Source organism: Anguilla anguilla, chromosome 8, assembly GCF_013347855.1.
Source record: "Anguilla anguilla isolate fAngAng1 chromosome 8, fAngAng1.pri, whole genome shotgun sequence".
In the NCBI taxonomy this organism is placed as follows: Eukaryota; Metazoa; Chordata; class Actinopteri; order Anguilliformes; family Anguillidae; genus Anguilla; species Anguilla anguilla.
Window position 1 is genome coordinate 42,667,394 of NC_049208.1, and position 288,358 is coordinate 42,955,751.

Below are 288,358 nucleotides of genomic sequence, written 5' to 3' on the forward strand. Positions count from 1 at the left end.
AGATATTAACTGCAACCATAATTCAGATAAATTAGTCAGCAACTAAATAGGTCAATTAAAATTGATTAAAATTCAGTTGCAATTATATCACTATATAAACGCTTTGTCATTCATAAAGATAACTGAATTCCAAACTAATTCAGGGTTTTCCCTACCATAGAAAGGCTTAGGTGCAACGCCTAAGTGATTTTGTGGAGCGCCTTAAGCCGAATGAACGTAAAAGGGCATTTAGGCAACATATCAGAACAAATGTAAAAATAACGGTGATGCTGACAAAAAAAATAATAAAAAATGGAGAGGTGGCTTTATGGTTTTAAACACTCCGCGCTATGATGGCATAATAAATAGAAGTGGGTGATTGATGAGCGTTTTTATGTTTTTATGCATGGTAGGTTAAATGCATTTACAGAATATAGCCTTTTTTTCCCCAAAGATGGTATTTCTGTATATAGTTCTGCTGCCGTGTTAAGACATTACTACGGTTGCGGGTCAGGCACTCTTCACGGTAAAAAGAAATTTTAGGATAGCGCTTCCGAATTGCTTGTGTCGAAAGTGCTGCGACGGAAACAGCGATAGATTTACCCACTAGCCACATCTGTCAAAAATGTAAACAAGTAATTCAGTTTTCACGGTCGTGGAATATTTTATGACGTTAGCCAGCGAAGCTAGTTGACGTTACATAAAGACACCTCGATTGAACTAACGTTAGTATCTAAAGTGGCTTGGTAGCTAAACAAAAGTTAGGCTGTGTTCACACGTAACGTCTTTTTCTGATGAAAACCGCTGGTCAAAGCGTTTTTTCATATATTAAAAAAAACTCTGTTCCAAAATATAGCTGAGAGCGCCTAAGCCCTCTGAAAACCTAGGGAAAACCCTGTAATTAACATTTAATGGTTTTTAATGATGTGAAAATGTTATTTGCAGACCTGCCAACCTTAGGAAAAAATTTTTTTTTACACAGTCAGTGTAATGCTTAGTTCACATGTTTTCACACCACTTCGCTTTGCACGCTCACACGCACACACAAGCCTTTCTTCATAATTCTAGTTTTGACTGTTGAAGTGATCAGGCAAAATTGTATAATTTGACCAGATTCTAAAATATCACTTGCACTGGGCTATAGTATGATATACTTGCAAGTCAAAAGTTTGAGTACACCTGCTTAAAACAATTTTTTAATGATTAATATTTCATTATATGATATTTGTGCTTATACAAACTGATAACCATATGTGAATTGCATTCAATTATTTAATAAAAATGGAAATAATTTATTTTGTATATTGTAACAAAATGTTTGAATTTTCAAGTATTTACAGAAACTTATTTTGCGATGTAAAACACTGTCAATTATGAATAAAACAGAGTTTCTGTTCATGATTTCCATTTTTTACTAATTAAATAACTGAATCAGCTTATATAGGCACACATCATATAGGCCTAATGAAAAAAAAAAGTATTCAATTGAAAAATTATCTAGGAATGTAGGCTTTTGTAACTAGAGCTTTAGCTAAATTATTACCTGAACCTCCTTGGTGGCTAATGTCAAAATCATAATTGCACAATGTGCAAAATGCATGGTGCGGAAGTTTTGAGGGGCAAAGGCACTGCCTTAATAATTACAAATGTAATTATTGCCAGAGCATACATATAATATGTAAAATAATAATAAAATTAAAATAATAATGATAAATGTAACAATATATAACAATAACAGCATTGACAGTAACAGAAGTAAACCAATAAATATGTACAATGCTCTCTCTCTCCTTGTTAATATCCTCGTCATCTGACGTCATGATTATTTTCTAACTGCAAGACTGTTCGGGTGACTGGCGGCAATAATAGGAATTATTTGCTAAGTTAGCAGTCTATAGTCAAACACCTTTGCAATGGTCACTTTGCTCCAACAGAGCGTGCGCGATTCAAAGTTTGAACAGGGAGTCTCCGTTTGAGTTACTGCTGCTAAATTACTCCATTAGTTATTCACATGTCTCATAACGAGGCTAAATTGTATGCAAGCTACTACTACGGCTAACTATATACACAAATTGATCTCATTAGGATATACCCCTTGAAATGCATCATCTTGTAAAGTTTGAACATGTTTTAACGTTTTATATGTTAACATTACGGTCACATTTTTGTGCTTGATTATTACTCCTTACTTCCCATTTTACCTCAGCAATGCAGCACTACGCCTCGGTGGATAATAAAGTACCACTGCGTATCAGTGGATGTTGAGTGGGTTGGGGAGGGGGATACAGAACCGCAAGCACAAATTCGTAGCATCTGGTTCAGTCCGAGGGATGTAGTTTAAATACCGAATAAATGTACGGTATTGTTTTGTATTAACTGATGGTTTTCTGTAATTAAATTACACAAATTTCTTTTTTTTTTTTTTTGCATAGTTTCAGCTGGCATTTCGTACCTGCGTATTTTGACCAAGAATTGCGTGATTGGTACACAAAATGCGTGCAAGTTGGCAGGTCTGTATTTGTATGCATGTGAAAGGATTCAGGATGAGAAGTAATTAGTACTAGACAATAGGAAAACTTCATTGGCTCATGCTGCCCACAAACCACCATGACAATTTCCTGTACTTGTAAATGGACCTTATTTTATTATATTATATAAAAAATGACAAGAAAGGAAAACAGTAGCATGTTATCAAATTATAGAAACAATGGGTTGTCAAGTGTGAAAACAGATACACAAAGTTGGAAAAAGCCTTTGAACAGAACAACTTCTTACAGGGAATTTAATATTTTTTTGTTTTAGAACAACTTTCTATGAATATTCCTTTGTAAGCCCTTTAAGGCCTTTATAGTCCACTGTACATTTGTAATGAAGTTTAAAAACACTGTTATAATGACATCATGAGGGCAATCAATGCTATGTTGGGTGTGTTCAACACTGCAAGCAGAGGGCTTTTTGACAATCTATGTAAAACAAGGATGAAAAAATTTAAACTGTTTTATAAACATCACATTCATTTGACATTCATCTGAGATTGTTAGGTTTCCCGTTGCACATTCAACATAGAAGACTCTGAGCCACATATTCTGAGTGTTAGTATGAGTTTAACAGACCTCTGAAACCATGGATAAAAAAGAGCATAAATGATTGGATTAATGGAAGAATTCAAATATAACAGAGGTACTGTAATAAAAATTGCAAGATCGACAGATTTGTTCTTAAAATAGATTTCAACGAATGCACTTACATAGTAGGGTACTGAACACAGAAGGAAGACTGCCACTAGAATTCCAAGGGATTTTGCTGCTTTCCTTTCAGAGGCCATAGAACCATGATCATTTTTTGGGCACTTTCTGACACTTCTAATTTTAATTGCATGCTTTTTAGCGATAGCAAAAATTTTCAAGTTTATAATTACAATCATTGAGCATGGTAAAACAAATGCAATTATGAAGTCAACAATAGCCCATACTTTATTGACTGTACCAACACACACACCACATGTGATGTTTTCTTTCATGTCAGTAAAATCTCCATTGAAATAAAGAAGCACCATATTGTAGATTAATGAATACAACCACAGTATGAAAATCATCCTCAAAGTTACATTCACTGTAATTTTCATGGAATAGTGAAAAGGGTAGGAGAGGGAAAGATATCGGTCCAATCCAATTAAAGCTACGTTATAAACTGATATACAAGTAAAGCAATATGTTGCTATCTTAAAAGTTGTGCAATACAATATATCAAAGCACCTCCATGGATCTATCCACGTAATAAAATACAGGGGCATCACAATTACCCCAACAAGAAAGTCCACCATGGCCAAAGACAGCACAAGGAAATTAGTTGGTGTCTGAAGCTGCTTGAAGTGACAGATGGAGATGATCACAAGCAAGTTTCCACACACGGTCAGTGAGACAACTATCGCTACAGGTATATAGAGCAACACATCCACTGCTGTTGGTGAAGTTTCCAAACAAGAAAAGTTTGAATAGACACAGGGTGTCTCTTGATGCTCTTCTGTGAGATTCATGAAGGAAGAGGTTACGGTTTCATTGAGCAATGAGACATTCTGTCCTTATACTTAATGTAGGCTATCTCAAAAAAGAATATCCTTTTGTGAATGTGCATAAACAGTGTTGCATAATGTAGCTTGCTGGTCTTGCAGGGTCCTTTTGGATCATTAAGCGCAGTAGAGTCACATTTATATAAAAGGGTTACCATTGGTTTTTTTTTTCTTTTGGTGATTGTCTATGAATCCCCATCAGATTAAATTAAATTAATTGTACAGGGGGTTGCGTTAGGAGACCAAGATCAAAACAGGGAAATGTAAGTGATGTAATCAAATAATAAAATAAGAGAATGGGTCAAGACAAAGAGCTTTCAACTGAACACTTATTGATTCCATAATTACAATGTTGTAATAATGGTACAGTGGATTGCATCCAGTCACTTGAATTATCTTGGAGTTCATGGAAAATTAAGAAGAATTAACAAAAATTACATTCGTTTAACAGAAGCTCTTATCCAGAGCAACTTAAAATGGAGGAAAACAAAAGTTCATTCACTTAATTTAAACTCATGAAAGTGCTAGACCTGGTTTACATCATTCTCAGACTAGCGGATATAAATGTACCATCACTGAAGCAGTCAGGCAAATTAACTAATTAACTATGCTTACAAAAAGCCTAAATACACATGCTGAGCACATACAGATTACATCGAAAATAAGCCCTAAGACTAGGAAAGCCCTATGGCTAGGAAAATTATGAAAAGCTGAACTACTACAAAGGATTCTTCAGGTAGGGGATGAGAGGAGAACCAAGATGCAATCTGAATAGGTGGGTCTTCAGTTTATCATTTTGCATCTGAAGGTACACAACAATTCATGTAAAGCTGCACAACATTTCTGCTGTCCTGACCACCATGGAAAGTTCATTCTAACATTGGAGGCCAGTGCAGACAGGCCTTGTGACTGGCAGCAGCAGTGACTATGGAAGGAGCGGATAAGCAGTATAATGGAGCTGTTCTGCTAACTACTCATTGGCTAGTGTAATTCAGTGGTTGCAGTGTGTTCGCATGGTGTTGTGTGTACAACAATACACATGTATGAATGTGCGTTGGATCACTTATTCATGAGAATAGATTGAATACTGTAATAAACATTCTAATTCGTTTGTGGGGTAGACCAGGCCGGTCCATTGTCAGACAATGAGCACAGAACACACAGCAAACAACTTTATAGAAAAAAAGAAGCCAACTTTATTTTTAGGGGCAATTCGTAAAACAGCTTAATCTTTAGGCATGGGAGAATTTGGGACAGTGGTGTAGTTGGACTAGGGCTGCCAGTAAACTCCAGTACAAAGTGAGAGGCATGCTCCTCAGAGCCAAACATCAAAAGAGGCGCATGCTCAACAGAGCCACGACATGCAAAACAAAGAGGCTCGCCTACTCACTGGTGCCCGTGGCACAGTGATACCCACACTCACACGGTGATTCAAACCCAGGCTAAGGCTATGTCGCCCGTTTAACAGGCTAACTCAGGACCAGGTGATAAGCTCGCTCTTACTATTGTCCTACTAATTATGGCTAGTCCCCAAACATTGCCCCTTATCGGTCCCACCCTCCAACCGCTGCAGTTAAAACACACTGGACAAATAACAAACAATAGGGCTAGTCCTAGGACAGAGACAAATATTAGGTATGTAGGCACATAACTTTCCGGGTTCCCAATGAATCAAACGCTTGGGGTTACCTTCCACAAGCTTCTCACAATACTTTGCCAGACTTTTTGCCCATTCCTCCTGACAGAACTAGTGTAACTCAGTCAGGTTTGTAGGCCTCCTTGCTCGGACATGCTTTTTCAGTTCAGTCCACAAATCTTCTGTGGAATTCAGGTCAGGGCTTTGTGATGGCCACTCCAATACTTTCACTTTGTTGTATTTAGGCCATTTTGTTACAACTATGGAAGAATGCTTAGGACCATTGTCCTGCTGGAAGACCCAGTTGCAACCACGTTTTAACTTTCTAGCTGATGTCTTGAGGTGTTGCTTCAGTATTTCTAGATAATCCATCTTCCTTATGATGCCATCTATTTTCTGAAGTGCACCAGTCCCTTTTCCAGCAAAACATCCCCACAACATGATGCTGCTCATGCTTCCTTGTTGGGATGGTGTCCTTTGGATTAAAAGCCTCACCCTTTTACCTCCATACATAGCACTGATCATTATGGCCAAACCCATACTAACCCATAAAAATGTACTTTGAATGATACTTGCTCAATCGAACAGTAAATCTGAAAAAACATCAGATTATAGTCAGCGGCACCGAAATTTTCTTTCACACCCTCAATAAACAGCACAAGTCCCAGTAGAAGGTTGAATTAAACCTTTTAAAGTTATATATTTTCTGAAACGTTATCGATTCCGCTTGGCCACAGTGAGTGAAACTAGGTAATCTGAGCGTATAGTTTCTATGTAAATTACGTCAGAAGGATTCAGCCTTGTTGTTTACTACCTAAACTTCACAGCACACTTGTAGCAGGACGGTGTGTCCAGTCAGATATCTTTACGGGGCGTGGAAAGGGGAGTGGTTACATTCTCAACCGGCTGAAAATAGGACGATGAATTTAGAACGCATATTTCTCCAAAAATAAAGAACGGACATATTTAATACTTTACTCATCGTGTTTCTTCAATGCCTCTTGTGCAAACAGCACATAAAACCGAGAAAGTGTGAAAACCACCATGTTACTCTTTTTAAAGACAACAAAGTGAAAGTATTGGAGTGGCCATCACAAAGCCCTGACCTGAATCCCATAGAAGATTTGTGGACTAAAAAAGCATGTCTGTGCAAGGAGGCCCACAAACCTGACTTACACCAGTTCTGTCAGGAGGAATTGAGCTTGTAAGTCAAATTGCCTCCAGGGGGCGTCTGGTTCGTGACGTCACAGCCCAATGTAAAAATCCTATTGACTTTTTAAAAATCATTGATTGTAAAATATCTATAGCGATTAAAAATAAAGGATTTCTCATGTTTTTTTGGGACCGTAATTCTCTACCGTAGCATGTGCTTGGTTATATTTATTTCAATCTCTGGGGGCAAAAAAAAAACCAATTTATGTCGATTTACGATCTGTTGGTGGTCCTGAACTACACTAAATCAAAGTCGCACGAATACACGTCACAACCACGTGTGCTTGTAAGTCTACCCGCCAAGTGCGGTGCCTAGGCTGCCCCTAACTGCTGGTCTGGGATCAGACTTCCCTTCCCAGGTCCAAACTTTAACCATTAGTAGGGGAAGGAAATAACTGACGGTGGACCAGCAGCTAGGGCCAACTTCACCCAACACCGGTGGCTAGCTAGCTATACCTACGACAAACGAGGTGTCACTGGTTAGCTTAAGGCATTTTTTCAATGGTCAGGACAATAATGGTAAGAAGGGAGAAAATCATTCCAAATCCAACCATGTAGAGTTGGTCATATACAGCCTGGGTATATTAGCGGGTCTGTCAGCACCAGCATGAAAGATATGGTTTATAAAGTTCTGGTTAGCTAACGTTAATGTTAGGAAGGGCTGGATCAGCAGGTAGCTAGCTAGCTGTCAAAGTCAGGTTTATTTATCATTACAAACCGTATTCGCTGTACAGTACACGATGTAACAAAACTTTGTTTTGCAAGGCTTCGGTGTAACCATAGACCGTATAGGGGTGTAACATAGACTTTCAGTCTGCTCACAGCACTGAAGGAATACACACATTGTGAAAATTAGAATGGTTGCAGGTGCAGCAGTTGCGGTAGGCAAGAGATAGACAATTTCTAATAAACAGTTTTAGTAGAACATAGTAAGTAGTAAACATATTGTCGGTAATTTATCGAAAACCATGCTGGCTAGCTATATTGTTGTTGTGTTGTGATAAAAATATATATGGCTCCATTTTAAATCACGTCTTAAGTTAGTTAGGTTAGGTTGTACTCTTTTATACGGTCTATGGTTGTACTTTATAGATCCCTGAAAGGAAATCCTGTTGTCATCACGACCGTACAATTATGATGTGAAATAAACAATATAACTTAATAGTAATAAATCTGTTATTTCCAGTCATTTTAAATTGAAATACGATATCAAAGTGACACTAGAAGTAGAAGGGCGCAAGCGTGTTCCAGCTGAGCCGTGACGATATAAGCGTGCGTCGTGAGCACAGTACCGGTATGTGTAGTTCCTAAGCGTACTAAACGTACACAACGTTGTACCTTGTACTTGTCATGGGTCAATCGTACTGCTGCTATGGGCAAAAATTCCAGCAAAGTATTGTGAGCTGGTTCTGCAAGGCTACTACCTCAAGCATTTGATTCAAATTAAGCAATAAAACGCAATGCCACAAAATACTTAGAAAGTGTATGTAAACTTCTGACCCACTGAAAATCTGATATAGTACATAAAAGCTGAAATAAATCAGTCTCTTAACGATTATTTTGAAATGACCTCTTATGGAAAAAGAAGATACCCTAATTGACTTAACAAGAAATACATGGTAACATGAAATGTGTGGAGTTGTGAAAAATTGAGTTTCAATATCTTTAGCCTCAGTGTATATAAGCTTTTGGCCTCAACTGTATGACTCCTCCCCGCATACCAGCAGAGTTGACTAACTTGGGGTGTTTCCATTAAGTCAACGTCCTGTATAATCCGTGCCAAGAGGACCAGGTTTGTTGCTGATAAGTGACCAGTGATTGCTGCCGCTGCTGATAATTGCTGATTGATTCCCAAGTATGGTGGCTCTGAAGTGCAAAACACAAACCTACAAAATAAGACACAAGAACAGCTCTCAAGTGCAAATCACATAAAAATGAATGCCTCTGAAGTGCAAGTGCCTCTATAGTGCAAGAAATACAAAACAAAAAAACGCAACTCACCGCCTGAAATTTGCCACCGATGTGGGAAATGATTACTTACTTGATTTTACTCTGTAGAACATCATAGGCATGCATGAGTACTGAATGAAGACTCCTTGCCTTGGTGTAAGTGGTACACTCAGTGGATTTACATGATGCTTGAAAAAGTCGATTTATTGTACTAGTCCGGCTAAAACTGGACTTTTAAAAATCATGTAAACATTGTAGTCCGTATGAAATCATACTAATTCGAATTTTTCAAAGTTGGACTAACATACCTAGATAATGCGGATGGGAGTCGATTTACTACGGCATGTATACGCTTCAATAGGCCAAAAATTGGCCTAGGCGCATGTTCCGTAATTTACATAGCAACTACTGTGGCCAACCGGAATCGATAACGTTTCAGAAAATATATAACTTTAAAAGATTTAATTCAATCTTCTACTGGGAATTATGCTTTTTATTGAGGGTGTGACAGAAAATTTCGGTGCCGCTGACTATAATCGAATGTTTTTCACATTTACCGTTCGATTGAGCAAGTAGCCTGCCATTCAAAGTACATTTCTATGGGTTAGTGCTGTCCGATTGTGCTAGCTACTTCACATTAACCTTGTACGGCGATCAATAAAGGCTAACAGCACAGTACCACTTAATTATTGTCACTTCTATGACTACTGTAATGAACTAAAAAAAAGGCGAGAAACGACCTTTTCTGTGAGAAATGCATTGTCGAGCTCACGCGCATACACTGTTGGCGACATAAAGCTCCGTTGTGCCCTCCCTAGTATCATGGCAAAAGAAACACATTTCTGAATGGACGAGGAGATGAACTTCATGCTATCGCAACTACAGGAGTTATATATCCTAAAATACATGGATGAAAGAAAAACGTGGAATGGCGAACTATTCAAAAAAGTTGCGACAACTGGAGGAAGCAGGATTTATAAGAAGCCTTCGTCAGACACACCTCTGGTCAATAAATTGATTCTTTCTGAGTCTTGTATATTGGGACAACGACAATAATCCAATTAAATCTCATCTTTGGCCAAACGAGCTATTAATATAGGTAGATTTCAACTGTGCCTGTAAACGCACTGAGTGTGAACTCAATCACAATGGGTGATTTGGAATTGGGGAGAACAAAATGTGGTTGCTTTTTAATTCTAAAACTGGACAAGGATGATTTTCCCATTTTCCAACATAAAGATAACACAAAGTGAAAAAAAATTGAGTGAGAGCACCTATTATCGACTGGGTTTACGCAATAGAAAGCAAACTGTTAACATATTTGCAACTCATATATATATCATATTTGCAAAACATATAGGCAAATATTGGTAACACATTATACCTAGATATGTAGAAATGTCCTTATTATCCTCTGGGGGCTATTTTTTCAGTACCTTTGCTTTTTTTTGTGCCGGTAAATACGTTGGAAGTCGCCCAGCGCTAGCAATAGCCACTAAGTAGTGCCCACACATACTGATTAATGGAACTGGTATTTACTTGATATAATATTATCAAAGTTTTCTGCCTTGTGTATTTGTGATTAATATGAGTAAGGGTGGTCCCTATCAGGATTTCTAGCAATCTGTACATATTCACAGTTGTAACCAAAGTAATTGGAAGCAAAATAATCATTAGAAAAGCACTTGGAAACTGAAGTGATGTTCGTGCAGTGACACTTCATTGTTATGGTGTTCCAAGCGTGTTCCATGTCTAGACAGTTTATCATGTGTATTTTATAAGATTTGTATTTTATATGACCATATATGAAATAAATACGCTAGTATTTGAGGTGGTCAATAGCCTCTTTATTACCATTTCTAAGATATGCTTCCAATGCATGAATGTTATATGACAATATGTTCATGCAAAAGGTAGCCTGTTAGCTGTGGGAATATTAGCAGATCAGTTTGGAAGGCAATTAGTGATTCACACCTTTCCTCCCCATGACAACTAAATGAATGTTTTCCAACACATCTTCACTTGATAGCATCAACAGGATAGGTTTGATTAATCTGCTGAGGCAGTCCAACAGACAAACAGATGAATGCATTGTTTTCTCAATCTACTTCTTGCATAAATTGAGTAATCATGAGACTCTGTTAGCACCTCTGTGTGAGTTTGTTCATCTTTAATGATGCTCCAACTATCCGTTGTACCCTGCTTGTGCACACAATCATGGTAAATGATGCAATCAATAGTTCCTTTGGTTGGTGGGGGGCATATAATTCCCTGTAGGTAAGGATTGATGATGTCCCACTCATATACAGACAACCTTACAAAGACTGCACAAAAGCTGGACAAACATAGGATTTAGGACACATCTGAGAAAGAAATGAGTAATTGTTTGATTATTGTAAAATGGGGGAAAGGTGAAAGGTTAAAAGGCACCTGATTTGGTTACTCATTTATTCGGTCAGTGATAAATTTACTATTTTTGTGGAGTCATTCCCATTATAAACAAATTTTTTAGTCATTAAAAATAGCTCAGGATTTATAAATAATTCATACAGGATCTCATTTTTATAATTAGCACAACCTACTCCATTAGGCCCAATCTGAGCCTTGCATGCTGGCTGAGATTTGGCCTTATGGCATCTCTGGGTTAGATGTGGCACCTGGGCCATATCTCAATGGTGGATGTGGGCCAGATCTGGGCTGCAAAAAGGTGACTTTCAGAGCAGATGGATGCATGCGTAAAATATTTATAATCTGCACTTTTTACTTTCCTATTAATTTGGAATATTAAACTGTTAGTTACTGAAAACTGCATTACCGTTTCAGTTTACAAGGCAATTACATTTATCCACTTTTCATGCTCTGCGGGCAACAGGTTCATCTCTGTCAACTGAACCCATATGAAAGCATACACAATAAAGCCCTATCAGTATCAAGCTCTGATGCAAAACATTTCCACTGGCAAAAAATCTAAATACTACCAAATTTATACAAATGGGCATGTCTTAGTTAGAGTATTCCAAAAGTATATCAAAAATCATTTTGGAAAATAAAGAATGAGGGGAAATCAAAGATAGTTCAAAATGCCGAATATGTATATAATTGAAAATAAATGATCAATTCTTATTTATTTAGCAACATACAGTACTCCATACCTCATGCAGAGCCTTTACTGCAATACTGGATTTGTCATCAAAATGAATTAAATAAAAATCAACACACATTTAATCTATAATTATTATTATCTTAATAAGCATTAAATGTTTTTTCCTGCTAGCCCATAACAAAACTGGTTTATTGATGTACAAACTGAATGTAATCTATAAAGAAGTGGCATATTCCCATATACTTAATACTTTGTTCAAACAAAACAAAGGCTACCCAATATTGAATTATATATAAAAAATTAATTGTTTCATTTAATGTCAAAGGGAGTTCCCAAGGAACAACAAGGCTACTTTGCAGCTGTATGCATAATTGTCAAAAGGGGTCTGTTACCATGGCAACATATGTACACAACTGTCATAACATTAGCAAATTGTTACAAGCCATTTGCTATACTACGGAAGCACATTGCATTCACAAAAGAAAAAAAAAATAGACACCTTATCTCGTAATTACGAGATCAGGATCTCATAATTATGAGAAAAGATCTTGTAATTACGAGATCAGGATCTCGCAATTATGAGATCAGGATCTCATAATTATGAGAAAAGTTAAAGGACCATACCAGTGTTACTACATGTTATTGTCCATTGTCAACATCGGCCAAATAGTTTACATAAACCTCAACCTTTTTCCCAAAATTGCTTTATTTTTGGGATATCGTATTTGTTTACCTTTTGTCCAGACAGACGTCATTCACTGCCATTCATGTTGAAACGGTGTGGAAAAACACTCTACGAGACTTGAAAGTTGCTAGGTATAGATAATTCACCCTTTTGAAAATCACTACGCCGTTTATTTTATCTAAAATTACTGTATTACTCTAATACAAGCCATTCAAATTTGCGCATAATATGAGCGTCTCATTTAGGCATACGACAGCCTCAATAACAAGCACCCTCTGTTTCTAGTTTCTGCGCAAGAAACACATGTTTCCTTGGCTGCATCCCATTGGCCAAAACGTCTCTGGCCGGCTCTGATTGGATTTTGTAACCAGGAAGCGGTAAAGACACAAGTCTGAGGTGTAACTTTCAGCCAATAGTTGACCTTGATGCTTGTGCTTGTTATTGAGGCTGGCGTACGCCTAAATGAGACGCTCTTGAACTTCATATTATGCGCAAATTTGAATGGCTTGTATTAGAGTAATACAGAAATTTTAGATAAAATAGACGGCGTAGTGATTTTCAAAAGGATTAAATACATATACCTAGAAACTTTCAAGTCGAGATCCTGATTTCATAATTACGTGATCCTGATCTCGTAATTACGAGATCTTTTCTCATAATCACGAGATCCTGATCTCGTAATTACAAGATAAGGTGTCTATTTTTTTTTTTTTTTTGTGAATGAGATGCGCTTCCGTACTATACACCTGTAAGCTACTGTAAAAACTAATCAGGAAGCCATAATTAGAAAACAAAACAACAATTTATAGAATGCATTAATTGCGGAAACAAATCTTTCAGTGAGGTCTTAAAGAATCTTATTATTTTTTGACCAACTGAGCTGTGTATCACAAAGCAGGATTCATGAGTTAGCTGGATAACTACAGAGACTAAAACCTGGAACCCAAATCTGGAACATGAACTGAACTGAAATAAAAAGAGCTGTTTCAGGTTTTACTCAGCACAGTTATCCAGCTATAATCCTGCTTCATGAAATACCCCCTGATGTCATTAAAACTGTAAACATTCCTTATTCCTAGTATCATGCTAGCAAACCTTTTAATGAAAGAGAACTTTTTAAAAGTATAAATTTTATATACCAAAATATGATATGCTGAGGTCCAATCTGTTAAATGCTCTGTTCTCACAAAGTTCACTTGAAAGCGTCCCTCATGAGGATGTGACAAAGGACCAAACGAACCTGGGTAGACAATGATAGGGAGGAGCAAGGGATGAGCAAAGGAGGCCTTTTTGTATAGCTATTTTTGTGGATAAAATCGCATTCATTATTTTATTTTCTGTTAAAAACATTTAATTCATATCCAGGGAGATAGCCAACTACTTGCATGTTACATGACATGTGTAGCCATTTATTAATATGATCGCATTTCAGGCTGGAAAATGAAGTTAATTGACGCTGAAGACTTGTATGTAGGCCTACTCTTTTTACACCCAGAAAATGTATCAGGCATCGATAAAGGAATTGATAAAGATCGGATCAATAAGCAGAATCGGTAATGGAATCGGTATCAATAAAATATTATTCCCATCCTTAATTCTGACATAAACAACTTCACACATGTCCACACAATAAATGGGGATTTGCGTCTTCTTCTTCTTCTTCTTCCTGCCGCCTATCCCACAAACAAAATGTCTCCCCATTGGACATTTTACCAACACCAGCCAATCCTTCACCTACACGAGCCAATCAAAATCTCACATACACACACCTTTTTAACCTAAAATACTTCCACTCTCAACAGCTACTCTGTTTGTGGCTGAGTGGTCATTGTCATAGTCTATGGATTATATTCTCCCAGGTTCAAGCCCTGTCTGAAGCAGGTTTCTCTAACCTGCTTTTTTCCTCACTAATAATTGTCTGTTAGCCTTCTTCTCAATTATTGGTTTTGCACCACATTTGCCCGGCGTTCACCAAACATATACACTCCATTATCACGTACCATCTACACGTTCAGTTAACCGGCTACAATATTGCAAACCCATATGGATTCAATGGGAGCTGCTGACCACTGTGCCACACCAGCTGACCACTGTGCCATTTCTACTAACTATATTTCTTCACTTGGCTACTGTAGAAAACATTCTTATCAGCAAACGCCACGTTTCTACATTCATGTTACCTCGCCCTGTTCTTTATCTACCCACATACAAACTAATGGCTTTCTGTTTTGCAAATTCAATTTAAGCCATGTAAGATGCCTTCGGAACAGTTCTATGCCCTTCACTTCACAAAACACCTTTTTTGCCTTGTACTCACGTTTGCGATGGTCTTGATAGTTGATTTCGGAAGTTCCACGAAGCAGGCATCAAAATAAAGAAACGTATCAAAGGCAAATAAAGATGTTCCTAAAATCAAAAATAGCCTAAATCAAAAGTAAAATACAATCAAATAATTTAGGCTAGTATTTCTTTCAATATATTAAATTCAAAGGAGTGTGTAGGTAGAGCAATGCAAACATTGTATAGCGATAGAAAACTGTATGTCGGCAGCGTCTTCTCAGTTCAAATGCACACCTGCTCTAATTATTGGCATCACAGCCCAACATCGTTATTCAGGTAGCCACATATTTACAATAACTCATAAGAGATTTGGCTCCAACACAAACAGTTACTACGTATGTACTGTCTGCAACTCCCCATTTAATCATTACATTTTAAATTATGACTCAATCATAATTATAACTACTAGTACTGAACATGAGAAAAGCACATTAGTGCAATAGATTTCCTACATATTATCATACGTTACTTCACCCACCACTTTAACGAGTGATTCCTTATACTGTCTGTTATACAGTATAAACCGTTCGATAAAGAAACTCATCTCGCTCATGGTCACTTTATTTACTTTGCACTATAGTCTGTGATCATGTCAAACTTCACCTACATGCCCATTCTGCTACAAACTAGGGATGAGCGAGTACACCATTATCTGTATCTGTATTTGTTCAACCAACAAAATTATCTGTATCCGTATCCGTACTCGGAATGGGCGGGGCTTAAACCGGAAGTGGATAGGGGCATAACCGGAAGTTGGTATTTTAACGTCTTAGCAAAGCCCCTAGTGGTCGGCACGCCGGCGTGCCGAGATTACTGAACTCAGACACTCAGTGTTACTGCAACCAAAGTATGAGTTAAAAACAGAAACACTTTCTTTTAGTTTCATTAGTAGATGATACATGACAACTATGTGAGCTCTGGTCGTTCATTTAACACGCACCCCTTCCCTGCAGGCTCATCTGCAACTACACCCCCACCCATGACATAATGGACAATATTGTCTATCTGAGCATTCATAAAAAATATTCTTTCACCACTCAAAAATCGTATTCCGTCATAGCAACAAGATAAACCCAACAATAGCCCTAAGATATACCAATACAGCAGTGAAAACGCTGCTCACTGAATAACGAAATAAACGAGACAACGTTTTTAAAAATGATACCATGTCATTCTGCAGTCAATATCTGAGACTAAATATTGAATAAATACACAACCATACCATTGGTTTTACACGTAGAGTTGTCCCTTTTGAGACTGAGTGGTCATATATTGTCTTGGACAATCCGTTAGGACGGAGTGTGGCACAGTGGGAACTGCGCTTGTAACCGAAAGGTCGCAGGTTCGATTCCCGAGTAAGGACACTGCCGTTGTACCCTTGAGCAAGGTACTTAACCTGCATTGCTTCAGTATATATCCAGCTGTATAAATGGATACAATGTAAAGTGCTATGTAAAAAAGTTGTGTAAGTCGCTCTGGATAAGAGCGTCTGCTAAATGCCTGTAATGTAATGTAATGTAATGTAATGTTTGTGAAATATACGCGCATTTGTGATGCTTGGGTGCCTCCCAAAATAGCTGTGCGTAATACCACACGTCGTTTACGGCATTGTCGCCCTTTTTAGTACAGACTGGCTTGATTGAAAATTCATCTGTTCAGTAGGTGAGAGTATAAGCTTTCTAACGATGTATAACATGTCTAATTTTGCTTTTGGAATAGCATTTTATAGGTCAGCGTAACCGAAAATTTTCTTATCATCGCATTCACTCTGGTAGCAGTAAAAAATGCTGTTATCGTTACTCTGGTTTTATTTCATTTTTTTAATGAACTGACGTGTGAAGACAGTAGTAGACAGAGCGTGCCAGGTTACAGTTGGCTAACCACGATGTACTGTATGTGTTGTGATTTCAGGTGAGCAACGACGTCTAAATTTTCACAAAAGTGATATTGCATTAGTACAGTGGATGTATAAGAATACAAGGATGTCAATGATGCTAGTAGAGTGTGTGTATGAGATTGCTAAATGTTAGGAAATACAAGTACATGCTTATATCATGGAGTCACTAGCTAATGCTGGCCCCACACTAGAGGATAATTGGGCCGATTTTGTGCCCGATTCGCTCTTTCCTACAACCGCGGGGGCGTTCCCGATTTAAGGCTGGTCTGAACCGATTATCTGTCAAAATGATCCTGTAGTGTGAGGGGTTTACAGACATAATCTTAATGTTACCGACTGGATCGGAGTCTCCCCCATGCTAAATGGTACATGCTGATCAGACTGTACACACAAAGATAGCCATAATCCACAACCTTTTCTTAAAGGGTCACTTTGCATTTCTCACTTCTTCATAACAAACACTTTGCAAAAAGAAATTATATCTCATAAAAAAACACATTAAAAACTCATTAATTCAAACTGGCAAAATATAGGCCTGCCATTAAAAGTACTGATATCAAAATGATGCCAAGTTACTGTACTACAAACAATATAGGCTATCTTGCCTCACCAAAATTAAATTAGCTGTATTCCAAAGCAATGATACCCAATGTTTCCGCAATTGTCACTTGGCCCTGTGTGTATAAGCATACAGTACATGGACAATGTGTGGATGGCTTTGTAAGAGTCAAGATTGATTGCATAGGTGTTAATACGTCCAATTAGTATTGGTATGTATGTATTTAGCTGCCCAGCCTTTCTATTGCGTGAATGATTGTATGTTTCTTGGTATAAATGTTTGCTCGTAAATGTGAATGTAACATGCTGCGACAGAAATGTCCCCATGGGGATAAAGAAGTAGTCTATGTATGTAATATACTGTATATTTTACATGCCGTATTTATTGTAAGTAGCAAATATACAAGAACTTGTACATTTATGCTGGCCCCACACTAGAGGATAATTGGGCCGATTTTGGGTCCGATTCGCCCTTCCCGACAATCGCAGGGGCGTTCCCGATTTGAGGCTGGTCTGAACCGATTATCTGCCCAAATGATCCTGTAGTATGAGGGGTTTACAGACATAATTGTCATGGTTCTGTGTTTCCGTCTCTGTCTTTCCTTGTTGGGCCGCCAGATGGCGGCACTTCTGTTTTGTGTCCTGCTCGTTCCCGTTAATTGTATTATTGCTTTCAATTATTTTATTATTGTCTCGTTGTTTAATCATCATCCCCACCTGCCTCTCGTTTTTCCTTCCCTCTGGTTTGATTATTTTGAGTTCACCTGTGTCTTGTTACCCCCTGTCTATTTAAGTTATTTGTCCCCTTGACTCGGGTGCTGGTTCCTTGTGTTTGTTTCCAACTTGTGTTAGTTCCTTACCGTATGTATTACCCGTGTACTCTGCCTGCCTGTGTTCTGCCCTGCCCGTGTTTTGAGTTCCTCTTGTTTTCCGTTTTATCTTAGATATTTTGGAGTTCGTATTTTTGCCCATCGTGGCTCTTTGTTTGTTCTGTTTTTGTTAGTAAAGTCTTTTGTATCTACATTTGAGTTTCGTGTTTTTTCCCCACTCTGTGCCTGGGTCCTAAACCCCGTGCCCTGACAGTCTTAATGTTACCGACTGGATCGGAGTCTCCCCGATCTCGAATCGTAAATATCAAACATGTTTGATATTTATGACTTGAAATCCTGTAGTGTGAAAAGAACAGCGATGGAATATTGAGCAGAAAATGAGAGCGAGCTGACCGGGAAGCGTCACCAACCAAATTTTTTTCGGCTTGCCAAAACCTGCGGACAAAATTGTTTTATTCTTGATGCGGTTAGGCAACCGCACGTAGCAACAAAAGTATCAATATTATTGTATTATGTATATATGTAATTATTGTAACGTTGCCGGCAGTGTGGTCTCCATGGAGACGGGGAATCAGCTTGCGGAAGTAAAACAAAATAAATCACGCGCACCTTGAATTTATGACCAATCACACACGATGTTCGCATTGGTGTCATCTGCGGTGATTTCAGCTAGTTAGAAAATCTTGGAGGTGAAAGAAGTGCCGAAAAAAAGTTTTTTTCTTGTATTTTTTTTTGCGGTGCAAAACATAGCACACGAGCAACCAGCTGACGACGACGGTCCACCTCCATGTTTGTTTTGCACTGAAGTCACGTTTGATCACACGAGTTTCTGTGAGATCCCAAGTCCTTGGAATCGCCACTCTGAAAATGTTTAGTATATACAGCAAGTGTGTGGTCCTGCGTCTTGACTGAATCATCTGGTGTGTGCGTTCTTACGATTAAAATGTTTTAAAAAACATTTAAATCTGTCGTTATGTCTGTGGTCTCCCACATTTTTAAAATCGGTTAATATTTTAAAATCATCTCGTGTGTACCAGGCTTTAGTAAAGTGAATTTGACAAGCAAGTATAAACATATGTTTTCTGGAGGAATATAGTTCCTGTCGGTATGCACCAGCAGTTTTGTACATTAATTTAAATGCGTTGCATGAGGCAATTACAGGTATTTGACACTTTGATGTAACACAAAGTTTGAATGACATTGGAAAATGGTAAGATTAAAAAACACAGGGCCAAGTGACTTGAAACAATTGAGTAAACATTGGGTAGCATTGCTTTGAAATAAAGCTTATGTATTTTCGGTGCGGCAAGATAGCCTATATTGTTTGTGGTACGTTTAGATATCAATACTTTTAATGGCAGGTGTAGATTTTGCCAGTTCGAATGAATGAATTATAGACAGTGCTTTGTATGTGTGAGTAACTTGGCATTTTTGTATGTTGAAAATGTGTTTTTTATGAGATTAGAGATACTGTGGCAGGACCTGCAGTTCATTCTTTAACAAGACTAGGTTAAAACCTAGTATATTGCTGGACCGAACCGGCTGATGTCACAGACGTGTGTGGTGTAACTTTATCACTCAGTCAGTCAGTCAGTCACAGACATTCGGGTATCTTATGACTAGTTCGATACTGTCACTTTAAGAGACCGTGCTTCTACAGGTCAGGCATGCTGGGAGGCACTTTTCTGCATTACATTCTATGCGAGCTGGCAGATCACCAGTCGCTACCCTGATTGCAAGCAAGTGCCTGAACAATTTATTTCTTATATTAGGTAAGCATGTGTAAGCCTATCAGTACCATGTGTAACATATTTTGTGTTGAATTTCTTAAGTACCCTGCAAAGTAAAAGTTTAAATATTGTTGCTCATAAAGATAATTGCAACGTTGATGTGACTAGCCTACGGTTATTAGCCTTCACCACACTGTGTAGCTAGCATTAAGCACAAAATGTGAATGTAATTTTTCGCTATACTGTGGTTTTAATAGCCTATATTCTAGAGGTTGAGGTATTTCGGAAATGTTTACAAATGTTCACATTAGGGTTGTGAGTAGAAAATATTGTAGGTGGTGATTTTCTTTATTAATTTTAATCAAATTATGTATTTTGCAATCGCAGTTAAACTCGCACGTTTCTGCATTACATTCTATGCGAGCTGGCAGATCACCAGTTGCTACCCTGATTGCAAGCAAGTGCCTGAACAATTTATTTCTTATATTAGCGAACTGGTGTTTTGGACGTGGGCCACAACCTATTCATTAAGGTTGCGTCTTCCCGCTACTCTGCTTTGGGATCGGATGTGGGCAAGCAGATTCACCCTTCGTCTATCATCCATCATTGACTGCGTAACACCTCCTGTTGGTGAACTCGATGAACTGTGAGCCAGAAACACTTCATGGATTCATTGAAGTAAGACTGTTCCAGTTAAGGGCCGCAACGAGAGATCTCCTTTCATTTATTATTTTGTTTATTTGGGTGTTGTGCACAACAGGGGTATTGCAGCGCTGCAACATATTGGTGTATAATTCATATTTGTACTTTGCATATATATATATATGTTTGTATTTGCGAACGATCATATGAATATTGGTACATACTGTTGTTCATTAGCTACCTCTACCTACAATATAATTTCATGCAACTCTACTTTGTGCCTCGTCCAGATTATTCATAGCTACACAGTCAACTCATACAATACCTGACCTTGAGGTAAAATTCTATCCTTATCAAAGAAGGGTTACAGTATAATATTTTTTGCCGTAGCTACTTTTTCTAATATTCTGTCAAATATCTAATCTAATATTTCTAATATTGTTTTCTTTCTATTTCTCTGCTTTCGTTCGATTTTACGTAGCCTACCGTTTGGTCAATCGCACTCGGTCAAGTTCATCTCTGCTACAGGTTTGATACGGTTTAAATAACGGTATTTTCAACTTTTCAGCTTTTCCATTGGCTGCTTGAGGTGTCATTCATCTTTGGTTACTTACGGATATCGTCTGCAGGAAGTAACATCCCAATCAGAGTTGTAAACAAAGCAATAGGAGGAGGCTAAAAGCAAAACGAATGAATGTAGCTTATCCACATCAATTGTAAACTTTCATTGTCCTTCCCACAGCTATAGATCGGGCTGTGATTGGGCTTTGAGTGTCTACTTTCATTTTCTAGTAGCCGCATTTCTGCACGATCTTCCGTTCCAACGGTAATAATAGAATAGTAACGGGTTTGTTTTGCCCGCGCTGGCGTGCTCATCGACTCCAGAGGGTTAAAATGACCTTATCCCATACTGTACCATCCTCCGACTAATTGTTCTCTCGCACACTCTGAACAACTGCGCAATGTCTCCAGCCGTGTGCCCCAAAAGGAGGTGAGCTTCAATTATATCAGAAGGTAAAAGGTACAATGGACGTACAATCGTCGCTTCCTCTGTCTCTGAGAAGATGTGAAGTTGGCAGGCGACTTCTTGAAGACTTGTCTAGCACTGCTACGTCAACTTCTACATCCATATCAGCGTTGAGCTGAACTAAATCCTCCATTAATCTTCCCAGACGAAACTGAAGGTAGCCATTGGGTGCATTGTTCTCAAAATTGTTCGCTAATGATCTTAAATCATTTGCAATGGCTTGTACAAAACTTTCCATCAATATCACAGGTCTACATGAAACTAAGTGTCGACAACTTCAGTTTAGCTAAGCGGCTAGTAGCGAGCTAAAGGCAAAGCGCCCGTGTACCAGTCAAGTCAAGGCAGTAGTAGTAGATCCGATCACACCGCTATAACCAATCCGGCTTTAGACTGAGGTAGGACCGCCTACCTTATTAACATATGGGCACAGAAATACAGAAATAAATAAATGTAGAAATGCAGAAATAAATAAATGTAGAAATGCAGAAATAAATAAATGTAGAAATGCATAAATAAATAAATGTAAAAATACAGAAATAGCCTTTTTCATTACCAAAATATATTTATTTTTTCATTTATTTATGTATTTAATTATTTATTTCTGAATTTATTTATTTATTTATACTAATGTCATTTTTTGTTCTCCATAATCCAGAGCGACGTACAACAAAGTGTATAACCATAACCAAGGACAAGTGTGTTGAAAACCCTAGAGGGAAGTACAGTTCCAAGTGCAGGGAGCGGCCGCGTAGTTTAACTTGGACCCTGTAGGTTAATCTGTTGGACATAAACAAAAGCAGCAATAAAGCAGTCTATGCAAATAATACAGGCAATAATGAAACAAGCAGGCACGAGTGCAATAACTAAAAGAAACTAAAATAAACAGCTTACCTAGGTACATACCTAAGCTTACATAGCCAATTAGAGACTACAGGGAGCAGTGGCGGACTCGGGCTGTTTGAAGGGCAGGGGCCAAAAAATAAAAAGGGCACCTACTACACGACATGGGGCCCCACCATCGTGCAAAAAGCTATGATGCATCATGTATGATGAAATAGTCTTCATCCTTTATTAAGATTAACATTATATTATTAGACGATCCAGATTAAATGTATAACTACACCTCTATGATAAAACCACACAGGGAACTATAAACCTTTACAATGTTTATTTCACAAACACCTCCGAAGTAAAACACAGAGGGAACAATTAACATTTGTTTCACAAACACACACCCCCTTTGGGACACTGTCATGTAGGGGCGGCATAGAGGGCACTTCATAACGGTACCCTTTTCCATTGGAAGGGCACCCATAGGTAATGTGTAGTTTAGACCATTGTAAGGGCACCTTATAGGGCACTGCATCACATTTTCTCCACTAGAAGGGTACTCATTAAGACACGTTATCAAATTTTCTTGGTCTAGAGGGCACATCATCATAATTTATTGCATGAAGGGGCACCCTAGAGGGCACTCAATCATTTTTTTCCAATGTGAAGGGCAGCCAATAGGGCACTTCCTCTCATTTTCGCCACTTTAGAGGGCACTTTAGTGACGCTTTTTCAACCATGGGGGCACCAGTCGTGCCCCGAATCCGCCAGTGACAGGGAGGTAGGGAGGGGTGGGGAGATGTGCAACCTGAAGAGGTGAGTCTTCAGTCGTCACTTGAAGGTGATCAGGGTCTCAGCTGTTCTGACCTCCACGGGAAGGTCATTCCACCATCGTGGAGCCAGAACAGACAGGAGATGTGACCGGGAAGTGCAAGTGCGAAGAGGGGGTCCTGAGGTAGCAGAACGGAGGGGTCTGGCTGGAATGTAGGGTTTGAAGATCTTATGGAGGTATGCTGGGGCTGGACCCCTTGACTGCCTGGTATGCTAGGACCAATGTTTTGAATTTGATGAGAGCCATAACAGGCAGCCAGTGGAGGGTAGTGAGCAGGGGGGTGACGTCGGAGTGTCTGGGGAGGTTGAAGACCATACGAGCTGCAGTATTCTAGATGAGTTGCAGGGGTCTGATGGCAGATGCCGGAAGGCCAGCCAGAAGAGAGTTGCAGTAGTCCAGGCGGGACAGTACCATTGATTGGACCAGGAGCTGGGTTCAGTAGGTGGTGGGAAAGGGATGGATTCTCCGGATGTTGTACAGGAAGAACCTGCATGCCCGGCTTACCACTCTGATTTTCTTGGAGAGGGACAGCCTGTTGTCCATCACCACTCCGAGATTCTTAGCACAAGGTGATGACATCACTACGGTGTCCCCTGGGGAAATGGAGAAATCAAGGAGGGGAGAGGTTAGAGCAGGAATGAAGATTAGCTCCGTCTTACCTGGGTTGAGCTTTAGGTGGTGATTGTCCATCCTGCTCTGGATGTCCCTCAGGCAAGCGGAGATGCAAGTAGAGACCTGTGTGTCCGATGGGGAGAAGGAGAGAAAGAGTTGGGTGTCGTCAGCATAGCAGTGATAAGACAAACCGTGGGCAGAGATTACAGGGCTAAGGGATCTAGTGTACAGGGAGATGAGAAGGGGACTGTGGACTGAGCCCTGGGGAACTCCCATGGCAAGGGGACGAGGTGGCGATACTCTACCAGCCCAGGCAACCTGGAAGGAGCGACTGGAGAGATAGGACTCAATCCAGTCAAGGTCTGTGCCGCAGATCCCTGTTGCTGCCAGGGAGGACAGGAGGATGGAGTGCTCAACAGTGTCAAAGGCAGCCGAGAGATCTAACAGAATCAGGACAGAGGAGAGGGAGGCTGCTCGTGCGGCATGAAGTGACTCACTGACAGAGAGGAGTGCAGTCTCTATTGAGTGGCCAGGCCTGAAGCCGAACTGGTGGGGGTCGAGCAGGTTATTCTGTGAGAAGAAAGCAGAGAGTTGGTTAGATGCAGCTCGTTCAAGCGTTTTGGATAAAAAAGGAAGAAGAGATACTGGGCGGTAGTTCTGGATGACGGAGGGGTCTAGAGTGGGCTTCTTCAGCAGCGGGGTGATGTGGGCCCTCTTCAAGGATGAGGGGAAACATCCAGAAGACAGGGAGGAGTTCACGTGGGAGGTGACAAATGGGAGGATATTTGGTGTGATTGCCTGGAGATGAGGGGATTGGGCCACGAGCACAGGTGGTAGGGCGGTGGGAGAGCAGGAGCTGGGAAACTTACAGAAGCTTATCAGCGTCTGTAAGGGGAGAGAATGGTGCCACGACAAGCGTTCCGTACGAATCTCAAGGAGACAGCCACAAGTAAAAGTTTTAAGTATTCTGTTGAGAGGTGTGGTGATTTCCTAGTGTGAACGTTTCCAGGAAGGAATATACATTGCAATTACATCGGGGACACCCAAATGATCTGCTGCCAGTGACACCCCTTTGATCCTTAGCTATTGTATATCCTTACAAACAATGATTGAATGTTATATGTGGCCATTAACAATGGGAAGCTGTTACAGAGTGTATGGGTATGTGTGTGGGAATGTGTATTGAGAATGAAGTTAAGACACTGAAAGCAACTTAAAGCTAACATTAATTGTTCAAACCTATCAATAGGTAACAAGGAAAGGTGTTATTAACATTAACATTATGTAGCTAACGATAGCTGTTGTCAGCATCTCTCCTGCCGAGTTACTATTACTATTGCTATAAATGAGCCAGGGGTCTCTTATGTTATCCAGTTGTTGACATCAGGGACTTCACTATACAGTCCAGGGTTATACTAATGATATTACATATAATAAGGAAAATATTAGCTACCGCATAATGTTATTGATCTCAGCCTAAATGAGAAAAGACTCATCTGCTGTCAGTGGAAGAGAGCGGCACTGTCATAGGCAGAACTGTCCATAGATTGGTGGGTGACTAGCTAGCAATTTCACTGAATGTAATACTTAAATTAGGTAAATTATAAATATATGTGACATGAAAAATTGATTTGCTAAACTTTGACCTGTGTATGCAAAGTTTAACTGTTTTATTCTAGTTTTGATATATTGATAGGCTACAGATAGGACTCCTTGGTGGATGGCAAAAATAGCTATGCACTGTAAGGGAAAAATTAGAAATTACTGTTTACATATATTTACTTGCTTTTATATAACCGAAAGAAATAATTTAAACTGTTTTACTGTATAACTGAGAAGTATTGGGAGCGCATAGCCTCTCCCGCGTGTGTTCCTGTTTTTCACAGAAACTTTCTCGGCACTTTTCCATTGTTATATGTTACTGTGACATGTTTAGCCTTGAGACAGAGTGAGAACTCAGCGTTTCGGGTAAACAAGTCAATTTCTCAGAAATCCGATGTTTTTAACCAATCAGAGAGGAGCTGCAAAACTGCACTACGTGCAAGCTGAGACAGACAAGTTTGACAAATTCCAGAACAAAAAAGAGTTCCAAATATTAAGTGCAACCATAATTCAGATAAATTAGTCAACAACTAAATGGGTAAATTAAAACAAATTCATATTCAGTTAAAATTATATAATAATATAAATGCTTTGTCATACGTAAAGAAAACTGAATTCCAAACTAATATTTTTTAATGATGTGAAAATGTGAAAAGTTGCATGTCAGATGATGATGTTTTGAGGTTTTTCTTCACAACTTTCACAATGTTTCTGTCATCAACTGCTGTTGTTCTCCTTGGTCGACCTGTTCGATATCTGTTGCTCAGTACGCCAGTGGTTTCTTTCTTTTTCAGGACATTCCAAGTTGTCGTACAAGCTATCCCCAATGCTTGTGCAATGGCTCTGATTGATTTCCCCTCTTTTCTAAGCTTGCTTTTCTCCCAAAGACAGCTCTCTGGTCTTCATGTTAGTTTATCTTTTATAACACAAATGCAGTTTTCACAGGCAAAACCCAAGGCTAAAACCAAGAGCTGACATTCAGAACTATTTATTGTTTAACCAATCAATCTAACAGGACACATCTGAGAAACAAGAAACACCTGTCAGTCACATGTTCCAATACTTTTGCTCACCTAAAAATTGGGTTGTCTGATACAAAAGGTGATAAGTTCTAACAAATCTAGATAAAAATACCAGGAAATAAAAGCTGAAATTTGGGTCTGTCATCTCATGTACATCTTTTGACCTCAAACTCAATTGTCTTCAGTGTATAGCAAAAACAAAGGAATTGACCTTGCTGTTCCAATACTTTTGGAGGGGACTGTATATACTGAAGCAATTCAGGTTAAGTATCTTGCTCAAGGGTACAAGGGCAGTGTCCTACCCAGGAATCGGACCTATGACCTTTTGGTCACAAGCCCAGTTCCTTACCCACTGTGCTACACTGCCACCCACATTACATCAATTTAACAGAAGCTCTTATCCAGAGCAACTTAAAATGGAGGAAAACACAAGTTATTTCAGTTCATTTACATATATAAAAGTGCCAGCCCTGGTTTACATCATTTCCAGAGTAGCAAGTATGAATGTACCATCACTGAAGCACTCAGGCAAATTAACTATGCTAACAAAAATACGAAAGTGCTGAGCACATACAGAAGATGCCCTAAGAAGAGAAACCTATGGCAATTAAAATTATGAGAAACTGAACTACTACAAAGGATTCTTCATGGGGATGAGAGGAGAACCAAGATTCAATCTGAAGAGGTGGGTCTTCAGTTTATCATTTTGCATCTAAAGGTACACAACTATTCATCTAAAGGTACATGAAGAAATAGCCAGCGTAGTGGAGCTGTTCTGCTGTTCTGTTACCTGTTGGCTAGTGTAATTCAGTGGTTGCGGTGTATTCGCATGGTGTTGTGCACAACAATACACTTGTATGCATGTACGTTGTATCACTTATTTATGAGAATAGATCGAATGCATTTAACTACAGCGATCGAAGCTAGTCATAGTGCTACCGATTCCGTCATTCTCACTCAAATATATATGAGTCCTCCCCCTGCATACCAACAGAGTTGACTGACTTGGTGTATTTCCGACTCTCCGTGGTACCCTGCTTGTGCACACAATCATGGTAAATGATGCAATCACAAGTTCCTTTGTGGCTGGGGGGCAAATAATTTCCTGTCGATAAGGATTGATGATGTCCCACTCGTATGCAGACAACCTTACAGAGGCCGCACAAAGGCTGGAAAAACATCAGTTTTTTCTCAGATTTAGGTCACATCGGTGTAAGAAATTAGTAATTGTTTGATTATTATAAAATGGGGGAGAGGTGAAAGATTAAAAGGCACCTGTTTTGGTTACTCATTTATTCAGTCAGTGATGAATTAACTATTTCTGAGGAGTCATTCCCATTATAAACTAATTTTTTAATCATTAAAAATAACTCAATTTTCACGTTGTGTCAAGACTCAGCTTGCAGTTGCGATACATTTCTACAGGATCTCATTTTTATAATTAGCACAACCTACACCATGCCGTCAAAGCAAAAAAAAAAAAAAAGTTAATAGTAAATAATTCATAGGAGTAAGTATTCCCTAAATTCATTCATGAGTAAAAAGAAATATCTTTACAAGTTACACAATTGTTGAAAGCTAATGTGTGTCTCTGTAAGGTCCATAGTGAATTCCAAGCAAAGATTCAGCTGTGAAGATGTAAGAATGGCTCCTCTCTGCACATGCAAAAATGAAACCACAGATTTGATTGCAATACCCTATTTAGGTGAGAGCCATTAGGCCTAAACTGAACCTTGTCTGTTGGCTGAGATTTGGCCTTATGGCATCTCTGGATTAGATGTGGCATCTGGGCCATATCTCAATGGTGGATGTGGGCCAGATCTGGGCTGCGAAAAGGTGACTTTCAGAGCAGCTGGATGCATGTGTAAAATATTTATAATCTGCACTTTTTACTTTTCTATTAATTTTGACTATTAAATTTGTTAGTTACTGAAAATTGCATTACCTTTTCAGTTTACAAGGCAATTACATTGATGCACTTTTCATACTCTGCGGGCAACAGGTTCATCTCTATCAACCAAACCCATATGAAAGCATACACAATAAAGCTCTATCGATATAAAGCTCTGATGCAAAACAAGAGCGCTAAACTTAAAGTAACGCCTTTCCACTGGCAAAAAATCTAAATACAACCAAATTTATACAAATGGGCATGTCTTAGTTAGAGTATTCCAAAAGTATATCAATATTTTTGTCAGCATTTTTGAAAATAAAGTTTTTGACTGAGGGGAAATCAAAGATAGGGGCAAAAAGCCATATGTGTATATAAATAAAAATAATGACCAATTCTTATTTATTTGGCAACATACTACATACCCCATGCAGAGCCTTTGCTGCAATATTGGATTTGTCATTAAAAATGAATTAAATAAAAATAAACACACATTTACTCTATAATTATTATTACCTAATTATTCAGCATAAATGTTTTTTTTCTGCTAGCTTATTAATTTACTTTCTGCATATAATCTATAAATAACTGACATATCCTCATATACAAAATACTTAGTTCAAACAAAACAAAGAATGAGGCTACCAAATATTGAATTATATAAAAAAAGATTAATTGTTTCATTTAATGTCTAAGGGAGTTCCCAAGGAACAGCAAGGCTACTTTGCAGCTGTATGCCTAAGTGTCAGAAGTGGTCAGTTACCATGGCAACATATGTACACAACTGTCTTAACTTTAGCAAATATGTTACAAGCCATTTGCTATATCTGTCAGCTACTGTAAAAACTAATCAGGAAGCCATAATTATAAAACAAAACAAAAATATATATAAAGCATTAATTGCGGAAACAAGTCTTTCCATGAGGTCTTAAAGAATCGTATTGCTATTTTTTGACCAACTGGGCCATGTATCAGAAAGCAGGATTACTGAGTTAGCTGGATAACTACAGTGAGTAAAACCTGGAACCCAAATCTGGAACATATAGACTGAAATAAAAAAAAGCTGTTTCCGGTTTTATTCAGCACAGTTATCCAGCTAACACTATGATCCTGCCTCATGAAATACTCCCCAGATGTCAGTAAAACTGTAAACATTCCTTATTCCTAGTATCATGCTAGCAAACTTTTTAATGAAAGATAACTTTTTGAAAGTATTCATTTTATACACCAAAATACAACATGCTGAGGTCCAATCCGTTAAATGCTCTCTTCTATTATTATTATTAATTACATTTATATAGCACTTTTCCAAATGCTCAAAGTGCTTTACAGTGAAGGGGAACTCACCTCACCCACCACCAATGTGTAGCACCCACCTGGGTGATGCACGTCAGCCATTTTGCACCAGAACACTCACCACACATTAGCAAAGGTGGAGAGGGAGAGAACATTTATTTAGCCAATTAAATCTGGGGATGATTTTTAGTGGCAAATTTTGCAAGTGCCAGATCTGGGATTTGGCCAGGACACCGGAGAACCCCCTACTCTTAGCGATAAGTGTCATGGGATCTTTAATGACCACAGAGAGTGAGGACCTCGGTTTAACGTCTCATCCAAAAGACGGCAAAGTTCACTTGAAAACTTCCCTCATGAGGATGTGACGCAGAACCAAATAAACGCGGGTAGACAATGATGGGGAGGAGCAAGGTATGAGCAAAGGAGGGAACAGAATTATTTGGGGTTTAGGTCTGTTGGGTTAATTAGAGGTTCAAGTGCATCAGGCTAATCCTGTATTGTTTTCCTATGGTTTTACTTTTTAATTTTTTCTCCTTAGTTATACTCAATTTCCTGTGAGACAAGTCACCCTTGAGCAAGGTACTTAACCGGAAACAGCTTCAGTGTATATCCAGCTGTATAAATGGATACAATGTAAAATGCTATGTAAAAGTTGTGTAAGTCACTCTGGATAAGAGCGTCTGCTAAATGCCTGTAATGTAATGTAATGTAAAGTGGGTATCTGCACGTAGTCATGCATGTAGGTCTGGCATTTCATCTCTGGTTCTTTTAGAATATTGTTGTCAGTTATACATTTTGATATAGGTTGATCCAATAGTTTGCTCTGTATATCAGCAAATTAATTGATAATTGATATATTTGATGATAATTACTAGATGAAATCAAATAAATATATTTTATATGGTAGATAAGTGAGGTGTTTTAACTGTGGATGCATTTGTATTCGGTATTTAGAGTGCTGGACGTCAAACGATGGTGTTTACAGCTAAAACTGCTGGGTTAGGAAAATTAAATATATTTCACATAATCCTCACCTTGATGACATTAATGGAGGTCCCAACCGCGATGGACATGGACCAGTCACTAAGGAGAGAAATGAAGGAGGTGCTAGTCAGTGCTGCTAATCCCAAACCTAAAGCGGTGGTTTGTATGGAGTGTGTTGCTTTTGATGGAGAACGGGAGTCCTTCCTTCAGACATATCCAGGCCTTGAGGAACTACTGGAATCTTTAAATGGTCTCAACAAGAAACTGTATATGATACTACATACCCGTGCCCATCACCGAACAATATAATGGCTGTCATAACCCAATGTTTCAAGTTTTTTGCGGCCGACACTCTAACGCAATACCTCTACAATCACCCCCGTAGTCATGTACCCCAATGCATGTTGGTACAAAAGTGGAGAGACTGGGACAGCCCCCCTGCCTGTATGGCCTCCTGCTATGGAAATAGTGCAGCAGCTTTTCCAGAACATCATAAACGCCATGATGAATGCCAGGGAACTAGCAAAGGCCAGGTACTGGTTGGACTACATGGGGGAAAAAACCCAGCCAAGAGAGATCTGCAGCTTCACCCTTGCAGAAGACATGATTCCACCCCACGATCTATCAATACAAGAAGAATGGATAGGCCAGAAGACTATATTTGTGAAGAAGTTAAGATCTTCAGAAAGTAAAGGAAGCGAATAGTTACATTTCTCAGTATCTGTAGATGTGGTTTTCCACCACCTGCCTAGGCTCATTTTTATTGGTCTGCAAGTGCCACAGAAAATTCCAGTTTGTGTTCAGATTAGGAAATTCACAACAAGGTTCAAAACTTTACTAAAAAGTAAACAAAAGAGTTACAAATTTTAACTGCAACCATAATTAAGATAAATTAGTCAACAACTACATAGGTAAATTAAAATGAATTAAAATGCAGTTTAAATTATATCATTATATAAATGCTTTGTCACACATAAAGAGAACTTAATTCCAAACTATTTAATATTTAATGTTTTTAAATAATGTGAAAATGTTAAACGTTGTTGGAATGCATGTGAAATGATTCAGGATGAGAAGTAATTAGTACTACTGTGATAGAAAACAAGCCTGCTTATTGTGTTTAACTATACGAAATGTATTTTTACGTGTTTATAACAAAACTATGTATGTAAATAATTGTGCAAAATGGAAAGGTACTGGGAAGAAACGACCTTTGAGGAGGAAGACGTGGATGAGCTGAGAGAGTCAGATAGATAAAGTTCTGGGCATCCCGCCAAGTTTCAACTGCAACAATTTTTGGTGCAAAGAGGAAGACAAGAAGCTTGCCACAGGTGTCTGAGAAGCTCACAAATATGTGAACATGATGTGAAGGATACTTCATAAATGGAGTAAAATTCATAGTTAAAAGTACACTTGTTATGGCATATAATCAGGTGGTATATGTATGACCATTGCTTGCAAAATGTCATACTCTAAACAATAGCCTGTGTGATTCTATTGAAAACTGCATGTATTGTGTATGTCAAATGAAGACAAGCTGTACAAAGCAGGATTGTACGCAAAGGCAGAAAAAGAAGTTAGATTAAGAAGGGACACCCTCCCCCACCGTGAGGCGCCCAGAAACTAGGTGTTTCGTCAGGGTTTCTGGAGTGAAACAAAAAGGTTTTCAGGAAAGCAGAAAGTTGGTATGGGCGGGGGAGTAAGAAAGTGTCATGCCATGAGAATCACCTCATAGAAAGATAGCTTACAGAAAGATATAAGAGGCAAAACTTGTAAACAGAAGTTTGAGACACTCTTCTCGAACTCTGTGATGAGTGCTGAGAACAGTTTATCCTATTTGGCCAAATAAAAGTAATATTGCTGAATTACTCTGCGACCTGACTGAGTTACTTGCCTCCATTGAAGGTAAAATCCACGACCCTACACAGTAGGAAAAGTTAATTGGTTCATGCTGCCCACAAACCATCATGAAAATGTCTTGTACCTCTAAAAGGACCTTATTTTATTATATTATATAAAAAATGACAAGAAAGGAAAACAGTAGCATTTTATCAAACTGTAGGAACAATGGGTTGTCAAGTGTGAAAACATACATAAAGTTTGAAAAAGACAAGGAACTTTAAAAAAGAACGACATCTTACAGGGAATTTAACATTTATTTACGTTTTAGAACAACTTCCTAGGAATGTTCCTATGTAAGCTCTTTAAGGTCTTCATAGTCCACTGTACATTTGTAGTGAAGTTTAAAAACACTGTTATAATGACATCATGAGGGCAATCAATGCTATGTTGCGTGTGTTCGACACTGCAAGCAGAGGGCTTTTTGATAATCTGTGTAAAACAAGGATGAAAAAATTTTAACTGGTTTATAAACATCACATTCATTTCCCATTCATCGGAGAATTCTAGGTTTCCCGTTGCACATTCAGCATAGAAGACTCTGAGCCACATATTCTGAGTGTTAGTATGAGTTTAACAGACCTCTGAAACCATGGATAGAAAAGAGCATAAATGATTGGATTGATGGAAGAATTCAAATATAATAGAGGTGCTGTAATTAAAATAGCAAGATGGACAGATTTGTTCTTAAAATAGATTTCAACGAATGCACATACATAGTACGGTACTGAACACAGAAGGAAGACTGCCACTAGAATTCCAAGGGATTTTGCTGCTTTCCTTTCAGAGGCCATAGAACCATGATCATTTTTTGGGCACTTTCTGACACTCCTAATTTTATTTGCATGCTTTTTAGCGATAGCAAAAATTTTCAAGTTTATAATTACAATCATTGAGCATGGTAAAACAAATGCAATTATGAAGTCAACAGTAGCCCATACTTTATTAACTGTACCAACACACTCACCACATGTGATGTTTGCTTTCATGTCTGGAATATCTCCATTGAAATAAAGAAGTACCATATTGTAGATTAATGAATACAGCCACAGTATGGCTATCATCCTCAAAGTTACATTCACTGTAATTTTCATGGAATAGTGAAAAGGGTTGGAGAGGGCAAGATATCGGTCCAGTCCAATTAAAGCTACATTATAAACTGATATACAAGTAAAGCCATATGCTGCTATCTTAAAAGTTGTGCAATACAAAATATCAAAGCACCTCCATGGATCTATCCACATAGTAAAATAGAGGGGCATCACAATTACCCCAACAAGAAAGTCCGCCATGGCCAAAGAGAGCACAAGGAAATTAGTTGATGTCTGAAGCTGCTTGAAGTGACAGATGGAGATGATCACAAGCAAGTTTCCACACACGGTCAGTGAGACAACTACCGCTACAGTCATATACAGTAACATTTCTGTTGCTGTTGGTGAAGTTTGAAAACAAGAAAAGTTTGAATAGACACAGGGTGTCTCTTGATGCTCTTCTGTGAGATTCATGAAGGAAGAGCTTACAGTTTCATTGAACAATGAGACATTGTGCCATCTTACTCAATGTAGGCTATCTAAAAAAAAATCCTTTTGTGAATGTGCAAAACGGTGTTGCATAATGTAGCTTGCTGGTCTTGAAGAGTCCTTTTGGATCATTAAGCGCAGTAGAGTCACATTTATATAAAGGGGTTACCATTGTATTTTTTTTCTTTTGGTGGTTGTTTATGAATCCCCATCAAATTAAATTTAATTAATTGCACAGGGGGTTGCGCTAGGAGACCGAGATCAAAACTGGGAAAGGTCAGTGATGTAATCGAATAATAAAATAAGAGAATGGGTCAAGCTGAAAGAGCTTTCAACTTAACATTTGTTGATTCCAAAATTACAATGGTAACAGAGTGGATTGACTTGCAGTGACTTGAATCATCTTGGAGTTCATGGAAAATTAAGAAAAACTTAACAAAAATTACATTCGTTTAACAGAAGCTCTTATCCAGAGCAACTTAAAATGGAGGAAAATACAAGTTAATTCAGTTAATTTACACACATGTGTAGCAGCCAATAATGTAATAACTGCCAATAACGTAATAACTGCCAATAACGTAATAAATTTCCCCGTTCTTAATGTAATAAAAGCCGATAATGTAATAACTGACCAATAATGTAATAAAATCTCTGAACCAATAACGTAATACCTTTTTGCACATAATGTAATAAGTTATTAGATTATTGACTGGTTATTACATTATTAGCTGGGTTAAAATAAATCATAAAAAGTGTAATAATAGGAGCCGATAATATAATAATATGCTTGTATGACTATGTATAAGTTTTATTTATTATCAAGTGTCAAACTTCCATAACACTTAGGCCTACCCTTACTGTTGCTTCTTTCAAATAACTGCTCAAAAACCAGGCCAATCCTGACCCCTGAATCTTAGTCCTAACTCTGAGAAAACACACACACACACACCTACTCTCTCTCTCTCTCTAAGAATTAATTGTTTGTGTAACTTGATGGTTAGACTTATCTCCAGCCCTGCCTTATCCTTTGCCATTTGAGTACCAAATTAAGTGGGAGCACACATGTTTGCAAACACACACAATTACTCTTATATTGTATAATATGAAATCTATACCGCTTTGAAGATGCTGTGTTCTGTAATAACTGACCAATAATGTAATAAAATCTCTGAACCAATAACGTAATAACTTTTTGCACATAATGTAATAAGTTATTAGATTATTGACTGGTTATTACATTATTAGCTGGGTTAAAATAAATCATAAAAAGTGTAATAATAGGAGCCGATAATGTAATAATATGCTTGTATGACTATGTATAAGTTTTATTTATTATCAAGTGTCAAACTTCCATAACACTTAGGCCTACCCTTACTGTTGCTTCTTTCAAATAACTGCTCAAAAACCAGGCCAATCCTGACCCATGAATCTTAGTCCTAACTCTGAGAAAACACACACACACACACCTACTCTCTCTCTCTCTCTAAGAATTAATTGTTTGTGTAACTTGATGGTTAGACTTATCTCCAGCCCTGCCTTATCCTTTGCCATTTGAGTACCAAATTAAGTGGGAGCACACATGTTTGCAAACACACACAATTACTCTTATATTGTATAATATGAAATCTATACCGCTTTGAAGATGCTGTGTTCTCAAATAAAAAAGACCACCACTTCTTTCCATGAAAAATATAATCTTTAATCAAGTGTATTTAAATAACTTCTTCAACCAAACTGGCACTATTATCCCTTGTGCTCAACTTTCAACCTCTTAATGCTAAATTCTAAACTGTAAAATATAGTATATAACATGACCTACAAAGATAACTTTGGTAACACATCTTTCAGTTTTATCATAATAATAAAGGATGGTTTACCATCCCTTTTTTAAAGAACTAAACATTCTCTTGACACACATTACATTTGACAAAATGGAGGTAAAGTTAAATCTCAAATCTCAAATGAAAAGTAACTTCCACTCATTTACAAATATAAAAAAAAGAACTTGAGAGAATCAAAATGAAATTATCTGCTGGCAGAAAAAAAAAAACAAAAACAAAACACCAACAAAAAAATGATCATTAATTCTTCCAGTAGATGTCCTTAACTTTGTACTGTCCGAAGGCTATGTGACTGAGCAGAATCCAGGCTTTCATCCATCGTTTGTCCTTACTAAATAACTCTTTTATACGTGTGCTGAGACCACTGCTGCGTCCAGCAGCCTTGTATAGCTTCATAACACTAATGGAACAGTCATTCTCCTTGTCCAGTTCCAAACTCTCTGCAAGTGCCTCTCTTATGTACAGGTTGGGATGATATGGTCTAGATAGTTCACCGAATAAGAGTGAGACTCTATTGAATGTCCCCAGCATTGACATATCTAGATTGAGAGAGAACTCAATAATTTTTGACAAGATTTCTGATGGTAGGTACTGAGCTCCAGGCTCATTGCCAGGATCCACTACCATGTCAACCAAAGGGTTAGCCATAGACTGAACTTCAGGGTTAGCCAGAGGCCCAGGTTCAGGGTGAATCAGAGGGCCAGGTTCAGGGTCAGGAGGAAGATAAGGTTCAAGGTCAACCCGAAGTCCAGGTTCAGGGTCAGCCAGAATGCCAGGTGCAGGGTCAGCCAGAGGGCTAGGTTGAGGGTCAACTCCAGTAGGTATCTTAACTGGTTTTCTGAAAGACAGTCTTTGTCTCTCTGCCTCCTGAATGGCCTGAATGTAAGAAAAAATTGGTCCATCTAAACTTACATAATGTTCCCCGTGTCCCTCAGCAATATGGCCAAGAACCAAAAGAGGCAAGCTTTCACAATAAAAACCAGATGGTGAGATAACAGAGGTTGCATCCAAACCAAGAGTTGACACAACAAGAAACTGAACATTGAATATCTGGGAAGCTCTTTGAAGAGTTATGTGGTCACCATATGTACCATGTTGTGCCATCCTCTGTAAATAATCCCCCCATGTCCCTTCCACATACTCAGAAAGTGGCGTCCCATCCACTCCATGCGGGTGAAATGTTAGATCAGCCACAATTTCTTCTCGCAATGTTGATACAGAACGGAATATTCCAAGGGTGGCCAATTGGTCAGCAATAGCAGCAAATTGGCAACTGCCATCTGGAATCGGGTCAAAACGAATGTTCAGGTTTGATGATTCAAAAGACTCCAGTCTTTCCTCATGTGTGTAAGGAATTAGCAGGTGGGTTTTCTGAACTGTTTTGGGCTGAGACTTTGGGCGCTGCTTTTCCTCCAGTCTTGTGACACTGGTCACATCAGACACTGAAAACCACTTTTGTGTTGGAGTGGGGCTATTGGGCATACGGAACTGAACCTTATATTTGTACAACTTTAGGTTTCTTTTCACAACTAAACCTGGTAATACAAAGTGCCTTTGTGAAACTCTACGATTACCGCTCTTCACCCTGACCAACACATTGTCATTTACCCTATACATAGAGGGTGGATGACTTCCAGACAAAGTCATTCGTCTTGTGCAGCGTTGTGTTGCCTTGCGTGCCCTTCTCCTAATCTTCATTCGGTTATCCTCAAACAAAAGCCTATGCTTTTGGGTGGGCAGTGTTTTGTGGGTTGGGAGACAGTGTTCTTCATGAACTTGAGCTGGGGAACAGGTTAACCGATTGGACAGTCTATGACTTTTTCTTCCATAGTACACCTGAAAAGGAGACATCCAACTCAAAACCTCCTTTGGGTCTTCATTCATTATCCTGACATAAATTGGCAAATGCTTGACCCAGCTGACTCCTCCTTGTTGATAGTTGACTAGGTCATACATAATCTTTTTCCTCAGTACACGGTGGCTCCACTTTACCCTGGCTCTGGGGATGATATGGCGAGCTCTGAATTATTTTCACCTGAAGGGACTCCATGAGTTTTCGTACTGCACCTTTGAATTCCTTTCCTTGATCATGCTGTAAAATCTTCGGTGGACCATGCTCAGTGTAATGTCCTCAAGATGTTTGGCAATCTCAATGCTGTTTTTACTCTTCAATGGTCTTAGCCATATGTATCTACTAAATACATCTAATATGGTCAGGATGTACCTGTATGTGGCTCGGTCATGCTTAACTCTCCATTTCCCCATGTCAAGAAGGTCAATCTGGTGGCGATCTTGAACTGCTTTGGCTTTAATGGATTTTGGAATGGGTTTGTTTCCAAATGTCGCCTTATGCAGATGGTAGCATCTTGACCTGTCCAATGTGTCTTGCACACTAGCTCGACTGATGCCAGAGTATTCTTCTCTAAGGTGTATGTTCACCTTTCTTGCACCGGAGCCTTTTGTTTCATCAAGAACCCTGTTCACAAGTGCAGGGATAGTTGACGTCTTGGCTACCAATTTTCCAGCAAATGTAATTGCCTGGCCATCCTCACTGAGGGCGTAAAGTTGCCTATTCCGCCACAGTTGAACAAGAGCAGCACGCTGGCTCCTTGTTCTCTGTGCTACGGGGACATTAAATTCCCCCTTGAGTGCCTTGAGTATCACATCATAAGTCTCATCTGACATTGCTCTCTGTCCATGTCCTGTGCATACCCAAATGATACAGGGCAGGAGAAAGATTGTTTGCAGTAGTCTCATTGTTCCAGATCTGTCACATACATTAAATGGTGTTAAATAGTAAGCTTTATCTTTTTTATCATTACTGTGGTTCGGTAGTGTCAAACCCTGGTCCTGAAAAACTACAGAAGGTGCAGGCCCTTAGTCTAATCACACGTGAGTACTATGGGTTTTAAGAGACATTCAAGTTTGTATGGAAGTGTGACACTTTATAGCCAATAAATAAAACTTAAAGCGATATAAGTATATTATTACATCATCGGCTCCTGTTATTACATTTTTAATGATTTTTAAAAAACCCAGCTAATGTAATAACCAGCCAATAATGTAATAACTTATTACATTATATGCAAAAAGTTATTACGTTATTGGTTCAAAAAATGTATTACATTATTGGTCAGTTATTACATTATCGGCTTTTATTACATTAAGAACGGAAAAATTTATTACGTTATTGGCAGTTATTACGTTATTGGCAGTTATTACATTATTGGCTGCTACAACATGAAAGTGCTATACCTGGTTTACATCATTCCCAGACTAGCAGATATGAATGTACCATCACTGAAGCACTCAGGCAAATTAACTAATTAACTATGCTTACAAAAAGCCTAAATACACATGCTGAGCACATACAGATTACAGATTTACGAAAATAAGCCCTAAGAAGAGAAACCTATGGCTAGGAAAATTATGAAAAGCTGAACTACTACAAAGGATTCTTCAGGTAGGGGATGAGAGGAGAACCAAGATGCAATCTAAATAGGTGGGTCTACAGTTTATCATTTTGCATCTGAAGGTACACAACAATCCATGTAAAGGTCCAATTCTCCTGTCCTGACAACTATGGAAAGTTCATTCTAACACCAGAGGCCTTGTGACTGGCAGCAGTGACTATGGAGGGAGCGGATAGGCAGTATAATGGAGCTGTTCTGCTGTTCTGTTAACTACTCATTGGCTAGTGTAATTCGGTGGTTGCGTCGTGTTCGCAGGGTGTTGTGTACAACAATACACATGTATGAATGTGCGTTGGATCACTTATTCATGAGAATAGATTGAATGCATTTAACTAGAGCGATCAAAGCTAGTCATAGTGCTACCAATCCCGTCATTCTCACTCAAATATATATGACTCCTCCCCGCATACCAGCAGAGTTGACTAACTTGGGGTATTCTGTATAATCCGTACCAAGAGAACCAGGTTTGTTGCTGATAATGTGAAGGTGACTGATAATTGTGGCTCTGAAGTGCAAAACACAAACGTACAAAAATAAGACACAAAAACAGCTCTCAAGTGCAAATCACACAAAAATGAATGCCTCTGAAGTGCAAGCGCCTCTATAGTGCAAGACATACAAAAAAAAAAAAACTCTCCACCTGAAATTTGGCACCGATGTGTTAAATGGTTACTTACTTGATTGTACTCTGTAGAACACCATTGGCATGCATGAGTACTGAATGAAGGGCTCCTTGCCTTGGTGTAAGTGGTACAGTGTCAACTCAATCACAATTGGTGATTTAGAATTGAGGAGAATAAAATGGAGTTGCTTTATAAATTCTAGAACTGCACAAGGATGATTTTCCCATTTTGCAACACAAAGATAACACAAAGTGAAAAAAATAAAGTGAGAGCACCTATTACCAACTGGGTTTGCACAATAGAAAGCAAAATGTAAACATATTTGCAACTCTATATAAAAATAGGCAAAATATCGGTAACACATTATACCTAGATATGTAGAAATGTCCTTATTATCCTCTGGGGGCTATTTTTTTTAGTACATTTGCTTTTTTTTGTGCCGGTAAATGTTGTAAGTCACCCAGCGCTAGCAATAGCCGCTAAGTAGTGCCCACACATAGTGATTGATGGAACTGGTCCTTACTTGAGATCATATTATCCAAGTTTACTGCCTTGTGTATTTGTGATTAATATGAGTAAGGGTGGTCCCTATCAGGATTTCTAGCAATCTGTACATATTCACAGTTGTTCCCGAAGTCATTGTTAACAAACTAGTCATTAGGAAAGCGGTTGGAAACTGAAGCGATGCTCGCGCAGTGACACTTTATCATTGTGATTAAGGAGTGTTCATGTTCCAAGCGTGTTTCAAGTCTCGACAGTTTATCATGTGCATTTTGTAAGATTTGCATTTCATATGACTATATATGAAATAAATACGCTAGCATTTGAGGTGGTCGATAGCCTCTTTATTACCATTTCTAAGATATGCTTCCAATGCATGAATGTTATATGACAATATATTTAAGTACAAGGTAGCCTGTTAGCTATGGGAATATTAGCAGATCAGTTTAGAAGGCAATTAGTGATTCCCACCTTTCCTCCCCATGGAAAATAAATGAATGTTTTTCAAGACTTCACTTGATAGCATCAACAGGAATGGTTTGATTAATCTGCTGATACAGTCCAGATGACAGACAAACAGATGAAGGTGTTGTTTTCTCAATTTACTTCTTGCATAAATGGAGTAATCATGAGACTTTGTTAGCACCGCTGTGTGAGTTTTTTCATCTTTAATGATGCTCCAACTCTCCGTGGTACCCTGCTTGTCCACACAATTATGGTAAATGATGAAATCACAAGTTCCTTTGGGGGGTGGGGGGAATATCATTTGCTGTAGGTAAGGATTGATGATGTCCCACTCGTATACAGACAACCTCACAGAGACTGCACAAAGGCTGGACAAACATCAGTTTTTTTCTCCTCAGATTTAGGACACATCTGATAAAGAAATGATATGTTTGATTATTGTAAAATGGGGGAGAGGTGAAAGGTTAAAAGGCAACTGTTTCGGTTACTCATTCATTCAGTCTGTGATGAATTTACTATTTTTGTGGAGTCATTCCCATTATAAACTCATTTTTTAATCATTAAAAATAACTCAATTTCACTCAATAATCAAATTGTGTCAAGACTCACAGCTTGCAGTTGTGATGCATTTCTACAGGATCTCATTTTTATAATTAGCACAACCTACTCTATGCTGTCAAAGCAAAAAAAAGTTAATAGTAAATCATTGATAGCAGTAGGTATTCCCTAAATTAATTCAGGAGCAAAAAAATATCTTGAAAAGTTACAAAATTGTTGAAGGCTAATGTGTGTCTCTGAGGACAGGGCTGGGGCTTTCTGTCGTTTTTTTAAGAATGACAAGATTTTCCTCTGCATCTTGACCTGGAGATATCAAATGGAATTCAATGTTTTGCTAACTATAACCTGTGATAGTGGTGGTAAAAACTGCCATAAGATTCACACAGCTCTCCTTTACCAATATTAAATAGGATGCCATGCTATCACAAGTCGTGACTAGCTAGCGAGCCAGAAGGCTAAACAACTGGATTGAGTGATGTCTACTAACTATAGCTGGTACTAGCCAACTACTTGCAAAGCAAACTATGTCTATATTTCTCAAATGCAATTAAGTGTGTATAACTAATTGCATGTAATTTTCACACATTTGAAAAAAGGGATTGATGCTCTACTAACCACTTCAGCAACACACCGTTAAGCTGTAGCCTACATCACCTCCAGCATTGATGCTGTTGCGTTGTTGCGAACCGATTTCATCCTGCAACTTTTTGAACAAACCAATACCATAGGGAATGAGGGTGTGTGACTTTTTGAGGTATGATCTATGACATAATTAGAAGAATATGTTTGCCTCATAATATAAAATGATCATAACTACATATTATAAAAAATAATAGTAATAAAATAAAATAAAAATATAAAAAATACAGTTATCAAAAATCTGGTGGGGCATGTGCCCCCCCAGTTTGAATGGGCATGACGAATCTGCCAAGATAGACAATATTGTCCATTATGTTATTGGTGGGGGGTGTAGTTGTAGATGAGACTGCAGGGAGGGGGTGCATGTTAAATGAACGAAGAGCGACAATGGTATGGAAAAATGGCAAAACTCCGTATTCGGCATAGTTGTCATGTTTTAGTTTCATTAGTAGACAATACAACGCGTTTCTGTTTTTAACTCATACTTTGGTTGCAGTAGCACTGAAAGTCTGAGTTCAGTAATATCAGCAGGCAGGCCTGACGACCACTAGGGGCTTTAAGCTGAAAGGACATATTTGTGATCTTACACCTTAGGGTTAATGAAAGAGTGTTTGCTAAAGTAAATGGGATTTATTTTTTTTCACCATGGTATCGAATTAGGTATCGACAATAGTGGAATTTCACTGGTATTAGTATGGACTACCAAAACTGTTGTGTTGTGACATCCCTAACAACATTAAAGATTTGGAGTGGCCTTGGACCCACAGTTCTGCCACTGGAACTGAATCACTTGTCTTCAGTGATGATGAGACTGCTGACAGCAGCAGCAGGATGAATTGAACAGAATGTGTAAAGAAATATCTTATCTGCTCTAATTCAATTCATTTAACAGCTTCATTTTCCTGATTTAGTAGCCAATGGTGTCTACAGTTACTGTATTGGATCAATGCTTTCTGTAACTTTACTTACTGTGATTGACCAGTTGACTCTCTATTCACATAACTAAATGCTTCCAGGTAATAACATCAAATAAGTTGTCATGTCACATTTATTCCTGTTTGTGCTCCCACATCCTTAGAGGTCAGAGTTGTGTAGGCTATGTTTCCCCTGTCATGTTAAGTAGACTAGGCTAATTTTAATGGTGCTCCGTAGTCAAGGTTGCCAGGTGTATTTTTCATTCTCTTAGACAGCCACAAGTTAAAGTTTAAGTATTCTGTTGAGAGTTGTGGTGTCTGCCTAGTGTGAACGTTCCCAGGAAGGAATATACATTGCACCAGACTTCCTGGGGACATCCAAAAGTCTGCTGCCGGTGACACCCCTTTGATCCTTGGCTATTGTATATCCTTACAAACAATGATTGAACTTTATATGTGGCCATTTGTCTCTAACAATGGGAAGCTGTTACAGAGTGTGTGGGCATGTGTATTGAGAATGAAGTTAAGACACAGAAAGCAACTTAAAGCTAACCTTAATTGTTCAAACCTATCAATATGTAACAAGGAAAGGTTTTATTAACATTAACGTTATGTAACCAATGATAGCTGTTGTCAGCATCTCTCCTGCTGAGTTACTATTACTATTGCTATTAATGAGCCAGGGGTCTCTTATGTCTTCCAGTTGTTGACATCAGGGACTTCAGGATCTTCAGGGGTCTATTGATATACTAATGATGTTACGAAAAATAAGGAAAATATTAGCTACCGCATAATGTTATCGATCTCAGCCTAAATGAGAGAAGCCTCATCTGCTGTCAGTGGAAGAGCAGAACTGTCCATGCATTGCTGGGTAACTAGCTAGCAATTTCACTGAATGTAATATTTATATTTATTATCTACCTAATTTATGTGACATGAAAAATTGATTTGCTAAACTTTGCCCTGTGTATACACTGTTTAACTGTTTTTTTAGTTTTGATATATAGATAGGCTACAGATAGGACTCCTTGGTGGATGGCAAAAATAGCTATGCACACCGGCGCTTTGATTGAGCTAGCCAAGCATGCAGGATGGCTTGGAACAAGCTTCCAGAAATAGAAAGTGAAGAGAAAAATTGAAAAAAAAGAAAGCACAAACAAGCTGGCAATTTGGCCTATGTGTGATGAAAAGTAAATTATCAATATCTTGAATTAAAATCAAATTTTCACTCTGACCATTGCATTGTTACTTTTATGATCTGCTTTTCACCCAGATTTTTACATTATGGTACTTTTGCAACCGATTTTCACCCATTGTTTAGTATTCAAATATAAACACCAATAATTTCCCTTTTTAAAAAAAATAAAAATAAAAACCAGAACCACAATAAGCCTTTTTATGTCCAATTTTGTCAAAACTTTACTTTCCATAAAGAATGTACAGGAATAGAGTTCCAAACTGGTTCCATTTCTCAGTATCTGTAGATGTGGTTTTCCACCATCTGCTTAGGCTCCTTTTTATTGGCCTGCAGGTGCCGCAGAAAATTCTAGTTTGTGTTCAGATTTGGAAATTCACAACAAGGTGCAAAACGTTACTTTCCGTAAAAAGTACAAAAAGAGTTCCAGATATTAACTGCAACCATAATTCAGATAAATTAGTCAGCAACTAAATAGGTCAATTAAAATGGATTAAAATTCAGTTGCAATTATATCACTATATAAACGCTTTGTCATTCATAAAGATAACTGAATTCCAAACTAATTCAGGGTTTTCCCTACCATAGAAAGGCTTAGGCGCAGCGCCTAAGTGATTTTGTGGAGCGCCTTAAGCCGAATGAACGTAAAAAGGCATTTAGGCAACATATCAGAACAAATGTAAAAATAACGGTGATGCTGACAAAAAAAATAATAAAAAATGGAGAGGTGGCTTTATGGTTTTAAACACTCCGTGCTATGATGGCATAATAAATAGAAGTGGGTGATTGATGAGCGTTTTTATGTTTTTATGCATGGTAGGTTAAATGAATTTACAGAATATAGCCTTTTTTTCCCCCAAAGATGGTATTTCTCTATATAGTTGTGCTGCCGTGTTAAGACATTACTACGGTTGCGGGTCAGGCACTCTTCACGGTAAAAAGAAATTTTAGGATAGCGCTTCCGAATTGCTTGTGTCAAAAGTGCTGCGACGGAAACAGCGATAGATTTACCCACTAGCCACATCTGTCAAAAATGTAAACAAGTAATCCAGTTTTCACAGTCGTGGAATATTTTATGACGTTAGCCAGCGAAGCTAGTTGACGTTACATAAAGACACCTCGATTGAACTAACGTTAGTATCTAAAGTGGCTTGGTAGCTAAACAAAAGTTAGGCTGTGTTCACACGTAACGTCTTTTTCTGATGAAAACCGCTGGTCAAAGCGTTTTTTCATATATTAAAAAAAACGCTGTTCCAAAATATAGCTGAGAGCGCCTAAGCCCTCTGAAAACCTAGGGAAAACCCTGTAATTAACATTTAATGGTTTTTAATGATGTGAAAATGTTATTTGCAGACCTGCCAACCTTAGGAAAATTTTTTTTTTACACAGTCAGTGTAATGCTTAGTTCACATGTTTTCGCACCACTTCGCTTTGCACGCGCACACGCACACACAAGCCTTTCTTCATAATTCTAGTTTTGACTGTTGAAGTGATCAGGCAAAATTGTATAATTTGACCAGATTCTAAAATATCACTTGCACTGGGCTATAGTATGATATACATGCAAGTCAAAAGTTTGAGTACACCTGCTTAAAACAATTTTTTAATTATTAATATTTCATTATATGATATTTGTGCTTATACAAACTGATAACCATAAGTGAATTGCATTCAATTATTTAATAAAAATGGAAATAATTTATTTTGTATATTGTAACAAAATGTTTGAATTTTCAAGTATTTACAGAAACTTATTTTGCGATGTAAAACACTGTCAATTATGAATAAAACAGAGTTTCTGTTCATGATTTCCATTTTTTACTAATTAAATAACTGAATCAGCTTATATAGGCACACATCATATAGGCCTAATGAAAAAAAAAGTATTCAATTGAAAAATGATCTAGGAATGTAGGCTTTTGTAACTAGAGCTTTAGCTAAATTATTACCTGAACCTCCTTGGTGGCTAATGTCAAAATCATAATTGCACAATGTGCAAAATGCATGGTGCGGAAGTTTTGAGGGGCAAAGGCACTGCCTTAATAATTACAAATGTAATTATTGCCAGAGCATACATATAATATGTAAAATAATAATAAAATTAAAATAATAATGATAAATGTAACAATATATAACAATAACAGCATTGACAGTAACAGAAGTAAACCAATAAATACGTACAATGCTCTCTCTCTCCTTGTTAGTATCCTCGTCATCTGACGTCATGATTATTTTCTAACTGCAAGACTGTTCGGGTGACTGGCGGCAATAATAGGAATTATTTGCTAAGTTAGCAGTCTAGTCAAACACCTTTGCAATGGTCACTTTGCTCCAACAGAGCGTGCGCGATTCAAAGTTTGAACAGGGAGTCTCCGTTTGAGTTACTGCTGCTAAATTACTCCATTAGTTATTCACACGTCTCGTAACGAGGCTAAATTGTATGCAAGCTACTACTACGGCTAACTATATACACAAATTGATCTCATTAGGATATACCCCTTGAAATGCATCATCTCGTAAAGTTACACTCAAAAAAATGAAAACTTATGTTTGTATATTTAAAGCAAATATATCAAGTTGAAATAACTTGAATTCGTGAATTGCCATGTTTCACTTGAAATGTTATAGTCAAAAGAACATAAACAAGCCAATAGTTCAACTAACTAAAACCAATCACACAAAATGAACAATAATGAACTGTGTTTATCCAAGTCTCACGCAGATGTCCCTACCATCGCGAGATTGCAGCTGCAGCTACGGCGCGAAAAACCCTGGATCGATGGAAAGAAGCGGTAAGAGCTCGTTTCAGTAATGTGCAGCTTACAGTTGATGCAGCTGAGACTCGGTTATCAATCCTTAGTGCATGCCTATAACGCTCAGGTTTGTTGTTGTTTTTCAGGTAGTTTGAAAAGGATGTTGGCATGAGGAAAATTTTCACTCACTGAAATGTTCAAACTGTTAGGCATTAGCAGGCTACCTAGCTAGTTATTTGCATGTGACGCCGAGGCTAGGTGAAAGAGAAGCACTTGTCGCCTTCTTTCTCCTGTATTACAGGTTTATGAAGTGTTAAGTGTTTTTAATAGGTTAATTCCAAGTGAGATCGATTTGGTAAGGGTAAAAGTACTTTTATGTAGTTTTGTGACCGAGTACAGAAAATACGGTTTTCCTGTGCCTTGATGAGCGAGATGGCAGCGCTGCGGTAAGCTGTTGTTGAACGAAAAGGTTCGTTTTTGCCTCCAGAACATTTCATTTTGGTTTTGAAAAACTCGTCTTGGTAAAAGTCGTATTCTTACTGAATGTAATATTGTTAGTAAAGGTTGATGTGTATGTTATTGAGTATTGTATGCACTGTGAAAAGTTCAACGATTTTATAAGCCTTCAGCTCATGCAATCCTATGCTAGTAATGGTAGCAATGTGCTAGTTTTTATAATTTTTATAGTTTTCTATAATTTAAGGGAACATGTGAGGACCTGAGAAAATCTGCATTGAAAATCAATGTTTCTTGACCGACACAGACACTGCGCATGTGTGCAGATATGTGAAACCCTTCAAAATTACTATCACGCTGAGCTGAAGTTACAGAAAAACTCAAACAAAATGCCAGTATAATGAAAATAACTGAAGCACAATCTCGAGACGTAGGCCTATACGGTCGTATATCATTCTACTTGTATTCTGTTAATTCGGAAGGTTTGCAACGTAAAACATTACAGGAACAAGAGAGAGCTGCTTGACACCGTCTCACTGCGCTTGTGTGCAGATGCGAAGCTCCTAAAATAACTCTCCGGAGCTGAAGTTACAGCAAAACCCAAACTACCAGTATGAAAGAAAATGTTCGTTTACGTTTTTGGCTCTAGAACATTTCATTTTGGTTTTGAAAAACTCGTCTTGGTAAATGTCCGTATTCTTTTTTCGTTTTGCCGTGGCGCCCCTTGCCGCCACACCATACATTAAAAAAAATAAAAAATAAATAAATATATATATATATACATATATATATATTGAATTCTTAAATTAAAAATGTTAAACTTTCTAAATACTTCTGCCTAAATGCGCTTTCAAAACCATTTGTGATGCCTGGGCACCTTCCAAAATAGCTGTGCGTAATACCACACGTATTGTTGACGACATTGTCGACCTCTGTAGTACAGTCTGTCTTAATTGACAATTCATTTATTCAGTAGGTGAGAGTATAAGCTTTCTAACGATGTATAACATGTCTAATTTTGCTTTTGGAATAGCATTTTATAGGTCAGTGTAACCTAACATTTTCTTATCGCATACACTGGGTAGCAGAAAAAGACGCTGCACCTAACGAAACGTTGTCAACGATTTTTCGTAATTTCTAAAATACTATTATTATTGAGGACTTCTGAGCATAGCTAAGCCATATGTTTGCTGATAGACCTATCTGACATCGTTTTCTGGAGCAAAACAGAAGCGGATAGAACTGTCATTGATTTACTGCTGTCTCTATCTACTGAACACAGCTAAAAAGTCATCATTGCTGTGTAAGTATTACTGCTCAAAATATTTCGGTTATATACGTTATTTTTTAAATTGAGTGTCTTTAAATAGGTTAGTGGTATTATATAATGTGAATATTTTACACTGTAATGTTAGCGTTAGTTAGTAGTATAGTAGTTTTTGTGATGCATGCAACAGTGATGACGAGAGTGTTGGAACATTGCCACAACGTGAACGGGAATATGTGAGGACCTGAGAAAATCTGCATTGAAAATCAATGTTTCTTTTATTTAGTTAAGTAAACGGGAATACTAATTCAATCAAGGGACAGAATGGGGATTAATTAATGCAGTAGAGTACATGAACTGAACAAAGTGTTAGTTTAATGGAAAATGTGTTTAGCTGTGTTGGCGTAAACTAGCCTATTCGAATTTCACATTTTAATACAACGTCAGACAACCATTAATTATCACATGTACAGGACAAGTATGGCATTTGTAATTAACATTCATCCACAGTTTTTTGCTGTACGAAGGTGTAGGCTAATATGACTTTTTCCTGCAGAAACGGACTGCGTGCTGCCCACTGTCTCGAGGCTGTGCTGTCTGCGTGCCTGCATCTACGAACATCTCCAAGACCCTATGGTACAAGTTCCATTTATCAGGATATGCCTGTGCTGGAACAAAGTGAAATCAACCGGAAACTCCTAATCTGACGCTACAGCGACTCGTTTGGAAAAGCAGTGCAGTCTATTTTGAAAAGATGACATTCAAACAATTGCATCCCACACAGGGGAAAATCAGCCGAGTTGCACCATGTCATTAAAACATTAAAATGGAGCTAATGGGTTGGAACTCGGAGCTAGCAAACGTTAACAGTTCGCCGTTTAGAGCCAAGCAGAAGTACAATAGATAGACTAGTAGGATTGAGGTAAGATACACCTAGCTAGCTAACGACATAAAACTGAATCTATCATCACGTAAGCTATGTTTTAATAGCTTGTGGCTACCAGCTAGTGTAGCTGCTACGCACAACAAACCATCTTGACTAGCTAACGAATGGCGTTTAACTAGACTACCAAGCGAGAGATATCTGTTTCACCTGAACTGAAATTCGGTTTCTTGGTGACAATATTTGTGGTTAAGCGCTCTGGTGGTGAAGCCGGTCGTAGAAGTTGGTCCACACTGGCAACCACTGAAGAGTCCTGATCAGTCCCGACACAAACAGACCATGTGATACCAACGTCGTAATACTATTGGCTTACGAGCCTCAGACCTCTTAGACAGAGATAAACAAAAACATTCATTTCGGACCTGACAAAAACTTTTATAATGATAAATTCATAATGAATTATTTTTTTGGAGCAAAAGCAATACTTTTATTCCACACCTTTCTAAGAGCTCTGTGGATGTTTTTTTTTTTATGATTCGTCTACACCTTTAAGTCCACGCAAAGACATTGTTTCATTTTTCAGATATATAGCAGTTTGTTGTGAGCAAATGTGGAAGTGTAAGAGCTGTGGTGTCCTTGTATCTGGTAGGCCAGAGTTGTTGAAACATTTTAGACTGCATCATAGAAACTATGGACGTAGTGAGCGTTACCCATGTGCTTACCTAAGCTGTCCGTGCACTTTTAAGTCATGGAATGCCTTGCATGTTCATTTAAATAGAGTTCATGCTAACCAAAGTACTCAGGAGTTACTGGCATTGTCAACCTTTAGTTGTCAGTTGTGCTCATGTAACAACTTGTCAACAGAAAAAGATTTTTTTGGAATAGGAATAGGAAACACAACCCTCACACATTGACAGATTTCAAGAGAGGTGTTGTTACAACCACTGAAGTATCTCAACAGTCTTGTAGTAATTTTGATGAAGGTACGAGCAGTCAAGTTGATGCCGCCATGGAAACCGATAGTGGTGATGCAGATGCAAATAACAACCTGCACAAAGTAGTAGTGCAAAACTTTGCAGCATCGTTGCTGAAGTTGGAGCATATTACAAATTTTCCTGGTAAATCAGTTGATGAGTTCTTAGGGAAGCTGCATTACATGTTAAGCTCAGCTACACTGCCTCTGTCTATTAATATTCTTGCAGATGTGTTGTGTAAACACGGTCTCAGCCCAGATAAGTCAGTATTACCAAAACTAACCTCAGCTCTCTTCACATCTAATCCCATAATGAAAGCCATTGGGAAGGGTGGTTCCCAAAGCACAACATATCTACGTCAGCAGTACTACAAGGAAAGCTTTAACATCGATGAGCCTGTGGAGTGTATTCTTAATGCCAGGGAAAATAGAACTTTTCAGTATGTCCCTGTGTTGAAGCTTTTGCAGAATCTTCTTGATAGAAGAGATGTTGTGGATAAGATCGTTGACAACCACAGAGTCCAGCAGAGTAGTAGGCTGATGAGTCACTTGAATACTTACAGATCTTTTGAGGATGGAGCAAGCTTCCTGAAAAATAATTTCCTATCAGGCAGTGAATTGAGAATTTTGCTAACTTTTTATGTAGATGACTTTGTGGTTTGTAATCCTCTTGGTACATCTCGTACAAAGCATAAACTTGCAGTGTACTGGACTTTGGCCAACCTTCCCCCAGGGTCACACTCATCTTTATCCTCTATATATTTGGCAGTCTTGTGTAAGACTGAGGATGTAAAGAGGTATGGGTACGACACTGTCTTGGATCCTCTTGTTCAAGATTTAAAAACTCTTGAGCAAAATGGAGTTTTTGTGCCATTGCTTGGCACATTTCTCAAAGGTATAATTCAGGCTGTGGTAGCAGATAACCTTGCTGCTCATAGTATGGGAGGTTTCATAGAGAGCTTTTCTGGCGAATACATTTGCCAATTTTGTACAGCAACAAAATCAGACATTCAAACAAAGGAGGTTAGGTCAGGTGGTTTTAATGTCAGGACAACAGAACAACATGAGTCTCATGTTAAAACTGCAATAGAGAGAGGTGAAAGCTGTTGTCGGGTGAAGAGACTGTATTTTCACCAAAAACTTTGCTCATTTCAGTGTTTGCACTGGCTATCCCCCAGACATAGTCCATGATCTGTTTGAGGGCATTGTGCCAGTTGAGCTTGCCCGTTGTTTGGAACTGCTGATATCTAAGAAATATTTCTCTCTTGAATGTCTCAATAATGCAATTCTAAATTTCCCTTACAAGTGGGGAGACCGGACAAATAGGCCACACGTAATCCCTCGGACGTTTTCAACCAAGAAAACAATTGGTGGGAATGCCCATGAAAATTGGGCTCTCTTAAGATCACTCCCACTTACAATTGGGCACATGGTTCCTGAGGGAGAAATGGCATAGCAGGTGGTGCTGGTCTTGAAGGACATTGCTGAGCTTATGGTTGCTCAGACACACACTGAAGAGTCTATTGCCTATCTTGAGACAAAAATTTCAGAGCATAGACAGATCTATCAAGAACTCTTTCCAGGAGTGAGACTTCTGCCCAAACATCATTTTTTGGAGCATTACCCTGAAAAGATTAGAGTGTTTGGTCCTCTTGTAGGTGTCTGGACAATGCGTTTTGAGGCTAAGCATAGCTTTTTTAAGCAAGTTGTGAGACACTCCAAATGCTTTAAAAATGTGCCTCTAACATTAGCAAAGAAGCATCAGCTTATGATTTCATATCATTTGCAATCTACCCTTGCAAACTCTTGCTTGACTACAACAAATGTCTCGACTGTCCCTGTTGTAGTTATGAATGATCAAATCGCTCAAATGGTATCTGAGAAATTCCCTGGTGTAACTGAAGTTCACCTCACCAAATGTGTGTCAAGCAATGGTGTAGAATACAGAGAGGGATGATAGTTACCCACTGTGAATGATAGTTACCCACTGATCTACAGGTGGACTGCCTGACTTCGAACAAATTGTTCAGATTTGTGTAGTACAGGAGAAACTGTCTTTCATAGTGAAAAGATTATGTGGGTGGTACTGGGAGCATTTCCGTTCTTTTGAGCTAAGGACATGCCCGACTAGGGAAACATTTTAATTGAACACAGTGATTTGGCAGATGAATACCCTTTGGCAGACTACTTTGTTGGATCACAACGAATGGTGACATTGAAAAGATACATTCACATATAATGTCATAAATCATTTAATCTGAATATTGCAAAACACCCCCTTAAAGATGAGTGATTATTCTATTTGACCTTCCAGATTAGCACCGATTTAGAGTTCTCCTTTACCATTGTTGTGAATAATTTCAGATTGCACCTTGCTGTATTACACTATTTCCTTTATTTTCACAGACACACCCATTATAAAATGGCTGCTCCAATGAAGCTCAGGGTGATTCTGGGACCAAACAACTCCCAAAAATTGGTCCTTCCCAATGGGATGCCTCCGTCTGTTGGTGAACTTTCAGACGAAGTAAAGAAACAGTGTGGAGTAGATGGGGACTTCAGGCTTCAATATATGGATGGTGATTTCGGGAATGAATTCATCAACTTGCTCATGACATCAGATGTGGAGGACAAGGGAACCCTCAAAGTAATTCTTACTTCTACCACCAGCTCTGATAGTCCTGTTGCACTTGGAGAGCCTGATGACATCGTAACCCTATCCCTGTTACCTCCTTCCCAAGCAAGCACCACATTCCATTTTTTGAACAGCTCCCCATCGGTGTCTGAGTGTGACACAAATATACTGTCTTCTCCTGAATCCACCTCATCATCACACTCCACATCCTCAAGGTCCGCTGGATGGCCTAGTGGCATCTTCCCAGTGCCACGTTTTTCTTATGATGCAGAGCTGGAGTTGGAAAAGGCAAATGCTGCTTTCCAGAAGGATGGTACATTGCTTAATCCTAGGCATAAACTTAAATGTGCCATCCTTGATGGCTTAAAAGAGGAGATCATAAAGTTTAAAATATACCCTAATGCCTCTGACTTTGCTGTAAAAGCCCATCCTTGTTTAAGAGAGCCAGGGTCAGCCAGTGGTTATGATGGATGGAAGGTGAGCCTACAGTGGACGCTTGGAAACTTCAGGGAGCTTGAAAATCCAAGGATATGTCTGCTCAAATCTTTCTGCCCTGATATCAGAATCTTGTGTTTGTAAAAAGCATTTGGAATTTCATGAAATGAAACCAATTGTTGACTTGATTGACATTGTGTCCCTGATGTTTGTTTCATGTTGTCTTTTCCTGCTCTTTCCTAGAATGAGACCATTAACATCAAACGTGAATGCGTCCTCCGTGGTCTTTGTGCTTACTTGAACGAGGCTCCAGAACACCTTGTGAAAGAATACAAGGTGTGTTTACCAAATTTATTTAAAATTATTCTCTAATTTAATGCATCCATTTCCTTTTGTGTTACCATAATAATATAACCATTTTCACATTGCATTGGTTGTCATGTTCTTCATAAAATATAACATGCAATCATGCAATGGTCTTTGTAGAAATTGAGTTTCCTGTGTCAAGGGAGGAACTGTGCTAGTCTCAAATAGTCATATGGTAGAAAATAAGGAAAATGTATTATTTTGTGATATTTACTATATATTCAAGTCCACCTAATTGGCAAGTGTTGCTAAAAACTGCATTTGATTGGTCACATATTTTAAACAAAATAATTATGTTTTGCTTCAGGCTACTGGTGAAGAAGACTTTCCAGGGGAGATGGCGTAAATGGCCATGGCCATTTTTGTCATTACACACGAGGGTGCAGAGCCCAGAGATAACCCAGAGAACACTGGAATCTTCATGGAGGGGGTGGAGGTCCTTAGTGAGTTGAGCAGCGTGCCTTTAGCAGTAACCATGTTGCTGGGTCTCACATATACACTTAACCTGAGCTACCCATCAGAGCACAGATACACCTTTGAAGCTCTTCAAAAGGTTGTTATGCAAACAGATGACAAAAAACTATCAACAAAAGTGCAGACACTAAAAAACAACACATTAGTGATAGGCATACTGAAACACCATGTAATTTCTCTGTTTTATTTTCTGTCATTCAGGCATCATTCTCAGTTTAGCTCAAATATGAAGGGGGGGTGATTTTTTTTTTTTTTTTGCACTTTTTAAACTTGTAAAGTTTGGAATGTTGATGTGTGAGAGGGGCACTTTACAAATATGTGCATTTATTCTGTGAAATGTTAAAGGACGTGCAATGCACTTTGTTTAATGTGAAGCAGATTGATATTTAGTTTTGCTTTAAAATGTTTCAAATTCCATGTTTACAGATAATATTTTCCACTTAAATGACAAAGAATCTGTCATTGGGTTTATACTTGCCTGTTTATTGAGTGAACCACTTATGCCTTATGACACTGTGCACTTGTGCTACTTGTGTGCGATGCACCTCATTCTGCTGTGTGGACAGAAGCACTTTTTAAATGTGTCCATTTATTCTGTGATTTTTGAAAATACAAGTTTTCTGCAGCAAACACTGGTCGTCATGTGCTTTCCTAACTTAGACCAAGTAGGTTGTAAATGGTTTCAGTTAAGTCTTCAGTTTTAGCAGTTTTGAGTTAATGCTAGATTAGATTCATTTGTTTAATCCACATAATCAAATTGGATCACTGAAAGCTGTAGTAACCAAAGTAACATCACTACATTAAGTTACATTAACATTTCTTCAATAAGTCAAATAAACCCTTGTAAAAGAATTTGGAACAACATGGATGAAATCAGTTTGACCTACTCAAATAAATCAAGTTAATCTAACTTGATCACATTAGATTGTAGTTACCACAGTGAATTACATTCATTTAATCTGTCTTAATATTGTTAGATCAACAAAATTACTTAAATTTGAAAGAACATGATTTATTTTCGTGGAAATACTTTCCACAATTAAATTACGTAGATGTAACAATTTTTTTTTCTTCAGTGTACCGAACATGTTTTAACGTTTTATATGTTAACATTACGGTCACGTTTTGTGCTTGATTATTACTCCCTACTTCCCATTTTACCTCAGCAATGCAGCGCTATGCCTCGGTGGATAATAAAGTACCACTGCGTATCAGTGGATGTTGAGTGGGTCGGGGAGGGGGATACAGAACCCCAAGCACAAATTCGTAGCATCTGGTTCAGTCCGAGGCATGTAGTTTAAATACCGAATAAATGTACGGTATTGTTTTGTATTAACTGATGGTTTTCCGTAATTAAATTACACAATTTTTTTTTTTTTTTTTTGCATAGTTTCAGCTGGCATTTCGTACCTGCGTATTTTGACCAAGAATTGCGTGATTGGTACACAAAATGCGTGCAAGTTGGCAGGTCTGTATTTGTATGCATGTGAAAGGATTCAGGATGAGAAGTAATTAGTACTAGACAATAGGAAAACTTCATTGGCTCATGCTGCCCACAAACCACCATGACAATTTCCTGTACTTGTAAATGGACCTTATTTTATTATATTATATAAAAAATGACAAGAAAGGAAAACAGTAGCATGTTATCAAATTATAGAAACAATGGGTTGTCAAGTGTGAAAACAGATACACAAAGTTGGAAAAAGCCTTTGAACAGAACAACTTCTTACAGGGAATTTAATATTTTTTTGTTTTAGAACAACTTTCTATGAATATTCCTTTGTAAGCCCTTTAAGGCCTTTATAGTCCACTGTACATTTGTAATGAAGTTTAAAAACACTGTTATAATGACATCATGAGGGCAATCAATGCTATGTTGGGTGTGTTCGACACTGCAAGCAGAGGGCTTTTTGACAATCTATGTAAAACAAGGATGAAAAAATTTAAACTGTTTTATAAACATCACATTCATTTGACATTCATCTGAGATTGTTAGGTTTCCCGTTGCACATTCAGCATAGAAGACTCCGAACCACATATTCTAAGTGTTAGTATGAGTTTAACAGACCTCTGAAACCATGGATAAAAAAGAGCATAAATGATTGGATTAATGGAAGAATTCAAATATAATAGAGGTACTGTAGTTGAAATTGCAAGATCGACAGATTTGTTCTTAAAATAGATTTCAAAGAATGCACTTACATAGTAGGGTACTGAACACAGAAGGAAGACTGCCACTAGAATTCCAAGGGATTTTGCTGCTTTCCTTTCAGAGGCCATAGAACCATGATCATTTTTTGGGCACTTTCTGACACTTCTAATTTTAATTGCATGCTTTTTAGCGATAGCAAAAATTTTCAAGTTTATAATTACAATCATTGAGCATGGTAAAACAAATGCAATTATGAAGTCAACAATAGCCCATACTTTATTGACTGTACCAACACACACACCACATGTGATGTTTTCTTTCATGTCAGTAAAATCTCCATTGAAATAAAGAAGCACCATATTGTAGATTAATGAATACAACCACAGTATGAAAATCATCCTCAAAGTTACATTCACTGTAATTTTCATGGAATAGTGAAAAGGGTTGGAGAGGGCAAGATATCGGTCCAATCCAATTAAAGCTACGTTATAAACTGATATACAAGTAAAGCAATATGTTGCTATCTTAAAAGTTGTGCAATACAATATATCAAAGCACCTCCATGGATCTATCCACATAATAAAATAGAGGGGCATCACAATTACCCCAACAAGAAAGTCCACCATGGCCAAAGACAGCACAAGGAAATTAGTTGGTGTCTGAAGCTGCTTGAAGTGACAGATGGAGATGATCACAAGCAAGTTTCCACACACGGTCAGTGAGACAACTATCGCTACAGGTATATAGAGCAACACATCCACTGCTGTTGGTGAAGTTTCCAAACAAGAAAAGTTTGAATAGACACAGGGTGTCTCTTGATGCTCTTCTGTGAGATTCATGAAGGAAGAGGTTACAGTGTCATTGAACAATGAGACATTCTGTCCTTATACTTAATGTAGGCTATCTAAAAAAAGAATATCCTTTTGTGAATGTGCATAAACAGTGTTGCATAATGTAGCTTGCTGGTCTTGCAGGGTCCTTTTGGATCATTAAGCGCAGTAGAGTCACATTTATATGAAGGGGTTACCATTGGTTTTTTTTCTTCTTTTTTTTCTTTTGGTGGTTGTCTATGAATCCCCATCAGATTAAATTAAATTAATTGTACAGGGGGTTGCGTTAGGAGACCAAGATCAAAACTGGGAAATGTAAGTGATGTAATCAAATAATAAAATAAGAGAATGGGTCAAGACAAAGAGCTTTCAACTGAACACTTGTTGATTCCATAATTACAATGGTAACAGAGTGGATTGCATCCAGTCACTTGAATTATCTTGGAGTTCATGGAAAATTAAGAACTTAACAAAAATTACATTCGTTTAACAGAGCAACTTAAAATGGAGGAAAACACAAGTTCATTCACTTAATTTAAACTCATGAAAGTGCTAGACCTGGTTTACATCATTCCCAGAGTAGCGGATATGAATTTACCATCACTGAAGCAGTCAGGCAAATTAACTAATTAACTATGCTTACAAAAAGCCTAAATACACATGCTGAGCACATACAGATTACATCGAAAATAAGCCCTAAGACTAGGAAAGCCCTATGGCTAGGAAAATTATGAAAAGCTGAACTACTACAAAGGATTCTTCAGGTAGGGGATGAGAGGAGAACCAAGATGCAATCTGAAGAGGTGGGTCTTCAGTTTATCATTTTGCATCTGAAGGTACACAACAATTCATGTAAAGCTGCACAACATTTCTCCTGTCCTGACCACCATGGAAAGTTTATTCTAACATTGGAGGCCAGTGCAGACAGGCCTTGTGACTGGCAGCAGCAGTGAGTATGGAAGGAGCGGATAGGCAGTATAATGGAGCTGTTCTGCTAACTACTCATTGGCTAGTGTAATTCAGTGGTTGCAGTGTGTTCGCATGGTGTTGAGTGTACAACAATATACATGTATGAATGTGCGTTGGCTCACTTATTCACGAGAATAGATTGAATACTGTAATAAACATTCTAATTTGTTTGTGGGGTAGACCAGGCCGGTCTATTGTCAGACAATGAGCACAGAACACACAGCAAACGACTTTATAGAAAAAAAGGAGCCAACTTTATTTTTAGGGGCAATTCGTAAAACAGCTTAATCTTTAGGCACGGGAGAATTTGGGACAGTGGTGCAGTCGGACTAGGGCTGCCAGTAAACTCCAGTACAAAGTGAGAGGCATGCTCCTCAGAGCCAAACATCAAAAGAGGCGCGTGCTCAACAGAGCCACGACATGCAAAACAAAGAGGCTCGCCTACTCACTGGTGCCCGTGGCACAGTGATACCCACACTCACACGGTGATTCAAACCCAGGCTTAGGCTATTTCGCCCGTTTAACAGGCTAACTCAGGACCAGGTGATAAGCACGCTCTTACTATTGTCCTACTGATTATGGCTAATCCCCAAACATTGCCCCTTATCGGTCCCGCCCTCCAACCGCTGTAGTTAAAACACACTGGACAAATAACAAACAATAGGGCTAGTCCTAGGACAGAGACAAATATTAGGTATGTAGGCACATAACTTTCCGGGTTCCCAATGAATCAAACGCTTGGGGTTACCTTCCACAAGCTTCTCACAATATTTTGCCAGACTTTTTGCCCATTCCTCCTGACAGAACTAGTGTAACTCAGTCAGGTTTGTAGGCCTCCTTGCTCGGACATGCTTTTTCAGTTCAGTCCACAAATCTTCTGTGGAATTCAGGTCCGGGCTTTGTGATGGCCACTCCAATACTTTTACTTTGTTGTATTTAGGCCATTTTGTTACAACTATGGAGGAATGCTTAGGACCATTGTCCTGCTGGAAGACCCAGTTGCAACCACATTTTAACTTTCTAGCTGATGTCTTGAGGTGTTGCTTCAGTATTTCTAGATAATCCATCTTCCTTATGATGCCATCTATTTTCTGAAGTGCACCAGTCCCTTTTCCAGCAAAACATCCCCACAACATGATGCTGCTCATGCTTCCTTGTTGGGATGGTGTCCTTTGGATTAAAAGCCTCACCCTTTTACCTCCATACATAGCACTGATCATTATGGCCAAACAGATCAATTTTTGTTTCATCTGACCAGAGAACACTCCTCTAAAAGGACAGGTCTTTGGCCTGGTGATCACCTGCAATCTTCATTTTGGCTTTTTTTAAATTTTGTTTTTACAATTTTACGAACTGTTTGGCCATAATGATCAGCGCTATGTAGGAAAAAGGGCGAGGCTTTTAATCCGAAGAACACCATCCCAACTATGAAGCATGAGCGTGGCAGCATCATGTTGTGGGGGTGTTTTGCTGGAAAAGGGACTGGTGCACTTCAGAAAATAGATGGCATCATGAGGAAGGATGATTATCTAGAAATACTGAAGCAACACCTCAAGACATCAGCTCGAATGTTAAAACTTGGTCGCAACTGGGTCTTCCAGCAGGAAAATGATCCTAAGCATACCTTTTGTTACAAAGTTGTAACAAAATGGCTTAAAGGAGTAACATGGTGGTTGAATGTGACACTTGCCAGTTGTCTTTAGGCAACAACAAAACAAATGTGCATAATTTTTTTATTATTCAGTCATTTAAATGTATTTTAAAACGTATTTTTCTAAGCCTAAATTTCCCACTATAAAAGTTCACCCGAACTGTCTGGGCGTGGTAATGAGAACTGTCAGTTGATTGATTGACAGACAGTGCCCTGTTACCATAGCTACCTCCATGATACGCGCTCATCTTGGGAGACTGAATTTTCACAAGCTAGCTAACTTAGACAGCTAAGGACGTTCACTTATATCCAATAATAATTTTTGCTAGCTAGCTAGCCAGCTAGCTAGCTAGCCAGCCAAGTTAAGATAAAACCACAACTATAACGTCCTTATGAAAGCAAACCAGCTAACGTTATCGATAACATTACATTATGAAAGCAAACTACATAGCTAGCTAACGTTAGCTAGCTATAAATGAATATAACCAACCAGAGATAGTCTAATAGTCCTTAAAAGGCACTCTGATGAGTGAACCTAACGTGAGTCAAATATTTGCACTGTCTTGCCTGTAAGCCAGCGGCACCAAATATGGGTCACAAGTTATCCATTTAGAATGAGCTATCACAGCAATCTGACTGACTGTAGGAATGGCAAAACGTAGTTTTAGAATGTCGCCAGCAGTGTATGCGTGTGAGCTCGACAATGCATTTCTCACAGAAAAGGTAGTTTTTCGCCCTTTTTTTAAGTTCATTACAGTGGTGATAGAAGTGACAATAATTAAGTGGTGCTGCGCTGTTAGCCTTTACTGATCGTCGTACAAGGTTATTGTGAAGTAGCCAGCACAATCGGACAGTACTAACCCATAAAAATACTAACCCATGATACTTGCTCAATCGAACAGTAAATCTGAAAAAACATCCGATTATAGTCAGCGGCACCGAAATTTTCTTTCACACCCTCAATAAACAGCCCAAGTCCCAGTAGAAGGTTGAATTAAACCTTTTAAAGTTATATATTTTCTGAAACATTATCGATTCCGCTTGGCCACAGTGAGTGAAACTAGGTGATCTGAGCGTATAGTTTCTATGTAAATTACGTAAGAAGGATTCAGCCTTGTTGTTGTTTACTCATCGAGTTTCTTCAATGCCTCTTGTGCAAATAGCACATAAAACCGAGAAAGTGTGAAAACCACCATGTTACTCTTTTTAAAGACAACAAAGTGAAAGTATTGGAGTGGCCATCACAAAGCCCTGACCTGAATCCCATAGAAAATTTGTGGACTAAAAAAGCATGTCTGTGCAAGGAGGCCCACAAACCTGACTGAGTTACACCAGTTCTGTCAGGAGGAATTGAGCTTGTAAGTCAAATTGCCTCCAGGGGGGCGTCTGGTTCGTGACGTCACAGCCCAATGTAAAAATCCTATTGACTTTTTAAAAATCATTGATTGTAAAATATCTATAGCGATTAAAAATAAAGGATTTCTCATGTTTTTTTGGGACTGTAATTCTCTGGCGTAGCATGTGCTTGATTATATTTATTTCAATCTCTGGGGGCAAAAAAAAAACGGATTTATGTCGATTTACGATCTGTTGGTGGTCCTGAACTACACTAAATCAAAGTTGCACAAATACACGTCACAACCACGTGTGCTTGTAAGTCTACCCACCAAGTGCGGTGCCTAGGCTGCCCCTAACTGCTGGTCTGGGATCAGATTTCCCTTCCCAGGTCCTAACTTTAACCATTAGTAGGGAAAGGAAATAACTGACGGTGGACCAGCAGCTAGGGCCAACTTCACCCAACACCGGTGGCTAGCTAGCTATACCTACGACAAACACGGTGTCACTGGTTAGCTTAAGGCATTTTTTCAATGGTCAGGACAATAATGGTAAGAAGAAAGAAAATCATTCCAAATCCAACCATGTAGAGTTGGTCATATACAGCCTGGGTAGATTAGCGGGTCTGTCAGCGCCAGCATGAAAGATATGGTTTATAAAGTTTTGGTTAGCTAACGTTAACGTTAGGAAGGGCTGGATCAGCAGGTAGCTATCTAGCTGTCAAAGTCAGGTTTATTTGTCATTACAAACCGTATACGCTGTACAGTACACGATGTAACAAAACTTTGTTTCGCAAGGCTTCTGTGTAACCATAGACCGTATAGGGGTGTAACATAGACTTTCAGTCTGCTCACAGCACTGAAGGAATACACACATTGTGAAAATTAGAATGACTGCAGTTGCAGGTGCAGCAGTTGCGGTAGGCAAGAGATAGACAATTTCTAATAAACAGTTTTATTAAAACATAGTAAGTAGTAAACATATTGTCGGTAATTTATCGAAAACCATGCTGGCTAGCTATATTGTTGTTGTGTTGTGATAAAAATATATATGACTCCATTTTAAATCACGTCTTAAGTTAGTTAGGTTAGGTTGTACTCTTTTATACGGTCTATGGTTGTACTCTATAGATCCCTGAAAGGAAATCCTGTTGTCATCACGACCGTACAATTATGATGTGAAATAAACAATATAACTTAATAGTAATAAATTTGTTATTTCCAGTCATTTAAAATTGAAATACGATATCAAAGTGACACTAGAAGTAAAAGGGCGCAAGCGTGTTCCAGCTGAGCCGGGACGATATAATCGTGCGTCGTGAGCACAGTACCGGTATGTGTAGTTCCTAAGCGTACTAAACGTACACAACGTTGTACCTTGTACTTGTCATGGGTCAATCGTGCTGCTGATATTATATTTCATGAGTCATATGTCATGAGTACCGCATACCAATAGCTAACTGGTTCCCGACTTGTAACTAAAAATATTGCTTATTGAAAATTGCCCCATTCATTTTCCCATTGACAAATTTGCAGGAAAACGAGGGGAGTGGCTTGGTGACGTTTTCACTTACAAGCTCTATGGGCAAAAATTCCAGCAAAGTATTGTGAGCAGGTTGTGCAAGGCTACTACCTCAAGCATTTGATTCAAATTAAGCAATAAAACGCAATGCCACAAAATACTTACAAAGTGTATGTAAACTTCTGACCCACTGAAAATCTGATATAGTACATAAAAGCTGAAATAAATCAGTCTCTTAACGATTATTTTGAAATGACCTTGTGGTGGGGTGGGCGTGGTTTGAGCGTCGGCTGCAGAGAGAGAGAGAGAGTGTGAGAGGAGCGGCTCTCGGATCCTTCGTCACAACTGTCAGCTGGAGGTAATCAGCGCCGATAATTGTTAATTGTTTAATTGCGCTGATTGCCTCTGATTGCTTTCAACAGTGAGCCTGGGGTTTTTAAAAGGAAGACCGGAAGCTGGAGCGGGAGGCTGATGACAAGACGGCTGCGGAACCGTCGTGGTTGTATGAAATTGTCTGTAAAAGACGCATCTGTAAATAAAAGAGCACGGAAGTGCTGATTACGGAAACAACTGTCTCCCGTGAGTGTGTGTTTAAACCGGAGGGGTGGCACTCGCTTGCCACAGACCTCTTATGGAAAAAGAAGATACCCTAATTGACTTAACAAGAAATACATGGTAACATGAAATGTGTGGAGTTGTGAAAAATTGAGTTTCAATATCTTTAGCCTCAGTGTATATAAGCTTTTGGCCTCAACTGTATGACTCCTCCCCGCATACCAGCAGAGTTGACTAACTTGGGGTGTTTCCATTAAGTCAACGTCCTGTATAATCCGTGCCAAGAGGACCAGGTTTGTTGCTGATAAGTGACTAGTGATTGCTGCCGCTGCTGATAATTGCCGATTGATTCCCAAGTATGGTGGCTCTGAAGTGCAAAACACAAACCTACAAAATAAGACACAAGAACAGCTCTCAAGTACAAATCACATAAAAATGAATGCCTCTGAAGTGCAAGTGCCTCTATAGTGCAAGAAATACAAAACAAAAAAACGCAACTCACCGCCTGAAATTTGCCACCGATGTTGGAAATGATTACTTACTTGATTTTACTCTGTAGAACATCATAGGCATGCATGAGTACTGAATGAAGACTCCTTGCCTTGGTGTAAGTGGTACACTCAGTGGATTTACATGATGCTTGAAAAAGTCGATTTATTGTACTAGTCCGGCTAAAACTGGACTTTTAAAAATCATGTAAACATTGTAGTCCGTATGAAATCGTACTAATTCAAATTTTTCAAAGTTGGACTAACATACCTAGATAATGCGGATGGGAGTCGATTTACTACGGCATGTATACGCTTCAATAGGCCAAAAATTGGCCTAGGTGCATGTTCCGTAATTTACATAGCAACTACTGTGGCCAACCGGAATCGATAACGTTTCAGAAAATATATAACTTATATGTATAACTAAGATTTAATTCAATCTTCTACTGGGAATTTTGCTTTTTATTGAGGGTGTGACAGAAAATTTCGGTGCCGCTGACTATAATCGAATGTTTTTCACATTTACCGTTTGATTGAGCAAGTAGCCTGCCATTCAAAGTACATTTTTATGGGTTAGTGCTGTCCGATTGTGCTAGCTACTTCACATTAACCGTGTACGGCGATCAATAAAGGCTAACAGCACAATACCACTTAATTATTGTCACTTCTATGACTACTGTATGAACTAAAAAAAAAGGCGAGAAACGACCTTTTCTGTGAGAAATGCATTGTCGAGCTCATGCGCATACACTGTTGGCGACATAAAGCTCCGTTGTGCCCTCCCTAGTATCATGGCGAAAGAAACACATTTCTGAACAGACGAGGAGATGAACTTCATGCTATCGCAACTAAAGGAGTTAAATATCCTAAAATACATGGATGAAAGAAAAACGTGGAATGGCGAACTATTCAAAAAAGTTGCGACAAAACTGGAGGAAGCAGGATTTATAAGAAGCCTTCGTCAGACACACCTCTGGTCAATAAATTGATTCTTTCTGAGTCATGTATATTGGGACAATGACAATAATCCAATTAAATCTCATCTTTGGCCAAATCGAGCTATTAATATAGATCGATTTCAACTGTGCATGTAAACGCACCGAGTGTGAACTCAATCACAATTGGTGATTTGGAATTGGGGAGAAAAAAATGTGGTTGCTTTTTAATTCTAAAACTGGACAAGGATTATTTTCCCATTTTCCAACATAAAGATAACACAAAGTGAAAAAAAAATTGAGTGAGAGCACCTATTATCGACTGGGTTTACGCAATAGTGTTAAAACTGTTAACATATTTGCAACTCATATATATATCATATTTGCAAAACATATAGGCAAATATTGGTAACACATTATACCTAGATATGTAGAAATGTCCTTATTATCCTCTGGGGGCTATTTTTTCAGTACCTTTGCTTTTTTTTGTGCTGGTAAATACGTTGGAAGTCGCCCAGCGCTAGCAATAGCCACTAAGTAGTGCCCACACATACTGATTAATGGAACTGGTATTTACTTGATATAATATTATCAAAGTTTTCTGCCTTGTGTATTTGTGATTAATATGAGTAAGGGTGGTCCCTATCAGGATTTCTAGCAATCTGTACATATTCACAGTGGTAACAAAAGTAATTGGAAGCAAAATAATCATTAGAAAAGCACTTGGAAACTGAAGTGATGTCCGTGCAGTGACACTTCATTGTTATGGTGTTCCAAGCGTGTTCCATGTCTAGACAGTTTATCATGTGTATTTTATAAGATTTGTATTTTATATGACCATATATGAAATAAATCTGCTAGTATTTGAGGTGGTCAGTAGCCTCTTTATTACCATTTGTAAGATATGCTTCCAATGCATGAATGTTATATGACAATATGTTCATGCAAAAGGTAGCCTGTTAGCTGTGGGAATATTAGCAGATCAGTTTGGAAGGCAATTAGTGATTCACACCTTTCCTCCCCATGACAACTAAATGAATGTTTTCCAACACATCTTCACTTGATAGCATCAACAGGATAGGTTTGATTAATCTGCTGAGGCAGTCCAACAGACAAACAGATGAATGCATTGTTTTCTTAATCAACTTCTTGCATAAATAATCATGAGACTCTGTTAGCACCTCTGTGTTCGTTTGTTCATCTTTAATGATGCTCCAACTATCCGTTGTACCCTGCTTGTGCACACAATCATGGTAAATGATGAAATCACAAGTTCCTTTGTGGCTGGGGGGCAAATAATTTCCTGTAGATAAGGACTGATGATGTCCCACTCGTATGCAGACAACCTTACAGAGACTGCACAAAGGCTGGAAAAACATCAGTTTTTTTTCTCAGATTTAGGTCACATCGGTGTAAGAAATTAGTAATTGTTTGATTATTGTAAAATGGGGGAAAGGTGAAAGATTAAAAGGCACCTGTTTTGGTTATTCATTTATTCAGTCAGTGATGAATTAACTATTTTTGAGGAGTCATTCCCATTATAAACTTTTTTTTTTTAAATAACTCAATTTTCACATTGTGTCAAGACTCACAGCTTGCAGTTGCGATACATTTCTACAGGATCTAATTTTTATAATTAGCACAACCTACACCATGCCGTCAAAGCAAAAAAAAAAAAAGTTAATAGTAAATCATTGATAAGTATTCCCTAAATGAATTCATGAGTAAAATACCTTTACAAGTTACACAATTGTTGAAGGCTAATGTGTGTCTCTGTAAGGTCCATAGTGAATTCCAAGAAATGATTCAGCTGTGAAGATGTAAGAATGGCTCCTCTCTGCACATGCAAAAATGAAACCACAGATTTGATTGCTATACCCTATTTAGGTGAGAGCCATTAGGCCTAAACTGAACCCTGTCTGTTGGCTGAGATTTGAACGAGCAGTTCTTAAACAATTAACCTCTTTTCTCCATCAGAACAACCTGCTAGACCCTCACCAGTCTGGCTTCCGATCCGGGCACTCAACAGAGACTGCACTCCTAGCTGTGACGGAGGCACTTGCCACTGCAAGAGCCTCACGCCTCTCCTCTGTCCTGATCCTTCTTGACCTGTCTGCAGCTTTTGACACGGTCAACCATAAAATACTCCTCTCCACTTTGGCTGGGATGGGAATCGCCGGGACTGCCCTGTCTTGGTTTGCTTCCTATCTTGCAGATAGGACCTACCAGGTCACCTGGAAGGGGTCTGCCTCTGCTTCTCATCCACTTGTTACGGGAGTGCCGCAGGGATCTGTACTGGGTCCTCTGCTGTTCTCCTTATACACCAGATCTCTTGGTTCAGTCATTAATTCACATGGCTTTTCCTATCATTGTTATGCAGATGACACACAACTCTTCTTTTCTTTCCCCCCCTCGGCCACACAGGTCAATAGATCTCTTCCTGCCTGGCTGACATCTCCACCTGGATGGCCAGCCACCATCTGAAGCTCAACCTCAACAAAACTGAGCTGCTCTTCTTCCCGTGCAAGACCTCCTTGCTTCGTGAACTCTCAATCACGGTTGATGGCACCACAGTGACTGCCTCTCACTCTGCCAAGAGCTTGGGGGTGGTCCTGGATGACTAACTGGACCTCAAGGAGCACATCAAGGCAACATCACGGTCCTGCAGATTCCTCCTGTACAACATCAGGAGGATTCGACCATACCTGACGACGCACTCCACCCAGCTGCTCGTCCAGGCTACGGTGACCTCTCGCCTTGATTACTGCAACTCTCTCCTTGCAAACCTGCCAGCTTTTGCCATACAGCCACTACAGATGATTCAGAATGCCGCTGCCCGACTCATCTACAACCTCCCCAAATTCTCCCACGTCACTGCTCTGCTGCGATCACTTCACTGGCTACCGGTCGCTGCCAGGATCCGGTTCAAAGCCCTGACCCTTGCCTACACTGCCGCCAACAGGACAGCCCCCATCTACTTGCAGGACATGACTCAATTCTATGTGCCTGCTCGACCACTCCGCTCTGCGGCAGCAGGGCGCCTTGTAACCCCTCCCACCCGCCCAAAGGGATCACAGAGCTTCTCCACCCTAGCTCCCCAGTGGTGGAACGAACTCCCCGTCCCTCTCCGAACCTCCCCCTCACTATCCATCTTCCTCCGTGGCCTGAAGACTCATCTCTTCAGACTATACCTAGACTAACCACCACCACGCTGTATATAAAAAAAAACCCTTTTTCCTGTCACTTGTTACATGTTGCCCCATCCCTGCACTTCTTGGTAATTTGTATTTGTCCTAATACTGTAGCTTATTCTTCTGCCTAGTTGGCTTTGCAGATGTTAGACCAGAATAGTGTTCATTGTTCTCGGGTAGAAATAGCTGTACAAAATAAGTAATTGTACCTTACTGAACCTGTGTTCAGCAGTTGTCTACGATCATGAAAATGCACTTTTTTTGTACGTCGCTTTGGATAAAAGCGTCTGCCAAATGAATGTAATGTAATGTAATGTAATTTGGCCTTATGGCATCTCTGGATGAGATGTGGCATCTGGGGCATATCTCAATGGTGGATGTGGGCCAGATCTGGGCTGCGAAAAGGTGACTTTCAGAGCAGCTGGATGCATGTGTAAAATATTTATAATCTGCACTTTTTACTTTTCTATTAATTTGGGCTATTAAATTTGTTAGTTACTGAAAACTGCATTACCTTTTCAGTTTACAAGGCAATTACATTGATACACTTTTCATACTCTGCGGGCAACAGGTTCATCTCTATCAGCCAAACCCATATGAAAGCATACACAATAAAGCTCTATCGATATAAAGCTCTGATGCAAAAAAAGTCACTAAACTTAAAGTAACGCCTTTCCGCTGGCAAAAAATCTAAATACAACCAAATTTGTACAAATGGGCATGCCTTAGTTGGAGTATTCCAAAAGTATATCAATATTTTTGTCAGCATTTTTGAAAATAAAGTTTTTGAATGAGGGAAAATTAAAGATAGGGGCAAAAAGCCAAATGTGTATATAAATAAAAATAATGACCAATTCTTATTTATTTGGCAACATACTACATACCCCATGCAGAGGCTTTGCTGCAATATTGGATTTGTCATAAAAATGAATTAAATAAAAATGAACACACATTTACTCTATAATTATTATTACCTAATTATTCAGCATGAAATGTTTTTTTTTCTGCTAGCTCATATCAAAACTTGCTTATGGGGTGGTTTGTATGGAGTGTGTTGCTTTTGATGGAGAACGGGAGTCCTTCCTTCAGACATATCCAGGCCTTGAGGAACTACTGGAATCCTTAAATGGTCTCAACAAGGAACCGTATATGATACCCATGCCCATCACCACAATAATAATGGCTGTCATAACCCAATGTTTCAAGTTTTTTGTGGCCGACACTCGCAATACCTCTACAATCACCCCCGTGGTCGTGTACCCCAATGCATGCAGGTGAAAAAGTGGAGAGACTGGGACAGCCCCCCTGCCTGTATAGCCTCCTGCTATGGAAATAGTGCAGCAGCTTTTCCAGAACATCATAAACGCCATGATGAAAGCCAGAGAACTAGCAAAGGCCAGGTACTGATTGGACTACATGGGGGACAAACCCAGCCATGAGAGATCTGCAGCTTCACCCTTGCAGAAGACATGATTGCACCCCACGATATATCAATACAAGAAGAATGGCTAGGCCAGAAGACTATATTTGTGAAGAAGTTAAGATCTTCAGAAAGTAAAGGAAGCGAATGCTTACATTTCTCAGTATCTGTAGATGTGGTTTTCCACCACCTTCACAACAAGGTTCAAAACTTTACTAAAAAGTAAACAGAAGAGTTCCAAATTTTAACTGCAACCATAATTCAGATAAATTAGTCAACAACTTCATAGGTAAATTAAAATGAATTAAAATGCAGCTTAAATTATATCATTATATAAATGCTTTGTCATACATAAAGAGAACTTAATTCCAAACTATTTAATATTTATTGTTTTTAAATAATGTGAAAATGTTAAACGTTGTTGGAATGCATGTGAAATGATTCAGGATAAGAAGTAATTAGTACTACTGCGATAGAAAACAAGCCTGCTTATTGTGTTTAACTATATGAAATGTATTTTTATGTGTTTATAACAAAACTATGTATGTAACTAATTGTGTAAAATGGAAAGGTACTGGGAAGAAACGACCTTCGAGGAGGAAGACATGTGGATGAGCTGAGTGAGTCAGATTGATAAAGTTCTGGGAAGTTTCAACTGCAACAATTTTTGGTGCAAAGAGGAAGACAAGAAGCTTGCCACAGGTGTCTGAGAAGCTCACATATATGTGAACATGATATGAAGGATACTTCATAAATGGAGTAAAATTCATAGTTAAAAGTACACTTGCTATGGCATATAATCAGGTGGTATATGTATGACCATTGTTTGCAAAATATCATACCCTAAACAATAGCCTGTGTGATTCTATTGAAAACTGCATGTATTGTGTATAATGTCAAATGAAGACAAGCTGTACAAAGCAGGATTGTACGCAAAGGCAGAAAAAGAAGTTAGATTAAAAAGGGACACCCTCCCCCACCGTGAGGCACCAGGAAACTAGGTATTTCGTCAGGGTTTCTGGAGTGAAAAAAAAAGGTTTTCAGGGAAGCAGAAAGTTGGTATGGGCGGGGGAGTAAGAAAGTGTCATGCCATGCGAATCACCTCATAGAAAGATAGCTTACAGAAATATATAAGAGGCAGAACTTGTAAACAGAAGTTTGAGACACTCTTCTAGATCTGTGATGAGTGCTTGAACAGTTTCTTCTATTTGGCCAAATAAAAGTTGTATTGCTGAATTACTCTGCGACCTGACTGAGTTATTGCCTCCATTGAAGGTAAAATTCACAACACTACACAAAAATTCATTGGTTCATGCTGCCCAAAAACCACCATGAAAATGTCTTGTACTTCTAAATGGACCTTATTTTATTATATTATATGAAAAATGACAAGAAAGGAAAACAGTAGCATTTTATCAAATCATAGGAACAATGGGTCATCAAGTGTGAAAACAGATACACAAAGTTTTAAAAAGGAACTTTAGGAAAGAACAACATCTTACAGGGAATTTTCTAGGAATATAGTCCACTGTACATTTGCAATGAATCTTAAAAACACTGTTATAATGACATCATGAGAGCAATCAATGCTATGTTGGGTGTGTTCGACGCTGCATGCAGAGGGCTTTTTGATAATCGGTGTAAAACAAGGATGAAAAAATTTTAACTGGTTTATAAACATCACATTCATTTGACATTCATCGGAGATTGCTAGGTTTCCTGTTGCACATTCAGCATAGAAGACTCTGAGCCACATATTCTAAGTGTTAGTATGAGTTTAACAGACCTCCGATACCATGGATAGAAAAGAGCATAAATTATTGGATTGATGGAAGAATTCAAATATAATACAGGTGATGTAATTAAAATTGCAAGATCGACAGATTTGTTCCTAAAATAGATTTCAACAAAGGCACTTACATAGTAGGGTACTGAACACAGAAGGAAGACTGCCACGAGAATTCCAAGGGATTTTGCTGCTTTCCTTTCAGAGGCCATAGAACCATGATCATTTTTTGGGCACTTTCTGACACTCCTAATTTTATTTGCATGCTTTTTAGCGATAGCAAAAATTTTCAAGTTTATAATTACAATCATTGAGCATGGTAAAACAAATGCAATTATGAAGTCAACAATAGCCCATACTTTGTTAACTGTACCAACACACTCACCACATGTGATGTTTTCTTTCATGTCAGTAAAATCTCCATTGAAATAAATAAGCACCATATTGTAGATTAATGAATACAACCACAGTATGGCAATCATCCTCAAAGTTACATTCACTGTAATTTTCATGGAATAGTGAAAAGGGTTGGAGAGGGCAAGATATCGGTCCAATCCAATTAAAGCTACATTATAAACTGATACACAAGTAAAGTAATATTCTGCTAACTTAAAAGTTGTGCAATACAATATATCAAAGCACCTCCATTGATCTATCCACGTAAGAAAATAGACGGGCATCACAATTACCCCAACAAGAAAGTCCACCATGGCCAGAGAGAGCACAAGGAAATTAGTTGGTGTCTGAAGCTGCTTGAAGTGACAGATGGAGATGATCACAAGCAAGTTTCCACAAACGGTCTGTGAGACAACTAAAGCTACAGTCATATACAGCAACACATCCGCTGCTGTTGGTGAAGTTTGCAAACAAGAAAAGTTTGAATGGACACAGGGTGTCTCTTGATGCTCTTCTGTGAGATTCATAAAGGAAGAGGTTACAGTTTCATTGAATTCTGTGGATGTGCATAAACGGTGTTGCATAATGTAGCTTGCTGGCCTTGCAAAGTCCTTTTGGATCATTAAGCGCAATAGAGTCACATGTATATAAGGGGGTTGCCATTGTCTTTTTTTCTTTTGGTGGTTGTTTATGAATCCCCATCAGATTAAATTAAATTAATTGTACAGGGGGTTGCGTTAGGAGACTGAGATCAAGAGAATCGGTCAAGACAAAAGAGATTAAACACTTGTTGATTCCAGAATTACAATGGTAACAGAGTGGATTGCGTGCAGTGACTTGAATTATCTTGGAATTCGTGGAAAATTAAGAAAATTACAAAAATTACATTAGTTTAACAGAAGCTCTTATCCAGAGCAATTTAAAATGGAGGAATACACTAAGTTCATTCCGTTAATTTACACACATGAAAGTGCTAGATCTGGTTTACATCATTCCCAGACTAGTGGATATGAATGTACCATCACTGAAGCAGTCAGGCAAATTAACTATGCTAACAAAAAACCTATATACACATGCTGAGCACATACATATTACATCCAAAATAAGCCCTAAGAAAAGAAACCTATGGCTAGTAAAATTTTGAACTGAGCTGAACTGCTACAAAGGATTCTTCAGGTAGGGGATGTGAGGAGAACCAAGATGCAATCTGAGGAGGTGGGACTTCAGTTTATCATTTTGCATCTGAAGGTACACAACAATTCATCTAAATGCACACAGTAATTCTCCTGTCCTGACCACTATGGAAAGTTCATTCTAACATTGGAGGCCAGTGCAGACAGCCCTTCCGACTGGCAGCAGTGACTATGGAGGGAGCGGATAGGCAGTATAGGGGCGACATAGCTCAGGAGGTAAGAGCGGTTGTCTGGCAGTCGGAGGGTTGCCGGTTCAAACCCCGCCCTGGGTGTGTCAAAGTGTCCTTGAGCAAGACACCTAACCCCTAACTGCTCTGGCAAATGAGAGGCATCAATTGTAAAGCGTTTTGGATAAAAGCACTATATAAATGCAGTCCATTTACCATTTACCATAATGGAGCTGTTCTGTTAACTACTCATTGGCTAGTGTAATTCGGTGGTTTCATCGTAAAACAATACACATGTATGAATGTGCATTGGATCACTTATTCATGAGAACAGATTGAATGCATTTAACTAGAGCGATCAAAGCTAGTCATAGCACTACCAAACCTGTCATTCTCATTCAAATAAATATGACTCCTCTCTGCATACCAACAGAGTTGACTAACTTGGGGTATTTCCATTGAGTCAAAGTTCTGTATAATCTGTGCCAGGAGAACCAGATTTATTGCTGATAATGTGAAGGTGACTGATAATTGCCGATTGATTCCGAAGTATTGTGGCTCTGAAGTGCAAAACACAAACGTACAAAAATAAGACACAAAAACAGCTCTCAAGTGCAAATAACTTAAAAATGAATGCCTCTGAAGTGCAAGTGCCTCTATAGTGCAAGAAATACAAAAACTAAAAAAGGCAACTCTCCACTTGAAATTTGCCACCGATGTGGGAAATGATTACTTACGTGATTGTACTCTCTAGAACACCATAGTCATGCATGAGTACTGAATTAAGGGCTCCTTGCCTTGGTGTAAGTGGTACAGTGTCAACTCAATCACAATTGGTGATTTGGAATTGAGGAGAAAAAAAGGGAGTTGCTTTATAAATTCTAAAACTGTACAAGGATGATTTTCCTGTTTTGCAACACAAAGATAACACAAAGTGAAAAAATCACCTATTACCGACTGGGTTTGCACAATAGAAAGCAAAATGTAAACATATTTGCAACTCTATATAAAAATAGGCAAAATATCAGTAACACATTATACCTAGATATTTAGAAATGTCCTTATTATCCTCTGGGGGCTATTTTTTTCAGTACATTAGCTTTTTTTTGTGCCGGTAAATGTTGTAAGTCACCAAGCGCTAGCAATAGCCGCTAAGTAGTGCCCACACATATTGATTGATGGAATTGGTCCTTACTTGAGATCATATTATCCAAGTTTTCTGCCTTGTGTATTTGTGATTAATATGAGTAAGGGTGGTCCCTATCAGGATTTCTAGAAATCTATTCACAGTAGTAACTGAAGTCATTGTTAGCAAAATAGTCATTAGGAAAGCGGTTGGAAACTGAAGCGATGCTCGCGCAGTGACACTTATCATTGTGATTAAGGAGTGTTCATGTTCCAAGCGTGTTCCAAGTCTAGACAGTTTATCATGTGTATTTTTTTTTTATATGACTATATATGAAATAAATACGCTAGCATTTCAGGTGGCCGATAGCCTCTTTACTACATTTCTAAGATATGCTTCCAATGAATGTTATATGACAATATATTTAAGCACAAGGTAGCCTGTTAGCTATGGGAATATTAGCAGATCAGTTTGGAAGGCAATTAGTGATTCACACCTTTCCTCCCCATGGCAGATAAATGAATGTTTATCAACACATCATCACTTGATAGCATCAACAGGATAAGTTTGATTAATCTGCTGAGACAGTCCAACAGACAAACAGATGAATGCGTTGTTTTCTCAATCTACTTCTTGCATAAATGAAGTAATCACTCTGTTAGCACCTCTGTGAGTTTTATCATCTTTAATGATGCTCCAACTCTCCGCGGCACCCTGCTTGTGCACACAATCTTGGTAAATGATGCAATCACAAGTGGGGGGTGGGTGGCATATCCTTTTCTGTAGGTAAGGACTGATGATGTCCCACTCGTATACAGACAACCTTGCAGAGACTGCACAAAGGCTGGACAAACGTCAGTTTTTTTCTCAGATTTAGGACACATCTGAGTAAGAAATGAGTAATTGTTTGATAATTGTAAAATGGGGGAAAGGTGAAAGGTTAAAAGGCACCTGCTTAGATTACTCATTTATTCAGTCAGTGATAAAATTACTATTTTATCACTGACTGAGTCATTCCCATTATAAACTAATTTATAAGATTTGGCCTTATAGCATATCTGGATTAGACGTGGCATCTGGGCCATATCTCAATGGTGGATGTGGACCAGATCTGGGCTGCAAAAAGGTGACTTTCAGAGCAACTGGATGCAAGCGTAAAATATTTATAATCTGCACTTTTTACTTTTCTATTAATTTGGACTATTAAACTTGTTAATTACTGAAAACTGCATTCTCTTTTCAGTTTACAAGGCAATTACATTGATGCACTTTTCATGCTCTGCGGGTAACAGGTACATCTCTATCAACCAAATCCATATGATGCACAATAAAGCCCTATCGATATCAAGATCTGATGCAAAACAAGAGCGCTAAACTGAAAGTAACGCCTTAATGTCAAAGGGAGTTCCCAAGGAACAGCAAGGCTACTTTGCAGCTGTATGCCTAAGTGTCAAAAGTGGTCAGTTACCATGCAACATATGTACACAACTGTCTTAACTTTAGCAAACTGTTACAAGTAATTTGCTATACACCAGTCAGCTACTGTAAAAACTAATCAGGAAGCCATAATTAGAAAACAAAACACCAATATATAGAATGTATTAATTGCAGAAACAAATCTTTCAGTGAGGTCTTGAAGAATCATACTGCAATTTTTTTTGCCAATTGGGCCATGTATCACAAAGCAGGATTACTGAGTTAGCTGGATAACTACAGAGAGTAAAACCTGGAATCCAAATCTGGAACATATAGACTGAAATAAAAAAAAGCTGTTTCCGGTTTTACTCAGCACAGTTATTCAGCTAACACTATGATCCTGCGTCATGAAATACCCCCCTATGTCAGTAAAACTGTAAACATTCTTTATTCCTAGTATCATGCTAGCAGACTTTTTAATAAAAGAGAACTTTTTGAAAGTATTAATTTTATACACCAAAATAGAACATGCTGAGCTCCAATCCGTTAAATGTTTGTTCTCACAAAGTTCACTTGAAAACTTCCCTCATGAGGATGTGACACAGAACCAAAGAACATGGGTAGACAATGATGGGGAGGAGCAAGGGATGAGCAAAGGAGGGAGCAGAATTATTTGGGGTTCAGACCTGTTGGGTTAATTAGAAGTTTAAGTGCATCAGCCTAATCTTATATTGTTTTCTTATGGTTTTACTTTTTAATTTTTTCTCCTTAGATCTAAATTTCCTGTGAGACAAGTCACATAGACATGTTAGTTGGAAGTGGGTATCTGCGTGTAGTCATGCATGTAGGTCTGACATTTCACTTCTGGTTCTTTTGGAATGTTCTGCTGTCTTTTTGATTTTTTAATTATAGACTACTTTGGGACAAATGACCTGTGGTTTTTAGTATCTTTAATTCATTTCATTCATGTCTGCCCATATCTGTAACCTTTGTTCATTGTTGAGCCTCATTTTTAGACTAGATGTGAATATTTGTAACTTAATAAATATCTTAATTGTCGCCTGGTTGTGAGTTGTACATTTTGATATAGGTTGATCCAATAGTTTGCTCTGTTTATCAGCAAATTCGGCAATTTAATTTATAATTGGTATCTTTGATGATAATTACCAGATTAAATCAAAAAAACATATTTTACATGCTTGATAACTGAGGTGTTTTAACTGCTGATGCACTTGTATTCGGTACTCAGAGTGCTGGATGTCAAATGATGGTGTTTACAGTTAAAACTGCTGGGTTCGGAAAATTAAATATATTTCACATAATCCTCACCTTGATGACATTAATGGAGGTCCCAACCGAGATGGACATGGACCAGTCACTAAGGAGAGAAATGAAGGAGGTGCTAGTCACTGCTGCTAATCCCAGACCTAAAGGGGTGGTTTGTATGGAGTGTGTTGCTTTTGAAGGAGAACAGGGGTCTTTCTTTCAGACATATCCAGGCCTTGAGAAACTACTGGAATCCTTAAATGGTCTCAATAAGGAACCGTATATAATACTACATACCCGTGCCCATCACCAACCAATATAATGGCTGTCATAACCCAATGTTTTGAGTTTTTGCGGCCGACACCCTAATGTAACATCTCTACAATCACCCCCGTAGTCATGTACCCCAATGCATGTAGGTACAAAAGTGGAGAGACTGGGACAGCTGCCCTCCCTGTATAGCCTCCTGCTACGGAAATAGTGCAGCAGCTTTATCAGAACATCATAAACGCTATGATGAAAGCCAGGGAACTAGCAAAGGCCAGGTACTGATTGGACTACATGGGGGACAAACCCAGCCAAGATAGATCTGCAGCTTCACCCCTGCAGAAGACATGACTCCACTCCACATTATATCAATACATGAAGAATGGCTAGGCTAGAAGACAATATTTGTGAAGACATTAAGACCTTCAGAAAGTAAAGGAAGTGACTGGTTCCATTTCTCAGTATCTGTAGATGTGGTTTTCCACCACCTGCCTAGGCTCCTTTTTATTGGTCTGCAAATGCCGCAGAAAATTCCAGTTTGTGTTCAGATTAGGGAATTCACAACAAGGTGCAAAACTTTACTAAAAAGTAAACAAAAGGGTTCCAAATTTTAACTGCAACCATAATTCTGATAAATTAGTCAACAAGTACATAGGTAAATTAAAATGAATTATAAATGCAGTTATTCATATATCATTATATAAATGCTTTGTCATACATAAACAATTTAATATTTAATGTTTTTTAATAATGTGAAAATGTTAAAAGTTGTTGGAATGCATGTGAAATGATTCAGGATGAGAAGTACTTAGTACTACTGGGATAGAAAACAAGCCTGCTTATTTTCATGTGTTTATATCAAAACTATGCATGTAACTAATTGTGCAAAATGGAAAGGTACTGGGAAGGTACGACCTTCGAGGAGGAAGACGTGGATGAGCTGAGGGGGTCAGATAGATAAAGTTCTGGGCTTCCTGCCAAGTTTCAACTGCAACGATTTTTGGTGCAAAGGAGAAGACAAGAAGCTTGCCACAGGTGTCTGAGAAGGTCACAAATATGTACACGTGATTTGAAGGATACTTCGTAAATGGAGTAAAATTCATAGTTAAAAGTACACTTGCTATAGCATGTAATCAGGTGGTATATGTGTGACCATTGCTTACAAAATATCATATCCTAAACAATTGCCTGTGTGATTCTATTGAAACTGCATGTATTGTGTATAATGTCAAATGAAGACAAGCTGTACAAAGCAGGATTGTATGCGAAGGCAGAAAAAGAAATTAGATTAAAGCCGGACACCCACCGCACGCATATCGACCGCGAGCGTACTACGCGCGTAACTGAAGCGTAGTTGAAGTACTGTTATTACAATGGCAGCGGGCGACGTTGTCTCCACCAGATGCGAACGCGTCGCGAACCGGCTGCGAAGCTTGCACGACACAAGCGAACTGAGGTGTAGTTTTTCGCTTCTGTTCTATTTCTTCGACTTGTCGCGCGTCACGATGGCCTGTTTATACACAGAAATATGCTCTGATTTATATTTCATCCTTATATTACTGGGGGCGTGTCCCTAGTTCCCTCTTGCAGTAGTGGAGAACAAGATAAAACCAGATAAACACCAGATATTTTATAAGCAGCTAAAAAATACAAGCCTTTTCATTTTTGTATTGTCCTTGCAGAAAAAAAAAAAGAAAAAAAAAACTGGAACCTGGGGAAAAGGCAAACTTAGTTTTGCTATTTTATTTTGCGGAGGGGGTGGGGTAAATTTGAAAACACACCACAGAAAGACATAGCCTATTGAATGATGTAGAAGTGAATGCACCGAGCAGCGGTTTGTTAGCTCGAGTGTTGGAAGGTAGTTTTTAACCAACCGTTGCTCAGCCTATTTGACTTCTCCAATGTCTTCCTTTGCCGTGCTTTCAAAAAGGGCTTGTTAATAAAAATCTGATAATCCATAGAGCTTTAGAAAATCAAATTATTTAGTGGTCTTGCCGATGAAAATGCTTACAACTTCATTTATAAAATAGGTGCAAGCCTTTATTGCACTTGTACTTCAAAGCTTATGGTGTTCAAGGCGTTGTGGTGTTCATATCCCTTCAAGATTAAACTGTTACGCTATCTTTTTGATGATTAGATGATTTTACTAAATCTGATCCTATACATGTATTGACTTGAATGACAAGACGACACGGGAATTCCCAATGGTTGATTACGGATTATTTATTATTATTATGATCATCACATATTCTTCATGAAATTGGCACGCTTATTAACCAAGCAAATAAATTAATACAGTTTGAGATTGGTTATTATGCAGGCTACGTTGCGATTTAAGCTTATGGTAATTCTTGAAAGCGTTTACTTTCTCACGTAGTTACATGAGTTAATGAAATATTACCAAATTAACAAACTGAAAAAGGTCTCTTGCCAAGTATTCACTTAACCCATAATCAACAGTCCTGAACAAACGTGAAATACACGATGTAAGCCCACTGCAGACTGCGAGAGCTGCTAGGAATATATAGATTTTACCAAGCCTTTGCGCGACACAAACGGAACCAGTGTAGATACGCTATGCGTCGCACCGTGCTGCTTATGCGACGCTTACGCGGCGCGTGCGGTGGGTGCCCGGCGTAAAAAGGGATACCCTCCTCCACCGTGAGGGAAAGTTAATTGGTTCATGCTGCCCACAAACCACCATGAAAATGTCTTGTACTTCTAAATGGACCTCATTTTATTATATTATATAAAAAATGACAAGAAAGGAAAACAGTAGCATTTTATCAAATTATAGGAACAATGGGTTGTCAAGTGTGAAAACAGATACACAAAGTTTGAACAAGACAAGGAACTTTATAAAAGAACAACATCTTACAGGGAATTAAAGATTTTTTTATGATTTAGAACAGCTATCTAGGATTATAGTCCACTGTACATTTGTAATGAATCTTAAAAACACTGTTATAATGACATCATGAGGGCAATCAATGCTATGTTGGGTGTGTTCAGCACTGCAAGCAGAGGGCATTTTGATAATCTGTGCAAAACAAGGACGAAAAATTTTTAACTGATTTATAAACATCACATTCATTTGACATTCATCGGAGATTGCTAGGTTTCCCGTTGCACATTCAGCATAGAAGACTCTGAGCCACATATTCTAAGTGTTAGTATGAGTTTAACAGACCTCTGAAACCATGGATAAAAAAGAGCATAAATGATTGGATTGATGGAAGAATTCAAATATAACAGAGGTGCTGTAATTGAAATTGCAAGATCGACAGATTTGTTCCTAAAATAGATTTCAACGAAGGCACTTACATAGTAGGGTACTGAACACAGAAGGAAGACTGCCACTAGAATTCCAAGGGATTTTGCTGCTTTCCTTTCAGAGGCCATAGAACCATGATCATTTTTTGGGCACTTTCTGACACTCCGAATTTTATTTGCATGCTTTTTAGCGATAGCAAAAATTTTCAAGTTTATAATTACAATCATTGAGCATGGTGAAACAAATGCAATTATGAAGTCAACAATAGCCCATACTTTATTAACTGTACCAACACACTCACCACATGTGATGTTTTCTTTCATGTCAGTAAAATCTCCATTGAAATAAAGAAGCACCATATTGTAGATAAATGAATACAACCACAGTATGGCAATCATCCTCAAAGTTACATTCACTGTCATTTTCATGGAATAGTGAAAAGGGTTGGAGAGAGCAAGATATCGGTCCAATCCAATTAAAGCTACATTATAAACTGATATACAAATAAAGCAATATGCTGCTATTTTTAACACTGTGCAATACAATGTATCAAAGCACCTCCATTGATCTATCCACATAATAAAATAGAGCGGCATCACAATTACCCCAACAAGAAAGTCCACCATGGCCAAAGAGAGCACGAGGAAATTAGTTGGTGTCTGAAGCTGCTTGAAGTGGCAGATGGAGATGATCACAAGCAAGTTTCCACAAACGGTCAGTGAGACAACTAAAGCTACAGGCATATACAGCAACACATCTGCTGCTGTTGGTGAAGTATGCAAACAAGAAAAGTTTGAAGGGACACAGGGTGTCTCTTGATGCTCTTCTGTGAGATTCATGAAGGAAGAGGTTACAGTTTCATTGAACAATGAAACATTCTGTCCTTATACTTGTAGGCTATCTAAAAAAAGAATATCCTTCTGTGAATGTGCATAAAAGGTGTTGCATAATGTAGCTTGCTGGGCTTGCAGAGTCCTTTTGGTTCATTAAGTGCAGTAGAGTCACATTTATATAAAGGGGTTGCCATTGTTTTTTTTTTCTTTTGGTGGTTGTCTATGAATCCCCATCAGATTAAATTAAATTAATTGTACAGGGGGTTGCGTTAGGAGACCGAGATCAAAACTGGGGAAGGTCAGTGATGTAATCAAATAATAAAATAAAAGAATGGGTCAAGACGAAAGAGCTTTCAACTAAACACTTGTTGATTCCAAAATTACAATGGTAACAGAGTGGATTGTGCACAGTGACGTGAATTATCTTGGAGTTCATGGAAAATTAAGAAAAACTTAACAAAAATTACATCAGTTTAACAGAAGCTCTTATCCAGAACAAAGTGCTAGATCTGGTTTACATCATTCCCAGACTAGCGGATATGAATGTACCATCACTGAAGCACTCAGGCCAATTAACTATGCTAACAAAAAACCTAAATACACATGCTGAGCACATACAGATTACACCTAAAATAAGCTCTAAGAAGAGAAACCTATGGCTAGTATAATTAGAAACCGAACTGCTACAAAGGATTCTTCAGGTAGGGGATGTGAGGAGAACCTAGATGCAATGTGAAGAGGTGGATCTTCAGTTTATCATATTTATTTGCATCTGAATGTACACAACAATTAGTCGAAAGGTACACAACAATTCTCCTGTCCTGACCACTATGGAAAGTTCATTCTAACATTGGAGGCCAGTACAGACAGGCCTTGTGACTGGCAGCAGTGACTATGGAGGGAGCAAGTCAGTTAGGGCATCTACTGTGTTCACATCAGAGGTAATTTTAAAACAAGCAATTAGAGACAGATTTATTTCTGCTGTATCAGAATTCCAGTAGTTCAAACGTTTATATAAACTTTGTTAGTATTTGGTGCCATTGCCTTTTAATTGGTTAACTTGAATCAAACACTTGGGGTAGCCTTCCACAAGCTTCTCACAATACTTTGCCAGAATCTTTGCCCATTCCTCCTGACAGAATTGGTGTAACTCAGTCAGTTTTGTGGGCCTCTTTGCTTAGACATGCTTTTTCTGTCATGGCTACCAGGCGGCTACCCGGTTGACCCGGATCAAGCAGGGAGGCCAAAGTGTGGCCGAGTTTTCGATTCATTTTCGGGCATTGGCAGGGGAGACGAGGTGGGCAGAGGAACCGCTCATGACCCTGTTTATAAACGCTCTGTCCGACCCTGTAAGGGACGCCTTAGCCAGTCTAGAACCACCGGTTAGTTTGGGGTCACTGATTTCTACAGCGATCCGCATAGACAACCGGATTAGGGAACGGGAGAGAGAGAAGGCGGACAGAAAAGACCGGGCGACCTTTTTTGCTCCATCACTTCCGGGCAGGGCTGCCGATTCGGGGCTCAATCAGGTTTCTCATAAGGGGGAGGAGCCGATGCAGATAGACAGCTCGGCTCTTGGGCGGACCAGGAGAGATAAGTCATGGGGAGGGCGGTGTTTCTTCTGCAAACAGCCGGGCATCTGGTTAAGAATTGCCCGAAGTTGACCGCAAAAGACCAGTCTCACTAGTGCAGCGGAAGCCACCAGTGAGACATAATAAAGTTACAGACTTTCGCACCTTTTTATCTGTGGAACTGGCATGGAGAGGGGTTGTAGTCCAGGCGGAAGCCTTTTTAGATTCTGGGACGGTTGATAGTTTTATCGATCGCAGGTGGGCTCAGAACCTGAATCTGCCAGTCTGTTCCATGTCCCATCCCCAATCCCTCATAGCACTTGATGGCCGCCCGTTGGTTTCGATGCATATTCCATTCCGGGGGCACATGGAGCGCATTCGATTCTTTTTAGTGGAATCCCCCGCGTACCCACTGGTGTTAGGACATTCGTGGTTGGTGGAACACCAGCGCCATATTAATTGGGGTAACAAGAAGAATACTATCGCACAGTGGGGGTCTCATGTGATGACCACTGTCAGCAGGTGCGCTCTCCTTCCTCCTCTCCTCTCAATGAAACCGATACGGGGTCTGAGTTGGACAAGAAGGAGACTGGGTCGGGTCTCAGTCCGGGGTTATTTCCGGCGGTCTCTGAGGAGCCAGAGGAGAGTCTAGCTTGGGACTTGGTTTGTGATTGGAATCTTCCGGCAGATGAGTGGGATGGTAGTTTGAATTCAGACCTAGAGGAGGAATTTTTATCCCAGTCTTCCGGTGGTGGGGATGAGGCGCAAATGTTAGGAGCGGTTTCCGTTCCTCTTCCTCCCAATGTGCCGGAGGATTACAGACAATTAGCGAACGTGTTCAGCGAGCAAAGGGCCACCACACTGCCACCGCACCGACCATATGACTGTGCTATAGACCTCTATCCGGGTACTGTGCCTCCTAGGGGTTCGCTTTATTCATTGTCTATTCCTGAGGGCGAGGCTATGAAGAAATACATTCAAGAAGCATTGGCTAGTGGGTTCATTAGACCCTCGACCTCGCCGGCAGGGGCCGGATTCTTTTTTGTGGGAAAACAAGACGGTAGCCTGAGACCGTGTATTGATTACAGAGGTCTCAATACTATCACAATAAAGAATCGGTACCCGTTGCCCCCAAGAATTGGCCAACCCCTGATTCGGTAAAGCAAGTCCAACGATTTTTAGGATTTGCTCATTTTTATCGGCGGTTTATCCGTAATTTTAGTTCAGTAGCTGCGCCCATCATGGCGCTTACTAAGAAGATGGAGGTGGGACAGTTCTGCTGGATCCGCCGAGCGGAGGCGGCATTTGTGGAGCTTAAAAGGAGGTTTTGCTCCGAGCCCATTTTAATCACTCCCAATCCTTCGTTGCCTTTTATTGTGGAGGTTGATGCCTCTGAACTAGGGGTTGGGGCCATTCTATCTCAGCGGTCTCCCCATGATCAGAGGGTGCATCCCTGCACTTATTTCTCTCATTCTCTGTCTCCCGCAGAGAGAAATTATGACGTTGGGGATCGCAAACTACTGGCTGTAGTTGGCATTGGAGGAGTGGCGTCACTGGCTCGAGGGAGCGGAGCATCCGTTCACTGTGTGGACGGATCATAAGAACCTTGAGTACGTACGAGACGCAAAGAGACGCAACTCACGGCAAGCACGGTGGGCGCTATTCTTTGCGCAATTTAATTTTCTTCTGACTTATCGGCCGGGGTCGAAGAATACTAAACCTGACGCACTCTCTCGTATTTTCGACAAATCTAACAAGGACCGTCCACCGGAACCTATCATTCCGGTTAATCAGATTCTCGCTCCGGTTTGTTGGAAGATCGAGGCGGCTGTTCGTGAGGCGCTACGTCGGGAGCCTGACCCTGGAGGGGGCCCTCCTGACTGTCTCTTTGTCCTGACTGAGGTACGGGCTCAGGTGCTGAAATGGGGGCACTATTCACGGCTCACGGGTCACCCCGGGGTCCACAGGACCAAAGAGTTTTTAGCCAGGCGATTCTGGTGGCCAGGTATGGACAAGGATGTGCGAGAATTTGTATTGTCTTGCTCGGTCTGTGCCCGTAATAAAAATCCTCATCTTGCACCATCTGGGCTGTTACGTCCACTACCCGTTCCTAGATGGCCGTGGAGTCACATAGCTCTGGATTTTATTACGGGACTGCCACCATCCGAGGGTCACACAGTAATTTTAGTTGTGGTAGACCGTTTTTCCAAGGCTGCCCATTTTATTGCCTTACCAAAACTACCATCAGCACCGGAGACCGCATGGCTTATAATTAATCATGTTTTTAGGATACATGGTCTGCCGCTGGACATCGTGTCTGACCGGGGGCCGCAGTTTGTGGCGCAGTTTTGGAGGGCATTCGGTGCTCTCCTGGGTGCGTCGGTGAGCCTTTCGTCTGGGTTTCACCCAGACACTAACGGGCAAACCGAACGCACAAATCAGACACTTGAGAACACTCTTCGGTGTTTGGCGGAAGCGAATCCGACAACATGGAGCCGGTTCCTGGGGTGGGCTGAATACGCACACAACACCCTGCGTAACGCTTCCACAGGGTTTTCTCCTTTTGAGGCTCAGATGGGGTACCAACCGCCGCTATTTCCTGAGTTGGAGGATAATATGGGCGTGCCGGCTGCGGGAGCTTTTATCCGGCCACCTGGAAGAGGGTTCGGGCATCGTTGTTACACGCCAGCGCCAATCAAAAGAGGCTGGCTGATAGGCGTCGTCGTCCGGCACCGTCTTATCACGTGGGTCAGCGGGTGTGGTTATCCACCCGGGACCTGCCGCTGCGGGTGGAGTCCTGGAAGCTCGCTCCTCGCTATGTAGGCCCATTTAAGATCGTCCGCAAAATCAACCCGGTCACGGTGTGGTTGTAGCTCCCACGGTCGATGAGAGTGCATCTGACCTTTCATGTCTCCCGTCTCAAGCCTGTTCTTATTAGTGCTTTGGCTCCGGTGGAAGATCCTCCACCACCCCCGCAGTTCCTGGAGGGGGGCCCGGTTTATACGGTGCGGCGCATTTTGGCAGAGAGACGGGTAGGCAGGGGGAAACAGTACCTTATTGACTGGGAGGGCTATGGCCCGGAGGAGCAGTCTTGGATCCCTACTAGGGACATTATGGACCCAGAACTGATAAGGGACTTCCACAGACGCGGGGCTGAGGGGTCGTCTGGAGCCGCCCCTTAGAGGGGGGGTCCTGTCATGGTTCTGGAGTGCAGTGGCCTTGTGCTGCCACTAGAAGGCACCCGGCGTTTCAGAAATTTCTTAATTTGTTCCAGGTGTCTGATTCCCAATTATTTTCACCTGGGGAGGTGCCTTTATAAGCACTGACAGAACAGCTATCAGCGCTTCTGTGTAAAACCCCTTTACCACAAACACAAAGCCGGTACAGTATAGGTATAGGTGCTCGGTGGACGGTGTACAGAATTGTGTTTGTGGTTGGTTCTGTGTCCCCTTTTAAGGCGATTCAGTCTCTTAGCGCAGTGAGCGCATTCTGACGCCTTAAGAGTATTTGTACTTTTATTTTGAGCTTGTGTGAGCCGTTGGGTATCGGGACGTTGTCCCTGGTAATGTATTTTGTTTGTGTTTTTCTGAGCTGCGTCTCAGGTTTTTCTTTTCGCTGAGTAATTTTAGCTACTCAGTTGTCTATTTTCTTTTAAGACCAGTTTTGGGTTTGGTACCAGAGCTTCGCCTCTGTACCACTGGTCCCCTTCTTTTTCGCCCTGGTTTTCACAGGTCGTTTTTGGTTTCGCGAGCCAGTTTTACGGCTGGACAAGGTGGTCCTTCGGAGTGGCTTTTTACTCCGTGTTTTTTTGTTGTTTATGATCCTTTGTGTGCGGGAGTTGCTCTCCCAAGGATCTTATTTTTTTGTGTTTTACTTTCGGGTGTTCCCTTTCCTTTGTGGTTAACGCTTCCTGTAGCGTTAGCTTTTCGTTCCCCTATATTAGTCGCTTCTGGTTCTCCAACACCCTCACACCATTATATTTTCAGTTAGTTCCACAAACTTTCTATGGAATTCATGTCAGGGCTTTGTGATGGCCACTCCAATACTTTCAGTTTGTGTGTGTGTGTGTGTGTTTCTATGGTATGCTAGCTCACACTTTCACTGGCATCTTCAATCGAAATCCCCATTTTTGTTCACCGCAAAGTACCTTTTCAGACCGTTTGCTTATGTTTGCGGCGAACCCAAAGCTAACGGAAAAAAGTTTGAAATAGTTTGCAAAAGTTCGCCTTGTTCGCTGAATTTGAACGCACCTCTGTATTCGGCGACCCCATAACGATTGTAATCCTCCACTGAAATGTCATTGAGATGTCATTGGTTGTGAAACAGCAGAGATACTGAGGTTCAAAAATTGCTGTTTTACATTGGAGAGCTGACCAATGCAAAGATACTAAACATATAATTTGTCTCTTTATGAGGAAAAATAATCTGTCTCATGACATTATCCATCCACCTGACTGTTACCATTGTACTCCTGGAATCAACATGTGCACGTTGAAAGCCTCTCTGAATTAACATTATTACATCCTTGACCATTCTTTTTGTGCTCTCTGGCTTCAACCCTGCAAAAAATTATTCAGTTATTCTGATGGGATTCATTAACAGCTCCTAGAAGAAAAAAGCAAATCACATATGTCACACCTTCCCTACAGGTACTAAAATATTCCAAGGACACTGCAAGAATAGCAAGGTGTATTTTTCAAACTTTTTAATGCAATTTAGATTTTTTATGCTTATATTAAGTATAATGATGGGACATTTGATTGTTCAGTTAAACTGTAACCATTTTCTTCCAGAATGAATCTCACAGAAGTATATCAAGTGTGCTGTCCATTCCAACTTTTCCTGTTTGCTAACTTCACTAACTGCAGCGGATGTGTTGCCGTATGTGTCTGCAGCAGTAGTTGTCTCACTGACAGTGTGTGGAAACTTGTGATCATCTTTTTCTGTCACTTCAAGCAGCTTCAGATGCCAATTAATTTCCTCTTGCTGTCCCTGAACTTTCTTGTTGGAATAAATGCCTCTCTATGTTGATAGATCCACAGAAGTGCTTTAGAACAGTATACAGCACACCATTTCATGTATTAGCATAGTACAAGCATTTTACCTTACTTTTGTCTGAATTTATACAATAATGTGGTTAATCGTAATGGGACGATGTTTTGCTACCTACAACCATTTTCAGTACTCCATGAAATCAACTTTGAATATAACTTTCAGGATAATATCCATAGTATGTTTATGTTGATTAATGTACAATATGATGGTTCTTTACTTCAATGTAAATATTCCTGACACGAAGGAAAATATTGTGAACCCGTGTAATCAGCGCGTTATTCGATTCAGGTTTTCAATTGCTAATTAGGTACACTCGGAGTGACGCTAGCGTCGCTCCCTCCTAGTTTATGAGTCAACTCCCCATTCCAGTCTGCTCTCTCCCCCTCAGAAGGCGCTTCCAGCGACGTGGCCCCCCTCGACAACGGAACCTCTCTAACCTCTGCTACCCCCTGCTGACCCCCTGCGAGAACTTCACGGTCACAGGGGGGCTATGGAACTGCCAGTCTGCTACGCGCAAGGCGGACTTCATTTCCGCCTATGCCTCCCTCCTATCCCTGCAGTTCCTTGCCCTCACAGAGACCTGGATCACACTTGACAACTCTGCCACTCCGGCTGCCCTCTTGTCCTCCTACTCCTTCTCCCACACCCCCCAGCGATCTGGCCGTGGTGGTGGTACTAGTCTACTGATCTCCCCCACCTGGAAATTCTCTGTTCTCCCCCTCCCTGACCTGTCTATATCACCTACCCTACTAACCTCTATATTGTTGTTATTTATCGTCCCCCGGGGCCCTGGGAAGCTTCCTGGATGAGCTAGACACCCTGCTCAGCTCCTTCCCTGAGGACGGCACCCCGCTGATCCTCCTGGGAGATTTTTACATCCACCTAGAGGCCTCCCAGTCTGCTGCCTTCCTACCACTACTCCACTCCTTTGACCTCTCCCTACAACACTCTCCCCCAACCCACAAGGCAGGCAACCTCCTAGACCTGATCTTCCTGAGGACCTGCTCCAGCTCCAATCTCACGGTTACCCCCCTGCATACGTCTGACCATCACTTCATCTCCTTCTCCCTCCCCCTCTCTCCCCATCCTCCCTCTCCTCCTCACACCCCCACTGTTACTGTCCGCTATAACCTCTGCTCCCTCTCACCCTCTTCTCTTGCTCCCAGAGTGACTGCTTCCCTCCCCCCTCTTCAATCATTTTCCAAGCTCTCCACTAACTCTGCATCCTCCACCCTAACTTCATCTCTCTCCTCAGCACTTGACTCCCTATGTCCTCTTGTCCCTAGGCCTCCAGGGCCAGCCTCCGCGCTGCTGAGAGGAAGTGGGCAAAATCCAGGGACCCATCTGACCTCTCAGCCTATCAGTCTCTCCTGACAGAGTTTTCTTCTGCTGTCACTGCCGCTAAGGCAAAATTCTATCAAACTAAAATTCATAACTCCATTTCTAACCCTCATCAACTGTTCTCTATTTTCTCCTCTCTCCTCAGCGTGCCACCTCCTCCACCCCAGTCTTCTTTCACTGCAGATGACTTTGCAGCATTCTTTGACGAAAAGATTGCAGACATCCGCAGCTCCTTTGCCCTCTCTGTGCCCTTCACCCCCTCCGTGCCCTCCGTGCCCTCTGCCCCCTCCGCCCCCTGTTTCTCCACATTTTCTCTCCTCTCAGACTCTGAAGTTTCCCAGCTCCTGCTCACCCACTGCCCTACCACCTGCGCCCTCGAACCTATCCCCTCATCTCTCCTCCAGGTAATCACACCAGACATCCTCCCATTTGTCACCTCCCTCGTGAACTCCTCCCTATCTTCTGGATGTTTCCCCTCATCCTTCAAGTGGGCCCACATCACCCCGCTGCTGAAGAAACCCACACTAGATCCCAGTCATTCAGAACTACCGCCCGGTATCTCTCCTCCCTTTTCTATCCAAAACACTTGAACGTGCTGCATCCAAACAACTCTCTACTTTCTTCTCTCAGAACAACCTGCTTGACCCCCACCAGTCTGGCTTCAGGCCTGGTCACTCGACCGAGACTGCACTCCTCTCGGTCAGTGAGTCACTCCATGCCGCACAAGCAGCTTCCCTCTCCTCTGTCCTGATTCTTCTAGACCTCTCCACTGCATTCGACACTGTGGAGCACTCCATCCTCCTGTCCTCCCTGGCACCAACAGGGATCTGCGGCACAGTCCTTGACTGGATTGAGTCTTACCTCTCTGACCGTTCCTTCCAGGTTGCCTGGGCGGGTAAGGTATCACCACCCCGTCCCCTCGCCACCGGAGTTCCCCAGGGCTCAGTCCTCAGTCCCCTTCTCTTCTCCTTATACACCAGATCCCTTGGCCCTGTAATCTCTGCCTATGGCTTGTCCTATCACTCCTATGCCAACGACATGCAACTCTTTCTCTCCTTCTCCCCATCGGACACACAGGTCCCTGCCCGCATCTCCGCTTGCCTGAGGGACATCCAGAGCTGGATGGACAATCACCACCTGAAGCTCAACCCGGGAAAGACGGAGCTAATCTTTATTCCTGCTCTATCCTCTCCCCTCCTCGATTTTTCCATTTCCCTAGGGGACACCTTAGTGACATCATCACCCTGTGCCAAGAATCTCGGAGTGGTGATGGACAACAGGTTGTCCCTCTCCAAGAACATCGCAGCAGTAAGACGGGCATGCAGATTTTTCCTGTATAACATCCGGAGAATCCGCCCCTTTCTCTCCACCTACTCAACCCAGCTCCTGGTCCAAGCAATGGTTCTATCCCGCCTGGACTACTGCAACTCCCTTCTGGCTGGACTACCGGCATCTGCTATCAGACCCCTGCAACTCATTCAGAATGCTGCAGCTCGTGTGGTCTTCAACCTCCCCAGACACTCCCACGTCACTCCCCTGCTCACTACCCTTCACCGGCTGCCTGTTATAGCTTGCATCAAATTTAAAACATTGGTCCTAGCATACCAGGCAGTCAAGGGATCAGCCCCAGCTTACCTCCACAAGATATTCAAACCCTACATGCCAGCCAGATCCCTCTGTTCTGCTACATCAGGATGCCTGGCACCTCCCCCTCTTCGCACCTGCGCTTCCAGAACACGTCTCCTGTTGTTGCTGTTCTCGTTTGTGTTAATGTTAATCAGTTTGACCTTCAGGGTCCAAGTTGAACTATGCGGTTGTTCCCTGCACTTGGACCGGTACTTCTCTCTAGGGTTTTCGTCATACTTGTTCCTGGTTATGGTTATGCACTTTGTTGTACGTCGCTCTGCCAAATGCCTGTAATGTAATGTAAATATGAAATGTATTGAGTGTGCTGTTCAGTTTAATGAAATTTGGGCCACTGTTGACTGTCTAATTATATTTATTGTGCTATGCTTAATGATAATCATGTACCTGAAATTTGTTTTTATTGCTAAATATCATGTAAATAAATTGGGCCCACAAAATGCACAAAAACAAATAATGCTTCTGTGACATTCCCCCCCCCCCCCCCCCCACAGAATCAAAGACCACCCCCCCCACCCCACCGCCCCTCCCCCGCTCGTTGTTTAGGACCACCAAAATCCTAGGGCCGGCCCTGTTTTGAAGTCTATGTTTTAATGTCTGTCTTCTTGTCTTGTCATTTTTTGTTTTTTATTTATATTCTTGAGAATACATATATTCATGTAGGCTGCTCTGGATCAGATCTTGCTTGAAAAATGAGGTACAAACATCAGATGGTTATATGGCCACAAATTTATGCCAATTGTGACAATACATCAGGGGATGAAAGGCAGCCATATTGCGAACAAGTATGCGCAGGTTTGGAGTGCTACAGTGCAATATGGTCTGTATGGGGCGCTTTTTGCAAAAAAAAAAAAATTGTTTAGGCTCTATTTGTCAGGGTTCTGTTGTCTTCTGTGTCTTCCCCCTGTGTTGTTTCTCTGTTGGGCCGCCAGATGGCGGTACCTTGGTTTTGTGTTCTGTTAATTGTTTTATTGGTTCTCATTATTCAATTATTAGTTGTGTTTTGTCTCGTGTTCCCCTCCCTCTCTGTGGCTTGATTGTTCATCGTGCCCTCCTGTGTCTCGTCTGTGTCTTTCTATTTAAGTCTCCCTCTCCCCGACTCAGGCGCTGGAATCCTTTGCTTTGGTTTGCTACCTGCCTGTTTGTTTCGGTGACCTGTTTGTTCCTGTTCCTGCCTGTTTCCCGTTTACCTGTTGTTTGCCTGCCTGTGCCCTACCTGCCCTGTTTTCCCTCGTTTTTGGATTTTGCATTTTTGTTTTCTTGTGAATTTTTGAGGTTTTTGTTGTTTGTAATTTTCGCCCTGCGAAGCTCTTTGTTCCGTGTTTTAATTTATTAAAGTCTTGTTTTCCCCATTTTTGGACTTTCGGTTTTTTACTCTGCGTTTGGGTCCATTCCCGCACCCACTCTTGACAGAAGATTCCAGCCAGATCTGGACCCAGCAGAGTTTTTTTTTTTTTTTTTTTTTCTTCCCCCTTTTTCCTCCTCGGGGGTTTTTGTTTTGTGCTGGCCATGCCACCAGTGTTGAGCAAGCCGGTGGTGGCTGGGGAGGCCTCCGGCCCGGGTCCTGCCGTTGGGCAGGCTCCCCTGTCCAGTAGCCAGTGGGCGGAAAGGCTGTTCGAGACATGCCAGGGGTCGCGCCCTTTCCTGGACTACGTGGGTGAGTTCCGTGCCGTGGCCGCTAAGGCCAACCTGCCCCAGTCAATCGTGTGCCAGCTTTTCAAAGACAACATGAGGGACCCCCTCCACGGCGGGCTCATGTATTCTGGTGTGGACAAGTGCGGGGACTTCGAAGTCCTGTTCGCTACGGCCCTGCACTGGGACGAGTACCTCCGGGGGGTTGCAGAGATGCCCCCTCTGGTAGAGAGGAACTCGTCGCCTAGCGAACCGGAGCCCGCCGTCCCGCCGGAGCCGCCCGCCCTGCCAGTTGTCCCTCCGCAGGAGTTGTCTGCTCAGCCCCGCGTCCCGGAGAAGCCTCACGCTTCTCCCCGCGCCCAGGAGAGTTCTCCTTCCCAGCTGGGTTCCCTACGGCTGGGGTCCACGTTCCTGTCTCCGGCCCAGCCGGGTTCCCTGCAGCTGGGGTCCGTGTCCCTGTCTCCTGCCCAGCCCAGACAGCCAAGCCCTGCTCGGCCCGCCGTCCCTCTGCAGGAGCCGCCTGCTCTGCCTGTTCCGCAGGGGCCACCTGCTCTGCCTGTCGTCTCGCAGGGGCCTTCGTCGCCTGCTCTGCCCGCCGACCCTCCCCGGGAGCAGTTTCCTGCTTCGCCCCGCGCCCTGGAGAAGCCTCACGCTTCGTCCTGCGCCCAGGAGATTTCTCCTGCCCAGCTGGGTTCCCTACGGCTGGGGTCTGTGTCCCTGTCTCCGGCCCAGCCGGGTTCCCTGCAGCTGGGGTCTGCCCGGTGCTCCTGCCCTGCCCGGAGCTCCGGCGCCCCCTGTAGCTCCGGCGCCCCCTAGTGTTCCCTCGTGCTCCAGTGTTCCCTCGTGCTCCAGTGTTCGTCTCTCCCCCGGTGTCGTCGCTCCCCCCAGTGGTCGCCCCTCCCCCGGTGTCGTCGCTCCCCCCAGTGGTCGTCTCTTCCCCGGAGTCCGTCCTCCCCCCAGTGGTCGTCCCTCCCCCGGTCTCGTCGCTCCCCCCAGTGGTCGTCCCTCCCCCGGTGTCGGTCCTTCCCCCAGTGATCGTCTCTTCCCCAGAGTCCGTCCTCCCCCCAGTGGTCGTCCCTCCCCCGGTCTCGTCGCTCCCCCCAGTGGTCGTCTCTCCCCCGGTCTCGTCGGCCAACGTGTTTGCCCGCCTGTCTGCCTGTCTGTCAGTGTGCCAGTCCGCGTGTGTTTTGTCTTGTTTGCCTGTGTGTCAGTCCCTATGTCAGTTGTTGGGCTCCCCCCTCGCCTTCCCTGTCTGCCTGTCCCTTTGTGTGTCCATCGGTGTCGCCGTGTGCCTCCCCGCCTGCTTGTCCCTGTGTCTGTCTTTGTAGGTCTCCCTATTGTGCCAGTATCTGGCAGTCTTGTTGTTTCCCCCTCAGTCTTGTCCAACCCAGTCCAGTGTTGTCGTGCCCCGTCTCGTTGCGGTCCTGTGTCTACCTCGCCCCAGTCCAGTCCTGTATGTCTGCCTTCCCCCTGGTTTCCTGAGTCCCCCTGGTTTCCTGAGTCCCCCTGGTTTCCTGAGTCCCCCTGGTTTCCTGAGTCCCCCTGGTTTCCTGAGTCCCCCTGGTTTCCTGAGTCCCCCTGTCGCCCGATGTGAGGGCCCTGAGTTTCCCCCGAGTCGCCCGATGTGCGGGCCCTGAGTTTCCCCCGAGTCGCCCGATGTGCGGGCCCTGAGTTTCCCCCGAGTCGCCCGATGTGCGGGCCCTGAGTTTCCCCCGAGTCGCCCGATGTGCGGGCCCTGAGTTTCCCCCGAGTCGCCCGATGTGCGGGCCCTGAGTTTCCCCCGTGTCGCCCGATGTGCGGGCCCTGAGTTTCCCCCGTGTCGCCCGATGTGCGGGCCCTGAGTTTCCCCCGTGTCGCCCGGGTCCTGCCCAGCCCTGTGTCTCCTGTTCCTGAGTTTTGTCCCGAGTTTCCTGTGTTCTGTTTCCCTGTCCCCGCCCTCCAGTTGACTCCCTCCCAGGGTCGGCCTCCTGGGACGTCAGGAGCCGTCCCTTGGGGGGGGGGGGGGGGGGGTACTGTCAGGGTTCTGTTGTCTTCTGTGTCTTCCCCCTGTGTTTCTCTGTTGGGCCGCCAGATGGCGGTACCTTGGTTTTGTGTTCTGTTAATTGTTTTATTGGTTCTCATTATTCAATTATTAGTTGTGTTTTGTCTCGTGTTCCCCTCCCTCTCTGTGGCTTGATTGTTCATCGTGCCCTCCTGTGTCTCGTCTGTGTCTTTCTATTTAAGTCTCCCTCTCCCCGACTCAGGCGCTGGAATCTTTTGCTTTGGTTTGCTACCTGCCTGTTTGTTTCGGTGACCTGTTTGTTCCTGTTCCTGCCTGTTTCCCGTTTACCTGTTTGCCTGCCTGTGCCCTACCTGCCCTGTGTTCCCTCGTTTTTGGATTTTGCATTTTTGTTTTCTTGTGAATTTTTGAGGTTTTTGTTGTTTGTAATTTTCGCCCGGCGAAGCTCTTTGTTCCGTGTTTTAATTTATTAAAGTCTTGTTTTCCCCATTTTTGGACTTTCGGTTTTTTACTCTGCGTTTGGGTCCATTCCCGCACCCACTCTTGACACTATTAGGCCAAATTGCACTAAATTTCACAGAAACCCTCAGGCAGCTTAGCTCCTGAGAGAAAAGTACTCTGATTCTTAAAAATAATCAAACATGAATATGCAGAAATTGTGAAAAAGATATTTAACCAGCCACTGTTCACATTTTGGAAATATACAAATTGAAAAGGGACCCATGTAGATCGGTCTGTGCCTTCTGCATGCATCTCCCAGCGTACTAAACAACGCCGACCATTGATTGATGGGGCTCTTTGAAACTTTGTGTGGGGGCATTGCTCTAAAGCCACAGTGGCTCCTCCCTAACTCTGTCCATGCTTACCGGCTCGCTGTGACCATTTTGATCCTCGCAACTCAGCTGTGAACATCTACCTAGAGACCGTCCGCTTCTGTTTTGTCGCAGGAAATCGGCTAAGTAACTAACGCGTGTGCTTTTTTCTACTTTAGCTTTCTTAAAAACCTCTCAAGACTTTGCATACTTGCCTGGGCTTGTTTTCTTTAAACTAACGTCCAAAGCAATGCTTTAAAGCTTACATATTCTCACATATTGCCTGTTTTACTGGTAAAGGATTTTTTAAAAAGTTTCAAGTTGCACAAGCACTTATCCCCACAAGGAGTGTAGTTACACCAAGCATTCTGAACATTTAAATTATTTTTTATTATTTTTATTTATTTTTTAAAACTTTTTTGTCCACCATCTAGCAACCACAACCCCCCTTTCCCCATCCCCTGATCCCTCACCAACCAAACCATATCAGAGGTCAAAAGGTCAAACTGATCAATCAAATCTTGACAATATGTACATCATAGAAAACCGGATGATATGGTCAAAACGTTAAGGGGGCAGGGCATCAATCAATCATTTTGACAATAGGTGCATCATATATTCTTCTCATGTGAAATGATTCAGGATGAGAAGTAATTAGTACTACTGCGATAGAAAACAAGCCTGCTTATTGTGTTTAACTATATGAAATGTATTTTTGTGTTTATAACAAAACTATGTATGTAACTAATTGTGCAAAATGGAAAGGTACTGGGAAGAAACGACCTTCGAGGAGGAAGACATGTGGATGAGCTGAGTGAGTCAGATAGATAAAGTTCTGGGCATCCCGCCAAGTTTCAACTGCAACAATTTTTGGTGCAAAGAGGAAGACAAGAAGCTTGCCACGGGTGTCTGGGAAGCTCACAAATATGTGAACATGATTTGAAGGATACTTCATAAATGGAGTAAAATTCATAGTTAAAAGTACACTTGCTATGGCATATAATCAGGTGGTATATGTATGACCATTGTTTGCAAAATATCATACCCTAAACAATAGCCTGTGTGATTCCATTGAAAACTGCATGTATTGTGTATAATGTCAAATGAAGACAAGCTGTACAAAGCAGGATTGTACGCAAAGGCAGAAAAAGAAGTTAGATTAAGAAGGGACACCCTCCCCCACCGTGAGGCACCAGGAAACTAGGTGTTTCGTCAGGGTTTTTGGAGTGAAACAAAAAGGTTTCAGGAAAGCAGAAAGTTGGTACGGGCGGGGGAGTAAGAAAGTGTCATGCCATGCAAATCACCTCATAGAAAGATAGCTTACAGAAATATATAAGAGGCAGAACTTGTAAACAGAAGTTTGAGACACTCTTCTAGATCTGTGATGAGTGCTTGAACAGTTTCTTCTATTTGGCCAAATAAAAGTTGTATTGCTGAATTACTCTGGGACCTGACTGAGTTACTTGCCTCCAAGGTAAAATTCACAACACTACACAATACGAAAACTTCATTGGTACATGCTGCCCACAAACCACCATGAAAATGTCTTGTACTTCTAAACGGACCTTATTTTATTATATTATATAAAAAATGACAAGAAAGGAAAACAGTAGCATTTTATCAAATTATAGGAACAATGGGTCATCAAGTGTGAAAACAGATACACAAAGTTTGAAAAAGGAACTTTAGGAAAGAACAACATCTTACAGGGAATTTTCTAGGAATATAGTCCACTGTACATTTGTAATGAATCTTAAAAACAAAAAAACATTTGTAATGACACTGCAAGCAGAGGGCTTTTTGATAATCTGTGTAAAACAAAGATGAAATTTTTTTTACTGGTTTATAAACATCACATTCACTTGACATGCATCGGAGATTGCTAGGTTTCCCGTTGCACATTCAGCATAGAAGACTCTGAGCCACATATTCTAAGTGTTAGTATGAGTTTAACAGACCTCCGAAACCATGGATAGAAAAGAGCATAAATGATTGGATTGATGGAAGAATTCAAATATAATACAGGTGCTGTAATTGAAATTGCAAGATCAACAGATTTGTTCCTAAAATAGATTTCAATGAAGGCACTTACATAGTAGGGTACTGAACACAGAAGGAAGACTGCCACGAGAATTCCAAGGGATTTTGCTGCTTTCCTTTCAGAGGCCATAGAACCATGATCATTTTTTGGGCACTTTCTGACACTTCTAATTTTATTTGCATGCTTTTTAGCGATAGCAAAAATTTTCAAGTTTATAATTACAATCATTGAGCATGGTGAAACAAATGCAATTATGAAGTCAACAATAGCCCATACTTTGTTAACTGTACCAACACACTGACCACATGTGATGTTTTCTTTCATGTCAGTAAAATCTCCATTGAAATAAAGAAGCACCATATTGTAGATTAATGAATACAACCACAGTATGGCAATCATCCTCAAAGTTACATTCACTGTCATTTTCATGGAATAGTAAAAAGGGTTGGAGAGGGCAAGATATCGGTCCAATCCAATTAAAGCTACATTATAAACTGATATACAAGTAAAGCAATATGCTGCTAACTTAAAAGTTATGCAATACAATATATCAAAGCACCTCCATTGATCTATCCACGTAAGAAAATAGACGGGCATCACAATTACCCCAACAAGAAAGTCCACCATGGCCAGAGAGAGCACGAGGAAATTAGTTGGTGTCTGAAGCTGCTTGAAGTGACAGATGGAGATGATCACAAGCAAGTTTCCACAAACGGTCTGTGAGACAACTAAAGCTACAGTCATATACAGCAACACATCCGCTGCTGTTGGTGAAGTTTGCAAACAAGAAAAGTTTGAATGGACACAGGGTGTCTCTTGATGCTCTTCTGTGAGATTCATAAAGGAAGAGGTTACAGTTTCATTGAACAATTAGACATTCTGTCCTTATACTTAAGGTAGGCTATCTAAACAAAGGAATATCCTTCTGTGGATGTGCATAAACGGTGTTGCATAATGTAGCTTGCTGGTCTTGCAGGGTCCTTTTGGATCATTAAGTGCAGTAGAGTCACATTTATATAAAGGGGTTGCCATTGTGTTTTTTTCTTTTGGTGGTTGTCTATGAATCCCCATCAGATTAAATTAAATTAATTGTACAGGGGGTTGCGATAGGAGACTGAGATCAAAACTGGGAAAGGTCAGTGACGTAATCAAATAATAAAATAAGAGAATGGGTCAAGACGAAAGAGATTAAACACTTGTTGATTCCAGAATTACAATGGTAACAGAGTGGATTACGTGCAGTGACTTGAATTATCTTGGAGTTCATGGAAAATTAAGAAAATTACAAAAATTACATTAGTTTAACAGAAGCTCTTATCCAGAGCAACTTAAAATGGAGGAATACACAAGTTCATTCCGTTAATTTACACACATGAAAGTGCTAGATCTGGTATACATCATTCCCAGACTAGCGGATATGAATGTACCATCACTGAAGCACTCAGGCAAATTAACTATGCTAACAAAAAACCTATATACACATGCTGAGCACACACATATTACATCCAAAATAAGCAAAATAAGAAGAGAAACCTATGGCTAGTAAAATTTTGAACTGAGCTGAACTGCTACAAAGGATTCTTCATGTTGGGGATGTGAGGAGAACCAAGAAGCAATCTGAGGAGGTGGGACTTCATTTTATCATTTTGCATCTGAAGGTACACAACAATTCATCTAAAGGTATACAGTAATTCTCCTGTCCTGACCACTATGGAAAGTTCATTCTAACATTGGAGGCCAGTGCAGACAGGCCTTGCGACTGGCAGCAGTGACTATGGAGGGAGTGGATGGGCAGTATAATGGAGCTGTTCTACTGTTCTGTTAACTACTCATTGGCTAGTGTAATTCGGTGGTTGCATCGTGTTCGCAGGGTGTTGTGTACAACAATACACATGTATGAATGTGCGTTGGATCACTTATTCATGAGAACAGATTGAATGCATTTAACTAGATGGATCAAAGCTAGTCATAGCACTACCAAACCTGTCATTCTCACTCAAATAAATATGACTCCTCCCTGCATACCAACAGAGTTGACTAACTTGGAGTATTTCCATTGAGTCAAAGTTCTGTATAATCTGTGCCAAGAGAACCAGATTTGTTGCTGATAATGTGAAGGTGACTGATAATTGCCGATTGATTCCCAAGTATTGTGGCGCTGAAGTGCAAAACACAAACGTACAAAAATAAGACACAAAAACAGCTCTCAAGTGCAAATCACTTAAAAATTAATGCCCCTGAAGTGCAAGTGCCTCTATAGTGCAAGAAATACAAAAACTAAAAAAGGCAACTCTCCACCTGAAATTTGCCACCGATGTGGGAAATGATTACTTACGTGATTGTACTCTGTAGAAAACCATAGGCATGCATGAGTACTGAATTAAGGGCTCCTTGCCTTGGTGTACGTGGTACAGTGTCAACTCAATCACAATTGGTGATTTGGATTTGAGGATAAAAAAAGGGAGTTGCTTTATAAATTCTAAAACTGCACAAGGATGATTTTCCCGTTTTGCAACACAAAGATAACACAAAGTGAGAAAATCACCTATTACCGACTGGGTTTGCACAATAGAAAGCAAAATGTAAACTTTATGTTATTATCCTCTGGGGGCTTTTTTTTGTCCCGGTAAATATGTTGTAAATCGCCCAGTGCTAGCAATAGCCACTAAGTAGTGCCCACACATAGTGATTGATGGAACTGGTCCTTACTTGAGATCATATTATCCAAATTTTTTGCCTTGTGTATTTGTGATTAATATGAGTAAGGGTGGTCCCTATAAGGATTTCTAGAAATCTGTACATATTCACAGTAGTAACTGAAGTCATTGTTAGCAAAATAGTCATTAGGAAAGCGGTTGGAAACTGAAGCGATGCTCGCGCAGTGACACTTTATCATTGTGATTAAGGAGTGTTCATGTTCCAAGCGTATTCCAAGTCTAGACAGTTTATCATGTGTATTTTGTAACATTTGCATTTTATATGACTATATATGAAATAAATACGCTAGCATTTGAGGTGGTCGATAGCCTCTTTATTACCATTTCTAAGATATGCTTCCAATGCATGAATGTTATATGACAATATATTTAAGCACAAGGTAGCCTGTTAGCAATGGGAACATTAGCAGATCAGTTCGGAAGTCAGTTAGTGATTTCCACCTTTCCTCCCCATGGCAAATAAATGAATGTTTTCAACACATCTTCACTTGATAGCATCAACCGGATAGGTTTGATTAATCTGTTGATACAGTCCAGATGACAGACAAACAGATGCATGCGTTGTTTTCTTACTCTACTTCTTGCATAAATGGAGTAATCATGAGACTTATTTAGCACCTCTGTGTGAGTTTTTTCATCTTTAATGATGCTCCAACTCTCCGTGGCACCCTGCTTGTGCACACAATCATGGTAAATGATGCAATCACAAGTTCCTTTGGGGGGTCGGGGGCATATCATTTGCTGTAGGTAAGGATTGATGATGTCCCACTCATATACAGACAACCTCACAGAGACTGCACAAAGGCTGCCAACTTACAACCTACCTCTTGCACTATCAACCTCCTGGCTGAGGACAGGGCTGGGGCTTTCTGTCATTTTTTTAAAGAATGACACGATTTTCCTCTGCATCTTGACCCGGAGACATCAAATGGAATTCAGTGTTTTGCTAACTATAACCTGTGATAGTGGTGGTAAAAGCTGCCATAAGATTCACACAGCTCTCCTTTACCAATATTAAATAGGATGGCATGCTATCACAAGTCACGACTAGCTAGCGAGCCAGAAGGCTAAACAACCGGATTGAGGGATGTCTACTAACTATAGCTGGTACTAGCCAACTATCTTGCAAAGCAAACTATGTCTATATTTCTCAAATGCAATTAAGTGTGTATAACTAATTGCATGTAATTTTCACACATTTGAAAAAGGGATTGATGCTCTACTAACCACTTCAGCACCACACCGTTAAGCTGTAGCCTACATCTCCTCCAGCATTGATGCGCAACAGAGTGCCGTGTGAGTGCGTACCTGCTGTTGCGAACCGATTTCATCCTGAAACTTTTGGAACAAACCAATACCATAGGGAAAGGGGTTGTGTGACTTTTTGAGGTATGATCTATGACATAATTAGAAGAATATGTTTGCCTCATAATATAAAATGATCATAACTACATATTATAAAAAATAATAGTAATAAAATAAAAATATAAAAAATACAGATATTAAAAATCTGGTGGGGCATGTGCCCCCCCCAGTTTGAATGGGCATGATGCATCTGCCAAGATAGACAATATTGTCCATTATGTCAAGAGTGGGGGGTGTAGTTGTAGATGAGACTGCAGGGAGGGGGTTCATGTTAAATGAACAACCAAAGCGACAATGGTGGCGCTGAAAAACTCCGTATTCGGCATAGTTGTCAAGCATCGTCTACTAATGAAACTAAAACAACGCGTTTCTGTTTTTAACACTCTGGGGTCTAAGGGTAAAATGAGGCACACTGGTGATTGTGCGATGCTCTGACATTTGTGTAAATTTCATCAACTTTATATACAGTGATTCCAAAGTGTTTCATAGCTTTGTTTTCAGCACAAACTCAGCTACAACAATATGGCAGCAGTAAGTAGGTCATAATAATGTGTGGATTGTAAACTGCTCTAAAAACACACAAACTGTAAACAGTAGTTTTGAACATGCACAGGAATGTTGTAATAAAACACACTAAACAATTGTGAATAAGACTTTTGGTCACTGAAATGTGTTCTTCAAGGTCTTGGGTATCAAAAGATGACAAAATATTTTAGCAAATCCAATGAGAAATATAAAATAAATTGCTAAAAGTTAGTGTTGTGACTACTATTTTTCAACACCAGGTGAGAATGGGAGGGCAAATTGCCTTTCTGTAATGAATATGCATTGGGTAGGAATACCTGCCAGCTAAGTAGGCTATTCACACCTGGCCGCATGCCTCCCCACCACTAAGACAAAGACTCAGCGAGCCATTTAGAAGACAGAAACAAAGACAACTTTTGATTTTAGAACATTTATTGAAGTAAACTGCATGGAAGATGAGATGAGACTGGTGTACTCTTGCAACGTCTGCCTGGCCTCTTAGCTAATGGTGAACTAGGCCGTGTTTCCTGATCAACATCTCTGCAAATATAATAAAAACAAAATTGTTAGGAAATGTGAAATCAAATCAAACTTTATTTATATAGCACATTTCCTTCAACAGGTGAAAATTAAATGTGCTTTACAAAAAAGGGACAAACCACTAACTAATGAAAACAAAATTTATGAAATGTGACATCATATACAAACAAAGAACCAAACAAACACAACCAGGCGCAGAGAGGTAGCCTATAATTTTGAGAAGCAATGGTTAGAATCATTCGTAGTGTGGGAATTTACAAGCGCGCATATTAGTGAATATTCCTACAAACACACAGAGAATGCATTTGCATTTACAAATAATGCAAGCTATCAACGAAAAAACATTAGCTTAACTAAATAAACACTGATATTCCAACTAAACTACATGCAACTCATCAATAACAATGCCTCAATCTGAACTAGACTAGGTCTGTTTAGCTAAGTGGTTATTTTATTGCTATTTCCCGAACTTACTTAGAGTATGCTAATATCGATTGTGCAAGGACATCAGTTTTAGAATCCTAGCCACGCCACTACACGCCAGACATGAGCTATTTATTACGAATATGATCGAAAAACATACAGTCTACCTGATACTTCTAACACAACCAGACGCAGAGAGCCTAGCCTATAATTTTGAGATGCAATAGTTCGAATCGTTCGTAGTGTGAGAATTTACAAACGCGCACATTGCTGGATATTCCTACAAACACACAGATACGTTGCAATACAGTAGACATATTTACCAATATGATCATAAGAAATATACTTACGTATGAAGTTGATCCTCAGCTGGATCAGTTCGCTGTTCGAAATGACACCGCTCTTCATCAGTGTCGGCTTCCGGACGGACCATTTTCCAAAATTAAACGAAATGTTCACCTCAAAAGAAGTGAATTAGGCGACACTCTGTGACATTCTATCCCGCTTTTGACTTGGCATTTCTCACATGGATCTCGCATCGCCCCTCCTTTAGTCTCCTTCTATGGAGAGTAATTATAATGTTGTTAACATGTGAATGCGATTTGGGCGGACTTCCTGCTGAACGAAATTCACATAGTAATAAGTAAAGTTTAGCGAAGCATACATGATCTAATTAATCAAATTTGGAACATTTAAAACAATTTATATTATTTGCCAATGGGCGCATTGGAAAGTCGCGATTCTAAGGTTTCTGTCAATGTTTTTGTTGCGTCTGTATGATAACAGCACGTGAAGTTAATCATCCAAATAGAAACGAAAGTTAATTTCATCTTGTCGAGCTCCGCCGGCGGAGCACGCGACCCCAGAGGGTTAACTGATACTTTGGTTGCAGTAGGACTGAAAGTCTGAGTTCAGTAATATTGGCAGGCAGGCATGCCAACCACTAGGGGCATTGCGCTAAGAGGACATATTTGTGATCTTACAGCTTAGGGTTAATGAAAAGCTGCGTTTCCACCAAAAGTACCCAGAACTTTTAGTCCCAGGAACTACTTTTCAAGGAACTAAAAGGTTCCTTCAGTCTATTGTTGTCTGTGTTTCCACCGCGGTCTAAAGACCTGCGAAGATTAGGCAAGTTAGTCCACTGACGTATGAAAAAGTGATGTCGTCGTTGGTCTATCTGTCGTATGATTTCTTCTGTAACCCCATACTACCACCAAAGTAGCCTACATTATTTCCTAATAACCGGGACACCGTTAACTGTTTTTTTTAGTTTTGATATATAGATAGGCTACAGATAGGACTCCTTGGTGGATGACAAAAATAGCTATGCACACCGGCACTTTGATTAGTGATTGAGCTAGCCAAGCATGCAGGATGGCTTGCAACAAGCTTCCAGAAATAGAAAGTGAAGAGAAAAATGGTAAGAAAGCATAAACAAGCTGGTGATTTGGCCTATGTGATGAATATCTGGAATTAGTATCAAATTTTCACTCTGATCATTGCATTGTTACTTTTATGATCTGCTTTTCACCCAGATTTTTTCATTAGGGTATTTTTGCAACCGATTTTCACCCATTGTTTACTATTCAACAATAAACACAAATAATTTCCCTTAAAAAAAAAATAAATAAATAAAAACCAGAACAATAAGCCGTTTTATGTCCAATTTTGTCAAAACTTTACTTTCCATAAAGAATGTACAGGAATAGATTTCCAAACTGGTTCAATTTCTCAGTATCTGTAGATGTGGTTTTCCACCATCTGCCTTGGCTCCTTTTTATTGGTCTGCAAGTGCTGCAGAACATTCTAGTTTGTGTTCAGATTTGGAAATTCACAACAAGATGCAAAACGTTACTTTCCGTAAAAAGTACAAAAAAGAGTTCCAGATATTAACTGCAACCATAATTCAGATAAATTAGTCAGCAACTAAATAGGTCAATTAAAATGGATTAAAATTCAGTTACAATTATATCATTATATAAATGCTTTGTCATACATAAAGATAACTGAATTCCAAACTGTGGCAAACACGCCTGCCACAGGCCACCGAAGTGGCTTTCCTTGGGGCCCTCCAGCACAGAGACACAGGGAGATGATGTTCAAGCAGTCCAGATTTATTTACGAGGGTTTGGCAAGCTCTTACAGCCAAAGTGAGCAGATGTAACACAGCCATGACCGAAGCTCCCTTGTGTGGGTGGGGATGGCAGATTTAACCTGTGCGCAGTGATTACCTCACTACGCACAGGTGCAGCCACTCCTGTTCCTGGGTCCAATTAGCCTGGCCAATTATCTAATTCTTAACCAATTATCCAATTGGCCAGGTCTAATTAGCTTGACCCAGGGCAGGTGTGGCTGCTTAAACCAGCCATCCCCACACCACACAAACTAATTAATATTTAATGTTTTTAATGATGTGAAAATGTTAAAAGTTATTTGTATGCATGTGAAAGGATTCAGGATGAGAAGTAATTAGTACTACACAATAGGAAAACTTCATTGGCTCATGCTGCCCACAAACCACCATGACAATTTCTTGTACTTGTAAATGGACCTTATTTTATTATATTATATAAAAAATGACAAGAAAGGAAAACAGTAGCATGTTATCAAATTATAGAAACAATGGGCTGTCAAGTGTGAAAACAGATACACAAAGTTGGAAAAAGACAAGGAACCTTCAAACAGAACAACTTCTTACAGGAAATTTAATATTTTTTTATGTTATAGAACAACTTTCTATGAATATTCCTATGTAAGCCCTTTGTAAGGCCTTTATAGTCCAGTGTACATTTGTAATGAAGTTTAAAAACACTGTTATAATGACATCATGAGGGCAATCAATGCTATATTGGGTGTGTTCGACACTGCAAGCAGAGGGCTTTTTGATAATCTGTGTAAAGCAAGGATGAAAAAATTTAAACTGGTTTATAAACATCACATTCATTTGACATTCATCGGAGATCGTTAGGTTTCCCGTTGCACATTCAACATAGAAGACTCTGAGTCACATATTCTAAGTGTTAGTATGAGTTTAACAGACCTCTGAAACCATGGATAGAAAAGAGCATAAATGATTGGATTAATGGAAGAATTCAAATATAACAGAGGTACTGTAGTTGAAATTGCAAGATTGACAGATTTGTTCTTAAAATAGATTTCAACGAATGCACTTACATAGTAGGGTACTGAACACAGAAGGAAGACTGCCACTAGAATTCCAAGGGATTTTGCTGCTTTCCTTTCAGAGGCCATAGAACCATGATCATTTTTCGAGCACGTTCTGACACTTCTAATTTTATTTGCATGCTTTTTAGCGATAGCAAAAATTTTCAAGTTTATAATTACAATCATTGAGCATGGTAAAACAAATGCAATTATGAAGTCAACAATAGCCCATACTTTATTAACTGTACCAACACACTCACATGTGATGTTTTCTTTCATGTCAGTAAAATCTCCATTGGAATAAAGAAGCACCATATTGTAGATAAATGAATACAACCACAGTATGGCAATCATCCTCAAAGTTACATTCACTGTCATTTTCATGGAATAGTGAAAAGGGTTGGAGAGAGCAAGATATCGGTCCAATCCAATTAAAGCTACATTATAAACTGATATACAAGTAAAGCAATATGCTGCTATTTTATATGTTGTGCAATACAATATATCAAAGCACCTCCATTGATCTATCCACTTAATAAAATAGAGGGGCATCACAATTACCCCAACAAGAAAGTCCACCACGGCCAAAGAGAGCACGAGGAAATTAGTTGGTGTCTGAAGCTGCTTGAAGTGACAGATGGAGATGATCACAAGCAAGTTTCCACAAACGGTCAGTGAGACAGCTAAAGCTACAGGCATATACAGCAACATACCCGCTGCTGTTGGTGAAGTTTCCAAACAGGAAAAGTTTGAATAGACAGAGGGTGTCTCTTGATGCTCTTCTGTGAGATTCATGAAGGAAGAGGTTACAGTTTCATTGAACAATGAAACATTCTGTCCTTATCCTTAATGTAAGCTATCAAAAAAAAGAATATCCTTTTGTGAATGTGCATAAATAGTGTTGCATAATGTAGCTTGCTGGTCTTGCAGGGTCCTTTTGGATCATTATGCGCAGTAGAGTCACATTTATATAAAGGGTTTACCATTGTTTTTTTCTTTTTTTCCATTTAATCCCCATCAGATTAAATTAAATTAATTGTACAGGGGGTTGCGTTAGGAGACCGAGATCAAAACTGGGAAATATCAGTGATGTAATCAAATCATAAAATAAGAGAATGGGTCAAGACAAAGAGCTTTCAACTGAACACTTGTTGATTCCATAATTACAATGGTAACAGAGTGGATTGCATCCAGTGACTTTAATTATCTTGGAGTTCATGGAAAATTAAGAAAAACCTTTTTTTTTTCAAAAATTACAGTAGTTGAACAGAAGCTCTTATCCAGAGCAACTTAAAATAGAGGAAAACACAAGTTCATTCACTTAATTTACACTCATGACAGTGCTATACCTGGTTTACATCATTCCCAGACTAGCGGGTATGAATGTACCATCACTGAAGCACTCTGGCAAATTAACTAATTAACAATGCTAACAAAAAGCCTAAATACACATGTTGGGCACATACAGATTACATCCAAAATAGATGAGAAACCTAAGGCTAGTAAAATTATGAGAAGCTGAACTGCTACAAAGGATTGCTCAGGTAGGCGATGAGAGGATGATAATTATCTTACGCAGAGTCTCTGGCAGAGTTAACGTGCAAGGCTGCACCAATTAAGGCGAGCCTGCTCAGGCAGCCACACTACAATACATTTAACTAGAGCGATCAAAGCTAGTCATAATGCTACCAATCCTGTCATTCTCACTCAAATATATACAGTTGAGGCCAAAAGTTCACATACACCTAGGCTAAAGATGTTCAAACTCATTTTTCACAACTCTGCACATTTCATTTTGGCAAGTCAGTTATGGCATCTACTTTGTTCACATCAGAGGTAATTTTAAAACAATCAATTAGAGATATATTTATTTCAGCTTTAATTTGGTGTATCAGAAAGTGAAAGTATTGGAATGGCCATCACAAAGCCCTGACCTGAATCTCATAGAAAATATGTGGACTAAAAGAAGCATGTCTGTGCAAGGAGGCCCACAAACCTGACTGAGTTACACCAGTTCTGTCAGGAGGAATGGGCAAACATTCCAGCAAAGTATTGTGGGCAGGTTGTGTAAGGCTACTACCTCAAGCATTTGATTCAAATTAACCAATTAAAATGCAATGCCACCAAATACTTACAAAGTGTATGTAAACTTTTGACCCACTGAAAATCTGATATAGTACATAAAAGGTGAAATAAAGCAGCCTCTTATCTATTATTTTTGAAATGACCTCTTATGGAAAAAGTAGATACCCTAATTGACTTAACACAAAAATGTATGGTAACATGAAATGTGTGGAGTTGTGAAAAATTGAGTTTTAATGTCTTTAGCCTGGGTGCAGAGCCATAGAAAGAGAGAGTCGCGTCAATGGAGGGGTCAAAACGCTAGACGGTCACTTGATCCATGTATGCTTCAGATAGTTCCGAACAATCCTGGCGGGCGATCGTTTTCAATACGAAAGATAACAGCAATAGAGAGAACTGAGATTTATGGTAATTAGTAAACAATATATGCATTAATTTACAATATATATGACATATATTGTATGTGTGTAGTTACATGAATATGGGTTTTTTTTTTTTAAATGAAGGTAAAAATTACCTCAAATTAGAGGATTAGTGTGACCAGCTAGCTGTCTTGTTGACATATCCCTTAGCTAACCAACGTGTTGCTTGCTACTGTATTGTATTGGCAATTTTAGACTCTTTTAACGGTGCTCAAGCACACCTAAATTTCATCTCAGCACCCCTAATAATAATAATAATAATAATTATTATTATTATTTGTTATTATTATTTTCTGAAATCATTTATAGCCCTTTCTAACGTTAGATTTTGCGAACTTGTCTTAATTAAATTAATTAAATTGATAATCAGCACCGTCACACTCCCTACTTCAAACTGAGCTTGCGAGATGTAGCTAGGTAGTGAATTTAGGATTTCATGGCACAGAAAAACACAAGTAAGTTGAAACTTTAGCAAATTAAATTGCTGAATGTTCTGACAGAGAACGTTGGGTCAAATCAATATTACTGTGCAGTTGATTTGATGTGTTTGGCGATGTATCAACATAATTTTAGCAAGCTCACAAGCTAGCTAACTAACGGTGTAAACTTATGGTGTAAACTTACTCATGTAACTTACCAGTAATTCATTAAAAGTATTGTTGTAAATTCAAATATCATATATAGAAAAATAATAATGTATTAATTGTTATCCAATGAAATGAGTGATTTAGCAGGGGGGTTAAACACTTTTGCAAGGCACTGTAGGCCTATGCATGTCACATTCTCATTAGGGGCTGACCCTCCCCAAAGGTCTGATCCTAGAATTGCCTCTGCTGTATTGCACTGCTTTTTTAAATATTATGTTCTTAAACTTCTATGGTAGTCACGAGTAATCACATCTTAATGTAATCTTTATAACTTTCAGATACGGCAAAAGCAGGCAGCAAGCACTATATATATATATATATATATATATATAAGGGATGAGCCAGTACACCATTGTCTGTATCTGTTCAACCAAAAAAATTACCTGTATTCATATCCGTACTCAGAACGGGCAGGGCTTAAACCGGAAGTGGAAGGGGAATAACTGGAAGTTGGTGTTTTAACCTCTTAGCGCAAAGCCCCTAGTGGTCGGCACGCCCGCGTGCCGAGATTACCGAACTCAGACATTCAGTGCTACTGCAACCAAAGTATGAGTTAAAACAGAAAGGCTTTGTTTTAGTTTCATTAGTAGACGATACATGACAACTATGCCGAATACGGAGTTTCGCCACGCCACCATTATCGCTCTGGTTGTTCATTTAACACGCACCCCCTCCCTGCAGTCTCATCTGCAACTACACCCACCACCCATGACATAATGGACAATACTGTCTATCTGGGCATTCATAAAAATATTCTTTTACCACTCAAAAATCATATTCCGTCATAGCAACAAGATAAACCCGACAATAGCCCTAAGTTGTGCCAATACAGCAGTGAATAACAAAATAAATGAGACAAAGTTTTTAAAAATGATACCATGTCATTCTACAGTCAATATCTGGGACTAAATATTGAAAAAATACACAACCTTACCATTGGTTTTACGTGTAGAGATGTCGCTTTTGAGACTGAGTGGTCATATATTGTCTTGGACAATCCGTTTGTGAAATATACTCACATTTGTGATACTTGGGTACCTTCCAAAATAGCCGTGTGTAATACCACGTGTCGTTTATGGCGTTTTCGCCCCTTTTAGTACAGACTGGCTTGACTGATAATTCATTTATTTAATAGGTGAGAGTATAAGCTTTCTAACGATGTATAACATGACTAATTTTGCTTTTGGAATAGCATTTTATAGGTCAGCGTAACCGAAAACTTTCTTATCATCGCATTCACTTACGATTCACTCCGTGGTAGCAGTAAAAGACGCTGTTATCGTTACTCTGGTTCTATCATTTTTTTAAATGAACTGACGGTGTGAAGACAGTAGTAGACAGAGCACGCCAGGTTACAGTTGGCTAACCACGATGTACCATATGTCTTGTGATTTCAGGTGAGCGACGACCTCTAAATGTGCACAAAAGTGATATTGCATTAGTACAGTGGATGTATAAGAATGCTAGGATGTCAATGATGCTAATAGAGTGTGTGTGTGAGATCGCTAAATGTACATACAAGCACATGCTTATATCATGTAGTCGCTAGCTAACTGGCTAGTTAGCCCTACTGTAGCAGCTATTTAACTGGCTAGTTAGCCCCACTGTAGCAAGCTAGAAGCTAGAAATGTCCGTTCGTCAGTAATATGTGCTTACGTGTGAATGTCCAGTAAATGTGTGTTTAGCTATGGTGAGAATAATGTGTTGAGCCGAATTGCAAACTTTATTTTATTGAGAATGACAATAGATAATAGATACCTGTTGACAGAGTGGCTGTGACGATGGCAACATTGTGTTGTGTGGCGCATCAGCAGTGAACTTCGTACAGGCTCTGTGTAGAGGAGGAACTCTGTGTGTGGCTGGCCTATCACGGAACGATGTGGACTCCGGACACAGCTACCCAATGAGGATTTTCCTTCATCACGAGTACGAATATTGACAGATTTTACTCGGATGGTACTCGTGCTCGTAAAAAGTACATTATCTGTACCGGATACTCGTTTCATCCGAGTATTCGGCTCAACCCTAGTACTCAGGCATCACAAATGCGCATATATTTCCCAAACGGATTGTCCAAGACAATATATGACCACTCAGTCTCAAAATGGACATTTCTATGTGTAAAACCAACGGGAAGGTTGTATATTTATTCAATATTAGTCCCAGATATTGACTGTAGAATGACATCCCAGATAGCACACATACGTCTCGCCGATGTCGGCCTGAGATCGTAACGTCGCATTCTATTCATAACACCTGACAAGCATCGGCCCATAGGCGGATTTCTTCTAATCTCTATGCTCTATTTCAAACGTCTCAGACTGGTCGGCAACTGACTATTATACTTAATTTGCTGCCACCGCAACCAGCACTCGAGAGGCACCCACTCTCAGTTGCTCCCTTGCGACCACAACCAGAGCTCGAGAAGGAGAGACGCTCACTCTTCAAACTGTCACTTTCATTTCGTATTCAAAAGGAGTTGTCGTAATGTTACTGGTTTTCAGGTAAACTGGCACTTGAAGTCAACTGACATAAAATAGCTATTTTGTTAATTCTGTCACATCTTATAAAGTAGCTAATAAGGCACGACGGGGTGTGCCATTAATATACGTTAGCACAGGTGAAGAGCCCAGATGCCGGCTCATTACTTAGCCAAATTTAGCTAGCTAGCTAGCATAAGGGGATCCATTACCAACCGATTTGAGGCGACGTCACAAAATTTTACTAAAAATGTAATTATAATTAAACTATCCCACGTAATGCTATAACAATGTAGTCTGTTTAATAGCTTAAAATGTCCTTGAAACTATTCCGGTTTTTAAATCTAACACCATTTTGTCAGTTTAAAACTGTGTTGCTAATTTTGACGATAGCGCTGCAATCCTCCTCTTGATGTTTATATATTTCTGTTTCTCTGTTCCTTGTTCTCTCTTTTCTGTGCTGGAGTTCTTTTAAGAGCTTGATGGCTTCAACATATCCAGCCTGATATTAAACTTGTCATTAACTTGAATCGTGTCTCTTCATTATACCCACACACAAAATCAGGTAGCTATAGCCCATTTTTAGTGGTCAAGCATATTGTTTTTCATTGTCTCCTCCTAATATTCCCATCAGATTTGATGTTTATTACATGTTCATTCAGATCGGTCATGGATAGTGAAATATTTGCTGTCTGAAATATCCGACCTAAATAAATAAAACGTTGTAGTTAACAGCGGCTAGTCTGTAGAGCGGCTGGGCGGTGCAGCTTTGATTCATTGTCCAAACATCGTCTGGAGGGCATTTTCGACCAAATGCCGACCTCGCGGCGACGTCTCGCCAATTAGCAAACGCTCTCCATACTACATCTTGCCGATATAACTTCTATACATCGGGCCGACATCGGCAAGACGTATGTGTGCTATCTGGGATGGTATCATTTAAAAAAAACTTTTTTTTGTTTATTTTGTTATTCAGTGAGCAGTGTTTTTACTGCTGTATTAGCATATCTTAGGGCTATTGTCGGGTTTATCTAGTTGCTATGACGGAATACGATTATTTAGTGGTGAAATAATATTTTTATGAATGCCAATGAATGTTATGTCATAGGTGGGGGGTGTAGTTGTAGATGAGACTGCAGGGAGGGGTGTTAAATGAACGAATAGAACGACAATGGTGGCACTGCGAAACTCCATATTCGGCATAGTTGTCATGTATCATCTAATAATAAAAACTAAAACAGTGCGTTTCTGTTTTTAACTCATACTTTGGTTGCTGTAGCACTGAATGTCTGAGTTCAGTAATCTTGGCACGCCGGCATGCCGACCACTAGGGGCTTTGCGCTAAGAGGTTAAAACACATATCAAACTGCACTGCAGTGGTTACATACATTAAAAATCATTGAGGAAAAAAAAAACAACACAAAGCCGAAAGAGGCTTATTTCTATTGTGGTCCTCCAACACTCAACACTCAACTGTGAGGGAGGGGGGTGTGTTGGAGGACCACACACAACTGTACAGGGACTGGAAAAGCTTATCCCCGAGGAGGTAAGCCACTGAGGCTAGAGGAAACAAGGAAGAGAAAAAATAAAACAGACTGACAGGAGTGATAACTCAAACTCCCTGTGAAGCCTTAAAAAACAACCAAACAGAAAACAACCCTGTAAAAACAAGGGCGAGAAACAGAGAAATAAAAACACTGAGCACCGCTCAGGAATGAAAAATAGTTGGGATAGAAACCAGGGAAACCCAACGTAACTGAGTCGCAGCTCAGACCCAAAACAAAGACGCAGCTTAGGAAAATGAAAAGGTAAAGCCCTAATGGTCTGCCGGCACGAAGCCCAGAAACACAGACCGAAATACAAACCTTCTAAGGGGGAACGCTTCTTGAGAAGCGAGAACAGGAGGTTTATTAAACAGGCTCTGAAATACCTTACCGGCTCAATAAAAGCGTAAGTTGACACTGAAGCAAGGACTGAAAGTCAGACAGCGTCTTAAATAGCCTTGCATGACGCAGGTGGCAGAAATCATGGTATAGGGAGGAATAATTGGAAACAGGTGCATCCAATGAGGTAATAATCAGGCCGGGAGGCCAAAAACGGAACTGCACCCCAAACCCATGACAGGACCCGCCCTATAAGGAGCGGCCCCAGACGAGCCTTCCAACCCATACCTGCGGAAATCCTGGATGAGTTCCGGGTCTAAAATATTCCTAGTGGGAACCCACGAGCGCTCCTCAGGACTATAGCCTTCCCAATCAATAAGGAATTACCTACCCCTGCCTACCCGTCTCTCAGCCAAAATGCGGCTCACAGTATAAGCCAGACCTCCGTCAATGAGTCGAGGAGGAGGCAGAGGTTCATCAGCCGGTGCCAGTGTGCTAATAAATACTGGCTTAAGACGGGAGACATGGAAAGTGGAGTGGATCCTTATGGATCGCGGGAGCTACAGCCGCACAGTGACTGGGTTAATCTTTCCAATGATCTTAAAAGGACCCACGTAGCGGCGAGCGGGCTTACGGGACTCAACCCGCAACGGAAGGTGCCGAGTGGACAGCCACACCCGCTGACCCACTCGATAGCACGGTGCTGGGTGACGACGTCTATCGGCCAGTCTCTTTTGGTTGGTGGTGGCGCGTATTAAAGAAGCACTGACCTTTTTCCACGTTGCTCGACAACCCTGGACAAAGTGCCCCACAGATTGATATTTTCCTCTAAATCAGGAAAAAGTGGGGGCTGGTAGCCTGAAATGGGGAGAGTCCTGTAGACGCATTACGCAAGGTTTTATGTGCGTATTCCGCCCAAGTGAGGTCCCGACTCCACGAGGTAGGGTTGGACTTGGCTAAACAGCGGAGAGTGTTCTCAAAAGTCTGTTTTGTGTGTTTGGTCTGTCCATTGGTCCCCGGGTGAAAACCCGATGAGAGACTGACAGATGCCCCTAGAAGTGAGCAGAATGCATGCCAGAAACGAGCAACGAATTGAGGGCCGCGGTCCGACACCACATCCAGCGGTAAGCCGTGCAGCTGGAAGACATGAATGAGCACCAGTCGAGCAGTTTCCAGTGCAGATGCCAGTTTGGGCGGAGGAATAAAATGGGCGGCCTTAGAAAAACGGTCCACCACCACCAGGATAACGGTGTGACCATTAGAAGCCGGTCGCCCAGTAATAAAATCAAGGGCTATGTGGCTCCAGGGACGACTCGGGACAGGTAGAGGCCATAAAAGCTCCGCGGATGAGAGCTGAGTGCCCTTATTGCAGGCACCGACCAAACAGGTCGACACAAACTCCCGAACATCCTTTTCCATCCCTGGCCACCAAAACCGGCTGGCCAGAAAGTCCCTTGTCCTGTGAACACCAGGGTGGAATGACCCCATTTGAGAATTTGGGGCCGTACCCCGGTGGAGACAAAAAGACAGTTAGGAGGACCCCCCCCCAGGATCCGGCTCAAGACGTTGATTGTGGAGGACCAGCCAGGGATAGCTAAGGATCAGTAGGAACTCAGGCGAGTGGATAAGGTGGAATTGGATGGTCTCCTGATGTTGCTTTATTCGAAGATTGACGGGGGCAGAGAGCTGTCGGACCTTCCCTGGACCCAGGGGTCTTCTGTCTAGGGCAGTGACGGTCAAGGTTGCAGGTGGTCAAGGTTGGCAAGGGGAAGCTTGAGCTGTCTTGCTAGCCTAAGATCCATGAAGTTACCTGCAGCACTGGAGTCCACGAAGGCTCTGAGAGAATGTTGTTGAGTATCCCAGGGGATGGAGGCTGCAGGAGGACCCCGGTGACCCCGGTGACTGCTTGTCACAGTACTCCCCTGCCTGGACGAGTCCAGGTTTTTCCCGACAACTCAGGGCAGGAGGACCAGAAGTGGCCTGGATCTCCATAGTAGAGACAGCACCTCTGCCTCATTCTGCAATCATGTTCTGCTTGTGAGAGTCGGGTCGAGGGGGGGTTGGCAGAGGGCTCAGTGAGACTTGGGAAGGCCCTGGGAGCATCAGGGTGCCAGAAGGTAGGTATCTAGACTCTTTCTGGGGTTCCCACTTCCTTTCCCGAAGGCGATTATCCACTCGGATGGAGACGTCAATGAGGGCTTCCAAGCCATGAACTGGATCTCTGGATGCCAGCTCATCCTGCACCTCCCCAGAGAGGCCCTGGTGGAACGTTGCGATGAGGGCCTCTGGATTCCAGCCACTCTCTATAGCAAGGGTGTGAACTCAACAACGAAGTCTGCTGCACTGTGGGCACCTTGGTGATGCTGGAGGAGTTGGTAGGCAGCTTCTTGACTACTGACAGGATTGTCAAACACCCTTCTCATCTCCATGGTGAAGAGGGAGGCGTCCGCACAGCCTGGAAACTGCTGCTCCTAAAGAGCTGTGGCCCAGGCGAGCGCTTTACCGGTGAGGAGATGATATAGATGATATAAGCCACCTTACTGCGGTCAGTGAGAAGCTTGAAGGCTAGGGAGCATTGGGTCAGAAACCCCCGGCATCTCCCTGGATTGCCATTATACCACTCTGGAGGTGACAGGCGGAGAGCACTGCCCTGGGATGACAAGGCAGGGACTGGAACCAGAGGGGCAGGTGGGTGACTCGGGAGCAGAAGGGGATTCTAGGGTAGGAGGTTGCAGTTCTTGCTGGCTCAGCCTGAACGCATCGGTGTTCAGGCTGCTGAGCTGGTGAGCGACTGCAGGTTGGAAAGGATCTGCTGGAGTATCTGTTCATGTCTACCCACCGTGGCTCCTTGGCTCACCAGCGCTGTTCGCAGCTGTGCAAACTCTGCTGGGTCCATGGTGGCTGAGTCTTGCTGTTACAGGGTGGTTCCTCAACCAGGGCTTGAACCCAGGTCTCCTGGTTGGGAGCCCTGTGCATTAACCACCAATCCAATGCATGTCCTTGTGTAATTTCACTCGAGAATTACACAGGGACATGCAAACTCAAGCCTAAGCAACCAACACAACAGAAAGGAAAACTAATATAGGGAGGGACACAGGTGCAAAGAATAACTAATCAACCCAGGTGAAAGCAATAAGACAAAATAACACAAAATACAATGATTATGTCACCCTCTGGTGACCAGTAGAGGAAGCGGCAGCCACCCTCCTTACAGAGGTAATTAGTACTACACAATAAAAAAATGACCACTATGAAAATTTCTTGTACTTCTCAATGGACCTTATTTTATTATATAAAAAAATACAAGAAAGGAAAACAGTGGCATTTAATCAAATTATAGAAACAATGGATTGTCAAATGTAAAAACAGATACACTCCGAAATGGCACCATTGTGAATATTTTTTAAATCAGTAAAACATACAACCAGTCTATTTGATCTGGTTCTGTAATATACTCCAACACCAGGGAGTATACATTAAAAGCAGTTTTACTAAGTTTGAAAAAGACAAGGAACTTTAGAAAAGAACAACTTCTTACAGTGTTTCCCGTTCAAGCACATTCAAGACGGAAGACTTCTTGCCACATATTCTGAGTGTTAGTATGAGTTTAACAGACCTCTGAAACCATGGATAGAAAAGAGCATAAATGATTGGATTGATGGAAGAATTCAAATATACTGGTGCTGTAACTGAAATGCACAGACAGATTTTTTCCTGAAATACATATCAACAAAGGCACTTACATAGTAGGGTACTAAACACAGAAGGAAATTCTGCCACTAGAATTCCAAGGGATTTTGCTGCTTTCCTTTCAGAAGCCATATTTTTTTATCAGTACTTTTGCTCTTTTTTCTCTTTTTTTTGTGCCGGTAAATATGTTGGAAGTCGCCCAGCGCTAGCAATAGCCGCTAAGTAGTGAACACACATAGTGATTAATGAAACTGGTCTTTACTTGAGATCATATTATCAAATTTTCTACCTTGTGTACTTGTGAGTAATATGAGTAAGGGTGGTCCCTATCAGGATTTATAGAAATCTGTACACATTCACAGTTGTAACCAAAGTCATTGGAAGCAGAATAGTCATGAGGAAAGTGGGTGGAAACGGAAGCGATGTTCGCGCAGTGATACTTCATTGTTGTGATGTTCCAAGCGTTTTTCAAGTCTAGACAGTTTATCGTGTGTATTTTTATAAGACTGGCATTTTTATATGAATATGTACAAAATAAATACGCTAGCATTTGAGGTGGTCAATAGCCTCTTTATTACATTTCTAAGATATGCTTCCAATGAATGTTATATGACAATATGTTCATGCAACATGTAGCCTGTTAGGTGTGGGAATATTCACAGATCAGTTTGGAAGGCAATTAGTGATTCACACCTTTCCTCCCCATGGCAGATAAATGAATGTTTATCAACACATCATCACTTGATAGCATCAACAGGATAGGTTTGATTAATCTGCTGAGACAGTCCAACAGACAAACAGATGAATGCGTTGTTTTCTCAATCTACTTCTTGCATAAATGGAGTAATCATGAGACTTCTTTAGCACCTCTGTGTGAGTTTTATCATCTTTAATGATGCTCCAACTCTCCGTGGTACCCTGCTTGTGCACACAATCATGGTAAATGATGCAATCACAAGTTCCTTTGGGGGTGGGTGGCATATCCTTTGCTGTAGGTAAGGATTGATGATGTCCCACTCGTATAAAGACAACCTTGCAGAGACTGCACAAAGGCTGGACAAACATCAGTTTTTTCTCAGATTTAGGACACATCTGAGTAAGAAATGAGTAATTGTTTGATTATTGTAAAATGGGGGAAAGGTGAAAGGTTAAAAGGCACCTGCTTTGATTACCAATTTATTCAGTCAGTGATAAATTTACTATTTTTGTGGAGTCATTCCCATTATAAACTAATTAATAAGATTTGGCCTTATAGCATATCTGGATTAGATGTGGCATCTGGGCCATATCTCAATGGTGGATGTGGACCAGATCTGGGCTGCAAAAAGGTGACTTTCAGAGCAGCTGGATGCAAGCGTAAAATATTTATAATCTGCACTTTTTACTTTTCTATTAATTTGGACAGTTAAACTTGTTAGTTACTGAAAACTGCATTACCTTTTCAGTTTACAAGGCAATTACATTGATGCACTTTTCATGCTCTGCGGGCAACAGGTTCATCTCTATCAACCGAATCCATATGATGCACAATAAAGCCCTATCGATATCAAGCTCTGATGCAAAACAAGAGCGCTAAACTGAAAGTAACGCCTTTCCACTGGTGAAAATCTAAATACTACCAAATTTATACAAATGGGCATGTCTTAGTTAGAGTATTCCAAAAGTATATCAATATTTTTGTCAGCATTTTTGAAAATAAAGTTTTTGAATGAGGGGAAATAGGGTAAAGATAGGGGCAAAAAGCCATATGTGTATGTAAATAAAAATAATCATCAATTCTTATTTATTTTGCAACATACTACATACCTCATGCAGAGCCTTTGCTGCAATATTGGATTTGTCATAAAACTGAATTAAATAAAAATAAACACACATTTACTCTATAATTATTATTATCTAATTTTTTTTGCTAGCCTATATCAAAACTTGCTTATTAATTTACATACTGCATATAATCTATAAATAAGTGGCATATCCCCATATACAAAATACTTTGTTCAAACAAAACAAAGAATGAGGCTACCTAATATTGAATTATATAAAAAAGATTAATTGTTTCATTTAAGGGAGTTCCCAAGGAACAGCAAGGCTACTTTGCAGCTATATGCCCAAGTTACCATACAACATATGTACACAACTGTCTTAACTTTAGCAAACTGTTACAAGTCATTTGCTATACACCTGTCAGCTACTGTAAAAACTAATCAGGAAGTCATAATTAGGAAACAAAACACCAATATATAGAATGTATTATTGCAGAAACAAATCTTTCAGTGAGGTCTTGAAGAATCGTACTGCAATTTTTTTAACCAATTGGGCCATGTATCACAAAGCAGGATTACTGAGTTAGCTGGATAACTACAGAGAGTAAACCTGGAATACAAATCTGGAACATATAGACTGAAATAAAAAAAGCTGTTTCCGGTTTTACTCAGCACAGTTATCCAGCTAACACTATGATCCTGCGTCATGAAATACCCCCCTATGTCAGTAAAACTGTAAACATTCTTTATTCCTAGTATCATGCTAGCAGACTTTTTAATAAAAGAGAACTTTTTGAAAGTATTAATTTTATACACCAAAATAGAACATGCTGAGCTCCAATCCGTTAAATGCTTTGTTCTCACAAAGTTCACTTGAAAACTTCCCTCATGAGGATGTGACACAGAACCAAAGAACATGGGTAGACAATGATGGGGAGGAGCAAGGTATGAGCAAAGGAGGGAGCAGAATTATTTGGGGTTCAGGCCTGTTGGGTTAATTAGAAGTTTAAGTGCATCAGCCTAATCTTGTATTGTTTTCCTATGGTTTTACTTTTTAATTTTTTCTCCTTAGATCTAATTAATTTCCTGTGAGACAAGTCACATAGACGTGTTAGTTGGAAGTGGGTATCTGCATGTAGTCATGCATGTAGGTCTGACATTTCATCTCTGGTTCTTTTGGAATGTTCTGCTGTCTTTTTGTTTTTTTAATTATAGACTACTTTGGGACAAATGAGCTGTGGTTTTTAGTATCTTTCATTCATTTTATTCATGTCTGCCCATGTCTGTAACCTTTGTTCATTGTTGAGCCTCATCTTTAGACTAGACATGAATATTTGTAACTTAATAAATATCTTAATTTTCGTCTGGTTGTGAGTTGTACATTTTGATATAGGTTGATCCAATAGTTTGCTCTGTTTATCAGCAAATTCGGCAATTCAGTTTATAATTGGTATCTTTGATGATAATTACCAGATTAAATCAAATAAATATATTTTACATGCTGGATAACTGAGGTGTTTTAACTGCTGATGCACTTGTATTCGGTACTCAGAGTGCTGGATGTCAAATGATGGTGTTTACAGTTAAAACTGCTGGGTTCGGAAAATTAAATATATTTCACATAATCCTCACCTTGATGACATTAATGGAGGTCCCAACCGAGATGGACATGGACCAGTCACTAAGGAGAGAAATGAAGGAGGTGCTAGTCACTGCTGCTAATCCCAAACGTAAAGGGGTGGTTTGTATGGAGTGTGTTGCTTTTGAAGGAGAACAGGAGTCCTTCTTTCAGACATATCCAGGCCTTGAGGAACTACTGGAATCCTTAAATGGTCTCAATAAGGAACCGTATATAATACTACATACCCGTGCCCATCACCAACCAATATAATGGCTGTCATAACCCAATGTTTTGAGTTTTTGCGGCCGACACTCTAATGTAACACCTCTACAATCACCCCCGTGGTCGTGTACCCCAATGCATGTTGGTACAAAAGTGGAGAGACTGGGACAGCCCCCCTGCCTGTATGGCCTCCTGCTATGGAAATAGTGCAGCAGCTTTATCAGAACATCATAAACGCCATGATGAAAGCCCGGGAACTAGCAAGGGCCAGGTACTGGTTAGACTGCATGGGGGACAAACCCAGCCAAGACAGATCTGCAGCATCACCTCTGCAGAAGACATGACTCCACTCCACAATATATCAATACACGAAGAATGGCTAGGCCAGAAGACAATATTTGTGAAGACATTAAGACCTTCAGAAAGTAAAGGAAGCGACTGGTTCCACTTCTCAGTATCTGTAGATGTGGTTTTCCACCACCTGCCTAGGCTCCTTTTTATTGGTCTGCAAATGCCGCAGAAAATTCCAGTTTGTGTTCAGATTAGGGAATTCACAACAAGGTACAAAACTTTACTAAAAAGTAAACAAAAGAATTCCAAATTTTAACTGCAACCATAATTCAGATAAATTAGTCAAGAAGTACATAGGTAAATTAAAATGAATTATAAATGCAGTTTAAATTATATCATTATATAAATGCTTTGTCATACATAAAGAGAACTTAATTCCAAACTATTTACTATTTAATGTGTTTTAATAATATGAAAATGTTAAAAGTTGTTGGAATGCATGTGAAATGATTCAGGATGAGAAGTAATTAGTACTACTGGGATAGAAAACAAGCCTGCTTATTTTCATGTGTTTATAACAAAACTATGCATGTAACTAATTGTGAAAAATGGAAAGGTACTGGGAAGGAACGACCTTCGAGGAGGAAGACATGTGGATGAGCTGAGGGGGTCAGATAGATAAAGTTCTGGGCATCCCGCCAAGTTTCAACTGCAACGATTTTTGGTGCAAAGGAGAAGACAAGAAGCTTGCCACAGGTGTCTGAGAAGGTCACAAATATGTACACATGATTTGAAGGATACTTCGTAAATGGAGTAAAATTCATAGTTAAAAGTACACTTGCTATAGCATATAATCAGGTGGTATATGTATGACCATTGCTTACAAAATATCATATCCTAAACAATAGCCTGTGTGATTCTATTGAAACTGCATGTATTGTGTATAATGTCAAATAAAGACAAGCTCTACAAACCAGGATTGTATGTGAAGGCAGAAAAAGAAGTTAGATTAAGAAGGGACACCCTCCCCCACCGTGAGGAAAAGTTAATTGGTTCATGCTGCCCACAAACCACCATGAAAATGTCTTGTACTTTTAAATGGACCTTATTTTATTATATTATATAAAAAATGACAAGAAAGGAAAACAGTAGCATTTTATCAAATTATAGGAACAATGGGTTGTCAAGTGTGAAAACAGATACACAAAGTTTGAACAAGACAAGGAACTTTAGAAAAGAACAACATCTTACAGGGAATTTAAGATTTTTTTACGTTTTAGAACAACTTTCTAGGAATATAGTCCACTGTACATTTGTAATGAATCTTAAAAACACTGTTATAATGACATCATGAGGGCAATCAATGCTATGTTGGGTGTGTTTGACACTGCAAGCAGAGGGCTTTTTGATAATCTGTGCAAAACAAGGGCGACAAAAATTTTAACTGGTTTATAAACATCACATTCATTTGACATTCATCTGAGATTGTTAGGTTTCCCGTTGCACATTCAGCATAGAAGACTCTGAGCCACATATTCTGAGTGTTAGTATGAGTTTAACAGACCTCTGAAACCATGGATAAAAAAGAGCATAAATGATTGGATTGATGGAAGAATTCAAATATAATAGAGGTACTGTAATTGAAATTGCAAGATTGACAGATTTGTTCCTAAAATAGATTTCAACAAAGGCATTTACATAGTAAGGTACTGAACACAGAAGGAAGACTGCCACGAGAATTCCAAGGGATTTTGCTGCTTTCCTTTCAGTGGGCATAGAACCATGATCATTTTTTGGGCACTTTCTAACACTCCTAATTTTATTTGCGTGCTTTTTAGCGATAGCAAAAATTTTCAAGTTTATAATTACAATCATTGAGCATGGTGAAACAAATGCAATTATGAAGTCAACAATAGCCCATGCTTTATTAACTGCACCAACACACTCACCGCATGTGATGTTTTCTTTCATGTCAGTAAAATCTCCATTGAAATAAAGAAGCACCATATTGTAGATAAATGAACACAACCACAGTATGGCAATCATCCTCAAAGTTACATTCACTGTCATTTTCATGGAATAGTGAAAAGGATTGGAGAGAGCAAGATATCGGTCCAATGCAATTAAAGCTACATTATAAACTGATATACAAGTAAAGCAATATGCTGCTATTTTAAACGTTGTGCAATACAATGTATCAAAGCACCTCCATTGATCTATCCATGTAATAAAATAGAGGGGCATCACAATTACCCCAACAAGAAAGTCCACCATGGCCAAAGAGAGTATGAGGAAATTAGTTGGTGTCTGAAGCTGCTTGAAGTGACAGATGGAGATGATCACAAGCAAGTTTCCACAAACGGTCAGTGAGACAGCTAAAGCTACAGGCATATACAGCAACATATCCGCTGCTGTTGGTGAAGTTTCCAAACAGGAAAGGTTTGACTAGACATCTCTTGATGCTCTTCTGTGAGATTCATGAAGGAAGAGGTTACAGTTTCATTGAACAATGAGACATTCTGTCCTTATACTTAATGTAGGCTATCTAAAAAAAGAATATCCTTCTGTGAATGTGCATAAAAGGTGTTGCATAATGTAGCTTGCTGGTCTTGAAGAGTCCTTTTGGATCATTAAGCGCAGTGGAGTCACATTTATATAAAGGGGTTGCCATTGGTTTTTTTTCTTTTGGTGGTTGTCTATGAATCCCCATCAGATTAAATTAAATTAATTGTACAGGGGGTTGCGTTTGGAGACCGAGATCAAAACTGGGGAAGGTCAGTGATGTAATCAAATAATAAAATAAGAGAATGGGTCAAGACGAAAGAGTTTTCAACTAAACACTTGTTGATTCCAGAATTATAATGGTAAAAGAGTGGATTGTGCATAGTGACTTGAATTATCTTGGAGTTCATGGAAAATTAAGAAAAACTTAACAAAAATGACATTAGTTTAACAGAAGCTCTTATCCAGAACAAAGTGCTAGATCTGGTTTACATCATTCCCAGACTAGTGGATATGAATGTACCATCACTGAAGCACTCAGGCCAATTAACTATGCTAACAAAAAACCTAAATACACATGCTGAGCACATACAGATTACACCCAAAATAAGCCCTAAGAAGAGAAACCTATGGCTAGTATAATTAGAAACCGAACTGCTACAAAGGATTCTTCAGGTAGGGGATGTGAGGAGAACCTGTTGTAGTCTGTATTCCCGGTCACTTGTCTCCCCAGTACTGCCTCTGTGTCTGTGTTCCCTGAGCTGCTTCACTCCCCTGTACTTGTGTGATTTCACTATTCGGGTGGTTCCGGGTTTTCGTGGTTTCCCCCCTTCTTTCCAGTCTCGCTTTACTTACTTCCTGCTTATTTCTAGTTTTACTAATTTCTACTAATCCCTACTAATTTATAGATTGTAAAGTACTAACCTCGCTAATATACTAACATGTGAATATTACTAATGGACTGACACACACTAGTTTTGGGTTTTTGATAGTTTAGATCACTATACTAATACATTAACCAGTCTCCCCTTTTCCATGCTGCGCTGTAGCTCCGCCCCTTTTCTTTCTAGCCTGCTCTAACGCTGAGTTCTGCAATTGCCTGCACCTGTCTCTTGCTCTGACTGCACCTCTCTCTCTCTGCATGTGTTCTACCTGCTTCACCCAGGCCGTCTATTATCATTGTTGTCTATGTGATTCCAGTCCGCGTTTTGTCGGTCCCCTGTCATTGTATTAGTTTTCCTAATGTTCTTCACCTGGATGTTGTTTGTTACTCCTCCCTCACTCACTTAACCCCTCCTTGATTGTTACCTTCCCCAGTGTATAAATGTCAGTCTTTTCCACCAGCTCAGAGTCAGAATGTTGATCGAATTCATTGTGCCGATTGTTAGTAAGCCTTTGTCTATCGAGATTCCTGCGACACCCCTTTGTACGACGTCGAGTTTGCCTGCCCCTTTTGGTTTTGTTTGCTTCTGGTTTGACCTTCGCTTTGCCTTGACTTCTCTTTTGCCTGTCCCTTTGTACCTTCGCCATTCTGATCTCCTGTTTTTTGATTTTTTGCCTGTTTTTTCACTATTCTTTTGGAAACTCGATTCGGCACCGTCCTCTCTCTGATTACCTGGCTTCGAACCTCGGACTGAATAAAGACAACGTTTTTTGGATTTCCCTGGTCTGCGTGTGGGTCCTTACACAGAACATCACAGAACCTAGATGCAATGTGAAGAGGTGGATCTTCAGTTTATCATATTTATTTGCATCTGAAGGTACACAACAATTCTCCTGTCCTGACCACTATGGAAAGTTCATTCTAACATTGGAGGCCAGTGCAGACAGGCCTTGTGACTGGCAACAGTGACTATGGAGGGAGCAAGTCAGTTAGGGCATCTGTGTTCACATCAGAGGTAATTTTAAAACAAGCAATTAGATTTATTTCAGCTTTAATTTGCTGTATCAGAATTTCAGTAGTTCAAAAGTTTATATAAACTTTGTTAGTATTTGGTGGCATTGCCTTTTAATTGGTTAACTTGAATCAAACACTTGGGGTAGCCTTCCACAAGCTTCTCACAATACTTTGCCAGAATTTTTGCCCATTCCTCCTGACAGAACTGGTGTAACTCAGTCAGTTTTGTGGGCCTCTTTGCTTAGACATGCTTTTTCAGTTAGGTCTACAAATTTTCTATGGAATTCAGGTCAGGGCTTTGTAATGGCCACTCCAATACTTTCAGTTTGTGTGTGTATGTTTCTATGGTATGCTAGCTCACACTTTCACCGGCATCTTCAATCGAAATCCCCATTTTTGTTCACCGCAAACTACTTTTTCAGACCGTTCGCTTATGTTTTCAAACGTTTACGGCGAACACAAAGCTAACGGAAAAAAGTTTGAAATAGTTTGCAAAAGTTCGCCTTGTTCACTGAATTTGAATGCACCTCTGTATTCGGCGATTGTAATCCTCCACTGAAATGTCATTGAGATGTCATTGGTTGTGAAACAGCAGAGATACTGAGGTTCAAAAATTGCTGTTTTACATTGGAGAGCTGACCAATGCAAAGATACTAAACATATAATTTGTCTCTTTATGAGGAAAAATAATCTGTCTCATGACATTATCCATCCACCTGACTGTTACCATTGTACTCCTGGAATCAACATGTGCACGTTGAAAGCCTCTCTGAATTAACATTATTACATCCTTGACCATTCTTTTTGTGCTCTCTGGCTTCAACCCTGCAAAAAATTATTCAGTTATTCTGATGGGATTCATTAACAGCTCCTAGAAGAAAAAAGCAAATCACATATGTTACACCTTCACTACAGGTACTAAAATATTCCAAGGACACTGCAAGAATAGCAAGGTGCATTTTTCAAACTTTTTAATGCAATTTAGATTTTTTATGCTTATATTAAGTATAATGATGGGACATTTGATGGTTCAGTGAAACTGTAACCATTGTTCTTCCAGAATGAATCTCACAGAAGTACATCAAGTGTGCTGTCCATTCCAACTTTTCCTGTTTGCTAACTTCACTAACTGCAGTGGATGTGTTGCCGTATATGTCTGCAGCAGTAGTTGTCTCACTGACAGTGTGTGGAAACTTACTTGATCATCTTTTTCTGTCACTTCAAGCAGCTTCAGATGCCAATTAATTTCCTCTTGCTGTCCCTGAACTTTCTTGTTGGAATAAATGCCTCTCTATGTTGATAGATCAACAGAAGTGCTTTAGGACAGTATACAGCACACCATTTCATGTATTAGCATAGTACAAGCATTTTACCTTACTTTTGTCTGAATTTATACAATAATGTGGTTAATCGTAATGGGCCGATGTTTTGCTACCTACAACCATTTTCAGTACTCCATGAAAACAACTTTGAATGTAACTTTCAGGATAATATCCATAGTATGTTTATGTTGATTAATGTACAATATGATGGTTCTTTACTTCAATGTAAATATTCCTGACACAAAGGAAAATATGAAATGTATTGAGTGTGCTGTTCAGTTTAATGAAATTTGGGCCACTGTTGACTGTCTAATTATATTTATTGTGCTATGCTTAATGATTGTAATCATGTACCTGAAAATTGTTTTTATTGCTAAATATCATGTAAATAAATTGGGCCCACAAAATGCACAAAAACAAATAATGCTTCTGTGACATCAATAAGAAAAGCAGTGACAGCACTAGGGGTTCTAGTGTCCTGTGCTTGGTACCATTCTATGTATGTGCTTTCCTTGAAGCATATATTAGTAACAAATCTGTGCATATTGCAGTTTGAAATGCATTAGCTGAATTATGCAATAAATCATATCATTTATGCTCTGTTCAATCCATGGTTTCAGAGGTGTGTTTTGACATGAGGGATATTCAGTGCAGGATCTTCAGATTTGAATGTGCTTGCAACAAAAGTATTTCCTGTACCATAGAATGTGATGTAATAAAATTTTTCCAGTTTTTATTTGAATATCCTCATTTTCCATTTGTGGTTTACACTCAACATGATCGTTATTGTAAAAATGTTTTTTTCTGCTACTCAACTGCTAAACCAGCATAGATTTTCAAAAAGACCTTTTCTGTTTTAATGTTTGCATAAACACTCTATGCGGTTGTTTAGGGCCACACGATCCAATGTTTATCTAAGGTATATAACGTTCTTTTCTTATTCGTCCCCTATTGCTATAGAATGGAATTGCGTAACAATATAATGTAAGAAGGATTTTATCAAGCAACCCCCCCCCCCCCCACTGGCTTGACAGAATCCAACAGCAACCCCCCCCCCCCCCCCCCCCCACACACACACAGAATCAAACAGCACCCCGCCCCCCCGTTGTTTAGGACCACCACAATCCTAGGGCCGGCCCTGTTTTGAAGTCTACGTTTAATGTCTATGTCTTCTTGTCTTGTCATTTTTTGTTTTTTATTGCTATTCTTGAGTATACATCTATTCATGTAGTCTGCTCTGGATCAGATCTGGCTTGGAAAATTAGGTGCAAACCTCAGATGGTTATATGGCCACACATTTATGCCAATTGTGACAATACTTCAGGGGATGAAAGACAGCCATATTGCGGACAAGTATGCGCAGGTTTGCAGTGCTACAGTGCAATATGGTCTGTATGGTGCAAAAAAAGAATTTGTTTAGGCTCTATTAGGCCAAATTGTACGAAATTTCACAGAAACCCTCAGACAGCTTACCTCCTGAGAGAAAAGTACTCTGATCAAACATGAATATGCAGAAATTGTGAAAAAGATATTTGATCAGCCACTGTTCACATTTTTGGAAATATACAAAAGGGACCCATGTAGATCATGTGCATCGCATTTAGTGAACCTACCACCTAGGTGGCGATACAATACCACTTCAATATTAAAATCATTACTGGAGATCTGCCTTACATCCAATAAACACCAAATTTAGTATGGATAATTTTTGAATAAAGTTTGCAGTCCTTGACAAAGTTGCCACACACACACACACACACACAACAGTAGTGTATAGTTCCTGAACCTGAACCTTAATAGTTATATTCTGTTTTCTGTGAGTATAATGGTCATGTGCATTCTTTCATCCATCATTTTAAGAACTGAATTGGATTTTTAAGGTAATAAAAAGGTCCCTGACCGCTGGAATACATTTCTACATTCATTAGACTATGATACTTCATAAAACACTTCCATGTAAAGAAGATCACTTTTTTTTAGAAGACATTAAAGGACCATACCAATGTTACTACATGTCATTGTCCATTGTCAACATCGGCTACACAGTTTACATAAACCTCGACCACTTTTCCCAAAATTGCTTTATTTTTGAGATATCGTGTTTGTTTACGTTTTGTTCAGACAGACGTCGTTCAGTGCCAATGTTAAAACGGTGTGGAAGAACACTCTACGAGACTTGAAAGTTGCTAGGTATAGGTAATTCACCCTTTAGAAAATCACTATGCAGTTTATTTTATCTATAATTACTGTATTACTCTAATACAAGCCATTCTAATTTGCGCATAATATCAAGTTCAAGGGCGTCTCATTTAGGCATACGCCGGCGTCAATAACAAGCACAAGCATCGAGGTCAACGACTGGCTGAAAGTTACACCTCATGTCTTTACCGCTTCCTGGTTACAAAGTCCAATCAGAGCCAGCCAGAGACGTTTTGGCCAATGGGATGCAGCCAAGGAAACGTGTTCCTTGCGCGGAAACTAGAAACAGAGGGTGCTTGTAAAGCAATTTTGGGAAAATGGTCGAGGTTTATGTATGTCCTTTAAATGATTTCCCAGCAGCTAACGCTAAGCAGGGTAAATGGGACATAATTTATTTTGCATGGAAAGCATGCATCATATGCTGTAACTGCACAAATCACTGCAAAATCTGTAAGATGCTGTCACTGGCTATGCAGGTCACCTTTTGTAAACATGACAAATATACTATGCATAAGGACTATATGATACAAATTTCTCCCATCAGGACAGCTTTGTTGGGCTTTGTTGTTCATATTATGGTCCTGATTATAAATAAGCTTTTCTGAATTAATTAATCATAGCATCATTATCACAACTTCATCTCTCTATCTTAAACCAACCTAGTGAAGGGAATTATTCTCAATAATCACCATCACCATAAGTTGGACTAAATGCAGGCTAAAGCTACAGTGCATGCACATACATTACAATCAAGTGCATGCAGAATTATGCAGTCGTGACTCACTGCACAAATTCTTGCATAACCAACTTTGTTTGAACCCAGGGAACATATTAGTTGTAATCAATAGCCTATATTTTTATTCTATATTTTTAATGTAGTGGGTAGCGTGCTGTCAGGTAAAGTGAGGATTATGTGAAATGTGTTTAATTTTCCAAATATGACAGTTTTAACCGTCAACACCCTCGTTTAATGTCCGGCACCAAACACAAGTGCATCAGCAGGTCAAACACCTCACTTATCCAACATGTTAAATATATTTGTTTGATTCAATGTGGTAATTATTATCAAAGATATCAGTGATCAATTAAATTTCCAAATTCGTTGATAGGCAGAGCAACCTGTTGGATCAACCTTTATAAAAATGTACAACTCACAACCAGATTAAAATTAAGATTTTTATTAAGATACAACAAATATTCACATTTAATCTAAAGACGAGGCACAACTACCTTAAAAGAATAACAAAAGTTGCAGACATGGATGAGTTCACAGTCACACAAGAAGGAATGAAAGAAAATAACCAAACCACAGCGTGTTTGTCCCAAAGTAATCCAAGGATGTGCCAAACATAAATTCAAAAACCAAAAGACAGCAAGGTATTCCAAAAGACCAGAGATGAAATGTAGAATGCCAGACCTAGATGCAGGACTCAGATGCCCACTTCAAACTAACTGTTAAAAACTGACTTCTTTCCAAGTTGCTCAAACTGACTGCTGACTAAAAGAAAGTTTTTTTTTTTTAAATCTAGTGAAAGAGAGGAGGGAGGAGGGGGATGAACACCTCCTTGTACTCCTGACCTGTGCATACTTAATTAATGATCAGGGAGGACCCAATGGGTACTGATTGTGTCCCTTATATAATTATTGGTTCAGGTCAATCTACAATACAACATATTTTTAAGATTATAGGTCAATTAACCCTCTCTTCATGTGAGAATTATGGTGACATTATATATTAAGGATTTTCATATCTTTTTGGAGGGACAGCTTTGCTTATTATGGGAATACTTGTGAGCTACTATGTGGAGACACTAGATCAAGCAACAGACCAAATTTCAAAGTCAGCAGTAACACTGATTTTCTCTCTTTTGGTATGGCCAGCCCAGAATGTCCAACATATTGCCTGTAGGTATATTACCCATTTTTTAAAGTACAGAAGCTTATGAGTATGGGAATTCCAGCATGGGGTTTCCCAGGCTACCCGCGTAATTTTTTTCCCCCCAAACCAGTTTAGCGCAAACCACGCCCCGTAGTTTCAACATTGATCAACAATATTTAGCGCAAAGCACAAACCACGCCCCGTATTTGCATTAATCAACACACGTGTAGCGGCGCTCAGCTGTCAACTGTATTTGAAGACGTTTGAGTAAAGTTCGCTACATTCATGAACACGTGCTGGCTGGCTACAATTCTTGTTTGTGCTTAGTGGTTGGGCTTTCAAATGTACTGCACTATGTATAGTTTAACGCTTGTTTGTGCTTGGTCTTTTCAATTTACTGCGCTATGTATAGTTTCTTGAACGCGTGCTGGTTGGCTACAATTCATTCCACTGTAATGTATGCTACATTGTTGTTTGAGTTTACAGTTTGGTCTTTTCAGTTTACTGCACTATGCATAGTTTCACGACGTTTGAGATGTAACTGTCAAATCTGTATTTCCTCCTTATTTTCATTTTTATTCACTCACCCATTTATGTATGGATATTTCTTTTAATATATATTAGGGTGCATCAGACACGTCCATTTCTAAAGTGCGTGTTTTCCTTCTGTCCTTAGTTTAAATTTATTCCATTTGTTCCAAACTCGCAGGTGATGTGAGTAACTCGCGTCCCGCGGGCTTGGTTAAATTCTGCCGGCAAGCTGTCATTTTGGTCAACCAATCGTTGCAACTACGGGGCGTGGTTTGCGCTAAACTGGTTTGGGGGAAAAAAGACGCAGGCTACTCCTTCTGACACACAGACCCACACATATACATTCACACGTCAAATGGTTACGCCCCCTTCCCCCCAGTTCCTGCTTTGTGTCACTGTCTTTCCTCCAAGCTATGCTAGCGCTTTGAAGCTCCCTATGGCTGAGAATGGCCAAATAGTAAATTATATGTCATTGAGAGTGCTTTACTTGCATTTGGCAATACATGAGTGCTTGTGGGAGAGAACAGGACAGGCAGAAATGTAAGGATGTTCAGCAGACAATGGGTGATAAATTGACAGCTCAAATGGGTACTTTTGCTCCGTAGGGTAAATGGTCTGTTGCTCCACCACCATAAGGACCATATGTGTGCATGTGCCATGCTGAGAGGAACAAAGGAATGGACCTTGCACATTGCTTATCTCCCTCTCCCATTGAAGCGTGCACTCCAGCAGCACAACTGCGGTATGAAGGCAACTAAATTGTTACTTTGTTTATGTTTTTTCAGAAAGATACAAATTGCACTCAGTGCTCTGCGCCTCACCCTTGGTGCTTGTCCAGTGACATCGCTGCTTGCCGCTTTTTTTATTTTTTTACTATAGGACTAATGTGATGTATCAAATGGAGACAAGATACTGGCTTTAGAACCAAAAAAAAAAACAAAAACGTGATTTAGTTTTTTTTAAAAACCCCTTTTAATTCAATGGTTTTACATTGGACATAACTAACCCTCATGTAGTCCTCACCGGGTCGTAACTGTAGGTAAATCTAGCCTCATGTTACCCAGAACACACACACTCTCTCACACACATGCAGATGTAGAGCCTTATTTTTATATAAATTAATATAATTTTTTAATAATTAAAAATAATTTACTATAATCGCTGAGAATTCCTTATTTGAAGATGTAAAGTTTGTCAGGGGGCAATGTATGGCAAAAATAAATGAGCATCACAGAAAAATAATTAATTATAACAATTGTTCATGTACTGCTTTTTGTAGTTTGTAATAGTCACCCTTTCCAAAATGTAGTGCACAGTACATTTTCCACATACAGCACATCCAAATCATTACATCATAATACGGAAATTAAATTAACAAAGATATGACTGAATGATTGATTGTTTCGTTTAAACTCCTCTCCTTTTGATATTTGGTTACAAAGGGTAGCTATGCTGATTTTCAACATGCAAATTACTCCCTGGAGGAGAGGCGCGTGTCTCCGGCTCTCTCACATATGCCACTCAAACAACCAAATCCCGCCTACTCAAAAAGCCGAAATTTTGTCCGTAAACATCCTGTGGATTTTAAAAGAGGTCTTTGGGCGGGAGGAAGAGGAAAAAGGGTCGGCGCCATCTTGTTTGTTTTAGCGGTTGAATCAGTGGTGGGAGGAGGGGGAACAAAAAAGTGCAACAGCCGCTAAAAAAGGAAAAGGTAGCAGGAGTTACATCGGTAAGGAAAATAAATGTAATAATTTTTGCGCGTAGATAAACACAGTCTGGTACATGCACAACGTTTCCTATTTTGAGGTTTGGTCTTATGTTTGCTAGGACTGATGTTAGCTAACCGGACAGTGTTGCGCCGTGTTGTTGCTCAACAGAAACCCGTTGCACACCGATTGATAAAATCAGTGCACATTTATCGATAGATAGTCATTAAAGTTAAAATGAATGGTCGTGGACGTTCTACAAATTAAACACGTGTATTACAATTGCAAGGTAGAAGGCTCAAGTTCATTCATCCCGGGCAGCGGGCCTTCGTTTCGGATTATACATTTTAACAGGCTGAATGCTTGGTTTTGGCTACGTTACCGGTTTAAGCGATATATATATATACATATTTATAGTTTCAATGAGTAGCTGATATTTAACGATTTAGCTGCCTAACGTTGCAACACAGGACATTTGCTTAAATGTCAGCATGCGTACATAGCAGTCCGCAAGCAAGCTACACATTGAATAAAGGAAACTGCCGCCATTCGTGAGATTTGCCGATCTCAGCAGCCGCTATCCGACGCCAGTCAGCGGTATGGACAGCTCAGGAAAGTGACCGGTCTGGATCATGGCCTAAAGAAGCCACCTTGGTGGCTACATGACAGATTTCATGCCCTTTTTAATACTTGTATACGAGGAACTGTGCTGGTTACTTTAACTGTATTACTATTTTTTCTATAATAACAACTGGCCTGTTTGCACGGTCACGCATAGGCATGAGATAGCTTTATAAATTGTATATTAATGTGGTCTGTCGAAGGTAACGTTAGCCAAGTAGCTAGCTAAGAGAACGAGCTAGCTAACAAGTTTCGAGCATGCAGTTCCATTATCATATGTTGTGAATGTAATGTAAATGTTCTTGTCAGATTAGCGAGCGGCTTGCAACCAACAAAGTTACCGTTTTAACAGGAGTGGCTATACGTTACATGGGAATTGTTTCAAGAAATGCGGCATATCCTATAGTAAATGTAACGCTAGCCATTTAATTGGATACGGTTAGCATACTGTTACCACTTTTTTGTTTCTAAATTGGCCGGCTAGGCTAGCTACTGTTTTCACGAAGCAAAATGCCGTTTACGTCTGTAGTAGATGATGTTTTTTATTTCCTTGTAATAAGCGAACTGTCACTTGGCGCCTGTGCATTACTGATGCTAAGTCAGTGGTTCTCAACCTCGGTCCTGGGGGCAGACTGTGTATGCTGGTTTTTGTTCCAACCATAATTGCAAACTCAGAATTTTAACAAGCTGTTCATTTTTCTTAATTAGGTGTTTTTAATGTTAGGAATTATTTACCCTCTTAAGCCACATTGTCAGAAATTTCTATGCATGGCATGAAGAATAAAATCCCATTGTGTTATTGTGTTGCTTTTTGAGTGATTACAAACAAGAGGTAACATTTTTAACAGGTCGAATTAACGAGGGGAATTAACAGGCTCCTAATTAGGTTGCGGAACGCATGTGTTTAAGTGCTTTTAGTGCATAATATTTCACTTAAACTAAATAGCACAATACAGGTTGGACTCATTATCATTTTCTTTGTTTTTAAATTCTTCGTTATCTATCAGATGATTAGATTTAGTGGCCAGGTGTCCACACTTTCCCCAATTAGGAACCTGTTGATTTGCCTTAGTCTTTATTTTGATTAGTTAAAAAGTTTGTTTTTAACCTCTTTACGTAATCGTCTACAATATAGCACAATGTGAATATGGGACTTTTATTCTTTATGGCATGCATAGCTATTTCTGACACAAGGTGGCTTAAGTGGGCAGATAATCCCTCTGACATGAGAAGCACCTAATTAAGGAAAAAATAATAGCTTGTTACAATTCCAGGATTGCAATTGTGGTTGGAACAAAAACCAGAATACACAGTGGGCCCCCAGGACCGAAGTTGAGAACCACTTTGCTAAGTAAATAACCTAAATGATGTGTTTGTCGCAATGTACGCTGGGTGAACTCATAGATATTTTGACTTTCTTTCCTGTCCCAGGTTTGGCGCCTCCTCTCCCAGGCTGTGAGAAGAAGCTGGGACAATGTTCTATGCCCACTTTGTCCTCAGCAAACGTGGGCCGCTGGCCAAAATATGGCTAGCGGCCCACTGGGATAAGAAGCTCACCAAGGCGCATGTGTTTGAGTGCAACTTGGAGAGCAGCGTGGAGAGCATCATCTCTCCTAAGGTGAGAGTGCTGGCTAGACTTTCTGCATTCTCCTATCTGGTTCTCAGGTGGAATATTTTTAAAATTTTTTACTGGGTTCAGAGCATCGTTGTCAGTTTCATCCATTTCACCACAAAAATACGATTCTTTTTTTCGTCACTAGATTTAATCTAATTAAAATCATTACTGAAACTGGATGTAAGTCACTTAACTTTTTTCACAAAAGAACAAATTATCTGTGGAATTTATTCAACAACACCGAGTGATTGAAAACTGAGTAGCTTTTTCGAAATTCCCAAGGTCAGTGTTATTCCAGAAATTCAATTTATTTTACAGGTGAAAATGGCATTACGAACATCTGGTCACTTGCTTCTTGGTGTGGTCAGAATCTACCACAGGAAGGCCAAGTACCTGCTAGCTGACTGTAATGAAGCCTTCATTAAGATCAAGATGGCCTTCCGTCCAGGTAAATTCTAATTGTAATAACAAAGTATAATTGAGCAAGAGAAGCCTCAGGAAAGGACTGTTGCTTGTGTGGTTGTAACTTCTCCTTATTTCAGAATTGGTCCCCAGGACCTGTTGCATGTGCTGACTTTGTAATTGTAACATCTGAACTTTAACAAGCAGTTGATTGTTCTTTAATGCTGACTGAATCATTTATATTATTAAAATATGTATATGTAAACATTCATAGATGTGTAAGAAATGGTTATCCGTGCCATGCAGTATAAATGTCCTGTATTCATGTCCTAAAACTTTAAAATGTTTTTGCATTATGTGTCTTTCATTACTTAATTTATTGTACTAAATTTGATTCAAGTTTGTAGTGATCTGTTGGGGGCTGGAGGATTGTAAGATTTTGTGCTGCTGTTGATGCATACATGTTTTGATAGAATATGATCTCAGCATGAAAACTGGCGTTTCATTTCCTCCAGACCAGTAGGACCCTGAACAGTGGTTGTGCATTAGGGCTAAGTATCTATTGCCTCATCTGTTCAATTTTTTTAGGGGTGGTTGATCTACCGGAGGAGAACCGTGAGGCTGCCTATAATGCTATCACCTTGCCAGAGGAGTTCCATGACTTTGATCAACCACTACCAGATTTAGAGTGAGTTGCTGCAATATTTTTTCCACTTTTTTCTGCAGTAAGAGCATTCTAGCAGTTTTGATATACTAGTTGACCAGTAAACTGATGTACTCAATGGTTAATGGTTCTATGGTAACCAGTACGCAATAGTTATTGTTCTTATTCAGTTCATTTCTTAATTTTTTTATACTTATGTTGTGAAGGTATTTGTCCACCAACCAAGAAAAGTGCTCTTCAAATTTTTATTTTTGTCATTAATTCCAGTAGCATCATCACCACATTGACTGTGTCTTCACTGTCCTATGAAATGGACAAAATTAAATAGTTTTTGTGTTGCAGTGCTGACACGCATAATTAAAGCATGTGAATGGGAAAACGTATATTGATTTCAGCTTGAATGATTTTGACTTCCCAAAAAGTAAAAAAAATAAATAAAATAAAAAAATGACAACCACGGGCCTCACAAAATGTTGAGCATTCATATTTAATGTAGTGAGGTTTGGTCAGGTTTACTCAGAACAAATTCTGTACATCTGTAGAGTGCAACTTGGTGAAATAATGTAGACACTAAAACGGTTTGTAAAAATGCCATTATGTGCTTTTAAAAGTTGCCTACTAGTTGCTATATTGGAACTACAACTGTTGTCGTGTGCAGATGGGCTAGTATGGAAACTTCAGTGGTGTGTGCCCGATCGTGACCGTTGTTACAGTTTCAATATATTGAAGCTGGGGTTGAGATGTTCCAGCCAAGACGACTTGGGATGTGCGTAGGTTTCCACTTGGGTCTGGCCGCAAGGGAGATTTCGGAGTAAAAGACTACTTATTCCTCAAACCTGCTGTCGAAGGGAAATAAACCAGCTACCAATGGTGGCAGGCCAACTTTATCTCGATCAGACAAGATACAGGTTGGGACACATTGAAGTTCGTCAAGGTCCTTAAGGGATGTATCTGGTCGGTTAAACAAGTGTTTTTACCATCAGAGCAAAGTTGTTAAGGTTTTGGAGAGTTTTTTGCTCACGAAGTCACTGATGCGCCGGTGCCCCACTTGCGTTCCTTGGAACCACATTGGTAGATGAGTTTGGCACATGAACATTTGATTGGCTCGTTGTATTGGCGCTGTCAATCAAACATTGCTGCTTTAATGTTTACAGTGTATTCAATTTAATTCTCCATTTCCCCCTCAGACAGGTGCCTAATTGATCAAGCAGTGAGTTCATTTCAGGGTCACAAGAGGAAGGGGACAGGCACTTCATTAAGCCTGACCAGAGATGTTATGTGTGAATGTGACTCTGAGGAGGGTCAGTCCCATGGTCAGGAAGCCAGAGGCCACAAACCTCCCGTGTATAAGTTGCATTGTTGCAATAATGTATGCTGAAATACACAACAGTGTTGTAATTTATAAACCTCGAAATTATCATAAATTTGTGTGTGTGGTCCAAAGCTCTAGACCAGGGGTCTTTAACTCCAGTTCTGGAGGGCCACAGTCTCTGCTGGTTTTTGTGATTTTGTGATCAGACACTCAAATTAAGCACTATAGTGCAGTAACACTTTAAAAGCAACAGGCAGAGGGGACCCCCAAGATTTGCATTTGAGACCACTTTTCTAAACCGCATGCAGACTGGTCCTTGTGGCCACGCTGTATTTTATGAAGGAGACAAACATTTAGGTTTGATTTTTGAGCATGTATGATTTAGTTTGACTTCACTTTTTAATTATTTTTTTAAATTAAATGGGCCACAGAAATATGTGAAGTCAGACAAGAAAAGTAAGGTAATACCCTATATTTCAGTGGCTGGTTTGTATCGCCAATATTAGTAATAGATCTTATGCAGTAGGGGCCTCAGCTGTCACTGGGTGGAGTGGAAGCTTGTTTATATGCACATACATTATATGACCAAACGTATATGGACACCCCTTGGTCTCGGGCTGTTTTTCATGGTTTAGTCTAGGCCCCTTAGTTCCAGTGAGGGCTAATATTAATGCTACAGCATACAATTGCATTCTAGATGATTCTTTGGCCCCAACGGTTTGGGGAAGGCCTTCTCCTGTTTCAGCATGACAGTGTCCCCAGGCGTACAGTGATGTCCATATTGAAATGGTTTTGTCGAGATTCCGTGTGGAAAAACTTGACTGGCCTGCACGAAGCCCTGACCTCAGCCCCATCCAACAAATTGGGATCAGTTGGAAAGCCAACTGCGAGCCAGGCGTAATTGCAGTCAGTGCCTGACCTCACTAATTGTTTTCTGGAAGAGTGGAAGAAAATCCTTGAAGCAATGCTTAAACAGCTAGTATAAAGCTTTTCCTGAAGAGTGGAGGTTGTTATAGCAGCAAAGGGTGGACCAAATTCATATTAATGCCCGTAATTTTAGATGAGATGTCGGATGTGAGGTGTCTGCATACCTTTGGCCATGTAGTGTAGTTCTTGAGATACTTGTGATTTCTGACTTGCATTCCTGTACATTCCCGTACATTCTTGAATATAATGCATTACTTTAGTACTTTATTTGGTTACACACAGATTTTGTACATCTTGCATGTACACAATTTTGGAATTGATGCTCTAATTTAAAAAAAAATTAAACTTCTTATTATTTAAAAAAATTAATTTGGTACCCAGCGTGGGGTTGAACATGTCCAATTCCCACCATAATTTGGAATGTCCAGTTAGCAGTTAGAGTGCATCCCTTCTGGCGATTTACAGTTTTGGAATACATACGATTTTGGGATATGTAGACATCCATGATTGTCCTCTGAAACATTTGGTGTTGCCAAGGAAGAGCTGAGTTGGAGGAAGACCTTTCATACGTGGCTTTTAACATGTAGTCCATGGGTGCCAGATTGGCTAGTAGAGTCGCTAGAGATCAATGAATCAACTGAATCTTCCTGTACCCTAGAAATCCCTGCTAGGTTTAGAACTGAAGCCCCAGAAGCGTTAATGTTTCCCACTTTTTTTTGTACAGTGACATTGATGTTGCACAGCAGTTCACGTTAAATCAGAGTCGAGTGGAGGAGATTACCATGCGGGAGGAGGTGGCGAACCTCACCCTCCTGCAGGAGAATGACTTCGGTATGTTTGAGCTGACTACACCCAAAGCCTACTGCCTGTAGATGTTATTTTAAAACATTTTACCACCCTTGCTGCTTGTATTGAGTTTTTTTTTCCCCCGTAAAAACCAGCTGACTTTGGGATGGATGACCGCGAGATGATGCGGGAAGAGAGTGCGTTTGAGGTAGACATCATCCACGGCGCATCTGCCTCCAACCTGCTGCTGGAGCCGGAGCCCGGTTCAGGACAGATGGCGGAGAAGTCCAATCATCTGGAGTACGATGACCAATACAAAGACGACTTTGGGGACAACCACATGGAGAGCAGTGAGGGAGGAATGCTAGGTGAGAGGTGTGGAGGCGGTTGAGGGGTGGGCAGGGGTCTCTGTACACTTAAGGTATATTCAGTTGATTTTCCAATGTGTGGCAATCATTTTCCTGCAATAGAAAACAACATCAGGTGCGTTTTCATAAAGTATTGAATTTTACTATATGCTGCTATAGTGCTGTTTTAAAATTTTGGTACCGGAGTGCAGTTATCGTATTGGTGTACCACAAAGCCCTACACCAAACACTAAGCGGGGGTCTGAAAGTGCTGGAAGTGTGATGGAGATGGTCACAGCATAAAAAGGAGAAAGATTTAACCAATTCCTGTAGGGGGGGGGGACTATTAAAATATTCCCCGTGCCACCTTTAATACGCAAATGAATTGCAGGTGTTGAGTAACCTATTTCAGAACATCTCCGTTGTAGTGGACAAGCTTCTCAGCAATGAGGATGGGGGAGGCATTTTTGACGACCCTCCAGCTATCACCGAGAGTGTGATGATGCCCCAAGACCATGGTGACGATGAGGATGACTTTGATAACCTGTCTCGTAAGTAATTTGATGTGTCGTGTACTCCTCATTTGAGACTGCTCTTGCATTGTTTCTAACTGTAGCAGTGACAGAACAATGCTTCATCTTGAATTATTGCAATATGAAAATGTATGATATATTGATGGCCATTCCTGTGGTGTTTAAAAAAAATAAATAAAAAAAAAAGATTTTAATCTGTACTTGGTGAATGGAACAAATGGAAGGAAAATATTGATGAACTTAAACTGAGCAAACAATAAGTAAATGTCAATCGTCTTGATTGATCCGGCCATTTATTAGCTTTAACTTTTCCCCTGTCAAGTAACGTTCGCTGGTGTTTAGCTATTTGTTTTTGGTTTTTCTAGCTGGGGGACCAGACAGTCCTGACTCTGGCCCTGTAGAACCACTGCCCACCATGACAGACCAGACGGAGCAGACGACACTAGTCCACAACGAGGAGGAGGCCTTTGCCCTGGAACCCATAGATATCACTGGTGAGCCCTCAGACTTTCTTTAAAACTTCTGTTTTGTAAGAAACTTGAAGGATTCTGGGAGGAACCTGGCAGAGATGGCTGAAGCAGCGGCCAGAGGGAAACAACAGCCAGATTTGGTTCACAGGCAATTTTAACACAAGCACGGAAGAAGGCTGCAACTGCAGTTTCAGATTTCTGTTTAGGAAAGTAGGCAAGCGACAATGAGTTTTAAGAAGTCTAAAAATAGATGAGATTTAAGTTCTTATTACTCTCTGTGGTCAAGAGTGCATCAGTTGACACTGCATCGAGTGGTTATACATCAGGCTTCTTTGCAATTTAGCATAGTAACTTTGGTTACATTTTATATTTAAAGCATCTCCTTAGTTGTGCCCTTTTTCTTGGGCAAGCCTATACAATGCAGTGGTCCATCCTGTGGCCTGGTTGGGACTCTGATCTTACCACTGCTCGCTAGCCATAGCTCTTGCTGGGTGGCATATTTTATACCGTCTTGGATTGGAGGGTTTTATTTGTCATTTTAAGACAAATAAAAATCTCTTCACTCACTTGCAGTGTCTTTAGTCAGGGTGTCAGCACGCAGGTATTCAAAATTAGGGTGAAAATGAAGGTTCTTTTTCAAGCGGCATTGCAGTAGATTGTAGGGCAGTGATTTTACTTTGTCTGTGACCTCTGCAGTGAAAGAGACAAAGGCCAAGAGGAAGAGGAAGCTAATTGTGGACAGTGTGAAGGAGCTGGACAGCAAGACCATCCGTGCACAGCTGAGTGACTACTCCGACATTGTCACCACACTGGACCTGGCTCCACCCACCAAGAAGCTAATGATGTGGAAAGAGACGGGTGGAGTAGAGAAGCTCTTCTCTCTACCAGCACAGCCCCTGTGGAACAGCAGGCTTCTCAAGGTAGCCACACACACACACACACACTGCATCTGACTAGTAATAGTGTAAGGTCCAAATAACGTTGGAGGGTTTGACATCTACACAAAGGGCCTTCGTGGGTCTGAAAATAACATCTGACTCTACTGCCTGCTATCCTAATCTGAACGAGGTTGAGGTGAATAACTTTTTCCCAGACCTGACCCAAGGCACAATGAATAACATAAAATAGCGTTTTTGAAAGTATTATTTGTCACTGAACTTCTAAAGTTATTGGCCTTATTATTTGGTATTATAGTCTTATTGGCAAAAACTGTTGTCCAAAAGTACAGTCATCTGTTCTGCCCCCCATACCCCCGTTCCCCACAAAACTTGGAAATATTGGTCCAGTAAATCTGAATAGGACATCAAAAGGCAAATGTCTCATGTACCCATTGTTTACGGCATGCCTTCCATAGTAATGAGCCACTTGCTCAGTCTAAGGCCTTGCACACATTAGCATTAAAACACATTTCAAAAAATGTATCGGCTCCTTAAAACGATCAAGTCCACCACACTGTCAGGGGATTGGAAATGTTGCAAAAACCCTTAACTGATTTTACCTGTGAATGTGTGCAGGATTGGTTTCTAAAACCTACCTGTGGGATAATTTTCCTTGCGTTGTAAATAAATGGCGTAGAGTTCCATGTACTCGTGAGTTCTGTGGGAATTTCAAACATCTTCTCAGTTGATTTGACCATTGAACGTGTTTTTTTTTTTTTTTCATTTTGTAATGTTTCTAACTTAAAATTCTCCGAAATATGTCATGTTTAAGTTTGTTCCCTGTGGAGGTTGTCTTAACTTCTTGTCCATTTAGAATTTGACCAGGGGTGTCCAAATCTCTGTATATAGTCTGACTTCCCATGACCTGGGAATATATGCTGGAGCATTTCTCCATGTAAATGTGTCCGTGTGTCAGCTCGTTGATATGCTGCCTGACGCTATGCGTGCGGATGCTGCTGCTGACAATCATGTCTGTCTGTGAGCAGATGTTCACACGCTGCTTGACGCCGCTGGTGCCAGATGAGCTGCGTAAGAGGAAGAAGGGTGGTGAGGCTGACAGCCTGGATGAGTTCCTGAAGGACCTGGAAAACCCAGAAGTGCCCAGAGATGAGGTGCTGCCCCAGCAGAGAGACATCATTGGTGAGTTCCTCTCTTCAACATCCAGGAAACTGGATTCAGATTGTGGTTATATTCCCCAGAAGTTACAATTGATTGTTTTCTTAATATTTCTTTCAGAGTTTTAACCCAATTATAACCATTTAGTTGTAATAAATACTATTAGATTATCGTGACCTGTTCAGCAGATAAGGATAGGGTGGACGTGTATCCTCTGCACATTAATATTCATATATGTAAGCGTATGAATATTAATTCATATGTAGACCATTCCTTGTTACTAGGTTAGACCAGGTTGTCCTGTGCAGTTACATTAGACTACCAGGCATAATAAAAGAACACAACACAAGCTAGGCTTTTCCATATTATAGTTAATCGTATAATTTTGTGCAAGGCGGTGTTCTTGTCCAGACACTTTGCATATATTACCAAACATGGCCATCCATGTCTTGGGACGCGCCATGACGTTTCAGTGCAGGTAGTGAGAGTCCATGAATTAATCAGGCATATTCGGGTCCAGAAATTCCTCACCAAAAAACTTTCTGGAAGTACACATTTGCATGGGGAAAATACTACTCACAACCAACACATCCAAATTTTCCTGTGATTTAAGAGGTTAGATATCTTCCAGAAACTTCATGCACCAGGGCAAGCTTTGTAGTAATACCTAATTTGTTTTTGTAGATAGTTCAAGTTTTCCTCACAGGAATGGGCACTACAAATATTAACTGTTGGGATTATTGCAATATTTCAGTGCTCATATGCATCCAGGAAATAAAACCCATTTGTTGTGCGTCTTTTTTTGGAAAAGAAAAATGCTTATTGGTTTTTCTGCATCCACACAAGGTGCAGTGTTTAGGCATTTCCAACTTTACTTACCCACACAGGTGCCAAGAGGATCATTTACATATTACAAGTAGAAAGGATTTCAAGGATTTTTAGCGTTCTAGTGAGGCACATTATACCCAGGTCAACCCCGTGCTCTGAAGACCTGGCATTTATCCAAGAGGGAATGCAAGTCACAAGAGTTTTCTGGGTCTTTTTTTTCCCCCAAGAAGCATTCCTAAATATTTCTGGGCCATTCGTGAATGCAGATAGTATTAAATCACATCGGCAAGTGTTCATACTTAAGTTTCTTGGACCTTTAAATTACAGCACAGCTTTTCAAGGCTGGTTTTTTTAAGTAGCCATTATAAAAAAAATTAATCCTTAATTCATCCACATCCCACAATAACCTCACTTTGTGATTAAATGGTAATATCAGTTACTGATAGATTTTTTCACTGAAATTGATATTGAGGATCCTCCAAGTTAGACATCTAACACAAGTTGCATCCATTAACAATTGAACAAGACTCCACCTCTTTAAGCTTACGTTTTTTTTTTTTTTTTTTTTACAGTTGGTGGATTTATTCCCAATACTACATTGATTTTTAAAGAGGTGATGGCTCAGGCTCCAGTCATCTTTAAATTTTAAATGCTTGATTTCAAGCCACCTTGGTTAATTGAACTGAATTTAAGGATGGACATCAATGAATGCTAAATATAGCATTCATTGATGATGTTATGCTAAATACTGAGTGTTAATCTAGTAATTCTTTGGTTTTGTTAAACTTTCCCCCCTTTTTTCTTCCCAGGTTGGAATGCCCAGTCAAACATATTGGCCTTAATTTCAGCAACCCCCTCTCAGTTAGGGAGAGTAGACAAGCTTGTGCCCTCCTGAAGTATGGTGTCAATCACTGCCTCTCATTGCACTGTAGTTCACAAGTTGGGCTCACACAGACATAAGTCCAAGGGAGACAATTGAGGCACCAGCTCAACACCAGATTGACCAATGCAGGTTGATAGTGAGCAGAAAGATGCTGTAATCCCAGTTGACCGAAATATAATTAATTTGCGAATGTTTTTATTCTGTCACTGTGTAGACCAGACCATTATCGAGGAGCCCAGTGTATTGCAAGCGTCGGCCATGGAGAGCAGCAGGACCACCCTGGATGAGTCCATCATGCCTCCGCCCTCCGCCCAGCGTGGAGTCAAGCGCAAGGCTCAGGACAGCGAGCCTGCCTTACCTGTGAGTGCACGGCTGGCCATACTGAAGCAGGGTGTAAAGGTTGTGAACTGTCATGTCTGGTTTGAAGTATAAGGAAATGGGCTGTATTCAGAAAGCAGATGGGTCTGCTGGGGTGCACGTTTTAAACATTGGCCCTTTGAGAGGAAGCCCTTGGGTGAGAGCTGTGTGCTTGTGTGTCTCATCAGATGGGCGCATTGGAGCCCCAGGCTGAGCGCTCTGCCCTGGCACAGCCACAGCTGGACATGCCTCAGGTGGACCTGCCCCCCGAGGAGGTGTCCAGCCTCAACCAGCTCATCCCAGAACTGGACCTGCTGGGCGAAAAGGGCAAGGAGAAGGACAAGGATGATGACGAGGAGGAGGAGGTAAGGAGGCCAGAGGTCAACATGGCCACAAAGTCCCAGCACACTGGTGCCTCCTCACTATACCATGGCAAAAGCGTGCAATCATTTGCATGCGTGGCTGGTCGGAGAGTAGCGCGCGTGTGTGTGCATGTATACATACTGTAAACCATTGCACTGCTTTTGCTGTTGGAGATTTGTCAGTGATGTATGTGTTTGATTAACAGGAAGAAGAAGGTCAGGGTGGAGACCAAGATCAGGAAGAGAGGCGATGGAATAAGAGGACCCAGCAGATGCTCCACGGCCTTCAGGTACATTTTAAATGGATGAAATGACTTCTCAGTTTTCCACCTTTTATTGGTGTATATAATAAGTGTGTGTGAGTGTATGCCCTCCTGTTTTGAACAAAGTGCATAAGATGCAATATATGAATGTGGAAAGGGACGGAACACAAACAAGTAAAGGGGAGTGAAAATGTGCAATTGGAAATTGCCCTGTTTGCAATGGAGAGGACAGTGCAGAAGTCGCGACTATGAACAGGCATGCAGCATGCCAATGTTCAAATTATTTCAACATTAATTATTGAATTTTATCATATTGATGTGATGACCACTCACTGGTAAATTAAAGTATGAAGCATGACTGCTTTACGACACTATTGATTTATCTATTGATCATTCAATTAGCCGTTTCAATCATGTGCTTCCAATGTCAGAATCATAAAATCGTTTTTTGTTCGGAAGCTATGAGTTGTATATGAGCTGGCCATCTGTGACAGTTACATCTTCTCCAAGTGTCATTTGCAGCTTCTTGCAGGATGCTTTTCTTTTTCTTTTTATTTTTTGCATGGATGCAGTCTATGAAACTGGCTTAATTATAGCTAATGTTAGGCAGATATCTCTGCCAATTTCAGTGCACATCTGTAATGTTTTATTTTGACTATCAGTTACATTTTGTGACTACACCAAAGAGGTCCACCCATGACTTGCAATTTATTCTAGATGTGGGTGTCTGAATAATACTGCTAATGATAGTTGCTTATTAGTGACAGTTTGTGGGAGGCATTTTGGAAATAATATCCCCATCATTTTTATTCCATAATTTTGTAATGAAATTAACATGTTTATCCCTGTTCAGTCTATCTTCACACATCAGCAAGTACCCTCAGAGTAAATGCTCTCAGTCTGATCCAGGGTAGACCTGGAAAGAATCTAATCCATGGGTGCCCAGTCTCATCTGAAAAGGCCCAATGTGGGTACAGGTTTTTGATTCTACTTTTGAAGGCATCACTTGAAGACCGTGATTACTTGGTTGAATTGGGTGTTGTACCGCTGGGCTAAAACAAAAACCTGCACCCACATCTGTTTTTCACAAGAACAACCCGAACAAGAACCCAGGCCTTGTTGAAGTATTGCTGCATAGACTACAGTATATGCCATATTGTTATGAAAACTATCTGATGTGATATTTTCTCCCTGGTGTCTAGAGGGTGATGGCGAAAACGGGAGCGGAGTCCATCAGCCTGCTGGAACTGTGCAGGAACAACAACAAGAAGCAGGCAGCAGCCAAGTTCTACAGCTTCCTGGTACTAAAGAAGCAGCAGGCCATCGAGCTCAGCCAGTCCGAGCCGTACAGCGATATCATTGCTACCCCTGGACCGCGATTCCAAATCGTATAGACATGTTCTATATATATCGTTGAGTGAATTTACACTGGCAGGTTTTATTCTTTAATATTTTGTTTGTATATGATGTGTTGTTGTTCTGGTTTGTGTTTTTTTTTTTTTTTTTTTAACTATTTGTGCTGCGAGTCATATTGGGGTTAAATGGACTAAAGGGTAGGTTTTTTAAAAGATTCATAGTTCTTGTTCTTTTATACTGTACCCAAAAGGAGCATGTAGTATTGGGAAGCAATCCTTTCAATTATTGATAACTAAATTAATGCAATTTGCAACCAAGTTGTTTGGATACATCAGTGTTTTGTCTTGAAGACAGATTAAATTTTGATCATTCTGTTTGGCCTGCTTGTTTGTCTTGCAGTGCTCTTCATTACTCTTTTAGGCTCAACTCAAGAACAAAAGCCATCATTTAAGTTTAGAAAATGTCAGTTTTCATTTCCAGTACCCGTTGATGGGGGGAAGAAATCATTGCTTCAGTTTAGATTTTAAATGAAGTTTAAATAATTTTTACTTGTACTACATTCACTTCACATTTTAAGAAAAACATGCTTCATTTTTGTTCATTTAAGTGCAGCCCTTATTTTAAAAAGTCACTTTCCTTGGTGTGATTGTGACTGTCGGTGCTGATTTCTTTAAGTTACATTTGAACAATTTGACAGAATTATGGAAAATCTTTTTGTACATCATACCGCTGAGGTGTTCTCTACTACTCAGCAAGCTTAAGAACTGAATGGCAAAATTCTGACAAGCATGTGATCGACACTGCTCCAAAAAAAAAAAGTAAAAGAAGTGAAAGGCTTAGTTTTACTGCACATGTTCTCAGTTCATTGAAAACTAAATGCAGATGCCTGCTGTGTATACATATCTGTCTTTTCAAAGGGGATGACAAAAAAAAAAACTTTATTTTTTTTAAGATTTCATCTAACCCAGTGCCATGTCTCCACTGTAAAACAGAGTAATGTGTTTGTGGTCATTTGGCTACTTTGACCAGTGAGTGCTGGGCATCAGATGTTGGAGTGGGATCTGTCAGAATAGAACTGCGGTCAAATATTTAATGCATATTAAGCTGTTTTTAATATGTATTTGCTAGAAACTGAATAGGCAAACATGCATCCCCATTGTATATTTTGTTAGTCTGGCCCATTTTACACTGTTCAGATCATGTTGGTTGAGCATACTTATTTTAACAATGTGCCTCTAATCTTGCATTATTCCTTTTGTATAAAAAGTAATCTTGTAGATATGGCTGATTTTGAAAGTTCAGTGTGTTAAAATAAATGCTGGTAGTTTAATGTTATGCTTCTAGTTCAACACTAGTTCTAAACCCTAGCAGCTATGTTATGTATAACTTTTCTAATCAAACTGTTACTTTTCTGGCTCAGCAAGTTTTTGTGGATTCATTGACATTACATTACAGGCATTTAGCAAACGCTCTTATCCAGAGCGACTTCCTCAACTTTTTACACAGCATTTACATTGTATCCCATTATAAAGCTGGATATACACTCCCCGGCCACTTCATTAGGTACACCTGTTCAACTGCAAACTGCACCCGTTAACGTAAATATCTAATTAGCCAATCATGTAGCAGCAACTCAATGCAGTTAGGCATGTAGACATGGTCAAGACGATCTGCTGAAGTTCAAACCAAGCATCAGAATGGGGAAGAAAGGTGATTTACGTGACTTTGAACGTGGCATGGTTGTTGGTGCCAGACGGGCTGGTTTGAGTATTTCAGAAACTGCTGATCTACTGGGATTTTCACACACAACCATCTCTAGGGTTTACAGAGAATGGTCCAAAAAAGAAAATATCCAGTGAGCGGCAGTTCTCTGGGCAAAAATGCCTTGTTGATGGCAGAGGTCAGAGGAGAATGGCCAGACTGGTTACAGCTGATAGAAAGGCTACAGAAACTCAAATAACCACTTGTTACAACCGAGGTATGCAGAAGAGCATCTCTGAACGCACACCACGTCAAACCTTGAAGCAGGTGGGCTATAGCAGCAGAAGACCACACCGGGTGCCACTCCTGTCACCTAATGAAGTGGCTGGTGAGTGTATACTGAAGCAATGCACATTATGTACCTTGCTCATGGGTACAAAGGCAGTGTCCTAGAGGGGAATTGAACCTTTAGGTTACAAGACCAACTCCTTACCCATTATACCACACTGCCGCCCACATTAACAGTAATGTGTATATAAATACTGTATGGACAAGGGGATTTATTTCTGTATTTTAACAATGTTTGGAAAAGTATGCCAAAAACAGGAATTTGTGCTTTTCAGGATCAGTTTACATGCTAAAATCAAATCAAGTGGATTTTCCTGTTTCCTGGTGTAGTGTACAATTTATTCCAAATTGGACAGGGATATAGCTCTGAAATATAATTTAATTCAAAAGAATGTACAGAATTTTGTCTGGTGATGATATGTCATAATTACTCAATTTTCCAAGAAAATTTACATTTTGAACATTCATTTCAGGATACATATACACTTAAATCTGCTGCTTTATGAGGCCACTCTTGGTTACACAAAATGCATCAACTTATCCTGTTTAATGTAACGTACATGGTTGGTAGTTTCCTGTGGGAGTGTGTGAGGTCTCGGTACCTAACAGATGTCAACCAGACAGTAGAGGGGGAAGGTACATACAGGCTATCCATCAGGTCCCGCATAAGAAAACCATTATCCATTTTGCTCGTGGAATTTGCATCAGCCTATTTCCCTTTACACGGCAACAAATGTAACGTAATGGGAAAGTTACCACAAACGCATCACTCCCTAGCTGGTGCTGACTTGAGTTGTATGATTGGGACCCTGCACTCCAGAAATTTTGCGTCTCTTGTTTCGACTCCGTTTCTTTTTCTCGTCATCCGTCGTTTTTGGTGTCGGTACTCCAGGTTTCTTTTTCTTCTTCAGGCAGCTGAGTGGGTTTGGATTTGTGACCTTTCTTTTGCGTTTTTTGTGGCATCCTTTAGCCCCGTCTCGTGCAATACCCTGCTCTTCCTTAAGTCTGCAAATGCTGTGCTGCTGCTGTGGAGTCACCAATTCTCCTGACTGCACTGCCTGAACGTGGGTAACCGAGCGCAGGGAAGGTTTGTCCAAAACAATGGTATTCAGTATGATGTACAGAAGAGGCACTCCAGGAACTTTCTTCACAGCTGCGGATAACTCATGGTCCTGAAGAAAAAATAAAATGTGAAAAACAGAACAACCTTTCGGGGGAGCCGATAAAAAACACCTTTTACATAACTTTTAAAGACACTATATCGTTGTAATGCAAATAATGCTGTATTGGATACATGTCTAACAGTTAAACTGATGCTTCAGTAATGTTCGTTCTAAAAAAAAATAATTAAAAAAAGCCTGGAGAGAGGACTTTGTAGACTGTTACAACCGAAATAAGTCGCGATACTGTTCAAATTTATATTCATCTGAAAAAGGGGGTATGTTACCTGAGACGCTATGAAGTAGTGGTGGGGATTGTTGGCGTCTAGCATTGACAGAAGACACTGTGAAGCTGGGACAGGATTCTTAAAGTGCGAGCAGTTCCTAATCTGGAAACGCTGCAAGATGATTTTAGCTCCATAAAGTTCCTTCCCCAGCGACTCAAGTTCCTTCAAAACACAACTGTAGAACACATTAAACAATTTATATTACAAAAAATGACATTTAGCGACCATGTTTTAGCTATCGACAACGAAGAATATAAATTCTACATAACATTCACTAGCTAGCTAGCCAGCTAATTTATGACAAAAAGTTTGAAACATAACTTACTTGGTGGTACACAACTGCACCTCTCCCATCAGGTATTTTGGCATCTGCTCTTTAATTTGAATTTTATTCTTCAAAGCTGCTTGGCAAAACGTGCCGTCGAGAAGTATCTGAAATGGTTCCCTAAAACTGAAGTTGTACTTATAAAAACTAATAGTTTTCTTTGCTTGTTTCTGCCGTTTGATTTTCATTGCAACAAGCGGACTCGAATCTTATATACACTGCTAAGCACCAACACACGCTCTTATTGAACCTCCAAAGTATGGTATAAATTTGATATTTAAAAAATCAAGCACGACTACTCAACTGACCACGTGATATCCCCGTGCTACAAGGAAGAATGTCCGTTGGAAAACGAAGACAAAGTGTCTGGGTTTCCCAGTGACAGCTAAGTAATATTAATGATTAATCATATAATTAATGTACTTTATATTATTTATATCATTATAGATAAACACATTGTATTATGTTTAATAACGGTTTATAAATGCTTTCCATACTAGGGCTATCGTGTTATACTGTGGTTGTGTTGCCAGGAACACATCCCATCTACCTGGTATTTGACCCGAGCACAATATAGTGTTACATTATATTCCCGGAAACATTATCCAACTTCTTTCCTTTTCGCTCTCAGTAATTTAGAAAGATGGCCGCCCGCAAAGAATCTGCCGCGGCATCTTCTGCACCCGCCACGCCGTCTCAGAACACACTGGACTCACCAGTCAAGCAGATCCAGATAGAAGGGCTGGTAAGTTGCATCTGCAAACCCAGCTAGCCTTTATGATCATCCGTTAACGTTCATTACGGACAGCAGGCTACTGATCGACTGAACACATGGACATCATCACACCACCACCAGGCCTTATCGGCGGCTAATTGCTAGCTAGTTAGATGAAGCTTTGTGAAACACGAAGCTAGCTAAACATTTGGTCCATTGTCTGATGGTACGGCGTGACTTAAATTACAGTGGGATGTAGTGCCAGGATCATAGCTAACGCACAGCGACCGACCATCACCCGATAGCTGATTAATGCTAACTTAGACTAATTAACACTGTATATAACTCGTATTGTGCAAGGTAACTGGGTGTTCACTTATTTCAGTAACCAAATTAAAGTATACTACATATTCAACAAAGGATACCGGTTATGAAACTAGTGTGTTATAATTATTCAGCGCCTTTTAAAGTTTGTTTGCTAAAAACCTCCTTTCATCCGTCTTTTTCGGTTGCTTCAGTGGTGACTTAATTTCTTTAACTCTGCTAACGTATGTGTAATTTCCACATAGCACATACCGCGTCAAGTATTAGCTAGTTATAGTTATACAAGTAAGTGTGTAATACGCTGTAAGTTAGCTTGCATAACGTTAGCTAACTAACACATGAGTTCGAGCGATTTGGTCGCTACTTGCGACTCTAGTCAGAACTGAATATTGGTTGGCTAGCAGGCTATAATGCCGGATGTAATTGGTTGTTACTAAACATGTCATCAGTAGATCACTTTAGCTCACTAAATTACTTTCTTCCCTAACATGTAAGTTTTAATGTTCCCTCCACTTTAGCCGGTGTAGTTATGAGGCTTTTAACTTACTGGTTCGTAGCAATACAGTAGATGGAGCTATAAACCCGCGGAACCAGAAACCGCTGAAATACCTCCACCACTGTCTTCAGGATTTTTGCCTGCCAGAGCAGTTTGGGTTGGCATTATGGCGGTTTCAATGTATTATTTTCGGGTCTTGACACGCATTACTTTTAAATATCCAGTACTGATCATTGTCTCTAAATTGCATGCATTATTAAAGGTCATGTTTGTGTTGGGGTATGGGTTGACAAATTGAGATGCTACAGCATAGCGAATATTTTTGTAGACTTGTATCATTCTGATTGATTTACTCTAAAATGCAGGAGAAAAAATAAGGACATGTTTTGACCTTAGCCATGTTACAGTCAAATCCCAAATCACCCCCCCCCCCAAGCTGAATGTCAAGGTAGTTGTCCCAACAACTGTGTGATTTAAAAAATTAAAGAAAGAACATAGGACATAAATTATATTACAGATTTTGAAGATGTACACTACATGCCCAAAAGTATGTGGACACCCTTTCTAATTAGTGGGTTTGGCTATGTCAGCCTACGGGCGCCTAAATTCAAGCATACAGCCATGCAATCTCCATAGGCAAACATTGGCAGTAGAATGGGGCATACTGAAGAGCTCAGTGACTTTCAACATGGTACTGTCAAAGGATGCCACCTTTCCAACAAGTCAGTTCGTCAAATATTTGCCCTGTTATAGCTCTGCCGGTCAACTGTAAGTGTTGTTATTGTGAAGTGGAAACTTCTAGGAGAAACTACAGGTCAGCCGTGAAGCAGTAGGCCACACAAGCTCACTGAATGGGACCGCCCTGTACTGAAGTGTGTAGCGCATAAAAAATTGCCTGTCCACGGTTGCATCACTCACTACCCAGTTCCAGAGTGGAAGCAACATCAGCACAAGAATTGTTCGTTGGGAGCTTCATGATATAGGTTTCCATGGCACAGCAGTCGCACACAAGCTTAAAATCACCATACGCAATGCCTAGCATCGGCTGGAGTCGTGTAAAACACACTGCCATTGGACTCTGGAGCAGTGGAAATGCGGTGTCTGGCATTGATGGATCATGCTTCACTATCTTGCAGTCTGATGGATGAATCTGGGTTTGGCGAATGCCAGGAGAACGCTACCTGCTTGAATGTCAACTGTAAAGTTTGGTGGAGGAGGAATAATGGTCTTTGAATGAGATGTTCAGCAACACTCATGGGTGCGATATTTGGGTATCCACATACTTCTGACCATATAGTGTAGAACACGTGCATGTGAACTTACTGATGTTTTTCCAGGCTCAAAATAGAGCTTAGGTTGTGACTGTGTGACAGAAACTGGGTCGGTCTGGCTTCCCTGCTGCTGTCGACTACGACACTCGTCCTCTCCCTATGTTTCGCTACGTTTACAATATGAAGTTCTGGTCTTCAAGAGGCAACTGCTGTGTGTTGAGATGTAGCTTATAAAAATTAAATGTGTGACCAAAATTTAAAAAATTGGGACAATTGAAATATTTATTGAAGCTATATACGTACTAAAATTGGGGGGAAATATAGTCTATACTGAAGAAAGATTGTCATTCTCTACAGCAATAGTGGTATTTGGAATTGAAATGTGTCTTGAAATGCGTTTCAAGACATTGTAGCTTAATACAGTAAAAAACATTTAGGCAGCCTAAGACATGTCAATGTGGGAAAAACCTTGTAATGTATGTTCTACATAATTTATAACACTAAAGAATTTCACTTTGACATTCTGAATGGCACATGACGCCCTGGACATAGTGTAACAAAAGGCTGGCATTTTTCTGGAATTAGAAACATGACGATCATATAATACCAATGTATACGAAAGAGGACTGTACTCAGCCAGAAAACTACAGGCCCGTAAGTTTTACTTTCATCGCATGTAAAATACTGGAATCTATCATTAGAGACAAGTTGGTGGTATTTCTTGAAAATAGCAATATCCTAAGGGATAGCCAGCATGGTTTTCGTAAGGAAAGGTCATGTCTGACAAACCTTCTTTTATTCTTTGAAGAAGCTACCAAGTGTTTTGATTATAACAAGCCGTAGGATATTATCTACTTAGATTTCCAAAAGGCATTTAATAAGGTACGACATGAGACTTGTTAGTAAAATGAAGACTGTAGGAATTAGAGGACATATTTCAGAGTGGATTTGGTACTTGCTACAGGGTAGAACACAAGTAGTAGTAGAAGGATGGACATTATCTAAGTAGAGAGCTGTTAGAAGTGGAGTCCCCTCAAGGATCGGTGCTGGGACCACTGCTCTTCTTCATTTATATCAATGACCTTGACTGGGAAAAGTATATTAGTCATTTGCAGATGATACAAAACTTGGAGGCCCAGCTAATAGTTTAATTACATTTGTTAGACCACACTTGGAGTATTGTGTGCAGTTCTGGGGACTGTACTACAAGAAAGATACAGAGGCTCTGGAAAAAGTTCAAAGGCGAGCAACAAAATTGATTCCTGGTATGAAAGATAAAAGCTATGAGGAAAGACTTAAGATGCTTAACCTCTTCAAGCTTAGTAAAAGGAGACTCAGGTATGATTTGATTGAGGCTTTTAAATTTGTAGAGGGGATCAACAAAGTGAACTACAAGAGATTCTTCAGGTTGAGTTCTGTTAGTTGAACAAGAGGACATGAATGGAAATTTACAAAAGGTAGATTCTATATAGACATTAGGAAGATTTTTTTCATGCAGAGTAGTCAATGTGGAATAGCCTGCCGGGTCACATAGTAGAGGCAGAAACTCTGGGGATTTTCAAGACTAGGCTTGATACAGTGTTAGATACTATCTAGTCTGCAGATAATCAGAGCACTAATTTAGTGAGGAAAATGGCGAGCATTGTTGGGCTGAATGGCCTGTTCTCGTCATTGTATAATATTAGGCTATGTCTTCTGTTTTGAGTCCTTTAGCTAGAGTGCACATCTGAAAGCTTGAAGTGCTAGTACTTGTATATACACACTGTTTATGTATACACACTACAAGCTAAAGCAAAAAAACAACTACATTTTGTTAATTTGAAAGATGAGAAAAATAAAAATTCTGTCTTTACTGTATTAGTGTGAAAGAGTACATGGCCATCAGTCTAAATGAACAGTGGCAAGTGAGTCTTTTCTCTCTAGAGAATTTTTCCTCATACTGTCATACTGTACATGAGTTGCTGTCCCACTTGGTTCAGGACATTTTGGAACTTCGTACCCCTGACAGAAACATGTTAAATGGGCCAGGCACTACAGTTGAAATGTAGCTAGGTCTGGTGGTCACTCCAGGAGTTCTGTCACAATGCCATCATTATCTTCTAACGTTTCAAAGCTTTATCGGATGACTGATGGCTATGAATGATATTTAAAAAGCGAAACATGGCCAAGAAAGTAATTACTATTAAGATAGCTGCACAGTCTCACACAAAAAGGCCAGTGACAAAGTATGCTGCTACCCACTATTCAGGGTAGTGCAACTGGTCTGTGAAATTTCAGCACAGGAATATGTGTGATCTCAAAGTGATGTCCTTTCTATGGGCCACTGTCACTGGTTTTTTACAGGGCTTTGAAGTCTCCCTTTCATTTAGATTTTCTTTTCCGCTGTATCTCCTGTAACAGTGGAGCAAATTTAAAGAAGCCACTGTCAGTCTCTTGTTTCTTCTCTCTGATAGTCTTGTATCTGCTTGTGCTAACGTCCAGAGAGCCAAATCGCAGCAAGTGTACGTCCAAAGAGTTCTGCACTTGTGTGTTTTGTCTCTGCAGTCCAGAATTGATGTTTTTGGGTTGTGTCATAGACCAAGATTGTTTAATTTTAGACTTTGTCCACATTTGATTCAGCCTTCAGTAAGGGTGGGGGTCTCTATCTCTTGTATTTAAAAAAATAATAAAATAATGCAGAAAGTACCACCGCAGAAATATGGCAGCCCCACTCTTTTAAGACTTCAGTCAACCCTCTGCGTCTGGGCAGCTGTGTGTAGGTTGTAACTGTAATATAACATCACACTGTGCTGTATAAAAATACATGTCGTGCCTTTTGTTGAAGCAAATGTGATTGTTCAGTTCAGCTTCAAAACCAAACTAACAATACATCCAGTATAGGTCTTTCCTTTGGCTTTTGCTGCAGTGTCCTTTAAAAGTGAGTGTTTCCTCAGAAAAGGTTATCAGATAAACAGCAGTGCAGAGGAATGAAAAATTGAATGCATACTGTGCCATTTCTCTATGCACCTTCAAACAGCGTATAAAAAAAAATTCACAGACAGACCAAGTACTGATTCTCTTTAGTGACAGATGTTCAATACACGGCCTGTTCCTGTGGTCCATCAATTCTCTCTGCATTCATACAGTAATAGATTTTGAGTGCTGCATTAGGTTTATGAATATTCATGATGTTCCAGGTCTTGGGACATGCAAACACTGTGCACTGGCCACTGCCATTCAGGAGCATGCATACAATGTGGACGTTTCTGGTTAAACATTAGAGACAGAACTTTCCATGTTATTAACGCAGTGCTGGCCATCTGCTCAGACTGTAGCTGGCACACGGAATTGAGATTCTGCACCTCAAGCGTGAGATTGCTTGGATGGTGATGGTTAATGCCAGCAATCAGCCTAGAGTTAGCATGCATGTGCAAACAGGCTCCCTGCTGTGAATACCACTCGGTTCATAAGCATTTCCAATTCGCTACACAGATGGGGCCCTTCCGGAGATGGGTGCCTGTTTCCACGCACAAGCCTGAACTGTCGCGCCCTTGAACTCCCACAGTAGCGCTCCTGCAGAACGGCCGTTAATGAGCAAGAGTTCCTGGCTTTTACAAATTGGTGACACGCAGAGTACAGCATGTTTTGTCTGTTGGAGTCGAGCTCTGAAACGTGTTCCAGGACACGTGCTGTGAGCTGACTGCTTTTGTTCCTTCCGGTGAAAGCACGAGATACTGACCCTGTATTTTGGTGAAATCTGCCCCTTCTCTGCTCGTGCCCACTCTGAGGACAAACGTAACTGGGGAGAGGCTGTGACACTTCAAGTGAAAATCGCATGCTCATGCATGAATGCAGTTAGATTCTGTTCATGGATGGGTCATGAGCCTGGACAAAAAGCACAGAATCTAATTTTCCACATAGCCTGTTGGATTGTTTCGGAATAGTTTTGGTTCAGTCTTCAAAGTACATTTTTGAGCAGATCTTCAGGTAATTTGACCTTTTATAGGTGTAGCCCTTTTCCCCAGGGGTAGTGTGGGTGGGAATTTCATTGCTTTGTGTTTTGGCAAGAAAACGGCAAACCTCACTTATTCGCTTTTACGCATATCTTAAGAAAATTGTTCTCTTTATGAGGTTGACTTCACGTGGAATTTTGGATTTTGCAAGCCCTTTAATTTTTGTTTTCTTATTTTATGAATAATTTTATTTTGCAATTGTGAATGTGCATGTAGAATTTCCTTATGAATGCGAACTTTATTGCACAGTATGACGTTACGATGGAAATGGCAAGATTAAATTTTATTGGGTGTCAGATGTTTGAAAATATGATTGGCAGTGTAGTTCTAGAAGTACGATGAAGACTCTTATTGTTTTTAAGTATTTAAAAATTCAGAGTGGTGGTACTTCGGGGGTACCCAGAAAGGCCTGAACTGCATGGCTTGCTGTCTGTTAATCAGTGCATCCCAGATATTGCTCAGGCTGCAGTTGGATTGCTCTTGGCATGTGGATTTATTTTGTTTGTTTTGAAACAATAATGTAATTCACATTGGTTTGTCGGCAGAGCACAATTCATGTGCTTTGGGCATTGTGTGTTTTATTTAATTTGGCTGATTGCACCTGTGTGACACAATCACTTCCGTCCGTAAGTCAGTTATAGCAAAACAACATGGCATAGATACATCTGGACAATTCATAGAAATATACCGAATAACCAAGGTAATGTCCACAAGCTTTGAAGGCTTACTACCGACACTTGCTACCGCTAACTATGTTTGATTGCAGCTAACATTAGCCTGCATACTGTGAGTTCACAAAGAAGTTAGATTGGAAGGATTGATTATTGTCTTTGGACATTTGTTAGTCCTTAGTCACCTAACTGCTAACTTTATTTGAAATTTAAATATCTTTACCTTACAAAACTAGCCAACTGTGTGGTTTAAATTTTGGCTATTTTGCTATCAAGTTAACGTAGCTTAGTTAATTTGTAAGGGTCCACTTTCAATGTGAAATTTACTTGTGTAGGCCTTTGTTTCCATAATACAGTTAGGCTATGTTATATTATTTGAGAATTTGCTGACAAATAAACTTCTACGATATCGAAGCTTGATTGTTTTGTGTGACTCATCAGATATCCCGTAGATACTGTATTACCAAATATTGCTTTTATTTGGCTGCTATTAACTATCATCAGCAGCATGTCATTATAATGTGACACAAACGGCCATTGTAGGCCTAATATTTTAATTCTCTAAATAGAGTTACATATAGGCTATATTCATTACATTACATTACATTATAGGCATTTAGCAGACGCTCTTATCCAGAGCGACGTACAACAAGTGCATAGGTTTCATGATGTAGAGGCGCAAAAGAAACACTAGAGTGAAGTAAGGATCGTAGTGCCAGAAGTGACCACATCGATCAGGACTCCAACCCTGTAGAGTAAGCTTGTTCAGCAAACAAGAATCCTACCAAGTACAAACTAGCACTGGAATCACACCTAATCATACAAAAACAATCCTGCCAGATACACTAACATAATCAAATTATCCTAGCTAGGTACAGTGAGCTGAACTATAGGCTAGGGAGGGGTGGGGAGAGGTGCAGCCTGAAGAGATGAGTCTTCAGTCTGCGTTTGAAAGTGGTGAGATTCTCTGCTGTTCCAGATATTCCAGTAGTAGATATACCTGTAAATCCTTATAGGATGAATTAGAAATGAAACATTATGGTACTAAAATATTATAAAATATAATACTAGAATGTTAGAAATAATGGCTTGTCTCTAATAATGATCCGTCTCAAATAAAGGCCTGGTTCTTTCTTCAGTTGAGGTAAATAAAGGCCCCGATCACTATTCGAGAATTCCCGGATCACCTACACATATAAGAAAAATCAGCTTGTTAAGGTGACATGGAAAAGGGAAAAAAGACTCGCTGCAAGTCAGCCTCTCTCTACTAGCTACTAATAGTTTGCTCCACACACGGGTTGAGAGCTCCCTGTGCACACGGGTGGGTGTAGGCATCCCTGAGTGCCATTCTATTTTGGAGTTGTGGGCCCTTTAGTGAAAGAATGCTGTGTGCTCTGTCTGTTGTGTCAATTATTGAATTCGGCCATTTTGAATCCTGAGTTTGTTGTGAATTTCTGTTTGTATGTATCTGTGTGTGGCAGGCAGGTGTACTGTTGTGCCTGTCATAAGCCTTAATTGTTTTCCCTGGGTTTTTCTAGTACATGCTGTTAGCTGCTGTTTTTCCTCCATTCAATGCTAACGTTGTTAAAGAGCAGGCTTTCTCTGCCATATGCTTTGGGGGCCGTGTTGATCTCATTAGAAAAAAGAAAATGGCTGTCAGGTATGAGGCTTGAGCTCTCTTCAGGTGAAACGGGAGGAATGAGTATTTCCGGCCCCTGCGCACTGAACCTTCCTCTTAATCTCGGCCTCAGGTTAAATCCAGGCGTATTTTCACAGCGAATCCCTGCAGCGCACGGTCCCAGCGGACCACTCTCCGCAAATGAACCGTGTGGCGAGCGCCTCCTGTCCGCAGTCTCTGGCGGACAGCTCTGCGGTCATTTAATTGGAGCTTTCATCCATCTCTGCCCGCGATGAGCAGACGCTGAGCTTCGCGCAGGGCGGCCTCATTTTATTCTCAGCTTGCGTAGGCAGCCGCTGTTAGCGCGCCTGTCAGGGGAGGATAAAGCGGGCGATATTACTGCTTGTAGCCGTGACGCCGCTTGGCTCTCATTGATTTCCTATGGCTCCTGTTGCCTCGGTTCTCCTTAAATAAGAATTTTTACCCCCGGTTTCCTTCAGCTCAGTTATTGGATTTATGTCCCTCCTGGCCCCCATGCTTCTTTTCTTCCTGCCTCTGGACGGTGCGTTTTTGTGACTTATTTTGAGCATGTGTTGTGTTCCCACCGGGTCCGACCGGTCCTTACCGCTAGAGACCATGGGCGTTGTCCACACTAGCTCCCGCCTCTGATACGTGCCGTTACGTTCCCGCGAAACTTTTGGAATGAATGACATAATGAGGCAGGAGCTGGCAGTTCTGCGTGTTATACACCATTTTCGTTTTTTCTTGTCAAGGAAATCCTGCAGTTCCCAGATTCGGTGGTCACGTCTCTTCCCCTAATTTAAATGGCCGCCGGTCATAAATCAAACATTTTGTGCCCGATGCAATAGAAGGGGGAACGAGAGAGTGCAGTTATTGGGAAGGAACTGCAGGCAGCCTAGAGGAATAATAATGGAAACTGACTGAAAATATTCAGTTTTCCTTATGTCACCCTCAGTAGCCTGAAACCTCTGTCCACACTGTTTGAAGGAAATGGCTTCGTTTGTGGTCAAACGGTGTGCCTTTAGACCTGTGTTTCTCAAACAGGCCCATAGGCCATCTCCCTGGTGGTCTGTTGGTGAAGGTGACATTTTTATTAATCGCATAATCGATAGTCTGTAGCTAGCTGGTTTCCTGCCGAGTTGATATTGCAAGGCTGTGCTCAGGTGAAAGGTACACATGCCATTCGTGATGAATGAAGTCATTTTGTCCTCATCACATATAATGGTGCTCTTTGAAATGTACAAATGTTATTGTGCATAATAAATGTGTTGTGTTTAAGTGTGAAAGCCCATCTGGTCAGGAGAGATTTTCACAGTTGTTTGTGATCCAGTAATAGTAATGGGTTTGGCAGGGTCTTTTGTAGATATAATGTGGGCAAAACTGCAGTGTCACCTAGAGATGTGTGATTGAGGCCCTGGGGCTGAAGCAGTGTCTGTCTCTCCCACTAATTGTGCACGGTGTCAGTCTGCAGCTGAAATTATGTTTGAGTCTGCTTGAGCACGGGGGCAGGCGGGAGCCATTCAACGATAAGGGAGAGCACTCCGAGCTACACCCCCCCCCCCACTCACGTACACTGGGCCATCAGCCCTCTCTCCCATACCCCCCCGCCCTCGCACCCCTCGCGCTCTGAACTGCCACTGTAAAGCCTTTCATTTCTGCTCAGTGACAACCTATCCCCCAGCAGGCTCTCTCCTAATTGGTTCCCCGACAGTAGTCACTGTGCTGTTATCTCTCAATATCAAATGCAGTTTAATTAGGTGGGTGATGGCTTTCAGGGGCCAATTTCACCGTATGTTCAGAGCTGACGTTAATTTGGGCTGTGCGCCGGGCTTGTTTTTGTAGTTCTCAACCTTGCAGACGTCTGAGCTTTAAGCCTCTGTAAAAGGAGACATCAAAGCCGAGGGGCCGGCAGGACGTCTGTGTCACTGGGCCGACGGGTCAGGCCCAGTCGCTGCCGGTAGGCTGTCACAGATCTGGTGTGCAGCATGAGGGGGCTTTCGGGTGAGCCTGTCTGCCTCCGCGTGAGCTTGAATTAGATGTGCGATTCGCAAACGTTTCTGAACTGAAGAAACAGGCCCGGCGGCACTCGGGATATCGGCTTTTTAATGCCACCGGGGCCCGGGGTGCGTGCTGTTCGATTTCAGGCCTAAAGCGCTGCAGCAACTGCGACAGCAGCAGCGAAAACTAAACAAGCCGTGACACTTGTCATGAGACCTCTCAGGTCCCCGGGCCTGGGCTCAAGGGTGAATGCAGGGCGACTGGATCCCAGCGCAGGTGCGATTGCTGCATTCCGAGCACAAACGCCCCTCCGCCCAAAGCCCGCAATGGGGAAAACCGGACCGGGGCCCCTGCTGTCGCCAGACACGCTTGTTGCTGAAAAGAGCAGTGAATTATAAAAACCAGCACAGCACTTTGCACTCTGACTGGCAGGGGTTTGCTTTTTTACTCTTTTGTTTTTCTTTTTACCTCTTGCTGATTTTACCAGAGCTGAACACCGCTCTTTCCTTGTGTGTCCTCAGCTCAGTTTCCTTATTTATTGCTTGGTTGTTTATTTTATTTCATTTTTTTGAGAGTTCTCACAGCCAGATTGTTCACTGAGTACATGCATAAATGAATGTATAAAGATGCTGGATTAACATATCCTACTTCTGGCTGGGTAAACTGCTTAAATGGAAAGTTAAACAAATCCCCATTAGGGGGTAATGAATCACAGATATCCTTATTTTATTTATATTTTCCTGTCATGGTGCAAATTAGTCATAACCTTTGTGACCCAAGTACAACAAATTGTTATTGTTAATATTCAATAAGGTACAATTTCTCTCAGTTGTTCAGAAAGTGACATTTTTAATGCATCTGTCTGAATCCATGTAGTATCGTAATGAGTTTATATGCCACATCTGTAGGGTTGATCTTATGCAACATTCTTCCCTCTCAAATGCTTCAGATGGGCACGGTTAAGAGCACAGTGAGCCTGAAAGATTTTGCAATTTGTGGCACTTCAGAATAAGTAATCAAGAGTTCCAGAACTTTCTACCCCATGCCCAGCTGTTCCCATTGCACTCGCACACTTGCATTTGTGCTTTTTGCCTAGCACAGCGAAAAAACACAGCTAATTAAACACTAATTAATTTTTTGTACTTTGTATCTCACACAACTGGGGAGGAAGTGTTTTGAAGGGGAAAAATAAGATTGAAGGGAGACCTGTTTTGGCTTATTTTTGTAAGAAAGGCTCCCTCTAGTTTTCTGCTGCCAGTGAATATTTTGGGAGTCGGAGTTGGGGTGTAGTCGTCCTGATGTAGCCTACCTGCAGCTGTAACCCAGAGTAGGTGTTGAGCAGTGATTGATTGACAGAGTCTGTGCTCTCAGCAAAGCATACTTCCCCACTGGGACATTGACAGCTTGTTTGTGCCGTCGGATTTGAGCCCTACGGTTACTGCCAGTGTTTGATTAAGCATTGTTAGTTGGGATGGAATTTGGGAGATTAATAGGATGTCGCCCAATTGGATCATGTTGCTTTCTTGCTTTATTTTTTCTCCACATTTGAATGAGACTGCTCTGTCATTCTGTATGTTTTTATGAATGCTTGTATTTTTGCTCAGAAACATGGCAAAATTTTGTTTCCAAAAGAAAAATCGTATGATATGATGGATTTCAAAACTGTGTGAATATTGAACCCTGTTGGCAGGAATACACTTTAAAATGGATGGATGGTGCTGGTTGAGTAACTTACTTTCACATGGAAATTGATTTTTCATTTTTCATTTAAGGTAATTGGCTGCTATGGTTTGATGTGATCTATTAAACATGTCATTTTATTCAGTTAGGAGTTCAAATTAAATTCTAAAACAGCCAGATTCTCAATGTTCTATTGTGGATCTGTGACAAACCCTATAGTCTGCAGTTTCCATAAAAAATTTCACCTGTGAATAAAAACATATGATGGGTACATGCATGCTCAAACACAGTCAATTGTGTACCATAGATCCGTAGGGTGTATATCTAAGACATCAACAAATTTCAGCCTCCTTAATGACCTGAAGTGAGATGCTTGCCATTTCTCCATTGAGACAGCAGAGGGCAGAAGCATACCATTGGAAGCACTAGCTGGTATGACGCAGAGGAGAGGAAAAGATAAATCGACCCTGACTCCACATTTAAACACACAAAGCCTTGTTGCTGTGGCAGATTTTTGCCTTTTTATGGGGAAGGGAGGGGAGCTAGTAATCTCATTTCCCCCTCTCTGGGGGTGGGGGGGGGGGGTGTGGGCGGGAGGAATTGTTTATTTATTTAGCAGGTGTCCTTATCATAGACGACATACAGAACATGCATACTTATCAATTTACATTGCTGAATTGATATTCTGTTTTTTGTCTAATTTAAGGCTCTCTGCATTTGATTAGAACCTGTGTGCATATGCACATGTACAGACACACACACACACACACGCACACATGCGCACACACAAGCACAAACAAAAGCACACGCGCATAGGCACGCACACGCACATACACATACGCTCACAGGCACACACACACTCACACAAGCGCACTCGCACACACATACACACAAACACACGCTTGCATATGTGAGCCATTTCAATGTGCTCTACAGCCTCTGGCTTTATGAAGAGCAGAGCAGAGCAGGTGAGGAGGGCTCTTGCTGCTGCTGGACAGCAGGGTCAGGTCTGACTTTGTAGGTGCGGTACACACAAGGGCTCTAATCAGCTGTTGCTTAGCAATGCTGTGTTTCTCTGCCTTTTATGGGTACCATCTTTTAAAGTTGTGGCTAATCTGCACCAAGAACCGGGCTTCAAAAAATAATTCATTTGTTTATGTTATCTTTTAAGATGCACCAAACGGCCGTTTTGAAGCCGCTCGTACAGCCGCTGGAAAATGAAAAAGTAACATGGATATTGAATTATGCGGGTCTAGGAGTGAAGGTTAGGTTTCTGCACATTTAATACAAACCTGTTAAAAATGGTCTTTCGGCTCAGTGGCTGCGAGGAGGGAAAGGGGGGGGGGGCGGGGTCGGCCCAAGTCCTCCTCATCCATCAGATTTACTGCGCTCCGTAATGCCATTAGCCAGGTGCCAGCAGAACACTATTAAAAGGCACGAAGTGAAATTAAAGCAGGAATGCATTGGTTCTCTAAAGCGCATTTCTCATAAGCGTGGCTCTAGTGGCTGTTGTCTGTGGCACAGACGTGCTCCGTGCTCGACGCTCCTGCGATGGCCTGCCTTTCTGAGAGCTGTTTGTTTGGTTCGGTAGATGAGCTCCGTGATTGCGCGGCGTTTTTTTTTTTTCCTTCCGCGGCGCGCGGTATTACCGCGGGTGAATGAGACGCGTTGTTTTTCATGCAAAGCCCCTCCAGGTGCGTGCGGCGGAGCAGGCTTTGTGCCGGGGTCTACTCCACAAGCCGCCTGCTGTTTCCATGCAGCTACCAGCCCTGCTCAAGAGGGTCTGAGTGACGGGTGAAGTGCCCCTCTGTCTTATTAGTCATTCTACTGACAAACCCGAGCCAGAGGGAGTATGGGAAGGAGGGGGGGTCACTTCTAAAAAGCCAGCTGTTTGTGTTTTTCTTTACCGCTCTCCAGAGGATGGCACTATAAAGCTGGGTGCATTTTTGTCCCCTTGGAGTGGTCACTCATGTCAGTGCTAATTGGATGCAAAGTGATGCATTTTTTTAAATACTTGATTAAGCAATTGAGTTAACCTTTGGCGGCATCGCCGATTAAAATCCAGCACGTTTTTGTGGTAATTAGACATTTTCAGATGCTGTGCAGAGAGGCAATCAATAAACAATTTGAAATGAGCATCTGTTCTGTGTGAATTGGCATTCTTAATTACTGCTCTGATCAGCAGAACTCTGTGAACTTCTGGCCTTGGCCCTAATCCGCAGACAGGTCAGAGCCGGTTCTGTGCCTGGGTTTTGTGTGAGTTACCGCGTTGCCCATGATGTTCTCCAAATCTCAGAAGTTCGCAGTCAGTTTTATAATACAACACAAAATTGATTACTGTGATTTCTTGCATGTGAGTGCTGTTGCCTTATTGTGTACCATTTCTCACAGGGTATTGTGCTTAGGTAAAGACCTTTCTATTCTTCTGCGTGGTTCTGTTCCAGGCAAGCGTATGCCTCAACGGTTTCATTTTGTTCCAGCTAATTCAGCATTTTATCCTATCTCACTTTGTGACATTTGGGGAGGTTAAAACTGAAACAAAAAAATTGAGGGGTGGGGGGAGATTAAAGATGTCAGCCCGGGAGCCTATCCCAAACTCTGACCTGTGGAAGAGACAGAATGCAGCACTCCGTACAGTAGATTAATGGTCAGAGCGAAAGACTTTATTCCCTGTAAACTCCGAGCACTTCTGAAGACGGCGTAAAAGAGATTGATGGCGGTGTTGCTTGGAGGATTCCGCAAAGAGGAAGCCAGCGAGAGCCGAGACAGAGGAATGAAGAAGTCGTAGCGCGTCCTTGAGCACGCTCAGTGAGCCGGCTGCCTCAGCGCCTCAGAGCGGGGGGATGCCCAGGATCCGTTTGGGTCCGGTCCAAACGGGAAAGAACTTTGTGACTTTGTCGTGAAAGCTTGCCCAATCTCTCCGTGCCCTCGGGATAAGCGTGCAGCCAGTCTCCCGGATTGGGGTAAACAGCCTCTTTATTTCTCCCTTAAGACAATAAAGAATGACTGCTGACCAGTCTCATTAGTGAACTTCGCTGCGCGCACATGATGAATGGTGTGATGCCCGGTGCTCTGGCCTAATCTGTTTGTACGTGAGTAATTGAGATTGTGCAGAGCCGTAGTGTCATATTAAGTAAATGGATGGGTGGAAAAGTGGCAGCCTGTTGCTGTGCTTTGACAAGTGGGCAGATTTTGTCTGCGTTTTTTGCTCCATTTATTGTCAGTCTTTGAGATCGTTGCAGCTTAAGTGACATTGAGGGCCTATGATTTTTGAAGCCACTGTCATTATGGCTATCATGAAATCAAACTCATTTTAATGATAATATCAATTAACGCATTTTGACTTTTTGCTTCAACATCTATGATAAAATCAGTCTATGACGTAGATGTTTAATGCAGTTTCTATGTTTCTTATGTCAACGAGAGCAACAGATGGCAAGAAATAGATTTTCACTGTCAAAGTTTATCACACTAGCATTATCTGAGACATGCATAGCTTGATTAAAAAAATCGTTTACACATTTCAAACTAACAGCCTGCATATGTCATAAGTGCACATTGTGTATCTAGTGCATGTGGGCTGCAGTTCTGTTTTCCCAAATGACTGATGCTGTAGTTGCAACTCGCACTCTTCCAGGCCATTTCCTCTGCTTCATTTTCTCTGGAGTGGTACGAGGTGAGGTTCAGGGCTGGCAAACGATGCCTTTCCAGCCGCCGGGAGGACGACATGCCTGATTACAGCGATTTATTTATTCATGTGTTTATATGGCTGTGGTGGTGACGGGCACCGGACTGTGAACACCACCAGCAGAAGCCCTGAAGCCTGATGTCTAAAGAATCATTCATTTCTGTTTTTGCTGTATTTTGGTTATGTAACATTTTTTGTTTAATTTTTAATTGTAATAACTCAGACATTAGGCCTGCTTTTTTGTACTGCATAATAGAGATTAGTTTGAGAGCTGCAGTGAAGCCAGCTTAAGAACCTCCATTGCCTTGTAAATTCTGGAATTTGGCATTTCATTTAATGTCATTGAGTCCTATTATTACGAGAAGGAAATATGAATTGTAATAAATTGTCAGCTCAGTGATCTTGTGAAAATGGTACTCCCAAGAGCTTTCGCAGCCTCGAAAGATGTTTACTTGGTGAGTAATTTTCAAAATGACCATGAATGGGCTGAGTAGAAAATGGCCGAGGTTTGACGCATAGAGACGTGTAACTGGAAGGGGCCTAGGTAGCCCACTGCCTTTTTCTTCAGATCCAGCAGACCCAAATAACTCGCGTTTTTAGAACCTCGCTGGTGGGTTTGCGCTCTCTGTTCATCTCGCAGGAACAGGAGCATGCCGTTGCATTGTGGGAAGTCAGGGAGTCTCGCGGAGCCTTGTAGTTGGCCCACTGGGCAAACGCAGAGAAGCCTGTCATACGTGCTTCTGCTAAGTTAGATGGTTTCCAAAGCTTCTGGGTACAAAGCCATATTTCGGGGAATGACTTTCAAAGCCAGGAAGTTTTCTACTTTTATCCGAGCAACAGACGGACTCGTCTTCTCATGCGCCTCGTTGTGGAAGGTGAAATCCGCGGAAGTGGCCATTTCATCTGCGCTTTTCCGCTTTGCCTCGTAACCTCAGAGCTGAATATTCACGTGAAGCGGGCCATCTCGGGACCGCTCGTGGCCTCGCGGGGAATCTGGCTGGCAGTGACTTTGAGAAGTCGGCCCCTTTTCTGCTTATGCCACTGTTTCTTAGTTCAGCGCGTAAAAAAATAAAAACTGGTCACGGCAGGGGACGGGGAGACGACGGGTACTGACCCAGAAAGCAGAATGCTAAAATCCGCTAAAGAATAATTTTGGAAGTTGACAGCTACTGACGTCTCCATTGAGCCAGTAGCTCTTGTGGTGCCTCGTGCTGCAGTCTGGCTTGACAGGAAGTGAAACATTGTGTTGGCGCAGGCCACTGGGTTGCAACAAAATAAATTGTATTTGCTGATAAGGAATGCTTTGCGTTATTGCAGTTGAACATTTTCACTGTTCCGTTTGGTGGTACAAACAAAGCTCGTTTTGATGTCTTTTGCGCAAGTTTGCTTTTTGAGTAGCTTTCAAATGTATTCACTACACTGTTTCCATTAGCAAATCGCACTAGACTCTGCCCACTGTGTGTATCCCAGATTTAAATGCTTGTATAACTTGTGTATAATCACCCTACGTATTATCTCTCAGTTTTATAAATTAGGCCTTTCACTCCTGAATTTGGCTGTCATTTTTTTGTGAACATGTCATTCTGGCTTTTTTTTTTTTTTTAAATTCTAGTATGGTAAATTGCTGTGACATTTAGGCAAGTGAGCCCACTATTAGCCTATTTTAGGTGAAGGCTGAGAAAGCAAGTCAAGAATACATGCAAACTCTGCCACAAAACCAAACCTCCCCAGCGAGACTATTGGAGCTTAAAGTCTAGTAGTCTGGAGTAGGGTAGCCTGTTGCAGCTGAATGCCGTGGGTTGGGTAGTCTGATGCAGCTGAATGCTGCGGGTTGGGTAGCCTGTTGCAGCTGAATGCTGCGGGTTGGGTAGCCTGTTTCAGTTGAATGCGTTGGGTTGGGTAGGCTGTTGCACCCCGCAGCTAAATGCTAAATGCTGCGGGGTGCTTTGGTTGCTGAATGCTTTGGGTTGGGTAGCCTGTTGCGGCTGAATGCTGCGGGTTGGGTAGCCTGTTGCAGCTGAATGCTTTGGGTTGGGTAGCCTGTTGCGGCTGAATGCTGCGGGTTGGGTAGCCTGTTGCAGCTGAATGCTGCGGGTTGGGTAGCCTGTTGCAGCTGAATGCTGCGGAGTGCATTGGTTGCTCTAGACTTCTGGCCTACAGTCGCCTTGAGGAGACTGCCAAAAACTCACCTCTTTAATGCCCGCAAAAATAGTTTTCTAATGAACAATCAATACAAGCCCTCAGGGAAAGCTGCTTTTATTTATTTATTTATTTATTACTTCCTTAATATGCACTTACTTTTTTCCAAGGCAAGGTTGTACTGATCTGATGTGTCTGATAGAGAAGTGGTCATTATTTTTTTTTTTTTAAATATATATATAAGAAGTGTAGGACATGCTAAAATTGAATAGTGTAAATTAATCGATATGCAAGATAAAAAAAAAAAAAAAGTGAAATAGGCCTAAATATAATTGCTGAAGTAATAAAATAGTTTATTTGTCATTACTTCATGACTTAATTTTATATTCATGTCATTGTTTAATGTGTAGGCTAATTAAAAATTAATTTAGTCTTTGGGCATGAAATGTATTATTCAGTTAATTTTTAAACTTAGGATGAATAATTAATTTAGTGAACTGATCATATCCCCAGTGGGGTGGTATCTGTGGCTATGAGACGTTACCTTTGATTCCTTGATCAGTAATTGGGAAATGAAATCTTAATGCAGTGAAATCACTGTTTTTGAGAAATCAAGAACTGATCTTTGGTTATGCACACTGCTCAGTGTGGGGAACAAATTTCAATTAAAATGAGATCAAAAGTTGCTAAAACATTCATCATGTAGCAGTAGAACCTCTGAGTTCAGTACACTTTCAAATTCAGTTCTCAGAATTCTAAATTCCATAAATGCAACCTAAGGTGTAAGCTGTTGTCAGAATTCTAATGCCTTAAACAGAGGAAGAACATGCTGTGGTTTTGGTTGAAAAGGTTTGCAAATTCAAACCGGCTGCCTGAAACCTGAAGTCTTATTGTGGCTAGCTTCACGGATCTTTACGTAGCTTGCTTGTGAAATTGGTCTCTGGTCATCTGTGGCTAAAAATCGTTAGTATCAAGCTATCAATCATGCTGATCGTGGTTTGATTTACTTGTTTGCTTTTTCTAGGTATCCATATGTGTGCGATTCATATTTAATTTCTGCCGGCACTAATTTCTGCTCATACTATCGATTTGGGAATGGAGGTCTGAAACATTAAAAACATGGAAAGTAACTATGAAAGTCAGAATGCACCCATTGAAAACAAGAATTTGAATCCTTTACTTGCTGGAATCATTACTTGCCTCCTGTAGACGTATTTTTTTAAGAAGTAGCCTACTCATTTTATTTCACACTACAAACTTCTGTTTTAGTTCATATCCATTAATCAAATGAGTGGTTAATCGAATTGGTTACCCTACATTTGATTTCAGAGCATTTATTCTTTGGCATCTTGCAAACCGTATTCTGGCTCTTTTTACGTCGAACACTGGCTCTTTGTGTAGTTTATCAGTAGAAAGTATTGCCTGCTCACGTATAATGCTGGACTTTCTGCATCGGTGATGATGACCTTGGTAAGGCATAATTACATGCCACATTTAATTGATTGGCCCATATGAATCCTGTATATACTGTAGCAGCCAAAGGTCACATGAGCTTATTTTTTTACGCGTTGGCACATTGTCAGTTGAGCAGTAATCAATCAACTATTGCCGTTCTGTAAGCAACTGGTATGCATCCATCAAAGCCACAGTAAATATCCCCAGCAGTCAAATGCCTGTTTGGCAGTTGAGGTTGGGCCTGGTGCATTACAATAGATAAATGGCACGTTTCCCAAAGAGCAGACTAGGGTGGGACATTTTTGCATTTTCTCTTAATGAGTGCAGGCTTTTATTTGAGTACTTATTCATTTTACTTTTGTGCCTGTAGTCTGTTTTACAGCTGCAAACCAACTTAAAGGTTTTGCAGAGTGTTTTCTCCTAACCCGTGCAAAAATACCCTTTGGTAAGACACTGGGTTGTTTTGAACTGTTAGCTTGCATGGCTATGCCACCATGGGTGATGGGAGAGAGGGTGGTAGGAGCAATTGCAAACTGAGACCTACGCATGTAAGCTGTAGGCTACACGCTTTGACCTGTTACTGTGGCAATTATTTTTGAAAGATTGTTTGAAATTTTTTGAAATCATTTGTGAATATATTTTTCAATTACAGTTTTTCTTCTTCTAAACACATGAATTTACTGGAGTAAACAGTTCCACACCTAAAGCAGACCATACTTGCATCCAAGTTGGATGCTTTTTGGTGGGTACATTTGGCCAATGTTGCAATATTCATTTTGTCCCAGTGGTCTTTTGTGGTGCCAAGGAACAACGCTGAAGTCTGTCAACTGATGCAATTAACACCGGGCCAACTGGGCCAAATGTCCTGCGTAAATCTTCTATAGCTGTGTCATTAATTTGTTTTATTACCTTATCTCAATAACCTGATTTCCAAAAATGTCCTACATTCCCTGGTGGTGCAAACATTAGTAAATTCTGGCTTGACCTCTCCTGACGGCACACCCCCTTGTGTGGGTGTGAGATCTTAACGGAACTTGCAAAAATGATTGTGGATTTGTCCTAGAAACACTGCTGCAACATATATCCACTCATATAGTCTGCCCCTGAATTCATAGGTTTGTTTGCACTGATCACACTGATACATCTATGCCCTGAATGGAAGGGTTTGACATAGCCTAATCATATTGCGTCAGTAAAACTATCCAACAGGGAATTTAAATCATGAAAAATAATCTCACAAGCCAGTGTTACAGAAAAAGTAAATGGAAGTTATTTCCTGAGCAAATTATTTTGCCATTTAATTAGGCGTTTAGTTTTTTATTGTAGAATTTATTTCAGTCCTGCATCTAAATAGATCAAAGTAAGCTGAATATGATGAAACTTTTTGTAAGTCAGTATTTCGTGCTCTCAGCTGGATAAATGTCAAAGGAGTTATGTGGGAGGGGGGTAAGATGTTATTTTTTAGGGAGGGGATCAGGTTAAGTTTTTTTCAGTCGTGATCTAAGAGTTGGCAGTTTTTACAGTTTTGTATTTTTAACCATCATTTCATATAGAACTGTTTGTGGCTTGTATATGACTTTTTTGTCTTTAGGTATTTTGTCTAAGTTATTTTGGATGGAGTTTCAATATAAATTCAAGAATACAATTTTATTATACGCTATTTTACTTGCATACTTAAGGTATTAATTTTATAAAATTAAAATTCAAGTATGCTGCAGGATACTTTTTTCAGATGCCTATGTCTTAATTTAAAGGAAGGTAAAGATTAGTAATTGAAAGAACAGTAATGATTAAAAGGTGTAGGCTAAACATCAAAACAACACAAAAAGCAAAAATAATTATATAATAAAATAACTGTGTCAAATTGAAGGATGGCTTGCTTTGATGAGAAGCAATTTAGACTTTTTTCTAGTTTGTTCTGGAAGAGGCCAAAATGATCATATTATAATGCAAGTTGAATCCCCAGCAATAAAATGTGTGTTTCTGTGTGGGGATTAATTAGTGCATTATGATTTCGGCCAGCATAAATGCAAAGCTAGTGCTCTTTATGTGACTCGCAAACCTTTTTATTTCCTCATTGAGATGCCTCTGCTCCATAATGCAGCACATACAATCACTTTATTTCTGAAAATAAATGCCAGATTAATAATTTAAAAAGGCCAGGGATGTAAATGACTTTTCCTAATACTAGATTTCGAAAGTATTTAGGAAGAACATTCTTGTGAAGGATGAGACATTTTTATGTTAAGAATAGATTGTACACAGGGACCTGTCCGATTTAAAGCTTTTTCAAACTGCATTTTTCGATGTACATTTTAAGCATTTGTGTATTTTTATTTTTTTCCCCCCAGAATTATACCATGAGTTTCATACAGCATGCCGCAGGGCTCTAGACCTTTTCATTAATCACTGGCCATAGCTCAGCGGATTGCCTTGCCTCAAAGGAGAAAGATGGAGGAATGTTTGGGGGAAGGAGGAGGGGGTGGTGGAATTAAATTTCCTCTCTGAGAACGTACCGCGGTGTTTGCGAAGCGGAGCCGTAAGGCTCCTCCCTCTGCCGCGTGCTGAATTCTGCCAGAGGGCCAGGGCTGAGACGCTGGGGTGGGGGGGTGGGGGGGTGGGGGGGCTGTACCGGTGTGGGCGGAGTCAGAGCCTGGACGGCTGCCCTGACGGCCCACTGCAGTGCACAGATGCTGTCGATGTTATTGATAATCGGATGGCAGAGCTCCAGCAGCTAACAGATTAGGAAACATGAATAGAAACCCCCCCCCTGCTATGTGAGCTTTGAAGGCCAATGGAGCCTCAGGTTCGGGATTCAGTGCACATCTGTGAAAGAGCAGTTGTTCTTCTGCCCGGATAACAAATTCTACCAAAGTGGCATTATGTTCCCTGGTCATGTAAACGTGGCTAGACCGTAAAGCGGGGTTTCCAGACTCTATTGTTGCCGATTGTTTGTGCGCTTGTGATGAATTGTGACAGACATTGTCCTGAGCGTTCCCTGAAGCTCAGTAATTATCAGGTCTTAGTGGCTGAAGGAAAGTAAATGCTGCCTGAGTGTAGTTCATATGTCTTTAGGTATTCAGTCTCTAGCATGCTATTTATGCATGGATTTTAATGAAGATTTACACAGGCTGTTATCCCGAACCCCCCAGGTCCTCAATTATAAAGGCCCAGGATCACAGTTAAACACGGTGGCTCCTGATAAATATTTCAGCTGTAGAATTCTTACTACTGGTGCATTTACAATTGCCTCAGCCAAACCTCTGCGTTCTGCCTACTGCATTCTGCTTATTCTGTACACTACCACCTAAGAAGTTGACCAACAAAATGCCTGCAAAGACATCATTGCCTGATTCATAACATCTTTCTCACAGTTGCTTCATTTGAAGTGCATTATTTCTGTTCTGTAATTTCATAAGGTAAGTGCATCCTCACACGTCGGAGACGACCCTCATTTGTAATTTTTCAGTCTGGCAAGGAGCCGTAGCATCTCATGGTCACTGGTGTGTGGAACATCGCAGATGCCGCCCGCTGCACCGTAACGCACAGCTTCCCGAGTCTCCACTGGCCCGCCGTCTCCCATAACGATTTTCCATCTGGCTGAGAACCCCTGTGCTCCCGCCACTTTCACCAGCCGCTCGTGCTCAGCCCCACCGAAAGGGTGCCAAAGTGTTCAGCAGTGCATCACAGATTGAAACTGCTGTTGTTCAAAGAGAAATGTAACCTTTAAGCTGTGCGGAGCCTTTTTTATTGCCGTTGTCTTTATTTTAGTGTACATGCTGTCCATTTGTTGTATCGATAGAATCTGCTCTCTGCATTTTTGTCAAAGCTTTCAAGTTGTAGAATCCTAATTCTATATATTGTGAAGTGTAAAGCACAGATGTCTGTCAGTAGGCAGTCAGATGGTTTCTATGCTATTTGTTTCTTTTAAATGTCTTTTTTTAGCCACGTACAGCGTGAAACCAGTTTTCTGAAACATTGCAGTGGCGGGTAATTTAACAGCCGCTTGGAATGAACGTCAAGCTATTTGTGAAAAGTGGGCTTCAGAAAAAATCGATCCGGGATCCGTATTTGGACAGGCAGCCCGGGTGGACGTCCCTCAGAACCCTGGCTGATAAATGCCTCCTACGCCTAATCAAACATTGACAGAGAGCCATCCAAGGTGCCTTTGAGCACTGCGCTCCTATCAGAGCCTGTCTGCTTCGAGTGAGCTCGAGCCCGAGCTTTATTTTGGAGATGTTGAGCTTGTGCTGGATAGTCGAGGGCAGGGAGAGGAGGAGGAACGGGACTGCTAATGAACAGAGCCGCAGAGGAAGGCTTGGTTGAGTCAGCTGAGCTTTGCTCTGCCTGCACCCTTGACTCTGCCCCTCCCACTTAACTGTCACCCCCTGGCTCTGAATTCCTGTGATATTTCTGTATGAGCCTACACGTCATGCACACTCCAAATGTCAGGGCTCTTAAGCAAACCTGCAATTACCTGAATTGATTCGTCTGCAGCACGGCATCACCAACTACGAGTGAGGCTCACAGCCTCCATTTACTTCCCTTCGGTGTGGCGGGTAAATTTCAGCACGTCACCGAAGGTATATTTTGACTTTTATTGTTTACAAAATCCCAGCAGGCATCAGTCTGCAAGCGTTCAGGCGTCTCCACCCGATGCCTAAAGGGGAAGATTGAGATTGGCGTGAGATTTGATGGTTTGAGATTCACCGAACGTTGCCCTTTTTCTGCTGTGCGTTTTCCCTCCATTGTGAGTCTGCCCGCGCCCCCGAGGTCTGTGTTGGGAGGTCGTGAAGCCGTGTATTTCTGCTGCGTGCGGCTTAGCTCTGCCTCCCCAAAGCCCTGGGCGTGTAGCCTCAGTCTCTACCCCCATCCCCAGCTGTCCTTGCTGTGGACTTTCCGGAAAAGCCTTAATTCAGCCGGATGCATTCATTTACCTTTTTTTTAGCAGCTTTCATGCAAATGTGCCCCCTTCCTTCCGCTCCTGTGCTGCGATCTATACGGCGGCAGATGCTGGCCCCGGGACGCGCCGATCGATAGTGCTTTGTTTGCAAAACAAGGCCAGCCACGCAGCGCTCGGCCCGCCGTGCGCTGGACCCTCTCTGAAGCGGGGCCCGCTCGCGTTGCTTAACTTGGCACGGCGCTTATCAGTCTGATGTAGCCTCTCTGTGCCTGCAGCAGATTGCTTTATTTCTCCCGTCTGATTAATGCGCCGAGTCCTCGTATCACCCTTTGTCTTCTTCTGCATGCCTGTGGCATCATCGCGCTTATTATGTTTTGGCAGAATTATCTGATTGGCAAAATGGCTTGATGGGTGCCGCTACCCTAAGTGGAATCGATACCCTCCCCGGAGCTGATGGAGGTGTTCTGGCAGGAGCCCTCGCTCTCCGTGCCCATTTTGCACTCTCATAAACCACCTCTGCGACCGCCCGTTCCCCCACATCTTCCCATAAGTGACTTTTCAAAAACAGAGCTCGCCTCGGTTCGGAGATGCAAGATTGATGAGTTGGCCATAGCCGTAATTCTTTTTCTTTTTTTTTTGCATCCGCTTCATATGCTGGGTCAGCAGTTTTGATTAACCATCCATTGTACAAATGAAATGGTGCTTTGAATGCTGGTGCTTGAAACTCTTCTAATCAAAAAGGCATTTTAGAGTAGTATCCTCTGATCTCATTGACTTCACTTACTGTAGGACAGAACTGAATAGTTTGGATAGTTTTCCATCTGTCATTATGACGATGGCTCTTGTTGTTCTGTTGAAGGAGGCTACAGCTCTGAAACCGAATGAATGAAGACTAGCTTATTCTACACTGTCATATAGGCTAGGACCAAACTGTCCTAGGGACCGTGTGCTGGTGAGGTTGTGTGTTTACAATCTCATGCCACGTACTGTGCAACCAGTGATGCTGTGGGTCCCTCCCCCAGTAAGGCTGATAATCTATTTATGTCAGTTTCATTTCTTTGTCTCATCTAGTGTAGGTGCGCTTACTGAGTGGACCTTAAATCTAATTTCCCTACAGTGCAGTGGGCTGTAAAACACTGTGAAAGAGTTTGGGCCTGATTGGGATTGGTTTATTAATTTAGTAAAATCTTAATTGTCTAAAGTGCTCTACACGTTTTTCCTTTTGAATGCATTTACCGCCATGATAAAGCTCCTTGTTGCGCTGATTGTGACTCCCTCTCTCTGTCTCTGCCAGTCCGATACGCCCCTCTCATGTGGTTTGTGTTCTGCCGTTTCACAGGTGGTGCTGAAGATCATTAAGCACTACCAGGAGGAGGGCCAGGGCAGCGAGGTGGTGCAGGGCGTTCTTTTGGGCCTGGTAGTGGAGGACCGGCTGGAGATTACCAACTGCTTCCCCTTCCCCCAGCACACTGAAGACGATGCCGACTTTGACGAAGGTGAGCGGGTGGGCTTGGTTTGGGTGTTGCGTGGTGAAGCCGTTGGGTTTGGGAGTAAGATGGGTAGAGAGAGGGTGGTGCACCTTGTTAGTGAAATCCTAAGCATTTGCCACTGGGTAGTGCACTTAGATGACAACTTTTCCTGTGTGAAGTCATGGTAGGCCCATTGGACATGATTGCGTTTGAATAATACACGTTCAGACTGGCGCCGCCAGACTACAAAAGTGCAGGGCACTGAATTTTAATATGTCTTTAAAAAGAGATGTTTACGGCAAGTCCATTATCGTCCCATCCCCAAAGCGCTGCATAATTGACTTGAATGTGGATGAGGACGTCCCCCTGCCCCTGCTCAACCCTTTCTGATTTGCTGTGTACAAAATCGCCGCTGCATATAAATCAGCCCTCCTCCTTTTCAGTCTCATTGAGCACGGTATTTCAGAATCGCTCATTTAATGCATGGTGTTGACTGACCTTAAAATGTTGGTTGTTATGCAGCCTCGTCATTTGGTCCATTAGGTGTAGGTGACGGAGCATTAGGGCCGCGGAGGCGGCGAGCGCTCGCGGCTCAGAGCTCAGACTCGGGCCGATCGCCTCTCCGTCCTCCGCCTGGAGCGCCGCCGCCGCCCTCCCCCAGCGAGGCAGCTCAAGCGTATGTTTGCACAAATTGGACATGGGCGTGCCTGGTCCTGTCAGGCGGTTGTCAGCCTGGCCTCAGATACGCCGTCAGCCCCGGTGACCTTGCCTCCACAGGCAGGCGGCGAGTTAACCGAGCGACTGGAGCGAGCGTACAGGAAGGGGAGACGCGCGGTGACGCTACCCCCACCCGCCATACTCAATACGCCGCAGTGGCCAGGCTTAGCTCTGAGGCAGGCCCGTCGATGTACGATCAGGCATGGTTACAGACAGAATTGGCTTTCTGCAGACACTGCACATCTGAAAAGGCCATGCTTATCACTTTGGCTGAGGTCATGGACTAAGCCAGGGGTGTCAGACTCCAGTCCTGGAGGGCCGCTGAGTCTTCTGGTATTTGTGGTTCTCTTCCAGTCAGCAGCCAATTAAGGCCTCGAGAACACGGGGAGTGGATTCTTCAGCTAGTAAATGAAATCACTCATGCTGAAACACATCGAAAACCTGTGGACACTGTGACCCTCCTGGATTGGAGTTTAACACCCCTGGTCTAAGGTGATGGGGGCAAGTTTATGGGAACAAGTTCTCAGAAACTGAGTTAGAATTCACTCTCCGTTGTAACTGGGTGCAAGGTGGGTTGTGTCAAACAAACTCATTAGTCACGGAAAGGACTCAACTCTTCCAATATGGCGGAACTTGGGTTTTGGCATGCCTCGGGTGAGAGACAGCGGGTTTAAAGAAAGCTGACAGAGCGAGCCAAAGGAGGGGGAAAGGGGCATTTGCAAGGACAAGAGCTCTGGGATCAATTTTGTCGGCATGGAAGAGCAGGGCCGCGCGTGACAGACAGTCCTGCTTGATGGGAGTTCTGACCTCATTACCGCGCGGTTCCCAGCCTCTCCTCAAATTAGGCGCCGTAATGAGGAGGGCTACGGGTGGATGTGTGATTATGCGCTGCGGAGATGATGCTAATGAGATTTATTGTTGCCGCCGCGTCAGCCGACGCAGGGGTGAGTTCTCAAGTGCAGTAATGCATGAAGTGGATATCTTAGCATCCCCCTGAAATTCCTGTCCTGTCACGTCAAGTGGGGCCAGCATTCTTAGTGGTAGGCCTATCTGTTTTTTTTTTTTTTTTTGGCAGTATTAAGTAAACACTAAATATATGTTAAGGATGATACAGTAATAATTGTCAAAATTCAGTGGGAATATTGGACCATTGGACAACGATTGCTGAACGTGTCATTCTTACAGAACAAGTTGCTGTACCTCCATGTTGTAAAATTCAGACTGGAATACTTTTGTCTTTCATATCTTTTCATTCTGCTCTTTCTTTTTTGTACTCACTCCACTTGGAAAACAGATGCCCATTCCTTGGTGTAGAACTTTATCAGAATAGCCCTTGCATACATCTGTTGGCAAGCTCTCAAATTTAGCATGTTATGTGTAAGCAAAGGGCAAACATTGGTCAGACTAAAATTTGGGGGCCCGACATAGAGACACACACTGCCTCCGAGTGGCTAGGAGTGTGTTAAATGTGTTCCGGTAGGGATTGTGGGTCTGAAGCAAAACGGTTGGCTTATGAAGTAACAGGCACACCCCTGACGGGAGATGCAGAGAGAGAGCGGATTAGTGTTTGACCTTGGGCCTACACGCCGGGCGGGGGTGGAGACCAGGGTCCCCTGGGTTCCTGTCATTTAAATCTTCAGCTTGAGCCGCGCTGTTAATTATGACTGGCCAGGGCACGGCACGCCCTTCTCTCACCGCCAGAGGTGCATAGAAGCCGTCAATGTTTGTCTCTTTTAGGATATGGTCCAGAGCAAACTCTGTATCGCCCTGCAGTGTGTCTTAATGGCCATTTTACAGCATCTATGGCCTTGCTGTTGATCACCGCCATAAGTGCTGTCTTGGCTTTTCAAGTTCACATCACCGTAGCGGGCAGTTAGGTCACTACCAGAGTGAAGTAGTGTTTGGTTTGAAATCTTGGTTTGTAACCAGGGGGCTGCAGATTTCAGTCCCGAGTTGGAGCTCTGGTGTTTTGCTACTGAAGTCCGTCTGTGACTATCAAGCTGGTCGAATGGATAAGACCTTCAGGTAAGATGTGTAAACAATGTGGAGTGTGGCTAAACGAATGATGTTGGCAATTATTAATGAATGTGTGTTTTAGTGATGTGAGCTGCACAAAGGAAACAGGAAAACTCTCCAGTGTACGGTGGAGCTGATTTGTAATGTGTTGAAATGAAACTTTTACCTTGAAACGCAAGTTTGCAGACACAACTGTTATTTCCTCCGTTTTCAGTGGAGATTTTTCTCCCTTCATCTGCTCTGTTCCACTCTGCATTCAGCGCATTGTGAAATCTCATTCAGGTCATTCCTGAAACTGAGGTCGTCCCTGCTGTTCCGCACCGAAGGCGCTGGAGTTTGAGATAGCAGGTCGCCTTTGAAACTCGTCCCCCTCTTACGAATAGGTAATCGCACAGGCACAAGCGGGCATAGGAAATGACTGCGGAGTGAAAAGCTTGGCCATAGAGGAATGCCAGTGGAGCTGCCGTGCAAGGCTTCTTGACCGCTGGGAAGGAGGTGGGCTCCGACCGCCCAATCATTAACGAGGGAAACAGGGTTGAAAGTAGGAGGCTGGGAAAGAGGAGGATTAAGAAGACTCCTAATCCCAGCACCTCCCACCGTGTGCTGAACGGAGCCTCGGGTTCGCTGCGACTCCTCCCACATTTGATCCCCGCTCGACCGGCCGCCTCAAAGCAGATCGCCTGGGAGCACGCCACTGAAAATGGCGCTTTGAAGGAGCTGGCGCTCCCTTGTACCGTCCAGCCCTCCCCGCTAATCCACAATGAAGAATAAATGGCACAGTGTCAGCTGTCTGTGTGTACTTCAAAAAAATGCCCACCTTACCCTTGCGGTGAAGCTGGCTGTTCTTTAAAAGTGATGGAAATATAACTTTGACCTTTTGCATCCACATAAGGCCCATCATTTTTATAGTTTACAGCAGTAAACCTTTATTAAGAGGATCTAAACTGCCTTACTGCTAGCCTTCCTGATGAGTTTTAGGCTACTTGGAAACACTGAACAAGTGACATTTTAAGACGTGGCTGAACAGGTGAAACGGAGGTCAGGAGGACTGGGGAAAATAATTTTCACCTGCGTTAACGATTCATCGAGTTCTGCCACCACAGCTTGAGCAGCACCGTCCAAATGTAGTCCTGGTCATTTAAAAATCCTAGCTGTCTGAATGATGCATTACAACAGAACATTTTGACTTGAGTTAATGAAGATGTATAGGGGAGGAGTAATTGTTTGCTCTGTGCAGGAGCCAGGTCGTGCAAGAGCTTCGGATGACTTCCTGATTTGCATATTAACCTTGGTGACGACACTCAGTTGTTGCAGGCTGTTTGAGAAATGTCTTTGCTTTATGTGTGTGTGTGTGTGTGCGTACGCATGTGCTTCTGTATGTGAGATGAGCCACTGCTTCCAAATTCCAATGTGATTTGTGACAATTTGTGAAAATTGTCATTGTTGACACTGTATTTACCAGTGACTCTTGGTTACGGTACGGGTCTTTGAAAGCCTTGACGAATTGGTGATACTAGCGTCTATTAAGGAGCATATACTGCCTGATTCCAGGAGTAATGGAGTTTGTTCCTGTCTATTTAAAGAATATGCTGTTTTTTTTCTAGAGCCCACTATACCAGCAATCTCAGCTTTCTATTTGAATTATAAATAAAATGACTTGAAGCCTTTAGAATCTAGGCCTACAGGCTCTGAAGGAAAAAAATATTAAATCCCAATGCGCATTGTCAGGCTTTTCAAAAATCCAGTTGGCATCATCAGTACCTAATATATTTATGTGTGATTAGGAATATCCCACCTTCATCCCTCACTCACTGATAACTGGCCTTGCATTTAAAAGGAGAAGACATGAAAGGTGGAAGATGATATAGAATAACTTCCTGAGCAGAATTTTCCCTGTGGGGCCAAATCTCGAAGTCTGCGCGTGAACATGATGACACACTATTGTTCTCAACCACTACATGAAAATAGAGGGCACTCTAGTCCCTCAGGATGGGAAAAGTTGGAGAACACAGGAAGATTCTAGAAGCTTTATCAGCAGCACACAAAGCACACACAGTACCTTCATTTTATTTTATACCTAAAAGCAAGGTTCACTCGATACACTACAGCCCAACACTCTGAACACCCCTCTCTCTGTGTTTTGTGGAACTAACAATTTTTAAATTAAAATTAGATCCTTTGTTCTCAGGAAAAGCTGTTAGGCTTGGCTAGAGTATCATCTGTAGGATTGCCAAAAATTGCTAAATAGCATTATGCTGCATATTATGATCCCATGTGCATATGAATCTGGGCAATGTTGCAGCATGCCACTCTTATTGTAGTTGAAGACACCCTTTGTCAGGTTCAAGCATCTTCTCGTCAGATTTCCTGTTTGTAGCTAATTATACCTCCCACAAGTTTAGCATAAAGCTGTTCGTTGATAAAGATTCATTCATTTATAGTCTTCTCCAATATTAAAATGAATTTTTCTTTCATTGTGCACCCGCTTGATTCTATGGTGGTCGCACCCTTGGGTAGGAAAGCCCTGTTAAGGACCTTCAAGCCCCCAGCATACGCAGGTAGTGAGAACGTGCTGAGCCCGGGGGTAAGTTTGAACGTGACGACAGAAATCCATCTCTGTGGTGATGAGATGCCGAAAAGAGGTTTTTCCCCTTTAGGTCCTGGCATTAATGTGCTATACAAAGAGACGTGGAAGTCTCGTGTGACCTTCACTGCAGCCGGAGATGGTTTCCCTGCCTCTCCTGCGGTTAGTGCAGTCACAAGGGAACCATATCAGTGTTCACGATATGGCGGCTGGAGATTTTGCTGCTGTTGTCATAGCTGAGAAAATGGAGCTCAATCAACATGTCAGGGCTGTTGAAAACATTTTTTGCTCTCAGCCTGGCCTGTTTAAAATAATTGGCATCTGAACCGAATGCAGCCTTTAAACTGAAATTCTGGAAGGGTAGACGGTACAAAGGGTGATTTCTTAAAAGTTTGTCTCTTTAAGAGAATAGCACTCTGGGAATGCATTTGGCAGAAATTTACAGATAAAAAGTCATTCCCACAGATTCAATTTGACATGGGTTTTACTTACTTATCTTTTCTTTTAAGCTTAAAATTAATCCATTGAGTGATGCATGTCAAATAAGTCCAAGATAAACTACTGATATTTTTTTCTGCAGAACTGTCCTTTGCACCCTGCAATTTTTTTTCTTTGCAGTGGTGGATGAAATGTGAATCAAATCAGTGGTGTAATAATGAAATGCCATTTTACCTTGCTACTGCCGATCCTCTTCAATAAGTCAGGACCCAAGGGCTTTCTTCTTGCTTTCAAGTGCTGTCTGTCAGAAGGACGCACGCAAGTTCTAATTGCATTTGAAGTGTGATTGTAATCATGTTGTGTATCACGGTGTTGGGCATTAGAAAACAAACGAAGGACTCGGTGGACTGAAAGTCGAATGTGATCGACACCCCATGAATGAAAGATGAGAGAGAATTTGAAAAATGAATGGCCTTAGGAACAAGGAAAGTAATCAGCTAGCAAATTGATGGTGCTCATAATATGAAATATTGCTAAAGCAAATTGTAATTACTTTATAATTCCAGCCAAGCAAGTCCCCCATGAAATTTCCATAGTTGCTGTGACTGTGTTTAATGTGCGAGTTTTTTCCATCAGCAAAGCTTGCTGGGAAGCCAAAGGGACCGGAATGACTGATTGAGGGTAACAGTCATCAATGAAATGGCTAACCTGTTGCCATGCATCCATCAGCAGACGTACCATGTGATGTATCCTCACAAGCAGCTACATCATACATCATTGCTATGGTGATAAGAGCCACGGGGTTTAGTCTCTCGGTCTCTGTAATGACCAGAATATTAAATACACCCCAGTGATTCATGGAGACTTGTGTTTCTTAGTCTTATGTTGGATAAATACACCATTGGTTCATTACCTTAAAAGAAAGTTAAACACATTTATTAATTGCCCTGATTTTCTTTTGTTTGTTTGTTTAGCTTTTTTCATTGGGTTTTGATTTTGCCTCTGGAAAATAAATTTGATATCCGTGTCAAAACATCCTGTGTTAAAATACTTTAGTCAAGTATTCCCTGAGCCAACACATTGATTTTAAAATTGTAAGTCTGCGTGCCTACTTGCAGAGGGGAACAAAAGACTGCGGAGGGAGGAGGCGAGGAGACGGTGGGGTGGGGGTTGGGGCCGGGGGACCGGGAGAGAATATGTGATTCGCGCATCGCAGCAAAGGCAGAACAAGTGACGGAAATCCTGCGAATGGAACGATGAAACGAGTCCGGGAGCCTTTGAAGATCAGACCGAAGGAGGCTTCGGCGCTCCGGTCTTGCGCAACGTTCCCTCGTGAGCGGGTGAGATTAGACTGGATTCACCTCACATTACACACACACCCCCGTGATGCCCGCCGCCCTCATCCACTTCAAAGCAGCTGGCGGGCAGCGGCGGAGCTGGGTCTGGCCACTGGAGTCTGACCCTGCCTTTGAGGCGAGCGGGGCTCCAGTCCAGTGAGCAGCTCATTCGCTCTCTGCAGGCCTTCGCTTGTTCTCCCCACAAAGCTCCCGCTCACCTGGGACCGATGGGGGGGTAGATGAGGGTGAGATGTCGGGAGAGGTTTGATGTGGAGGAGCAGAATTTCAGTTTATTTTCAGTTTCTGTTCTGTTTTCAGAGGAGTGCGGCCCAACAGTCGCAGCTCTCGCGAAGGGCCTTGCATTCGAATTCTCTTTGTCTGTGGTGCTTCGCTTTCTTTACTATAAGACATTGAAGTGGCGAGTAATGCAGGCTGAAAGCAGGGCTGTTCAACTTCTCTGCTGAAAGGATCACATTCCACAGGTAAAGTCAAGTTGCTAACTTGACAAGTATCATTTACGCTGTGTGTGGTACAAGGAGTTAAAATTCACCGTTGAATCCAGAGCTATGAAAATGGTTAGAAACGGAAGACCAAGAATTGTTTTTAAGCCTGAAACACTCGGGGCACCACAAAGTGGGGTCTTGTGTATGTTTGTTCCACGGACTAATCTGCTTAATCTGTCGAATGTGTAGCCTTCAAGGTCCTTTGGATTAGGAAGGGAGAGTGACTTGTTCTTGTTTTATGGTCATATTTATTTATGGTTCTGCAATATGAATTCAGACTGATACAAAAGGAGGAAGAGCCAGCATGTTGGGTTATTGATATTGTGATAACTGAGAGGGAGGGGCCTGGAGTATCTTTGAGCGTGGGTACAAGCAAGTTGATTGTTGGCGTGTCCCAATTAGTCAAGCCATTTAACTGAAATAGTATCTTTTTCAACGTTATTGCTGCAAACATCACAGAACTAAGTGTGTTCTGTGAAGCAGTGTTTCTATGGCTGTTCAAAAATTCCCATCAAATTGCATGAAACTGATTTTGGACCTCCAACCGTTGACCTCTACAAGGTCACTGTTCAAGGGAAAACTTGTGGTGTCCTATGTGCACGTAGGATAGGTGTTTTATGTGTTGGAGCTGTATTATGATTGTCTTCAGCATTAACGTTACTAATGTGATCATTGCCCTAATCACTGTCCTCAAAACTGTATTTTCAATTCGGTGATATTTTAAATCATAATTTAAAGAAGGAATAAATGGGGAATGCTAGTGTGGAGTGGACCCAGTTGGTGTTGTAGCTGCTTGTGCTGTGGTTTCTGTGGGTCATGGCATATACTGCTCTCCTTTGGCCAGTTTTGGCCTTTTCTGCAGAAGTGACCTGCACGGCATGCTGCAGCGGGATGGCAAGTCACCTGGGACTGGACTTCATCTTCTCTGGGCAAGGAGTTTAATCCTTTCCATGGTTTCTGGCTGACACACAGCTATACTGCAAGAATCCTTTTCAGACAGAATTTCACCTTCAAATAAATAATTTTTACATTTGTATTTGTACTGTCAGCAACTGTATTAATCAGCCATGCATTAATATATCACAATTCCAATCACTTGCATTGTAGCTCTTCTAGATCATTCTATGATCTGACTGGATATGTTGGTATCCTAGGACACCAGGTTGGAAAATTCTAAAGTTAATCTCAGTGCTGGGCTGCCTGAGCCAAGAAGCAATAATCACCAAAGATTACTGAGTTCTGCATTCTGCCTGGACTGCAGGGGTGAAACTCATTTGTCTTACCCTCTGCAGTTTTGAGTCATTCCAGGTCTTATTCTAAAAGAGTTGGCTTTCACTCGGTGCTCTGACCTGCTTCAAGGAGGCCCTGGAATGGTGCAAATGGCTGTGCGTGGGAGCACCATTTTCATCCCTGCTTATCTGATTTAGGAATAGCGGGGGGAAAGCAAAAGAAAGTATTGTAAAAGTCACTGAGTGCAATGGCATTTCCACTTCACTTGCAGTACAGAAGGTGCGTGAGGATGCGGGCCACGTCAGGTGCGGGTTTATTTTTGTGCATCGCGGCCTGCTTTTCTTCGCTCATTTGCTTAATTTAATGTCATTTTGATATTGAGAGAGCTAGGAAAGCGTTCTCCTTCCCCCCCCTTTGTTCATGACAAACCTTTTAAGTATGCTTTGATGGAGCCCTTAGGTGACCCAAAGTGCCCGCTTTAAAAATGCCCGGCATCTGCCGAGGAGGTCCGCTCTTATAACCTCAGCAGCTTTACGAAAAATGGAGGCCAGCGGGTGGCCTCTCCGTTTCATTTTAATGGCTCCTGTGCATTAAAATGTGTTTTTTTGGACCAGCGTGTACAAAGCTTTCCAGTTCTGCTGCATGCTTGGGTGTCTGGCTGGGATATTAAAGGGGGTGGGGATAAGGGGGTGGGTGGGGGTGGTGGGTGGGGGGCAGGGGTTGGCCTGCTAAACACCACCCTGTAAATGTGTGCTGGGTCTGGGTCATGGAGGTTGTGCACTCCACGTCAGAGTCCCTCAAAGACCATCCCATTATATTATCTGCGGTTATACTTTCTTTATATATTCAGTTTTAATCATTTATGTTTAATAGTATTAATTTTTAATAACCTGGGCGAAAGGGAACATCTGTGCCCTTTTATGCTGGGCGTTCAAGTTCACAAGGTGTTCAAAAAGACCTTTTTTTATACAAGTACTTGGTGCAGGATTTGTGATGCTGCAGGATTTAGCGGTCGACCTAGAGGGAATCCAGAATTGGCTGGAAACCTGCGTTACGTCTTTGGCACCACTCAAAAGTTTTCCCCGCAGGCAGGAGGACAAATGAATTCCCTCACATTTCCGTCTGACACCTCACAGTCATGGGGAGAATGCCTTTTATATATCGCTGTAATACCTTCATCTTTTTACAGCACAATATTTATTGAAGCCATTGTGGGTAAACACATTTCTCATGGGTGTACTAGTGGATTTGGATTTGATGCTGGAGCTGCTTCGCAGACCTGTACTCGTACCAGCAGTGCTGTCCCTGCCCATGTGTTTTGGAGCAATGCAGTGTGCAGACGTGTCTGGTGGAAAGAGCTCCATGCTTTGTGTTGGACCAGCTCAATCCCGCCTGTTTGGTTTCCTGGCCATTCAAGGCGGTGCACTGCATGTAAAGCATTTCTGCGTTGGTTTGTTGCTGGACCTAGCGTGCGTGAGGCTGGTGTGGAGGGGCGTGCTTTTCCCCAGTGTTGTGGCCTAGCGTGCGTGAGGCTGGTGTGGAGAGGCGTGCTTTTCCCCAGTGTTGTGACCTACCGTGCGTGAGGCTGGTGTGGAGGGGCGTGCTTTTCCCCAGTGTTGTGACCTACCGTGCGTGAGGCTGGTGTGGAGGGGCAGGCTTTTCTCCAGTGTCCCCACTCAGGCGGTGCTGAACCCCGTCGCCCCGCTCAATCCCGGGACTGTTCCGGTACGATCTCAAAATGGTCAATTCAGCCATGCTGATTCAAGACTCATCTTTCTACATCCCTCTTCCGACCTCCACCCTGCATCCTGACGGCCCTCCTGCGCTGGGGTGCCCTCTTCTACCCCCCACGCCCCCAAACTGCGCGCCGCCACGCCCAGTCCCACTCAGGCAGTCCTGACCCAGCTCCCCGCCCCTCGCCTGCCCAGTCCCACTCAGGCAGTTCTGACCCAGCTCCCCGCCCCTCGCCTGCCCAGTCCCACTCAGGCAGTTCTGACCCAGCTCCCCGCCCCTCGCCTGCCCAGTCCCACTCAGGCAGTTCTGACCCATCCCACTCCGGCAGTCCTGACCCAGCTCCCCGCCCCTCGCCTGCCCTGGCCATCGGTTGCTCGGCCTCTGTCCCTGGCTCCTTCCGAGCTGCTTATTTATTCCCGCTCGCCCTCTGATGCCTTTAAACTCTTCTAAACGACACTGATGCTGGTTATTTACAGCCACTGTCACTAATTACTGGCTGTAGGATTGGCAGCGTTTCTCTGCGCAGAATCAAGCAGCACAGAAACCCGCTTCCCAGCCTCCCCCCCTCCCGCCGTCTCACTCTCTCTCCTTATCCCTCTCCCCCATTACATTACTCTCCCTTTCTCTTTCCCTCTTTGTCTTTATTTTTCTCTCTATTTCTCGCTCTCCTTATCCCTCTCTCCTTATCTCTCCCATTCTTTGTCCCTCTCTGTTTCTCTGTATCTTGCTCTCTCGCTTGCTCTTTCTCCATTTCTCTTTGAATTTCTCTCTCCCTCACTACCTCGCTCTCCCTCTCACTCTGTTCTTCTATTTCTCTCTGTATTTCTCCTTATCCCTCTCTCCCTAGCTACCTCACTCTCCCTTTCTTTCTCCTGCTTCCTTTCTCTATTCCCCTCTCCCTTTTGCTTTCTCTCTTGTTCTCTTTCCGCTTCTACCCCTTCCCCCCCACCTCTCCTGCTCCCTCTCCCTCCCCTTCTGCCAAACACTGAAGCCCTGCTTTTAACACTTGATAGCTGTTATTTTGTAGTCCCCCCTTCCTTTTTCAGAGCCCTGGATTCATCGCAGGTACCGCAGAGTATGCCATTTTAAGACTATGTTATGAAGGGCTGTTTTTACCTGCTGAGCAGCGAGCACCTCTCACATTCTCTAACCCCCCAGCATGCCTCAGAGTGGAGCCAGCCTTGTATTTAATGAGCGCCTTTTTTATTATTCTGCATACCCCAAATTACTGTAGTGAAGCTAAAGAGGTGTCTTTTGCCCTGCAGTGCAGTAATATACCTGGGATATTGGAAGGTTACTGAAATATTCAGACCCATTGATTGTGTTCCCCAAGCCCCCCAGTCATATAGGACTGGATATCGTTTTCTAGGACTGCCCCCCCTGCCTTTTTCATTATCAGGAGCCATCAGCAGCGGTGATTACGGAACACTTGCGCCTTTGGGAAAAGGTCATGTGTAAGTGATGTGAGGGATATCTTTAGTGATTACGCCGTGCATTGCACACCATTCAGGAACGCGCCCACGCAGTTTCTCCTGATAGATGTGCGTTTTAGCCTCCGCACCTGTGCTCTGCGCGTCAAGGTTTTATTCCCGTTCTTCCGTCACTCGTGAGGATGCAGATTTTTAACTTTAGATTGTGAAGGCAGCTTTCTGCAGAGAATGGTGACGAGCATGGGCACGCTCGCAGGGGTGGAAGTGTCAGGAGTGTCTGCCTGAAGGGCTGCCGTGCATTTCCAATCAGCCGTTGCCACAGCTACCAGGCAGGTTTCAACCCGGCTCTGCGGCTGCAGCTCCACACCAACCGCCACCAGGTGGCACTGTGGTGCCACATGAGAAACTGAGGCCGGTACGGAGTGCGAGTTGTGTGCGAGCGAAAGAGGGGACAAGGGAGTTGGTCTGGTAAACACATAAATAATACTGTTGTATGATTTAAAGATTGCAGTTTCCTGCTGTCTCGAATGATCCCACACTCATATTTCCTGCCAGAAAAATAGAGGATTCATTGTGGAAATGATCTAAGTGATTAACTTCAGAGTTCCGGGAGGGCGATGGGAGTAGATTAAACATTTCGGCCTCCGCCTGATTGTGTGCGTTTAGCTAATGGCAGGTACGGTCTGTGACGGGCATGCCAAGCTTTCAGTTGCGCGACAGCATCGACGTTCCGAGAGCCCGAATGGCTGTCGCAAGACGATAAGGATCTGGAATCTGACTTTTGCTTTATCGCTGCGGAAATTGAAATTAGATGTGGGAGTTTAAGGACCGGTGGGGGGGAATGATAAATAGGCTAAGGTGGAAAGTAGTGGTGCATATGCTCCGGGCGTGGGTGATGCCTTGTGTGAGGAGCAGCAGGAGGTGGTCACGCGCACCAGAGGTCTGGGGATCACGCGTGAGCGTCTGTTCCCCGTACGGCGGGGCTGCTAGCCTCCTGCTGGAACGCGTTCAGCTGATGGCCGTGGAGTCTCCCCCTCCCCCCCGTGCTGGGGCGGATGGTCCGGTCCAGCCCGCACGGCCGGTCTGCCTCGCGCGCCATCGACTATTTAAAACGGATCGATCCGTTCGTGGCGGGCGCAGCTATTCTCCGGGTTAGAGCTCGCAAACATCATTCCTCAAGTCTTCATCACTGAAGCGGAAAACTTCCCGCGCCCGAGCCGTAGAGGAGTAAATTTGCTCCCCACCCTGCCTCACACTGCCTCACACGCCTTCAGAAGCGCCGTTCTGAAATTATACGTGCGCTTGCAACTGTCGATAAATCATAAGAAACTGGCCCACTCTGTTCCCACCCCTGACCCCCCGGCGCTCAGCGTGGTGTTAATAGCAGGTTTGCTCTCTGCGCATTCATGGACGGGGTGGGAATCGAGGACCCCTTGTGACTGTCGTTAGGAACGGGAAATATCCGTTGCAGGGAGGAGAGATTAATTAATAGCATTCCGATGACCGTGTCTTTGAGAAATTGCTTCAAATTACAGGTGGCAAGCTTGTGCGAGTCATTCTTTAACCTTTATTTCCAGCACGTTCATATCAATTTGTAGTTGCTTGCGAGACGCTGCGCGCGTTAGTCATGGCTGTCCAGGTGCTTGTTTTGGTGGGTTTCTCACGCGAGAGCACAGGTCGCTGACCCCGTGTCGCCATGCCGCAGGAGGTCTTTCCGCTGGGTGGTATGGAGCTGGACAGACTGCAGTTCAGTATTCATAAATTGCGTAGGGTATTTTCTGGGTGTTTTTTTATATTGAGAAATGAAAAAATTATGTATTTCGTTTTCTACGGTTTCTACGGTTTAACAAGACTAAGCAGGAAAACCATTCTTGACAGAGGTTGTGTTCGTCAAGAACATGTTATCGTAGTGAATAAATGTTTTCGTATGTCAATGTATGGTAAATGTTCTGTAAATAGAAACTGTATAGAATACTTAAAATGGTATGCTGCATTTGGACTGGTATGGTTGTTTGCTGTAAGTTCTGTAACAATTCTAGCCCCATGTAGAATTCAAATGGATAAAGTTTTAGACTTGGTATAATCATGAGACTGAGTTTCTGCGAACTGGAGCAGTGTTCCTGGGTTTTAATATTCCCCTTTCACACAGTGATGAGGCTCTCAGTCTTTGGAAAGGGGCATATGCTGTCTGCTGTGACAGAGACACAGACATTGGTAAACACTGTGTGCTCTTATGGGCCTTATTCTCATTCACATCAAATGAAAACTTCTGCTGTGCCAAGCAGTGCGTTGAGAGGTTTAATTCAGGATTGCCCTTGTGGAGCAGCATCACAGTGTACCTCTTCCTCCGTGCCCCTCCCTCCCGTCACCCTGCTGGACACGCCCATATCGACCGCTCGGATAGACACGTCCTGCTTATCTGTGTTCCGGAGGGGGGGAAAGGCCCCAAACCCCAGAAATGCTTAAGAAGCGTATTCTAAAGGGGTTGCAAATTAGCTTCCTCTCACGGAGTAAAACAGAGAAGCGGATGACTCAGCACCGCGTAGCACAGAGTCTCTCAGAGCACCGCACGCGTCTGCCAGGTCCCTCCCGCACGCCGCAGCTCACCCCCGCACCCCACAGCTCTCCCCCGCGTGGAAACCGTAAGCTGGTCATTATTGCAGTGGATTCACTGGCTAATTCTGCCTGTTTCTGCTGTGGGGTCCGGCTGCCAGCTTCCCCACAGGGAGCATCAAATCCGCGCGCTTATTCCCCTCCTCTTTTGTCTGCTTTTAGTCTGCGCTCCACAAAGTGGGGATCCGGCGTGCCTGCAGCTGAGCCAGGTGCGCCGGGCAGAGGGTTGGAGTCGCCGCAGTGCCCAGCCCTAACCGAAGAGGGGGGGAACGGCAGGGCACACACACATCCGTCAGTCTGGCCCGTGAGGGCTGTCGTCTCAGAGTTTGATCGTTACGGTGATGTAAAATGCCAATGCGAGAGTGTGGGAGCGATTTCCTCTCCCCAGCCCGTCGCAGGGTCCCCGCTCGTGCCTTTCAGCCGAGGCGCCATTTGAGCGCGCGGCCTAGTCCACGGCCGTCATAGGCCGTTGCGTAGATGCTTCTGTTTCCCTGCGCTTCCATTGGAAGCCGTTAAAATCAGATCACAGCTTCAGTCCCGCTCCCTCAGCTCCAGTAACCAGTAACCCTGCCTCTGACCCCCCCCTCCAGCACACGCTGAGGAGGGGGCTCAGAGGGGGATTAAAGCCTTCCCCTTAGGTCTACATGAGTTACTGTGGCTGGGGTGACATCCCCCCCCCCCCCACCCCCACCCGCTCTCCCTCCTCCATGCCCTGATGGATGCGGGCACTGATGGGCTCAAACGCTGCATTGAACGGTGCTTCATCCGGTGTCAGGTGTGTTGTACCCTGTTTGCCCAGCAGATGGTGCAGCTGAGCCCCTCTCCACCTCACTCCATTTTCCGGCAGGCAGCATGGATTAAAGTTTCAATAAATCTCGCTTTGACCAGCGGCAGGCCAAACTGCAGCCCTACGGCTTCAGTGGGAGGTACGCCACACCGCACCCGTCTCCGTGGAGATGATATTGGTTGAAAAATATTGGTTTCGAAATGCACCCCTCTGCACCTTGTTAGCAGCGCTGCAAACTCATCTGTTCCCTTGTTTCCCTCCTCTCCCTTTGTCTCCTTGACTGTACACGCTCCCCCCCCCCCCCCCCCCCCCACACACACACACCTGCGTCTGCTGCAGAAAGCACTCTCAGTTGGTCCAGAGTATTTTCATGCACGGTTTGAAGAGCATTCTTGCTTCCTCCTGCCTTACTGAAATCCATGCAGTTGCTGTGGAGGTGGCACCATTTAGATTTTCAGTATTGTGCCCCAGTACTTATTTATGACCATGTGTAAATGCACTTGTTACATTCAAATAACATATCCAGCAGTATTCAATGTAGGCTACTTAGACAGGCATTTCCACATTGCAGCGCCTTGGATATCATGGCCTCTTTTTTGTACTTTTATTTCTACTGCATTGCTGATAACCACAAGTTCATAATTGTGGCACCTCTCTATCTCCAGGGTGGGGAAATGAATTCCCTTCAGTAGCATGTTTGTAAGTAGCACGTGTGTAAGTAGCGCTGCAAAGATTACTTTCTCATTTAGCATCTGCTGTTATCCAGAGCGCGAGGATGAGAGTCCAACGTCTAAATGCTGCTAATTATCCCTGTTAATAAGCGTGGTGCTGAGCCCTCTCCTTTGAAGTGCTAGGCAAAACACCAGAGGTGTCGTTTCACTATGTCTGTGTAACTGAAACGCACTCCAGCTCAACGTGATGGATTTACTGGTTCTCTGCCTTCTTGTTCTAGCCGTTTCATGTATGGGACTAAAATAAAATTCTGAGAATGTTTGACTCATTGGCCTGCTCGTTTTAGTGCTTGTGCTTGGAACTTTACCAGTATGTTGAAATGTGACAACAGATGAAGTTATCAGTAGACCCTTGAGGTCTCCTCTAATGACTGTTAGAGATTAGATTTAAAAAACGGTAGCCTAATTTTTCTTGTAGAAACCATGTGACACATGTCAAATGCCTTGTAACTCTGTGACGCATAGCCTATATCTAATGGAGCTTTTTACCATCAAAATTTGAAGTTGAACCCCAGTGTAATTGTGCGTTTGGATGCGGCAAGCGTGCAGCAGGTCAATGGCCCTTGGAATGAAGATTTAGAGGTACTTAGAACGTCCAAGCGAATTCCCCACGTGTAATTTACTCATAAGCACCCCGTTTGCCTTCTAATCCCCATATCGTTATTTGTCAATCAACATGCATTGCACGAATCGGCAAGAACCTGCTATCCTTAGAGGAGCTCCTCTGGCAAAACGAGAAGGCCCATTTACGTGGGTTCCCTCCAAGACTGGATTCAGAACACGCAGAAGTAACGATTGGATCTTTGGCAGAGTCAGGCAGCCAGGCAGCTGTAGTTCGGGTGCAGAAGGCTGCTGTAATTGCAACGTATTAATTATAATTGACCCCGGCTCTGTCTGTGGGAGGTTTTAGCTCTTGACTTGATAGTGCCCATTAATTTATTTGCAGCTCAAGTTAGTGTTGCGAGGCCGCTGTACGGAGGACGAGCAGAAGCCTCCCAATTCCATGCGACTCTTAGACCGCGATTTCAGAGTCTCTCGGGACCCAGATAGTCTCGGGCACGCATGGGCAGAGTCAGTCGCCTTATTCCCGCGCGGCAAAACTTTTTTTTGGGCGGGGGAGGCGGTGAAGACCTAGGGCTCATTAGCATGCCTGCACACCGCGTCCTCGCCTTAACAGTAACCTGACACGAGCATCCTTTACAGAATCCGCTAATTGCGTCGCGCCTCATGCACCTGACAAGGGGGCACGGCGGCGGGCTGCTTGAGAGGCCCTGGAGCGGCGGCGAATCGGGACCGCGTCGAGCGAGCGCGGCGCGCGCCTGCACGGGCAGATACACTTATCTAGTTACGGCAGTCGCCGAACGCCCTCCTCCCTCCAGCTCTGCGTTTTCAGCGAGGCGTCTCACCGGAGAATTTGACAGCAGGTGGCGGAGGCTTGGAGGGGCCGCTAACAGGGTTTGTTTTGAGGATGGAAGTTGCGATGCCGTTAATGACTCTCTTCGTACTCCAGTGGCACGGTGAGGCGGCCGCGGGCGGGAGGGGAACGTCGTTACACTAGCGTCCCTCCGCACGAGCGGCGGCAGGCGGAGAGTTTGGGTAAGAGGGTCCTTCCTTTTCCCCGGCTCAGATAAATGGCTTTGGGAGCCAGGCTGGAGGTCGCGGCCGGACGCGGAGCTGGCAGTCTCTGTAATGGGCACGGCCGTGCAGGTCCCCACTCAGGCCGCGCCGGGCCCTTTGCCGTTGCCCGGCGCTCACCCCGCTGGGACCTCCGCGCCGGGAGCCCCGGGGTCGCTTGTTAGGCGCCGCTAGAACTGACCGAACCCGTCGCCGGACTATTTCTCGCCTGTCCTCTGGCCCCGCGCCAGACGAGGTCAGGAAATGTCAGCCGTGATAATTAGACCGGCGTTGTGGAGTCCGTTAGCGGACGTGCCCGCAGTGCACCATGTCTCAGGCAGGGCCCGGCCGACCTTACCGCGGCGGCGGGGAGCGAGGGAGGGGGGGGACTGTTTGAGAGTGACGGTGGCTTGTTTAGGTTTCACGCGTGAAGTGTTTGCGGTGGTTATGCAGGGATGAACGGGTTCTCATTCTGCTAGGCCTCGATGGAGCCAAAAGCTTCCCGAACAAAGCTCCCGAAAAGACGCAGACAAACACGGCCCCCTCTGGAAACAGCGCTGCCCGCACCTGCTCACTGGAGCACCTCGTCTGTAAACCCAGGCTTTTGCACAGAATTAGTCTTTGTGTCAGAGCGTGATTTAGGGGGATTTGCCGTTCGCTTCGGTGTCCCTCTGCGCTGTGGCCTGATGGGGGAGAGAGAGCGCTGTGCTGTTCACCCTGAGTCCCAGCAGAGGCCGATGCTCAAGGACATTGTGTTCACTGCGTTGTGTCAGTATAGACTCCCGGCTCCCTGCGTGAGGCGCCCTAGCGGATGGGCTGCATTGCTGCACATGCCCGTAGATTTGCATTCAGAGAAGGCCTCTGCCCGCCCCCTGCCAGCCCTCCGCTTTGCCGCGGTAGCGGGCCGGACCGGGCGGAGCGTTTGGCGCATTGACCCTCGCCGCGTTCGTCTAATTCCTTCAATCTGGTTTGTGCAGCTTGAGGCGAGCGGTGTCCGGGCCTCCCCTCCGGTGCCCCCCGTTCCGTCAGTGAAAGCACGTTTCTCTGAACTCCCCAGGTCACGGGGTTCGCTGCGGCGGCCCGGCCCTCCGCAGAGCCGATTGAAGCCGCTCTCCCGCTGCGCGGGTTCCAGCGCCTCTCTACACCAGTGTGCTTACGGGCGGAGTGTGTGTGGCATGTACGCGCTGTGTGTGTGTGTCAGAGAGAGAGAGACACGGAGTGAAAGAACATTTGTGCCTGTGCAAAGGGCAGCAAACGAAGTGGAAAGCTGGATTTATTTTTTCATTGTGCGTTTTGTGATGATATCGCTGAGGCCGATCACCTCTATTGTTACATGCTCCCTCTAGAACAGACTCCACTGGAGTACCCTGCAGTGTGTTTACGGCAATAGTGTTTGTATTTAATTTATTTATTTATTTAAAAATCTCAAGCTGTATTAATATTGCAGGAAGGGACATTACGCAGATGTAGTGCTTTTGGACGCCGCTCCCCCCTGAGGCAGAGCGCTGGCTGGGTCTGAGGGAGTGGGGTCGGCGGAGCTCGTGCTGCGACTGGGAGGCCAGCGCTGCTGAGGGTAAATTGGTGTTGTCTGCGGTGCAGGCGCAGCGCTGTCGCCGTTCCCCGAGTGTGTCACCGTTCCCCGAGTGTGTCACTCGCGCTGGAGCCCGTGTACAGCCGTGCGTGCTGCTCGTTGGCTTCCCGCATTCACCCATCGTAGTTTTTCAGGTTGCTTTTAAAGATCATCATGGCGCTACACAAGCCTTTGTATAAACCCTGGCTCGGGTCTCTGCTGGGTTGTGCTAGGCTTCTCATTCTGTCAGTTTTTATCATCATATCTTGGTAGTTATTTTTTTCCAAGATGGCGTGCCGTCTGCGAAAGCGTCTGAGGCAAGGCAAACTTGGTCAGAGCAGCGGTGCCTAGTAATGCATTCTGAGCAAAACCGCTTTGTATTACCATACACTCCTCCCTTCTGCCCAGCCCCAGCTGACTTCTTTTTAATGGAAAATGTCTGAGTGTTATTGTACTCCACTTTATTCCGGGGCCCCATCTGTCATAAAAAAAGGGCGTCGCTCTCCTTGCCTGACAGAAAGCAGAGCACAAGATGAATACGTGGTGTTTATTTAAGAGCAGTTTGGTTAGGCTTGGCAAGAGGGGACTGATTTGAGGTCAGCTGCGTAACCTTGGTTACCTCAGATTTATCTGACGCACTCGCCCGCTTTTCCTGCTCTCCACTTCGAACTCTCCCAGTTTCTCGTCTCGGCCTTTTCTCTCGGGATGCTAGCCCTTAGCTCTCCTTTCGCTCTGTGCCGTGCTCACAGAAATTTGTACAGGAAGGATGGTGGGTTAGGGAGGGAGGAAGAAAGATGTACAAAAATGTGTATAGCATTAATGTAGACATATTGTGCTAATGGCTGCATGGGGTCTGGAAGATTCTACAGTGGCTGATTATTAGTGATGATTTTTAGTCTCTTCGTCCTGCTCTGCTTTGCACCACTTACTGTAGCTGTCTTGATTGGCTGCTGCTTTGTGCCTGAATAGTCTCCCAACTTGGGGCTTCCAGTTTAATTGAACAAATCTCAACATCTTTGGCATCTGGAGCAAACCAGATGCCAAACCGAATGTGCACTGTGTGAGATTGATGAAAAAAGGATATCTATACCATTTATGTGAATATTTATTCTTTTATCTGTGAATATCATATCTCAAAACACAAAGATAAGACAGCACTAGATCATTTGTGCCAGGCTATATATTTATAATATGGCAGAAGGCAAGCCTGTACGCCAGTGAAAAGCGGTTCGGGAGTGCGTGTGGTTTAATGTTGAACTGCTCCGTGTGAAGAAAGCTGGGAGGGTGTTTGGCCACCTGGTTCTTATCTCTCCCGAGCGACTCGCTACTGGCTGACTGCAGAGGAGCTTAAATTGATGTTGCTGCCCCAACACATTGCACACGCTCGGGACATGCACCATTTCTCCCAGCTCCCTCCCTTAAACTGTCCACTGCGCCCCTCCAGGGACCAGTGGCCCTGAAAGCCCGCTGCTCGCCGGGGAGGGAAAGTCGGAGGGAAAGGCACCTTCAGTCCTCAAGGGCTGGAAGATGCATCCATGCCTTCGGAGGTTGTTTCTGAGAAAATGGGTGATGTGGTGAATGATTCCAGGGTCACAATACCAAAGGGCGGTCGGAAAAACCCAAAAAACCCCTGGCATCCCAGAGGACCGAAGTTGCCTGCCCCTGGTCTTAAAGGGGCTTAGTTCTGCTTGGCAGCCCGTGAGGACAGATATGATATTGAACAGTGCGGATGTTCTGCTACTGCTACTGAGACACTGTATCGAGATCAGCTCAACTCCTTGCCTCCCTTCGCTTGGCTGGAGATGATGGAGTGGAGATTCTGGGTCTGAAAATTACCACTTTGCCAAGAACCTGGCCTCGTCTTTAGCGCAAGCATTTTCTTTCGATGGTTGCATAATTTGAATGCATTTCATTTTTAAGCATTTATTTTACAAAGAGATGGCCATGCTCACTGTGAGGTATATTTCCTCATTCTGGCATCCAAGGCACTAGATGGCACTGTAACCTTGGTCTTGAGACCCTGCGAGGGTTGGACCAAAGCCCCTCTGACAGCAGCTTCAAAAGCCCCATTTACAGCAAGAGGCTACAAAGGGAATCCAAGCTCATGGAGTTTCTGATGTTTTAACCCTTATTCCTTACCTCTGTTTGGGAACTTGGTCATTTGCATAAGACTGTTCTCGATTAATGATCCGGGCTGTCCTAAAAGAACAGACATTTGTTTTCTTTTTTGGTTTCAGTTTTGAGACTTTTTGAATTCCTCAATGTGATATGATTCAGACCATTTTAAAAGGAGCTGCAGTCTCAGGCACTCACCTCTTGAAAGGTCAGTCTGTGCTGGCTACTGAGCACAACAGTGGGCATGAGAATTAGCCGCACATCTGTCTCCAGTAAACAGGCTGTGAACACCATCTCCCAGAGCTAATAGTCAGCTGTCCAATGTGGCTGATCTGTCGCCCCTCAAGGGGTTCTAAAGAACGGATAGACGGGGAAAGCTGAAGCTTTGCACTTAACTTCCTGCCAGCTACACTACTGCAGTGGGATGAGATTTATGTTTTTTAGTTTTTACTCCTTTTTTTACTGGATGTAAATGTAAAAGGCTTCGGCTACATGTGCCCCCCAACCCCTCTCCCCCTCTCCCACCCGTGTTTTCATTTTTTTCTTTATGCTGGTATTTGCCTGCATTCTGTTGAGACTCAGGTCTCAACTTCTGCGTGTCCCTGTTAAGGGCCCACAAGCAGTATGCCATGGTGAGAGTTTTTATTTATACTGTGTGCGATTAGGGAAAGAGAAATTGTTCAAATTTTACTATGGTTCTTTTTTTATTGTTGTGAATTATCTTTCATTTTCCTTGTATAAAGGAAATTAAATGTCTTTAGACCTTATGAACTGTATTTTCTAGAGAATGACTGCAGCCCTGAGGCAGTTGAATAGTTATTTGAGGTACATTTTCCAGTGTGAGGAGGTTCTTGTATTTAAGGAAAAGCGTAAAAAACGTCGACATTGTTTGAATTTGCTTATTAGTGATGTAAAATGTAACCCAGATCCTGTTTTCCTATTTTATGTAGTATTTCATTTAGCCTATTTTATTTGTTTTTGCAGTTATACGCCACACTGTAATATAGCCACAGCAGGCACTATAAGTATCAGATATTCATTTCAGCACATCAGGGATAACAAGTCTGGTTTTGTCTTCAATCCCTGCTAACTTTCTGCACTACTAGGAGAAATCAATGATTTGTGAAGAATTTATTCCATGCTAGCAGCCTCAGTAGTCTAGAATGCAACAACGTAGCTTTGTGGGTGATTGGGGGCATGGCCACGATCTCCAGCTTTTCTTAAGCTATTGTTCTCACAAAGGCGGGCGGTGAAAGTAGTTCTGGGTAACATAGGAAAATAACATACTGGAGCAGATCTGGAAGAAGCCTGCCACTTTTCAGCAAGAGAAGAATCTGAAATGATTATAAAATAAAATATATTGCAAATATCGGGTAACAAACCCTGGAATGAATTACACATTGCTGTTACACATTTAATAACAATGGTAGTTTTTGCCTGGAGTTTTACTTTAAATCTCCGACATGCTAGAGTTCATCAGATTAGGGGTTGAACCGTTTACTTGAGCAAACGAGTGCTTAATCACTTTGAAAAAAATGTAATGGGGAAACCAGACTTTTTTTTGGCTAATGAAAACAATGCGCTGGCAATACACAAATGTTTATGTTTATGGAGATTGGTTCTATAAAAGGTTGATTGTATATTTAATCTTTTTTTTCCACATCGCTGAATACGCATACTCAATCTTTTACTAGCAAACTGGCTTTAAATTAGACAGGCTTATGTCCCGTCCCCTCTACCTGGTTTTAATCTGTTTATTTTTCGGTGAGAAATGTTACACAAACACTCACAGACATTTTATCGATAGATTGTTTAATTAACTAGCATCCTCGCGATAGGGTTTGTCATTTTACGTGAGTCCTGTTAAGGTTGTAAACTGTGCAGGACTTTTACCTTGAAAGTACTAAAAAATAACCATGCTCAGTCATGTCTCTGTCTTCGCGCACATTCACCGAATCCATGCTGTTCTAAGATGTTTTTGGGATGTTTTTGGACGTGATGCTCTTTTCTGTGTGGGGAGGGGTAGGTGTGGCTGCAGAGCCTGTAGGCTGGGATCAGGTGAGGTGAGAAGCAGAAGTACAGGGAAGTGAAAGGACAAGCCAAGAGGGCTCATTCTAAAACCAGAGTCAGCCTTGAAATCGCTCCTTGATAGCGACAGCTATTGAAAAACGGTATAAAAAAACTAAAATATGAAAATGGAGGTGAGTGGGTGGGGTTGAAGATGGAGGAGGAGAATTCTTTGTTTGTGAACACAGAACCACAGCTTGGCTAAAAATTGTGCATAGTATGTTTAAGCTTTTGTTTCTTAATATGTAATTGTTTGGTGTCAAAATTAACATTAACTTTACTTCTATGGTACTTTGGCTCATGAATATACATTAAGCTCCATAATGTTTGACAGACACATTTTTTTCTTGATTTGGCTCTCTACTCCTCTATTTTACTTGTAATCAAGCAATTCGCATGGTTAAAGTGCACAGTCTCAGCTTTTTTTTATGTAAGGGTATTTTTTATATATTTTGACTTCACCATGTAGCAATTATAGCAGTTCCTAAATAGTCCCCCCATTTCAGGGCATCATAATGTTTGGGACAAATGTTTTGATGTCAGAATTTGATATTATAGCCCATAAATCCCTTTGGCAGCAGGTAATTATTCATACTCAGTGCAGGAGGCTCGCACCTTTTCTTCTGCGAGCACATTTGGTCACCCTCTCTCGTAATTGTTTTGGTTCAGTAAGTTTATGAGATAGCTGACTTTTTGGTGCATTTATTTTCTTCAAGGTCTCATATTATCACTGTTATTCCACGTCCCCTTGGGTGCAGTGCACAAAAGAGACACCAAACTATGGGCTTAAGGATTTGTAAGATGATGATCTTTGTCTATTTATGTCTTAGATTGGCTAAATAAAATGTTTATCAAAATTGTCTGTTGTCTATCTCTCTACTTAAGCCTGGTAATTATTGGAAAGGAGTCTGATAGCTGTCAGGTTCTTATTCACCTATTCCTGTATTGGTGTTCTGTGTGAAATTAAGCCAGAGACCGTGTTTCCCCTAGAACATATTTATTGGTGGGTGGTGGTGTTGACCGGGGGGCGCATGGGGGTGGTGATGCTACACTGGCGACAACATAAAAATTCACAGTGCGATATACGAGTGCTCTGTTCCTGAATCAATGATGGCACCAGCTCTTCAGTGCACATGCTGCTCCGAGACAAAGACGGGTGAAATTAAGAAACGATGGTAAATCTAGGTCCTCGCACGACTGTGCGTGTGATCCGTGGATCCGGCGCTGACTGCATATGCATCACAGTAAACTAAAAACTGTTGGCGAAGGGGTGGGGGGGGTGTTTATTGGGCAGCTGCTCACGATTAGTGGCCGGCCCACCCTCTAATGTCTATGGTAGAGGAATCGCTGAAAAAAATCTATTTGGGCAGCCCATCCAAATAGTGAATGTATGAGAAACACAGAGAAAATGCCCTGCGAGCCTCTAAGAGGATCTCCGGCTGTAAAATGGGGCTTTAGGCACCCCAGAAAAAGAGTACTTGAGTAGTCTCAAGGACAAATCATCTTGTCATCGTGTGGAGAAAATCGTAAAATGCCCCACCCATAGCGCAGATTACTGCACTAACAAGTTAGTGAGACTGCACCATATTCAGCCATGAAGGAAAAGTCCCCTGAAAGCTTTTTTCTTATTGGCCCACATGGATCATGGCAGGAATCACCAGGGTTTCGCTCTCAGACAGGGGAGGAGGAGGTAGAATTACAAAAGTGTGTTACAGATGTAGATTTCATTAGGTTGGGTCAGTCCAGCAGAGAGCCACGATATGCCTTCTAGATTCAAATATTAACAAGAAGAAAGAAGGCCGGGATGTGTGATACAAATGTGTGTTTATGCAATATCTTATTCACAGTGGTATCTATTGCAGTTTGGTAAAAAAAAAAAGGTTTGATCCAGGATTCATTTACAGGGGGGCAAATGTGTTAGGTCTAGCCATATACTAGGTTTTGACCTGTTCTTGTTTTTACTGAGTTAGCTGCAATAATTTTGCTACTATAGCTAATATTCTTTGGTAACTAGATAGGTAGTTTATTCGTCTAGTAAGCTCACTAGCTCACATTACTGATCTAACATTAGCTAAACAGACTCACAGCTGATGGCTACATTGACAGCTAGTTGACCAGTTGATGCTAAGCGTTATGCATCTTTGAAGCTATCTAGGTTGCTAGCTTACTTCACCAAATCGAAAAGTTAATACAAGACATGACTGATGTCAACATTATTAATTACAATATGAATCCATAACCTTAGCTGCATGGATAGCGTTGGCTATATTGGCCAACTTCTGTAGGTATAAGGTGACATTTTGAGACCTTAAAAAACTAACTTACTGCTGGCTACGTGTTAAGTTCTAACATTACGTTAAGTTACTTGCAATGCAAACTGTACCATTATTCTTTGTTTTATTCCCCCCGGTGAATCTGGTAAGGGGGTCATGCAAAGATGTCATTTATGATTTTTAGTGGGCCAGTATATCAGACTGCATACTTAAAGTAAAACTTTGAAACTGAAGAAAAATTTTGAAGACACTTTTTCTTCAACTGGTTCAGACTCTTTATTCAGTAACTTAGCAGAATGTGCTCATAGCACTGTGATGAATGATGGGATTTTGGAATACAACCTTCCACAATTTAAATATTTTCCCAAATGCATCCAAAAAATTAATGAAAGGGCAATTTTTTTCTGGTAACCCCTGTCTCCTCCTAGCTTTCCATCCTTCCTTTTCTCACACAAGTGGTTTTAAGCCTCTGATATTATTTATAGCATTTTGTCCTCTGTGGCCCTCAGACGCTTATTGTTTTTCAGGTCACAGGGTCAGAGGTTGAAGGTTTTGTCAGCACAGAAATATTTCCACTCCTACCTGCAGCCATAATTTTTTTTGGTTACCAGTTTGATTTTTTTTGTCCTCTTTTTCCATTATTTAGATCTTCTTTCAAAACATGTAGGCCTACTTTATATCTTGTCTAAACTACTCTGTTGTTACCTGACATTGTTCATGCATATCTCCCCTCTCACGGGGAAGTGCATGTGAGTGTAGTCTTGAGTGTGTCTGAGGTAAATGATAAACTATGCCTGTGTCAGGAAATTCTAAGTGATATTACTTATTTGATGGAGAGGCTTGACTAATATTTTGCCATGTCATTTCAGCAAATAAATTCTGGTGAATATCGGATTTGGCCAGGACATAAATGTTTTATATGCCTACCAACAATTCCAGAGAAATGTTAAATCAGTATACGATGCCGATGTTGTTGATGGATGACCATGACTGTGATAACAGAATTCAACGGAGAAAAAATGAACAAATATACTAGTATTATTGCAATGTTTATTGTAATACAATCACATTAAAATAATTTGGGTGTCTCTCTCTTCACAAAATTGAAAGGAAGTGGGGATTGTTGATGTGAGCTGTGGGGCATCACTAATGCTGAGATGAAAGGCAAGGTACATGCATGAGCTGAATAGCCTGCAGGACACATTTTTTGTTAAAGTCTATTTCAGGAAGACAGTTGTAATGGTTCCTGAATATGAATAATGTAAAGATGTATTTTCAAAGCATCCTTCAACTAAGTTATTGCAGTTATCTTGGAAATAACTCATAGCACAGCACTCTACATCCTGAATGTATCCCCTTGATAGACCTCACATGCAACAAACTCTCGGATTTCTTAAAATTGGGTACCTCTTGAAGTAAAAGTGGTATGTTTTTTAACTTCATAAAATGCACAAGTCACTGGGAACCATCAATTCTTTGTTTTTGTTCTGTTTTTATTTAAATTGTTTAAAAATGTGAAAGCTTTCACTTCAGCCATCAGTCATCTACTGGAAATCAAACAAGCTCCCCCACTAAATTTCAGATTGCCCAGTCCTGCTACTTTTTCAATTATGATGTTTGTTTTATTTGATTTTGTTGGCAGTTGTAACAGGCATCAGTTGTGTTCCAGTTAATGGGCGGGGCAGGAGGGTGGTTGGTTGAGGGGTGAGGGAAGGAAGAATCCAAACTCAAGTTACATTGGGTGTGGCTAAAATTGCTGGTACAGTGTACTCCTGTTAAAAAGCAGTACCCGGCCCTTAAACTAAACACACCAGATCCATGCAGTCTGTTTTGGCGTGTGTATGAGTGTGATAACCGTGTGCTTCATAGACACCTGTTCGGTGCACTACGCTGCGTTTAACATGCAAAGGCTTTTGGGGGTGCTCTAAGTATACTTTATGTCTACTTTAGGATGCTTGGGTAGATATTTGTAATGAGAAGTCTCCGAATACATATTTTTATTTAAAGTGTTTTGAGTATTTCTGTCCCAATTTTTGGTATTGGACATTGAGACTGTATGTTGCTCAAGATTTCCTGGGACCCACAGGGATCTCAAAGTAGGCATTTTTTCTGCCTGTTAAACTTCCTGTATAGTTGGGCATTGAATCGGTCTTTCCCCAGAAATAGTTGACATTTTAGCAGTCACTTGTTTTTGAGTTTCAGTGTTATTAGATCTTTAGACCCGAGAGCTGAATGTGGATAATTTAGGAACTTTTAAATTATATTTTATCTTCTGCCGTCTCTTCTCATTTCTGAAGCTTGCGGCAGTTTGCGGGCCTTCAGTTCAGAAGGCGATAGCAAGTTTGCAAAACGTTATTGCAATGTTGTGCCAAAGTCATATTTCTTTCATGCAACCGGCCGTTTTATGTCTTAATTTTTTTTTTTCTTGGTGGGTAAAGTTTGCTAGTTCAGAATGTTGGGTAATTACAGCGTGCGATCGGCAAGATGCTCATTATCTTGTTTTTTCTGTTGTCGTTTGAAGTGTTTTGGCGGTTTTGGTTTTTATTTTGTTTTCCCAATGTGCATCTTGTTTGCCCTTGAGAAATCTGGTTTGTGGTCAGATCTGTGCGCTGTGTTGAGGAATGTTTATGCTCTTTTCCTTTTTTGTGTGGGATTTGTGCATTCTAAAAGTCATGTTGATGAGGTAACGGTAGATTCCGTTGTATAAATACCTGATAGCCTGAAGAGCTTCCCATGGATCAGAATGGTGCCCTACCTGAAATAAGCTGCACTCTGACACAGGCTGTTTTTCATTAGCGCAGTTGCATTGCACATCCACTTGAGATGACAATTAGGGGGAAAGAAAAGACCACTTCTGAAGCCTGTTTGTCTCAGGCAGGCAAAACAGCCAAACACCGTCTGAACAGGTGGGCCTGGAGATGTTTCATTTTTTTCCAGTAGTGGAAGGGGCTGCAGCCGTCGCTCATGCAGAGTGACGTGTGCCTGTAGCTGCGTGAAGCACATAACCCACGGGGCCAGGTCTGTGCAGCACGACCGCTCTTTACGCCCTGTACGCTCCGACTTGAAGCACGACGGCTTCAGTCCGTGTTTATGTTGCTTATGGTGCAACTTCTGCTTTCCCAGTTCAAAATCATATGAAAAACTAAAGACAGCAAGCAAACCAATGGCACCAAAATTGATTTTCCTTACAGCCTCTGTTGAATAGATGCACCAGCGTTTCGGTATTGAGGGTGTGTACTTGAATTTGAGGATACGTTTCGTAAGGCTCAGTACGAGAAGTGCCAGGTATGTGGACGTAGGCGTAGGAATGGGCTCATAGAACAGTGAAGAGCTTTTGTTGATTTCCTCGGCATTCTGGTGGCCCTTGCACTGAGGGGACCCTCGTCTGCGGTGGCGGTCTTTGCCCTGCGTAACATCCTCCACATGGGGATTTATGTGTTTATTTTCTCAAGACGTTGTCTGGGCTGGCACAGCCCGGCCACGTTAGACGTGCGTGACAGGCACTGGCCGGACGAGCCCGGGTCTTAAAATATCTCCTCCCGCGGCCGGCTGGAGGCCCGTCTGTGTTTTCACAGCGGGCCCCGGGAATTCTGCGCCAGTTCAGCCCACAGAGGGCCCTAAGTCTCTGCTCTCACCCTCCCTTTCTCTTCCTCTGCGTCCGGTTGTCCTGCTCCTTCATGCCTTACCTGCTCATGGTATTCATAACCTCGGTCAACCTCAGCACAGTTAGGGTAGCAAAATGAAGCAAAAGTCCAGTGAGAATCGTCCTGAAGTCATTCACGTTTAAAAAAAAAAAAAAAAAAAAAAAGAAAAGGAAATTTTAACGTTCTTTCCCCACTAGTGTAAAAATCGAAGACCGTCTGAGAAGGGATTAGGTCGCCCTCTTGATGGGGAGATATGTCTTCCGTTTTCATTCATGGGGATTCAGAATGGGATCTTCCAGGCCGCGTCGGGAGGCTGCTCCTTGCCTTAAGAGACAAAGGCTTATCTGGGGCCTGAGCCTAGCTTGTTAATTTTTTCCAGTGCGTGCCTGTCCAGTGACTCTTGTGTGTGTCTGGGCGGGGGGGTTTATTAGCTCTGCTATCCTCTGTGTGGTGGAAGCCCCTTCCCCAGTTATACATCCTCTCTCTCCAGCCTCCTCCCACATTGTCAGTCTGCTCATAAACTGCAGGAGAGAGGGCCAGCATGAAACCAATATTTCTGCTGTTAACACGCCACACACTGAGAGGAATGGATGGCTAGATCCAGAAATGGTGATACGGAGACTGGGACACAGCGGGGTTTGGCTGGGGAGGGGGGGAGTCTCTATTTGTCCATGCCGATGCAGGCATGGAGAGACTCGGATGAAAGATCCGTGTTCACTGCGGAACAGCTTAATTCCCTCCGAGCAGCCAAGCGAGGACCCCACGGGCGGCCCCGTCTCGCGGGAATTGAGCAGCCCCCTGGAACGAAGCCGCTTCCGCGCGCTCGTTAAGGTAGCGGCAGCGCCAGTCGTGCTTCCCCACTGCGCCCACTCCGCCTCTTCTGCCGTTTTCCCCCGCGATTGCCCGTCCGCTGCTCAGTTTGGACAGCTGACTCCACTCTTCTGTGCCCCGCTTGTCCTGGTGTCTGTTCCAACATGGGCCAACCTTCAGCCTCCCAACTGACTAATCTCCGTTTCTCTTTCGAGGAGTCTTATGTTCAAGTTAAGTACCGTGCTGAAGTGTAGATTTGGCTGTATTCTGTAGTCAAATCCAAGGGGCCAAGTTCAGTTGATGGAGGGGAGAGAAGCCTCAGGAAAGGGGCGAGTGAAGTGCCGATATGCTTAAATCCAGGGCCACAGTATTTCTCTTAATCATTAGAGAGAGAGAGAGCAGCTCTTAAGTAGATGCTTCAATTTCTCATTCATGAAGGAATATATTATCCTCAGAGATTTCAACTTAAACTGGTCTGATGCCACCACAAATCCATTGAAGGAATAATTGAACAAGTGGCTGGAACAACTAATTTTAGAAAAAACAAGTGTATGTAACATGCAGTTCAACTTTAGATCTTATTTTTAAGAACAAATCAGGAAAATACAAAATTCATGGAGCAGTTCAACTGGCTTTCACTGATCATTATATGACTTTTGCCATGAGGAGATTTGTAAAAAAAAATATAAATAAAAAAATAAAAAATACGAAGGACATAAATCAGTCCATCTACCGAAAATACCAAATAAAAAAAACAGGCCAGTAAAAATGACAGTGCCAACATAAACGTGACTACTGAATCACACTCATAAACCCTGGCTGCGTTTTCTCTTAAATACATACAAATATGGACAATATTGAAAGTAAATATCTAAAAACCATTAAAATCAGAGAAAGACTATGTTCCCTCCCATCGATAAACCTGAGAAATGTTGAATATTCTCAAAGTATAAAAGATAAAAGCATGAGGAAATATCACACTACCAGACCTAAGGAAGATAAACATTCAACAAATGAAAAATATGTGAACTGAACTATGAAAGGAAAAATCCAACTATTATCAAACACTCTCATTAGGAGCAGCTTCTAATCCCAAAACGCTGTGGACAATCTGAAATTTGATTATGGGTAGATCTGATGGGGGAAGTCAAAGCAAGATTAGTATTGTTACTGATGAGCTCTTACTATCTGAGCCCCTAAAACTTGCATGTGTCTTTAATGGTATAGCTATTACTTCAGTCCAAGAACTTGTCTGAATTTGACACTCCACTAATGCAATTCATGACCTCAAAACTGACCGAACCCAACAATTTGTTCTCCTTTGACAAGGTCCCAGGACTCATTACTAGATATCATTCATTCTTTAAATAAATCTACTGCATTAGATATTCAAGAAGTGAATCTAGAATTTAACTCTCATATTGATACATTTCTCCCCATTATACACCATCTTATAAATATCTGCATAACAAAATCAGTGTTTCCCATGCAATGGTAACAGTCCCCGATTCCTCCAATGTATATATTTGAGTATCCCACAATCATTTCTAAATACAGACCAACATCAATTCTCCCAGTTATGTCAAAATTTCTTTTCAAAAATCTTGGCGAATCAACTTCGATATCTGGAAAATAAATATCTTAGTAATTATCAGTTTGGTTTTTGTTCTAAAAGATCCGCTATGACTGCAATATTATATTTTACAGAACATATTTGTCAAGCCCTAAACACAGGTCAAATAAGTGATGCAATATTCATTGATTTAGAAAAAGCTTTATCTTCACCTTCTAATAAAAAAGGCAATCTTTTAATTTAATCGTCATCTGCTATCAATATTCTGCTGCTATTACTACTCCCAGTACCATTTTGCACCTTGGAATTTGTCTGGGTACTATTTGTGCTGTTCTTTATGTGTGGAACTTGATATGGATTATTTCATGCAGCTAGCAAATTGGTCTGGTAACCAGGCAACTAGGCAGAACAAATAAGGAGTTTCAGTCAGAGAAAGAAATGGAGTCCAGCATGGATGAGGGTGATGTAGAACAGTACATGAGGTTGAGAAGTAGAAGTGAGCCAAATGGGCTAAGCCAATGCTTGACAGCCTGCTATAATTTCTTGCTTGCATCACCATCCCTCCTGTCAGATATTATATATTTTCATTTTGAATGAGGGGAAGGGTAGAAATAGGTGGTTTAGTTAAATTAATTTTTCTCTAAGCCAAATTGGCCAACGGCGTGTTTTTAACCAGAGCATAAGGAGGGTTGTCCACAGTTGTTGCTTTATCTTTTGTAACTGTTTTGTGTCCTCCTTTCCTCCAGTTCAGTACCAGATGGAGATGATGCGCAGCCTGCGTCACGTCAACATTGACCACCTGCATGTGGGCTGGTACCAGTCCACTTACTACGGCTCCTTCGTCAGCCGGGCCCTGCTGGACTCCCAGTTCAGCTACCAGCACGCCATCGAGGAGTCAGTGGTGCTCATCTACGGTACGGCTGTCTCAAAATCTAATCTGCTCGCCCGTCCGTGCGCAGCTAATGAGCAGCGCTCGGAGATTTCTGTCAGTTCTGTTCGCTTTACTTTAGTACTGTTGCCCCTCCCCACTCCCCTCCTCCGTTCGGAAAGCCCTCTCTGCACAGCCTATTTACTTTCATATTTATTCTTTTGCATCTTTCCACATTTCTTTTTGGTCCATCCTCCTTTTTTTGTCTTCATGGTCTGCTGAGCCTTCCTCCTATCCCCTTTCTTTCAGGCCCTCCCTGCCGTGCTGGCCCTACCTCTGTGGGCAGGCTTGGCAGTTCCCTCTGTGTAAATACCAGCCCAGTGTCTGTCTCAGGCGCAGCAGCAGCCCAGTCTAGACAGGGTTTCCTTCTCGCTGTTTATTTTTCTTGCTATCAGAGCCCTGATGTGTACATTTTGGAATGCCTGAGTAGCTGCTTCATTTTTATTCCTCTTTCCAACAAGTCCCCCCACCCCCATTCCCTCCTCTCTCACTTGATGGTTTGTGGAACCCGACCAGATGTCAAAGAAAACTGCACCTCTGGAACCTCACTTAGTATGCGACCGTATAGTTACGACATATTGCCCTACCACCCCCCGAAAGCACCCCCGCTCTCACCCCCTGCCAGCAAGTCCCATTTATAAGCTCTGATTAAAAAAAGTTTGGGGGGAGGGTTATGCGTGGGGGTTGGGGGCACACACAAAACCTTAACTGTTTTTAGCAGCCACCCCCGCCGCCCCCCCTGCACAGTCCTGTCAGTAAGTTTCCTCTCTCCCTCCCTCTCCCCCACACCAGATGTGTGGCGTATCAGAGCTTTAGGTCATTTTCCTCTCTTTAAAAATTTTGCCGCACAAGCTGCAGTGAATATTAGTATCAAACCAGCTCACTGTTACCCGAGACCATTTTCTGTAATTTTCCTTTTTTGTTTGTTTTCTTAGCCTCTGCCCACCATTCTTGAATTTTCCAAGCTCAATAGGGAGGAGGTATAATGGAAGATATGGCCAGGTGCTGTTTGGTCACATTTATAGCAACCTGCCCAAACATTTACTCCCACACTAACAGACTATTCCCTATCCCATACCCTCTCCCTCCCTCACACTAACAGACTTTACTCCCTATCCCATACCCTCTCCCTCCCTCACACTGACACACTCTACTCCCTATCCGATACCCTCTCCCTCCCACACACTAACACATTCTACTCCCTATCCCTTACCCTCTCCCTCCCTCACACTAACAGACTCTGCTCCCTATCCCATACCCTCTCCCTCCTACACACTAACACATTCTACTCCCTATCCCATACCCTCTCCCTCCCTCACACTAACAGACTCTGCTCCCTATCCCATACCCTCTCCCTCCCACACACTGACACTCTACTCCCTATCCCTTACCCTCTCCCTCCGTCACACTGACACACTCTACTCCCTATCCCATACCCTCTCCCTCCCTCACACTGACAGACTCCACTCCCTATCCCATACCCTCTCCCTTCCTCACACTGACACTCTGCTCCCTATCCCATACCCTCTCCCTCCCTCACACTGACAGACACAAGCTCTACCTCCCCTCCCTCTCCTCCACATCCTCGCCCCTGCTGCACCACACTGACAGACAGATGGTGCCAGCCCTGTAGAACAGCTCTGACTGGCTACAGGCTCATGTTCTTCAGTCATTTGTCATTCTTAATACAAGCTACTCTGTCAACTGCCTATCAATAATGCGTCTGTGGAGCTGGAAGAGAGCTCCTTCTGCTGAGGGAAGAATGACGGCGTTTTCTGCTGAGGAAGTAAAGACTCCCCTGTCCGTCCTGCCGCCGAGCCTCTGGACATGCCAGTTGGCTGGCTCCCCTGGGTACGCACTCTGTTCATCCAGCAGAGATCAGGATTTTCTTTTAAGCTCAACTAGTGCTCCACACCCCTTACCAAAACAAAAAAACTGTGGAAATAAACCAACGCAATGAAGCTTGTGAATGATGTAATTATTCGTTTTTTCCTCAGATGGGGTTACATTAAATATCAAAACCTCATTAACATGGTAATGTGATGATTATGATAAAACTAATACAAGGGCCAAAAACTTACATGTAAGAATAGGGTTATATGAACTATTTCTGTTGTTGTGGTGTGGCTATGATTATGCCTATAAAGGAATGGTGGTTGTGAGTGGCAGTGAAAATTCAGGGTTTGGGGGCAACTCTAAGCGCCCTGCCGAGATCTACACCTCATCGCACTCCATCTTTGTCATCGTTTTTTTATGTTTCGGTTTATAAATGCCTGGTCGCAACAACGGTGTTCTCTTCAGCAAAGTGCCACGCAGTCAGGTGGGCTCCTTGGTAAATGAGGCTTATTGGTTCCTGTGTGTGCTCTACCTGTGTTGATGTTCACCAGGTTTGACATTATGCCGGTGAAATCACTGTCACATGTACGATTGCCTCTGAAAAATGAGCCAATGTTTCACTAATGCGACAGTCAGAAGTCACTTGGGCGTATCACAGTAAGTCACGAATGACAAATTAATCAAACGGACAGAAAAAAAAGAAGCATTACACAAACCCCAACCCCGTGTGAGCTGCATTTATCTGAAAGCATGCTGTACAATACAGGGGTAAGTGATAAGCTTTTTGATTTTTAGGTCCGGAAGAGATTTTTAAAAGGCAGCTCTCAACTAAAGATTTACAGCATCAGGCAGCCCACAGCCAATTTAGTGTCTTTTGTCTGTTTTAATCATCACATCTTTCTTGATTTTTGAAATCTGTCTTCTCAGATAAAATGTTGACTTTTGACCTTTACATCATTTGAGTTCCCTGCGAATCCAGAAGCGGAACACTGCGATGGAGTGCCTCCGCTATTTCACGCGGTTCCGGGGTGACTGATAGTATTTAATGGGAAGAAAGGGGGAAAATGTGGGGAATTTAAGAATCTTTTCCTTATGTGTCAGTAGGCAAGCATGAGTGACAGTTGTGCTGAGCTTTGCTGGAAGGTTAATAAAGCCTTTTAGACAGAAAATGTCCTTTCCCTGACAGCAGAATTAATCCACTGCGACTCACTTACAAATCTGCTGGCCCTTTCCATATGGTTACATCTACATGTGCCCTTACAGACCCACGGACTTGCGTTTAGATTTTATTCATGCATTGCATTTGGGTCGTGAAAAGCTTGCAGCACGTTTTGTTTTTCCGCTATTTTAAGCATTCAGTGTGAAGAGCCATGACATTGATTGACAGTTTAATGGCTCACTTCACTTTCTTGCTTGAACCAGTTTCAAGGCAGACTAAGAAATGTAGACGTGGTTAAGAAGGTTCCCACGTGGGCGTGTGCTAGATGCACAGTTTTTGCGAAGACTAAGTTGAGGGGGCACCTGTGCCAGAGGTGCTTAACAAGGGGCCAGGCTTACCATGAGTACACTATGAAACCGCTGCAATAGCGAGTTGTGAAGACTGGTAAGGGTTTAGCTGATATGTGACTGTCTCACCTCTGCTTTTTTCCTCACCTTTTGCTCAGACCCAATCAAGACTGCACAGGGCTCACTGTGCCTGAAGGCATACAGACTGACGCCTAAGCTGATGGAGATCTGCAAGGAGAAGGACTTCTCGCCCGAGGGGTAAGTGTGGTCCCTCTCCCCACCACCAACTTCCCCCCCCCCACCCCCCCCCCCCCCCCCCCCACACCCGTTCTGTCAAGTTGCTTGCAAAGAAACATGGTAGTGTTCCTTTTCTCGATGGGCTATATCGGGTCTGTCCCTTCATATATCTGAGCACTGAGTATTATTTTTAAGTTTATCATAGATCATAGAGGTCTGCCACCCTGGTCTAGGAGACCCTCGGATAAAAACAAAAACCTATAGTCTTCAGCTTTCCCGGACCCCAGTTTTTTAGTGTCTGTGACCTAAAATAGTGTGTTCACAATGATGTACCCAATTTATAAAACTAAGCCCTCCTTGTTGGGAGTTGTTTGTATGCTGATGATGTATGCAGTTTGTTTATTTCTGTATTTTGTCAGTCTTTGGTTTGAAAGTGTGGCAATGACTTATGACTGGCAAGGTGCATTGTTCATTATTCAGTGCTGTCCTTCTCATTTGTAAATATACATTAAACTGATGATCCACCACCCACTCTAGCTGTTTTTTTTTTTGAGGAAGTAGAGCAGGTTTTTCCTTTCATAACAATGGCAATGACAGAACATGTTTTAAATGTTCGGTATGCAAGTTAATACCCAAGCGGCAACATAACATCAAAGTAAAAAATTCATCTGTTGTGACTGATGCATTGAGAATACCTGCATTATGGGTAACGCCCTGTGGTGCTCCAGCAGAGAGGGTGACTGATACATTGAGAACACCTGCATTGTGGGTAAGGCCCTGTGCTGCTCCAGTAGGGAGGCTGACTGATACATGCACAGCTTCCTGACAGGCTGATCTTTCTGAAGATCACCAGACCACAGATTTATAAAACCGCTATCAGTTGGATTGCAGTTCAGAATTCTATGTTATTTATTCTCTTACCATACAGGTAATGTTGCCTGATTCTCCTTTTAATCTTTAATGTTTTTACTTGACTGAGTAGCCAAACTATTATATATAAATACACAAGATATAAATTGCATTGTTTCTCAATATCACGCTCAAAAGAATTTCATGAAAAGGAGAAAATGTTATGATTTCCAGTGTAGCGGTGACAAAAGTATGGCTAATGGCTGTAAATGCAGTCAGTATATTTGACTGGAAACAGTGCGTGACGCAGCAGCTCTTCAGAGCTGAACTAACTCGTGACCAGTTTCAGTATTTAAAGCTCACTTGCTTAAGTATTAAATTTCATGATTTTGTCCATGTTCTCCAAAGTGCAGATGCTATATGGCTTTAGTACATCCTTTGAGAGCCACTTGCAGTTGTCAAAATGCATGCTCAGTCAGAACGTGATTCTTCCTCCAAACTAGAGATGCTAACACACTGAGAAATCCACTGCTAACTGTACCAACACGACTACGTGACTTTGCAGGAAAAACCCCAGCTTCAGTTAAAGTGAGGGTCGGTGTGTACTTGGAGACGACTGCGGTGATGAGCTCAGTGGTTTAACTCGGGGTGGGGGGGGGGGGGGGGGTCTCAGAGCACCGGTGCCAGGGAATGCGCTGATAGACGGTTTTCTTCCCCAGTCTGTTTTCTGGATCTAATGATTATTCTTCACGGTTCAGTTCTGCTCATTCGACCGGGCGGTTTTGTTGTATGCCAGCTTTGCCTAGGGAAATCTTTCTCATCACTGCATTTTTGGCAGTTAGGGTCAATAGTTCTACAAATTATGTTTTAAATATGTGCAATTTGCAGTGCTTTTATAACGCAGTGTGCGTGCGCCATGCATTTGCATCAGCAACAAAAAAAAAAAGTGTTGTCTTGGTTTCATGCCCTTATGACAATGTCATACCCAGAAATAGTTTTTCACTATTGCATCAAATGGTTAATGTAATTAATGGCACATGCAGGTATAAATTATGTGTAAAAACAAGCTGCACTAAGTTGATGCTCTGTTAAAATAGGTGCCGATATTTCCTTGTACAACAGGACCTCAGAGATTCAAACATCTGACCAGTCAATTGAGATATAAACCCAGACATAATGTTACACCATCAACATCCTTATTAAAATAGATTTTCAGTTACTATCATTGATGCCAAAAGGGAGCTTTAATTGGAAACAAAGTTCCCATTGCTTAAAAACCTGGATAAGCACGTTGCATTCATTTTCAACACATTTTACTCTTCTTGAATAAAATAATGCATCCATAAAAGTGGTTCATGTCTGATGCTTTTATTAATTAGGAGGGCTAGACACAGATTGTTGACCAGAATGTTTGTCGATCACTGATGAGATGTCTTGTATGATATGGCTAGAATTGTCCCTTAGTTGCTTTGAACGAACAGTCCATTTGCAGTATTCTACTAAAATTTTGCTCATTAGTTTTCCATTTCTCTGGAATCCACACACATCAATTCTCCAGTTAATGTTTTTGTTTTTAGGAATGCAGGACAGTAGCGAATGCAGAAATGTTATGCTGTGTCGGCTCTTTCGCGCAGCTAACAGAAGAGGAATTAATGTTCTAATGAAATCCTCCTTTAGGCTTGTTTTATTTGGGCATTATCTCATAAAAGCATCTATAGCAGTGAAATGACAGCCTGTTTAAAAAAATAAGGCAGGCAGGGTGTCCAGCCGATGCAGCCAGTAAAGGCACCAGGTGCCGGTGCAGGGCAGGGCACTCCAGCGCCGGTTCTACGCTCGCGGGTTCATTTGGCGGCGGGTGACGGGCCGCCCCAGGAACAAAGTTGGCTGCATCCCCGCGGAGCGAACATTCTGGGTTTTTTCTCCCTCATCTCCCCTGGCTGGCATTGCAGCGCTGCATAAGCTCTGATTCTGACAAAATGGCGGTCTCCTCAAAGTGTGTTACTTTGCCTAGTAACTAGTCACAACAAACCAAGTGGGAGAAAAGAGTGATGGCTTGCTTTGCTGGCATTGCTGGAGGGCTAGTGCTTGTTGCTGGTGTTCAGGATCGCGATGGGTGTTGTCGTTGAGGAGTCCTGCTAGAATTGGGAATAAAAAATAAAACTAAATAAAAAAACTGGGAAAAATCTGCTCAAAAGGCGTGAGTAATGAAAGTAATTATTCTGTGCTTTTCAGAGGCCCAAACAACTGCAGTTCCTAAAGGGTTCATATCTGAGGTTCTGCTGTATATTTTTTCCATTTAGGATACTGAACCATTTCCTAGCTGAAAGAATATTTGTAATTGAACATGATTTAACTGTATTCCTGTTTCGAACATGCGCCGCTGGCTCATAGGGTTGTAAGGCGGTGGGTGGGGGAGGTTAGGGGAGAGAAAAATGAATTTGCTTTCAGTTAGCCGACTGCTCATTGGAGTGCAATTCATAGTGGTGTATTTGTATGTAGGGTCTATACAAACATTGATCTCCAGTTTTGTACAGATTCAAGATGTGAAATATTTCTTCACACCCACGTGAATACATCAGAAAGGTTGGAGTTTGAATGGCAGTGAGAAAGGCGACTCTTCTTTGTATTAGAAGGCTGTAGGCCACAAGTTGAATTAATGTTTTTGATGTTCATCCAACAAAGACTCTTTGTGAATGCTAGTGCACATTGTTTCCTTGTATGTAATTCTCTTTCTGTAATTCCTTCTGTTTAGTGTCAAGTTTGTAAGTACTTTTACATACCTGTAATTACAGTCAAAATGGGTACATATCATTCTGCATAGTCTTTAGCGCTTAGCCATACAAGAAGCCTACTGTGTAGCCTTATTATTCTATCCTTCATTTAGATGTGCTTATAGCCTTGGTGCTTGGTGTTTGAAAATCATCTGTGCGAGGCGTCACTTCACTGAAAATATGGTTTGAGTATGACCTCTTCTGTTAACTGACAGATTCTTTCAAGTAGCACTGTCAGAGAACCATTAATTCTTTTTCTTTCTGAAGCTCAAAAGGAAAATGGCGTTAGGGTCTATGTGAACAATAAGGACTAAGCGAGAACCGCATTTCTCCATCTCTCCATCACAAAAAGACCTTCTGTCTGTCGTCCTGCCGGAGTGTTCACGTTATGCAATAATGGCATTCTCTTTGGGGTCTTACTGGTGTAAAGTTTTCATCTTGTATTGAATGGAGGATTCTTACCTGACCCAGGAACGTGTGACCTACCATGGGTTGTCTGGGTGGAGTGTCATAGGGCATGACTGAAGGGTGGGAGGGACTCCTGGTAGAATTTGAGTTCTCATATGGTAAATGGGATGGAAATGGAATATGGGGGTCAAGGGCATAACTTTAGTTTTAATATTGAGGTGGCGGGGGGGGGGGGGGGCAGCAGCATGGACCTTGAGAACCACTATCCTCTAGGGGGGTCCAGAAACAAGCCCCCTCAGGATAATTTTTTTTTGAAAGAACAGCCATGAAAAGATCACGTCTGGCCTGTGTGCCTTTGTGTGTGTATGGGTCTTTGTGGCTTTGCGTGTGTGTGGGTCTGTGTGCCCTTGCGTGTGTGTGTGGGCCTATGTGCCTTTGAGTGGGTGTGTGGTCCTGTGTGCCTTTGCGTGTGCGTGTGTGTGTGGGCCTGTGTGCCTTTGCGTGTGCGTGTGGGCCTGTGTGCCTTTGCGTGTGCGTGTGTGTGAGGGCCTGTGTGCCTTTGCGTGTGTGTGTGGGCCTGTGTGCCTGTGCGTGTGTGTGGGCCTGTGTGCCTGTGTGTGTGTGTGTGGGCCTGTGTGCCTGTGTGTGTGTGTGGGCCTGTGTGCCTTTGCGTATGTGTGGGCCCATGTGCCTTTGTGTGTGTGTGGGCCCGTGTGCCTTTGCGTGTGTGTGGGCCTGTGTGCCTTTGCGTGTATGCGTGTCTATGTGCCTTTGCGTGCGTGTGTACCTATGTCCCTTTGCGTGTATGTGTGTATGCGTGTCTCTGTGCCTTTGCCTGTATGCATGTCTATGTGCCTTTGCGTGTGTGTGTACCTATGTCCCTTTGCATGTGTGTGGGCCTGTGTGCCTTTGCGTGTATGCGTGTCTATGTGCCTTTGCGTGTGCGTGTGTCTGTGTGCCTTTCCGTGTATGCGTGCCTGTGTGCCTTTGCATGTATGCGTGTCTATGTGCCTTTGCGTCTATGTGTGCCTGTGTGCCTTTGCGTGTATGCATGTCTGTGTGCCCTTGCGTGTATGCATGCCTGTGTGCCTTTGCGTGTATGCATGTCTGTGTGCCTTTGCGTGTATGCATGTCTCTGTGCCTTTGCGTGTATGCATGTCTATGTGCCTTTGCTTGTATGCATGTCTGTGTGCCTTTGCGTGTGTGTGTGTCTGTGTGCCCTTGCGTGTATGCATGTCTGTGTGCCTTTGCGTGTATGCGGGCCTATGCTCGTCACATGTCTGTGTGTATGCCTGTCTCCATACCCCACAGGTGTAATTAGACCCTGTTTGTGAGGTTGAAACTAAAACAAAATATTAAATAACTTTAATTATAATATAATTTCTTTGTATATATTATTCATTCAGGCATGCCAGGCTTTCAAAGGCTTATGCTTTATTAAGAACTTTTATGAATATTGCACATTTTTACTGCTGCAGAATATTGTCTGCATAATTTTTTGCGGAGCGAAGGGGATGGTGATGAGTTTGATTGTAGTAAAATTGGTGGTGGGTAAATAGAGATGCTGAAGATGAAGCCTGTGTCACTGCAGTGTGCCCGTGCCTCTGTGGGGGGGTGCAAATGCGCTGGTGCCCCGCTCACACGCCTGCCACCCCCCCCCCCGTCCTGCAGGGATCGCTGGATGCCAGCATTCTGGGGCCGAATCTGACAGCACTCTGACAGAGCACCCCTCCCTCACTCTCCGTCTCTGCCTCCCCCCCTCCCCTCAGCGCCGTCTCCCAGTGTCGCACGCACTCTGTCTTTCCCTCATTCAAATGCTGAAGGAAGCTGTAAGTAATAACCCTCCCCCCCCCTCCCCACCCCGCTTTGAGACTGGGAGACCCAGAGAGGTGTGTGCCTTCCTGTATGTGAGCGATGAAGCTAATCTGAGTAGCTTTGCGGGGTCTGGAAACTCGAGATGTTCTAAATTAAAAAGTCATGGCCCTCCCTTCCCTCAGACGCGTAAGGGAGCATGGCCAGGCCTTGGCGCTATGCACATCGCGGCAGCAACATTAGCATTAGCTCTTACTGCCTCTATTTCTTATTTACATTTGTGTCAGGGGTGCTTTATTCATATGAAAGGGCTTTATTAAGCTGTACGTGTCTTGCCTGCATCTGTGCTTATCACTGCATCAGGCAGCGATAATGCAGTTGCTGGCCCATGAGTGAGTACACAAAAAACAATAACCAATAACCATGTTGTTTGGTTTTGAATACCAATCGCATTCAGCATTGGCCATACAGACAGGACACATCCAAACTCATTAATCCAGACAGTCGATCAGTTTTGAGAATGTATGACTTGTATAAAGACAAATACAAACACAAAAGTCCCACCCCACCCCCCCGCAGTCCACAAACGGGTGCAGTTTGTAGGTTTCCACTGAGTTTGTTGCTCGTCTTCTCGTCCGCAGGCTGAAGAAAGCGAACATCGGGTTCGAGCACATGTTTGAGGAGGTGCCGATCGTCATTAAGAACTCCCACCTGATCAACGTGCTGATGTGGGAGCTGGAGGAGAAGTCCACGGTGGCAGACAAACACGAGCTGCTCAACCTGTCCAGCAGGTCAGTGTCCCTGCCTCATGCCCCTGTCTTTGCCCAGTCTCACATTTTTCCTCTTGTTCTCCACGTCTGTGTATCACTTCCTTCTAAAATGCCCAACTGGAGGCTACAGAGTGGCTCTTCTTGCTAAAGAACTGCAGTTCAGTGTGCTACTAACTACTAATGCCGGATTTTTGTATTCACTCAAACAAAAATGGATCATTGGATTGGATATTTTGAAAATTAATCAGGTGAAACAACGCTTGTAGTATCTACTGCATATCTGGCAGCAGCACGGTGGTTTGAGGCTCATTTGATACCTTGGACCCTTGATGACTTAAAGCCATTTAGCCAACAAATGTGCTTCATATTGTATCAGCATAATTTACATCTGAATCTAGCCCCACCCCCCAATTCCCATAGAGATTCATTCAAATGCAAGTTTGAGTTTTTGTATCGTTTGTATAGTGTATTCTACACTTCCTGCTAACGTATGGCCTTCACTGTAGCATACACTCCTTACTAAAGCATGGATTTGCAGTATAGCGTGGTGCATTGCACCTATGGTCTGGTTTCTAATCTTGCCGGGACCAGTGCTGACTATGGCTGGCAGTAGAGTCCTGCACAGGTCCTTTTTTTCCTGGCTTATTAATTCTGAGACCAAACATCTCAAAAAAGAAACGGTGCCTGCAGTCCACCTGACCCGCACTAAAGTAACCCTGACCTCGCCCCGCTGCCTGTCATCATATGGGCCTTTTACACAATATCCCCACCTCTTACAGTTTATGAAATTTTTTTTCTGAGATTGGACGCAGCGAATATAGAATGCGGTGCCATGGAAAATGAGTATTTTAATATTGACTGAGCCAAAGGTTTGCCGAACAAATAAAGCAGTTCTTCGCTTATGAAACATTTTTTCTGAGCAGAGTGTGGAATGTGCAGTGAATGAAGACTGCCGTGCCGTCGAAAATGAGTACGCATTTTTGAAAATGTCTGGCAAAGGTTGGACAAGCCTCCAAATGTTCTACATGTACTGTAGGCCTGTGCACATGTCTTGGTATTATTAACCATTATCCGCCTTTTTTAATGAATGAAATGTCACTGCAGCTTGTAAAACCTGCAGAACGAATCCCATTAACATTTCTCACTTTTTCCATGACACTTACTTATTGAAGACTTCAATAAGAAAATGGCATAGGGATAAAAAAAAAATAAGCCTTTCCACCAATACCCTCCACACTGGACAGACAGGTCTGACATATAATTATAAGTCATAAGAGATTGTTGAAATTGTTTTAAAAAGTACGCTTTTGGGAAGTTTATTCAGTATTGCTGTATTGTCTAGAACAGCCTAACCCCCTGCTCACACATGCCACGGACGGACGCACGCTTACACTTATGCGCGCACACACGGAAAAATAATTTTAAGGCTCAGAAAAGTTTGGGGAATTATTTTTGTTATTGCATAATTCAAATGGACCTGCCCTGCCCAGCCCTGAGCCATTCCACTTCCCAGCCACTCATACGCAGGGCTTCATCAGCCTTCCTACTGTATTTTTAGTGTTTTTTTCCATTGGCAATAGGGCAGGCCTTTCACAATGCCATGCGTATCCGGATACGATCATCACAAAATGATACGTTGCCTGATACAGTACATTGCAGGGGTTTTTTTCCTTCTTTTTTTCTTCAAAGAAAATCTCACTGAAATTTTCAAAGAACAGTTCATTTATTTCCATTGTAGATGTAACCAAGGAGGCTATAGCCCTAGAGCACTGGGTCATAACAAAAACTTAAATAATTACAACTTCATTTTATAGGCTACAGTCTTGGTTTACAAAAAAATGTTTTCCATTGTTTTTTATAGGATTCATTTTCAGCATAATTTTCAACTTCGCTTGAAAGTTTCCTTACCGAGTTTTGAAAGGTTTTTGTTCAGGAAAAAAGCCATAATTTTATAGGCTACAAACTAGTGCTGTATTGTTTGGGGGAAAAAAACAGCAAATAAAAATCCATTTTAAATCATTTCCCACTTTTTACTTGTCACACACTCTGCTGTCTGTTGGTCCAGGAACCGCTCGAACATTTTGTATGCACTGTTCCATCTTGGCTAATGTGCTACTCTCTTTGCTGTGCTGATGGATTGATGAGTTTGTGGATTGATGTGACTGAAATTCATTGAGTCACTTCTGAAACCCTCATTCTCCACTATGCTATATGGCCACAAATCTAATAAAACTTAAAAGCGACTTTTTTTTCTCAAGAAAAAAAAAAAAGAAGTTCTCCGAACGTATGGAGGTTGCTGGAAATTTTGTCTGAAAAGCCTTGCTTTTTTTTGCTTTGAGAGGTTTTCATTGATCTAACTCGCTGACTGTTGGCTCATCCGGATGATGCCTTGAGATGTGAATTCGGAGGTTTTTAGTATTGCCGCTGTATTTCATTTGTACGTAACATACTGCGATACTCACATCAAGCTTAAAAGCTGAAATGCCTCCACACATCTGCTTTGAGCCTGGCAAGCGCTAGTTGTAACGTTAGCTGCGATCAAGCTCCCAATGTCCTCTTGACTGCACACAACGTAGCTATGCTGTGTAGGCTATTGCTATTCACAGTAATAGGAATCTCATAAAAAAAGTTTTCAACGTACAAAAAAGTTACTCACACATACAAGACATACACTGTCTATAACTAATTCATTCAGACTGCCAAAATCCAGGCCTGCCATTAAAAGTATTGATATCAAAATGACGCCAAGTTACGGTACTACAAACAATATAGGCTATCTTGCCTCGCCGAAATTAAATAAAATGTATTCCAAAGCAATGCTACCCAATATTTCCTCAATTCTTTCAAGTCACTTGGCCCTGTGTGTATAAGCTTGCAGTACATGGACAGGCCAAACATTTGTGTGGATGGCTTTCTCACAGTCAAGATTGATTGAATAGGTGTCTATATGTCCAATTTGTATTGGTATCTATGTATTTCGCTGCCCAGCCTTTCTGTTGCGTGAATGATTGTATGTGTCTTGGTATAAATGTCTGTTCATAAATGTGAATGTAACATGCTGCGAGGGAAATGTCCCCATGGGGATAAAGAAGTTGTCTATGTATGTACAATATGTATTTTACATGCAGTATTTATTGTATGTAACAAATATACAATCACTTGTACATTTACTGAAATTCAGTTCAGAAGCAAGTATAAACATATGCTTTCTGGAGAAATGTGCTTCCTGTAGTTACTGACCAGCAGTTTTCCACATGAATTTCAATGTGTTCCATGAGGCAATTCGAAATATTTGACACTTTGATCTGACACAAAGTTTGCATTGTGTCAGATCGTAAAATGGTAAGATTACAAAACACAGGGCCAAGTGACTTGAAAGAATTGAGGAAATATTGGGTAGCATTGCTTTGGAATACATTTTATTTAATTTCGGCGAGGCAAGATAGCCTATATTGTTTGTAGTACCGTAATTTGGCCTCATTTTAATATCAATACTTTTAACGGCAGGCCTGGATTTTGGCAGTCTGAATGAATGAGTTATAGACGGTGTATGTCTTGTATGTGTGAGTAACTTGGCATTTTTGTACGTTCAAAACGTGTTTTTTATGAGAGATCATTTCTTTTTGCAAAGCGTTTTATTATGAGAGTGAGAAATGCGAAGTGACCCTGTAAGAAACGGTTGTGGATTATGGCTATCCTTGTGTGAATTTGTACAGTCTGATGAGTGTGTACCGTTTAGCAGTTTCGGTTTGCTATCTATGTAAAACAGTGGCTGTGACAAAGGGTGCGGTGGCGTAAGTGTAAACGCATCAGAAGCGCCGGTGAAATATGGCCAGTGTATGTACTCACGGATCTGACGGCCATCCAACGAGCCTTGATGGACAAAAGAATCAGCAAGCCCGTAGAATTAGAGCTCCCTAGGTCGCAACTTGTGTACCCTTCTGTCCTGCTCCGTTGTCTGTTATTTTGTGGAGATGCACTTTTAGTGTTTGTAAGGTTTATAAGGTATTTTGATAGGCTTATCTGCAGGTAGGAATCCTCTTCGCTGTTTTGCTAAGCTAGAACCGGAAAACTTGATAGTGGAGAATAGGAGCAGGCGCATATGTCCCAGCAGGCTTTGCATATGAGAAAATAACAACAGTGTGAGATAAATTAGGAGAAATGATGAAATTGCGTAGTTGAAACAATATGTTTTTAGCAGAATGGGCATCTAGGTGAAGGTTGACATGATCACAGACTATAGTGCAAAGTAAATGAAGTGACCATGAGCGAGCTTAGTTTCTTATTGAACGGTATAGGCTATATAACAGTCTGTAGAAAGCATTGATCGTTAAAGTGGAGGGTTAAGTAACGTGTGAAATCTATTGCACTGATGTGCTTTTGTCATGTTTAGTACTAGTAGTTATAATTATGAGTGAGTCATGATTTTAAATGTAATGTTTTAATGGGGAATTGCAGAACGTACATGCGTAGTAATTGTTTGTATGTGGCTAGATAGAGAACAGGGCGAGGTAACATGAATGTAGAAACGTGGCGTTTGCTGATAAGAAGGTTTTGTAGGGTAGCCAAGTGAAGAAATATAGTTAGTAGAAATGGCACAGTGGTGAACTGGTGTAACTTTTTTAATAAAAGGAATACTTTTGCCGTCATGAAATGCATATGGGTGGCCATGAGTGAGTTTTGGTAAAGCAAATATAAGCGTAAGAAAACGTTAGTGTAAAAGAGGAAATAGAGGAAAGAGAGGGCGAGGCGGGATTCAATCCTTCAACCGGAGGTTTACCAGTGTGTGACTTTGTTAGTGCAGCACCATGACATAGCTGTGCAATGCGTGAAATAGGCTATCATTAGCAAACCTGTCCGTGGTTTTAAAGAACACAGGCCAGTAAGCACAGAAGAGCTCCCGTTGAATCCATATGGCTCTGCAATATTGTAGCTGGTTAATAACTGAACATGCAGACCGTACGTCATAATGCAGTGTATACGTTTGGTGAACGGTGGGTAGATATGGTGCAAAAGCAATAATTGAGAAGTAGTAGACAATTATTAGTGAGGGTAAAAGCAGGTTGAAGAAACGTGTTCCTAGCTGGGCTTGAACCTAGAACCCCACGTTCCCAAGACTAAAGGTAAAAAGGTATGGGTATTTTGCGTGTGTACGCGCGTTTTTGATTGGGTCGTGTAGGTGAAGATTTGGCTGGTGTCGGTGAAATGTCCAATGGGGAGACATTTCGTTAGTGGGATAGGCGGCAGGAAAAATAAGAATCAGAAGAAGAAGGAGAAAACGCAAAATCCTCTTAGTTATCCCAATTACATATAGATGCATATTTGTCCCGAGTGACTACGGGTCAGGAAACAAGCTGACGAGTAAAATATCGATATGGGCGTTACTGTATTGATATGCATATTAATATGATGTGATAAGCGATATTACCTGTAGAAATATTTTAGCACACCCCCTAGCAGTTCCCATGGATACCCTACTTTATGCAGGACTCTACCTGCCAGCCCCCCCCCCCCCTTGGCTTGCTGTAGCGTTTGTCAGTTAGGGAGGGGTTTTGTTAAATGGCTCTTCATTTGCAAAAGTCTGACTGCTTTTGTCAGTCAACCCCCATCAGTTTGCCTGTGCCAGTTACACTAAATGTATTTCTCTGATGCACAGCTAGTGGACATCAGAGTGAAAAGAGCTTGTCTCTGCTCCCCTGATATTAATGCAGCATATTGCAGTAATGTGATGAGTAAACAAATAACTGACCATTTCATATTAGATGTGTGCAACACATTCAAGAATTCCTAAATGTGGAATGAGATGTATAGTGTGCCTGCTATTGTAAAATTTACTACAGTCAGATTGTTCCCTTTATTAATAATCTTATATTCATGGTGACTGGATGCATGTAAAGGATTTTGTAGGTTAGAAACCAAAGGTGCAGGTCCATCCAAGGACTAGTACTGTATTCTGATGAGCAGAAGGACCTTACCTCAGTGTCTTTGCACTGTCCCTGGCAAGCCGATTCTGAAATGCCAGCTACGTGTTCTGTTTGTAGTTGCTCAAACAAAGATTAAGGGAGGAGACCGTGTGGAATACTGAAGTAGACTGTTACCAGGCGGAGGGAATGGAGGCGTCCACAGTGTGGAAAATTTCTGAAAGACCTAAACTTGAACAAAAAGCGGCTGTGTCGCTTTGTACTTGAGCATGTTCCAGTCAAGTCACATTTTCCAACTAATTTCCATTATCATTATCTAATTGAACTACAAGCATGCACTCATGTTGCTATGTAATTACAGTGTGTGCCGGGCACTTCTCTATCATTTTTGTCTCTGGCTCAGAATGATCTTTTGTCCTGAAAGCATGATCTTTGTAAGTAAGACCACATGACTGGATAGCAGACAGCTTGCATGTTCCATCAGTCCTGTGGTACCCCCACACTAATATTTTGAGCATGAACATTAGCAGCCAGCTGTGGCAAATGGATCACACACACACGATGGGCGGGCATGATACACTCTTACCATTTTCATTCAGACTCTTACCCTCAAGGTCATGAACCCATCTACGCACAAGAGTTGAACATTTTATACTTTGTTTGGCTTTCATCTGAATATTCACGTTTGAATGACGATTGAATGACTAACAGATCTGGCAGTTAGTCGTGCGTATCCTTCACGTTTGGTACAGTAAGAATTTCTCATTCAGAGTACAGATTTACACACCAGGTGATTTCCTGTTTATTCGTCTCTTTTCTGAACACTCTAGTCCATCTGAGTCTCAAAGAATTGATAGTCCAACATTCTATATTTGGCAATGCTGGCCGTGCCTGTGCTGTTCATCCCCTGTACAGGATCAAAAAAATCTCTAACTGAAGCCAACGACAAAGCATATTCTCTTAAAAAAATAAAAATAAAAAAGCTATTTTTATTCATACTTGTTTATGAAAGCTATTTTCCCCAAATGAAATGCAGGACATGAGCTGATTTGCAGACTGAAGGTATGTACATTTTAGCTCTATTCCCTGTTCACCGAGAGAGTTCACTGAGTCTGTAATTTAGCATTCAGCTGGTAGGTAACTGTTTTGGTTTGGTTCCGTACCGAGACGTCCCCTGGGAATTTGACGCAGGCAGGGAAAGCGGCAAAGGGGACGGCTGTCTGTATTTCTGCATTTGGACACGAACAGGCCTAGATTGGCAAACCATCAAGAGGATGTTGATTTTAGCAGGCTTGGAAGATCCTGCAGCCTAATTAAGGAAGAATCCATTCTGAGGAGAATTTTCTCTTGCCATTCCAAGAGAATTTTATTTCTTCATTCAATTTCACCCTCATTTTTGCTTGGTGAATCTTGGTCTCTCAATTAATTGTTAATTACAGTCATCAGTATTTATGTTTTTTACTGAAGTGGAAATGAGAACAATTTGTACTTAAGTACCTTGTGCCAATAAACAGATCCAGTTTTAGTTTATTTTTATTGGTGTTTTCATGTTTTAATTATCTACAGAAGTGATACAGCGGTTACAGTGATTGTTTTTGTAATAAATATTTTATCTCTATATTTTACCCACTCATTGTCAAAGGGCTAAGTAGGTTTGAAGGTCTCTTCCACTTGACTATAAAGGGAATTTTATCTTTTTAATTTGTCTCTCTTAACTCAAGACCTGTCATACAGTGTTTTGCCAGATCAAAGTAAGGACGTTCTCTGCACTGTTTAGCACTTGAAAGAATACATTCCTAATTATTTTTCTCCTTTCGAAGACCACAAGCTCCTTCCCCACAATCACGATCTTAGCCGTTCAGCCAACCTCATATTAAAATGTATCGCTTGTCCATCCAAAAGAAAGGCAGACAGTTTTATTCAAATTAGCAAATTGGTAAAAGCTTACCCACGTGGCATCAAGTTTCCCACTGTTTACTTTGCTATGTTGCTGTACATTTCAGATATAATAGACTTAGGAGTGTTCTCCAAACACAAATGTTATGAACAGTTTTCCATTTATTATTTTTTGAGAGAAATTGCATATAATTATTCTAAAATCATCTGGCACCGTAAAGTGTTTTAGCAGCAAGCTGGGTGTGCACTTGGACCTTGAAAGGGTAGGATTAAAAAAAAGAAAAATCCTCTGAGACGACAGATTTATCAGTGGCTTTTTTCCCCCTTTTATTTTCCCTCGTTTCTTGCCTGCCTCCACATCTGTTTAAGTTATCTCTTTGCAGTCTGGTGTTACCCTAGAAACCAAAGCAAACATGGACTCATTGCAGCCTTTTCAACACAATACCTCCCTGTTTCTCTGCTCCCCCCCCCCAACCCCCCCTCAGCCGCCAATCCTGAAGGCTGCACAGCAAGCCAGTGGACCTCATCCACCAGCAAAAATTGAATTCCCCTATTCATTTTTTTTTCAAGAGAAATGAGGGGAAAAAAGAATTATGACCGTTTCAGTTTGTGTGGGGGTCTGTGAAAATCCTGTAAGTCTGGTTTTGAGGCAAGGGGGGGGGGAAAAGAAAATATGCCATATTACTATATGAATTTAAATCTTTAGAGGCCATATTTTCTTCCTGCTCCCCTTTTCTTCCTTCTAATAAGCTTTAGGGTGTTTCTCCCTTTTTGTCTGGGAGCTCGCCTGTGCTCGATACAGCTTGAGCTCTTATGTCCCCAGTGCCGTTGTCCCCATGCTGTGCCATCAATCTTTCCCTGTTTAATAGGGTGGGGACGGGGGTTGACTGCTTCCAACCGCAGGAAGGGGGGGGGGGGGGGGGGAATTAATCTAAAAGTTAAATCAGGCTCACACACAAGCAAAAGATCTGTCATTTCTTTTTGTTGTGGTGGTGTTGTCCCTTCAGTCAGAGCAGGGAAAAAATCCTTAGAAATGCGGCTATGTTGGAAATGATATTGTATTCGTATCCGTGTGACCATTGTTCGATTCTGTCGGCATTTCGACAACCACACTGAGAGAATTATTCTTACGAGCTGGAAGCATCTTGGGGAGGTTCACGAGCAGGGCTCCTTGCGATGCAGGTTTTGTAGCACACAGGTTGTGTATCTCCCAGAGCCAGCTGAGATTGCACTGCGTATTTTAGTCTTATCGTTGCCTTTTGCATGAGTGCGAAGGCAGACCGTCGTTATACAGCCCTGCGTTGTTTACGCAACGTCTGAAGATTCATGTAGAAATTTGTGGCTTCAGAGTAATTTTCCTTTGAACAATATCCCCCCCTTGTTTTATCTTCTTTTGTTTGTCTGTTGTCTGCTTTGGAATCCCATCATGTGTTTCGTTTTAAGTCTGCTTTAATCTCTGAGCAATCTGCTCATTTACTTTTATTTGTGGTGCCTTAAGGAAAATGCACTGTCTTTGAAGGGTTGTTTGTTTACCAGTGAATGCTTGATGCACAGAGCTAGAAAGTTTTGTACGAACTTAAAAACCAGGGCATTAAAAATGTTACCTTATCACACGAAGTCTACAAACAAAAATCAGAATTCTCTCTTTGAAAGTTGCGTCTAACCAAATCGTACTCGTATGTTGTGTCCTTTTGAACTTTTGCAGAAGTGCTTGCTACATTTTTTTTTTTAAAAAGGGCAGCAGCGCCGACATGAATGCTGTTTTGCGTTTCTCGTCAGCGATCCTTGCGCGCGTCGCACATCGAAAGCTCAATACGCCATTCCGCTTTTGCTGGACTTGAGGGAATCCAGTATCAATCAGTGACTGTGTGTTTCAGTCCTGGTTTCTACAGCATCGCTTTTCTTTGAAGTGCAGAGGTGCAGTTCCATGTCAGCTGCAGCATCATTGCTTTGTTTGATTTTATCAATCGTCGGCGGCTTCCACGGCCACTGGGGCTGATAACTGTTCGGTCATTGATGGGTCAGGCCCAGGCCCTCCTTTGTTTTTGTGCAGTAAGTGTTTGTCTTTCTGACACGGAGGCCCACATAGCCTGTCCTGCTTTACACTAAGGCTTTGTAATTCAAAGGCTTCTTGCATGTTATTAATTTGGCTCTAGCTGTAACCCTTATTGTATTTGTGGAGATCAGTAAGAAGGACTGGGGTGTTTGCACTGGACTGCTTTGGCATGGTGGGGGGCTTTTTTGATGGTACTGGTGTCGGAATGTGAACAGATTTGTTGATTCATTGATTGTCAGTTGCAAGTCGATTGTTAAATTAAATTATCAATTTTTTAAAAATTTGTTTTAATTCTCAAACTGTTCAAAATATAAGATCACCGAACAGTGCTGTCACTTCTGTAAATGGGCTATAGGGGGTGTGGGCGGGGCTTGCTGTCATTCACTTTAGTTACTGTGATGTTGAAAAGATAGCCAGCTTGCAAAGGAATGATGTGTGAAATGATTTTGAAAAGCTCAATGAAAACACTGTTGCAAAAAAATAGGCTGCCAAACTTGCATACCACATGTCAAGATCTATGATGTTAACCCACCTAAGAACCAAAAATCCAAGGCCAAGGGATCACAGCGAACAAGCATCCAGCTTCATAGTGAGATCTCAGTGTGACAGCTGTCCAGCTGAAACCACAACAGATTTAATTGCCCCCCATAAGCATGGTAGAGGGAAGTGTTCTGGGACCTACTGGCATTTGTTGAGCCCAAATAAACTCCTGTGCGATGTACTGTTGTGCAAAAAACCATCACGGCTTGACTTGAATGTAGTGAAAAAGCTGCCTCTCTCCGTACCTTCTATCCAAGTCCGACAATGTTGTGATGACCATCTATGTGTGGGCAGCACTAACTATTCCAAGTCTTACTTGACAATCCGGGTCTTACTTGACAATAGCTTGCCCCTTTGTTGAAGATTGGCTCATGAATTAACCTGTGCAGTAAGTGAAAAAGCATGCAGTCATTCTGGAAAAAATATAGCTGTGCTTGTTGTTTTTATTTTTAAAACATTTTAATCTTGTGATCTGCGCTGGTTCAAGTGGTGGCATGTTGGTCTTAGCCGTATCCTACATCAAATAGTTAAAAAGATTTGTTGGTAATTGCCCTTTTCAGACAGCAACTATTTGACGGTCAGAAATGCGCGTCTTTCACATCCCTGTTCTGTTGTCTGATACCATCAGTCTGCTATTGGACTTTCCCTCTGTTTAAAGGAAAGCTCACAGGGAGTCTTTTCATTGACGTAAAAAAAGGGGGAAAGGTTATTCAATTATAGTACGGTTGTGTTTACTGAAAATTGAATCGGGCAATGTGAAGTCAGTAGTATTGCTGCTCCTACTGTTAAAGATGGCAGTACTCGAGTTTTCACATGCTCACAAATGCATATTATGCCTGTTCTCCTTTGACCCTCGCTCGGCTGTACCTGCACACAGAAATGAAAGAGGCCTTTTCCAGTGCAAACAGATGAAGCTGGGAGCGCTAGTGAGCTGTGCATGTGCGTTGGACTGAAGCGAATAATCAGAGCGCACTGTGAAAGGGCGGGGGTCAGGAAGGATCTGCACTCATTCATAAAGCCTCTACAGAAAGTTAAACTGTGCTGGCCAGGGCCACACACACGCATGCACACGCACACACACACACACACACACACACACACACGCACACACACACACGCGCGCACACACACACACACAAACACACACGTGCACACACAGACACAGGCACACACAAGCACACACAAGCACACACAGACACAGGCACACACAAGCACACATGTGCGCACACACACAGGCACACACACGCGCCCGGACACACACACACACACACACACACAAGACCCCACCGCCGCCACCCCCCCCCTGAATTTTGGCAAAAGATACAGTCTGCAAAATACATAATTTGTTCTGTAGCAGCAGTTCACAGAATGTTTAAAAAAAAAAAACGACTGATATATTTACAGTGATGATATTGTCTGTGCATTTGCAGACCCTGCCAAACTCCAGAACAGAGGAGAGTCAGTCAGTCAGATACACATTAGTGTGAATGTCATTCTTTTTCATAAAAAAAATTATTTGACAGATCACACCAACACAATGGCTTTGCCTCCAGCATGCAGTTGAACTGACGTGACCTGTGCTCCCTCCCTGTAAAGACTGGATTAAGTGTGCTGATATTTATCCCCCCTTCCACAGGCTCTACTGAGCTATGCACTTCCAAACAAGCCTCTCTATTGTCAGCTTGTATAAACTCTATCATAAAGCAACGGCACTGTAACCATGATTAATGACTTTTCTTGCATGTTGTGTGCTAATTTCATTCATGTTTGGGGTCAGATAAGTTCCTGTGGAAGGGAAGTGATAGTGTGTGAACTGTAAGGGATGTGACCACTTTTTTTAAAAATGCGCAGGGAGGGGAGCCTCTGCTTTTTCACTGTTGCATCCCCCCTTTCTTCCAGTCAGGTTATGTCCTTGCCACAAGCATCTGTTGATCCTTATCCTTTTTAAAAGTGACCTCGTGGTTGTGGTGCTTTAGATTAATGTTACATATTATCACAGCTAATTATTACCTAATGTAGATTAATGCTTGATTTTTTTAATAAAATGGAGTGAGCAGGGCCGGGTGACAATCTGGATCTCGGCAGAGGACACGGTTTGTTCGGTACATGTGAATTCACTCTTTAGTGTTAAGAGTTCAGAACACCACGTGAGACTGTTAGAGACAGCGTCTCTTTGAGCGGACAGCAGAACATCAGCCGGTTAGAATGCATCTCTTCTATGTGCGACATAGCATCATTTTCAGTGATCTAGCACAATACTTTCTGTTAATGTTTGATAAGGCGACTGGTAAAATGATATATAAATACTGAATCTGTTTTTAGTTTTTCAGTTTCTAAATACATTGGAGAAAACGGTGTCAATCGACAGTAGCTAACCATCCACTTGTTTCCGCTTTACACCGATCTTTTTAAATGGGTTAGTTGCTTAAATATCTTCTGCCTATATTAAAGTATACAGTGGTATTTAATCTATTGGCATATGCATGTATGCAAATCTCATCTTTATACATGGCTTGTTGGTTTGTTTTTATGTTTTGAAAATTCTTTGCCTGAAGAGTACTGGCTTTCTGAGGGTTCAGTAACTGGGCCTATTCCGTTTGTCATTTTGGTTGCTCTCGCTTTCTTTTCCTGCTGGAGTTTGACTCCAGCTGTGCCTTTTGTGGTCCAAAAAACTAGAAGACATCTATTAAAGTGGTTGACATTTTTTCTCTTGATAGAGGCTAAGATAAGGGTTTAAAACCAAACAGCAAGGAAAGCGAGAGAGAAAAGAGCCCTTTGTGTCCAGACATCTGGCTAACTATTTGTTGATGCTCACGTGGACGTTTGCCGCACGGAACGCAGCGACCGAGCGATCTGGTTTCATTCTGGTCTGCACAGGGACCGATCGAAGGAAAACAGGAGAGGGTGGATTCCGTTAAACTAAGGAATTTTGGGTTTCACTGTCAGAGTGGGTCCTATCAGTATGGATTGGATATTGACACAGTAACCCAATGCTGCTTGGCCGAGAGGCTCTGGTTGTGGGGTATTGCGGGTGTTCTTAGTTTAGGAAGGAAACTCTCCTTGACAAGTCAGGATTAGTGCTTGGGCAGTGCTGCAGCAGTCATGCACCACATTCTCATGGGTCCATGTACAAGCCATGGGGAAATATCTGATTTATCTCTGCCAAGCTGGAAAGCTCACCCGAACCACATTCGTGTTTTCTGTCCTGTAAGAAGCTGTCGCTCCGTCAATATTTCCTCAATTCTCATGTGATCGTTTTCTAATCTCCACATGGGTGCTTGTGCATTATTGTCAACATTGCTTTTGCCTCTGTTCCCACAGTAACCACCTGGAGAAGAGTTTGCAGATGCTGATGGACCGGGTGGATGACATGAGCCAGGATATCGTCAAGTACAACACCTACAGCCGCAACCTGAGCAAACAGCAACAGCAGAAGCACCAGGTAACACACACGCATGCGCACATCTCTTCTCACTCTTCTCTTCCCCCTGATTCTTGTCTAAGGTCCCTCCCTCTTTCATGCTGTTAGGATGCCTTTCTCTGCATGATCTTTTTCACTCCCTCTCGCAACCATGTTTTTCCCATTTGATTTGACCTGGCTTGTTGTAATGAGGGTGTGTTCTGATTAAATGTGTATGGAGACATCTTTCAATAAAGTTAACCCATTCTTGAATGTTCTTTCTTCATTATCTTTTGGCATAGAATGTAAATCTGCTTATTCTCAACCCTTTCATTCAGAAAGCTATCACCAGAAGCTTGGTGTTTGTCAGTCCTGGGCCTCCCATCTTACATTGGGCAATGTAGCCTTACCTGGACCCAATGATGCAAAGATCATTCTGCCCCAGATGAAGCTGCAATTAGATGCAGCCATGTTTTCTCTCTTTGTCTGTACATTTCCCAGTACTTGAATGATTTCCCTTTTCTTGCTTTGTGGGAGAAGAGCCAAATATCTCTCTAGCGCACAGGACTGTCAGTTTGTACCACAGACTTGCGTCCCTTTTAAAAAGACGTGCTTAAAGAAAGAAATCAAGTAAATTCTCATTAGTTGATCTGAGTGTCGTTTCAAACCCAATACAGACAAGCTAATGGCCCTGGCAGACTAAATGTCAAAAAGCCTTCTGCTTTTCTTTTACCGTGTTCCAGCATACACATTTGTAACCAGCGCGACTCCTCACAAGGAGGTGGGCAAACCCGAATGGAATAAAAGATGCCCTCCATTTTGCATGTGATGCTCCAGGGTCCTGCCCTCCCCCCCCCCCCCCCCCCCACTGTGCCCTATTGATTAGTAACATCTGAATAAGCGCTGGTTTGCTTTCGGGCATCCATGATGCAATGGAGTGTAGGGGAGAGCTGCTGAGGCGTTTGCGTCTGTTAACACCGCAGGCTCCGGACCACTTTTCAAAGCCCAGCGCCTTATCGCTCCGTAATTCAATTAGCCTTCAGCTGAGAGCAGGCCAGACACGCGGGGCCCCAGTACCATTCCCATCTGTAAAAGGTGTGAAATAGCTCCGGTGCTGATAACGGGGCACCTTCGCAGCCCCCTGCTTTGATGTGGGGGCCCGCTGTGTCTCTCCGGCTGCGAGCAGCGAAGCGACACGCCGTGCTCACCCCCCGACGCATGCCTGGAAAACGGGCCCGCTCCGAGCCCCATCGTTCACGTTCCCCGCCCTCCTCGACTGCGTGTAGTCTCAGCGCAGGAAAGAAGTTATTCCAAAGAGCGAAACCTTTTTTCTTGTTCTTTGCCCAGAATTGGGATTTACCAGTTGCACTGCCGCTGTCAAGGCTGTGCTTCCGCTGTAGTGATCCAAGGGGTTTTGAGTATGAACCCCACAAATGGGTACTCGCTGCCGATGGGAGCCTTACCCCACCTGGACTGCCACTGTAGAAATGGAATCTGTAAGGGAGGGCTGAGACACAATAAAGCAGGGGTTCCCAAACTGTGGGTTGCAACAGCATGTGGGGTCATCTGACTTGAGGATGGGGGTCGCATGAACATTTTAGGGAGAAAAAGTTTAAGAAAAAAAAAAAGAAAAATTTTGTTGTTGTAAAATGTGAATGTAGACTATTACATGTCCAACTTGATAACAAACCTAACTTATAAGCCAATGAGGCATGAGAAGTTGTGGTATTTCAGTGTAGTCATAGCAAAACTGTATTGTTACAGCAGGCACTAGGCATGTGTAGAGGGCTGGGGTCATGTAAATTTGTGAACATTAATTTGAAACTTTTTTGGCAACCTCTGCAGTAAACGAATGATCAAGGTTACTGTGTAGGGAAGTACCAGGGTAGTGTACATTCAGTTTGAAAGTGGTGTGGGTGGGACGACTTGCAGTTATGTGCAGGTTAAAAATAGCCATGAATTCTTTCTTCCTGGTGCATTGCGTCCGTGAGATGGCTACAAATTCTCAGCCAGAATCTATTCGACCCAAAAGGAGGGGACCCAGAGAGAGATTGGGTTTCAGGGGAAGATGTGGAAAAAGCAGAAATTTGAACGGATCAGACCCAATGAAAACAAAAAGAAACGAGACGAAACGAGGGGTGGGAGCTGGATGTGGGGAGGGAATGGTGGGTTAGCCACTGGAATCCAGCTAGTGTCCGCCAAGGGGAGAATCCTAACTGGGTCTCCCGCCCTACCCAAATCTTGCCGGAAAGAATTCTGAATTGTGGAGGGAGTGCCACAAGATGCCCCCTCTGCCTCCGAGCTGCGTCACAACTCTAATTGTTTCCATCGCTCATCCCCCCCCCCCCTTCTGCATTTGGTTGCAGCATGTTAGATAAACCAAATGACCTGTATTAATCTCAATTTCTCATCGCCATGCCAGGAGAAACCATTTTTAATTTAGCTCTCAAACATTACAAAATGGCCGGCAGGTATCTCTGCCTGCCCAGATAAGTTGTCAGCATGGAAATTGGAAAACTTGTCCAGACGCTCTATTTACTTTATACTCCATAAAGTATTATTGAATTGGGCATACCAGACTTCATAACGGTAATGTTTTTTTATGGTCTCTTTGATGCGGCCTGCGCTCACGGGGAAGCGAGTGCTGTGGGAATTGGACATAGCGTGCACTGCGGTCCTCACGCTGCGATAAGGAGGGTCACACTGAAACGGGAACAGGTCAGCCATGTATGGATTAGATGTTTGTATGCAGAGTGCTGCCCACTAAATGCGGTCCTGTGAAGAAGCGCCAGTCTTCAGCCCTGTCTGTGTGTGGATCTGGGGTGGGGTGGAGCTCGGCCTGTGCCTGCAAGTCAAAAGATAACTGGTCCAGTATAAGCTATACGGAGTTTGACAGTGTAGAGAAAGATCAGATTAATGCAAATGGTTTTTTTCTTGCCCAACTTTTCTGAAAAGCAATCGTGAAAACCTCTCCTCAAAAAAAATAAAAAATAAATCTTGCTCTCACACGCTTTCTCCCTCTCTCTCTCCCTCCCTCCCTCTCTCTCTCTTCTCTCCCCAATTTGAATTGTAAAGTGGTTCTGTTCCCAGGCCCAGATGAAGTACTGTCAGAAGCAGAAATGACAGTGGTCACCCGTTCTCATGTTCTCATTTCTGTGTGTGCGCAGTACCTGCAGAGGCGTCAGCAGGAGAACACTCAGAGGCAGTCACGCGGAGAGCTCCCGCTGCCCGAGGAGGACCTCAGCAAAATGTTCAAGCCTCCCCAGGCCCCAGCCCGCATGGACACGCTCCTCATCGCAGGTCAGTACACCCCCAGGCAGTCGCATCGACGCCTTCCTCAGCACCGCGTTAGTAAACACCCCCCCCCCCCCCCCCCCCCCCCCCGGCTGCCCCTAAGCCCCATCATTAGTAGGTAAACTTACCCAGAGTGCCTTGCAGAATAGTCAATACAGTAAGCCGAGATTAGCATCCTTGTATGTGCAGACGCATCGAGCTAAGTGAAATTATGTGTAGTATAACAGTACTGCAGTAAACCCCCTGTCAGATTATCGCAGGGCACCAGTAAGAGTGCCATAACCTCGATCCTGAAGCACAAAACTAGTCTAAAGTTGGCTGAAGTTGAGCAGTCACCATATAGGATGGCCACATTTAAGTGCCATCAAAGGGGCTCACTTGCGCATGTAATGGCGCCCAATTGCTTCTGAAAAAGGACACATACGTGAATACGAATTGCAGTGGACGCAGTTGTAAGCCTTCCAGAATCGATCAGAAATTCATGAGATCTTTAAATTCTCGTGATGCGCTTTCTTCCTGGTGTGAGCAAGGAGCGAGAACAGTTTCCCGTCCTCGCATCGTCGGGCGAACGTGGGAATGCGGGGCGGGGATCGAATCTGCGCTGACGGAGAGCGCATCCCCTTGGGACCGCGTTAATCACCCCCCTCTCCTCTGCTCCTGCTAATTTATGTTTTTAAAGAGCGAAGTTTATCCCCACTCTGGCCGCAGATGCTGAGGGAGCGAGTGATCCGGAGTCATGTATGAATTCCATTAAGGAGAAGATTGGTTGAGAGGGAATTATTTTGACATGTTATTTCTTGGTGATTATTAGAGCAATGTGTTACAGGTCAGGAATGGAACGTGTGTCTTTTGGCTGCGCGGGCGGCCGTGATTCATACGTCCGGGCTGCTCCACTTGCATGATGGTCCCACGGCCCCTCCCCTTTTCTGTGCACCTGCCAGGCTGAAGTGTTTTCAAAACTGGCCACTTCATGGGCTTCTGCCACTCAGTTCATTTTCAACTGTCTCACTTTCATCACTCCCCTATTTTGTGTTCGCATTTTTTCCCCTACCCAGTACCTTTTTTCTTGTCATTTTATTTATTTTCCGTTTAACTTTCTCTCGGACGGTTTCTTTTGTGCTTTCGCTCTGACACTCACATTTGGCTCAGTTGGGATGCTTCTTTAATTGCATTAGAAAAGCGCATGCTGGTCTTGTTCTTCTCGGTCAAGCATCACAAATAATTTGTAACCGACCTTTGGCGGTGTGTTTATAAGGTTGTCACCTTTCAGAATTACACAGAACAAATCAGCATGTGCTAATATTTCCACGAGAACACAAAGACCTTTCTTTTTCAGGCTGTGCATGACTTGCTGTTTGCTCAGAGCGTCACTTGTTAATCTGCCTCTTGTTGTATGGGCTCTTAGTTTATTAATACCTCCAACTTGAGCAGCTTTGACTGATGGTGAGGTGAAAATGATAGCGAAGAAATAAAAAAATAAAAAACAATTAGCCAATTTCAACATCCTACCATTAACTCTAACTATTAATAAATTTGCCTCTCGATTGGAATTGACCTATTTAGGTCGCTGTGACTTCATTTTGCCACGGTAATGCTGAAGATTATAATAAACTAATGTCATTTAAAAAAATCATAAACGAATTGAAATGCTGCTTTGCATGTTCAGTTGCTGTAATCATCGACAACTGTTCAAGCAATCTGTGCTACATACGGCAGGCATGGCTGCCTGTAATTATAATGTTCCACATCAGGCCTCTGACTGAAATTTACATGCTGGGGACTTAATGAACAGGGGTGCATGTCTGGAGGTGAGGGGAGGGGGCATGGATTAGTAAGCGGGAGTGCATAAATTGGCGAGTCGGTGTGCGTATATCGAGCCTGCATGCTTCTAAAGAAGGCTGCGCTGCACTGAAGGTCGATCAGCCGCTCCTGTCAGACTCCCCACTGCAGCATTCATATGATCTTTAATTATGCACACACCTCGGTCTCCAGCCCAGTGCTGCCACCGCAGCTTTAGACAGAAGTACTTCATTAGTATTCAAGGGAACGTGGAAAAACCATTTAATAATTAGAACATTTAGGCACTAAAGATAAAAAGAATTATGACACATTCCACTGTGCTGCAGAGTGACCAAATGAAACCATAATTAATTGAAATTATTGTAGAGTACAGAATTATCCTTGTTCTGTACAAGTAACTGCATTGATGAGGCTGTAAGTTAGGAGAAAATGGCACCAAAGCCTAACAGTTCTTTCAGGAGTGCTCTAACTTTTTGGGGCCTCCACCTGGGTGGCCTTCCTGACCAGATGTACTCATAATGAGAGGTGCTTGGTTCATTATTTTATAAGGATCCGTACCTCCTGCCAAAATCAGTACTTTCTGTGAAGGTGAACAAAGAAGGCACATTCCACTACTGCTGGTTTAAGGAAATCATTAATACTTGAAAACATGTCAAATGTCCAAAACGTGATTCCTTCTGCACACAATGCTCCCGTGATCCTGCACACAATGCTCATCTCAGGTATAAAGGTGAATTACAAATGATAAATTGGTTGACAGGCATGTAATTGCTAGAATTTTTTGAGGGAAAGTGACTGAAAATCTGTTTGGACAGGAAGCTTAGTACGCTTTTTGACTGCAGGCACCACAGCAGTGCCGCCATTTAAACACAATGCCTTCATTAGAGTTGTGAGTATTTTGAACTGCTTGCATGAGCTCTGGGTGGGAACATTAGTGAACCACATCTCCTTCCTCACCAGGAAATGCCAGAACCTTCCATAAGTAGATGTTAAAAGCTGTCCTTTTAGCAGGTTAGGTGTAGCGTATTTGTATTATGAGCTGTGCGTGTCGTATTTCACTGTGTACAACCCCAAATGATCCATGTAATGCTGTGCATTGCCCGTGACAGACTGATGTAAAATGCACTGCTAACCTTTAAGTCGGTTTCTAGTTAAACTATTTCAATTATCAACTTTGTATTCAGCCAAGAAATGCTGTGGGCTTTTCTGTTCTATATCGTGTTTGGATTTCTTATTTTAGAAAGGATTTTTATATTTTAAAGTTGTTTTCTCAACTCTCAGTTTTATTGTTGCTTATTTTTAACGTGGCCATATATTGCTCCTGGTTCATCTACAGCTCCTTTTGTTTTTGCGCAGGTTGCCATGCAATGATACACAAATATATATGCAATTATACCTTCATTTATGGTTATATAGATTAGTCAAAACCAGAGTATATAATGTGGTATTATTCTTTTGGATATGATTGGTTGTGGACAGTATTGGTAGTGTTCCTGACTGTAATTTAATATAAAAAGAAAAACCACCCAATCACTTGGCAGATGCTCTTATCCAGAGCAATGTACAGTAGTGGAGAACATCAGTGTTACTCTCCGGAAGGCTGGAAGGCACTGAGGCCTATTTATAATCAATAAGTCTAATGTTAAGCTAACAAACCACGGTTTGTATCGAGGATGAAAAAGATGATCTTTGAGGATAGAGTGTGTGTTTACGTACATGTATGTATGTATACTACATGTAATCTACATGTAGATTTTGTGTGCGTGTGTGTATTTGTGCGTGTGCACGTGATGAGAAATATGCTGCTTCAGGACATTGAATCTTCTCATGCCCGGGCCTTATAGGACTTGATTAGAGGCATGGTGATAAATCACTGTGCTCCAGTGACTTATCCATCCAGCTGCAGCATGGAGAGGGAGCGACAGGCGCAGGCAGTCCACTCCGACCTCCCTGTCCCCTTTGTGTGTTATCAGACCGAGTCACACACATACACAAGCAAACACGCACGCAAACGCAAGCAACTCCACCTCCTCTGTCTCAGTGGGAATTGAATATGTGGAGTTCATTTGTGGATGAGACTGGATAGACGAGGATTAGCACAGCTTTGACTTAGAAAGCACTCGGGCACACGTGTGACTCTGAGGGATAGTCTGCTGTTAGAACGAGGCCGTGTGATCAGGGTAGCCGGGGGCTACTGGAGAACCTTGAAGAGGAACCAAAAATCTATGAATTGATATGTTGTTTCTTACCAATAAAATAATCTCCTGTTGTGAATTGATCTCCTTCCCTTTGAACAACCCACATCATTACATTGATGGCGAGGCAGGTGTCATCTGCCCTTTGCTTCATGTCAATGCAAGAATTTTTTTTTTTTACTGCTAATTAAATGCAGTTGTGTTGGACAGCATTCTAGATCAATTTTGAATGTGTCCAGGGTCTGTATTTCTGTTTAAGGCAAGAAGGGGGTTGGCTTGTTTGTTGATTGGATGGGTTATTTGAAGTGGTGTTGGCATTTTAAATGTGATTTTAGCTCTTTATGAGGGGTGGATCAAGGGTTAAAATCAAGGGGCTCTTGTTAATGATTTTTTTCCCTATTTAATCAAGTAGGTCAACTGAGAACTAGATTTGTTTGCAGTGATGCCTGGGGAGTCGAAGTTGGTTGGAATTGCAGTCAGATGTAGGGGTTAAGGTGGCGAGATTTAGAATGTCAGTTTTAATAGGAATTTAACCAGGACACCACTGCTCTTTCTGAAAGTGGCATTGGGTTTTTAATGACCACTGTGAGTCAGGACCTTAGTTTAACATCTCATCGGAAGGACAGCACCTCCATCATAGTGCCCCCTCTCTGTGCTGGAGCATTGGATTTCTATTTGCTGCAGTAGTAAAAGTGCCCCCTACTGGTCCATGAACATCTATTCCAGCTACTTCTTGGTCACACCTTGCCTGTGTCCAGATTGCCTTTCTCACAAAGGAGCCCAGCCAGGGGAGACTCAGTGGAAGTATTACTGAATAATTATGTAGTAGAGTAAAAGATTAAAAACATATTTTGGTGTAATATGGAAACATACATGTATGCATGTGCATAACATCAGCTTTTCATTTCTCGCTCTAATTATTCTGTTTGTAATTTCTAGTAGGCAACTCTTCAAAATAAAGGTCACAGTGAACATGAAAACTAATATGACCCCCCAGGTATTTGGCTGTAATTTCAGTGTAAGCTTCACAGATGGTCTTGTTTAAGATTTTTTCAAATTGAGCATACGGTTGTCAGACTTTTGGAAGCTATAGCACTTCTGAATTTGATTTTGCTATCAGCAGCAACACATTTTTCATTGTAGGTCCCCAATCTTTGTAACTTAACTAATGTTAGACAGCAGGATTGTGTTTACATTCTTTCCTTTCCCTGCAGATATTGTGTAAGAAGCCGGATCTGGGTGATGGAGTGTTCTGAGTCTGAGCTCAGAAACCTCATCTTTCTCCGTCACTGGTGGTTGTTTAAAACAGCAGCTCAGCTAAATGAGCGTAGAGGCGTGCTGGCCTCGCCATGCAGAAAACCAATCTTTAAAGAGGGACCGTGTTCCGTCGTGCGGCGCACTCCGGACATAATGGGACATTAACACCGCCGCGGTTCAGCAGGCTGCTCTGTCACTGCCGCCCACCCACACTCACCTGGCGCTCTGTCTTTGTTTTTGTGTCCTCTCTCCCCCTACCGCAGGTCAAATCAACACCTACTGCCAGAACGTGAAAGAGTTCACTTCGCAGAACCTGGGCAAGCTTTTCATGGCCGAAGCTCTCCAAGGGCACAACAGCTAGAGGGGTGACGGAGGAGAGGAGCGGGCTGGCTGTCTGATCACATGACTAAGCTGCCCAAAGTACTCGCGTGCTACCAAGGGAAAAGTGCGCAGGCCATTTTTTAAATGTAATCCCATGTATTTGGTCCATTCTGAAATTGGGTGTTAATACAAAAAAAAAGTAGAAATAAAATGCATATTTCACCTTCTGTTTCATGGTTTTGTCCATTTTTTTAAGTCTGTTTTGACGCAATTGAGATGTTATCCCCTTAGGACAGAAACTGGTAAAAAAATCACCATTGTAGGAACTGTGTAAGAAAAGGAGGATGTCTCCAGATTACAGTGGAGTGTAGTGTGAGCAGTCATGGAGCCGGCTCCTGGCATTACACTGTCTGCTAGCGAATGCGCTGTAACAGCCAGAAAATCTCCCCAATCTGACAGGACTGCTGAGTGATGTGCATCCCCTCAGCTACAGACAGTGAAGTAAGCTCCTCAGTCACTCCTTTATGTGACTCAAGTAGTTATGGGTTTGAACCTCAGAGAAATTCTCTTAAATTCATATAAAGATGAGTAATAAAGGTAAGCTCTCACAGCCTGGGGGGGCTTTTGTTTTTTGTTTTGTTTTTAATTTAAACAAAAAAAAAAACAGGTTTTCTGAATATCCATTGCTGATTTTCATATCTTTTGCATCTGTTAATTGTCAGGGTGTTTGTAGATATAAATGTGGTGTGCCTCCATGATCATATTAATCTCACAAATTGAAGGGTGTATTTCCATCTTTCAATCTCGTACAAATTTGTGTAAGTGTGGTATGATGAGACTGGCGTTGAATAATTACATTATCATACAGTGTGTACAAATACTGTCCTTAATTAATACTAGGTGTGTGAAGTATACATTATATATATTATGCCCGTATTCTTCTGAACTGTAAGCTCCATGCTCTTCAAGTAACAAACTTCTGAACTTCCCATCTGTTTAAAAAATAAATAAATAATATGAAATTTAGGCTGTCTGAACCCAAAACTTTCATTCAACTTCATTGCATTCAACTCTTCTCCAAGCGACATTTTTTAACAATTTTTGGAAGTATTTTTCGAAGTGGACTTTATGCTATGCAACATGCAACTTCAATAGATAATGTCTGTGCTGTCTCATTAATTCGATACTCCTGTTAACTGCGTCTCACAGTAACGTTTCACACTTTTACTGGCAAATTACAGTAATTGCTGCACAGGTTGACTCCCACTATAATTAAAAAGTTTAGTTAAAATCTATTTTAATCCTAAATGGCAATTAAGCTGTTGTTTTTGAACCCAAGACTGTTGGTTACATGAACAGCTACAGCTTGAGAAGTCTAATGTTCCAATAGTTCAAATTGTGAGGGTAGAATCAGTCTTCCCTTCCGCCTTTTAGAAACAAAATTTGAGGGCATGAATTAAATGACCACCTGGGTTGGCACAAATCTCAAATTAAGTCTGTGGTTGAATTTCATTCGTTGATGTTGCCTAGTATGAAAGCCACAGGGAAATGCAATGCACAGGACTTTTATGAATAACAGATATCATTATGGTTGATGCAACTTGACTGTTAATGTATTCTTATTATTTTTTTAAAAGATTAAATAGCCCACACAAAATGAGCACCACAACTGGTAAAATGTTTATGCTTGACAGAAGGTGAAGATTTGGTTTGTGAGAAGTGGCCTTGCTTGCAGGTGCCTTTGGTAACTTCCCTCATGAATCTGAGGCGTGGTGGTTCTGTGCAGTGTCACAATTTTGTGAACTGAGGGAAGGGGTAGTGTGGAAAAGAACAACTACTGTGGAGATGAGCCAGTAGTATGTGATGAGAAATTCCCCTCAAACCCCACTATTGATCTGTGTGTCTGGTTGGGGGCTCTGTGAACATTGATTTCTGAATCCATGTTACCAGGCCCATCTCAGATTTGATATTCTTTGAGATGAGACCTTGTATTTGTCTGAGAAGGCACGCTTGCTTGTTTCTTTTGTTGAATTATTGATGAAATCGTGTCAGCTATGAATGACAAAATATTCTTCTCCACACAGCTAGAGCAAGGGTGCTGAAAGTAACTTGATCAGTACAAACCAGCCTTCATAATTGCAATGTAGATGTGTGTTGCAGATCAGAATGTCAATGATTCTTACAACCCCGTTGGGTAAACTATATTGGGTTGAGTGTCTGATTCTGATCATGTGAGGTTAAATTATGGGTGTGTGTGGTTTTCATTATACTGGGGGGTCTAATTAAATGTTTAGGTCAGATTTCCAAGAGTTGAGTGTGATTTTGAAGTTTCGGAACAAATTGAGTTGAATGTAGTTTTTTTTATCTTGCTGGGTCAGATTACTTACTCAGTTTGATTTTGAGTACCATCCAGGTTCTTTGGGCCTTGTTTCATTAGTCCCTGAATCAAAGTCCACTCTATGGGTGTCCTATCTACCTTTGTCTGTTATTGTCCATCCATTTTATACCTTTTGGTTCTTGCTCAAAAATGCCAGTAGATTGAACAGCAATGGAATAACTGCAAGTATATCAGTGTTTACTGAACTGATGTTATTTGAACATTATTGCTGCAGGATATAATTTTATTCCAGTGACAGTGTTTCATTTATAAGACCATAACAATAAAAATAGACCACAGTTGGAAAAACTGATTAAAAACAATCAAAGTATGTGACAATGTGCAGTACTTCAGCACTCCAGGCCTGTAGCTGACTGCAAATACAAAATAACAATAATGAGAGCCACCGCATTGTTTTGGAAAGATAAATGATTTGTCATCCATTTATCACAGTAGGGTTATTTTGTTTCTTCTTATACTGCATAAAAGTCTGAAAAGTCTTTTCAGTCTTGTAATGACACTTGAAATCTTTTTTTTTTTTCCCCCCTGGAATTACCATTTGCATTTTCTATATTAATTAATTAATTAATTAATCTTACCCCATTAGTAAATCTTGACCAAAGCAATCACCTCATTGGCAATCTTGTCTTATTTAGCAAAAAAAAGTAATAGAAATAAAAGATTTCAAGTTTAAATATAAGACTAAAATACTTAAGATTGACTTATTTTGCAGTTTAGGGACACGGTTTGCAGCTGCCATGTATGCTGTTGTTGTTGTGAATGTGAACTGTAAGAACAGAAGACACTCATTAAACACTTCCCTGGTCCAATACCATTATCTTCTCTGCAGCAGACCCCTCTCATTTCCTGCAGATGACATGCGTCCAGCTTTCAGCTCGCCTCTCATTCCGTCCTGCTGTAAAGCTATCAGTAAAGCATGCAAAAAAAGGCTTCCACCACTTCCATAGAAGTCTTCATTTTAAACGTTGACAGACATGCACACCTGGCTATAGCTTCCTGCGTGTCCTCATAGGAAGTTGTGGTTTGAGTTTAATATCTTTTGAGCAAATGCGCCACTTGAGTCTTGACAGGAGGACAGACCATGGAGAACTGTATGGTACCACTCCTCTGGGTTATGATGACAACAAACAAGGCTTATTTCTGTCCACTTCTGTTTTGCAAAAAGGCTTACATATGCTGTAACACTGGAGCGCTCACTACACTTCTTATCCTGTAGTTTCACAGGTTCATTGGTCTGCATTTGAAAAGATACCCATTATATTACACTGAAGCACTTTCTGAAGATACTTCACATTTTGTTAAAGGAAATGAGAGTGAGAAGCACTTCCCTTACTGAATGAGTCTCTTTCATTTGTTAGTTCCACTACAGGGTTTTCTGTCAATGTATTTGATGTAGGGTAAGCCTTTCCATCACTGCCATTGTTTCAGATAAAATCTTTCTTTTTTTTTTGTCTTCCTCTCACTTTGCAGTCTTTCACATGGCACGTCTTTTCTCCTTTTCTTCCCTCGTTCCAGTGAGTGCCTTCGTCTGCCAGTGTCTTCTTGCCCTCCAGCCCATCTTCACCTTTGAGCAAAACACCACCATGGTGACAGCCTGCCATGTGCAGAATACTCCTGTTTGGAGGGAGAAGCTAAGCTGCATCCATACACTGTTTGTTTCTATTTTAATGTTATCCGCATTTATAATCTGTCAGAGCATTATGCATACACGCAGATGCTTGTACAGCACTTACTGTAGCAATACACATATATCATCTTCTATCTTACAAGATCTTCGTATATTTATCATTACATTGGTTGACTGCAATTATTTGTAACCTTAGTTTTGATGTGATCTTTTATCACTGTACCAGAGATCCTTCCTCTTCCACTGATTTGTGTGCTTATTCTCCTACTTTACTATTCAGTCCTTTACTCAGAGCTCTTAACAGCGATTACCCCACTGCCTGCCTTCTAGGGGATGGTATTCATGTTCCTGCTTGATACAGTGTCCCCTGTTCTGCATCACTTACTCATTCGCACACTTAACCTTCTCTCTTCTGACGGCTTGCATTACATCATCTCAAAGTGGCCAATCCTTCAAGCTTCCCTGGCCTCCACCCCTGTGCCTTCAGAGGGCTCGAGCAATCACCCCGTGCCTGAGCTCCTCTCCCCCTCTCCTCGGCACTCTTTCTACCGGATCCACAGTGGTTTGGAGTCTTAGTTCCTCTCACTCAAGAGAGGCTGACACTCTATTCGTAATTGATTGTTCTCTGCCCTCCACATTGATTCCTCCTAATTTCTCACTGCTTTTGATCAAGTAAATCACAGTATTCACTGGTGAGGAATGTACCTTTCATTCTTGGTTCAGCTCTTACTTTGCAGTTAGACTGTGTATGTGTTGTGAATAGATTGCTGGATAACCTCAGATCTGTTTTTTCACATTGACAAATGAAGGCAGGTATCAGTGTGGTGGTACACCCCACAGTCTGGTGTTCAATCCTGACTCCGCCTGCAACTCCGAGGTTGTGGGTTTGAATCCCAGCTGGATTAGCACCATTATAACCTTGAGCAAGGTACTTAACCTGAGTAGCTTCAGTATGCATCAAACTTTTAAAAATGTATGATTTGCAAGTCACTCTGAATAATTGCGTCTACTAAATTCCATAGAATTTAAGTGCAAATGACCTAGTGCCCTTCCACTATTTGGGCATCAGGAGTCTGCATGCACCACCTGTACAATAAGTGTATTCCTCTTGTGGGCACAAGGTTAAAAGGAGGCTGGCTGCACATGCTTTTAAATGGTTGCGTACCTGTCTGCTTTTCCCAAATTGTAGGGACAGGACAAGCCAACACATATGATTGAACATTCCAAAATGCAAGTCTTCAGTAAGAAAACAACCAAAAAGTCCAGATGTGTTCATGATAACGTATTTATTCAATCGGTTTGCTTGGTAATGGAAATGACTTACTTTCTGTCAATTATGTTAATTGTGTTCTAAAGATGTAATAGCATTTCACTTCATGCCATAGTGTCAAACATACAAGCAAAACATGAACATTAAAATAAACATTCGCAACAATGATCCATAAAATCTGCATTACTTTATATCACCATAGTGCCTTACAATGTGTCAGAAAGTGATCTAAGCAAATATTTTTTAGCTGCATAATATGGTAGTATTTGCTGAAGTGAAAGCAGCATTGCACTGTAATCCAAGTTCCCTGAAGATTGGAAATGTTCCAATACTGTATGCTAGATGCAGGGCATTTCATATTTCTTTGAGCAAAGGTGATATCACGTCATGTTTGTGCATTATGGGACGTTTTTAATTCTACCATTTGGAAGAGAGAAGGCAGTAAGGGGTGAAATTCAGCTGCGGAGGAACCGATATAGGAGATTAATAGAGATTGATGGGCGGAGAGCTTGTGTAGAGGTGTATGGTGACTGTTGACTGAAAATAAATAATATCCATACCCTTGCCTTTGCCCATTAAGTTGGTTCTAGTGTCATGATGCCACTAGCTGTCAGGTGTGAAGGATGAGATGTAGAAATACAAAAAAGTGACAGAAAAGGAGACCAGAAACACTGGCATGTTTTAGGAGGTTTAAGACAAATCGCTCTGATCAATGCTGCTAGGCACAGCTTTCAGTAGCGCGTGCAGGAAGACCATCCAACAAGCCGTCACAGTTGTCTGATCATTATAGTGCAAGGGCCAATTCCGCCGGAGAGGAGGGTGAGAAATGAACTTATTCCTGTAATATTTTTTCTTCAAGTAGAACCTGCAGCAATGGGAGACTTAAGTGATATTCTATTCTCTGTGAAGGAGAGTTTGTCAACAAGAGCAGCACATCAAGGCTGTTTGTGGCCTGGAAGACTAATAATGAAAATCACCCAGAGAGTAGGTGATTAGAAGAGATGTTTGATGAGCAGAGTGGTGAATGAGTTTAAGGCAGTGCTTGAAATTTCAGGAGGGTATCTCTGAAAAACATGCGATGTGTAAGGAATTTAATATCAAATTTTAAAACAAACTTTGTTATAAAAATTTGAAAACAGTCTATTCATGTCTGGAATTTATCGCAGCTCAACACATTTAATAGAAACTGCAAAGAGCAATGGCAATATCACTGTGCACTAGGTCTTTTTCTGTGGAGGCAGCCAAGGCAATGCCGGTCAACCTTAAGATGCCTGAGCAAGTCCTGATTGTAGGGCAAGTATTGTTCGTATTTTGGCTTGAAGAATAAAGGCCATTCTCTATGTTGTTTACATCTGGCTTGTATTCCTGCAACAGGATAATGTGGTAAATGCTGTGCGTTTCTAATCAGCACCAGGTGACTACACTCTCAAGATATACAATGCAACTATATATAATGTTATTTTTATTTAAGAATTGTTTATTTTTGGCATGTACTCTAATCATTAATGATTGGCATTTTTTTCCTCATTTAGACTGGAGAAATGTATTTGAAAGTAGATCATTTAAATTGTACTTGGGAACGCTAGCATGAATAATCAGTCATCTCGCAATATTTTAAAATTAGGTTTGTTGAAGACTTCCCAAATAGCATGCACCTGCAATGACCATTGCTGAAGGTATTGACTATAGTTCAGGCAGTTCTCAAAGTAGGTTACATAGTTTTCAAGTGGTCATAAAAGATCCTCTGGCGATGTTTCCAAAAATATGGGGTTCCCAGGTGTCCTGGATAAATTCCAAACATGGCTCTCCCAATCTGGGTGTGTTCTTGTGTGTGTTCTAGCGTGAAATGGCTGAGATGCATTACCCAGGTGATACTATGCTTTGGCAATGGCTAAGATGAGTTACCCCATTTATTCTAAATGAGATCAATATACATATTTGGACAGTGACAGAATTTTTGTGGTTTGGCACTGCACTCCAGCACATTTTATTTGAGGACAGTACACATTGGTAATTATATATAAAATGTAATTCCTACACAGATCACCCAAAACACCATCAACCTCATATTCATTGTTTCATTTTGAATCCAATGTGTTGAACTACAGAGCCACAACAAAACTTGTGTTACTGTCCAAATACTTATGGACTGCATGGTATGTACAATCCATTATTATAATTAGTGTACATAGTAGTTTTAAGAGTTGTGCAGTTTGTCTGGCAGTATAGTAGACTTTGCTCACAATTTATATTGCTAAATTATTTTTCTAGTCAGGTTTCTCTATGAGCACATTGCACATAGCCCTCAACTAGCTGTGACAGTTTTCTGAGACCAAACCTCAACAGGGTCATTCAAAGAGAACTCCAGGGAAAGGAATAACAGCATGGAGGACAGCCTTGAAAGGAAAGTTTGGTCCTTGTCATCAGGGTCACTTGCTGATCCTCCAAACCTTGAGATTTGTGTGAATGGGAGGCCTACCTGAATCACTGTCATTCGTCTACAGCAGGGGGTGTCAAACTCAGTTGTATGGACGGCCATGTAGAGAATTGTGAATCAAATCAAGGGCCAGACATGCAGTACTATTACAAGTATCATTTTAAAATTATTACTTTTTTTATTGTTGAAAATAAATTGCTATCTACTTTCCTCTTTCAGCAGTAAAATGTAGAACAGTTTCTATCTACACCTTCTGCATGATTGCTTCTGGCCTGCGGACCAATTGTATCATAAAAATAATGAAATCTTTTTATTCATGCTTGCATGTGCCACATTACCAGTGCCACGTGAATAGACTTGGCAAACAGTTATTAAATACTACCCGTTTACTGCCCATCGTCTACCTTCAAAGAAGTACAGGAGGAAATAGCCTGCTTGTGTTTTTCTCTTCATTTAATGAATGGTGAGGTTTATTATTCAATTCAAAATGGCTTTTAGTCTTCTTTTTTGTCTATTGAAACTTCATAACTAATTTAAATCTTAGCACTTTTGCAACCTCACCCCTCTGGAAGCAGAATCCTAAAAAGAAACTCGTCTCAGAATCAAAGAATTTAAGGTAACTTCAAATAAAATAGCTGCTAGTGAAAAGCCTGTTGTGGGAAAGTGAGCTTCAATTTAAGATTCGCCTTTTATTGTTACTGCATAAAGAACTTTTTACCACTTTGTCCTTGTTTAGCTCAGTCAAAACTGCCCATTTTATATTCATAGCATATGGTCATTAGAATTTATTTTGTGTGAGTGTTGGTTTGCAAATGGAACATGATGGCTTCATCTTGTGAATAGAGAATAAACAGTATTGATATGTAATATTGTACGACACGGTGTTATACTAGCCAAGTGGGATTAAATACCTGACAGAAGCATCAACTCCCAGTCCATCTTAGTAGGCAAGGACAGTGCGGGAAGTAAATTTTGTGATGTGTGCTCCAGCATTGTATACACAGACCCGTCTTTTACTGGGGGGAATGCCATAAATCTTTGCTCCAAATTGAAAAATCCTCTCCCCTTTTAATACTAGTGTGCTGCTGTATATTGTTTCATATTTCAGTATTATCCTGTTTTTATTTTTGAAAAGAGCCGTTGATATGATTTGATTTTAAGCTTGGTTTGGCTTCTGTAATGGCAACCAATATACATATTATGTGAAAATTAAAATATGACCACTTTCTCAGCAACATGAGCTTAGAAAGCAGTCATATTTTATGACAGTTTTGTTATGTTTATTAGGAGCTGTGTGCAAACGCAGAGAACCAAAACAGAAAAATGCAATTCCTTTTATTATGGCTCTAAATAAAACTGGTTTAAGTTGCTGAGGGCCCATAAAGTATTATAATATTCTCTACCACTGTAGTCCCATATTTGTTTCAAGTTACTCTGTCTGATTTAGTTTTAACTTTTTATTTTATTTTTTATTATGAACTGCTTTTAAAACCATGGTACATGCATGTTATTCATATTATTATTTTTGGAAGTATTTTGTATTTTCAGTGACTCAAGCTGTATCTATTGGAAGTCAGCTTTATGGTAAACATACTGTGTATTATTTTTTATGCTTTTGGGCCATGACCAAAGAATAACAATGTGATAACCACAAACAAAAATGTGGAAAATGAAATATGAACATATCAATGTGGACAATAAAGAATGCAGTTATTTTATAAACTGCACCAAGTTTGCATGGCCACAGTAAGTACATCCAAGTCAATGCTGAATCTCACAAAAACTTATTCATTACTTTGTCCAATAGTGTGGATGGCTGTTTTTCAGTTTTTTTCTCAAAAGTACACACCACTGGTTCACAGAATCTGTCTCAGGACTCATGTAAAGGTTGAGGTGTGATGCATACACACAGGAACGATGTACACTTTGAATGACAGTCATTTCATGCAGCAGGCCTACATGCAGTGATGGGTCGTGCTCACTAACTTATTAACCAGGTCATGGGCTTGGAAATTAGTTTGGGAACCCTTTCACTGTGATATTTCATTTTTGTTTCAACTGTGGAAGTTTTATAGGTAAATGTTGTAGCTGAAAGGCTACATGTTCAGATAATAGAAAAGCTCCAAGGACATTTCAGTCTCTTGTGGTCCCAATAACTGCTTTATTTCTATACAAAAATGCCCCTGGTACCATGGGAAAATCCACGCAACTCAGCCAAGACCTCAGAAAAATAAATTGTGGACCTCCACAAGTCCTGTTCCTCCTTAGGATTGTTTCCAAACAACTGAAGGTACCACTAGCATCCGTACAAACAATTGTATGCAAATATAAAAATGGTACCTGAACGATGCAGGGACCACACAGACCCTGCATCGTTCAGGAAGGAGGCACAAATTAACTCTCTGGGCTGAACGAACTTTGGTCCGAAAGGTTCAACTGAACCCCAAGACAACAACAAAGGAACTGGTGAAGCAGTTAGAGGCATCAGGTACCAAAGTATCTACATCCACCATTAAGAGAATCATACATGGCCTGAAAGGCTGTCGCCCAAAGAAGAAGCCCCTACTCCAAGACCGGCATAACAAAGCCAGAATGAAGTTTGCAGGTGATCACCAGGATGAAGACCTAGCCTTTTGAAGGAGTTTTCTCTGGTCAGATGAAACTAAAATTGAACATAATGATCAGAACTATGTATGGAGGAAAACGGGTGAGGCTTTTAATCCGAAGAACACCATCCCAACTGTGAAGCATGGGCGTGGGAGCATCATGTTGTGGGGGTGTTTTGCTGGAAAAGGGACCGGTGCACTTCTGAAAATAGATGGCATCATGAGGAAGGAGGATTATCTAGAAATACTGAGGCAACACCTTAAGACATCAGCTAGAAAGTAAAGACTGGGTCGCAACTAGGCCTTCCAGCAGGACAATGATCCTAAGCATACCTTCAGCGTTGTAACAAAATGGCTTAAAGACAACAAAGTGAAAGTATTGGAATGGCCATCACAAAGCCCTGACCTGAATCCCATAGAAAATTTGTGGACTGAACTGAAAAAGCGTGTCTGAACAAAGCGACCCACAAACCTGAGTTATACCAGTTCTGTCAGGAGGAATGGGAAAAAATTTCAGCAAGGTGTTGTGAGCTTGTGGAAGGCTACCTAAAGCGTTTGATTCAAGTTAAGCAATTACAAATAACCAAATACAAACAAAGTGTATGTAAACCTTTGACCCACTGAAAATCTGATATAGTACATAGAAGCTGAAATAAATCTGTCTCTTAGCTCTTACTTTGAAATGACCTCTTATGGGAATAAAGTAGATACCCCAATTGACTTAACACAGGAAATGTATGGTAACATGAAATGTGTGGAGTTGTGAAAAATTGAGTTTGAATGTCTTTAGCCTAGGTGTATGTAAACGTTTGGCCTCAACTGTATTGGCTCCTCTAATAAAGTAAATCCATTCATCCATCCATACCCGCTTATCCTGGGCAGGGACGCAGGGGGTGCTGGTGCTTAACCCAGGGCGCGAGGCAGGAATACACCCTGGACTGGCTGCCAATCTATCACAGGGCAACACTTCACCAGCAGCCCAGCCTATATAGTACTGTAGCTAGTTCATCAGTTCGACCACCAACTTACTCTGTTGACCAGCTGGAAGTGTGAAAAACACAGCTTTAAACCATAATAAACCGGCTTAGAATCCCAGTTGGTTTTAGCTGGGATTTTCAGCAGGGAGATCCAAATAAGTACTATAATTACTTAAGCCACGGTGCAATTCCATTTTCAGAAAGTAAAAAACTTCTACTGTACCACATCTTACCCTAGTCTTTTGAAAGTACAGCTTCATTTTTTATCTTGTATAAGAAAAGTACAATGTTTTATAGCAGTTGTGTTATAAAAAAATCCCTCAATGATCTGAACTGTATCTATCATCGTTTTACTTCATTTTATTGTCATTCTTGTTATTTTTCCTCAGTTGAAAGAGGCCTTTTGTCATTGTCTTGAATATCCCTGTATCTATGACAATTTAATATTCTGGATTTTATGCAAACATAGATCAGACATTGTTGGCCTATTTTTGCTATCAAATGGCAATGATTTGAGCACAAAGTCTTGTATTGTTCTAAGGACTTTATTTTGGAAACATGTCCAAAATAGCAGCAGCAGATACATACAAAGGGTCAGGAAAAACAAAATCAATGGTACAGCAATAGATACGAGTACACAAAGAAATACTATTCAAGCCCTTAAGTACAAGTCACCAGAGTTAAAGCCATTACATTCCTTTCGTTGTCTCAACATGCTAATTTAATTGTCATCCAAAAAAAAAAAAAAAAAAAAACAGGAACATATATAAGTTTTGCTGTTTTTTGTTGTTGTTTTTTTGCAGGCTCAAGAGATCTCACGGCAAACTATTCCACAGTATTGTAGTCACCACTGGATACAGTGATAAAATAAACAACTGTGTGGTAATCATGACTCGGATGTATAATTTTCTATTTTCCATAACCAATTCCATTTCCAATTTTTTTCCACAGGAACAAATTAAATGCTTGTGTGACTCTTCTTTTGTTTGGTTGAACTAAGGAATCCACTGTCACTTGCCTTAATATCTAGTTAAGTGCAGAGTAGATATATTGTATTTGTTGGAAATTGCATTTGTTCCAACTGTCCTTAAGGGCTCAACTGTGTGAGATGTTATTAGAAGTAATCTATATTATGTTTTGCTTACTTATCTCCATGGCCATGTTTGATGCAGTAAACTTCAGTCCTCCAATTTGTTTGTCTTAATAATCTCTCCCTCTCCACCACGTGATAATTGACTAGTGCTAAAGGGCTGTCACACCGCACCCTAGTGGGTGCTAGGCATCTTCACTGTAAAGTATGATCCGGAGACTCTGTAAGGGAAGATAATTCAGTTAGATTAGATCTATTATTATTGCTGTTGATGTTGTTGTTTGTGTAATGGTGTTCAATTATGCACATGAGCCCACTCCAGAAGATGCTGTCACCCCCTAGAGACAGGTCAACAATACGTTTGGCTCCCTTGGAAAAGGACCTAGGTCAGTTTAGCTCACTGAGGCAATTTTTACATTATCTTCTGTCCTGACCACGAAGAAAGGCTGTAGTTCAGAACCAGCTGCAAACCTACTTCCATTACATTTGCATTAAAGCTCCATCCACTTCAGTGAGGTCTGCTTAAGAGGAAATATAGGCTATGTTTTTGATGGAAACAGGGATTATTCAGCCTTGAGCCACCCCATTCAGCAGCTTTCATGCTTCAAATTAGGTTGTGCATCCCCTTCAAATCCTTCCATGTTCATATTTTTCCCCCTTATCTCTCTGCTTCAGTTAGTCACAAATACCCAAAGGTGGTTAAGGTAGATACCATTTAATTGCTCATTATAGTGCATTCACCTGTATCCGCATGCATGCAAGGCCCTCTTCTTCAATCTTTTGTTCAATGTGGTTCCTGGCACCCAATTTGCAATTGAGACTTTGTCACCGTGTCTCTCTTGTCTCTTTCTTTTTCTTTCATTATGTGTTTGTTTTCCTCAGTTTAATTTGAGTTGCTGAGGCAGCTGCCAGGAATGGTAAAAAGAATAAAAAAATAAAATAACAAACTAAACAGAAGCAATCGGTAATGAATTCCATGTATGAGGACCCGTTTTTCATGCATTGCAAAAGGCTTGAAATACTAACAGATTCTAGTGTTATTAGACGCACTGAACACCATTTGTTGCTCTATCTGCAGATCCCAGCATGCGCTGAGCTGGTTTAGTGCTTATGTGCTGTGACAGCAGTGAGATTAAAATTGAACTGACGTGAATGAAATGGGCAGCCCGTTGAGCAGAGGCAGTGGGGTTTGGTTATAGGACAGGAGGGGATATTGATGATGGCTGTGGTAATGACACCGGTTTAGTGTGGGTCAGGGGGATTGGCTAATGAAGACTTATGTGGAGAGGGGGAGAAAGCATTACTTCAAATCAATTTCAATTGGAACCAAGGCCGGATAACCTTGAATCAGAATTAGGCGGATGTCTGTAAATTTTAAACTGAGCAGGTAACAAAGCTGTGTCACCCCCTCCCCTCACCCTCCCCCCCCCCCCCAGAGCCCCCCTCCAATCACCCCATCCTATCCTGTTCCTCTGTAGGTGAGATGTCATCAATACAGAAATAAGCCTGGGTAATTCCCCTTGTTTAAGATGCTGATGTGAGGCAGGTTGAGATCAATGAGGCAAAATCCTGTGTGCGTGTGTGCGTGCGTACGTGCATGCGTGCACATAAACACATTCTCTCATCTATGTATGTAACTGTTGATGCATTTGTGAATGTCTGCGTGCATGCTCACGTGTGTATGTACTGGTGTATTTGTGAGAACCATTGTGCATGCTCACATATATGCACGCATTGAAATGTTGGAGAGTGCTTGTCTTTGTGCCCTTCAGTGTAGACAGCTGTGTGTGTATGTGCGAGTGTGTGCGTGCCTGTGTCCTGGCTAGAGACACCTGTGACCCCTGCATTCCAGGGGCCAGGAATGACTCCAGAATGTGGCAGTGGGAGTCTCTTGTTCAAATAGTCAGACACAGAGACGTCATATTCCACATGCTGGTGCTAACTGGCAGAAAAACGGTGATAGCCAGCTGAGCTGCTGAGAGCTCTCGCATCATCTGAAAACCAGGCCATGGGAAAACGATACGAGAGGGTGATGGGGCACTGCCTTCTCCACTCCTTCAAAACAGTGTTTAGTGTACACGCAGAAGCTTTGTGGGTCAGCCTTACTCATGCACACTCATTTGGGCTTGAAGTTGAGTCATACATGTACATTTGCACACAGAGAAGGAGAGAAGCCATCCTATTGTACAACAACTTCAGGGGTGAGATATGCCAAGGTTTTCTGGTAAACAGAAGGTGAAATACTGGCATTGGTTAATGAGGTTCTACTCGCATAACTTACTTAAAATGAACCTGGGGCTTCATATCCATGCCAAAATAAAACTAATGCAATGTGTTGAGAGAAGCATGAGCAGAAATTGACTTCATTTGTCAAAGTAAACTCTCTGGGGTTCATCTTGAAGTTTAAAACAAAATGTAATATCAATATTAAATAGCTAACAATATTACTTAGAACTGAATAAAGCTTTGGTCAGACATTCAAGTAAGTAATGATTGTAAAGCTAAACCACGACTCTTGAGAGGGGCTCAAGGCACACAATAATATACATGGTAATTAATTGTTCATTCATTTCTAATTGTAACCAATATGTCAATATATAATGGCACTTAACTCTCCACTCAGTGAAGCCCACTAACCTGAACTCAGGGGCTTACTGCATTCAGTGTGAATGCAGAGAGGGGCAGAAAGTAATATGCCTTTCATGTATTGGGAAGGGATTTATTAGCTGTGGGATGGATGTGCAGAGGCGAGTGGGGAGGTTGAGGCAGCAGAGTGGGGACATATCTATGTGAAAATGTTTTATATTGCATTTATTAGAGGAGGTTATTGCCTTCTGCTCTATATTCAAGGTTATGTGTATACTTTCTTTTTGTTTAAAAGGTGCTGGCAAAATTTAGTTTTCGATATACAAAAGCAAGTGTGCATACAATGAACAATATTTTTTACAGTGATTTATTTGATTGTTAATGAAAAAATACAAACGCCATTTGTGTTTGTTTTACAATTAAGCTTTTAACTGGAAAAACACAATGAAGTTCCATTGATACATCATTTGGTACCTCAGAATAAAATAACAAATACATTATTTAATGGCAATAGTTGAAACTGTTTTTACAAATTAAGTGTAAATCATTAGTAATTGGATTTCAATATTTGAATTAATTTGTAATGCATTAATTACAAATAATAAATAGTGTTTACCCTTATCCAGAGTACCATGCAGAGCATTAAATGATACAAATGCAAATTATAGTGACAAATGAGTAAGTAAAACCAATAATGTTGATGCACAACAAGCAGATACTTAAATATTCTGAGGAAATAGAGAGCACAGGATGTGGGGTAAAATAATAAATACACTAGGAAACTGCTACAAATGCAATATGAATCAAAATTAGGCAACCAAACAAGAAGCACCTCCTACTTGTAACTGTCTCATGACAATTACTGAAAATATGTGAGTGTGTGAGATTACGATGAGGCCTTCTGTGAGATACTGGGAGTTAGAAGAGCAATAATTTAGAGGCTAATCTAAATGCTAGTAATGTGCAAAAAATGACTGTGCTGACCAGCAAAAACATGCTTAAATGCTTTGCTGCATAGAAACACACACACACACACACAACAGAAAGAAATGAAATATAGAAGCAAACAGATGGCAGACAATAGCAATGTAACACGATCGAGGCTTCATTCGTCAGTCAGCAATAACCTAGCAATAAGCACAGCCCAGGTGCAAGCAAGTATATTTAATAATAGATACAGTCCATGAAAATATTGTTTTGTGCGTGTGTGTGTGTGTGTGTGTGTGTGTGTGTGTGTGTGAGTGTCTTGGTTGACAATTTGGTCTTTCAAGTCTCATAAGGAATTGTAAAGAGCATGCAAAGGGACTGCTGTATATTAACACTAGCCCAGCAGTGATGTATGTTAAGGACTAAATACGTGAGCTAGGATTAATTCTGTTAATTAAAAATCTGCCTTTTACTGAATTTGATTCAGACTGCTGTTAGTTAATTTTGCTTGACAATTCTTAAAAGGTATTAAAGAAAGGTTTTATATGTTTCGGTAAATGTGGGAAATGTATTATTTAGGTGCATTTCTTGTAATAGAATGCTTAATTGACGAATAATGCCAATATTGATTAGCATCGTTTCGTAAAGTATTTCAAACATGGGGCCAATAAAACGTTAAAAACTATCATTGAAATAACTTTCATAAACTTATTAGAAGCATGCCTACAGCTTTTATTTCACAAGACCACGGATAAATGCCAAATCCTTAACTGTGACCAATATGGAGTGGCTCCCATGTTAAACATAAAGCATTATTCCACTGATCTGCCTCAGTCTGCAATACAGTACCTGTAGCATATACTGTCCACATACTGTCAAAAAGCAGACTGGCCCAGTGCCCAGAGAACCCAGTGGAAACTACCTTGTTCAACCAATGCTGTCAATAAAACTCTCTCTGCTGATCAAATCATGCTCATGAAGGTGGAAAAATTCATGTAAGTAGTTATTCATTCATTTGTTTCACAACCTGTGAACAAACAATCAACTTCAAGACTGCTTTTGAAGATTAAGCTGTTCTTCTCTTTTGCACTACCAAAAGCAGAAAGCTTTATGGTTCGTTTCCCCATCATATGGAACCCTGATTTCAGAGACTGACTGTCCTCATTTACAATAATATGCCCAATTTGCAGGTGGGAGTAATAAGAACCAGAGGAGATTGACTAATAATGTTCTGGTTCAGCTCTTGAATGGGAGGTCAGAGCAGGCTGTAGATGTATGGAGAATACTAGAGCACTCTTTTCTGAACAGTGGGAATTTAAGCCCACAGAATGCTGCCTGTTTTACTTCTTGATTATGAAGTCTATTGAAAGGCTTTTTAAGATCAGTAAAGGAAAAAACTTTTGGTCTTCTTTTGAATGCAATCATTTTAAGTGCTACAGGCAATCTTTCTTGAACTGCACAGCATTACATTACTGACAGCAATTTTTCTACCTGATCAATGTGGATGGAGTTCCACATAGCTCACAAGGTCTGTCATCACTCATTCACCAAACGCATTGAAATGCTGAATTTGTAAGTATGGTCCAAACTACAGGGGAAAAATGCTATTGAAAGTTATGTTTTTAACTACCAACATATTCAGTTGACCCCCATACTTTATATTTTATACGAAAATTAAAAAAAAATTGTCAAACTCTTGAAGTAGCATGTGTTGTCTTTGAGCGTAGCACAACATTGATAGGGTGGCTGAGCACAGAGGGTTTGCATCGAGGATCTCAATACATCAACCATGTCATCCTCCACACCACAGAAATGAACCTGTTATTTATCAAGGAAAGAGTTGAATATGGCGCACTGCCATTGTTCACCTCAGTTTTTCTGTAAATGACTTGCTTTTGGCTTGAATACCTGAAAAGGACAACAGTGACAGGGATCATGATCATTTCTCTGTTATGTAATGGACGCCTAAACTAACATACTGTAAAAAAAAACAGCACAACTGCAGTACTAATTCCAAATGGAAGATGTAAAACAAAGTCCTTCAAAACCAATTTTTAAAAACTCAAAATAAGTCTCTCTCTCTCTCTCTCTCTCTCTCTTTCTTTCTGCGTGCGAGTGTGAGTGTGTATGAGAGAGAAAGACAGCATGTTTGGCAGTGGGAAGGAATAATGCGGCAGCGCAACCTAAGGTGAGTATGTGTGCGGAATGACAAATCCAAATGAAAAATGAAATGAGGGGGGGGGGGGAGATGAATGCTGCAGAGAATAAAGGCAGGTGTATCTGCACCACATGGCAATCCCCAGAACTACTGTGTGGCAAACTTAATCATCAATTTAGTCATGTGACTGTGGATGGGAATGCACTGAAACAAAAGATAGCCAGCAAAGCTGTTCTCTCCATTTCTTTTTGCATGTTATTCCCTAGTAGTTTCCTGTCTGGTCAAACAATTAAGTGGTCTATGGGTTCTTGTTTTCACCCATGCTGATTTACAGCTGCTGTTATCTTTTTCATAGCCATTTACACACAATAAGGAAAGTTCATCTGCAGGGTAAAATGGTGGTGGAGGAACAGCCATTCATGTGCTTGAGCATCTGCCATCTGCTCCGGAGTGAGATTTACACATTTGCACATCAGTGTTAACCACAGGGATGAACAAGCCAAAGAGCCAAGCCTGGGCTGATATAATTGTTGACTATGCAGAACCATGGCATGATAAATGCAATTTGAGTCGCCCTGGTGAGCAGGCTACATGCACTGTGGAGTGTGAATGTGTTCTGCTTCTCTCGTGCTGCAGCAAAAGTCCCACAGTTAAGTTTGTTTCATTATTGCCTGAGGCCAGTTGCATTAGGCTGCAATGAAAACCCTCCCAATCAGATGCTTGGTTGGACCTTCATTTATGAATATATTCAGTATGTATATCACCAAGTATTAATTCCAGCACCTAAGGGCACAGGGGCAAAGGAACACCTTAAAATCAGTCTGAAGTCAGTTCTACCCTCTTCTTTACCAGAGCAGGATCTGAATACATTGAGTACACTTAAGTTGCCAGGGCTGATCATTACAGTGTGGTGGTGGCCTTATCCAGGATTCCATTGTGATACTGTATAGTTACAAGCATAATATTAAATAACTTGATGTAAATATTTTTTGTGGTATCATGTTATGATCGCTAGGGCATTCCATATATGTTTATGCAATATCGTTACAGTAGTAAAATTTAGCAATTCAAAAGTAGATTAAACATTTCTTCAGAAATTATATTTGAATAACTGAGCTTTCAAAGGTTAGTATTTTCCTGTCTTGAAAGCCATAAGTTACTGCTGACCTGGATCACACCACAACATAAAAATTACAACAGATAAGATTTAGGGTTTAATTTTGTGGTTGCTTCTACTTTCTTTGAGTCTATTGACTCAGATTTAACTCTTCTCCTCAATCTAATCTACCCAATCTACCAATCAAATTTGGTCACTACTGAAAGCTTGTGAGTGCATATCGGGGAGGGACACTGTGATCACAGACTGGGGGCGGGGGGGGGGGGGGGGGGGGGGGGGTGTGTGATCATGGATAGTGAATAATTTGACTGTCAAACATGTTTGGGGCTCAACAAATCAGATCCAAGGCTTCAGTCAGGGATGCCCCTGGTTGGCTACACCTCTTGTCTCCACTGTTACAATAACACTCAATAGCTCAACAAAAAAGTTATCTTCTGTGGCCTTGTTAATGTTGCATATTTCTGCGGTCATTCATCTCTGGTGACTGTGTCTCCAAACAAGTGGGTGTTAGGTGCAGGAGAACTGATGTGGTGTGTTTACAAGCAACAGCTGAGCACCTCGAGATGAGCATCTTCTTAGATGTGACAGAGGGCAAGCACACGGCACATCTCTCTGAAATAAGAGGGCAAGAGTACACCGCTCCTAAATAAATCCCATTATTAACCAACTTTTCATTTTTTGATGGCGTGCTGATATTCTGCACACCATAAATGAGTCTTTGTAAGGGAAAAACTGACAGTGTATTGAGGGAAAGCATGCTATGCAGTGTGACCATAGCAGAGCACAGTGTGCCCTGCATTGCAAATGAGTATTGCGAGGGACTAAATGTCCTCACTATTTCATGGGCCAGATTTAACTGAATATGTAGATTGATATGCGGGCCAGATAAAAATTTGTGGGGGGCTGTATATAACTTTGTGCGCCTTGAGTTTGACACGTTGTGGTGTACTGAAACTGTGCGCCTGTGGTACTGCTGTCCTGACTAGGTACCTCTTTAAAAAATTCCTTATGAGTTTCAGAGGTATTTTTGCATTCTGTTTAGAGACTTTTACGTCTTTCCCCAATACAACCATACCTGTTCAACACAAACACATATATTTCAAATCACTGTTTTCAGCAGGCCCAGGGAAATAGCTCACATCATGAGTCACATATTTTTAAAAAGATTAATTTTATGACAAGTCAGATTTAGATTTAGAGTTGTTCTGGTGAATATTTCCAAAAGGAGGCTTTCCCCTGAATATTTGAAAAAGAAGGCTTTTATTTTGACACCAGCTGGCAGTATACTTAACAATATGTTTTTTCTGGTTCAGCCCAGAATATGAGGTGTCACATTGCCATTGGCTATCGACCGGCTTGCTTCATTCGGTGGTTTTTTATTCTGGATTAGCCAGTTAAATATAATTATCTGGATTAAAGACAATTAAATATAGACTTGTGATATCACTCATTTAAAATGGACTAAACAAGCTATTCTTTAACCTCTTTAATATATAAAAATTGCACATTGTTTCCAGGTCCTGTGGGGAAAGTCCACCTGAAACTACTTTACATTTGCTTGAGGTATGCTGAGATAAAATTTTTAAATGACTCTTCCTTGAGCTAGCAAAATCCACTGTAGCTACTTGTAACAGAGCACCACAGGTTTGCTGTTGAGTACAACAATACAACAAATGCAACAATGAATACAAATTCACAACTTGCAGTTTCTTAGAAACCAAGCCACTGACCTTTTGTAGCTAGTTACCTTATGCTTTGAAATGAAAAAGCTGTTGGTGAGATACAGTGAAAATGACTTCAAGGCTCTTTTCAAAAGTTTACTACCTGTCATTTCGCAATTTTTTTTAGTATTGATGTTTGATGTTTTATTTATAATCTTTATAGCTGCAATTTGTGGTCTCTGGTCTTTGTATATAGAGCTCGGTAACAATTTCAATTAATAATTGGGCTATCACTTGAAAGCAAATTTATGTCAATACTGCTGATAACAGGTAGCAAGGTCATTAGCACAATGATCTTAAAATGTAGAGGAATTTCCTAAATTAGGAAGTCCTAAAATGTGGTGGGGTGTGCCTCAGGAGATTAGGTGAGCCTGACCTGACCCTGGGCCCCTCCCCTGTAAAACTGAGCCTGGAAATGAAGAAACAGGGATGAGGAAGGTAATAGAAAACAGTAATAGTGACAAATATAAGGAATTAATAAGAACTTTGTTATAAAAAAATAAATGGTGAAAGAGGACTGAAGAAAATGAGTATCACCTGTATCAAAAAATATATGCATTGCTGGTTATGTTACTGACAATGTAATATTGTGTTATATTATGCAGTTGTATTACTGCACGTTGTATTGTGTGCTTTTATTGTCCAGTGTTATTGTTAAGAAATCAAGTAGAATCATTATACCTACGTCACTATTTAATACACATTTAGCTTGGATATTGTAAGAAGCTAAAGTACACCAAGAAACTAAGCTGTTGTTGATTTACATCACATGGCCCTAATACTAAAGTGATGTTTGTAACCTAAGATTTGAAGTATTGGGTCACAAATGACCAGGTGACACCGTTCACTGGCAGGGCAGGGAGAGACGTGCCATTATCTTGCGCCTGAAGTGATAATTAATGACTTTGAAGGTTTCAAATCTCTAAGACAAGTTAAATGTTTATCTAATGATTGAACCTAACTGGATTCTGCTGCCATAGAGAGAAACAAATATGTAGCTGGTCGGCAATAAAGTTGGGATACTTCAGAGCAGATATTGCTTGCCACTGGAAAGGAATGTTGTGGCTGTTTGACACAACTCAATGCTTTCTAGCTTCAATAAGGTGTTGCCTTCAGCGTTTCATAAAGAATGTCAGTGCTTGTACTTCCTCTGATAACAGCAGATAGCGATATCAACTTGGAATACAAATGTTATGACATCAGGGGCCTTATTGGGATTCATTTCACTGGCCACAAGTATTTTCCTAATCATCTCTCATATCCAGTGGCCGAACCAGGATGAGTGGGCAATATTTATTGATGACACATAAACAGCTACATCACTTAGAAACCAAGACATTTCTCATAAGGAGAACTTAAAGCTATGGCAATGCACATCTGTCCTCATATACTACCTGTTCGGGGTTATAAATTAATCTTGGTCAATATAAATTCAGATTGGCTTTCTTAAACATCTGGCCTATATCAGGATAATCCTTGTACATACTGTATACACACACATTTGTTCCAGTCAAGGTAGTATTGCCAAATAGACCCAGTCTCTGCCAAGTCCCGGTGGAAACTATTTTATCGAGCCTAGCAATCAATTGAAGGCTCCCTTCGAGCCAGAATCACAGGTAGGCAGCTGCTTGTGGTTGGGGGCCTAGTGCTGCAGGAACCCTCAGCAGCTGGAGAAACAGCAGCCTTATATGGCGATGATTTCTCTTGATACCATTACTCAGTCTTTCCGTGAGGCTCATCTATTGTGCGTTTGCTATAGAGTAGACAGTCGGGCCTACTCGCCAATAAGCAAAAAAATAAATAAAAAATCCTTCTGTGGCCAGTTGGACAATTTAGGAGATCTCCTTCAGCTGCCTTGCGTGCTATTAGCATGAATATTTACAAATGTACTTTTTATTCTATTTTTATAGACACATAATTGATCCTGCACCCCTTCTTATATCTTCCCTGAAAGAAAAACCTATTAAAACACATTATTCATTAAAGAATAAATAGCTTGTTGAATAGGTTTTCTGTTCAAAATGTAGGATCGATGTCACATTCATTTTATACAACCACATGTTAAGCTATGCAGAAAAACAGAATGGTAACTCAAATGTGATGCTTGACAGTTATCTTAAGTGGCTAGCTAACTTTTTAAAAACTCACATTTAGAGGTAGCTAGCTAGTTTAGTAAAATGATTGCTTATTGTGTGGTTGTCAGGAGGTGAGCCCGACAAGCCGCCTGCTTGGTAAGAGCCCTTCTTAATTGGTAATTGGGAGCACACGTGTGTATGTGCACTGGGGTTAATTGGTATTCTCCACTTCACCAGTAAACAAGCTCACGCAGCTGCCGCTTATTTCCTTGGACATGGGGAGAGGGATAAGAGAGCAGGGATTGCGGCAGTTTGTGTTCGGGTGGCCAGGAAGGAACAGGTTCTGTACAGACTTTTTAACTTGGGGTATTTTTTGGATTTTTGTTTTGTTGTTTGGATTTTCTTTTTCTTTTTACTTTAGTTATTACGGCTGGGTTTTTTTTTCATTGAGGATTTTGGATTTGCTTTTTTGACTTTCATTTTTCTTTTTGTTATTTTCTTTTGGGGGAGAAATCCCATGGGGGGGATTTCTTTTTAGGTGTGAGTGGCGTGTGCGTGGCAGGGGGACTGCAGACCTGGAACCGTGTTGGCGGCCGAGTGAGGAGAGGAACGGTGGTAGCGGCTAGGTGAAAACACGAGCGGGAGGAGAAGGCAACCTGAAGTGAGCCCTGGGCTGGGCAGGAGGCCAGCAGAGGTGGAGCCCCGGCCGAGTGAGGGACGTGCACCGAGGAACGCCGTGAAGCGTGAATGTGCTCTGTCCTGCCCAGTCCACAGTGGGGTAACTGGTGCTGCCCCTGCTCCTCTCCCCAGAATGGCCCCGTTCCCCCGTCCGGAGGATTCTGTAACCTGGGAGAACGATGACGTCTGGCCGCAGTGGTTCCAGGGAGCTGAAGGAGCGGTCCCTGCCTGTTTTTTCTTTGGGTTTTGTTTTTTATTTTGGGACGTGGAGGAGGCCCGCCATTTCTTGGCGTGAGCCGAGTCGCGTCCCACCCTTTTTGTTCACGTGTGTGTGTGTGTGTGTGTGACCTCCCTCTCCCTGCGTGGGTTGCATGTTTTTGATATTGCAGGCTTTTGATATTATATACTTTAGATTTTTGAAAGGCATTTGATAAGGTACTGCATGAGAGAATTGTTAGCAAAATGAGGACAGTGGGAATTAGAGGAGGTGTTTCAGAGTGGATTCAGAACAGGCTACAGGGTAGAATACAAGGAGTCGTAATTGGGGGTGGGTATTATCTGAGCAGGAAACTGTGGAAAGTGGTGTCCCACAAGGATTGGTGCTGGGACCACTGCACTTTCTCCCTGGAATAAAGACCATTGCAAGGATGGACAATAAGTGAGTATAACTTATCATGCAGCTAACTGAAGGAAGCAAGGCTGCTGCCAAAAAGCACGCACAAATGGACAGGTCACTTATTTCATTCTGACCTGAGGGGCAGAGTGAGTCAAAGGATTCCAGCCAGTGTGTTGGTTTCGGGAACCCGACCTCACAGTGTGGCTTAATCTCATTCAGAGACACAAGCCCAAGGGCAGTAAACTGTAAATTCTCACTGATTGCTGACTTGCTAACGTCACTTGTGTCATGATGGTGGGAATAAATTCTCAAGCAATTTTCAAAGCGAAAATCTTTCACTCTATGTCCTTCAATTCCTCCCTCCCCCCCCTCCTCAACGTGTATGCCTATAATTATGTGCTTTCTTTGGTGTCTGTATACACACATACATATGGTTTAGGTGACTTTCTCCCCTTCATTAAGATGGGGCAAATCCATCTGAGGCTCCCCACGTTCCTGATGACCTTGTGGCAGTAGACTAGAACACTTTTAATAAAAAATCTATTTTCAGAGAACAACCACTGAAACATACTGAAAGTAGCACAAACACCCCATGGAGGTACAGTATATTATAGTTACAGAAACCAGGCAATGTGATTAAAGCCAGTGATGAATCTTCTCTTCTATTTCCTTCACATCCAGTGGCCTGCCATGCTGCAATGTTGAGAATTACGACCACTCAATTTTTTTCTTCCGATTGTTTTCCTCACTCATGCTCTGTTAAAATGTATTAAATTGCAGTTAAATCCTGTTCCCTGTTTGTGGTTAAAAATCCAGCATTAGAGAAAAGCAATCGGAGCAATAATTAGACACCAGTACAAGATAATGTAGATGGAAAAATTCTAATTTCACGTTGTCCTTACACATACACACACACACACACACACTCTCAGATGTGTGCGGAAACACATGTATGCACACACACAGAAAGCCATTGCACTTTTGTTATATATTATTCCTCATTCAGGTTTACTCCATGCTCATACCATTTGTGCCAGTTGTTTCATTTTCATTACTTTGTCTTTGAGTATGGAGTAGTGCTTTGCAGATAATAGAATATGACATTTTGGCACCAAAGCCAATAAAATAATTGATATTTAAAATGATTTATTTTCTGATCTGTTTGTGCCCTGGTACATCTCATATAATAGCACAGTTACTGTGTAACATATTTGCTACAGTGTCTTTCTTTACTTTTCTATGCACATGTTACAATCTTAATGACAACTGGTTTTAGAATGTCTGAGGACACAGCAACATTCCCCAGATTTAATGTTCTGTGTGGCCACATACTGTACCACCATACCACATTAAAGACATGTTTACAACACATCTGCTCTATCAACTGAGTATGATGATATGGCCTGAATTCATATTTCTAAAAGATTCTTATATTTCCATATTTCTCTTTAACTTGACAAATTAATATGTTTTCTTTTTCCTAAACACATTTTGCATGGGCAAAACACTGGCATTTTATTTGTCCCATAAAGTCATGGATAAATCTTCTTTTTTTTCAAGCATATCTTATGTCTTAATGACCTGGGCTTGCTCCATTTGTAGTACGTAGACAGTGACACAATTTTTGTTTTGGCTATGTACCCCAGTACACTGGATTTGAAATAAAATAATGAATATACTGTAACGTTAGAGCGCAGACTCGTTTGGGTATGTCCATGGATACTGGGTGATCCGTGTAGGAATTACAGCACTTCTTTAGACATAGTGCCCCCATTTTAGGGGAGCAGAAGTAATTTGAAAATAGTTTATTGGCCAGCTGTGTCTGCATCATTAGTTCATGCACAAGAAAGTTAACAAAAAGTTGATTCCAAGTGTGAAATTTGCATTTGGAGTCTGTTGCTGTTGTCTCACAGCATGAGGAATAAATCAATTGAAGACACAGCCAAAACAGTGAGTGTGTCAAAATAACAGTTTGAAACATTGTAAGAGTACACTGGTAAGCTATAGCAAACAACCTGGCAGACCACAGAAAACCACTGTAGTGGATGACTAAAGGATACTTTCAATTATGAAGGAAAAGCTCATTTTCAACATCCAAACAGATCAAGATCACTCTCTGGGATGTAGGCAAAAGCCCCCTTTCCACTTCAGGAACCTTTTCCAGAACTCTTTCCATAATTTTTTGCAGAACTCAAGAATTAAAGTCCCGTTTCCACTGGAAGAACCAGAGCAACTTTTGGTTTTTAGTCCCAGCTTGCGGAATAGCACTTTCCTAAGGTCCACAAACTATTGGGGTGGCGCTTGCAGTATTGAACATCGCTGATTGGTCAAGTATAATATTCATGAGACAAATCTCCAAACAGATCACAAGCGCTATTTTTAAATTCCAGCAAACAGAAAAACATTTGGCAACAGCTAGAGAGCTAGTGAGTTCTGAAATGGAAAAAGGAAAATCATACAGAATTGTGGACCAATGACGAGTTGCAAGTTATAATCAGTATCATACTCTGAGTTGTTGACTCGTAATGAAAAGGTATATCAAAAGATTTATTTGCGTTAACTGGACTGGGCATAAACCACTTAGCTAAACAGTGGCAGGAATAAAAAAACTGAAGCAAGCTAAAGAAAGTGGCAAAAATAAATGGTTTTTAGAAAGTTTTTTGTTTACCATTATTTCCACACAGTATAATTTATGTGTACATGTACGCAATGATATGAAATGATATGAAATGATACATCAAATAATAAAAATATTGTTTTTCAATGTGTGTAGGCAGTTCTGTGTGCGGAGCTGTTTTTCAGTGTGCAGAGCAGTTTTTCAGTGCACAAATGCAGTTCTATGTGTAGAGCTGTAGATTATTATTATTTTATTTTTTCAGAAAATTGTGTTCAAAAATAAGTTTAGAATTTTTTTTACATTATAAAATAAATTAATTATTTTACTTATTTGGCTGAAGTTTATCTGACTCATTTGCCCCATTAATATTCTGACAAACATACAGTCCATTAATGAGGCAAATGTATGTCTGGATAGGTCTGTAAGATTCAGTATTTATTTAAAAGGACTAAATATTTGTATTTTTATGGGTATACTTTCATTCCCCACCCCTTTCTCTAGTCTAAATGATTCTATGTTTCTTCGTATAAATGTATGTAAATGTGAATGTTATATGCTGCTAGAAAAAGTTCCTCAGGAGCATATCTATCTATCTGCACTACAGTATCTATTTTACAATCGATATTTTAAGTTTCTCACCTATGTTTCTTAAGAGGCTCCGTACATACAGTAAGTGTTATTCAGTCACCACAAAATAATGCCAATGATAATTATGACATGTGCCAGAATCAGATATCTCTTCAATTGGCTAAAAAATGTCATGGTTTGTAGTCCACAAGGACTGTGGAGTTTCTGGTTAATTTCAGGAAAAAATAAAAAGACATTGGGCCTCATTCACGAAACATGTGTACTATCACATTTGATTGCAAATTGCATGTAAGAATGTTTTCAAGAACATTTTGGCGTTCATCTTTTTTTCTTATCTGTATTTATTCATAGTTGTTTCTTTATGCTAATCACATGAACAGGACTGTGCATAAAATTTACAATCTCATACACCTGGGACACACACAAAAACGAAGGTCCGCATGTGTCATGAATCCCATGTTGGTTTTTCATTGGAACATTTTTAAGACAAAAAGTAAAAATCTTTCAAGAAAAGTTTAGTGAATGAGGCCCATTGTGAGAAAATCAGTAATCCTGAAACATGGTGAGACAGACAAATGTAAGGCTTGGACAGTCTTTTTACTTTCGTGCTTGAAAAACACCTTCAAACAAGGGACCAGGCTGAGACTTAGAGAGGCCACTTCTCTGAAAAGAGTGACTTTATGGTCCACTCTTTGCATATCCAACCAAGAAATTAAAAATGCTATCAAAAGAGTGGCATGTGTGGGGGAATGTGGGGCGATGGGTGTTTTGGGAGTGAGCCATGCCTGAATTTGAATTCACCCAGCATATCAGTGCTTGCATGCCACAGAGCTCCCTTTGTGTACATACTTCAGAAAAATTGCATTGTCTTTAAAATCAATGTCTTGGGGACAAGGGAATGAATACAGATGAATTCCAGGCATACCCCATAAAAAGAAAAAGAAAAGAGAACTGGGAAGATATGTTTAGTATTGGTTTAAGTAAAAAAAATTAACTGCATTACAGGCAGTTTAGACAGCACACAATACTTATGAGTTCAAAGAGAGCAATGGATCCAAAGTGGTGAAAGTTTTTTTGGCCGGGACCACTAAGCTAAACCTCCACAGCAGACAATTGTCAGGGCATGGCCGTCAGCATTTGCTGATATCAGCCTTTTCTGGTCTTTTATTTGGAGTGATTGTGTGCCCTTTCTCTGGCACACTCCAGCCTTGCTTTAAAGAATGATTTATCTTCCATTTAGTGGACAGGCAAGATTAAAAAACATAAGACAAGCCACAAAGTTCAGAGACATTACTTTGTAGAGCCCTTTGACTACTGGCAGAAAAATTCCATCATCAATATACGGAGATTGTCTGCATCATAATGATAATAGTAATGAAAAATGAAACTGCACTCAAATCAAGGAGGCTACACAAGTGGTCAGGACCTGAGAAGAAAATTGGCAGTGCTGAATGATAGATTATTTTGCTGAATCAGCCATGTTAAATATAGTTCTGTTTGGCACCTTTTGTTTCTTTTTTGCAAATATTTAATTATGGGCTAGATCCTGACTTGAGGAACCTAAGTGCTTTTTACAGTTATCAGCAAAGCAGGGATTCAGTACATGTGAGGTAGGTGCATCCTCACTTTAGATAAGCAGAGGCTAACCAAAGAAATGAGTGGTCCATGCAGTTACACTTAATATAATTAAATTAGTTTTGCTTGTTCCCAAGCTGTTGTTGTTTTTCCTTTAATCTGCTAATTCTTTGCTGATGTGTTGTTTCAATATTTTTTCTTTCCCAAATGGCCCGCAAATATTTTGATAAATATTAAATGATTCTTGCACAAAAAAGCCCTACGGCTAAACAGCAGGTTTTTAGTGGCTGGGGTCAGACCGGTGCAATCCTTTCTACTTGTAATATTAAAAGGTGCTCTTGCCACTTTTGTGCAGGCGAGCTAAGATGGAAATACCAAAGCATTGTGCCTTCTCTGGATGCAGAAAAAAGAAAATACGATTTTTTTAAAAATGAAGAGGCCCTCAAGAAATGGGTTTCATTTCCGTAGGCCTACGGGCACTGCAATACTTAAATAATACCGTTAGCTGGAGGTAATTGAATCACTTTCAAGCTTAGATATGTGGAAGTGAATCTTTGTTTATTTGGGCATAATGTCCAGATTTTGAGACTGCTGTCAAGTCTAATGTTAGTGGCTACAGTACCTCAGTGTTACAATGTTATTACACATTGAATAGTCTGACGGTTTATCTGTACGATGGTAAAGCCTAGCTTACACTTAAATTTCAAAACCACCAAAAGCTTAAGTAAATGCTGAATGAACCTCATTAAAAAACCTGAAAAGCTTGGTGTTTGTTCTTTAAAGTATTAACAAAGCTGTGTTTCAACATTAAACATTAAACTTCATTATGTTACGTGTAGGCTGTGTGTTTCCTAGCTATTGGGAAAGGCAGAAAATAGCCATTAGACTGATTTTGACCACGCAAACCGGTATAGCGCATCAAAATAATGGCAGAGAGACAGGCCACATGACAGTGTGTTCTGATGATACAAGAAATCATTCGTTTTGTGGGGGTTTTGTGTTGCAAACACATGCAGACACCCAACATTTTACCACAGCAGATGAACAAGCGATTTAGTTAACATTAGACTACATGGCTTGCTGGCTACATGGCTCTCCTTTGATAGAGCATTTAAGAGATATGTTAACAGTGATATATACTGTTCATTGAGACTAGCCATGTTACAATGTTTTACCATTGCATTACTTAGCCTTGTGCTGTTTTTTATTATCAGTATACCATTGATTACTCATTGGAACACTGTGTTATGCACCCTCGTGATATGTTCTTATTTTGTTTCTAATGTTGTCTTATGACTCTTGTTCAAATGTATTCTAATGTTTCATATGACTATGTTTGTATGTACCTTTCCTTAGTAAGTTGCTCTGGATAAGTGCATCTGACAAATGAATAAACAAAAGTGTCATGACTTATACACTTCTGTAATGTGATGGACCCCCTCTGGAGTGATGAGTAAGCTAAATGTCCAGCTGATAAAAGCTTGCAGAGAAACGGCCGCATTTAAATACATCTCTGAGTGAATTCGTAAAAAAAAGTATTTTACCGGTGATTAATCTGACTGGTGTAATGCTTTATCTGTCATTTTTCGTACCACTACTGCAGTGCATTTTGTATAGTATTGACATAGGCCTATTGTAAATTATATTTTATCTTTTACAGCCTGATGGCCAATAAATAATAATAATAATGTTTTTTTTAATATATAGTAGTGATATAAATGTTAGAAATTCTACATATTATGCAATAATGAATATTGATTACAATGAAAACACCACCAATATAAAAGGGGTAGAAAATACATTTTACAGTATATGACTACCAATAAAATATCAGATCTTAGTATAGCCTGCATAGTTGACATTTTTTTTTACATACTGCTGACACCCTTGTAATTTTTAATGTATTTAAAATGAAAACGTTCACCCCTCTACGAAGCTTTGACAGCCTACTGCATGTTGTTCACTTCTCTCTACTAATTATCAACATGACTTTGGAAGGCATAAATGTCCACAAGTAAATGTCCGAGTTAATTGTCTGAGTATTAAAGATTGGGTTTATTTGAGTAGTGTAATTTGGAGTGAACAAACTGAGGCATCTTCGTGTAGGAGCATTGGTGACGATACACTACAAGCCAGTTCCAGCTGGATGGCATTAACTTTAGTACAACCCTGTCATATCAGTCAAATGGTTCCCCTTACAGTAGCCTGTATGATAAAACACACCTAACCCAGTTAAAAAGATACATAATAATTTTCAATATTTTCACAGTTTGATGTTTTGTGTATTTAAACGTTATTTACAGTTGTATCAGCCCTAACTACATTTTGGTGGCATTTTAGTATTTAGCGCCATGGTAAATATTACTAGGAATCACAGTTCTTAATAAATTAATAAATTCACTGGCTATCCAATAATCCAGTAATGGATAGCTAAAATATTATATTTGGCTACCTAGCAAACTAGTTATGCTAGGTATGTTCAGACAGGCTATTTCAATATTAATAGCTATTAATTAACAAAGCAACAATATATAAATGCATATAGTCACAGAGTCACAGAAAACATTTTAACACATTTGAACAAGAGCCATAAGACAACATAAGAAACAATGTAAGAGAATATCACAAGAATGCATAACACAGTGTTCCAATGAATAGTCAATGGTATACTGGGGGAAAAAACAGCATAGGCCTAAGTATGTAATACAACAGCCAAAAATAGCCAAAATGTTAACGTGGCTTGTCCCACAACATTAAAACCACCTGTATTTTCAGCTTTTTTCTGATTTAATATTTTACTTTCTCTGTTTGTAATCAAACAATTCACACATGGTCAAAGTGCAGACTCAGAGCTTTTATTAAAGTGTATTCTTATATATTTTGGTTTCCATGTAGTAATTACAGCACTTTTTATATGTAGTCCCCCATTTCAGTGCTTTAGACAAATTAACATAATGTCAAATAAAAGAGTCATGTTTTTTATTTGGTTGCATATCCTTAGCATGCCATGACTTCCTGATGTCGGTGACCTATCAACATCATCAGAGTCTGGATATCTTATTCTCAGGTTGTCCTACAAGTGATAAAAAAACTCTTTGCATTTGAATGGATCTCTATGGGAATTGGGGGGTGGGACTAGATTCAGCTGTAAATTATGCTGATACAGTATGGAACACATTTGTTGGCTAAATGGCTTTAAGTCATCAAGGGTCCAAGGTATCAAATGAGCCTCAAACCACTGTGCTGCTGCCAGATATGTAGTAGATAGTACAAGCATTGTTTCTCCTGATTAATTTCCCTGTTGAACTCAATGGAAAAAATATTCAGGTGAAACGATGCTTGTAGCATCTACTGCATATCTGGCAGCAGCACGGTGGTTTGAGGCTGGTTCAGAGAAAGTCATTAAGTCACACGATGTGAGAAGTCCATCATTTCTTTGATTTTTGGGTGCTAGAAATTTGTTGAATAAATACAAATTGGTAGTGAGATCAGGTTGGCATTTTCATTTGGGCACTGAGAATAAGGAAACAAAACTGAAATAAGTATTCTATTTTTCATGATTACATTTAGTTTATTTAATTTAGGCTAACAAAAATTGTTTATATTACTGGAACAAAGAGAACTGTATTACATGAGACAATAATAAATTACCTGCCAATGCATGGTCACTGATAATTCTGAAGTAGTTAAGTAACTGAAACTTAGAGTCACTGCTGTTATGTATGTGGACACCTGACGTCCAATATCTCATCCAAAATCATGGACATTAAAATGGAGTTGGTCCACCCTTCGATGCTATAACAACCTCCACTCTTCTGGGAAGGCTTTATACTAGATGTTGGAGCATTGCTGCAGAGATTTGCTTCCATTCAGCCAGAAGAGCATTAGTGAGGTCGGGCACTTATTGGGAGATTCGGCCTGGCTCGCAGTTGGCTTTCCAATTGAACCCAAAGGTGTTGAATGGGGTTGAAGTCAGGGCTCTGTTCAGGCCAGTCAAGATCTTCCACACCGATCTTGATAAAACCATTTCTTTATGAACCTCGCTGTATGCCCAGGAGCGTTGTCATTCTGAAACAGGAAAGGGCCTTCCTTAAACTGTTGCCACAAAGTTGGAAGCACTGAAATGCCTAGAATATTATTGCATTAAGATTTGTCTTCACTGGAAATAAGGGACAATGTAAAACAGCCCCAGACCAAGGGGTGTCCAGATACGTTTGGTCATATCAGACATAATCAATCCACTCCACACAGAAAGGCCCCAGCTTCAAACCCAGAACCTTCTTGCAGTGAGGAAACACTGCAGTTCTGTGCTGCCAACAAATATTAATATTTTAAATATTAAATATTCAGATTTAACTGCATACAGCATATATGGTGGTAGAATTAATTGATAAACCCAATCTTGATAAACCCAACCTCAGTTTCTGTATATCCATATAAAAAACTGCAGGCTTGGTCCATCTATCATATCCCCATTTAAGTCACCAAAGCCAGGATGCACGTAGAGTGTGTAGAAATGTAGAAAAGTTAAGTGCACATATCTCATAGTTAGGATCGGGCCCCATTTAACTAATTTAAAGTCTTAAAGACTTGTGTGTAGTGATTGGGTAGCCCTTGAAGCAACATTGTTGTGTCACTTTTATTAACCTCTTAAGGCACAAGCCAAATTTTGCCAATCCTTGCCCATTTAGGGGGTACCCTATTTAAAGCTTTATAACTCCAGACGTGAACACCACAGAGACTTGAAAAATGGCTTAAATGAAGCAAGACATTTGTACAATTTACAATACTAACACAGATTAGTTTATATTCATAATTTTGGAAGAAATAAAGTGCCACAAATGCAATTGTTTTGACAAAAAATCCAAAATAAATTTGCACTTTTTAAGTTCGCAATGAAATACTGCGAGATTGAATATATGCAGGAGGTTAAACTATACATGTGCTAGGTCAAAAACTTCTTGACCACAAGTTCATAAAATCTAAGGGTGGATATGTAGAACTACTATAGATGTATGAAGCAAAAACTAAGCAGTGTACCCAGCATCTCCAAATCTATCCAAAATGTCTAAATTATGCATTGCTGTAAATCATAACATATCCATGTATTTCACTACAAATCAACTGTTTTGACTCAAGAAAATCACTGTTGCATAATTTTCAAATGGGAATTACAAGCTTTCAGTCAGTACAGTGGTCTAAAATAGCTAGGTGTCCAGAAACATATCCAAAATCTCTCCAAAATTGAATAAAATGCTTTTTGTCCATTATAAAGCATATAAATGAGCCCCTTATGAGGGTTTAAGATGAAACATTGCTATCAGATTAAAAAAAATAATGCAAAAACATTGTCACACAATGCGGTACAGTACCTAAATGTGTAATAATTAACTCGTGTGTATTTCTATACTCTGTACTCTCGTATGTTTTATTGTATGGGGATGAGACAACATGAAAACAATTTTCACCCGTCCACCACGTTTTGGCAATGTTCCAGCTCTGACGTCATCACTGTTGCATGCTTCACGAAAACTATTACACTTCCGTCTAACGCTTACATTACAGTGTGAAATATTTACATTATATAACACCACTAACCTATTTAAAAATACTCAATTTCAAAAAGAACGTATATAACCGAAATATTTTGAACGATAATACTTACATAGCAATGGTGAAATCTCCTCTATGTTCAGTCGATAGAGACAGAGAGACAGTATCAATTAGCCTATATTGTTCTATTCGCTTCTGTTTTGCTCCAGAAAACGATGTCAGCTAGGTCTATCAGCAAACATATGGCTTAGCTATGTTCAGAAGTCCTCAATAATAATAGTATTTTCCAAGAAATTACGAAATATCCTTGAACATGTTTCGTTAGGTGCATCGTATTTGTCTGCTAACAGAGTGTGATTGCGTAAGTGAATGCTATGCTAAGAATATTTTCTGTTACGCTGACCTATAAAACGCTATTCCGAAAGCAGAATTAGACATGTTATACATCGTTAGAAAGCTTATACTCTCGCCTACCGAATAAATGAATTGTAAATCTAGTCAGACTGTACTAAAAAGGGCGACGACGCCGTAAACAACAGGTGTGGTGTTACGCACAGCTATTTTGGAAGATACCCAGGCGTCACAGATGCGCCTATATTTCCCAAACGGATTGTCCAAGACAATATATGACCACGCAGTCTCAAAAGGGACATCTCTACACGTAAAACCAACAGTAAGGTTTTATATTTATTCAATATTTAGTCCCAGATATTGACTGTAGAATGACATGGTATCATTTTTAAAACTTTTTCTCGTTTATTTCGTTATTCAGTGAGCAGCGTTTTCACTGCTGTATAGGCATATCTTAGGGCTATTGTCGGGTTTATCTTGTTGCTATGACGGAATACGATTTTTTAGTGGTGAAATAATATTTTTATGAATGCCAAGATAGACAATATTGTCCATTATGTCTAGGGTGGGGGGTGTTTTTTTAGATGAGACTGCAGGGAGGGGGTGTGTGTTAAATGAACGACGGGAGCGACAATGGTGGGGCTGCGAAACTCCGTTTTCGGCATAGTTGTCATGTATCGTCTACTAATGAAACGGAAACAACGCGTTTCTGTTTTCATCTCACACTTTGGTTGCAGTAGCACCGAATGTTTGAGTTTAGTAATTTAGGCACGCGGGCGTGCCCACCACTAGGGGCAATGCGCTAAGAGGTTAAAAAGTAAACATAACATAACATAATATAATGACGAGAACAGGCCATTCAGCACAACGATGCTCACCATTTTCCTAACTAAATTAGTGTTCTGATTACCTACATACTAGATAGTATCTAACACTGTATCAAGCCTAGTCTTGAAAATCCCCAGAGTTTCTGCCTCTACTACGTGACCTGGCAGGCTATTCCACACATTGACTACTCTCTGTGTGAAAAAATTCTTCCTAATGTCTGTATGGAATCTACCTTTTGTTAATTTCCATTTATGTCCCCTTGTTCTACAAACAGAACTCAACCTGAAGAATCTCTTGTAGTTCTCTTTGTCGATCCCCTTTATGAATTTAAAAGCCTGAATGAAATCACCCCTGAGTCTCCTTTTACTAAGCTTGAAAAGGTTAAGCATCTCAAGTCTTTCCTCATAGCTTTTATCTTTCATACCAGGAATCAATTTTGTTGCTCTTCTTTGAACTTTTTCCAGAGCCTCTATATCTTTCTTGTAGTACAGTCCCCAGAACTGCACACAATACTCCAAGTGTGTTCTAACAAATGTATTATATAGGATAAGTATAACTTCCTTGGATTTATACTCAATACTTTTGGCTATATATCCCAGCATCCTGTTGGCCTTTTTTCACTGCAACAGCACAGTGCCTAGAACCAGAAAGGCTTTGATCAACCATTGCTCCCAAGTCTTTTTCAAACTGAGCACATTCCTATTTTGTTCCTGCCATAAAATAATCCTGCCTAATATTTTTATTTCCAATATGCACAACTTTCCATTTGGCTATATTACATTTCATTTGGCAGATTTCCGCCCACTTCTGGATTTTATTTAAATCTTCTTGGATTACTTTAGTAGCTTTCAGACTATTAGCAGGGCCTCCCAGTTTTGTATCATCTGCAAATTTGACTAATGTACTTTCTATGTCCCTGTCGAGGTCATTGACATAAATGAGGAAGAGCATTGGTCCCAGCACTGATCCGTGTGGGACTCCACTCCTAACAGCTCCCTGCTCAGATAATATCCCTCCTACTACTCTTTCTGTTCTACCCTGCAGCCAGTTCCGAATCCAGTCTGAAATACATCCTCTAATTCCTACTGTCTCCATTTTACTGACAAGTCTACCTTATCAAATGCCTTTTGAAAATCTAAGTAGATAATATCATACACCTTTCTATAATCAAACACTTGGTAGCTTCTTCAAAGAATACCAGAAGGTTTGTCAGACATGACCTTCCCTTATGCAAACCGTGCTGGCTATCCCTTAGGATGTTGCTATTTTCAAGAAATACTTACAACTTGTCTCTAATGATAGATTACAGTATTTTACATATTATGCAAGTTAAACTTACAGGCCTTTAATTTCCTGGGTCAGTATGGTCTTATATATTGGTATTGTATTACCACGCTTCCAGTCTTCGGGTATTTCTCCAGTTTCTAAGGACTGCCTAAAAATACCTGCCAGTGATTTAAAATGATCTCAGCTAACTCTTTGAGTACTCTTGGGTATATGCCACCAGGACCTGCTGCCTTGTTGTCTTTAGTTTAAGTAAGTCATGCAGTACTTCTTTATCCTCTATGTCAATATCTGATAAGACTTTCTGAGTACTGGATAACCTCTTCTCTAGTAAAACTCTCAACAAAATAACTATTTAAGGCATCAGCAATATCTTTGTTCTCAGAAAGACTTCCCGGCCCTGCAAGTCCCTAGTTTAAATAATCCTGTGCTACCGTTCAGGTGCAGCCCATCACGCTTGTACAGCTCGCCCCTGTCCCAGTGCCCCATAAACCTCCCTCTTTCCTACACCAGGTTTGTAGCCACGTGTTAAACCTCCAAATAAAATGTTGCTTTCCTCTACTTGCATGTGGTACTGGTAGTATTCCAGAAAAAACTACCGTGGAGGTTCTCCTCCTAATCTTTTTTGCTAACTCCACAAATTTGTCCTGCAGAATCTCAAACCTACCTTTACCTATGTTATTGGTTCCTACGTGAACCATGACCATTGGATCCCTCCCCGCTCTGGCCAGGAGCTTCTCCGCATGCTCCAGGAAATCTCCTACCTGGGCACCAGACAGGCAACATACCGTACCTTTTCATGCGAACAGACTATACTGTCTACCCCCCTAATAATTGAATCCCCCACTATCACTAATTCCCTTTTCTGTGAGGATGTGGCCACCTGGGTGACCAGTGGCTCCTCAGTCCTCCCACTCTCAGGGTCAAGAACCAGATCCAATTCCAGCAAGGGGTGGAATCGGTTGGACACCACAACCTCTGGAGATGTCGCCCCTTTGTGGTGTGCACACCCTTTTCTGCGGCTACACCACACTGTCACCCATCTATCTCTCCCTGCCTACTCTAGTTTCTCCCCCCTTTTTTCTAACGTTAACTGCTGAATAAGTAACAAGAAAACGGACTGCCTGGAGTGGAATCACTCCAGTTATAATAAACTAACTTAGCTGGCTTTATACTAAGTAGCAATGACTGAAGAAACACTTGTATTAGGCAATATTTTAATTATATCTCAGAACAAAATACAGCCCAAAATTTAGCTGGAATAAATTTATAATAAACTACAGCTAATGTTAGAACATATAAATGATGAGACAGAGACACCAAACCCTCAACTTAAAAGTGTGCAGGTGGCTCTGGACAACTAGCAGCAGAAACCAGAGAATAAATAAACAAAAATAAGGCACTTTTAACTATCTAATGTTAAGCGTTGAATGAATATCAATGAAAGGAAGTTCCTTTCATTGTTATTTATTCAACGCTTAAAGAAATGCCCAGAGTAAAATTCCTCTCGTTATAATCAACTAACTTGGCTAGCTTTTTACTAAATATCAATGACTGGAAGAACCCCTGTACTAGGAAATATTTTGTTCAGAACAGACTACAACTAAAATTCACCCGGATTATAACAGATCATAACATTATAATAAACTACAGCTAATGTTATTGTAGCATGTAACAATAAGGTCAAACTATCTAACTACTATAATATTTTGCTCCTGGGGGGTTCAAAAACCATAGAAAAAACCTGTGTTCAGCAAGAAGGAGGCCAAATTATCTAACCGGCTAGTTTTTCTAGCCAAGTGCTTAACGGAAGAAAAAAGTGGAAAAGCCCCCCCGTCCCCTAATGGCAACAAAGATTTTCACCTTAGGAGCAAAGCCCTTACCTTACTTGTAATATGGGGGTTTTTTTTAAACAAAAAGTCCAAAATAATATCAAATACACACTTGAAAGCACAATACAATCCTGTAACAAACTTTTCCAAACATTCCTCACTCTTTCCACCAAAAACAGGAAATGCGTGTCAGACACAAGCAATCGAACAGGAGAGCAGCAATCAAGCAGGAGAGCAGCATCTGCCTTGAGGTTTTTAGGTATTGCTGAATCAATCCCATACAAATCATGTCCAGTGGTTAAAGAAATTAACAAAAAATTTATTTTAATGTTTAGCATTCTCTAAAAACAAAGAGATGGTAGAAGAGAAGGCTAAGTCATTATTGTGAATGGGCCCAATCATACTAATAATAACATTCTGTTCTGAAACTAATTATAGAAGTAATAATAAAGAGTAGTTATTAAGACTGAGGCATCAACATTGACCATGCTTAAAATAGGGAGTGTTTTTGTTGGAGACACAGCAATACCCAAAAGAGCCCCGAAACAGCTGCTTCCTCTGCACCACCATCTTCTAACACTCAGAGAGCAGCCCAGTCCAGATGCATGGGCATTGGGCTGTTTTTTTTATTGCCAGGCAAGCTGAGTGATTAGTGTTTCCACAGTCCAGAGCAGGCAGTACAAGGCTTCTGTCTGATAGCCAGGTCAAGCTTTACAAGTCAGGTCACACCAGGTCAAATTACCCAATTTCCCCACCAAAGGCAGAATCAGCTTTTGTTCTATCTTAGCCAAAAAAAGGTAAGCATGGGAAAATGTGAATCATGCCAGATTTCTCATAACCTGTCAATTTACAGGGGCCCCTTTGTCTTCAGTGAGTCATAAATGCACCTGGGAAGCAGAACATTAAAAACAAAAAAGAGTGGCTGCCCTGGAAGTGAGCCTCATGTGTTCTGCCAATGGTGAAGACTTGCTCTGACCAGAAAACTTGGTGACAAATCTGGTTGAGCCATAAAACTAGGGTACCATATGTTTTTTAATGCCATTATTAGATAGATTGAGAAGTTTTGATGTCAAGGTTGTTGGCTCATATTATAATATCCCCTGGGTAATTCTACCTCTAACATCTATCCCAGTTATCTCAGCAGCAGAAAGGCACCCTGCTCCTTGCCAGAAAATGTTTTTACCACTAGTACCAAAAACAAAGCAAAAACAATGGGTCTTTATTTTCTCCAAAAATTTTCTCTTAAAATGAGAAAATACTGCTAATGTAGTTGAATATGCTTTAACCAAATGAGTTACAGCATGAATTGTTCTGTGAAGCAAGTGGTGCTGCCTGGGTATCCCTCAACATACATATTTTTGTCACATTTGAAAGGACAGAAATACACTGTTATTCATGTTCAGTCATTTTTAAACCAGTAATTACTCAAAAACATTGTAGGTGATGCTCTTCATGCAATACTACATAAAAATTCTGGTTTTAGAAACCTAACTTGGCTTGCATTTTCTGCTGTGCTAGAAACCTGACCTGTGACTGTCATTTGGTGGATCCCAGGAGTTATTTTTTCAAGGGGAACATCTGACCTCTTCCAGAACAATGCCTGCTCACATTTATTTCAGAGATTAGGGCTTTGTACTGAAGAGCAGAAGAGCAGAAAATGGACTGGGATGTACAAAGAAACAAACCTGTATTTAAATTTTCAGTAGACCATAAATAATTACCGTCTCATTGTCCTGCTGAAAATAATGTGCTTTATGGAGTTTCTTAACTGATACCTTTACTTACCTCTTCATAGTCATTAAAGGAATAATAAGATTTTAAAAAAACATTAAGAAGAATAATATCTGTACAGAAGCCCTGAAAGGTGAAAAATTGAGGTCAACGTTGATAATATACAGTAATAACTGACTTTTTGGCTGACTTTGTCCACAAATTTTTATTAATTAATTTTTTTTTAACCTTTCTTTCAGGGCCTTCTGTGGTTAAGTTGTATGTACAACTTAGTGCTGGCATTGGAGCAGGATTTCCCTGGACTAAAAAAATGTATTTGCTAATGTACACTTAACTGGGTTGTGCCTATCATGAGATCTCATTAGTGTGAGAATAAAAACGCTATGGAGCGTGTGACACAAACGCCATTAAAGGCTTCACCAAAACCAAGACTGGCATTAACAAAATATTTCCTTAACCATATCATATAATATACACTGTGAATGTGGGGAACTGTTTGTAAAATCCACCGTAAGAGTTACCATAAATAAAATAAACTCAAAATCATACTTGGTGCCTTTTAGGACTTCTCTACATATGAAAATGGAGTCAACCTAAATTATTTTATTTTTAGTAATGTGTATGAGAACTAAGAAGTGGAGTTTACTCAAGCCTACTGTCTGTAAATATATTATTTCATACACATGTCTATGTAGTGTTAATTGAGAGCTCCATCCCAGACAAGACTGACTTGACCACCTGTGAAAGCCACATACCTTATCCTAGCAACATCTGAAAGCTGCGATTTTGCAGCAGAGTGAACTTACAAAAAGCTTTGTCTTCCTGTTCAGCGTGTCCTTTATGTTAATGAAATATACTGCAGTATATTGCAAATATGTGGACGTGTTGAAAATATAATGACAAACATGTTTTGCAGCAGAGTAATATATTGCAATATCTGAAAGCAACAATCATTTGTATATTTGTCTATATATTGTGAAGTGTGTTTACATCAGCACAAAATGTAAAATTTGAAGCCCTATACATTGAATTTTATTCCTACAGCATTTCAATTTTAAATGGCTACTCACACAAAACCCCATTATTAAAAAAAGACCATTGGGAAATAACTGGCTGCTCAAAAAATAAACAGGGTGAATCACACTACAAAGTCTGCAAAATAAATTGACTAGGATAAACAGTGCATTGCTTTCTCCAGGCAGCTTATTTTGATGAAGTATATAGATTTGTAATTTCCACAGCCACAGACAAGCTCAATAAACTTCATAATAAACCGAGCAGGTTAACAGTGGGTTATACTCACCTACCCCTCCATGACTATAAATATCAGGCGCTAACTGGTGTTCCACAGCCCAGGGAAAGGGGATATTTATTGCTCAAACACCTGCATGATGGGCCTATTCCAGAGTTTGTTGTAGCTTCGTATTTATTATATGGACATCTTGTAAGTTTATATTGTCTTAGGTACATTGCTAATCAATATGTGCATATTGAAAACATAGATCATTGGAATAACTCACTGAATCTTACCATCCCATTTCAAACTGTGAAAAACTATAGTTATCTCTTTCAATAATGAAAAACCTGGGGGACGTTATCCAAGTCAAGTTATGTGAAATATCAATTTTTGTTAAGGAATAACTCACTATAGGTCATTGAAATGAACAATGAACTTTCTCCACACAGGGAGAAAGGACGCAAATCACATTATTTGCTGCAGACAGCGGCTGTCTTGCTTATTGCTGTTGATTATACGTTCCAGCCAGCCTGTTTTCCATCACCACAGCTTTCGGAAAGAACATCATCGAAAGAAGGACAAAGAAGGCCAGGATGATTTTGTGCAGGCTGTCTTTGGACGGCTGTTGAGACATATTTATTTTCAGAAGCAGCAAGTGTATTTTTTTGTCTGCTGCTGCTCTGTGACTGCTATTTACGACCTCCGACACCCTGTTCCCGGAGTGTTGTTAAGGCTAGAGCTCTGTGGCTTAAACGATAAGGAAGTTCTGGTGTGACAACAAAGGCAGAATAAATGTGAGGTAAAAGGAGGGTTCTAAGCAGTTCAAGCTGAGTTTTTGCCAGGGGGATTATATGGGGTTTTGAGCACCTGCCCATGTTGTTTTAGTTAACAGAAGGTAGGCGCCCACTCACTCAGCGCAAAAGTAAAATATTTCTTACTTCCCATTTTAAACTTACCATTTATTTCCTAGTCAATTTGTTATATGGCAGCTATACAACGATCAGCCACAACATTAAAACCACCTACCTAATATTGTGTAGGTCCCCTTCGTGCTGCCAAAACAGCTCTGACCCGTCGAGGCATGGACTCCACCTCTGAAGGTGTCCTCTGGTATATTTGGATTTCAGTATATATTTGTATCTACTGTATATTTGTATCTGACATTTTGTATCTACTGTAAATTTGTATCTGATGGTGTTACATTTGTTGTTTTTGATGCTGCAACAGTGCAAATTCCCCCTGGGGATCAATAAAGTACACTATTACTATTACTACTACTACTTATTACATTATTGGTTTTTATTACATAAAAAATTTGAAATGGATTACATTATTGGGAGTTATTACACTATTGGTAGTTTATTACATTATTAGTTGCTACAGGGCTATAAAAAGCTAAGATATTGTTTGAGGGTGAATTATTTCCACATGATTTTAAAAACTCTCGACGGGTCAGAGCTGTTTTGGCGGCACGAGGGGGACCTACACAATATTAGGTAGGTGGTTTTAATGTGGTGGCTGATCGGTGTATTTTGGTCTTTACTGTATAGACCTCAGTCTATTATCATGCCAAATACAGTCATGATTTCTAAATAGCTCAATATTGAAAAAAGGCATGGTAAATATTATTAATATGAATTACATTATTCTGTTAACAGAAACTCAGTTAGTAAAAGCACAGCTCTGATTGAATAAATTAGGGCCTGGCCTATGCTGGTTCTTGCATGTATTCCTAATGAAGACAGCCCTTTAGTCAATATGTTACCACTGACTATATTTCCCAAATTGAATCCAGCAGTTATAAACATACTTGAATAATAGTGCTTTGGTCTATGTTGGCTAAGATATGTTTATTGTACTGGCAATAGGGTGCTGCGGCCAACAAAGTAGCAGTTTGCAACATTTGGGATTGTGGTAATATAGTGTTTTTAAGGCTATTTGCAGTGAGGTAAAAGCAGGTAATGGACGTAGTGGGGAATTGGATTTTTCTGCTACCATCTGCTTGAGATTCAGCTTTCGTTGAGAAGCAAATCTGTAACAGCAAGTGAATTGTGCATCCTGGCCTTTCCTGTCTTTATTTTATGCTTTGTCATCACTCTGGATATAGTGTTGTTATGATTTTTGGTGCCATTTCTCTTAAAAAATACAGAGCAAATATACATTCAAACGTAAATAACTTTTAAAATATTGTGCAGATTTCATGACGTAGGGATTTGAAAATGTTTGCTTGCTTCGAAAACAGGGTATCTATATTTTGTCAGGCATTTACCTTGACCCTGTATTCTGCTTACTCAAGCCTTTATATCGTATGTGAGTGCATGTGTGTTTATCCCAAAAATAAGAGCTACTGTAAATCCATTCCATCTATTATGCATAGGAGTTTTCTCTTTAAACATTTGAGAATGATACAAAATGGAATTGTGTGACAAGTACACAATTAATTTATAATTCAGTGATAATGAGATACGTGTACAGCAACTGACAAATGAAAATGCAAGAAAATAATAGCTGCATTTGAAATTGGATGGATAAGCAAAAAGCATCAGCGGTCCTCCAATGCAAATTTTTCAGAATGTTGAGCACCAGATCACAGTGCTGACCACTAAGCATACAATCTTATATGCATCAGGCCTAAATTACCATTTAAAAAATGAAAAATTCTGCTGTATACGTCTTTCCAGTGGTGTGAATATGCCTTTGAGAGTCTTTGGTTGATGCACTTGCTTTGTTTTCCAGACAGCCAGTATGTTTCTTGTGAATAGTAAGCCAGTCATAACAGAACACCCACAGAATGGAAAGTGTTATGTGAAATCCACATTTGTCTCAACCATAGTATATTTGTACAGTTAGACAGTTGAATAGGGGTTTTTATTCACAATTGAAAGTATTGTTCATTCATCCATGACAGTGGTCTTTTGTGGTCTACCTGGTTGTTCACCAGTGCTTCCAAACAATGCATCGAACTTCATTTTGACACACCCAATATTTTGGCTATGACGCTGATTGGTTTATTCTGATTTTTCAGCCTCATGATGGCCTGCTTTACTTTGCGTTGACAGACAACGGCAACAGAGTCCATATGCAAATTACACAATTAAACTAGCTTTATTGTGCATGAACTAATGATGCAAAGACATACAGCTGGTCAAGAAACAGCTGAGTAACATAAATGCCCAATTATTTTTCTCCCCTAAATTGGGGGGACAATGTATATAAGGTCTGTAATGCGATCACCCTGCAAATACCTGCAAATTACAATTGTATGTCTGCACTTTAACATCATATCTGTGATTTATTTCAAATCCAATATGCTGGAGTATAGCCAGAACAACAGTAGTGTCACTGTCCCAATACTTTTGTACTTAGCTGTATATACATGTCATTATGTTATGTTATGTTAATTTTCTACAGATCATTTCCCTGTTTAGCATGTCATAAATGCAGTGTTCAATAAAGCCTCAGATATGAAGTGAGTGTTTTTGTCACAATGAGACATGCGTACAAGTCTGTACA

The 288,358-nt window shown here is 41.3% G+C and overlaps 11 protein-coding genes across 12 annotated transcripts; 2 read left to right on the plus strand and 9 right to left on the minus strand.

Moving 5' to 3' along the window:
- Positions 1 to 2,617: 2,617 nt before the first annotated feature.
- Positions 2,618 to 4,144, minus strand: LOC118234501 (trace amine-associated receptor 13c-like). The gene has a single exon (XM_035431073.1). It carries the CDS (start codon positions 4,013 to 4,015, stop codon positions 3,017 to 3,019), a length of 999 nt encoding a protein of 332 aa, XP_035286964.1. The 5' UTR covers positions 4,016 to 4,144; the 3' UTR covers positions 2,618 to 3,016.
- A 28,660-nt stretch (positions 4,145 to 32,804) lies between these two features.
- On the minus strand, positions 32,805 to 34,330 carry LOC118234609 (trace amine-associated receptor 13c-like). Its single transcript, XM_035431262.1, has one exon. The coding sequence runs from the start codon at positions 34,130 to 34,132 to the stop codon at positions 33,134 to 33,136; it is 999 nt and encodes a 332-aa protein (XP_035287153.1). The 5' UTR covers positions 34,133 to 34,330; the 3' UTR covers positions 32,805 to 33,133.
- Positions 34,331 to 56,194: 21,864 nt separating this feature from the next.
- LOC118234542 (trace amine-associated receptor 13c-like) lies at positions 56,195 to 57,721 on the minus strand. Its single transcript, XM_035431132.1, has one exon. The coding sequence runs from the start codon at positions 57,590 to 57,592 to the stop codon at positions 56,594 to 56,596; it is 999 nt and encodes a 332-aa protein (XP_035287023.1). The 5' UTR covers positions 57,593 to 57,721; the 3' UTR covers positions 56,195 to 56,593.
- A 13,373-nt stretch (positions 57,722 to 71,094) lies between these two features.
- LOC118234543 (trace amine-associated receptor 13c-like) lies at positions 71,095 to 72,374 on the minus strand. The gene has a single exon (XM_035431133.1). The coding sequence runs from the start codon at positions 72,358 to 72,360 to the stop codon at positions 71,362 to 71,364; it is 999 nt and encodes a 332-aa protein (XP_035287024.1). The 5' UTR covers positions 72,361 to 72,374; the 3' UTR covers positions 71,095 to 71,361.
- Positions 72,375 to 80,191: 7,817 nt separating this feature from the next.
- Positions 80,192 to 81,285, minus strand: LOC118234211 (trace amine-associated receptor 13c-like). The gene has a single exon (XM_035430620.1). The coding sequence runs from the start codon at positions 81,283 to 81,285 to the stop codon at positions 80,383 to 80,385; it is 903 nt and encodes a 300-aa protein (XP_035286511.1). The 3' UTR covers positions 80,192 to 80,382.
- A 15,894-nt stretch (positions 81,286 to 97,179) lies between these two features.
- On the minus strand, positions 97,180 to 98,435 carry LOC118234644 (trace amine-associated receptor 13c-like). The gene has a single exon (XM_035431330.1). It carries the CDS (start codon positions 98,308 to 98,310, stop codon positions 97,312 to 97,314), a length of 999 nt encoding a protein of 332 aa, XP_035287221.1. The 5' UTR covers positions 98,311 to 98,435; the 3' UTR covers positions 97,180 to 97,311.
- A 7,235-nt stretch (positions 98,436 to 105,670) lies between these two features.
- On the minus strand, positions 105,671 to 107,052 carry LOC118234661 (trace amine-associated receptor 13c-like). The gene has a single exon (XM_035431365.1). The coding sequence runs from the start codon at positions 106,998 to 107,000 to the stop codon at positions 106,005 to 106,007; it is 996 nt and encodes a 331-aa protein (XP_035287256.1). The 5' UTR covers positions 107,001 to 107,052; the 3' UTR covers positions 105,671 to 106,004.
- Positions 107,053 to 122,663: 15,611 nt separating this feature from the next.
- Positions 122,664 to 123,709, minus strand: LOC118234212 (trace amine-associated receptor 13c-like). The gene has a single exon (XM_035430621.1). It carries the CDS (start codon positions 123,707 to 123,709, stop codon positions 122,795 to 122,797), a length of 915 nt encoding a protein of 304 aa, XP_035286512.1. The 3' UTR covers positions 122,664 to 122,794.
- A 9,515-nt stretch (positions 123,710 to 133,224) lies between these two features.
- Positions 133,225 to 148,541, plus strand: rad21b (RAD21 cohesin complex component b). Of its 2 annotated transcripts, none has more exons than XM_035430381.1 (14): positions 133,225 to 133,365; positions 135,395 to 135,581; positions 135,897 to 136,026; positions 136,569 to 136,668; positions 139,608 to 139,714; positions 139,825 to 140,037; positions 140,445 to 140,567; positions 140,915 to 141,043; positions 141,716 to 141,939; positions 142,944 to 143,097; positions 144,999 to 145,144; positions 145,330 to 145,506; positions 145,710 to 145,793; positions 146,969 to 148,541. In XM_035430381.1, exons 2-14 carry the CDS (start codon positions 135,438 to 135,440, stop codon positions 147,158 to 147,160), a joined length of 1,923 nt encoding a protein of 640 aa, XP_035286272.1. In that variant the 5' UTR covers positions 133,225 to 133,365; positions 135,395 to 135,437; the 3' UTR covers positions 147,161 to 148,541. The 2 variants fall into 2 exon arrangements, with proteins under 2 accessions (XP_035286272.1, XP_035286273.1); XM_035430382.1 differs by having other exon boundaries at positions 133,230 to 133,365; positions 135,416 to 135,581.
- Positions 148,542 to 149,498: 957 nt separating this feature from the next.
- On the minus strand, positions 149,499 to 151,294 carry utp23 (UTP23 small subunit processome component). The gene is made up of 3 exons (XM_035428385.1): positions 150,944 to 151,294; positions 150,619 to 150,793; positions 149,499 to 150,343 (listed from the first exon to the last, which is right to left on the minus strand). Exons 1-3 carry the CDS (start codon positions 151,129 to 151,131, stop codon positions 149,945 to 149,947), a joined length of 762 nt encoding a protein of 253 aa, XP_035284276.1. The 5' UTR covers positions 151,132 to 151,294; the 3' UTR covers positions 149,499 to 149,944.
- A 244-nt stretch (positions 151,295 to 151,538) lies between these two features.
- Positions 151,539 to 243,193, plus strand: eif3hb (eukaryotic translation initiation factor 3, subunit H, b). The gene is made up of 8 exons (XM_035430320.1): positions 151,539 to 151,688; positions 177,254 to 177,410; positions 209,916 to 210,083; positions 213,598 to 213,697; positions 220,158 to 220,307; positions 234,021 to 234,141; positions 237,267 to 237,399; positions 242,909 to 243,193. Exons 1-8 carry the CDS (start codon positions 151,587 to 151,589, stop codon positions 243,004 to 243,006), a joined length of 1,029 nt encoding a protein of 342 aa, XP_035286211.1. The 5' UTR covers positions 151,539 to 151,586; the 3' UTR covers positions 243,007 to 243,193.
- The last annotated feature ends 45,165 nt before the right edge of the window (positions 243,194 to 288,358 follow it).

Excerpts from the sequence above, each read along its gene's own strand:
- LOC118234644 (XM_035431330.1), bottom strand. The coding sequence starts at position 98,310 with ATGAATCTCACAGAAGAGCATCAAGAGACACCCTGTGTCCATTCAAAC.
- utp23 (XM_035428385.1), bottom strand. The coding sequence starts at position 151,131 with ATGAAAATCAAACGGCAGAAACAAGCAAAGAAAACTATTAGTTTTTAT. Across the intron at positions 150,794-150,943 it reads GTGCAGTTGTGTACCACCAA|TTGTGTTTTGAAGGAACTTG; the intron begins GTAAGTTATGTT and ends TGTGTTCTACAG. Across the intron at positions 150,344-150,618 it reads ACTACTTCATAGCGTCTCAG|GACCATGAGTTATCCGCAGC; the intron begins GTAACATACCCC and ends TTTTTTCTTCAG.
- rad21b (XM_035430381.1), top strand. The coding sequence starts at position 135,438 with ATGTTCTATGCCCACTTTGTCCTCAGCAAACGTGGGCCGCTGGCCAAA. Across the intron at positions 141,044-141,715 it reads GGAACCCATAGATATCACTG|TGAAAGAGACAAAGGCCAAG; the intron begins GTGAGCCCTCAG and ends TGACCTCTGCAG. Across the intron at positions 145,145-145,329 it reads ACAGCGAGCCTGCCTTACCT|ATGGGCGCATTGGAGCCCCA; the intron begins GTGAGTGCACGG and ends GTGTCTCATCAG.
- LOC118234609 (XM_035431262.1), bottom strand. The coding sequence starts at position 34,132 with ATGAATCTCACAGAAGAGCATCAAGAGACACCCTGTGTCTATTCAAAC.
- LOC118234661 (XM_035431365.1), bottom strand. The coding sequence starts at position 107,000 with ATGAATCTCACAGAAGAGCATCAAGAGACACCCTCTGTCTATTCAAAC.
- LOC118234501 (XM_035431073.1), bottom strand. The coding sequence starts at position 4,015 with ATGAATCTCACAGAAGAGCATCAAGAGACACCCTGTGTCTATTCAAAC.
- eif3hb (XM_035430320.1), top strand. The coding sequence starts at position 151,587 with ATGGCCGCCCGCAAAGAATCTGCCGCGGCATCTTCTGCACCCGCCACG. Across the intron at positions 213,698-220,157 it reads AAGGACTTCTCGCCCGAGGG|GCTGAAGAAAGCGAACATCG; the intron begins GTAAGTGTGGTC and ends TCTCGTCCGCAG. Across the intron at positions 237,400-242,908 it reads GGACACGCTCCTCATCGCAG|GTCAAATCAACACCTACTGC; the intron begins GTCAGTACACCC and ends CCCCTACCGCAG.
- LOC118234212 (XM_035430621.1), bottom strand. The coding sequence starts at position 123,709 with ATGTTGCTGTATATGCCTGTAGCTTTAGCTGTCTCACTGACCGTTTGT.
- LOC118234211 (XM_035430620.1), bottom strand. The coding sequence starts at position 81,285 with ATGCCTGTAGCTTTAGTTGTCTCACTGACCGTTTGTGGAAACTTGCTT.
- LOC118234542 (XM_035431132.1), bottom strand. The coding sequence starts at position 57,592 with ATGAATCTCACAGAAGAGCATCAAGAGACACCCTGTGTCTATTCAAAC.
- LOC118234543 (XM_035431133.1), bottom strand. The coding sequence starts at position 72,360 with ATGAATCTCACAGAAGAGCATCAAGAGACACCCTGTGTCCATTCAAAC.